At 42.5% G+C, this 276426-nt stretch overlaps 3 protein-coding genes across 6 annotated transcripts in view; all 3 read left to right on the top strand.

Moving 5' to 3' along the window:
- Window positions 1–69891: 69891 nt before the first annotated feature.
- On the top strand, window positions 69892–139576 carry Il1r1 (interleukin 1 receptor type 1). 3 transcript variants are annotated; one of them, XM_027386755.2, is made up of 12 exons: window positions 69892–70138; window positions 109555–109630; window positions 115151–115214; window positions 124180–124414; window positions 124525–124714; window positions 125739–125907; window positions 128701–128766; window positions 131545–131662; window positions 132366–132517; window positions 133671–133814; window positions 135782–135949; window positions 136428–139576. In XM_027386755.2, exons 3-12 carry the CDS (start codon window positions 115157–115159, stop codon window positions 136844–136846), a joined length of 1719 nt encoding a protein of 572 aa, XP_027242556.1. In that variant the 5' UTR covers window positions 69892–70138; window positions 109555–109630; window positions 115151–115156; the 3' UTR covers window positions 136847–139576. The 3 variants fall into 3 exon arrangements, with proteins under 3 accessions (XP_027242556.1, XP_027242555.1, XP_027242557.1); XM_027386754.2 differs by lacking the exon at window positions 69892–70138 and adding an exon at window positions 101034–101306; XM_027386756.2 differs by lacking the exons at window positions 69892–70138; window positions 109555–109630 and adding an exon at window positions 101034–101306.
- Window positions 139577–149104: 9528 nt separating this feature from the next.
- Il1rl2 (interleukin 1 receptor like 2) lies at window positions 149105–187234 on the top strand. The gene is made up of 10 exons (XM_027386753.2): window positions 149105–149168; window positions 149980–150214; window positions 151520–151721; window positions 162044–162206; window positions 166089–166160; window positions 169473–169602; window positions 170336–170472; window positions 176145–176288; window positions 181155–181316; window positions 183814–187234. Exons 1-10 carry the CDS (start codon window positions 149105–149107, stop codon window positions 184230–184232), a joined length of 1728 nt encoding a protein of 575 aa, XP_027242554.2. The 3' UTR covers window positions 184233–187234.
- Window positions 187235–259196: 71962 nt separating this feature from the next.
- Il1rl1 (interleukin 1 receptor like 1) overlaps window positions 259197–276426 on the top strand; it is a 17702-nt gene continuing 472 nt past the window's right edge. The window contains exons 1-11 of one of the 2 annotated variants that reach the window (XM_027386751.2): window positions 259197–259348; window positions 260082–260282; window positions 260805–261015; window positions 261965–262139; window positions 262251–262413; window positions 263788–263856; window positions 265296–265437; window positions 265685–265830; window positions 269227–269373; window positions 270917–271084; window positions 274680–275579. In XM_027386751.2, the coding sequence (XP_027242552.1) occupies window positions 260222–260282; window positions 260805–261015; window positions 261965–262139; window positions 262251–262413; window positions 263788–263856; window positions 265296–265437; window positions 265685–265830; window positions 269227–269373; window positions 270917–271084; window positions 274680–275071 (1674 nt within the window). In that variant the 5' untranslated portion in view covers window positions 259197–259348; window positions 260082–260221 and the 3' untranslated portion in view covers window positions 275072–275579. Of the gene's footprint in view, window positions 259349–260081; window positions 260283–260804; window positions 261016–261964; window positions 262140–262250; window positions 262414–263787; window positions 263857–265295; window positions 265438–265684; window positions 265831–269226; window positions 269374–270916; window positions 271085–274679 lie in introns of both variants that reach the window. The other variant, XM_027386752.2, reaches the window with a different exon arrangement.

Below are 276426 nucleotides of genomic sequence, written 5' to 3'. Positions count from 1 at the left end.
TTTGCTATCTGGCCCTTCACAGAGAGAGTTTAACAGTCCCTGATTGGGACCAAGGAGAACCAGGACCCATTTTGACCTTTATTTTGACATTTCCCTGTTGTTGTTGCCTCTTGCCCTGCCCTCTGTTTTTTAACCATTTGAGAGGGAGAAGAAATTGACAGAGGAAGCAGATGACCTTGAGCTTCTAGACTTTCCCCATGAACACATGACTTAAGATGGAAGGACCAGGCATGGCATCACAAGCCACTGGGGCAGCAAGGTCTTGGGTTCTATGCCTTTCATTAGTTCCTTCAGCTCCCTGGGTCCCCAAATGCTGATTTTGGTAGTTTCAGAAATGATCCCAGAAAAGAACCTGACTGTGACAAGAAGGAACTGCCAGCTAGTTTTCAGACTCACCTTGTCTGTGCCTTGGACATACTGCTGTCAAAGTACGCTTCTGACGCCTTAGAAGACTATGAAATGGGGGCTCTAAGCAACTTGTATTCATGTCAAAGAAGAAGCATGGTGAGATCAATACATTATAAGGAAAAAGGGCTGTTACTTTTTTAAAAGGCACAGTGCATTAAGGGCTGTATCTTATATGGAAGAATAAAAGAAATAAGATTGACCATGTGGGGCTAGAGAGATGGCTCAGAGGTTAAGAGTTAAGAGCACTGCCTGCTCTTCCAGAGGTCCTGAGTTCAATTCCCAGCAACCATATGGTGGCTCATAACCATCTGTAATGAGATCTGGTGCCCTCTTTTGGCCTGCAGGCATTTTTGCGGGCAGAACACTGCATACACCATAAATAAATAAATCCTTTTTCTTTCTTTTTTTTTTTTTTTAAGATTGACCATGTGTTAACAACTTATGTAACTGGTTATAGTTTTCCTGGGCTTTTCCATGCCATCCTGTCTATTCTTGTATAAGTCTAAAGATTTCCATATTGGAGAATAAAATACAAGGTACAATCAAAGGGGTATGCAGTAAGTTGCATGGTGGGCCTACATAATGGGAGAATAAAGAAGCCACTGTAATAAATAAATGGCATGCAACAGTATCATTGGGTCTTTGAAGTATGTTAATGAGTGAAGTTCAGGAAATGTTTACTCCCACCATGCTGCCCTTCTAGGGAAAGCAGGAAAAATGAAATTGGACATTTGTGTTCTCTCTCTCCTTTTTCTTTCTCTGTTTGTACACACACACACACACACACACACACACACACACACACACACACACACACACACGGACACGTGTCTGTGATTAGAGTACAGTTTTGTCTTGCTTATATTCCTAAATATAAATATGTATGTTTGTGAAGAGTGATTGTGTCAGACAACAAGTCGGGGGCAAAGGTTGGAAAGAATAGGAAGATGTCAGATCCATCAAATTTCATTTTTCACGTTGAGTAGTGGACTCTAATTGCTTAGTCTGTTATCAAATAAGCAAATTACAAACCAGGCTATTCAGGAACCAATGAGAAATATGTATGATGAGTGAAGGATCATAACTAACACAGATTCATGAACTTGAGTCTACATTAAATACAGCAAGTTGATTTCTTAATGTGGCTGATCCCATCTATCCCAGGTTGATTCTCCTAACTATTGGAAGGCATTTGTTGTTTTTCTATACCCCTCCTATGAAATATGGATGTGGGAAAGCACATCGTGTTGGGGATTTCACACTCCAATGTGTTACTGAAAGAAAAAGGACAAGCCCTATGCACATAAGATGCCACCTCTGAGAGAAATAACTGAGGTTAACAGTGGGTGTCAACAATGGTTACCCAAAGTGACTGATGCACTAAACGTATATTTGATGCCTCACATATTTCAAATACCCAAGGGAATATGGAAGGGTTTAAAACAAAAAGGTAGAGATTTATCGCAAGAGTCTCGAGGCAGGAAGGTTCTTATTCATGGGTACATCCCCAGCACTGAGCATGGTGCCTTGCCACACTGCGTGTGTGCAGCATGGACAAACTGTTCCCACTTCACACTTGAACTGGCTCTTGCCCTTTCTGCCAACAGCTGGGCATCAATGCTCCCTGTGTTTCTGTGTTTTTTTTTCTGAATATGTGTTCTCTACCCCCTGGGGTACCATCCTTGAAACCTCTGTAGGTGTACTTGCTACTGCTCTTGGGCTCTAAGAGATCACTGCCACCCACAGGGGGTGTGGCCTCTTGGTGTCCAGGGACAAGCTGTTCAGCTGCCACCCATGGTTGCAACCACAGCCAGCTATGGCCACCCTCTGTACCTTCAGGGAAGTTCTTTTTTTTTTTTGTGAAGCTCACATGGCCAACCAGACGCCATGGTGGTGGTGGCTACAAACCTCATTTCTTCCCACATCTTCAGAAAAATCAAAGCAAAACAAGTCTACTGTGGACAGACTTCAAGAGCCCACTGTTCACTGTTTCTTGAGAAACTGCCCAGGCCACAGCAGACCAGCTCCAATGACAGAGGGAGAGGGCACTTTGGGTGAAGAAAAGGAATAAAGAAGAAAGAGAAATATCACGAATTTACAATATGTAAGAATCCACTAAATAAATACGGTTACCCACATTTTAGAGATAAAGAAACTGGTACACATCTATTTATATATTTTTAGTGTGTGTGTGTGTGTGTGTGTGTGTGTGTGTGTGTGTGTATTTGTATATGTGTGTGTGTGTGCGCGCACCCATGTGTAGATGACAACAGGATATCTTCCTTAACTTCTTTTCCACTCTATATTTTTGCTCTCACTTAATCTGGAATTCAGAGCTTACCATTTCATCTAGATTGGCCCAGCAATCAGCCCTGGAGGTATGCCTATCTCTGCCCTTCAGCACTAAGGTTATAGTATCACGCTACTACACCTAGCTTTATGTAGGTGCTGGGGATCTGAATTCAGTTCCCTGTGCTTGCACAGCTTATACCTCACCCACTGAGCCATCTCCTGAGCCCTGTCACATTCAGTTTAAAAGTTACATCATTGAGTGTGGTTTAGAGTATCGGGGACAATGGACTTTCTAATACCAGGTCCTGGAACTTGAACACATATGCATAATAGTTGGCTCAGGTCAAGGATACTGCTAGAAAGGACAGACTCAATGTCTTCACTCCTGGTGGCAGGGGATGCGGGGTGTGGGTGGGGGGTGGGGTGTACTGGCTCCCAAAAAGAGGAAGAGGGAGAGTCACAGAGATGTAGTTCCCCTCAAACTCACCAGCAGATATGTGTGGAATCTATGAGGGACCAGAGTGCCTAACAAAGATCACTCCCTGGAGAAGGAAGTGTTTTATTGTAGTTCTGGTTCCCTAAGCTGGGTGGACCACCTGACAGGACCATGATCTGTTAGGACACCCTTGCATCTGCAGCTATGGAGATGAGCTGTCAGTTAAAACAGCCAAACACGGCTGCCACCTTTGAACTCGCTTTCCCAGGGAAACGCAAGAGTAACTTTGGGACCTTTCTGAAGCTATTGGGAGGGAAATCTGGATTTCACCTACGGGAACCTCTGAAATATTTAAAACACTATATGAACTGAGTATCAACTCCCCCCCCACACCACCCGAGAAGAGGCTGACGAGTCACCTTGTATTTCTTATCTCTGAGACTGTTTTAAAATATAGACACTATTATCCAGGTATGGTGAGGCCAATGGATTAGGAGACAGGTGCCATTGGAGAGGCAGCATCATGCTCTCATCCCAAGATACAGGACATGCATAGTGGGAGGGGACACGGGAGACCAAGAGGTTAGTCGGGTGGCTGGGAAAGCAGAGAGAAGATGTGGATTTCTGCCTTTGTGATGTTTTCCCTGGGGCTGCGGAGGGAGGAGCACAGCTGGAGGCAGGTTCAGGACAGGCCCCTCAGAATAGCTTCATTTGTCTCTGGAGTGGAGGGCTGGCTGACCTCTGGTTGTGCAGGGGAGAGAATCCACAGTGGGAGGTTGGAGACCAGGCTCTAGGCTTAGTTGGTGTACATTTCAATGACTCATTTTTTGGACGAGTTCTTCTATGTAGGAATTGACTGAACCTGGGAGAAGCAGACCTTCCAGGGTCAGCAAAGCTCCAGTTCCAAGTCATCAAAAACTCACCCTTAGTGCAAGTTTTCCCTGAGATGGTGCATGAAAAGCAAACAAGAAATCAAATGGCCAAACAGTGTTGGGTGGGTGTTACAGCTCTGTGGTTACAGCTCACATATGCAAGACTCTGGTCTTATCCCCAGTGCTGAAAAACCAAGCCAACTAAATAAATATGTAGCAAGTGCCAAATATCATTTCTCAAGCACAGTAGACCATAAAATCTTAAAGGCCTGGGCAGTAAAGGGCAGGTGCTGCATAGAACATGGCCTTGGGTTTATAGCTTGTCCAATAGTACCCGAGAGCCTGTTCCATAGTTTCTTCTTGCTGAGTCTCATCCAGGAGCAGGGCACTATGGCTGTCATCTTCTTCTGGGAAAGCGGTGGCTCCAGATCCTGGGCTCTAGAATGACCTCTCGAATGCCCCCTTTGCTGTGTTAACAGGTGTTAATACAAGATTAGCCTTGCATTGATTCCATCCATATGACATTTTAACGCATGCCATCCTGTAGCCCTGGGGCAGATTTCCAGAGGCCTGTAGTTGCTAGGTCCTGGCTGCGTGCCAACTGTTCACAGCAGAGACTTGGAGGTTTCTGAGGGAAGAGTGGGGGGTGGATGCCAGCCAAACTGCTGCTTCTCCATGTGTGGGCCCCAGGCCAGCATCAGCATCCCTAAAGAATTCTTAGACATGGCAGGACTGCTGTTGAGAAACTGGGGCAGCCTATAATTCAACATCCTCTTCCACCCCTACTAAGGCTTTTACACCAAGGTTGAGCATCAGGCCTCTGTGGTTGGTCTAGAACCCATGAACTGGGATAGAAGGTCTCTTTGGCCCTTTCTTCTCAACAGAGGTCAATGATAGCACCATGTTTATCACATCAGGCTAAGATTCCACTTCGCACCTCACGCCAGCATGAGGGCTTGGGCTTCTGTCAATAGCACACACCCAGGGCTAGACATCTATGTCCAGGCTTAGCCTTTTTGGGTGGCTTTCTTCTCCTCTGGCACCATGCTTTTTACCTGTGACCCCACCTTTTTGCCTTTCTCTGGTGACAGAGCTCCCCATTTTGCTGCCAGTAGGCAGTTACCATATGCCCTTCTGCCGTGGAACTTTCTAGACCTATACACCTTTCTCAAGGAGATGGCTCTTTCTTAGTCCCACTCCGGCTGCATTATCACCCTTATCAGGTCATCCTCACCACCTGTGTCCCCAGGTTATATTGAGAATGGCCCTGTCACCGTCTGTTCCTGTACATGTGGCTTGCCTTGGGCATTTGAGTGATCAGAACACTGCAGCGCTACAGTCCTCCCTGGAAATCAGGCTTTAGAAGTGTGAGTGGGAGCTTCCTAGCCCTGATAGAAAGTGAGGCCACCAAGAGATGAAAGCCGATAATCAGGACCACCCCAGGGACTGTGCTGCAGTGTCTGGACACTGCAAGTTGTCAAAACTTTGGGGGCAGTTTTAACAAACCGCCTAGGAGGAAGCCCTCACCTGGCTCAGCTTAACCTTTATGACATTCTAGGTCTTGTGGGCTGCTGTCCTGTCCTTTGCTCTGTTACATAGAGTCATCTGTCCATCCATCCATCCATCCATCCATCCATCCATCCATCCATCCATCGGTCTACCCACCCATCTTTCCTTCCTTTACCTACTCTAACAAACTTCTCTAGATTTTGGTCTCATACATGGGTTTTTGTTGTGACTGATAAGAATCCATAAGTTCAGGTTTGTCAGAAGCTCCCTGGAGAACTGGGGATCAGAATAGCCTCAGAGCATTGGTCTTCTTAATCATGACTTGTCTCTTAATGGATAGCATATGAGCAGGAGAGCAAAGCACACAAGCCTAGCTGATTTCTGAAACTCCAATAAGGTCCCACAGTCCTCTTTTGGAGGGGAGACCACGTAGAAGCAGGCATCACACAAGGGGAGGAATCGTGACTTCCTCAAAATGCAAAGCATTCCTCGGTTGTTTCTAGCAATTATACTGTGGCTTTTCGGTTCCTGTTCTGTTCTTCATTACTGTAGTGCCTCTTGCCTGGAATGCAGAAATGGGAGTGGTTAGGGTGTGGTTTTGAAGTTGGAGTACAGCTGAGCTATTTCTTTGGAATCCAGGCTTTAGGAAGTGAACAGGAGTCTTCATCTTATTTTTGAAAGATTTATTATGTGTACAGTGTTCTGCCTCCACGCCAGAAGAGGGCACCAGATCTCATTACAGATGGTTGTGAGCCACCATGTGGTTGCTGGGAATTGAACTCAGCACCTTTGGAAGAGCCCCTAGTCCTCGTAACCTCTGAGTCATCTCTCCAGCTTCCCCCACCTCCATGAGTCTTGAAAGGCTACTACTGTTCACACTCCTGTCCCTGTGTTACGTGGCCTCATCTTCATACCATGGGGCATTTGTGCTAGAGCCCAATCGTCTCTCTTGTGTGTTCAGAGAAGAGGCCTAGTAGATAGGAGGCAGACAACAAATGCTTATTGTATGCACACACACACGTGAACAACGAATGGTTTCCTCACTGAAGGGAAGAAACATGGGACAGAGTTTTTCACTGGCCACTGGCACTTCTGCAAAGGCTGGGGTTAGTTCCCGTTGAGCATATCATCTGCATCTTATTATAGCACCTGTACTTCCTGCTTCCGGCGATGTTGCTTGTGTTTTCCTTCTTCAGCTCCGGTTGGAGTCTAGGCAAGTTGAGAACAGGTTTGAGGTTTGATTATTATTGATTATTATCTTTGCCTCTCAGAACCCATCCTATAAGATTTCCCAGGGTAAAGGCAAGGGATGGTCTCATGTAAGAGTGTTGAGGAAGGAGAAGGGTAACTGCAAATAGCCCTGAGAGTCACATAACTGTACCGTGACACAGGAAAGAGGTCAGAAGACACAAGTTCCCTCTGGCTGGACACACTCCATCTGAGGAAGCTGGCAGGACCACAGGTCTCTGATGAGGGATGCAGCCCTTGGGGGTTGGGAACGACCAGCTGAACCAATCAGATACTCCCCTGGGAGTCTGAACACTAAAGAGAGTAAGGTTAGAGACATCCCGACAGCAGCACACAAACACAACTGTTGGGTGCACCACAGTTTCACCGTTTCATTCTGGGTTTGTTTGTGGTAGAACTGTGCACTTTCCTTGGTCTATCAGATGGCTGCAACCCTTCCCTACCCTCTTTATCCCTCTTGTTCAGCTTCTTTCACAGGGTAGCTGGAGTGCTCTTTCTAGTCCACATCTGATAACATCACGCCTCTGCTTCAGATCTCACTGCATGCCCATAGTCTAAATGCCCTAGCTAAGATGGCTTTTACTTCTTTAGCCCACTCTGTTTCTTTTAGGATGCGAGATTCCAGAAGGGGATGCTGCTCTGCTGTTCTTTCAGCTTCCAGAAGATAATTCTTGCCATACAGTTGGTGATCAGAAAATACTAAATGTGTAGATCAGTTCTCAGCTTTTTGGCTTCATTCTCCACTGTACCACTCTCTCCTCCAGCCTGTGGCTAGCCATAGACACTAGCACTTTCCCTAGGGTCTCCATTATTTCTTGTATTGGAGCCTTGGAAAATGTATTTATTGCAACTAGAAAGTCGGGTACCATTCTGTCCATTGGCTGACCTGCCCCCATTTCTGTTTAGGGTCTGCTGTGGAATATTTAACTATGTAAAGATGTGTTACATTTGTTTATGCTAAAGAACATTAATTAAGTGAAGGTGTGTTACATTTGCTTCTGCTTCCTTTGTTAACGATGTAAAGATGTGTTACATTTGTTTCACTTTGCTTGCCTGAGACACCTGACCTAATAAAAAGCTGAATAGCCAATAGGTAGGCAGGAGAAGGGTAGGCAGGGCTGGAAGACAAGGAGAATAAATAGTAGGAGGAACCTAAGTTGGAGGAGAGAAGAAAAAGAGGAGAGAACCAGGGAGAAAGAGAGGGAGATGCCCATGGCCAGCCATGCAGCCACAGAGCTGGACCTATAGGAAAAAAGGTAAAAAGTCTAAGGCACAAACATAGATGAAGAGAGACAGGATAATTTAAGTTAAAGGAAAAAAAAACTAGCCAGAAATGAGCATAAGCTAAGGTTGAACATTCACAACTAATGAGTCTCCATGTCATGATTTGGGAGCCAGTTAGTGACTCCAAAGAAAAAGTCTGCTATAAGGGTCTACCTAGAGGGCTTTCTGCATTCCTTGCCATCAGTTGGCCAAAAGGTTTTCTTACTGGATTTCAGAGCACCATCCAGCCTCCTCAGCTTGTACTGGTTAATTTTCTTGTCATGGAGACCCCATTCAAACAAACTGAAGAAGAAGATGTGTCAGAGGGAATCAGTCCACAGTCATTTTGCCACATGGACTTTGTCAGACATGGTAGCTGGAGGAAGGATGAGAGGGAAGAGAGCTGTCCACTTCAGGGTCCAGGAACATGCAAAGAAAAAGCAAGCAGCCAGGGATAGTGTATTCCCTAGGAACCCAGCAATTCTCATCCTCCAGCTCAATCTACTACTAAGTTTCTCCATCCTCTCAATATAATGCCACTAGCTGGAACCAAGTTTTCAAAATAAGGACCATAGACAATGTTCACTTCACAGCACAGTTAGCATAGTTACCCTTTGTTGAACTGACAGACAGTGGCAGAATCTGAACTCTATTATATAATGGTGGTGGCCATGTTTCTTCTTTCTTTGTCTCTCTCTCTCTTTCTTTCTTTCTTTCTTTCTTTCTTTCTTTCTTTCTTTCTTTCTTTCTTTCTTTTGAGTTAGGATCTTTCCTGTGTCATAGCCCAGGCTGGTCTCGAACTTGTGATCTTCCTGCGTGCTGGGGTGGCAGGCATATATCAGCAGCCTAGTCATAGTTATCTAAACACGTATCTGTGTCTATTTGTATATGTGTGTTCATGTATGTGATCAGATGCACATGCTTGTGTATGTGCATATATGTAAAGGCCAGAGGTCTACCTTGAGTGTTGTTTCTTAGGAGCCATCCACCGTGTCCTGTTCCATCACTCTTCACCCAATTCCCTTGAGACAGTCTCTCAATGAATCTGATCTAGGCTGGCAGCCAGCAAGCCCCATCTGCCCTTCACAACTCTATGGTTACAGGTGGGTACATGCCCATGCAAGCTTTTTATGTGGGTACTGGGGAGTCAAACTCAGGTCCTCACATTTACACAGCAAATACTCTTTCCCAATGGACTATATCCTTAGTCCCAATCTTTCCTGTTGGACAATATCCTTAGTCCCTGTCTTGTTTTTGTAGGTAGGGTCTCTCACTTAGACATGGGTCTTGCAGACTGTGCTAAGTTGACTAGCTAGCTATCTCTAGGAATCTCTTTGTCTTCAGCTTTCCAACACCGAGCCTAAGACGCCAGGCTTCCTGCATAAGTTAGGGAATGGTGGTCGGGATTTGATCTAAAGTCCTCATGCTTGCACGGCAAACACTTTGCTGACTGGGCTGTTGTCTTGGTCCCAGATACTGTATTCTTTGCACCTACATGTATTCTGAGTGCACTAACATTACTTTGTGTCCTTGTTTGTCTGTGCTAGACTGAGCTTCTTGAGGTGGGGGATTTATCTTACACACTTCTGAATTGTCCTTGCTGACTGGCTGACTATGTTTAATGTGTTCTAAGCACTCAACAGACACAAGTGAATGAACAAGCAGAGGGTAGTATAAGGTTCTGAGTGCAAGGTTAAAAGCCGTCTTCTTCATTCATGTCAATGTGGGATGCTCAGCACCAGTTGGCATGTCTTTATTGCAGGCCCCCTGTCAAATGGTCCATTATCCCCATACGGAAAGGAGAGTGTTACAGGTTTCATAATGTCAAAGATGTATACACACATGAATAAATGAATGAATGAGAGACATGGTAGCCATGGGGGTGTTATATCTAGAGAACCATCACAGAGTTCGTTCCCTGTCATAGAGAAGTGAGTCCTCTTTCAGGCAACCGCCGCTCCTCATGAATCAGTCTCCCTCACTTTCATAGCTAAGCTCCAGCCTCTGCTACCTGTAAGTCCTTCATTTCTCTGTAAAAGGAAACCCCACACCTTCCCTTTGATTTGAGGCTGAATGTCTCTCTCAGTGGAGTAGGGGACGCCGGGGAGTCTGCTCTGAGAAGGGCGGGTAGCCTTTCCCGTATCCTCTGGCATGGTTCTAAGTGTTTTTTGTTCCCTGGACTCAGGCTTTCCTGTTGAAAAGGTCTGAGAGAGTATCACAGTTGGGCACAGAGCACTTGCTGAGCTCTGACTAAATACAGCCTCTGATTAAGTCCTTCGGACGCTAATGAAATGTTTTCTTGGAGACTCCTTTGGGAGTCATGCCAAGTGCGAGTGCACTTTTCTGGGTAAACACTTGGACTTGTCCGTCTCTCTGAGTCAGCACCTACTCAGCATGCTCATCCTGAGGAAATTCGGGATACTGATCTTCAAAGCCTAAAGAGGGAGTCAATTTCAGACATCTCCTGGAGATAAGGGTCCCGACAAGACAGCTGCTGCTGCTTTCTGTTGGTGCCTATTGGCCTCTTGATTTAACACTTTAAATAAAGTTTCCATTGACATTCGGGAAATGTCAACCTGTCAAGAGAACATCTACAGAGGAATTTTCCATCACCCTTCTCTGTCCTAGTGTCCCCTAAATCCAGACCATGTGGCGGTGGGCTGGGGGTGACATGGGGAGCTTCTTGACCGCAGGTGACGACTCTGACATGGAGATGCTTAAATTACATTTTCATCCCCTCCAATAACCAAAGCTAATTCTCTGTCTCTCTCTGCCTTGAAGCAGAATGGACACCACTGTGAGTGGGAGGCCATGTTGGTCAAGGACTTAAAAGGAAGTTATTTGTGGACCTTGTGGTTTCCCTGCAACCAGCCAGCTGGACCAGGAGTAGGTAGGATCAGGAATGGGCAGACAGCTACACAGGAGGCAGGTTCTTTCCCCCAGGCTGTATCAATGACAGCTGAAGTCAAAGTCCATAGCAGTTAGGGATTGGTTTGGCAGTAGGTAACAGAGAATTGAATAGTCATTTAAAAGCCAGTCCTGCTTATTTCTCTTCTATCACTGAGCACTTAGCAGCTTAAACACGTTATGGCTGTGGCTTCTATAAGTTTTGGTCTTTTCCTCCGGGCCATGGGGGGAGTGTTGCGGTGTCATGGTACCTACACTGTAGACAGGTAATGGGGAAAAGGAACCACTACTTTTACTATTTCTAAAGGCCCCTCCCTCAGCTCCCAGCAGACTTCTGCTATCTCTAGGGATTCACTTCCCCCAAGGGAGGGTAGGAAGTCATATTTCAGTCTCATGTTCACTTTCTCTCCCTACCATCTTTTCTGAAGGCCATTGATTTTTCAGCTATTTACAGGCTCAGTATTTCATTTCCAAGCACAGATCAATAATCTATTCTAGGGTCATCGACAATGTATAGGCCTGCCATTATCCCCAGTGTAATGTACTGCAACAACTATTTACATAGCGTGTATACATATTGGGTGTTATGATGATCTAGAGATGATTGTAATGTGGAAAAGCTCCCTGGGGCTGTATATGAAGATAACAGGTATAACATATGGCTTCCGGTATGTCCCTTCACTCTCACTATTCAATTGAGCATCCCCAAGCCTGTCTCCCAGGATGACATTCTTTCTCTTGGAGCAAATTCTTTTCCCATGAGGCCATTATTTTGAAGGTTATGGAATGTCCAGTGCTTCCTGATTTGGGGAGTGGTGTATCTGGGGTAAGGCTAGATGTCAGAACTGTGAGCAGTTCAGCAACTTTAGGGGACTCAGGAAGGTGGTGGCAATGGGGCGACACAGACATCCTGAAATTCCTGTTATGCTAGGAAGGAAGGGGAGAAGCAGAAGAAGGGTAGGGAAGGAAGGGAAAGGGAAAGATAAAAGAGAAGAATGAAAGAAACAAGGCAATCAAAGAAGAAACACAGACACATGCACACAGAGACAGACAAAGAGACATTCATTGTCTCTGTCTCTGTCTCTGTCTCTGTCTCTGTCTCTGTCTCTCTCTCTCTCTCTCTCTCTCTCTCTCTCACACACACACACACATACACACATGGCAAACAAAGTCACCACAATGTGAAGTGAGGCAGAGCAGGGAGAAGTGACTCAGAGGTGGAGGGCGGTGAGTGAGAAGACGCAGTCAGTACATGTATCACAGAAGAAAGAACATCTTGTTCATTTGTCCACTCATTCAGTCATTCGCTCATTCATCAAATAGAAAGTTTCCTTCCTTGGCTCCCTCCCCATAGAGGGAATCTGTCCTGTGTACTGCCTATGTCTCCCTGAGGACAAAGATAACAGAATGACCCCAAAATGGAAAATGTGAGGCAGGAGGATGTAGTGGGCATTGAGTATAACAAAGGGATTCTGCCTCCTCTGGAGGTCAGAGCACGCTCAAAGACGAGTGAGACGCCTGCATAGGGTAGCAGGGGAAGATTCCGATTAGAAGGGGCAGGCTGAGCAATGCCCAGGGCTGCTGGGAATGGCTGACAGAGCATGGGAAAGGCAAACACCCTGGATATCTGAAAATGATATCCCTGGGAGGCGTGCTCGTTTTTTTTTTTTTTTTTATTTGTTTGTTTGTTTTTTTTTTTTTTTTTTTTTTTTTTGAGAAAAAGAGTAGTGGATCTGGGGGAGGGGGTGGCTGGGAGGGGTAGAGGGAGGGGAAACTTGGCAGGATGTAATGTATAAGAGAATAATGAGGGAGGGAGGGAGAGAGAGAGAGAGAGAGAGAGAGAGAGAGAGAGAGAGTAAACAGAGATTAGCATAACTGCCTGCAGCATGAGGCTCTGTGCCAGTTACTTTACTTTATGCCTAGAGCAATCCTGCAAGACTCCCTTAGCTCTAGCTCTGTTGAAAGCAGATCCTGAAACAAAGACTTGGTGCTGGTAGTCATGGAATTGGCAATTCCAGGAAGCAGGAGGAAGGAAGACAGGTGGATGGGCCTGAATGGAAGGTGATTAAGGGTGACAGATGGAGGTTGTTGACCATGGCAGCGAAGCTCTTGTCTGCTGGCATTTTCTGGTCAGTGCAGTTGGCCCTCAGCAACCCTCAGTCATCATAGATTCATAGTCACTTTGACTATCATCACACATACCACATCATAGACTCAACCAAGGACAGAAGGAAAAGCAGGTAGGGCCATCTACGATATAAACCAAGCATGTGCAGTGTTTTGCTGTTGTCTTTATTCCCCAGACTCTATAAAGTAGTAATTGTAACATGCACAGGGGCTAGGTGTTATAGCCATCTTGAGATGAATCATGTCTGCAGGTCGTCTGCACATAAGTCACTTTATATTGGGCACTGGGGCAGCTGGGGATTTTGATGTCTAGTCCATGGCAGGGTGGCTGCTGAACAAATCTCAGATAACCAGGGATGATTGTATATTGAGGGCCTCCCAAATTTTGTTATCAAAGAAATGGACAAAGAAACAGAGAAGGGCCCTTGAAAGCCTGATGTGGATGTCATACTCATTTTACAGCAGAGGGGCAGGAAACTTTAGCCTCTTGTCCAAATTTCCATGGCCAAGTTAATGACTGCATGAATTGTGACTACAGAATCCACATTCTTGCCATCATACCCCCAAGACCTCATCACTATATATTAAGACAAGTTTACAAAAATGTAACAAGATATACATGGTTGTCAATATTGATATTGCTGTGGTATTTTTCTAATAGTTATTAGTCCTTCCAGCCACAAAAATGTTGGCAAATTTCTTCTGCTGCTATAGTACTGAAAGAAGGGGTGCCACATCACTGGGATTAATGGACCAGGCTAGTATTCCTCCCAAGCATGAAATAGTGAGACACTGTGGTAGATTAGTGGTTGTAGTCAGGATGATTATAATCAGGATAGAGAGATGCCCACAAATCTCTTGCTACTTCTCCTTCCATGAAGAAGTGGGGTCTAGGGTCAGGAGATATGCTGGCACTTGCCTAGCATGCACAGGCCCTGGGCATTATCTCCTTAGCACCACACATAAAAACATAGACAGACACACAGGTACATATAGAGACATGCAAAAACACACAGAGACATCCACAGACACAATATACAGGCATGCACACAAGCGCCTGTGCACTCATGAGTGCATGAGCGATTGCACCTGCATGCATGCATTCACCCCCCCCAGGCAGACTGTAAATCTTCCCTTAACTCTGCTCTGGACTCAATGACTTTTTTGACGAACAGAAAGATAGATGTGACTCTGTAAGAGTTCCAAGGTATGTCCTCAGTAATCTACGAAATATAGGACCCAGGGTCTCTCTAATATAACACAGAACAGCAGAACAATCAGATCTGTCCCTATTGTGAGCAGCTTTCCATGAGCTCTCAGCAAGGAAAACAGATAGATGTTTTTTTTTTTTTTTTAAAGAAGTAAATCAGAAAATAGAACACAACTTGAGGGGCTGCCCACAGTGAAGGAGGCTGAGCTCATGATACTGGAGGAGGAAGTTGTCTGGAGGAGGCATTGATGTCCTATGTAAGCAGAGGTTCCAGGGACAGAGATAGAGTGAAGATGAGGCCATGGTCCCCTACTTTTCAGGTACCCTCATTTGAGTTCCCTGTGTCCTCATCCACGGCTTTGGGTAGTCATGTGTGTACTGTAGCAGATAGAACTTTGCTTTCATTGGTTATTATGATTTAGTGAAGGAGCTGAGCACTTTAGGGGCACAGGCCCGACATGGTCACTTTTAGTTCCCTCTTCTGATGAGTTCTTTATCTGGGTGGGGAACTCCCACAAGCCCCTTTGATCTATTTTTGTGACTTCTTCACTTTTCAGTAATGCTGGGTTATCAGAACTGTCTAGTTCTGATTTTAAGACTGTCCCATTTATTTTAATGTCTTCGTCAAATGGTTCATTCCTTCCTTTTGACTTTACTGCTGTGTGCTTGCGAATATGAGAAACAAGCCCCTTGCTCTGTGACACCTTGCTCTATGATACCACATTAAAGAGACTGAGACTAGCAAAAGTGAACAATTTTTTAAAGTTATTTTTTGTTAGTTAAAATACAATTACATCATTTCCTCTCTGCTTTCCTCCATGCAGCCCTTCCCGTGCCCCCACCCCCTGTCAAATCCATGGGCTCTCTTTCTTTAATTATAATCGTAACACACACACACACACACACACACACACACACACACACACACACACACCCCTGATAATTCCTGATAATGCACTTGTGTGTATATGATTTCATGGCACACTACTTGTTAGTAGATAAGCAATTAGGAGGCTCATCCCTGGGGAAGACTAAATCTCCCATTCTCAGCATTCCTTAGATGCCTGCAGATCTTTGTCTAGGATAGAGCCCTGTGAGATTTTCCCCTCTACATTAGCATGCCTGTTGGTTTTGTTTCTGCTCAGGTCTTGTTTAAGTAGCCATATTGTTTGGATATCATGGATGAAGCTTCCCTCTTCATTATAGGAGACAAGTTTCCAGGCCTTCTGGCTCTTAAAATTTTCTCCACACACAGCCTCCATTTTCTGAGCTTTAGATGCCAGATTTGTACATCCACTGGAGCTAGATGCCCCAATATCTGTTGAGTTTTGTATCTGACCAGTTGTGGTTGTCTGTAATGGTCTCCATCTGCTGCCAAGAGAAGCTTCCTTGGTAAAGGTTGAGAGATACTCTTACATGTGACTATCAGGATGAGTATTCAGAATTCAGTGAGGAATTGTGCTACTTTAGTAAATTGGCAGAAGTAGGTTCTCCTTTTAGATTCATGACCTCACCAGCCTATGGTAATTGACTAGCTTTTCATAACCTGGCATGACTTCCCTCCTGTTGAGCAGGTCTTAAGTCTAACTAAACAGCTAGTGGTTATCATCAGGATATGAGTACCACTGTGGCACTTCTAGGAATACCTTGCCTTTCTGGTCATTGATGTGGTTTATAGACATCACAACTGGGTAGAGCTATTGGTTGCTTCCCTCCCTTGGAAACTTGCTTAGCATATTCTGGTACCATGGAAGCTAGTCCTCAGGGAGGACTGACCCAGATCCAGCTCTGATTCTCTGGGACCTGTGTCCAAAGTGCATGGTAGCATCAGCAATACGACTTACATGCAATCTCTGGGAGGTAGCCCGGGACAAAAGCAATGGTCTATATTGTTTTAGCAGTCTCTTGGGCAACCCTGACAAACAACTTAAAAGGGAGTTTCTCATGACTGGTACTGAGATCTTCACTAGATCGTATAAGGCTCTTGTGGGGATCATTGTCAGTCAGGCCAAGTGGCATAACCTTATTTAAATTGTGTGTGTGTGTGTGTGTGTGTGTGTGTGTGTGTGTGTGTGTGTGTTTGTGTTTTAATATGCCATTCTGCAGAACAGGACACTAGCACAGTAAAAAGGCAAAATGGCTGATGTGTTGATTTGGTACAAGTAGTTTTTAAAGTCTCCAATTGTGAGAAACTCCTATAGGCTGGTGCTCCAGAGAGTTACAGTCTTTCTCTCTTCTGTCATGGCTGCCTTCCCAAACTCCCCATCTTTCCTGGCTCAAGTCACAAAGCCTTATCTAATGAGTATTCTGGTTGTTTGAGGCCACCCCTTTCTCTGATCATGTGCTCATTCACAGAGCAGAACATTTCCAGCTAGCCATGCTCTGAGATCCAGCAGGCACCAGCCACCGGCTGGAGAAGCCAGGGTCCTAGAGCTTCCTACTTGGGCGTGACTTTTGATGAGTTCTAGTTTATTTATTATGGTGCATATGGGGCATGTGTGTTTGGTTTTACCCTTTCTCTCCCATAGTGCACAGCCCTGGGTTGGCTGGGGCTGTAGGAGGGAAGTGAAAAGAAGCTGTGTGGATGACTGTCTCAAGCCAGGATGCTGCCCTCATGCTATTGACCACTGTAACTCCTCTGTCTTGCCTTGATCAGTTCTGGGGCCAACCCATACTTTCTGCCAAGTACAGGCTGTGTGAAGGTTGAGGAGCACTTGGGTTGGCTTTTCAGTGTCCTCCTTGGGAGATTGGTCACAGACACCACTGTTCCCTGTCTCTTATGATAATGTTAATGTCATCAATGTCTGAACTTGTTCTGGTAGAAGAGTCCTCACCTTCCTATGTTGTGCCACCCAGAAGAAGCAGTTCAGCTCATCCTCAATTCTTCTGAGCCTGTAGCTGCTGCAGTCCTCCTGGCTCAGGAGGGAACTGAAGGCTGCTCAGAGTCTCCCTCGGGGCCAGAGTTCTTGTAGAGTCTCTCCTTGTCCTCTGTCTTCTGGTGTTTATTCTCTGTGCCCGCACCACCACCATCTTTCCCTGTTCTTCTGAGAATTTCTGTCACCCTCATTATGTCTTTTTTTTTAAGATGTGGTCACTTAAAGTTCATGCAGTTTTCCAAACATAGCCAAAGCTGAGTCTGTGGAAACTCAGGACGGCGGTTTGGGTGTGTTTCTGACAGTAGCTTCTGCTGCCTCTTGACTCCGATGAGAAGACAAGAGTGTGGGCTTGGAGGGACGTTGCTATGAAACCACCACAGTGACCTCCAGGTCCATTTTCAGGGCAATAACGAGTAGGGTGGGGACTTTTATCTTATAAAAATAGTGCAGATGACTTTTCTGGAAGAAATTTGAAGAGAAAACTATAATCAGAAAATAATCTCAGAAAAGTGCAGCTACCATTTCCCAACAGTTTCTTCCATTTCCCGCTCTTCCCCCTCAAACTTACAGACTTGGCATCACATTATCTGAGATATGAGAGTCATCTCTAGGTCAGAGGTCCCCATGCACTCCCTCAGTAGGCCATGGAGGTTGAGTTGGCTCCCAAATTTCCTGTCTAGACTTACTGAATGCCTGCATTTCTATTGGCTCCACTTTGAAGGCTAGAACGGGAATGCCTCCGAAGTAGGATTCCAGTTGGGGAAGGGGTGGTGGTTTCCACACAAGGGTAGTTTATCAAGACCTGGGATTTTCTTCTCAGGCAAATTAGAAATGGGGATATACATATCATAAATATGTGTAATTATGAGGTATTTAAATCAGATTTGTATAATACAAACTCACAAACTCTATTTGACATTGATCAAGAAAATAGAGTGGCTCTTTTTTTTTTTTCAATATTAAGGAAGTGCGTGAGTCATTCAGAATGAACTGGTATGTTGTCAGGTACCAAAGTGTCACTTGGGGGGTTTGAGTTAATCACAGGCCATTCATAAATAAAGACTCACTTATTGGAATTAAGGACTTGGTTTCATTAGATAACATTAAATTACAGCAACACAGGATATAGTTATTCACCACATAGTGTAGACATCCAAACGAAGTAAAATCAGTATCTGTGTTCTCATGGTCCTCACAATAGCCAAGATATGGAACCAATTTAAACGTCCATCCATGGGTAAAGGAAGAAGGAAAATACAGTATCTATATATAATAAAATACTACTTGGCCTTTAAAAAGAAGGGGTTTATCAATGTGACAGAATGGATGATCTTATGGTATGAGAAACAAGCCAGAAAAAAAAGACTAATATTACCTGATCTCATTTATATGGAAAATTCATTCATTAATTTGAGCTGAACAAAGAAAAGAGAATGATAGTGACTAGAGTCCCCAGAAAAGTGTCATAGGGATCTGGAGATTTTTAATAAATAGTGCAGCAGGAGGAGTAAGCACAGAGCACTGTTTTGATTAAAACAGTAATTAAACTTATTCTTGGTAGCACTTGCATAACAAGCACTTAGTGGAGGTGGTTAATTGGTATTTTTATAAAACAGCATGCTAGAGACTCAATGCTGCAATGACCCATTTCCTCTATTTTAAATTCTTTTTATCTTTCTGGAAAAAAAAAGAAGTAGTAGCAATTCACCTCCAGGTATCCAGTGCTTTTCAGAATGGCATGCATCAGACTAGAAGTGATGTGGTAATGTGTGACTGATTAACACCAGGATGGCTAGATTCAAATACCAGCCCAGACCTTAGGATCTGACAGCGAATAGGTCCCTTAAAACCCCACAGGAGGATGCCTGTCTCACATGGAGACTCGGGAGATTGAGTGAGGTTTAGAATGAGTATCTGTCACAGGAGAAGGACTTCCTAAGTCAGTTAGGTGCATCTGTGGGTCTCATAAAAGAAAACCAGACACCAGTTAAATTTTAGAAAGGTTTACTGGAACAAGGAAAAAGTTCTAGTTTTGGGTCAAGTTTTATCACCAAAATACAGCAACAAAGTCAAGCTGAGTATCACTTTAATAGTCCCCATGAATCTTGATGTGTAACAACTCAGCCCACTGTACATGGCACCATTCCCTAGCCAGGGAATGTTGGACTATATAAGAGTGCAGAATTCAAGCTGAGCATAAGGAAGTGAGCAAGTGAACATGTATGCATTCATTTCTTTCCTTTTTGTTCTGCACTATGGATGTCATGTGGCCAGGTGCTTCAAGCTATGGGGGACTATAACCTGAGATTGTAATTCTTTTTTCTCTAAGTAGCTTCTTTGGGGGTAATTATCAGAGCAACACAAATGACTCTAGGATAGCAAGGTTTTATTTGATCAACTGCATGTATTTCTTTTCCAATGGGATGAATGGACTAGATTTCTCTTGTTCTGTTAGGGAGTCTATGTAACCTTAGTCACATATAACTTAACATGGCTGAATGTCATGTTTCTGACTTACAGAGCAGTGATCTCAGTTAGAGACCTTTTAAACAGCCATTGTAGCTTTTTCAAGATTAAAATACCCAGAGAAGTTGCTTGTTTGCATTTATGACTGTTTTCCCTTTGAGATGCTTAAGTTAGCTAAGACACCTGCCAAGTGCCTCTTAGAGTGGGAAAGCCTGTTTTCCCATAGCCGGTACAACCAGCCATACATCACTCCCTGTTGATACCAGGGAAAGTGGGAAGTCAGTGCATCACTTCCAGAAACAACAGATGTGACAGATCTCCCATAGGGACCAGTGAAACCATGTGGCCTTTTAAGTCAAGCCAAAAGCTGAGGTTCAAGAAAACAGCTGATAGAAGTTAGCAGTTTGATTGATTAGGACACATGGAGCTTTCTTACATCTTCTACCAACTAGAAGCTCTGCTCTTGCTGGAATTTGGCACCAGCCAGTACTCTGAGATGCAATGTGAATGACTGGCAGGTTTGCATTCTCTAGAAAAAACTTCAGGATAGAAATATTCATGTGGTCCCAAAGCCAAGATCAACTGGTTTGTCATTTCTCTTCCTAGGAGGAATCAAATGCATGAGGGGTTGTTGTCAACATCCCACTGGGGTAAACAGGTCAGCTTGGGTCAGTTCGGGGAGTGCTGTCCTTCCATGGCTGTGTGTGCTCAAAGTCCAGTCTTCCTAGGTGTCCTAGTTTGTTTTCCTATTGCTTCAATAAATACTATGATCAAAAAACCTCAGGGAACAAAGAGTATTTCATCTTACAACACATAGTCCATTATGAAGGGAAGTCAAGCAGGCACCTGGAGTCAGTAACTGATGATATTAGCTTGCTCTCTATGGCTTGCTTAACTTGCTTTCTTATATTTCTGCTTGTGAGCCTAGACTTTAATGACTGGGCTATCTATCCAGCCCATTAGTTTGCTTTTATTAGAACCACATTCCCAGGAGTGGCATCTCTATCATGGGCTGGGACCTCCCACATTAATCATTAATCAAGAAAATTTCCCTGTAGATTTTCCTATAGGTCAATATGTTGTAGACAATTTCTCAGTGCAAGTTTCCTTTCCCCAGATCACTGTGATGAGTGTCGAGTTGGAAAGTAAAACAAAAACCAGCACAGCAGGATTGTGGTCCAAAGAACCCAGGAAGAAGGAGTCTGAAAACACACAGAGGGCCTACTCCTTTCTTCACAAAGAACTGCCTGGGCCTCGGCAAGGAGCCTATTTATCTTCTTATGCTCATTCATCCAGCTTCCCAATACAGAGATGATTAAACCCTCTCTTAAAATGCAAGCAGATAGGGTGCCAGGTGTGTGAATAGTCCATTGAGTAAACGAAGAAAAGCTTATCAAGAATGAGTAAATGCTCAGAAAGGATGGCCCTCTGTCGACATTCAGTGGCCTGATTAAGAGAAACAGTAGAGCCACGCAGTCCTTATGGCTGTTCACCAGGCAGATGTGAAGCTGAGTGCAAAACATCCATTGATACTCACCTTGGCACATGGGTCCTAGAAAGAGAGGTTCCAAATTTGCAAAGCTCCACATAGAACTTGGGACATGTGGCGATGCAAAAGTGGCTGTTCTCTGGTTGGACGTGACATTGAATGAGGAGGGCAAGATTTACAGAGGTCAGGGTGATGGCCACACAATTCAGAACAGTGCAGCAAGATTCCAGTGAAGCTGCTAAAGCAAGGGGAGGAAATGAGACTGCAGGGCCATCTAACTTTAGTGTCTTTTTTTTTTAATCAGTGCTGTCTTCCCTTGCGCAGTTATTAATTTTTCAAGTGAAGCTGCTGTGATTGACAGGGCAATTGTGTAGTCCCTGTCTGAGAAGTGATGATTTAGTGAAGTGATAATTTGTGTGTCTGTCTGTGCATGTAGCGGTGACCCAGATGTGTGAAGTCCCATGCTTTTTCCCCACTTTGAACTGGGTGGAGGCCTTGGTGCTCACTTTACTCTTCTCACCCATCTACAGATGGAGGCAGTTTTTAAGGCTTCCTCCTGTGTCTACCATTGTGCTGTTACTTCTCTAGAACAACTATTATTCAGGAAAAATGAAAAAGAAATGTTCTAGGCATCTAAAAGGGAGAGTAAAGAAAAAACTATGGAAGTGACACTTGATTCTTAATACAGAGGTGACAGGAGAGAGGGATTAATGTTCCTATCAGTATGGGTTGCTACAAGCTTGCTACTGTTAACTACATCTCCAGTGCTTAAGGGTGTCTTGCTTGCATGCATGTCTGTGTACTACATGCAGAGGCCAGAAAAGGCTATCAGAGGCCCTGGGATTGGAGGTACAGATGGTTGTGAGTTGTTATGTGAGTTGGAATTGGAACCTAGGTCCCCTGAAAGAGTAGCTAGTGCTCTTAACTGCTGAGCCATCTCTCCAGCTCCATCTTTGAAGTCTTGAACAGCTGCAAGCTTTCCTCAGTGCCTTCTCTTACTTAAGCCTTTCTAATCTGCAACTCAGAGCACCTCAGGGATGGTTGCATACTCAAACATTCATCTGTAGAGTGTGACAGGGACAAGAAGACATGTCTTTTGGTGACCTACTCTGGTCAAACTCATATGCAAACACCATTCTGAGTGGCACCTTCACCCTTGCCTTTGCCCTCTTTAATGCAGAAACAGCTGATTTGATGGAGGGCCCAATGAGACTCTTTGGGAGGATTTTGAGGAATGGGGTGAGGCAGGATCCTTGGACCCTTGTGTAGGTAGATCTCATACATAGCTCAGACCTTCAGGATCGTTCTGTCTTCCCATCTGCTTCAGTAGACAGAAACAAGAGCCTACATCCCACGGAGGCTGGAGTTTCGGTTGTCTCTCCTCCTTTATGCTAAGAGAGGCAAGCCCCTTCTTGCACTTTTCCTCCCTTCCTATGGGTACTACGTTAGTTACTTTTCTCTTTCTGTGGCGGTACATGACAAAGCACCTTGAGGAAGGGAGGACTTCTTTTTGGCTCACAGACACAGTCCACCACGGTGAGAAGGTATGACAGCAGGAACGTGCATCAGGTCACATGGTCACATTGAACGTGCAATCAGGAGTAAAGGATAGACAGGAAGTGGGGCTGGTTTGATAAACCTACAGCTCACCTCAACAACTCACTTCCTCCAGTGAAGGTGGACCTCTCAAAGGTTCTACAACCTTTCAAAGCAGGACCACCACCTGGGGACCAAGTGTTTAAACACAGGAGCCTATGGGTGGCATGTAATACTCAGACCACAACTGGCACAAATTGCTGGTGGCCATTTGGGTTCTCCAATCCTGACTTCTTTAATTTTTCATGTGAAAACTTGATGCATTCTTGGTTTCTCTTCTTATTCAGCCCCCCCCCTCAAATTATAAGCTATAGTTACTTAAAAGTTTCTGCAAGCAGGCAGAAATCTTGCGAGGGAATTTTCAAGTTTGGCTGGTCTGTGCTCACTCTCTGAGAGACAGCATCAGTGCCATTCCTAGACATCCAGGGCAGTCCCAGCTTTTCATCATTACGATGAAATGCCAGGCTAATCTTCCAAAGGAAAGAGGTCTGTGCAGCTTATTGTGTGTGAAGCTGAAAGTCCAAACAACGTGGCCCAGGCCCTGGCACGAGCTTCCACCCCAGCCTTGTTACTCCACATTGGGAGGAAATGGTGGGAAAACATGGGGATGAAAGATTGCATCCCAGCTGAGAAGCCAGAGAGCTGGGTAGAGTCAGGCTTGGGTTTCTATGGCAGATTATAAGACCCACCAAGGAGAACCAGTTAGCCCTTGAAAGACTTCCCCCAGGCTCTGCCTTCCAAAGTTTCCACATCAACCAATACCACCATCCTGGGAACCAAGTTTCAAAGTTTTGAGGGATGCACTGTGTGTAAATCATCACAATCACACTGAGGGAAGACTGCCATGTCTCCAGGATGAGTCACTGAAAGGGATGTGAGCAGTATTTAACAGAGGGGTTTGAGCTGCCACAGAAAAGGACAGATTAAGCTATTATTTCCTACAATATGATCATTTTTTGCCTTTTCCCTTCAAGTCTGTGCATGCATATATAATTATATATATAATACATATTATTATTTATATGCAAACATAAATACAATGGCAATTTAAGCTCAGCTGTAACAGTGATCTATATATAGCCTTATTTACCCAAAACCTTAATAAACAAACTTGTGAAACAACAGGAATAGAGGGCTGGGGCTGTAGCTCAGTGATGGAACACTTGCCTAGCATCCACAAGGCTATCTGATCTCTGGTGCTAGCAGATGAATAAGACATCTGCATTTTACAATTATAGTGGGTGTCTTAAAACTTGGGGAAGTCAGGGTGAGACAAAGGCCTATCTTGCCCATTGCCATATAGCTGCCACCTGCAGGACTCCCCATTGGCAGGTATCCTGAAATAATTGGGCACTAGGCTTAGAGAAAGAGCTGGAAAGCATAGAAAGTTCAGAGGCAACTTGCTCTGCAGGGCAAGGTTAGGTTCCAGTCTGAGCTCTGTCACAAGATAGTACCTTTGTGACCTCGGACACATCACCTTCACTCTCCAGGCCTCCATTTTTTGTTTTGTGAAATGAGAGGTCTTCTAAGCAGTCCTTACAAAGCCAAAAGGTCATGACATGCACTGTATGACCTCAGTGCAGGGTGATTCTCAGGCTTGAGTCTAAGTGCAGAGACCAGAGAGCATAGGCCTGGCACACAAGCTGCATGGGCTCACCTACACCCTCTCCAGGTGACAGGAAATCAGACAGAACACCACACGGAGAGCTGTCACTCCATCTCCTTCTCCGAGTAGCTTTGACTGTGGGCATGTGGGAACTTAACTTCACCTTGGGTGTTTCTCTGCAATATGGGGCTATCATTGGGCCACATCTGGTTCACAGTGTTGTGCTGTAGCCAGCATCCCACAGCCATGGCTCCTCCTAGCTGCTTCAAATTAAGTTGAGAATGGCTTGGGAATCAAGGCCAGGGCTCAGGAGTCGCTTATCAGCATCACATACCAGAGACTATGTTGCAGCCATTAGAATTTCCAGAGAAAACTTGCCTTCAGCTTCCTGGAAGCACTTTTGTGGTTTCTCAATACCACAGTGCAACAGTTCTTCTCTCCTTGCATTTCTCTCCTTGCTGTGGGGCACTGAGCATTCTCTCACCCTTTGGGGATGTTTTCTTTGGATAATATTTAGCCCAGAAAGGAAAAAAAAAACCTCTTTGTAAAGCCTCTGGTTTGATTGTTTTACCAAGAATAAACTTAAAATTTAAATTCATTGAGCAGGCAACTTTTCTTTTTAACATATTTAGAAAAATAATATCTCAAAAATTTTATTTCATGTGGTTTTCATTTAGGTCATTGTTTTTGTACTTTTTTTTTCAGAGCCGGGCTATGCAGAGAAATAAAAATGTAAATTTTTACACACAACTCCAACCCTCATAACTAAATGTTTATATTAATGACATTTTTTATTTTAGTGACAACTTACTTCAGCTAGAGTGAGAAATCCATAAGTATGGGCATGTCTAGGTTTAGGGTCTTTAGGAGGTCACGTCTTAGTGTCTTTCTGGCAGGTTCTTTTCAAATTGTAGGCACATGATCGTGGTTGCTCAGTTACATTTTCACGGCAACCCATGCAAGAATAGAAAATTCTCCCTATACATCTGACTAAAAGAACCTAGCTCATGTCCTATGTTCCTCCTTGGACTAGTCCCTGAAGCCAAGGAGATGTTCACATCAGATTGACAAGGGATGGCATGTCCTCGTTCACTCTACAGTTTCAACAGGGTAAGTTTGTCTCAGTGTCATAGATTTCTCACTGTTAACAGCTACAAGAATGTGCTAGTTTAGTCCTGATGGCCATTATGCATGGAGTAGTCATTGAGATTACTTTTGTCTCCCCTATGCTTGACTTTCTGGTAGACAAGGCATTACGGAGAGGGATGTATAGGTGTCTGCCACTAGGGGTAAGGATTCAAAGTAGAAAACTAGGTTGGAATGAGAAGCTTCAAACTCATCCTTGAAAGATCCTGAGGCCCTTGCAGGTGTCTCCATGGGCGTCAGACTGAACAAACCTGCTGCTCTTAGCATCCCTAGACACGCTTGCCACCATGGCTTCTAATGAAGGTTTGTTCATGCAAACTGTGAGGTAGTGCTCACTTTTCCTCTTCAGAAAGCATGGGGCTGTCACTCTGCTACAGAAAGCCCATCAACACTCACACAAGTCACCCTCACTTTCTGAGGATTATACCTGAGAATTCTATGAATGGTGTTAGGCGGAATTCCCCTTTCTGTGCCATTTTGAAGAAAAAAAATGATTGGGAGAAAAATGAAGGATCTGATTCCTTGGTTATTGAGAGCCTTACAAAGATTCTATACACTAAAGTGATTCCTTACACACCATCTCCCTTTGGGTGGGGGCAGCCTCTTACTATGGTGGAGAGGCTGAGGAGCCCTCTGAGCCACTAAGCACCTCATGCTAGCTGGAGTCTAACTAAGATTGTGACTTCTTGAATTTTTGTGACCTTGGATACCTTTCCATCCAGATTCAATATGGGATTTCTCCTCAGGTTTTTAGGAATCCAGGACTGTTATCAATAGAACTCTCGCTCATACACCCTGAAGTTTAGACCTCCCTAAAATAAAGACCTGACACCTTTTCTCCCCTCAACACACGTCAGTATCTTTCTGTAGATCTTCCAAGTCACACACCCTAGTCCGCTTAGGAACAAACAGTCTCTCCTGTGTTTTCAAATGTCCTTTGACCCTTTTTCAAGCGACACTGACCTCCCTTCAAATGTACATTATTAGTTTTCCCCCTTCCAAAAAGGCCTTTGAAGTTCTGCTCCTTGTGACTACAAGGCAGCCTCATCCCCTCCCTACAGCATTTACTGGAAGTTTGGCTTTGTGTTGGTGCCAACCTATAAACAGGTAGGCTAAGTACAAGGTGTGGGGTTCTGGCTTCTAGCTGTGTTTGACTTCCCCATTGCTTCTCATATGAGGATCTCCTAGAAATACACAAGGCTACACATTTCAAAATTCCAAGTCAATTGTGTTTATACAAAATATCTGGACCTTATCCTCATCCCTGTGAGTGGGTTCCCCCTCCTTGGTGTTGAAGGACAGCTGAGTGTGACACTGGGGACATTCAGATCCCTTCCTATCTGAGAGGGAGATCTCATCAGAGCCTACACAGGCCCGGGGAGTATTCAGGACTATGCTCCCAAGCTTATGAGGTTTAATTTTTGTCTTTGGATCTCTTTCTGATCAGATTCAGTCTGTCACCACAAACTTGCCTCCAACTTCTGTCCGGAAGCCAGATGGTGGGTATTTTTCACCCACGGGGTTACTTAGAGCATTAACTTGGAGCATGAAGGGAGAGAATACCACAGATCAGAGAGTCCCTCCCTTATGCCAGCCTCTCCATCAGCACTAGAGGAAGATGGAGACTGCCACGGTAGCCATGGTACCCCAATCCCACACCTTCATGGACCCTCTCATCACCCTGTGTGTGACTAAACTTGCTGGTCCATTTTCACAACAAAGAACAAAAAGTACAGGAAAAGGTGCAACCCCAAAGGGACTTCTCATTCCTAACATCCTTTGTCCACCGAGGATGGGCAAATTATAAACACTCAAAACAGATCAGGGATCTATAGAAAACAACTGGAAGCATTTGTGAGACTTTCTAGGCTGTTTCTAACTTGCAGCCACTGAAGCACACACAGATCTTGGGGACAGCACAGGGGATTTATTCTGCTTCCTTACTGGGAGAGACCAGACTCCTTCCGACACATCACAGCTAATGGGGAGTGCTGGAAAAGCTTGGCGGTGCTCCTGGTGGTGGCATTATCATCAAAGGCAATGGTCTTTTAGCTGGGATTGAAAGTGTGGCTTCTCTGTCCTGACCACAGACAACACTGAGCAGAGAATGATCTGGGTGCAAGTCCAAGCCTTAATCATGAGATGGCATAAGAGTGTGGGAAAACCAGGGGAACACGAGTTACAGCACTTTAATAGCCGTGTGACTGTTATCACTCTTTAATCTCTGAGTATCACTGTACTCTTTTATAACATTGGATTACTATACTACAGTGTACCTTACTTATTGTGGAGATTTAAAATAAAACCTAGAGGAAGCTATCATATTCTATTAGGCTCCTGCTGTGGCTCAACAGATCAGACTAAAAACCAAAATGTAGTTACCAGTGCTCAAGGTCAGCATCACAGAACCAAGTCTTAGTGGTTGTCTGAACTTCCAACAAAGAGGAGAAATGAATGAAAACAAGAGAACTCCCGAAGGTCACTGGGCATGGTAATGAAATATCTCTGCCCTAATCATCATGTCCTTTGACCATCACTAAAAGTGACTGGGAGTGATCTGATGCTAACCAACTTTTGCCATTCCTCAGTTCCTACAAAAGGGAAGTAACTTTGAAATGACCAACCTACTTCTTCATCTCTGCTTCCTTTGGCATTTCTCTGTGTATAAAACCAAGCACTCCTGAATGAATTGCTGGAACACTCATTATATTTTATGTATCACAGTGTTGCCCAATTCTAGAATGAAAGGTAAGGTTAATTCATGATTTAATTATAGTTTTTGATCTTTGACAGAATAAAATGAAATAAAGTATATAAAGTGCCTGTGACAGAAGACACTGAAAAACAGTGAGTGAAGAGTGGTGCAGAAGACCTGGGCCCACCCAGCTGCATTGCAGTGACATAAGGGGTTAGCACAGGGAATAGATACCTGGGGGCATGGTTACCTCATTGTGCCCCTGTGTTTTCAGGGGAATTCTAGGTTTTTCCAGGTAGAAAATGATTTGGACAAAAATAACTTTTGTTATCTGTTGATCTAGAATTTGGATCTGTTTGGTCAGAAGAAATTTCTCTTTTGCCTCAAAATATAACAAAAGGAAACATGGCACTGCTTCAGGTGAAGTTAGGGACAGAGGCTCTTTGGACACCCTAAACATACTTGTACCCTACTCTTCCCTTCTCTGTTGGTCACCAGCCTCACTAACCTGACAATGGTCCTTTATTACTGCCCTGCTTTCTACAGTTACTCCACGATATGTAGGCACATCTGAACATTTGAAGCCAGTGGACTCTAGGTCTGCATGCCATTGCTCACTATAGTTCTAGTTTTATCCATTCACCTGTAGAGTTCATGATTTCATTTTTCTTTATCACTGAGTAGCATCTCATAGTGAATATGTACCACATTCTCATTAGCCGTTCATTGGTTGAAGGACATTCAGGGTGTTTCAATTTCCTAGTTATTGTGAATAGAGCAGCAATTATTCAGGGAATAGGATGTCAATTCCTTTGGCTTATGTCAAGGAGTAATGCAGCTGGGTCATATGATAGCTTTACTTTTAACATATCATATGATTGTAGAATTGAGGCCATTGATATTTCAAGTTATTAATAAAATGTGTGTCTTAGTTGTGGTCATCATGTTGTTAGAATTTTGGTGTTGTTTGTGATCTCAGTGGTATTTTGTGTTATAATAATTATGTTTTTAAATTTATTTCCATAGTCTGCCTGCTATGCCACACTGAGGGTTATCATGCAGCGATTGGTGACAGGAGGGAGATAACCATTGTGGGCATAAAGGTCCTTTTTAATCATGCAGGGGTGTTTCGTCAAAGGAGGAAATGCCCGTCTTCCATCCTGAATGCTGGGAATGGATGTTGTTAATGACCTTGTGACCTTTCACTATCTGTAGAGGCAGACCTCACATGCCCCAACCCCCAAATTATTATTCAGACTCTCCATCTTCAGACTTTATCTTTAGTTCCAGTTAATAGAAGCCACCCTTAGGGGAGAAGTCACATGCATTTTACGACCTTCTGACCTCTATGCTATCTCTGTCAGAGACCCCTTTAGATTCTAGATTTTTTAGCTATAGAACCCACCTTCAAGGTTACATGCACTGTGTAAAGGAATTCTATGGAGCCACACTTTAATCTTTATTGTGTACCTGGAATTGGAATGATTGCTGCCTGGGGAACCCCCCCCCCCAAATTCTATGTTGTTTAAATATGCTGGCAATAAACCACCTGGTATTAGACTCCTCGAATTTGATCCAGGTTGACTAAGTCAATCTGAACTGAGTTTTCATTCTCACCTCTTTGCAGTTCATCTCCCTGACTGCTGTGACACCTGCAGGGACCCCCCTCAGGCAAGCACCCTCTGATCTCTACAGTTACATGGCTCAAGAGCTTAAGCTCAGCAGCCAGCAATCCTTTTGTTCCCTACTGTTGTGTAGGACTAGACTCTGAGCCATCTTCAGTTGTTCTACTGGGCTTATGGTTGAAGATCATCACACCTTGTTGACTGTTGACATTCCCTCTGGGAAGAGAGGCTGTGAAGAGTCATACTTGAGTATCCAGACCAGTTGTGTGTAATTCTTCCCCAATTGCATGAGGCTGTGGGGTCTCTGGGAAGGACTAGAGGATACAGGTGGGGAAGAATGATGGAGGGGGAGGACTCCATCTTCCCAGCTATGGAGGAGTCCTCATTCATGCTGGGTATAGAACTTCCAGCATAGCTGTTTTATGGTCACACATGTTCCTGTCCATTAACCCTTCACTCATTGTCCTATAGAAAAAAGCCCAATATACTCATGAGTTCCCTAAAGTAAACTGGTGAAATTTTACCTTAGATTGTGGTGACCTTAGCAGGAGAGGGTAGATGGTGTTTATGTATCTCCACGCGGAGACATTTTAGCAATACCCACTCAGCAGCCAACACTTGATTCTCTTGCCAGAGGGATTGTCTTGCTCCTTCCCAAGGCTCCTGAGTGACACTCCCTGGTGCAGCTGCCAGCTTTAGAACATCAGTCTGGAAAGTAGTGACTCTGCAGCCTTGCTTCCAAAAGGATATGGGTGGGAGGAGGACTGGTGTCGCGTCCACCCTCGACCAGCAAGAACGCAACACCGAGGAATCTTCTTCTCACAGTTTATTCGGGAACCTTTATTTACAGGGAGTGGCCCCGGGTAGAGGAAGACGGGGCCTGATATAGTCTACAACTACCAATCACCTAACCCCACATGGCGCGCCAGGATAGGTTGTCTCCAAGCAGAATTAAGAGGATACATGGCCTTTACCAAATTAGGAGTTGTTTACCACAGAGAGCACTTGCCGTCGGAAGGCGGAAACCGGCGCCATCTTTTAGGCGCGGTACTCTGCAGCTCCCAACAGACTGGACTGTTTTTTCTCACATATATAGTCAGTTCTCCAAATCCGTGGTGTTTGTCCCAGGACCTCTCTCTCAATAACCAAATCTGCACATGTTCAAAGCCCATAGGCAAAAGGGTACACTAATTGCATAGAACCTGTGTCTATAATTTGTCATCTCATACTATTTTCAAACATTTCTAGAATCTTCATATTATGTATGATCACATAATGCTGCATAAATAATTGTGTTGTTTAGGAAATAAGAAAAATTCTCTGTACATATGTTGTACAGATGCAGTTTTTCATCAATCCTTTTCTTGATGTGGGAATTAAACCCAGGGCCTTGTAGATGCTAAGCAAATGCTTGACACTAAGTCACATTCCATGGTTCTTTTCTTAATATTTTAAAATATGATATTGATGAATCTTCAAATGCAGAATTTGGATGAAGAAGATCAACTGAACACCATATTTATAGCATACAACATATTAGAAGTGCATTGCAAACATAATGTACTTCTTTTTTGTTTGTTTTGTTTTGTTTGTTTGTTTGTTTTTGAGACAGGGTTTCTCTGTATTGCTTTGGAGTCTGTCCTGGAACTCTGCTCTGTAGACCAGACTGGCCTTGAATTCACAGAGATCCACTTGCCTCTGCCTCCCAATTGCTGGAATTAAAGGCGTGTGCCACCTACGCCTGGCCATAATGTACTTCTTGATTTACAATGTCTAACATATTTACCATTGGGCACTATAGACAGAGTCTGTCTACCCTGGTGTTATAGCATAATGGTTAGGCATAAACTATCCCATAAGGAGGCAATCACTTTTTAATAATGATGAAATTACTAGCTATTATTTATTGCAGTTTCAGAAAGCTTATGTGATTTACCTGAGGTTGCCCAGGTAGTAAGTAACAGAATGGGAATTTTCAACTTGGGAAAAGACAGTTAATGACAGACTTCAGTTTTGACCCTGGAAATAGATATGGCTTTTAGTCTTCAGCCTCTGCAGGGAGCTTTCTCATTCTAGAGCCACCAGCCAGTGCTGGGACCTCTCCCGCCTCGTGAGCTCACTGGGATTTCTGCCAAGATTTTTTAATTATTAAGGCTTTGCGTGAGAACACTTCGGCGGGGAGCTCGTGTCTGTCCAAGCCTTTCCTGTGGGGCCTCCTGGCTTCAGCCATTTCCTTGTAGCTGGCAGGCTGCCCTCTGGAAATGGAGATTTCCTCATAGACTTCACCTTGTGAGCTTACAGAGCACCGCACTGTTATCCATGCTGCAGCTTCCAGTGGCTGCCTCCTGCCTCCCTGTGACTCACCCGGGAGAGCAGTCTCAGCTCACTGAGATGCACCATGTAGGAATGTGCTGCTCCCTGCAGTTTCCAGGAATCGGAGGCCTAACATCAGGCTTTGGAAACTTGTGACAGCTTTGCAGATTGCTTAAAAAAACAAACAAACCAATATTCTCATAAATTCTTTGAGAATTTCACACAATGTGTTTTGATCATATCCACCCCTCCTCCCCAACTCCTCCCATATCCATCCACCCTCACTCAACTGCCCTCGCTACCCACTCAGCTTTGACTATTCTTCCCTCCCCATCAAGTTCCATACATTTCCCAAAACTAGGGAGTGGGGCCTGCCCTGAAGAGTGGTTGACCTGGCAGGGGTCACAGCATTAAAGAAAACAGCATTTCCCTTCCCAAGAAGCTAGCCAATGCCAGCGGCTCCTCATTCTGGGGAGGGCTTTCATTCCCACCTCCCCAGCTTCGTGCTGGGGTTTCTGTTTGGCTGGAGCTTTCACAGGCCTTGTACATATTGTCCCAATCGCCGTGAATTCGTCCTTGTAGCTACCCTGTTGTGTCTGGAAAATGTGTTTCTTTGAGGTTATCAACCACCTCTTTCATAAAGAGCCCTGAGTCCTGGAGGGTTGTGTGTGATTTGTAGATTCTGCAGGAGTTACTGGAATGTGCTATCATGCTTCAACTTTTCCCTTATAATTTTGATCTGTGGTGAGTTGAATCTGCAGATGCAGACACAGCTACTATTGGGAGAGGGAAATGCCACAACTCATTTAAAGGCCCTGGCAGGAGGACAGACATTCAGTCTAGCAGGTGGCTGGCACATAGTGTGGCTGCTGGCTGAAGATTGCTGGGATGAGTCACATACCGTTGGGCTTTGCAGCACTGAAGTTGTTTTGGTCCACACGCTCAAGTCCTCTGCAGGCTCATTCTGAGCACTCTCTGGAACCCCATCTACACTGGCTGAATCTTATCTCTTGGGCCTCGGCACCTCTGTCGTGCCTGGCATTTGTCCATGTCGAGTTGCAGGAGCAATGGTCTTTTGCTTCCAGTTGTGCCCAGGTGCACATCCCAATACTCCGTGGCTGTGTCCTAGAAATGGTGCTCAGCACTTTGTTTGCCTTGATGAATTGCTTTTGAGGCCCAGACACCTTTGGGTTATTCTCAGGGCAGTGTGCAAGTGCTCACAGTGTGCATGTCACCTTACAGTTTTGTCCCTTGTAATTTCTTGAAAGCTCCTGTTCTGGTTTTTCTCCACCAATAGGCCTGGATCTGCATCCATCTGATTGTCAGTTTAGCCTAATTGCTTACTGTGCTGGATAGTTTTTGTCAACTTGACACAAGCCTAAACTTATCTGGGAAGAGGACATCTTAATGGAGAAAATGTCCCCATCAGATTAGTCTGTGGGCAAGTCTGTGAAGTATCTTCTTGATTGATGACTGGTGTAGGAATGCCCAACCACTGAGAGTTGTAGTATCCCTGGGGCTCAGAGCTCTGTGTTTGTAAGAAAGCAGGCTGAGAAAGGCACAAGGAGCAAGCCATTAGACTTTCTCTGCTTCAGTTCCCACCTCCAGATTTCTGCCCTGACTCGATCAACGATACCCTGAGAGTTGTAAGCCAAAATAAATCCTTTCCTCCCTAAACTGATTTTGGTCACAGTGTTTTATCACAGCAATGGCACCTAACCAAGATACTTCCACTTATGCCTGCATGTATTATGTATATGCCAATGTACCAGTCAGCCAGTGCTCATCAGAGGAGGAAGCCCAGTACTTAAGACAGACCCCATTTATCACCCCCTTTACACATAGGAAACAGGTACAGAAAAGCTAGATGGCTTGGCCAAGATCCCAGTGAAGATCTTGCTCAGACCTGGGACCATCCAGACTCTACCTCTTCACTGCCCAGGGATGCTGTCGGTTTTGGAGAAGACAGCTGGTCCAGGAAAGTAGTTGATGCATTTAAAAAAAATTAATTGCATGATGAGTTGGCAGGCCCTACACAGCTGGGGAATCTTATTTCCCTTTCTCTTCCTGACAGTGAGAGGCAAGCAATTATTTTGCAATAGATAAACCTTCCCCTTTCTCTTCTTGATTCATGCCCCATTTCTGTTACCACAACAGAGTCTGTCCTGCTTCCCCCGTGAAGGGATGGCAACCTCTCCTGGCTCAAAGATGTCTGACGAGGGTGGGGACACTGTACTCCCGAGAGTATCTGGTCCCGGTTCCAGTAGGAAGCCTCCTAGGCAGGGAGCTAAAGCTTTCACAGTGGCCTGTGGGGTGTGTGGCTTGGTAGAAGGCTCTGATTGGGACAGCTTCCTCTGGATTCAGCATCCCTGGGTGGCTGCAAGGTGAGTGTTGCTCCACAGAGGATACGGTTGAGTCAAGGGGACTGAGAGCTACTGCCTTCTCAGAAGCCAGACCACATTGTGACTCATGGCCAGTTTGGGACCATTTGCTAGAGGTATTTGCAGGCTTGGCACTGAGAGCTACGATAGCTGCTAACTTCCTAGCTCCCCACACCCCGTCCCAAGTCATCTCCTTTTGTAATTTTCTTCCTAGTGTGTAGTCAGTGGAAGGCCCTCTACCACATATACAACCCTGACAAGGTGCCAGATTTACCAAGATGCCACTGACTGAAAGCTGTGGGCTTCTGTTGGTGTCTGTATTGTTGCAGATATGTTGACCAGGTTGAGTACAGTTCATACTCCCCTAGTGTTCTATCAGTTCTCTGTTCTAACAGGTAGGGCTCTTTCCCACGGTTGGGGAAATAGCAACGTGGCTGTTTGGCCCATTGATCAGAGTTCCAGTAAACTTGAACTGGGAGGGTGTGATTGTGTCATCCCAGTGTGACATGGTTTGTTCATACACACCCTCAAACAAGAGCCACGTGCTTCAGTGTCCTGCAGAATTGCTTGTTTTTCATTGTTGGGACCCACTGCCTGTCACTGAGGATGCACCTTAGAGGCCCTTTAAATCGGGTTGTTTGAAGGGACCTGGGCTAGATCTAACCAGCATAGACTTGACTGATTTGTTGGGCTCATCTGGTGGTTATTTGTCACAGTATTTATTATATCATAAATTACCTTGTCTTGGTGTTTTGAAAATCAGCTTCTTTACTAATAACGTAGGTTAGAAACAAGAAAATGTACGTATTTAAAGTATGCATCTTGATAAATTCTGGTGTCTGTATTTATTCCTGTAACAATTAGCAGGGCAAGATAGAAGCTATTTCCAACACCCCTCACCCATGCCATTCTCCTCCTAGCCCTGTGACCACTGTTCTGATTTCCTTCACTCAGTATGACATTTTAAGATTCTGTGTGTGTAATGTGCACGGGAGGTTATCCAATATTTTGACAACTCTACTGTGTGAGCATTCAATTGTTGGCTGACCTGAAGCTAGAACCTTTCTAGTTTTTGACTACTTTGTCTAAAGTTGCTACGCAGTAAATCTTTGATGCTCATACATTTTATTTCTTGAGTAAATTATTAGTGATGGAATTACTAATTGGAATTATTGAGTCAAAGAGTAGGTATATATTTAGATTTTCTGAAATTGCCAACATGCTCCCCTAGGTGGGTACAATATGAGTTCCAGTAGTTTCATGTTCTTGACAACATTTATTATTGTTTATGTAATTCAGTCATTCTAGTTGGCACACAGAGATTCTCTTGTGGCATTAGTTTTCAGTCTGTCTTATTCTGCTGTGTTTCGATATTTTTTTTTGTAAGATTTCATGCTCAGTCATTAGACTTTAGTGTAGTTGTTTTCCTGATTGAATGGACCCAATCTGAATGTCAAAAGTCCCTTGTCCCCACTCCCCTTAAAATAAAAATGGGACATGTGGAAAGATGCCACACAAGTAGCAGGTGGAGTGGTCAGCCATCCTGCTCTTGGAACTGAGGAACTCTCAGGCTGTACGACCTTTAGTGCAGGAACTGACGTGATACCACACTAATGGTCAGCCAGAAGATGTGAGGGCCTGTCGGAAGAAATAGGGTGGTGTTCAGTTCCCAAAATGGTACTTGATTTTTCTATAACTGAAACTATGGATTCCTCCTTCTGCTCACTGAAGGAAATAAAGCACCAAACTTTCCATTCCAGCTGTTCTAGTTTCATTCTGTTGTTATAATAAAGCACCATGACAAAAAGCAACTTTGGGGGCAAAGGGTTTATTTGCTGTCTAGTTTCAGATGAGTCCATTAATATGGGGAACTCTGGGCAGGAATGTAAAGCCCCACAGTCAAGAGCAGAGGAAGAATAAACGGGTGGGTGCTTGGTTGTTTGTTTTGCACTCAGCTAGCTCTCTCTACTCTCACACAGTCCAGGACCCCAAATGAGGATTTGGTGCTATTCACAATGAGTTGGCGTCTCCCTAGATCAACAATCAAGACAATCCCCCACAGGCATATCTAAGGACAGTTCCTCAGTTGAAGTCCTCTTCTCAGGTGAATCAAGGCCCTGTCAAATTGACAGTTAAAATTACCCAGCACACTGGTTCAAGAAAACTCAGGGCCTTTCAGTCTTATCTAGTTCAATATTTTCTCCCTCCATCTTTCCTTTCCTCCCTTCTCTCCATGTCTTTCTACCTCCCACTTGCCCTTCTTTTACTCCTGTCCCTCAGCATTGCCCAGACAATAGCTACCAGGTGATGGCTGTTAAGTTGGGCCCTGGGCATTGTGTTGTTAATTCCCAAGTGTCCCACATTGTCCTGGTCTCAGTGCAGAGTGACTTGTTCTATAGGAAGATCCCAGAAACTTTTCAGAGGTCTCTACAGCTTGCTTGGTTATTTGAATTCTGGGCTTCCTGTAGGTCCACGTCCTCAGGCGTTCCTCCTCACCTGTCCACAGTCTCCATTGTGAAAGAGGTTTACAGTCTCTTGGATTGCATCCTGGAATTGGAGGCACAGATTCTCCAGCCACCTGCAGTCTCAAACCCAGAGGTACTCCTATAGGGCATGCATTACATGCTAGCTCTGATGTGCGCTTCTTTGAAATAAGAACTTTACTTTGAGACATACTTCCTAGTATAACATGCTAGCTCTGTCTTAGTTTGGCTCTCTACTGCTGTGAAGAGACACCATGACCATGGCAAGTCTGATAAAGGACAACATTTAATTGGGGTGGCTCAGTCACACTTTCAGAGGTTCAGACCATTATCATCACAGTGGGGAGCAGGGCCCTGTACAGACAGACATGATGCTGGCTACATCTTGATCAGAAGGCAACAGGAAGTGGACTGTGACTCTGAGAGAAGCTTTAGCAAACGAGACCTCAAAACCCTACCCCCACAGTGACAATTTCCTTCAATAAGGCCACCCTTCCCAATAGTGCCACTCCCTATGAGCTTATGGGGGCCAATTATATTCAAACTACCACAAGTTCTGATGGGTGTTTCTTAGAAATAAAATATATAAGCTCTGTGTTCTTGACTTCCAGATGTTTGACTCATGATATATAGGGATGTATTCCAACAAATAAAAACAAAAAATAAACCATTATGTTTCAGATAGCCAGTTAAAAGTCAAGGCTTTTAAGATTTGGTAATCAATGGTGATTAATTGAATTTTGACACATTGCTGTATTGCTGTCTCTTCACTTCTAAGGGTAGTGTGTAAGGAATGTTGCCTGTAATCTTGGGGGAGGGAATGGGGAGTGGCAGGAGCAGGGGACACAGGAAGGAAGGGAGGAGAACTCTAGCTACCTCTTTAGAGAGGTAAAACAGGAGGTTGACCTTAAAGGAAGGGCAAGGCTTTTTAAAGAGCCTTCAGGAGGTAGAAAACCCTTTTAGACCAGGAGCCTGGATGAAATCAAAGCATGAATCTGCCCCAGCCTGATGCACAGGCCACTGATGGGGCAGTCAAACCACAAGGGAGGATGTGTGTTCCAGGGTAGATAAGATGGGAGGAAAGTTTCTTAGGAGCTTACGTTTATCTCAGAACCTGGAGGGGTTTCTGATAGCCCAGCTTCGTGCCAAGGCTACACAGCCCTCCACTCCCCTTCCCTTCTTTCTGCTGACAAAGCATTTCATCCAGTCTCAGCATCACCCATTGTATAGGCAGGGTTGTATTTAGTCACAGAGAAGAAAATGAGGCCAACAAAGACAAGTCATTTTGTAGAACCCCAAACAAAGGGTTGTTCTCATTTCTCATTCCATAAAACACCTGTCATCAAAGTCACTACTGACAGTCAATAGCTGTCTGGGGAAGGGAGAGACAGTTTTCTTGAAGGTTGTGGTAGATCAGCTCTTGGTATACCAGTCATGCTTGGGGGGGGGCGCATACACCCAAGAGTATATGAGCAACACATATACACTTGGTGTGTGTGTGTGTGTGTGTGTGTGTGTGTGTGTGTGTGTGTGTGTGTTTAAAGGTAGGTCATGCCATTGGGTGCTTAGGGAAAGGGGGCATGTATCTGGGGTGGATATGATTGAAATTGACTGTACAAAATTGAAAATGACTGTACAAAATTCTCAAAGAACTAATAAAATGAGGAAAATAACAGTCTTCAAACAGCAAGAGCAAGCATTTGTCCTTTAGCATCTAACTGCTGAGGATGCAGACTACAAACATTTGTTTCATTCATACTTAATAATGCTTTGAAACAACATGATCATTGCATCCTTAACTGAAAAGCCTGTGAAGAGTCTGACCCTTCCCTATGTCTCTGTGATGGATGAACTTGTATACCTAGGAATAGGACTCTGTTGTCGCTATGGATTCAACCAAACACAGTTAGGAAATATCTTTTAAATGTTGCACCCATGCTGGACAAGCACAGATTCTGGTCACCGTTTTCTAACAGTTTTCAATAGCTGTCTTTGCAGCATTTAGAGTGTGGGAGAGATTTTGAGTCACTCAAAGATGATCTTAAATGTAAGGGGTGAGTATGCCAGTTATATGAGAGTAGTGTACTACTCTGCATGAAGACTTGAACATCTGAAGATTTGGATGTTCTGAGGGGTCATGGGACGAATATTCTGTTGATGGGAAGAGATGACAATGCTTCCAAGGATATGACTCTTATGAAGATATGTAGTTTGTCAACATTTCACTTAGAGTTGATGACCTGATAAAGAACCATGACTGATGATTTATTGAAGATGCTTAAAAACATCCAAAGTGTGTATGTGTTTGTGTGCATGTGTGTGTATAACATTCATTATTGAAAAATGGCAGCAGAGTCATGGGAAGAGACAGAAGACAGCCCAGAAGTGGGGCACACAGCCAGAGTTACTGGCTTCCAAGATAATGTAGTCCTGGCTGGCTTGTTCCTCTCTACTCTTGTTCCTCAGGAGTAACATCAAGCAGAGACTCCTGAGAACTAGGCCCAAGGCATCATCAACTGGCCCCTCTTTACTTGTATCTTTTCTAAAAATATATTTTTAATTACAGTAGTGTTGCAGAATATTTGTGTACACTGTAAAGAAGTGCCCCTGCCCAAGGCACCTTCTGATTGACTTAATGAAGAGCTGTATGGCCAATAGCTAGTCAGGAAGGAATAGGCGGGCCTTCCAGGCAGAAAGGGAAACCGGAAGGAGGAATCTATATCACTAGCAGACTCAGAGCAACTTGGATGTGCTGTACTGAGGGCCATGTGCCAGAACATAGATTAATAAATATGGGTTAATTAAGGTATAAGAGCTAGTTGGAAACAGGCCTAAGCTAAAGGCTAAGATTTCATAATTAATAATAAGTTTCTGTGTCATAACTTTTGGGCTGGCAGTCCCAAAGAGGAAGTACTACTACACAATTGAATTACATCACTTTTCCTACACTGTTTCCTCCCTCCAACCCCTGCCCCTTTGAGATCCTCCTTTGAGATCCTCCTATGCCTCCCTTTCTCAAGTTGATAGCCTCTTCTTTTTATTATTCATATATATATATATATGTATATATATATACACACACACAGATATATATATCTGTGTGTGTGTGTACACATGCATATACATAAAACATTTTATTGGTGGTATGTATATGATTTTAGGGGTGACCACTCTACATTCAACCACCAAAAGGAGGCTCATCCCTGGGAGAGGCTAATTATACTCCTCCTAGTAGTAAATGGTTGTCTGTAGTTCTTTGTCTAGGGGTGGGAGCCCATGAAAAATTTCCCCTTCCACTTTATCATGCCATTGACTTTTCCACTGGTTATGCATCCCATTGCTAGGGGAGACTGTTTCACAGCAGACTCCTGGGGTTCTGGGTCTTACAGTCTTTCTCCCCTGTCTTCCTTGATGTTCCCTGAGCCATAGATGCAAAAGCTGTGAGGTAGATGTATCAAATCTGTTATCTCTGCACTGTGGTTTTCTGTAATGACCTTCATTTAGAACGAGGAGAGGATTCTTTGATGAGGGGTGGTAGCTAAACAGAAGGATATGGTTTAGAGTGCAGTAAGGAATTATGCTGGTCTACAAAGTGGCAGTAGCAGATTCTTCTCTGAGATCCATGACATCACTAGCCCAGGGAAGCTAGCTAAATTTCTAATACCACACATGGCTTCCCTTCTGTTGAGTGGACCTCAAGTCCAATTAGACAGGTGACTATTGGTTGCCACCAACCTGTGAATGCCATATATTGCACCTTTATGGATATCCTACCATGCCGGCACTTGCTGTGGTTATAGGTATTGCAGTTAGGTAGGACTGTTTCATTACTTTCTTCTCTTGTCAGCTTGCATAGCATTTTCTGTAACCATGGAAGCCAGACCATAGGAAAGAGGCATTCAGGTCAGACCCAGCTTGAATCATCCAAGTCCTGTGTCCTAAGGGTGTAGTATCTTTAATAGTAGAAGCTTACCCCCAACTGCAGAGGGGCTAATTATGATCTAAAGACAAGTGAAACCCATTAGCAGATAAATGGGTGGACCTAGAAAAGATCATATTGGGAGAAGTAATCCAGAGCCAGAAAGGCAAACATCAGGTGTTCTCATCTGTGGTCCCTAGCTCCAAATCTTCAGATGAGAGTATACCACATGGAGTAACAGTAGAAACCAGGAAACTATAAAGGGAAGGTGATGAAACAATATCACCAAAAGCAAGTTGGGGAGGAAAGAGTCTATTTAACTTGTACTTCTATATCACTGTTCATCACTGAAGGAAGTCAGGACAGGAACTCAAACTGGGCAGAAACCTGGAGGCAGGAGCTGATGCAGAGGCCACAGAAGAATGCTGCTTACTGGCTTGCTCCTCATGGATTGCTGAACCCACTTTCTTATAGAACTAGGACCACCAGCCCAGGGATGGTACCACCCACAATGTGCTGGACCCTCCCACATCAATCACTAATCTGAAGAATGCCCCATTGGCTTGCTTACAGCCTGATCTTACGGAGGCATTTTTATAATTGAGGTTGTCTCCTATCAGATGACTTTAGCTTGTGTCAAGTTGACATAACACTAGCCATCACAGGGACTGGGGAGCTTTAGAGGGGAATAGTAGGATACAGAGTATATGAAGTGAGAAATGGAAAAATGGGGATGGGACTTTAACTGGGGAGGAGGGAGGATGTTAATACAGGAAAAAGAGGGTCAAGGGATAAATCACACCAAGGTTGTTTGATAAAGCCTCAAGTAATCAAATTATTTTATATTTACTTAAAATCATATATGTTATGTATAAGATATATATCTTAAAGAAAATTAAGCCACTTGGGCTGACAGTGTTTCCAACAGAAACCTCAGACTAACAAAAGCCCGACTACCAAACATGAATTGCAGCAGTCCAAGTGGCCTCCAAAACTATGTACTTTCAATTATTGAAAAAATGACACTAATTTAGGAGAAATTCCAAATCACTTATCTTGTAGACTGTATGTTGCACTCCCGGGGTCTTTTCCAAGAAGGTACATGACTGGAGTCAAGCTTCCTGGTGGCTTCTTTGTACTGGTTAGTGTTTAACATCTCTCCATTTCCGGGATCTGATGGCCCATAGCTGGGAACCACATGCGGCTGCTTGCCGCATTTGAAGAAATGTAATTCCAGAGAAAGAGGCACAGAAACCCCAAACTTCAAGAAACATCAGAAGGCCCCTTTGTTCTAAGAAAGTGAAATCACAACAAGAACCATGGCTGAGCCTTTCTGTTCCAGGCTCTGGGCTGAGGCCTCTGACTGTCTTGTGTTTGCTTCTTCCTGCTACCACACAGATACATCCAGCCATTTATTTTCTATAGGTGGGCTCTCAGACATGGAATATGGCTTATAGAGAGTGTTAATCTGATATGTGGCTCTTACTTGTTTTTAATAACTTTATAAATGAAAACACAATACTCTAAGGACTGAAAACAATCATTTATGTCTATGTTATTAATAGCTACTGTTCTGATAATTTTTAATGGACATTGTCAAGAATGCTTCACCATCCCAGAGCTGAAATGCCTTATTATGTGTGTATATTGTATATAAAGTTTCACCCTCAAAGCCTCAGGGTTTGAGGACTTGGTCCCTAGCTGGTGGACACAAGCATTGAGAGATGATTGGGCCACAAGGACTCTGATCGTACTCAGTGGGTTATTCCAGGGACAGAGTCATTATTTGAAGGAATTATTAGAAGATGATCGAAACTCAGGTGGGTGTGGACTGGGAACTGTAGAAATTTACATAGAGTACTGTGCTTGAATCTTTGTTGTTGTTTTGTTTTTTCAAGACAGGCTTTCTCTGTGTAACAGTCCTGGCTGTCCTGGAACTTGCTCTGTAGACTAGGTCAGCCTGGAACTCACAGAGATTCGCCTGCCTCTGCCTCCCGAGTGCTGGGACTAAAGGTGTGTGCCACCACTGCCTGGTGTTAATCTTTCATACTTTATTTACCTGGATATCAGAACACTTTTGGTCCCTGACAACTTGTAGTATTTCCTATATTTTAACTTGATTTCATTGAGTATAGGTAATATTGAACATGCATTTCATATTCATAATCTCATTTTATCTTCTATGGATTGCAATTCCATATCTTTTGCTGCATTTTTTTTTGTGGAGATTGCTAACTTATAGTAAACATTGATTCTATGTTGGTAATTCCTGTTGTAAACATTTCCTCTAAGTTTCCCCAACTTCTCAAACTTTTTTTTAAGAAAACATATTTTATGTGTATGAATTTTGCCTGGGTGTATTCCTGCAGGCCAGAAGAGGCCATTGGATTCCATCATGGATGGCTGTGAGCCACCATGTGGTTGCTGGGAATTGAACTCAGGACCTCAGGAAGAGCAGCCAGTGCTCTTAACCTCTGAGTCATCTCTCTAGCCCATGAAACTTTTAGTATACCCAACTCATCTTTCCTATAGAAAGATTTCACTTTCAGGTCATTGAAATTGTGTTTTCCTTTACTGCCTTCTTCTAATGCTAAGATGTCCTGCTATCAAGGGTTATAAACAACATCTTCCTGTACTTTAACTTTATTTTTCCATCTCAGAGTCTGATTTAGCTAAGGTATGTTTGGTCTAAGGAGTAAGTCAGATTAGAAGTTGAGTTTGACTCATCTGTCTGATCCCTACCTCTACTTTCTTCACTGTTCTCTGTGCTACAGAGAAGCAGTTTTGAAGGCTCCCTTCTGTGGGACCACTCTTTCATTCCTACAGTAGAATCCCAGAGCCAAGCATGTGCAACACACACATGCATGCATGCATGGGCGAACACACACACACACACACACACACACACACACACACACACACACACACACACACAGAGAGAGAGAGAGAGAGAGAGAGAGAGAGAGAGAGAGAGAGAACCAGAAAGAGACAAAAAAGACAAACATACATACAAACATATCCACAGAGTGAGAGACAGACAGAGACACAGAGCCAGAGAGAGATAGAGACAGAAAAGACAGATACACATATACACAGAGTGTCACACACACACATACTGTGGGATGCGTCAGGTATCATTGTTTTACCTATTGGGATAAGATCCCAGTTTGTAATCTGCCCCAGTTTGTGTTGGTTACAGTTTTCAAGAGCAGCAGGAAAAACTATTCACTGTTCACTGACGAAAGGCCTTTCTTGGTCATCCTGGAGCTTGAGTAAATGAGAGAACCATGCTATAAATAGCTCCTTAGTATGTATGGAATTTTTCTTTCTTATTGTGTCTGAAATACCATGGCGATTTCTCTCAATGTTTGTGTTTCAGGTGCTAGATCAAGTGTTTCTCAGTTTTAAGTGGCCTAAGAAAAGCCACTTGCCACAGTCAATAAGAGGCACCCCCCCCCCAGCCACTTTCCAGATACAGTAGATCTGCTACAGAGTATGTGGGGTTCTGTTCTTACTCATTTCACAGATATTACATGAGTGTTCAGGGAACCACCATAGGGTCATGGTCACAGTATAATGAGACATGCACTTCATGTTCTGCTGAAGGACAGGGTTGATATGAAGCAGAAAACTAGGGCGGCTGGGTGAGGCAACTCATCTTGTAAAGGTGCTTGCATCCAAGTCTGATGATCCAAGTTCAATCCCAAGGACTCACATGGAGCAGGAGAGAACTGATGCCAGCAAGTTGTCCTCTGTGCATTGGAAAGACACATCCTGTATACAAATAAGTAAGTGTAATAAAAATGCTTAAAGATGCAAATAAATAAGCAACCTTTCTTGGGTGACAAAACATCCATGAGGCAAGGTGTGGTTCTGACAAAAGTTGGAATGCAAGAAAGAGTCATGGCACTGGCCAGATGGAACAGTAATGGGGGTGGAGGACTAGCCTTCCATCCTCTACCCCCACTGAGCTGTTTGAGATGAGGGGACACTGAGGACAATTAAAAGGGGAAATGACTTTCACAGAAGCTCAGGATGTACCTGCACTGCCATTGTCACACTTAAATCCCAATTTTTACTGTCCCTCAATGAAATTGCTTAAGACTCCAAGCACAGGCAAGCCCCCTGCAGGGCTCTGTTCTCAGATGCCAAACACATAAAACACTTTCTGTTAAATAAACTAACTTGCATGTTCTTGCCTTTCTAAAGGAGGGGAGTTACCACACTCTTAAAATGCCAAAGGTCTTGGACAATAACTCTAAGTTCAAAGAGATGAGATGAAAACCAACACTACTTGCCACTGAAAAGCAACATTAGTTTAGAGCCAACTCTCTTTCCTGGATGAAATAGTCTTTCTTAAGAGAAAATGAAGGAGTCATAGCGGAGGGTGGTATTCAAGGTCAAGTCTAACACAGACCAAAATCACAACATGCACACACTACACATTTGTTGAATGCATGTTTCCTTGAGCAAATTGGTTAACAGGGATTTAGCAAAGAGGTATTCATCTGAATTGAATGAGAACCAAGATATAGGGGATGGCTGCTGTAGCATCCTGAGAGGTCAACTGATGAGGGAGGTCCTTTGGTTATGTGTTTGTTTTATTTGTTGATAAATAAAGTACTGTTGGCCAATAAGAAAGTAGGATAGGTGGGACTAGGAGTTGAGGAGGATTCTGGGAAATGTAGTAAAGAAGTCTTGCAATCCAGGCAGGAAGTGACATAGCAGGCAGACTCAGAATATAAGCAAGGACAAAGAGGAAGTCGCTCTGTTTCTCTTCCTGCTCTCTGCTCAGGAGCCGCCATGTGATCCTGGGAAGTGGATGCCAGTGGAAAGCATCCTTGATAAGTCTTATACAGATTTATGATAATTAAGACTGAGCTTGCATATAAGAAATCGATGGCTAAAGTCAGTTAGCAGCATTGTAAGCTAATATAAGACTCTATGTGTTATTCTGGGTGCCCACGTGGCAGTGGGGCTCAGGTGGATGGAGTAAAGACTTATCTTTACAGTCAACCAACCAGCCACAAGAGCCTTTTCATGTACAAGCCCTGTGTAGGTCACCTGACTGTGTAAGAGTAAAACAGGACATTTTGAATGCAGCTACTATTTTTAGGAACTTGTTCCTTGGGGAGAGAGATGCACAAAATTGTAACTAATATAAAACACACAGCTATTGGCTTTAACACTATCAATAGATTGCCCATGTATGATAGAATTTACTAACTCACTCGTCCCAGTGAAGTGGTTTATACTATGATTTAAAAACATGTTGCAATAGAATTTCCAGTGAAAATGCCCTATGTTGTGTATGGTATAGCAATGTTTCATCACTAATAACTTTTATCTTTCTCATCTTGGTGCCATGGCTGCTGTGCATTTTCCTTCTACAAATATTCCCCATAGTACATTTTTGTTGTTTTGAGGGTAAGGGGGATTAGCAGAGTTCAAGTGGAAATGGGAATGGGAAGCTCTTTAGGGATGAGGGGAAGGAGGCAAATACAAAAAAAGGGAGGAAGGTAAAATAAAATAAGGTCTTAAAAGGTCATAAGGAATCATATTATTAACTATTTAAAAGCATAATACCTGTAAATCTGCACATAAGTATACACGTATAGTTTAAATTTGGGCTGACAATGCTCCCTCTAAGAGCCAAAGACCACTAACAACAACTCCAAAACCAGACACGAGAAGCCCTCCTTTGAGCTGCTAATCTGGGTTATCCAAGAGAACCCCCAAATAAACAGCCTATTATTGTTGCCCTTGGTTACCCCTCCCCAAGATGTGAATGATAACACACACTTCTGGGTGCAGAGGCCCCTGAGTTGGAACTTCCTAAGGACTTGCTTTGGTCCAAAAGACATAATGTGAGGTTCCAAGGAGGGAGCCAATCAACAGCTCTTACCCAGCTGTGACGGCTATGAACCACATCAATGACCATCATGGGGCTCCAAGGGTGAATTAGTGGCATGCATCATTCACTGGCTACTCTCTCATTGGAGTTAAGACCAGCTGGACAACCTGGGGAGGCACTCCACTTCTGCCTTGGATGAAAATGACTGCTTGAGTTCACCAAGGTTTTTGATGACAAAACGTCCAGCACCAGCTGCGTGGAATTGCTATGGCTAACATAGTGCCTTTTGGCGTCAGAGCTGTTCTTTGGAAGCGAGCAGCTGGAGTTGCAGGGCAACTTCTTCAAAGCGTTTGCAATGTTCTAGTTTCCAGTCTAGTTTCCAGGAAGGCAGCCTGCCTGACTTTTCAGCTCATACTTTCCTGCTCATGTTAGCCAAGGCACCAGGAAGGGTCTGTCAGCTCTCAATCAGGGAGTTCAATTGCTCTAGCTCCCCAAACCTTATTTTATTTAAATAAAAACAAACATTAGAAGGGATGCATACAATAGAGGCCTGCCTTTAATATTGACACTTAGTTAAATCTCCTCGGAGGAGAATTGGATAATTTTATACTTCATGGAAACGTGAGAAGAAAGGGCTTGTTATGCACACAGCTTTGGAGATTGAAAGTCTAAACAGTGTAGACTGTTTTTAGTTGAGGATTCGCCCTGGCTGCATTATGTGATAACAGATGGAATCATGGTGAAAGCCTGTATGAGAGGAAACAAGTGGTGAATCAGGAAGCTGGAGAATAAGAAGAGTCCAGGATAACCCTTATGTGACAGTACTCATGAGAACTGGCCAGTGCCCCCAAAGAATTTCTGTGATTTCTATCAAGGGCAGTGCTCCTGATGACTTAGTCAACGATCGACAGGCTCCACTTTTTAAGTGTTCCAACACCTGCAGTAGAGGATGAAGCTTCTAAATAATGAACTCTTCGACACAATGAATATCCAAACCACAGTGCAGAAACAATGACTTCACTTGCTCTTTCCATCTAATTTTCTCTACTAAAAAGGACGGTCCCATGAACTGGTGCCATGCCATTCCTTGTACTTTAATGCTTCAGGTGGACATGCCATCAGCAGGGCTGTCTGTGCAGAAGGAAATTGAGCATGGGCAGATGTTGTTGTCAGCTGCTTGATGAGCCATAGTGAGAGACCACAGCATAGGTGATAAGAATGGATGGCTGGAGACTGCATTTTAGTTTCCCAACATTTTCTAATAACCAACCAAAGTTATGAAACTTGAGTTCGGTGTTTGAAAGGTAACTTCCTCCCAGGATCTGCCTTCGGGACTGGGTTTGAGTCCCAGCCAGTTTTCTGAGTCAACTGAATTCTGCCAGAAGCATCAGAATTCCTGGACTTGGGAGTTAGGAGGAGATCTTATAGGAGGACAGGAACGTGACACAATCCCTAGGCACTCCTGCAATGGGGACACTCTGTACCTAGTACCACACACTGACAGGATTCCCGAAGACATCAAGGCCTGTTCTGGACTTAGAGACGCTCTGCTGCTGCCTCAGGAAAGTAAGTTTCATGCACTGACTCACTTCCACACTTTAGAAGATGCTTTCCTTGAGTAGTCAGAAAGAAAATGGAGGCTAGACGTCAAGCTCTAATGACTTACATGACCAGTGTCGAGAATAGGAGTCTCCCCCTGACTCCTCTGGGTTTGTCGTCTCCTCCTTCATGGTTTGTTGGCTTTCCAAGGAGCTGGCACATTTTAGGTCACTTCAACCCCATGTATAAAATCCTCTTAGTTCCTTTTAAAGAAAGTTCTGGAAGTTCTGAATGGTGAAGAATAAACTCTGAAGGGTCTTGACATAAGCCGGTATGGACTTCTCCACTCAGGTTATATTGGTTTTTGTTGTTGTTGTTGTTGTTGTTTTCCACTTTTGTTTTGCTTTTTGAGAGAGGGTTTCTGTGTGTAACAGCTCTGGCTGTCCTAGAACTTGCTTAGTAGACCAGGCTGGCCTTGAACTCACAGAGATCCACCTGCCTCTGCCTCTCCAGTGCAGAGATTACAGGCGTGCACCACCACTGCCGGGCATACTGTTTTGTTAAGTTGTGGAAGTTCAGAGTAGTTCAACTGGTCTGAACATGGCTGATAATACATTAAGGTCTTGTCCCCAAGCACCTAAGACTGCAGTTTGCAGGTATTTATAAAAAAGATTGTAACCACTATGGAGGCCTCATAAAAAGGGAGGTATTACTGAGCACTTGGATGGAACACTAGCTTTTGAATTTGTTCTGCTGCTTAGCTCTGAATCTCGGTTCCTTGACATCAAAATTGAGATACTGCATCTGTGACGGGAGGTGTGAGCAAGGAAGGCCCTGTGAAGACCAGAGCTCACTAAAACCCAGGCCAATTTGGTAGAGCCTGGCCCATTGATGCGGTTGTGCATCCCTCTTGGGAATTCTAGAGGAGGAGACACATAGACAAAGAAGCAAGGTAAATAATGACTGCATGATTCTTTAAGTACCACGGTGGGGCATTTTCACAGTAGGCTGGCTTGACGCAATTATAAAATGAGTGCAATACAGTGTACAGTACAATCTGACATTAAGGTTCAACAGCAGAGAACTGGCAATATAAATCCTTAAGGAAGTGCTCTCAAAGCAGGTGTGATTGTATTGCCCTACACATGTTAAACAACCTTTTGTACTACATGAATGAAACCATTCTTCTGAATGAAGGGCAGTATATAGAGAAATTTGGAGTCATCATGAAGAAGTCAATGAATTTCACCAGGTAAAATTCTGTGTGTATCTATGTATACACTGTTCTGCTGAGGGGTCCTGGAGTGGTTTCCGGTTTGAATTTATTAAATGTAGAACAGTTACCAGTTCTCTTGGGTGTGCTTTGTGATAAGCTCTGCTACACTCTTGCACTGATCATAAATCAGGAGTGAAATGAGTAAGTTGTAGGCTGTAATCATATTCTTCATTATTCATTCATCAGAATGGTTTTATGGATATGTATGCTCGTAAGAATGCTGGAGAGTTCTAGATGCCCACTGAGTCTTTATCAAAACCCAGGATCTTGCTTTCAATTTTAACTCTCTGGTAGACAGATGTGTCCTGATAGTTCATTCTAGCTTAGTTACATTTGCTTTATGGCGAATGAAGTCGAAGTCATTAAGTTTTTGTTCCGATATTTATTGGTGATCATTAAAAGTTCTCTTTTAAAGTGTCTGTTCTATATTTTGTTCATATCTCTATTGAGATATCTAGACCATTCTTACTGATTCTCATACATCTTACTATATTGTGGATATAAGTAGTTTACCAAGGATGCAACTGGTATTTTATTTTAAAGCTTCAAAGGACAGTATGACTCTCAAAAGAATTTAAAGCAGTTGGTGACTTTGAATTGAAGATTATGTTCATTTGTAATCACAAATGTCTTAGAATCTGCTAAAACTACTTTACCTCTTCTATATACATGCAACAACAAAGCACACACAATGATACATCTGTTAAGAGCTTTGTGTGGGTGGTGACGGTGATTAAATCCAGGGTTTTTGCACAAGCTAGATGAGTTTTCCATCATGCTGAGGAGACCACCTCCTCATGATGAGGTCGGTAGTTTCTTTTTAAAGCAACATTTCCAGGGCTGCAGTGATTATTCAGTATGTAAAGCACTGGCTATATAATTGAAAGGTCTGGGGTTTGGATCTGCAGAACTCTTGTAAAAGCTAGGCAGGCATGGTGAGTGGCAGTGACTTAGCCCTTAAGAGGTAGAAGTAGGGAATCTCTGACATCTCTGGCTAGCTAGATGATGCAGAATTAGTAAGCTTTAGACAAGCAAGAGCCCTTGCAGTGGAAATAAAGACACTGGATGTTCATTTTGGGCCTCCTCATGCACATACATGTATGTTGCACATGTGCTGTGGAATATCATTTTTGTTGTGGAATATCATTTTAACTATGTAAATATGTGTTACATTTATTATGCTGCAGAATATTTAACTGTATAAAGGTGTGTTATATATGTTTATGCTGTATTTGTTTAATTATGGAAAGATGTTTTACTTTGCCTGCCTAATGCACCTGATTGAGCTAATAAAAAGCAGAAAGTTCAATAACTAGTCAAGATAGGGCAGGCAAAGAGAATAAATAGGGGGAGGAATCTAGGCTTGAGAAGAAGAGAGAAGGAGAAGAGAGTGAGAAGAAAGCCTAGGGCCAGAGACCAGGCAGCTGCCAGCCAACCAGACATAGAGACAACAGGAAAGCAAGATGTACATAAGAAAGAAAGGTAAATATACAGAAAGGTAAAAAGCCCCAAGACAAAATGTAGATAAAGAGAAATCAATTAAAATAAGAGCTAAAATAAGACCGAATATTCATAACTAATACAAAGACTCTGTGTCATCATTTGGGAGCTGGTTGATGGTTGCCCAAAAGAAAACCTAGTACATGCATGCACCTACATACAAATATATAAACATTCACACACACACACACACACACACACACACACACACACACACACACAAGCAAAATACATACAAACTAACACTGAACACTACATGTTGACAATTAACCTAGCCATCCAAGAGCTCTGAGGGAGCTAAGCATTGAGACAATGTTTTTATGCTTGTCAACACAACATCCCTTCTGGGTCCACAAGGCAAGGAGGAATTTTGACTCTCAAGTCAATATAAGGTACTAGTTGCCATGGACTGTGATTCTTCTTATGGATCTGGGTAAAATAAATCATAAGCCTTAAAAAAACCTCATTATTCTAGATTTTCTTATAAGCCTTTGTGACTGGACGGTGGAGTACAACTGTAGCTAACCAGGAAACTGAGGTAGGAGGATGAAAACTCGAGGTCTTCCTGGGAAACTAAACAATTTCTTGTCTAAAAGTTAAAATAACAAAGATATGGAGGTACAGTTTGCTTGGTAGAATGATTGTGTATCCCTGGGTTCAACCTCCAGGATTGACATATCAAGCAAACAGGTATGGCAGCTGTGGGTTCCTGGTAGAGATCTGTTTGGTGGGGTGGTAGGAAATCACAGAAGAATGGGGATGGGCTAGAAGGAATGGCTGAAAGGGGCAGTGGGAAGAACTAAGGGGACCCAGGACTCTGGAACCATGCAAAGGGGTAGAATTTATTTTTGAAGGGTGGTGTGATGGCTCATCGAGGAATATGAACCATTCTATGTGAGGAGATTGTGAAGAGCTGCTTTGCATACACTCTTAGGATACTTAGGAGTGTGACACAATGTTTCTACCTGGTTATACACCACAACCATGCTATGTGGTGGTCACAAGATCACTTTCAATCCTTGGTTCTCTTCTTTCACTATGGGTCCCAGGAACTGAACCCAGGCCATCAGGCTTGCACAGAAAGCATTTTTACCCACTGAGCCATCTTACCACCCTTAATTGATTTTGAACTGACAATTTTTAAGGCTTAGCAGTGGTGGTATGTAGAATCTTCCGAAGGAGAAGAGAAGAGTTTTATTTAGCAAAGTAATAGTAATTTCCCTATATTCTGAAACACACACACACACACACACACACACACACACACACACACACAACACACAGAGAAGAGAGACGAGAGAGAGAGAGAGAGAGAGAGAGAGAGAGAAAGAGAAACAGATAAAACATATTCATTCACACAAAGCTACACACACACATAAACCCTCATACACATATATGTCATGCACGCTCATACCACATACTCACAGATACATACATAATGCACACACATACATACACAAAACCACCACACACACAGACATACACATTATGCATATACATATGGTCACACACACACTCACATACACACACATAAAAATACACACTCACACATAATCACAAACACACAGACACAGGCACACACACTCATACATGCAAACACACATAATCACACACACATACAATTTCTTTCACACACTCAAACTTCCGCCATTTCATATACTTATGAAATGAATATTATGAATATGAATATTATATAGATAGAGATACAACACAAATATATAAGCATATTCAGAGGATATATATGTATAATTTCTTTCATATAAAATTCTAGAAAATGCAAATTATCCAAGAGTAACAGGAAAGCAGATAGACGTTGGCCTGAGAAAAGGTAGGTAAGATGAGTTGCCAATGGAGCTGGAGAAAAGTTTAATGTGGTGGACATAGGCTCAGAGTGTGTGTGGGGGTGTCTCTATGCTGAGAAGGTGGAAGTCCTTCCTAATAGTTGAGGGGAAAGTTACTTGGTCTTATCTCATAGGGTATTTCCATAGAATCTGGATAAATAAGTGGGCAATTCACTATCTTGTTCACCTCCAGACAGGTTATGCCTGTAAGGCACCAGTTAGTCCCTAGGACTTAGGCTCCAGACAGCTAATTAAGAAATTGTCGGTTACTAGGGACCAAATGTTCTTGGTCTGGTTATCAAAGTGTGGAGATTTTTGTTTGTTTTAGTCTTCTGTCTTTCTATTTATACCTGACAGATCATTAAAATCATGTCATTGACAGGTGACAATGACCAGTCTCTGAGCTGCTTCAGAGCTGAGTATAGGTACTGAAGGGGTTCTAGTTGGCATTGATGGTCCACCATAAGGCCTAAAAGGCTCTGGAGGAATTTTTACCAGAGGAGAAGTGGTACTATCATGAGAGGTCAAAGCTAGATGGATATCATTTGGAAATTGAGAGGTCCTTGATGGCAAGAGATGCATACAAATTGTGATACTTGTTGATAACCCTGAGACACACAATTGTCTGTAAGCTGGAAGATATCAATTATACAGAAGGTTAAGAAAACAAGTGATGATGGGGAATGTTCTTTCTGTATATATGTTTCTCTTATTGGTTAATGAATAAAACACTGACTGGCTGATTGGCCAGACAGGAAGTGACATATCTGGGCAGAATCAGAATATAAGCAGGGACAAACAGGAAATCGCTCTCTTCTCTGCGGAGACGCCGAGCAGTCATCATGTAGCAGGCACAGGAGTTGCAGGTCTGACATTCCCCGGTAAGCCAAGACCAAATGGAAATACATGGATTAATAGAAATGGGTTCATAATTAAGACAGAGCTAGCCAATAAGAAACCTTAGTCACTGGCCAACATATTTATAATTAACATAGCATCTATGTGTTCATTTGCGGCTCCAGGTAGATGTAGAACCAAGCAGGAAATTCCCTAACACACATCATAGAGCAGAGTTCAAAAATCAAGAAAGGATCTATAGTATCCAATTGACATATGTAACAGTTGGTAATTTTTTACTAAAAGATCCTGTAGAAGTTAGGTCCAGTTTGACCCAATATAAGATGTGATATCTCAGCAACAGACATGGGAGAGATGGACCAATTGATGTCTTTTCACATAACCTTTGGGTGCTTAACCTATTGGATTTGGAAAGAAACAAGCTTGATTAGCCATTGAAGGGGAAAGGGACCAAGACTGTTTTGCATACATTTTACTACAGATATGAGAGATGACATATCTACTTAAACAATGGCCAGGAAGAACAGATTGGCAGGTTGGCATGAAATTCTACCCACTAGGGAAGGTGAGAGCCAGTAAAGTAGAGGATTTGGGTCTTATTTTTTTTTCTGGAAGTCCCTCTGAAGTAGGAGAGAGTCAAGAGAGAGATAATAGGTGTTTATCAGTTGCTCAGTGATGTATTTGGGGTCCTTTGGGTCCTGCAACTTGTCTTAAGAGTTAAAAGTTGTGTTTTAAGAGTAGGGTAAGGTACAATCAATGCAGGCTGAGCCTGGGGATAAATGGAAAATATCTAATGTGATGGAGTCTTTTTTTCTAGCAATGATGGAAGAGACATTACATAGAGAATTGGAGTTTTATTTTCTCAGAGCTCAAGTAATTAGTTTTGAGAAAACACTAGAACATCTGGAAAAGATTTGGGGACCATTAAGAACGGATTAGCTGGTGAGGCATGGGATAGGGATGCACATAAGTCTTATCAAGACATCTTCCATTTGGATCATTACAAAATCAGGGGTTATAGATCACAGGCCTAGATCTACTTATATGAAGTTAGCCCTTGGGTTCCCGTCAAAGAGAAAGTATAAGCCCTTGATTGGTTTAAGCTCCAAACAGCTCTCTTTTATCTCACCTGTGCTCTTTCTGGAAAATAAGGTTTTATACCATGCACCCTGTCTTAGTTAGGGTTTCTGTTGCTTTGAAGAGACACCAAGACCATGGCAACTCTTACAAAGGAAAAACATTTAATTAGGTACTCTCTTACAGTTTCAGGGGTTTAGTCTATTATCATCATGGCAGGGAGCATGGCTACATGCAGGCAGATATGGTGCTGGAGAAGTAGCTGAAAGTCCTACATCTTGCAGGCAACAGGAAGTCAACTGAGGCACTGGGTGGGAGCCTGAGCATGGAAAACCCCAAAGCCCGACACCACAGTGATACACTTCCTCCATCAAGGCCATGCCTATTCCAATGAAGTCACACCTTCTACTGGTGCCACTCCCTATGAGATTATGAAGGCCAACTACATTTAAACTACCACACAGGTCAACTAAGTTACCATTCTCTGGAGTCTGGCCATCAGAGAATTTAATAAGACCTATTAAGATCCTTTGTAAACTGGCTAAAGGGGTTGTTGTGAATGACATTCTCTGTTGGCCTTGTGGAGTGCCAGGTTCCTAGGAGAACAAAGCAGGATGGGAACCCTGCTCAGGAGGGGGTAGAATTTAGTTCTGTGATATTTCTAATATCTTTCTTGGTAGGTGTTTGAAAGAAGGGAAATAGAACCCCCCCCCTTCAGGCCACTTGAGCCTCATCCTCCTGCATTAGGAATGCAGGAGGAACTTCTTGGTGTTTTGAATTTTTCTCTCTACCAGCCTTACCATCTGTTGGGATAAGTCAGCTTCTTGATGACTATGTGGCTTCTATTCAAAGCACATGATCCATTTCCCCTTCTAATGGTTTTCTGTTTTGTAGGATGTATTAAAGCCCAACCTCTGGGGGCTTCAAGGCCTCTTTGTCAAGAGGAGAGGAGAGTCACCATTTCCTGTCCCTGGAGAGCAAGGGCCAAAATATTATCTGTCTTTTTAGCCATTTACCCTCTTTGTCTTAGGTTTCCCAGCTTTGGTTGTTGAACATACAGAAAATGTGCAATCTTCAGACAGGCCTTTGGTACAACAAAACAAATATATTTTGAAATGGATCCTGGTATTGCTATGACTCAGGTGCCTTAACAATCAAAAGCCTTAGCAGAAAACATTAGTAATTATTTTGATAGCACATAAACTGTTTTTTTTAAAGTTCTTAGAAATGTTACTAAGAACAGATCAGTATCTTAAGAGAACCTCATTGTTTTATTTTTTATTACAAGATTTTGTTCTTTGAGAATTCATACACGTTTATAGTGAAATATGCTCATGTCTACGGCTAGGGTTCCCCCTACAACTTTCTCAGTAAATTCAATTAATGCTATCCATATGTGTATGGATGTGGGGCCATCCCTATAGTGGGTGGGCAAGCCTACCAATGGCCAAAACCTCAGAGAAGAGTGACTGTCTCTCTACAAGGAGCTGTTAACTGCCAATAGCTCCTCAGTAAGGAGCTTATGCCAGCATTTATGTTGGCTCTCTCTTGTGTGGGTCTTGTACTGTCTCCATGGCTGTTGTGGGTTACTGAGTGCAGTAGCATCTCCCTGAGCTCTTCCTCATGTTACACTCATTCTGCCTCTCTTGCACAATGCTCCTGGAGCCTTGGTGTGGGGGTGGTTCCTGAAGATGTTCCATTAGGGGCTCAGCTTTGTAGTCTATTGTACTCAGCATTATGACCATTTAACCTCATTGATTTAAGCAGAGGACTGCACTTTAGTTTCCTAACAGTGATCTGAATTTTGAACTTTGGAACTCAAACAACATAGTCATTATATACCTTTTGCAAACTCCTGGTGACTTACTGGATCTTCTGTTAGGTGTTGAATTTTGTTTTGTCTTTGTTTCTCATCTTTTCATATTTTGGAGAAATCTAATAATTTTATCTTGCAAAAACCTTACTTTGCCACGAAAAGCATGTTTTATGCAAAAACAAACAAAAAGCAAAACAAAACAAAACAAAAAATTTTAAAAAGCTTTCTTTGTTTTCCTTCTTTACTTACTGGTCCTATCTAGCAAAATAAATGAATCTAATTTAAATTATGATATAATGTAGCAAGCCTAGATAGTTTGATTACATGTTAAACTCCAGGCTTTTATTTGTTGTCAGTCTTAGGAGGACTATATGGTTGCTTTGTTTGTTTGTTTTGTTTTCCTTTTTTAAAGGCTCTTTTCCAAATTGTCTTTCTTGGTCTTATATGAATCTAAGTTATAGAATGTTATATCTCATGAGAAATGGACCAGATAAAGAGACTTTTTTTTTTTTTTTTGGTCTTTGGAGACAGGGTTTCTCTATGTAGCTTTGGAGACTATCCTGGCACTCGCTCTGGAGACCAGGCTGGCCTTGAACTCACAGAGATCCGCCTGCCTCTGCTTCCCGAGTGCTGGGATTAAAGGCGTGCGCCACCAATGCTCAGCAGATAAAGAGACTTTTAATGGTCTTAGATATCAAAACAGAAAAATACAAAGAGTTCAAAGTTATAACCTTGTGATTGTACTTTGGGTAACAAGGACACATGTTTTCCAGAGGAACTGGAGGAGGCAGCAAATGGTTACTTTTCCTTTTATAATAACCTTTACTCAAAGTTTCAACAGAAAACAAACAACAAAAGCAAGCTGTTCCTGTTTGGGATTATGTATATGGTCAGTATTGTAAAAGAAAATATATTGATTCTTTTTGAAGGCTTAGGGATCAAATTTAGAGAAAGCCCTCCTCTCCACATCTCCACACTTTGTGTGTGTGTGTGTGTGTGTGTGTGTGTGTGTGTGTGTGTGTGTTTGTGTGTTATTCTCCAGAAACTGTTCATGTTTTCCAGTTTTTATTATTATTAGTCTTTTTGCAATGGGTCTCTCATTGGTCTGAAGCTTGTAAAGTTGGGTGGGCTGGCTGGGTAGTAAGTTTCAGGGGTCTGTCATTCTGTATCTCTCACTAGGATTGTTTAAGAGGATGTCACCATACCTACGTTTTTTTTTTTTTTTTTTCCTTCAAGATGTATTTACTTTTATTTTACGTGTTTGGATGTCTTGTCTACATGAGCTTGCAGGTCCTGTGGAGGCCAGAAATGATGTCAGATTCCCTGGAATTGGAGTGACTGATGGTTGGTGTACCACGTGGGTACTGAGAACCAAACCCAGGCCCTCTGCAAGAGCCACGGGTGCTCTTGATCACTGAGCTATCTCTGCGACCTCAAACACCTGCCTTTTTCATGTGGCTTTTGAGGATCAAACTCATATCTTTACGCTTGCAAGGCAAACACTTTACCAACTAGGCTTTCTCTCCAGAGCAAATTTAGAGCAATTTTTGAGACTACTTCCCAAAGGCAAGTTTGTGGTGATGGACAATGTGTGACCCATTGTGGGTCTACTAGTGTACTGTCTGAAGCCATCCCCAATGGGCAATGGACCTTTCATTTATCCACAATTGAACAGAGGCAATGCCCTATTCTGGGGAATCCCCTGCAAGGAGAGGGCCTCATGTCTGTAAAAGTGAAATCCGTTTTCAGTCTGGTGCCACCCGCAGCACCACTGGACCCAAATGTCTGGTAGGTTATGCCAGACTGACCCTGAGGTCACAAACTGAAACATGACCACAGATTGATCACAAGGGCAAGGAAAGACTTGCTGTCCAGGGAGAAGCAAACTCTCTGTCACTGTTAAGTTTCTCAAATCAGGAAATCTGGCTGCCAGGAGAGCAGGTGGCACACACACTCTAAGTACACTTGCTCTGCTCCCGTATGCCGAGGAACTGCAGCCACAGAAGTGTGAGAGAGGAATGAAAGGGGAGACAGAAGTATCGCTTCTCAGAAGCAAACAGCAGCAAGGCCAAGAGAGGTGAGGAGAGGGGTTTCCACTCACAGCTCACTGAAGACTCCCAGGTCAGAAGAAACAGATCAAGGGAAATACCAGTACTGTGAGCTGTAGCAGGCCTGCAGAGGCATGCTGATTGACATCACTACACCCGGTCTCATAGAGAGCTGACAGTGACTGGAGCTGTGTGGTATGACCCCATCTGCATGCGCTAACTGATGTGTTTGTGGGAATTTACCAATAGTTGCTTCCATTGCCTGCAGTAGCCCTGTTTTCAGGCTTTGTGGTGTCCTTTCCATTTTCAATTCTAAGGGGTATGTGGAGCAAAAAGAAAGTCCCTTGTCATCATCCCAGTCAGGCCTTGGTAGTCTCTGCTGGTGAGGCAGGAGCCCATGGAAGAACTGGGGGCATGGGGAAAGAACTGGCTACATAGGCACCACACGGAAGCCTTGGGAAGCAAAAGGTATCTCATGGAGGAGATACTGTCCCCTTCCCTTATACTATGGTGGCGTGGTTTGAGACCAAGCAAGGAACTGTATTTCTCTTTGTGTTGCTGAGCCAAAGTCCTTCTAAACCAACTTGTCAACAACAGTGAACCGCACTTTGAAAGTCTTTGCCAGCTTTTGCGTTGCCTTCTTTTGCACTATAAAAGCAGAAGACTAGAACCATGAGACCAGGTACCAATCCTACAAAATGGCAGCAGGAGCAGTCCCGTTCACATGGTCCAGTACAGTGACCATGTCTTCATTTTTCTCTGGGGCTTTGGTGTGAGCCCACCATGGCTGTAGCAGGATAGAAAAGAGGTTATGTAAACACTCTGTTCCTACCCTCCATCCTCCAATGCTCAATGGACTCCAGCCACATTGTTGGTTCCCTCCCATCCTCTCCCCTAAGTTTGGGCCAGGGTTTGTCATCAGCTCTGCAGAAATGGTGGTGAGTGGAAGAAAGTCAGGGGGAGTTCAGGCACCAAGGAAGTGGTTCCTGAGTTCCTTGTCTCATAGTCTTGAAGTGGCTGTCACAGCCATGGTAGTAGAAGGGGAAGAAGATTTTATGGGGTAGAGAAGCAGCTCCTTAGGGCAGGGAAGGGAACTCAAAAGTGTCTGCCAGCCTGGCCTTCTCGGCTGGGTACTTTCAAACCTAGTATATGAATCCAGGTGCCTCATGACTGTATGGACGTTAGAGACTGAATTGAAAAGCTTCCGCTTGGCTGAACTGAATGGTAATAGGGATTTCAGCTGGTAAGAGATACAGTGGGAGAGCACACCCTCAGGGAAACCAGCCAGTGGGAGAAAAACTCATCCAAGTTTCAAGAAGATGAAGAACCAGGAAGTGTGGTGAGCAAGTGCTGTGGCCAGCCATTATTAAAGACCAATTGGCAGCCATTACCTTGATAAGCTGGGTCTTCTAAAATTTACAGCTTTCAGGGTTGGCGAGGTAGCTCAGTACTTATGACTGTTTGTTGTTTTTGCAGAGGACCTAAGTTCAGTTCCCAGGGCCCAGGGTGGGTATCACAACCACCTACAAAATTAATTCTAGGGAATCTGACGCCTTCTTCTGGTCATCATGTGTTTGCACACTCACATGTACACACAGCTAAAAAAAAATAAGAACATTAAGATTAAAATGAAATAAGATTTACAGTTTCTGAGTTAGACTCACAGCTTTTGAGCTAAATTTTCAGGTTTTGAGTGCAGGTTCTGCACTCAGTGTTTGTACAGAGTTCAACAGGATCTGGGTCTTCTGGTTTACAGATGTTCCCTTCTGATAAGCAAGTGTGCTAGTTAGATGACTAAAGCCATCCAGGGAGATGGAACATTTATTGATGGATTGCTTCCATCAGTTGGTCTGTAGGCAAGTCCATTGAATATTTTCTTGATTAATGATTGATGTGGGAGGGCTCAGGTCACCTTAGGTACTGCCAATCCTGGGCAGGTGGTCCTAGGTTGCATGAGAAAGCAGGCTGTGCAAGCCATGGGAGCAAGCCAGTAAGCAGCATTGCTCCATGGTCTCTGCTTAAATTCCTGCCCTGACTTCCCTCCATGAGTTGTAAGCTGTTATATGAAATAAACCCTTCCTTCCCAAGTTGCTTTTTGTGATGGTGTTTATCATACTAGCAGAAAGCAAACTAGGACACTCAGAGCTTCTGCTTGTGTAGACCTCATTAAGGAACTGGCTAGGCCAGTAGCCTCTTTTTCCTATCTAGATGTCTGAAACAGAAACTGGCTTACTCAAATGTTTGTCATCATATATGCGATAACCTTTGAGAGTTGTTTCTGTTGAGACTGGCCATTTGTGGAGGTGCCACAGGTCCTTAGAATGTAAGACTCCACACATCCACATGTAACATAGTGGCCTCCATAGGCTCCGGTCCAAAATGGACTGGGCCTAATTATTTAAGGGTAGGAATTTGGCTTTTGTTTTTGACTGTTTTTGCTAACTGGTCATGGTATCAAAGTGCCTTCTAAATACTTATCTTTATATCCATAGGTTAGTCGCTCTCAGCCTTCTTTAGAAAAGCTTCCTTTTTTGGGCCAAGGACAGTGGTTAATACAAAAAATCACAACTGGCTCAAGAGTGGATAATAAGTGATTATGGGATATAGGGACATCAAGCTGGATTGACTTGGATGCTTTCTTCCTGCAGGCTAGCTTTTATAGTGCTGGAAGGTGCTATGCAGGTTTCTGGGGTATGGGGGTGGTCATAAAAACTTCTTGCCTAGCCATGAACCATGGAAGCCGCAGCAATGACCAGCCTGATAAGATGTGCACCCATTAGGCAATAGTGGTATGAATGGTATGGGGGTAACCAACTGCTTTCTGTTGAATTTAAAGCCCACTCCAAAGGAGACAACTGATTCTTTTCATTCTTTTTTCCTTTTTTTTTTTTTTTTAATAAACCTGTGGCTGTGATTATGGAGCCCAGAACCCTAAATAGAACATGTGTATCACCTTTACCTCTGCAAGGCTCAGTGTCCATCTTGGAAGAGAGGGTAGATAGAAGGTAAGAGCCAGAGGTCATGGAGAAGTGCGGAAAAAATAATGTCTTCTAGACATGACACCACCATGGCATGCATGAACTCACTGCAGAGGCTATGGTCACTTGCACAAGATTAGGCCTGTGAGCATCTCATCATAGGAGGGGGAGGGGCGTATAAGGCCCTAACCTTCCTTGAGGCACCACTGACAGCTTGTGCTGACTAACAAAAGTGTGTCTTTGTCCAGTGTTGTGCCCAGTGATAAGTCGTCCATGCTCTAGTAATAACATCTCACCTGGTCTCCTGCAGGCAACCCTAACTAAACTCAGTGGGTCAAATAGGAGGGGATCTTGTTGGGAAGAAGAAAGGTTTCACTGGGAGAAGAAAGTGGAACGAGACCAGGGTGATAGCAGGTGAGAAGGGTTCACATCCCTTATATACATGTGTGAAACTGTCTAGAGGAGTCATGAAGCTGCTCCCCAAGGGGTTATAGCAGCAGTAACAATTGGTGGGGGAGGAAATTCTTCTAGCCCTGACATCATTACTAGCAAGTTGAGCAGGGAACTTCAGGGATGAAACTTCTGTAAATTGTCACTCATTTTGGGCTGGGATCTTTAGCAGTTGTCTTTGAGTCATCCTTGCTCCTGTAAGGAAACCTTCACTCATACTCCTGTGGGTTACCCCAGTAAACTCACAGGACCATTAAACAAGATTTGATAGAATTGTTATTGGTCTGCAACCAGTGCCCTATTTGTAGTAAACAGATATTACCCATATCTCCCTAGTGAAAGTCACACAACAGAAATACTCAAGAGAATAGAAGAAAATTATCATAAATTCCAAAACACTAATTAAGATTGTTGGGCAAGATTTGAAGAGATAGCTCAGCCGTTAAAGGCTAGGCTCACAACCAAAAATAAAAGATGTCAAATGACTTTTAAATCTATTCATTATCTTATTTATTTCTCCATATCTTAAGTATCATGGTTGCGTCTTTTGTAATAAAGATAATCTTTAAATTCTGTAATTTTAAATGGCTTTAAAATCTCCAGACACCATTTAAGTCCTGCCAGAGAATGACTGGGAAGAATGCAGTTTCACATAACATTTAGAAACATAGCAATTCAGACATGTTTATTGGTCTGTGACTCATATTTAGTGGTTAAACATAATGAATACCATAACAGATTATCTTCCAGTATTAAAAGCGGTAAGTTCCTTATCCACTGTCAGAACTGAAGATGCCATCCAAAGTTCACAGCAATGTAGATGTAGGAACCAAGAAGAGAGAGAAAAGGAGGTGAAATCTACAGACCAGAATCCTTCTTTAAGATTTGCCCCCTGCCAACCTCAGTTTCTGACTTTAATTCATGTGGTGTGAGCATGCCCTCTCTAGTACCTTGATTTGTCATGCAAGCAAAAGAAAATAAAAGAACCCACCAAACAGATAGCTGAAATCAGAGGACCTGGAGGAGATAACAGAAGCAATTGTAGTGTAGAAGCCAACACAAAGGCCTTTGTTTGGATTCTTCAAGGACAGGAAGGTGCCATCTTTGGGTTTAGCCCATCACATTGCTGAGGTCTTCACAATTAAAGATGCCCGTTTCATTGGTTTCTCAAAAGCTCTAGCATGCTGTTTGGTTCCATTGCTGAGGTCCATCACTTGGACTCTTGAGTTTGCTGGGACCCTTCTTGCTTCAGTTGCACTTGACCTGATTATCTAACATGCCAGAAGCTCAGTGTGCATAAAAAATCAACCCAAGATAGTGGTCCTTGAGTTCCCACTCTCATGCTATTGAAGATGCAGTTAAGTAATGCTTTGTGAAGATGGTTTAACAAAAAGTAAGACATTAATGAAGAGAGAACTCCTGAGAGTAGGAAGGGTTCCCAAAAGGGGGAAGAAAACACATTGAGTTTCTTTGTGGCTTTTTACAGTGCTGGGTTAAAAACTGGACAAGGCTGGAGTAACTGCTTTAAGATTGCTTAGCATTCTGGGCTGTTGTGGGTCAATCAATGGAGGCCCACAGGGTATATACATGCCCCTATGACTGAACCCAGAAAATGTTCATGTGGTCTGTCCATAACACACCAAGCAGGAGCAGCTGCAGCCTTGTCAATCCATCCATCTCTGACTTCAGAGTTTTTGGCTATTGGCCTTTACTGGGAGCCGCTCGTCACTGGTTGGCATTGCTACCTCTGACCTTGAAGGTGTCTCACGTGCTGCTAATTATACACAAAACTCTTTCTTCTTCATAGTTACCAAGAAATAGCCCCAGGTCTTCTTCATTGACTCCTTGCCTACAGGATGGCCTGAAATGGTGTGAGGCTGTCTTAGCATCTATCTTCTCTTAGTCTGCTATAGTTAGCTGCATTACGCCAGAGCACATGGAAGAACAGTAGTGTCTATGTGTGCTCGTCAATCAAAGGCTTGGGGGAAGGAGCTAGCTGGCCTCTGCCACTGGCTCAGAGCCCTGTCCGTTCTCTTATCTATTCAGCTTGGTTACCTCATCCCCAGCCATATGCTCTCTTTTGTTATCGTCTTTAATGATTTAGGCGTTGCCATTTTAATCATTAATCTGCCTTTTAACCACAGAATGATTTCTACTACAACAATTTGCCGTTTTATCAAAGGCCCTTTTTTTCCTTACTACCTACAGAGAACTGGCTTCTGCCTCAGTTTGGTGCCTTTGGGTACACTCAAGACAGTCTGGTAGTCATCCTGTAGGTGGGATGGCCCTGCTAGTCCTCTCTGGCTATGAGCAACCCCTGACAACATTTTCTTTGCTGGGAGATGGGAGGGTGCTTAAAAAGCACTGCTCCAGGAGGCAGCCTTGAGGAAGACTACCACATCTCCCGGCAGTTAGTGTAAGTGTACTGAGACAGCTGAGCACACAGTCTCCTTTAGTACAGGATTCATAGTAGACACACCAGTCAACTGCAGCCCAGACATTTGGTTGGTTTTCTTTTCTACCCATGTTTTTTTTTGCTTTTGTAAATGTGTACTTTGTTTTGTCCAGGAAGTAGGATGGATTTCAGATTTGTCGGTGTTGATTTCATGGTGTTACATTTAGCCTCTGACCTCCATACTTTAGGAATTCTGATTTGATTACTCAGTGACTTCAGTGTGGTCATTTGATGACTTTGCCATTAAGCACCGGCTTCCACAGAATGCGCTCAGCTTGGCAGTGCTGCCTGTGTGCTGTGAGAGTCGGTGTTGTCCTTTTCAGCTCACTCTCTTGCTTTGGCTTTGGCTTTGGCCTTCTTCCTTCATGGCCTCAGGAACTCTACAAGGACCTGCCTGCATCCCATCTGGTTTCTTTAGACAATGTTGATTTATAATATTTTTGCTTTAAATGCAAGTCCAACCTTATAACTGTATAAATCTGTTTTCAGTTGCTGTAACAGAATGCCTGAGGTTGGGCACTTTGAGAGAAGTCAAACTTCCGGAGGCTTAAAGTTCAAACAGCATGATTCTCATTCTCTTGATGGGCCCTTGACTGCATCACATGATGGATGACGTCATGGTGGCTGCACACGTGTAAGAGAGATCACATGGTGAGAAAGGAAGCCGGGGATGGGATGAACCAAATTTGCTCTTTCCTAATAACTCTCATTTAGGAACTGAAAGTATCACTCCATTTTGAGGATGATGCTTCAACCACCTTACACTAAATTCCACCTCATAAATGTCCCATCACTTCTTAACATGGCTATCCTTCCGGGGGGGGCGGAGGGAGGGGAACCAGGCTTCTGATGCATGCACCTTCAAAGACAAATCACATATCAACCATAGCACTTTGAATTTGCTCTTTGGGAAAATGACTCTTCTTGCTGAATCTCTCTGTATCCCTTGGCTCTGGACAACTGAAGGGCACCCTGTTCATGTCTGTGCACTGCTTTGATGCTTCCTTCTTGGGAGGAGACTGTCTGCTGCACACACAGGAGTCAGGAAGGAACTGACTGTAGAACCTGGAGCCTGTTGCTAAGATCCACTCTTCCAGATGACCCACATCTGGACATCTTTTGTATCCAGCCCTACTAACCACATTGAACTTCTTACTCACAAGAAAGATCTTTGCAAATTATTTTCAAGAAGTCCCGTTTCACTAAATTCTGTCCACCAGAAAAACCTCATGAAACAAAAGGTTGAATGAGCTTCATCCTTCTTGAGTAGTTCTTAGTCGATTCATGATTTTACTCAGCAGCTTGGCTTCATTAAGTGCCAGAAGACAATGTCGGTAATAATTTACTTGGGAATGTCCCTGCTCCTTCATCTGGGCTTCAAAAATCCCAGAAACTTTAGTGGGTGTGAAAGTTATATTCTACAGGTATGGAGACCAAGGATCCATTCTCTTCAGGGGTCTGGTGGGTTGGAGGAGGCAAAAGATAGTCTGAATTGTTCATCCCTTACCTGGAACATGAGTAAAGTCTGCAGGCAAGCATTCAAGCCTAATTCCCCCAGGCTGACCACAAAGGTTGCAAAGGGCCATTGGGCATGGCACAGCTGCTATCTCTGTGTAAGAGGACAAAGCTTAAACTAACAGAATGTGCTACTGGAAGGCATTGTAGAGATCAGTTAATTAAAACACAGAATTCCCAGGCCCAGAGAAAGAGCCTACTATTCTTTCTTAATGATCCAAATGTTCATATGTCATCATGAACATCTTGCTATCCATGCTTCTTCATCCTCCCTTCTCATGTAGGAAACACAAGGGTTTTAGTCTCAAAAAACATATTTATAAATGCGCACTGATTCTGAGTTGCTATTTTCCAGGAAAATAGGAAGTTGTTTATGACCTTTAATGTACCAATACATGAATACAAGGACATGTTTGTCAGTGATACTGTGTTATTATCACATTGTCTGACACGTTTAACACTAAATTCTTTAGAATTGGCTCAGAGTCTTACGTACATTAACACTCAGAAAGAAACTAGGAGTCTGGGAAATTTTCCATTCGCTTTTGGCGTTGAATTTTTGTTGTCATCTATGACTATGTGTTTCCCCTAAACTCTATGGGTGACTAGGCAGCTGAGAAAGCCCGGACAGAAGTGTATGTGTGGGTTTCCTATCTGCTAACCAGCTGTATATATCTCAAATATGTCACTCATTGTTGAGTAGGGGAGAAGAAACTGCAGTAAAAGATGATCAGAAACATCCTTCAAATGGAACTTCTCTCCTAGGCTGTTCAATAAGAACAAGTTAAACTAGTTAGAGGGAGAAGTGTGGGTAGCAATCTCTTACTTGGGAGAATGCTTAGTGACTTGGGTGGGTTAGTATGCTGACTTCTTCTTCTTCTTCTTCTTCTTCTTCTTCTTCTTCTTCTTCTTCTTCTTCTTCTTCTTCTTCTTCTTCTGCTGCTGCTGCTGCTGCTTCTTCCTTCCCCTCCTTCTCCTCCTCTTCTTCCTCCTGCCCCTTCTCTTTCTTCTGCTTCTCTTCCTCCACTCCTCTTCTCCTCTTTCTCCCTTTTCTCCCTTCTGTGACCCCACACTCTGCATCTCTGCTTTGTCCATTCTAGGAAGCCAGAAGCATCTCTGGAATGAAGCTTTTCTCACCCTCTAAGTCAATGGCTCTCAGAAGGCACTGTGTTTCTGAGTGTTTTAGCTTGGCTGTAAGAACACCGGCAGCCATCTGGCTGAAAGCTGCAAGCACCCCCTGCCCCTCCAAGGCAGCTTTCCTTTGTCCAGTGGCTTCTGGCCCCACTCAGAGCCTCCCTACCCACTTTGTATCTTCATATGAGGAAAATCAAAAAGAAGGAGGAGAAATAGGATGAGAAACAGGAGAGGTAAGAGGAGGGAGGAAGTAGGGGAGGAAATGAGAGGAGGAGGAGGGAACAGAAGGGAAAGGACATGGGAGGAGAGGGAAGAAGGAAGAACTGGAAAGGAAAGGACCAGAGGAGAGGAAGGGGCCTGGAGGAAGGGAGGAGGGAGAAGCAGAGGCCAGGGAGGAGCCAGTGACTGTAATGCTCAAGCTGTTTGTACCATGGGGAGGAGATGCAGGGAGGGCTCCTTCTCCACAGTGTGCTCCCTCTTGCCCTTCCTCTGTCACTGCTCTCTGCTGCGGGTGTCGGGACAGTTGGGGTTCAGATCACTGAAACTCTGATTCCCCTGATCCACCTTAAAAATAACAGAAAGATGCACAGGCTTTGCCTTTTTTTGTTTGTTTGTTTGTTTTGTTTTGTTTTTTCAAGACAGGGTTTCTCTGTGGCTTTGGAGGCTGTCCTGGAATTCACTCTTGTAGGCCAGGCTGGTCCCGAACTCACAGAGATCCACCTGCCTCTGCCTCCTGAGTGCTGGGATTAAAGGTGTGCGCCACCACTGCCTGGCCAGGCTTCACCTCTTAAATGACAGAAAGACGCACAGGCTTCACTTCTTAAAAGTCCAGAGATAATCTGGGTTCGATTGGTGAAGAGCCATTCTTCTGTCCTTCCCTGGGAGAGCCTCCCTTGAGTGTGGACTCCATTCTCAAGATTAGCTCTGTCCTTGTCTTAGGAAGGCTTGACAAAAGAAGGAAAACTAGTAGGGGGGGTGGGCAGGAAGAGTTGGAGGTGAGGGAATGGGGACTGGATTTTACCAAAATGCATTATAAGCAAGCATGACATTCTCAAAATGAATAAATAAATAAATAAACCACCATCTCTTCAGGGCAAATTTTCCATTATTGCCCAGAATTAGCCTCTGTCTCCCTTGGCTAGACTAGCCCTAAAGGCATACATCAGGCTGAAGGATGAAGATCTTGCCCACAGTGAGTCTGGCGTTGGGCCTCCTTTCTTCAGACCTGTCTTTGAACCCCATATTCGGACAGGTTAGTCCTTCCCAAAACCCACTCCCCACTGGAGCAAGGATGGAAAGCTCCACCTTTCAGCTGCCTTCCAAGGCTAGGTCTCCGCCTCAGTGGATTCACCATGTGGCTTAGACCAGTCTCCCATTGTAGGGAGCCTTGGAATTGCCACAAGACCACCCCAAGGTCACCCAGCCCTCCCATGTCATAGCCGCCATTCAGTGTTGCTGTCATTCCTGTCTGGGACTAAATTGGATCATTTGATTTCATTAATTGCCAGTTCATCACAGCTGCCTGGTTGCTGCCTAGATCCAGGCCTTCCAGGAAAGGGCACCCAGAAGGGTGAGGCAGACTGTTAGGAAACCGCACAGTTCCTGACTGGACAAACCCTGTTCCCAAACCATTTGTCTGGATCACAGTTAAGACTCAAAGAGCTACAACAGATAAGGCTTCCTCCTCTGCCTGGATAGGGCGTCTTGGGAAATGAACTTAATATAGAACGCTTTTTTTCATCTTCAAAATGGATCTAAAACTTACATTTCCCAGAAAAAGCCTGACCCAGATCCCTGCCAGCCCTTGCAGAGAGAAGGTAAAGTCTAAACAGGGGACATAACCCCAGAGTGCCCAAGGGGATGTTTTCCAGGGAAAAGCAGAAAATACTGCAAGATGATGAGGTGGAAAAAGAGAAGAGATATTCTCTGTGGGGTCCCATGGAAGGAAATTAGCAGAAAAGGGGTTCAAGCACTCACATGAAGAACCAAAGTTCAGCCACTGTCTTTGACAGTCAGTGTGACAATCATTCTGAGTTGCATAAAGATATCTTGGAGAGAATAATGACAGTGACCAGGAATGCCCATCAAGGCCAGCTGACAGGGGTTCTCAGTCCTGGAGTCGGCAGTTAGCTGACTTGCTTCCTGTGCTGGCAGAGTCAAGACCAGCATGGTGATGGGTCAGACTCTTGTGTCACTGACAATGTTCTCTTGAGTGCAGGACCCAGGAAGGACAGAAAGTGAGAAAGCCCTGTTTGGGATGCACCAGGCTGGAACGTGTGGGACTCTGGGTCCCCTTTCTCTGTAGAACTAAATAAAGTATTGTGACATTGCCTGCAGACTTGTCTCAGGGGACATTGCTCTGAAGGCAGAGTGGGTGTGGGGGTGGGAGGGTGGGGTGGGATGGGATGAGATCCCAGGCAAGGTTGTGTCTGTGAAGAACTCAGAGCAGGACTGCAATCCCAGGCCAGGTGTAGGTATTGGTGTCCTTTAGATTTAATGTGAGGTTAGGCAAGGAGAGAAAGCCTGCCTTGTGAAACGTGGGAGACTCATGTGCAGCCAGGGCACTAACATTTCATAAGGTCTTGGCACGTTTGCTGAATGATTCTGGCTTACTGCCTAGCTCTGAGTTTCCTGTTCATAGTTTCCCCAGATGTGTCACTGCAGGATTAAAGCCCCAAGAGTCTCTGACACAGGCGTCACCGGGAACCCACTTTCTCTGGGTCATCTGAGAAGATGTGAGCTGTCACTCCTGTGCCCCCCAGACCCAGCCCAGTGCTCTTTTGGAAGGAAAGAAAAAAGTAAAACGCTATCCAGGGCTGACTGCAGAAGGAACTTTTGTTTTCAGTAGCCAACAGACTTCATCCTGGGAAGAAACGCTGCTGGATGGTTGTCGGAGTTCCCAGTGACCCACACCATGAACAACGCAGATGGTAAGATGGCTTGCTCTACTTTAGGATTTTCTGTCTCAGTATTTTTTTCATTCTTTTTGGGGTGTGTGGAGATGTTTACTTACACCCATTAAGATGAGATGAGTTATTTGGGAGAAACAAATGGAAACGGAGTAAAGACAGCATTATGCTGTTCACTGAAACAAGACAGAGTTCCCTGGTATTCTGCATCTCTGTGGATACGCTTACTGTAAAGATGTGTGTGTGCGAGCATATTAAGATCACCTATGATTAAGTGTCATTATATGGGAGATTCAACATGAAATGCATGGCAACTGTATTTTATCAGGGCTTATGTGTATAGCCCATTGAAGCATACTAGTAACTAGTTCATATCACTTACAGTTTGCTACTTATAAGCTACTTAAAAGCTGACGACTTTGCATCAGTGGTGAGGGTTATAACATGAAGGGCATTTTGTGAGGTCCGTTTAAAATGCTGTTGTGGACATTGGAACTGAGGAACTGCTTTGCTTCAGTGACCACAGTTTTAGAGGGGTGCACTCTCACTGGAGAGTTTGCTGAGGGCCCTGCATAGTTATCACAGGAAGCTGCTGGTTGCATTTGAAGTCGTCACACACACTAGAGGCAACACTTGCACACACTTCCTTCAATAAGGTTTAAAACACAGCCTTAAAAACATGTGCATGCCTTCTTTTTGGTTTTGTTTTGGTGTCAGGATCTCCATGTGTAGCTCTTTGTTCAGAGGCTTTCTGTATAGTCATAGAGAAGATTGTGTATACACTCTCAATCTTTAGAGTATAAACTTTACCCTGATTTCTTTTTGGACAACTTAACCTTTACAGTTCCCACCAGTTGTATTTCTGGTCACAACAACAACAACAACAAAATGAGACAGAACCAGAAATAATAAAGACAGGAAATTAAAAAAATAAAGGGAGGAGGGGAACAAAATGAAGTTTATTGTCTTCAATTTAATACAATTCACAGATCCCAAATTACTTTATGCACAACACTAGCTGTGTACTATATTGGTGAGCTTTTGGATTGGTAGAATCCAGGCAGGAATTTTCCCAAAGGTGCAGAGATGCAAGGACCAAAGTGTGTGGTGAATCCCAGCATTTGCCCGAGAGTCAGCTGGCCATCTGTAGGCTGTATGCTCAGTGCCAATCTTGAATGTTCACTGTAAACAAAATGCTCTGTTGGGCAGGGATGGAATGAAAATTGCCCAGCAGGCTGGGGAATACTTTCTGAGATTAAGACACTCCTTCTAATAGGGCAATTCATTTTTAAAAGACTCATAAAGTCATTCTCAACAACACATATATGTAACATTTTGGACCCACAAACCTTATTGGCATAACCCTGGCAGTCTAATTAGAAGAAAGAACATGACAGACATTATCAAGCAATGGGGAAGGTCTATTTCCAGAAGATGCCTTTCAAAAATTGACAGATGGTATTTGTTCATTGTTACACAGGTAAGTATACATAGATAATAAAAGATAAAAATAACAACAGATCTCTGTAAGGGGAACAGATGGGTGAGCCATTGTGCATTCTTTGTCTGAAAAACCTGGTCTGATTGTCTCAGTCTGGATTCAGAGATTTCAGAGCTGTGGATTATAAAGACTCAATGACTGAAGACTATGTAAATAGTTCCAAATCAAAAAAATTCTGAAATGTGAACCATTCTGGTCCCCAAGCATTTCAGATAGGGGAGATTTAACATTTGCATTTTGAAGAAATAAACTCATACTACATATGTTTTATAACTTGAATTTACCTTCCAGCAATATGGTGTGAGCAATTAGTCATAGCAATGAATTTCTTTTTATTTGAGCTTTAGGGATTGGCAAGATGGCTCAGTGGGTAGTGAGCTCACTGGGCAAAGACCAGGGATTGAGTTAAGTTACCCAGCACCCATGTGAAAGTTGGGTATGTTGTTGAGTGTTAATGACTCCAGTACCAGGGGAGCAGAGACAGGCAGATCCCAGGAGCTAACAGGCTAGCCTGTCTAGCTAACTGAAGAGCTCCAGGGTCAGTGAGAGAGCCTGTCTCAGAATTGGAGGTGGAAAAAAGATAGAGAAATGATTGAGGAAGATACCAGAGGACAACCTCTGGCCTCCATACATGTTGACATGTGTCACTGCACACGTGATGCACCCCATAAAGTTTTAAAACATGTTGCAAATCTTATTGGTAGTTGAGACATCATTTTCTTTTCTATTGTTAGCCCAATGAAAATGAACATCATTGCAGTTGAATCTCCCCATCTCCTCCTGAATGTTGCCTTCGGCTGAGTCCCTAGAGGTAGAATCTACTCCTTAATTAATCCTAGGAGTGCGCTCCGTAAGTCCCCATCCTCAGTGTATGAGTACAATTTGATGACATTCTCATTAGCTCTGGTTTTATTTACTTATTAATTTTTATTGAAGTGTACTAGCCTGAACAATTGGCAAAGGGAATTTTCACTGAATTGATTGACTTTGGGAAAACATTTTAGGAAGCTGGGGCTTCTTCTCTGTCCTTTGGATTCACCTTACCTTTGGGGGGGGCTATTTAACACCAAAGTAGTGCCCTTTTACCGTTAACTTCTGCCAACCCAGTTTCGGAGGTCTGTGACCTCCTTTGAAAGTATGCTGAGGGCGTGGTGTTAGCTTCTTTTGCTCTGACTTTTACCTGGGGGGTGGAAACCTCATCTTTACGATTTTATCTTGTCTTTAAAGATGATTAGATTCAGCAGCTGCCTTTGCTGTGTTCTAACAGCATGTGGAATACTGTAGGTAAAAAATGTCTCCAACTTGTCTTTTCTTCCTTCTTCTGCATTTAGGACACCATGCCATCCCTCTCACAGGCATTATTACCATCTGTGTTTTGTTTTGGTCTCCAATGACCCCAGAGCCAGTTTCTCTCTCCCAGGCTTGCCTGGATGGGAGTTTGAACCCCCTAGTGGGCTTTCAACAAATAAATCTAGAAGGCAATGTAAGGGAGACAGAAATGTTGTTACCCAACTCTTTAAGAACTGGAGTAGCCCCAAAAAAGAGATTCAGAGATTTAAAAAAGAATCATCCTAGATAGAGCTTTTCTGAGGTGAACTGATTAGCTGTTTGTTTGTTTTTTTCTATTGAGTGTGTTTATGAAGCTCTTAACAGGAGTTTCTAAGCAAGCAAATGCACAAATATGTGGAAACATAGACTTGACAAGAGCATGATTTGAGGGGGAGAACGTCAGAGGGGTTGACACTATCCCCAACCCAGTGCTGGGCAGTGCCATTCAGAACCAAATGGATGTTTATTCTGAGGCATGAGAACTATTGCTGGTTGAAGCATTGGTAGACCTGAGACACAGTCTTGGTCCCTTTTATATCCACATAGGGAGGAATCATTGCTAGCTTGTTTTGAAGATTTGGAAACTGAGGCGTAGAGAAGTGACTTGGGTGAAATCTCAACAGAAGTCAGTATGGATGTAGAATTCTTGGTGCAGACAGCCTGACTCTGGAGCCCAGGGGACTTAGGAAAAATGTCAAGACATGTGGTTCCGACTGCTGCAGTCCATGTGGTTAACTTGGGTGTGTGCTTACCTCTTGTTAGAGCTTCCCTAAGGAAGAGCAACTATTTTTTTTGTCGTTTATTTGTTTGTCTTTGGTTTTGTTCTTTGTACATGCTATCCCATGTATTTCTCATGAACTTAAGCATCACCAAAGATGCCAAAGCTGAAACTTTATCAAACCACATTCACACGATACCACAAATGGAAAATTCCACTCACAAAGCATTGCTTCATGCTCAAGATTACTCAAAACATTCTCTCAGACAGTGTGCGGGAGATGCAGGTGAAACAAGCGACTCGTGTTTATACTTAGATCTCGTACTCAAGGTATCTCTTCTGTTCATGCGCTTATTCCAAGATGTGAAGAGAAAAAAAAAATCTCCCAATCTAAGCCACTTTTGTCCCAGATCAGGTAAAGGATACTCATTATTTCTCCCCCTTTGGGTCAGATGAGCAAGCCAAGACTCAGCATGACAGTAAATAGCCCGTCAACCTCCATCCAGTGCACTTAGCTTCAAGCCCATGTACTACCGGGTCCTGGACAGCTGAGCGCTAAGGTTCATGCTTCTTCCATCAACAGTCCTTGGATCATAATTTGGCTGCCTTTGGAGGTGGTAATGCCGCAGTCTCAGGCAAGGTGGTCCTCCCTTGGGGATGAGGCAGAACTCATCCTTAATTTCTTTGAATCTACAGGGGCCAGTGCAAAATGTCATCGAGTTGAATTTTCTGACCATAGTCTCCCTGGCTGAGTATTCAGTTTATCTTGTCAATTTAACAATGATAGGTATTTAAAATCGGCAGAGCCTCTATACTATCACCGATGAAGTTCAGAGACTGTCCCTGAGAGGTGTAGGATGAGATGCAGGCTTAGGAATGGCAGCCAGTTGTAGTTTCACATAAGCAATTTCTCTATCTTCCCTCTGCTTGGCTTAGTCCTGGTTATAAAATGGTTATAATGGTTATAAAATGGGCATGAATACAACTGCAGTGGATTTCTGTTTGCTGTTTGGTTAAAAGTTTCCATGAACTGTTGGAATTTTGAATTTAAATAACTTACTGGCAGTGTTGTGGATTGGATGCAGGGCCTGCCCTCTGCATTCTAGTCAAGCAGATGTATCCCTCAGCTACATCCCCAGACCTAAATCTTGTAGTTTAAAAGTAGGATGCTTAAATACTAACAGCAGATGACTTGTTGGTCTTCATACATCTCCTTCATAAATGTAACTTCAGGGGTCATGTAGATTGAAAGAATATTTTGTTGGGCACTGATTTTTTTATTTATGTAGGTGACACACAGCTTACCTACGTCTACAGCCTGTTCAGCTAAGTGTCCCTCTCTTCTCCTCCAGTTCTGCAGCCTCTTCTTTCTCTGGTCTTTCATGACAGGTGCTCTTCTGAGGCTGTTTTATTGGTGTCCCCTTCTTCCTCACTTACACTGCACACCATTCTGCGCTGTCCCGTTTCTGTGTTTAATGAGCTGCATTTTAACTTCCTGGAGGTTGCTGAAGTTTTCTGTAGTCTTTTGTTGTCCTCATAGGTATTGCAATGATTAGCAGCTTGCCTCTGTCATTTCCAGAAGTTCAAGCACATGTACCCATAGGCCAAATGTGACTTGTACACATATTTCCCATTGACTCCTCGCCAATGAATACCAATGAGCAGCCCAATCAGAAATACCTGAGTGTTTCCCTATGTACACCATGCTTCCGTGTGTGTTTGTGTGTGTGTGTGTGTGTGTGTGTGTGTGTGTGTGTGTGTGTGTGTGTCTGCACACTCACTCTTACATGCCTGTGTGGAGGTCAGATGTGGATGTCAGGTGACTTTCTCCATTGCTTTTCATCTCATTTTTGGAGACAGGTAAAGCGGTGAATAACTGATACGAAATCTGTAAGGTTAAGATAACTTTTAACAGATAAATGCCAGCCAACAGCAAGCCAGAGTGTGCCAAAGCAGCAAGGTGAGAGAGCTCCCATGTGCCTTGTCTGTCCCTTTAAACCTCTCCCAAATCACCCTGACATCACCTTGACCACACCCTGACGGGTGTGGTCCGGCACACCTGTAAGCCAGTCCTTAGAAGGCATAGTTACGGTGTCTCCCTACAGACAGGGTCTTTCATTCTACTCCACTTGGAGTTTGCTGTTTGGGCTAGAATGGCTTACCAGTAAGCCCCCAGGATCCACCTGTCTCTGACCCCTCAGTACTGGGTTCACAAGTACATGCTGCCCAGCCTAGTTTTTATGTGACCCTGGGGCATTCAAACGCATGTTCTCATGATTACGAAGCAAGTGCTCTACTCAGTGAGCCATCTCCAAAGTCCATTAAGCTAGTTTTGTTTTTGTTTTTGATGGGGGGAGGTCATTCCAGTGTATTTTATTATTTCTTTAAAAATCTGGTGTGTTTTAAACTTTCTCACAATATGAGTAAAGTTGGACATCTATTTTCTTGGCTGCAAATAATTATTGATCATTATTTATATTACTTAGCAATTAGTTTTTGAGGGCTTGCTGCATGTGTAGCCATGGGATGCCAAGGTGAAGGGGATCTGGGCACTGCCGGGCTGTAGAACCATGTGGTAAGTACCATGAAAAACTTAAGGGCTGTTTAGACAGCTAATGGCTGAGATCTGCCTTAGTCTAATAATTGAGACTTCTTGAGGGAAAAGGATGGGGTGCCGGGCATGAGATGGAGCATAGAGAGGGGACACAGCATCATGAAAGTCCTGTTTGAAGAATCAGGCACTCAGAAAGCTGAGCCAGAAAGATCACATGTCTGAGACTCGACTTAACAAAATGCTTTCTCAGCTGTTGCTAAACAGACTGAGCATTTGACATATGGTCATTGTGCAGCTTTGCCTTCTGGTCCAGGGAAGGGGACAGGGGCTAATACTGAGAAGAGACTCCCTGGGTGAATTCCCAGTTCCATATTTCATTCAGTGCTGAACATGGTGCCAGGCTCTGCAGGTGGGAGAGGAAGAGGGGCAGCATAAAAGTAAAAGAAATTGGGAGCAGTTGACCCATCACCCTGAGACTGAAATATGCCATCAAAATGAATGCAGAGAAGGAGTAGTGTGGAGGGCTCAGCCACTTTGGGGGGTACAAGACAAAAATTTAGACCTGGTGAACATGGCTGTTAAATCTCATTGGGGTTCTGCTTGGTGCTGTAATGTACTCTGCATCTTGAGGTCTGGGGATAGTTATAGGTGGGGCGTTCTAGATCCTTTTTTTTTTTTAGCTGTTGGTAGGGATATGGTCATCCTTAGAGGTAAGAATCCAAGGCATGGACAGATGGTGAGACTAAGACTTCCCGATTTCCATGAGCAATGGCCACTAACAGCTGTCTTTTCTTCAGAGCTGAACCAGGTTTCTGGGAAGTCCAGCTGACCATACAGATAGTAAGCTGGTATTCTCTTACAAGTCATATTTCCCTCTGGACCACTGCCTTAGGCTGATTTTCTCGTGAATCTACAGTGCTTATGGGTGTGGGCTGGACCATGGCTTACATTCCTTGTGGCTCTAAGCCCAGAGATGCTTCATGTTATAAAAGAGAAAACACAGTTTTGATCAGACACCCAGCCGCATCTCCAAGGCTAAACTGTCCTAGGTGATCACGTGTGGCCAGAGAAGAGTAGAGCTAATGTGCCTGTGTGTGGGCGTTGGGTGTTTGGGATTCGGCTTTCAGTCAATGTGACTCTGGGGAAGCAGTGATAGAGCAGGCTTCTGTAGCCCCAGGCACACCTGGACAGGAAGTGGGGCCAGGTGGGCTAACATTCTAGCAGCTTTGCCTTCTGGTCCAGGGAGGAGGCAAAGGTTGTTTCTCAGAAGTGACTCCATAAGTGAATTCTAAATGCATGACCCAGACAGAACTGCTCTAGGCAGGCTCAGCAGAGGCTTCAAGGTGTCATCGACAGCACCAAGTGAAGAGGCAAGAGGAGTGCAATTGCCTCGGGTTGTCTTTAGGGGACTGGTTCCTGAGTCTTTACTTGGCATCAAAGTGCAAGGAAAATCAACCTATTATCCAAAATGGTATTGTATCTCCAGACGGTCCTCTGTATTCTTTACACCGTTTCTACATAACACAATATCTATATAATGCAAATGCTACATGTTTGTTATTATACTAGACTATTTACAGAATAGTGATAAGACCAAGTGTCTATGCATGGTCAGCACAGACATTATTATTATTATTATTATTATTAATATTAATATTTCCCACCTGTGCTTGTCTGAACACATGAAGGTGTAATATATGGCTATGAAAAACCAATTATTTACAAAGCAAGAGTCCAGGGAACTGTAAAGCTTGACATGCATCTGTAGAAACCGTAATCGAAACACATACTTTAGGATTCAGCAATTTTTGGTGCTTGGTTTCCCTAAACCTATGCATGATGCTTATTTAGCCTTTGGTCTCAGTGTGCTGCTATTAGAAGACAGGCTATCCTGGAGATGCTTATGTACTGAGGGTAGGGTCCTCATGCATTTGATTAGCACAGAGGCCAAGTGGAAAGCTGCCTAGCTTTCTGTTGGCCATGTGTGTACACAACAAGAAGCCAGGTGCTGGCAAGCCAGTAGGCAAGCTGTCACCAGACAGTGGATCTGCAGGTACCTGGACCTTGTACTTCCAGCCTCCAGAACTGTGGGAAATATTCATTTGTTGTTAAAACCACTCTGTCCATGGTCATTTGTTACAGCAGTCACAACAAACTAGGATACTATGCTTGATCACTTCACAATGATGGTGTACACAGGTTTAAAAAACATCTTAGCTGAAATTTCTGCCTTTGTTTGTCTGAACACTGCCAGAAGCAACAAGCAATGACATTGTTCTAGGGCTATGAGCAAACATTTGCATCCTTTGAGGGAGCCTGGCTCATTTACTATGGCAGGGTATTGGACTTGAACATGTCTTTTCTGTAGAAACAGTGGAACTCTTAGCATTAAGATTGGTTACTCTTGTTTGAGGTTAGCAGTGGGGCTGCTCAGGCATTGCTACCAAGAACATAGCCCAACACAGCCACAAAGTCAACACATTCCAGAGCTATAATTATGCCCCCAGAGGTTCATGTTGCTTCTATAATTCTAGAACTTGACTGGAAATCATGAGTCAACTAATTTTAGATGCTTTCTGGCCTACAGTTTTATTTGCTGGCCTCTTGACCTCTCTGGCTATTCTGGAGAAGGCTGAGTGGTCAGCCTCTTTGCTGAAGGACCACCTCATCAGGAAGTTCCATAACAAAAGGCTAGCTCTGGGAGCTCTTAAGGCATTGCTTTCTCCCATGGGTTTTGTAACTTTCAATTTCTTCCTAAGGAAACTGGGATTTAGAGGTAGGAGTCATGTTTCTTGGACTGTAGCAAATCAACAGAAGACTTTGGATTTGAACACTGGTCTTTGGATTCTCAGATTTCTTCCTATATCATTGCCTAAGTGGTAAAATGACCCAAGGAAGGAAAATAGTTGTTTATGAATGCATTTTTAAAAAATAATTGTATATATTTTTGTTTTATGCATGAGTGTCTGCATGAAATATGTGCTCCTGGAAGTGAGTAGAGGGTGTTGAATCATTTTATAATTACAGATAATTGTGAGTCACCAGCACATGGGTGCTGGGAACTGAAACCAGGACCTCTGTAAGAGGAGCAGGTACTCTTGACTGCCGAGTAAGGACTTTATTTGTTTAATGAGGTATTGAAGCTTTTTAGTTTATAATGGACAGGGCACACAATCCACCTTGCCAAACATTGTTGCTTGGAGCACAGCATACTATTGAGTGTCTGTTGATTGATGATCTGGCTGGCTGGCAATCTTGCTGCAGCTGTCCAACATTAGTTAAGTACCACACTGCGAATCAGCAGCCCAGGGAAAAAATTCCAAATTCACGACACAAAGTAGTGTCTATTGAAAGAGCCTCACTCCCATAGCATCGTGAGGTGTATATTGCAAGCTGGGCCACAGTGACTCTGAGTCAGTCTACAGATGAACAGTCAGCGTCTGGGCCTTACGTTTTCCAGATTGCTAACATGGAGCAGATTTAGGCTTCCTTCTACAAACCCCTGAGGGCTATCACCCACACTAGCACCTGTAAATATGCTAGCTCTTTAAAAAGGTAGCATATAAAAGTTTTGTTTTCTTTTAGTCCCAGAAAGGATCAGCAGAAAGCCTCTGAGAAGTTTAATAACAATTTATACCCACACCAATGAGTACTTTGACAATAAAGCATACATACAAGCATCGTGGGAACCTACTAGTAATTTCCATGGAATAATTGAACAGATTCTGCTAGAAGTGGGTGGGGGGAAATCGGGTCTCACCATCAGCACCGTCTCTCTTTTAACTAGTCTTTAAAAGCATATTCAGTTCTCATGATTTCTTCCACAGAGAGGAAAAAACTTCTACGGCTCTGCTCTGTGATTGCACTCAGCAGTGACAGTATATATATTGAAACTTCTCTGGCTTAAAAAAAAATCTCATGTGAACCTGCTATAACTACCTGTTTGAATCAATTTCCCTCAAGGGTTAGGCCTTTTCTGTATTAGTTCCTGAGCTGACTCATAGGGACAAAGGAAGGCTACAGTTTTTGCTATTGTAGGTGGGAGGGGAATCACACACAATGCCTCTCACTGCCTTTGCGGGGATCACCAGCCTCACACTGAGATTTTTCACCCTAAAATCGGAAGTCTATGATTACTTCCCCAAGGTGATGCTTTTTAACAATTTGCCAAGGTCATGTGCCCTAGATACAGAAACTAGGTTGTGCCCTATCATACAGAAACTAGGTTCACAGGAGTGTGCACCATGGTAGGAAGTGGGGCACAGGAGGCATTTCTTTTAGCGTGGGATTCATACTCAGTTGAACTCTCTTCCTTGCTTGGCCTCAGTCTGCAGCAATGAGAAAAGTTGGCATCAGATTCAGGCAACAACATCACTCACTCTCTGTCATTAGCAGCTGGTCCTGGCTGTGCATGGAAATCAGCAGAGGAGCTTTGAAAACACTGATGCCTGGATCTCACCCCCAGGGGTGTGCGCTGCTTAATGTGCCTGAGTGCAGCCTGGGCTTTCAGGAGTCTCCGTGGTTATACCATGCAGGGTAATCACTGCACAATAGAACTGGGAATCACTGACCTGGGGAGTCACAGCTATTAAGCCAGTCAATTACCCAAACAAACAAGGAGCAGGCTAAATCAAGCAGTGGCTAGAGGGATTGCCAAATACTGCCTACTGGGGGATATTTAAGTCCATTTCTCAGAAAACATTGGCCCTTGAAGTTCTGGAAAGCTCATGCCTGCTGAGTGTGCTTCTTTACTTCCTCAGGAACTTCGAGCATTGGGAGTGTAAACAGGGTTAGTTGCATTCATTTGACAAATGTTTAAATGTCTGCTTTGCTTAGTTAGATAGAAAATGTCTTTAGTGAGCAGCAGGGAAGAGGAGAGAACACAAAGTAGGGTTTCAGAGTATCACAGGCAGGGCAGGGATGGGGGACCTGAACCCTGAATTGTTTTGGAGGACAGAGTGTCCTGAGATCCACGTTGGGAATACGTGATAGAGTAGTGTTTGGTATAGTCTCGGGATGAGGAGATAGAGGAGAACTGGGAGGAAAGAGGAGGGGGGAGGAGGAGGAGGAGGAGAAGGAGGAGGAGGAGGAGGAGGAGGAGGAGGAGGAGGAGGAGGAGGAATTGCAAGGACAAGACAAAAGCTGGATACCGGGGAAGGTCACAAGGACACTTAATAACCATAGATGGTTCAAGGACAAGGAAAGAGACTTGTTCAAAACCGAAGGGAGGGGGCTGGACTGAGAGAAGGCTCAGTGGGTGATGTCATGCCAGTGTAAGGACTTGAGTTTCAATCCCCAGATGCAGTAGTGCAATCCTGTAATCCCAGTACCCTACAGGAAGATGGGAGACAGACAGAGACTCCTTGGGAGCTCATGGGCCAGCTAGCATGAATTGTGCAGCCAGGAACATCAAGAGACCCTTTGCACAAGCAAGGCGAAGAAAAGCCTGGCATCCAAGGTTATTGTTGGACCCCCACGTGCACGTGCAAGGAGGGGGGGAGAGGGAGATGAGAGAGGGGAAAAGCCTCAGCTTTGCATCCACTAGGTAAGTTAGGTGGTCTGGCTTCTCCTAGTGCTAGGCAGCCCCGTTCATCTTCTTGTCTCTTCTTTTCTCTAAGCTTCTAATACTTTATCTGCTCTTAACCCCACTCCTAAGAAGCAGAGGGCCTTTCTTTTGTCCCTGCAGCATCTTGGTGTTGCTAGAAATGTCAGTGAAGCCCTGAGGACAGAAAGCAAAGTGATATTGGAGGTTGAGTGATTAGTGTCATAAGGACTTTACAGTGCTGGGCCACACTGACTCTTTGGGAAATATGGCGATGACTATTTTATTTTTCCAAATATAAGAAAAAAGTGTAAGAGTCAGCCCAGATTTGGGCATGAACAGATTTTTTTTATTTTTATTTTTTTTTTTGCTTTTGAATGTTTGTCAATATATATTGTGAGGATTTAAATTATACAAAAGTATTTGTGTGGCAAAGGGGAGGAGAGAGAGAGAGAGAGAGAGAGAGAGAGAGAGAGAGAGAGAGAGAGAGAGAGGAAGAGAAAGATTTCCCTATAGCTGAGTAGCTGAGGTAGCTGAGGTCTCTCTCTCTCTAGCTAGGTCTGGTTATTCAATGCCTTACATTGTGTGAGAAGGGTTAAAGGATACAAAGAAAAAAAAAGAGAGGGACAGTTCTGGAATCCTCTCTCCTGCCTGGGTTTTCTGCTTTTCATCGGTGTAAGGGGTGGATTCATGTCAGTTGGCCTGACTTGGCCCTGGGAATTTTGACATTTTTTTATGTAAAATTTGCATGTTGATAGTTTCTCTATTCCACTTCCTCGTGCTCTGCAGTCAATTCATAATTCCCTTGTGGCATGCATTTGGCTGGATTTGAAAGACTCTTATATGAATGAGGAATAAAAAGAAAATGTGTTAAGAAGGTGGTGTTCACCACACAATGAATGGTAGAAACCCAACTGCGTAAGGAAACAATGTTTTGAAAAGTTTGGGGTATCGTCTTCTCCTCTGGGAAGGCAGTAGTTTTAATGAGTTGGTTTCAAATATTGGGCAATATTTGTCCCATAACTAATCCTTGAACTGGGCTAGTGGGCTGGTGAGCTTCTAGATGACCACTTTTCCCAGGTCTGGGCATTCCCATCACTGTGTTGAGGGCTTTTTCCCCATAGGTGCTAGGATTGGAATTTAGGTCCTTGTGCTTATATGGCAAGCACTTTACCAATTGAGCCTCCCCAGGACCCATTAGCTACCTTTTTCTCCATTATGCTCCATGTCCAGTTTTGGATGAACAATCATTTTTTTTCCTATTCAGAGTGCACCTAAAATCATAGCACCTTCCCTGCCAGTCTTTGGGGTAACCAAATAACCACAACAAAACATTTACTACATGGCAGCTACCCCAGTCATCTCTCCATCTATATTTCTGCCTTCACCTAGGATAGGTTTTGTTCTCCCTGTGATCAGATGAGGGAACTGGGTTAAGACTGAGGAGGCCCATAGGCTCCTCCTACAAAGCTTCCAGGCAGCTAAAACAATCCTCACCTAGGGGCATTTAGTGCTTGCCTGTTTTGAGGCCACCATAAACTATAATGGATTCAAACATCACTGTTTAGGTTTTTGGAATTCCTGGATCATGAGACTGTTTCCAACGTTGGTCTTCAGTTGCTTATAATTCAAAGAGGTGCTTTGGAACTGTCCTCCTAGCCACTTTCCTGCACCTTCCCTGCTTATTGGTGTATTTAGATGAATGTAGATGCATTCCAAGCCTGGGAAGTCCCCTCAGGGAAGGGTTATATGGATTTCTCTGAAATGGTCTTTGAGTGTGGAAATTGCTGGGCAGAAAACATTTGCTCAGTTCCATGTTCCAAGCAAGCACTTGTTTGAAGAGTCAGTCTCTTTTATTAAGACCTTGGAAAAGTACCAGAGTGCTTACCTCCTGGAGTTTTCCATCAAAATCAGACTTCTGGTGAGAAAGAATGTGCATGTTCTTTCCCAGAAAGAATTCCTCTATGTGTCTACATATGCATGTATAAATACGAAGAGGCCCAAGCTCTACCTGTTCATAGCATACAGTAGAAACTCCAATGCCTTAGCCTTTCCCAGTCAAAAGAAGCATCTTTATTTTAGGAGACATAAACAGACATCCTCATTCTATTTAAAGGTGGGGTTTGAGCACCAAGAAGGTCAAGCCAGGATGACAAGCTTGGAACATGGAGCCTACTTCCCATCTTCAGCAAGGGGAGACTGATTGCTTGATTATCCCCAAATGGTGAAGATTCTATGAATATTCACGAACTAGGAGTTGGGAGAGTTTGTGGGGGTTGAACATGTCATGGGACGCCTGGCTGGCACGGAGTCTTGAAGCCCCTCCCCATAACCTTGCCTTTGTATCTCAGCATCTGGCTGCACATCTGTGTCCTTGGTCATATCCATTATTGTATGAGAAATTGCTAAAAGGTTTCCTATGATCTGAAGCTATCCTATCAAGTTATAGACTGTGAGAAGATGTAGGGACCTTGACCCAGGGCAGAGGAGAGTGACAACCTAGCCCTGGCAGCCGTTATTTGCAGCTTCAGAGGCTGTCTTTCGTGTCCAAGTCCTTTGTTTGTGGAGTCTTCATTGACAATTGTCAGTATCAGAATTGAACTGAATTGTAGAACACCCAGCTGGTGTCAGAGAATTCCTTGCAGGGGGATAAACATCTCCATGCATCTGGGCACAGACTTGTACTGACAGAGTGAAAGTGATTAAAAAAAGAAAGAAAGAAAAAGACTTTATTTTACATATGCATTTAGCTTTATCAAAAAGCATAGTGCCAACTCTGCAAGTAGCAGCAGTTTAGGCATCCAAGGCATGATAAGGATAAAATCTTCATGCTAACATTATTATAGGAGAATTTAAACACAGTTAAAACATAAGATCCTACTACACTTCACAAACGCTCCTTTGTCTGTGGAGGGTTTTCCTTTTAAACCACTCTGTGCTGCCTGGTGAAGCCTGGCTATTCACCGTGGAAGCCAAATCACACTGCTTTTGTCTGCCAAAAGACATGTCGTCTGTAGGTTATTGTTTTAAACTTAAGTACTTGAGATTAACTTCTGGATGGAGACTCAGTGACAGTCTCAGAGAGAGTTCACATTCATTTAATATGTTGGGAAATATGTGGCCAGCTTGGTGCCAGGTGGCTTTCTCCACCCAACAGGGATTTTGTTTGAAAAGACTTCACGGAAATTACATGGCTAGTCCAGGCTGTTAGCATATGGTTGAATAGATTTTTTGTTTTTAATTTCCCAGCTACATTGAGATGTGACTGGCAAAGAAAAGCTGCATCTTTTAAAGGCGCATGTTGTGGTGACCTGATGAATTTTTTTATTGTGAAATGAGTTCAGAAAATCAAGTCACTTGGCCTATCACCTGATATGAGCTATCATTTTTTTAAATGTGGGCAGAACACTTATGACCAACAAATGTGCCAAGTAATGTCATTTGTGACCTAAATCTGGACCATCACCCAGAACTCATGTTTTAAGGCTCCAGTTTGGGGGGATATTTTTCCAATTATCATTTTTTTAAAATATTTAGTATGTGTATGCACGTGTGTGGTGCATATGTGTGCACATGTGTGGGAGTGAAGGTATTCACCCATGCATGCACATTTAAAAGTCAGAGGGTATCTGCCTCTACTGTTCTATGCTTTTGTTTTTGAGACACGATCTCTCACTGAACCTAGAGCTTCCCATTTTGACTAGAGCAGTTGGATGACACTTCGTTTTCACCTGTCTTCCTCCCCCAACACACACACTGGGTTATAGACTCCACACCTGGATTTCATCAGAGTGCTCGGGATTTGAATCCAGATACCAACTCCTACTTTCCCAGCAAGTACTTTCCTCATTGAGCCATCTCCTGGGCACTTACAGGGCTAGTTTGAAGGTAGAGCAGCCTTTGGAGGGCCAGGCAGGTTGAAGTGGGTCATTAAAGGCTTGCCTTTGAAGTTTATGACTGCACAGATTGTGTTCTTTCAGTTTTGGCAGATCGAAGCAACAGCAATTTGGTTGGACCATAGCAAACAGCCCAACTTCACAAGGCAACATACAGGTGTGGTCCCTGCTTCTGGGCCTGTTCTCTCTCCTCTTCCATCACGGCCATGCATTTCCCGTCACAATGAGCCAAACTCTCTCTCTCTGGAACCATCACCCACACTGTTCCTTAATTTGCTTCTATTAGATATTTTGTCATAGCTCGAAGAAAAGTCACTAATACAGTTGCCAAGTTTGTATATCAGATCATTGTAAGTGCAAGTTTGTTCCCTTTGACCCACATCTCCCATTGTCTCCCCCTGCCCAGCCCTAACTGCCATTCTACTTTCTATAAAACATCCTTGGGCTCATTACTCTATGGGAGTTCTGTCTTGGCCCCTGTGAACAGCTCAACCCTAAAGCTTGCCCTGGGTATCAGATCTTTCATTTACTGCCCCATGCACTTAACAAAATGATTGCAGCACTCATTGGCTACATCAGCCCACACTCCTCCATGGTGTTTAAAGTGAAAGTATTTTGTATTTTCATGTACAAGCTTTGAGGTATGTGCTATATGGCTGTGTGTGTGTGTGTGTGTGTGTGTGTGTGTGTGTGTGTGTGTGTGTGTGTGCTGTTTATGCTTCGTACATTTTATGCATTATATTAATGTATATGTGGTGTGTGTTTCTAATGTGTATTGTGTGTCTGTTGTATGTTGTTTTCAAAGCATGAGTTCTGTGTATATTGCATGTACTCCAATGAGAATGTTGTGTGTTCTGTATGTATGTCTGTTGTACTTCTTTTGAGTGTATGATGTAAGTGTTCTATGTGTTTTGTATATCAGTCTTTAAATGAGTATGTTGTATGCATTGGAATTGTGTGTGCAGTGTATATTCTATATCTTATGAGTGTATGCAATGTGTAAATTATGGGTTGTGTGTATACCATCTATTGCATTTATAGTGTAGGTTTGGTGAGTGTGTATAGTGTATGCTGCATGTATAGTGTGTGTTCTGTATGTTGTATGTAGTATATATTTTGTGTGTATAGTATGTGTTGTTTGTATTCTGTATGTTGTGTGTGTGATATATGTTTTGTGAGTGTGTATAGTGTGTGATGCATGTGTTATGTATATAGTGTATGTTGTATGAGTGCCTGGTAATGGACATATTTGACTATATGCTTGGTAGATACATGTTGCATGGAAGAAAGGACATCATTCTGCTTATATGAGGCCCATGGTATACATTCCAGATGGCCTGTCAGTTTCTTGAAGACCTACTTTGTGTTTATTTGTCTAGCCTTCAGCATCACATAGGGAGGCAGCAGTAGTGTGAAATAGAGGTCAGTAATATATCTTGTGTAACTAGGTCCATGCTCTCAAGGCTGGACTTCCCCAGCACACTCTTACTTTCTTCCACGCTTCTTCACTCACTGTGTGATTCCTCCTTCATTCTGTTGGCTGTCTAGTGTTTGCCCACACCTTGCAGGAAGTAGGGATTTTGTCTGATATGTTTCAGCCGCTTCAGTCCCTGTTCTTGGCCCAGAAGACTTGGCAGGAGGTTTCTTCTTGCTGAAGGCAGCCATCACAGTTGTGTGGTTGCTGCTGCAAGCCTGCTATGGCAGGTCTCACTGAGTCTGTCTTCTCTGAGGGCTGGATTCTCTCAGGTTCCTTTGGCAGAGGTGGAATCATCGCTGGAGGTGGGGATCTATTCTGAGATCGGAGCTCTTGCCTTCTTTTTCTGTCTGTCCATCTGTGAGTCCTTCCTGCCAGACTTGGGAGGGACCTTCCTGGATAGCTGTGTGGGAGGCAGGCCTCCTGACCCACTTTATACTTTATTAGTCTAGTCTTGTTCCAGGACTGTTGAGGTATAAAGTCTAATTTGGGATGCTTAAAAGTATACTTGGGTGGGGGGGCTGGGGGCTTGGATCAGTCAATAATGTGCTTGACTTACATGCATGAGGACCTGAGATCAAATCTCCAGAATCCACTTTAAAACTTTGTGCATGTCAGTCCATGACAGTAATCCCAGCCTTGGTGTGTGTGTGTGTGTGTGTGTGTGTGTGTGTGTGTGTGTGTGTGTGTGGGTGTAGACAAAAGGCTCCCTGAATCTGATTATCAGTCAGCCTAGTTAAATTGATGAGCTTAAGATTCATTGAGAGACCCCATCTCAACAGGTAAAGATGGAGAGTTATCAACCTCATCTACACTCACGCGCAACACGCGGCACAAGTGCAAGCCCCTCCCCACAAAGCATGCATTCTGTCTTTTAGCAAAGACTCACATATTTTAATGCCTCATTTTAACCTAGTTAACACTTTGTTTTCATTTATACAATTTTTAAAGTTAGGTGGCTTCTTAAAATAGATATGTTCTAGGTATGCGAGAGTGGTCCTTTTTTCCTACTGTACTTGCTAATGATAATTTTGTTTAGATTATTGTCCTATTGTAGATTTAAACTCTGTGATGGGTGTTGGAACTGAATGATACTTTCTGTTCAGTTTCAAGTGTATGTAAAGGTGTGTTTATATTTGTTGTAAAAGTCTTATGACATGCACTTGTCTTATAGATGCTTAGTTTTGTCACAATAAAATATTCCTGGAGTCCCATACTTAAAACATTTGGGTCAATCAGAATATCAATAAAATGTTAACATTAATAATAAACTTTATTAATAGATTGGTAGAGGAAAAGGGCCAAGGGAAATAATTCTGAACAACATCAACATAATTCTCCACAAATGAAAATATAACATGGCAGTATAAAGTGCTGTCTGTTACTGAAGTTTTAAGAACATATGGAATCTGTCCCATGTAGGTCTTTCTCAGTTGACAGAGAGCGAACAATGATTCATGGAGGACTTTGTAGCAGATGATTGGGAATGGGGGTGGGAGGAAGAGGAAGGAATTGGAAACTGTAAGAGGGAAGGAAAAATGGCTCTACTGGGCAAGATCATTCAAATAGCTGCTCACATGCCAGCATACTGTTCCCCAAGATGGGAAAAGTCTCCCTCATAGCTTTCAAAGTTTGTGGCTAGGAGACATCCATAGAAGCTCTTCTTAGCTACTATACATCATCGAGAACTCCTGATTGCTTTCCATGGTGTTTCTTCTCCTTGGCACAATGCGTTAATGGGAAAAATCACATCTTCCTTCATAATTTCTACACCAGGAATGATTCTTAGCTAGGATTTGTTTTGGCACAAAAGAAAATGTCCCCTTTCTTCTTGGGTACTGCCCATGATAACCTTGGTGATTCTATGATTGTTTCTTGAGTTTCCAGGGGAATGAGGAGAAAATTTTCTAGCATGGGTCATGGGGGGTATTGCAGATTTGTTCAGAGTGATGTCATACTCATCAGTGGGAGTATCCACTGTGGCGTGAACAGGAAAGGATAAGAAGGGGAAGAGAGACAGGGGCACAAAATATCAGGCCTTCCCAGCCCCACTGTGGCCCTTGCTGTTGAGATGTCAGCTGATGAGTTTGGGTTAATTCCTCCTGTGGCTTGGGAAGTAGGGCCCACAGAAATTTTCTTTTTTTTTAAAGAGTAAGACCTCATGGGGAAGTGCTAGTTATCAGTTCTTTAAAAGAAAAATGATCAAAACTTAAGATGGTCTGTAGTATGCCATCTCCCAGGTGGCTAGGATACCTATGCTAGGATACCTTTTTCTAGAGTTTGAAGGAGCCATTCTCAGTGTACAGTAATTAGTGCATCTCTTCCCAGGCACTTGCAACACAGTGGCTCTCTTGCTAGGCTGTATGTGGCCATGCATTGTAATTGTTCTTAAAAGCTGTAAACCTCAGGAAGTCTGTTCTAGTATCAGTCCTAGACATTGATTGACAACCCAGGCTCCAGCGTATTTCTTTCTCTTCTGCACACTGGCATGCTCAGGGACCCTGTTAGTGGAGCATAAGAATCACCTTGTTCCATTTCTCAAAACTGTCTCCAGAGCTCTTGGCTGAGTTTGCTTCTATCTATGTCAAAAGGATCCAGGTCAGGTGAGAAGCCTGACTTCAACACTTGCGTGTTCATCAATACACAGAGTCAGAGGAAATAAAAATGGTGGAAGAAGTCTAAGTGGTTGCAGAAAAGAATTGGGACAGAGGAAAAAGAGAACATTAAAAAAACACTGGGATTGAAAAACACTGACCAGGCACAGGCCCTTTTAATAGACAGAATTAAGCAATCCACCCATTCAATCAACCAGCCTGTAATATGCTTTCAGGTTTTATTTAATATAATATGAATGCAATAATAGATGAAAAGACCCAAATTCTTCCCTCATGGGACTTATATCCTAGTGGGGAAAGGAGTTAGTTAACTAGGTCAAATAAAGTGGTTTACCTGTGCCAGTAAACATTAATAGGGACTTCAGTAATGCAGGGCTGTGTCTGTGCACATACATGCACACACTCATACATATGTGTAACTTTTAATAACAACAGACAGCTAATATTTTGGGATATGTGTTTGGCAACAAGAGAGGGGGATTTCTTCAGCAGTAATGATTTGGACATTAACAATGTAGGAGGGACAAGAAAGACATATTGCTCTTGTTAAGACAGGAAGTGATTCAAGTTTGGCTAAAACTTTTTTAACAATGAAAACCCAGATCGCAAGAGAACCACTTTGGCCCAGCAATAACTAAATGTCTAAGTTTACGTAAAGAATGTTGTGCAATCTTTTGTTGCAGGCTGCCCTTTGCTTTTTAATCTCTTATTAACCTTGAAGAGCTTTTAGATTTCAGTGCCTATTACTGTTATTGACCAAGTTCATGGCCCTTATCTCACAGAGGTGGGGTTATTCCTACCTATCAGATTTGGTTACTGCCCTGCTTTTCAAATGTGATTTGGATTGATGTTTGGGGAATGAGGAATTCATCAGCTGTGGTGACTAGCTTCTAGCCTTCCAGCCAGCAATACTGGCCACTTTTTTTTCCCCACACCAGAAAACTCCCTGTTCCAAAAGACATGACACTCTGAGTTCATACCTAAGAAAGTCCCAGCAATAGTTACCTATTTGCATAGTACTGGTGGGTAAAATTCTTTTGGGCACACTAAGAATCTGCAGTAAGTCTCTGGTATAAGTGGGTAGATAAGACTGTGTTCATTTTCTAGAGTCAAAAAGCAGGAGTTGATACAACTTATGTAAGCTTTGCAAGGCACATCAAGATCATCTGTATCATCCAGTATACACCAGACAATGTAAATTCTTTCGTGAGTTAATTTTCTTCATCCTCACAGCAACCTGGTAATGCTTTGAGACTTATCCCCACACTGGTACAAGTCTTAGTAATAGAGATACATTGTGAGAAGTATGTCCTTAGAGAATTGTTATTGTCTGAACAACATAGAGTTTTGCAACTGAGAGGGCTATGATGTAGCTAGGTCCTATGATCTAAAGGGACCATCTTTGTATACATGGTCCACTAGAGACCGAAATGCCATTATGTACCACATGATTGCTACATGACTTTATCATCTACCCATGAGACATGAGAAACATTAATTGACTTGATCGCTGCCTACAGCTAGTCCTGGTAGAATTGGGATATGAGTGGGGTACTATCTCTTGCTGTTGGGCTCCATTGTCTATGTCGGTAACCACCATGCTATGCTTTCTCTGGATCTAGAAAGAAACCCCCCAGCTCCCTCTCCCTCGCATTTTAAAGCATTTTTACTGTGCACTGATCAACAGTGGCACAGTAAAATACAGCAGTGTGGATGGGAGACATCAGCTTCAGACAGTGAGTTGAAGTCTCATTCCATGAGTCTATTCACTGGGCAATCCTTGGGCAAGTTCCTGCTCCCATTCGGGCTATCAATTACTGTTGATAATGCATGGGTGGTCATACTGCTAGCCTACTACAGTGCCTCACTTGTGCTTAGACTCATGTGATTGATTCTTAAACATTTCTTTCCTACATATATGATTGATTGCTGGGCATGGGCCAGATGGATACTTATGAACTCTGTTATAGTTTAATCTTGAGAATTTCCCCATAGGCTCATGAGTCGGGACATTTGGTTCCCAGCTGATGGTGCTTGTATTGGAAGGCTGGGGGACTCTCTGGGACTACAGCCTACTTTCTGGAAGAGAGTCACTGAGGGTAGGCTTTGAGGGTTGTAATCTGCTTCTGGTTGGGGCATGACTGTTTGCTTTCTGGTTAGCACCCTATTAGAAGACTCCGTTGCAAGCTCTGTCACCATTAACCAAGCCATATCAGCAACCATGCCTTCCCCACCATGGCGGACTATTTCATTTGAAACTGAGATCCCAAATAAGCCTCCCCCACCACACACACAATTGCTTCTGTGATGTGTTTGGTCCCAGCAGTGAGGAAAGTAACAAATACAAAAGCCGGGGTTAGATAAACTGCGGATGATGCAGTGAGTCCAAATACCTTTTAGGAGGGCGTTGAGCATGGAGCTACCTATTGACAATGAAACCTCAGCGATGGTGACACCATGTCCCTATGGGTGAGGCTTGTAAAGGATGGTGTTCTTCAAGATAGCATTTCAAAGCCAGAGGAACAAGTGTGGCAGTTGATTCCCAGGGGGTTTCCCTCCTGATCTCTTTGCTCTTTGCCCTTTCCATCAGAAAGTCCTCCCAGAGGGCTGCTTTATTCAAAGAAATTATCGGATTTTTGTCAGAGGCACTTTACACTCTTAAGATTATTGGCAATGTTGAAAACCTTCTGTCTGCATGGATAATTCTACTTATGTTGATGGTATCAAACACTAAAACTATGCAATTTTAAATGTAAATTTTGTAGACCACTAAAAACACCAATAAATAGATTGCTTGTTAATATAATTAACGTGATGTCTCTTATGAAATAATTGTGCACTTAAAACAAATTGAAAATAATAATAGAAACATTGCTTTATAATATATGTGCCTTGTTCTGGAAAATTCTTGTATGTTTAGTTTAATACAAGAAAGTAAAATTTTAAAATATGCATCTATATTTGATCTTTGAGCTATATGCCATGTAGCTTGTGGGAAATTCTACTGAATGGCATGTATGTAAGAGGCTTCTTTGAATTGCTATGAAAGTGCTTGTGACCTTAAGTACCCTCTGGGTGGCTCTTGGAACCTTTTGAGACTCCCTAAAATAGAATATCCTTTTCTCTTTGCTAATGTAAAGTTAAGTTTTAGTTAACAAGTGATAATTGTACATACTTAGGGGTAGAAATGTAATCTATCTCTCACCTCAGGCCTTCCTCATTTCTTTTAGAAATATTCACAATCCTCTTGGCTAGCTCTTTTCAGTTTTATCATTAGTTACCATTAATCATAGTTACCTCCACATGCTGCAGATCATTAGAGCTCATTCTTCTTCTCTGTTTTCTTATACCATCAAACATCATTTGTGTGCCTCTCCTCCTCCCCACCCTTCTCTACCCATTTTGCTCTCTACAAATAGGAAATCAAGTATTCATATTTAAGGGAAAACTTGTGGCATTTGTCTTTCTGTGACTGTTGGCTTTCACTTAACAATGCCCTCTAGTTCAGTTCACGATGGTAGGACTTCCTTCTTTCTACAGCCGAACAGGATCTCATTGGGTATAAATATTCACACACAATTTGTTCATTTTCTTTATCTGTTCATCTGTCATGAAACACATGGATTGATTTCCTATCATGTTCCAACAATTAGCAATTTTTACCATCATCTCAGAATTCCCCTCTCAGTTTTTCTCTTTGTCACCTGCTCCCAAATGGCAATTGTAATGTTTCATCCTTCAAAATTCTTGAATTTGCCAGATCAAATTGGGTTTGAGGATCAATTGTAGATTAAATCTCTTCCCATCCCCTCTCTCCTTCCTCTCCTCTCTTCTGATTATGTTTCCTTGCAGCCTCTCTTTCTTTTCCATCTCCACTGCCAATCTTGGGAGATTTTCCTCCCTGGCTGGAGCCTCACATCTTGCCTCTCTGCCTCTTGGATCCAACCATAGCCAGGATGTTTGTCCGTGGCATTAATGTCCTTCCTCCAAAATCCTGGCCTTGGCCATCATTGATCAACTCTGCATTATGGTTTATGTTTTACGAAGAGTTCAAGTACTTTTTTCAACTTAAATGGAAAGAAAAAAAAATATTTGCCAGGAGTGAAGAATCCCAGTCAGTTTCACTGGTGAACTTCACAAGTTGTTGGCATGTTTCTGCTTCCAGTCAAGATTGAGTAAGAGAGCCTGGATCAAGTTTCTTACCAGAAACAATCAAATAACAACAGAGAGTACTCAAAGTCAGGGTTTTAAGATACTAATGAAGGCTTCCATCCTAGGAGTCAAGAAAGAAATGGGTGAGCCCTTGACTGTTTCTGTTTACCAACGTGAGTTTCCAGGTCATATAGTACAGGAGCTCAGTACTCAGAGCTCAGTAAACTTCTGAAAGGATGAGATGGGGCTTAGGAAGGCCATGGTAGCAAAGGCAAAGGAACAGATGTAGAGAATAGCATTTTAGAGACCATCAGAGTCCTGTGTAGGAGCTCATCAGAGCACAGACCCACGCCCACACGAGAAAGATACCTCATAAAATGTCTGGATCCAAAGGCATTTTATAGAGGACTCAGAAGTGACAGGAAATGGGGAAACTGTCTTAGACCAAATGCTGCTTGCTACATTCCTGCCTAATGACTTAAAAGCTAGACCCCCCAAAAATGAACAATATTCAACAATTCAACCGTATTCTGAAGGCAAAATGATTCAGAGGCCAGAAAATAAGCATCCATGATGTTTAGTGTCCACCTAAGAATATGCAAATCAGAGCGAAAATCAACAAGAGACAGTCAAGGATTAATACAAATGTTAGAATTAGAGTATAAGAGCATTAAAACTTATTATAACTGTATTGTATGAGCTCTAAGAGATAAGCAGAGAAATCTAAGGTATAAAATGTATTAATAATGACCTATTCCACACAGAAAACTATAGCACCAAACAGTTCTACCAGGCCCTTAAGGATGATATAATATCAATTCTGCTTGAACTCTTCTTGAAAACTGAAGAAGGGTCAATCATTTTCAATTTGTGAAGTCTTCCAAACTCTCCAAGGTCATTTCCCGTACACCAAAACTAGAGAATATAATATGGAAAAACCATCGAATATAATTCAGAAACACTATATACCAGTATTCCTCATGAACGAAGACATACAAATTTTAAACAGTATACTAGTAAATAAAATCCAGCACTCTCTACGAAGGTAAATACGTAATGACTATCTTCTTCAGCAAGACTGGCTCAGCACAGGAAAACTGATGCATGTAATTCACCTTATTAACAAACCTAAAAAATAGATGACAGAGAAGGGGTTAACAAAATCTGATGTGTATCCCTGATTTTTTTTAAAAAAAAATGTCCTGCATATTAGAAAAGAGGCTCCTTCAGCTTATTAAAAATGTGTTTAAAGAAGGGTGGTGATGGTGCACTCCTTTAATCCCGGCACTTGGCAGGCAGAGGCAGGCAAATCTCTGTGAGTTCCGGGGTAGCCTGGTCAACAAAGGCACACAAAGAAACCCTGTCTCGAAAAATCAAAAAGAAATGTACCTAAAAAAGACCCAACCCTGCCATCAGACTCAATGGAAATATTTCCCTAAGACCAGTGAGACAAGGATGTCTGCTTTCTGGTTTCTGTTCAGAATTGTACTAAAGGATTTAGCTGGAGCCAAAGAAAAAGTAAAGGAAGCGAAATAGGGTGCGTATCTTGGAAAGAAAACTATCTACAGACAACATAGGTTTCTAGATAGAGAATTTTATGGCATCCACAAAAAGTTATGCAACTAATCAGTTAGTTTTGTAGGTTACAGATCAATGTACAAAAATCAGCTATGTGCCTATGCATTAGTAGTGGAACATTTAGGAAGTAATATGTAAAATAATATCTTCTACAAGAATTTGAGCAATATGAAAAGTTAAATATAAATCTGACAAAATGCGTAAGTTCTGTATGTAAGATGGTAGCAACGGAAGATAGGGCTGTCTCCCTAAGCCCACAGGTGTCCTTGTTGGCATCTTCTGTCCCATCACACCTGGTTTAGGTCCTCTCTAGGAGTCTGATTCAAGGTCATCCACAAATCACTGTCTTTTACTGGGTCTTCCAGATACCAATTTTAAGACTTCCATAAATAGGGAAGAAAGAAAAAACACGATATACTCCTTTCCCCTCTTTCTTTCTTTCTTCCTTTCTTTCTTCCTTTCTTTCTTTCTTTTATCCTTTCCCCATCCTTCCTCTTCATTCCTTCTTTCCCTTTCCCCTCTTCTTCTTTCCTGTATTTCCTCCTTCATTTCCTTCCCCTCTCTTTTCCTTCCCTTCCCTTTCTCCTCCTCTTTCTGTCTCCTTTCCCTCCAACACTCTTTCTTCCTTTCTCCACTCCTTCCCTTCCTTCCATTTGGCTTTGCTGTGCAGCTCAAGAAAGCTGATGTCCAACCTACTATGTAGCCTCAGACTCCTGATCTTCCTCCCCCAGACTTCACAGGGGTACAAAAGTTACACTGTGGTACAGAGGTTTGCCACCACCCTGGGTCATACCTTCTCTTAAACACTAATTAAATAAGAAGTTTGTTTGGTTGGCCTCAGAGGTCACTTCCACTTTCTTCCTTCTATTCGTTGAGTAAATCATTAAAGCCAGCCCAGATTAAAGGTAAGGTAAGTCAACATTGTGTATACATCCAGTGGGGAGCAATTCAATATGGCTCCTCAAGGTTAACGGGTATTGTCTTTAATTGACTACAGTGATCATAGTAAAGGAAGACCACTTAGAGAAATTGTATTTCTGTTATATTCAGAAGAGATCAACAGACTGAAAGTCTCCATCATGGAAGTGTGGGCTTGACAGATGCTTATAGAAAAAAGGAAGATAGATAGACATAACTTAGAGACTGATTATAGAAACAAAGATGGCAGGGCTATATAGACTCTCAATTTTATAGTAAGTTTAGAGGCTGGGAGATGCTCAGTCAGTGCAGTGTCTGTCTTGCAAGCACAAGGACTAAGTTCAGTCCTCAGGATCCAAGTGAGAAATGCCATGCACGGGTGGGGGCACACTTGTAATATCTACACTGGGGAGGCAAAGACAGGCAGAGTCTGAGAAATGACACTTGAGGTTGTCCTCTGACCTTAACATGCATTCACACATGTACAGAAACCAACCCTACACACACACACACACACACACACACACACACACAAAACACACACACACACACACACACACACACACACACACACACACACAAACCCACAGTGCAATATAAAAACATAAAAAGTAAATAAAGGGGGATTCAAGGGGGGTCATGCTCTTGTCTGGAATATGACTGAGTCCAGGAGTTTCAATAGGCATTTCTTGGGCAATAGGGAGAATCATGAGACACAGCCTACAAAATTTCGGTTAGTGGTGCTCGGGTTTGAGCAATCATGAAACAGACAAATGTTGAGAGAAGGGGGGTAGGGAAGAAAGAGGAGAGGGAAAAGAAGGAAAGAGAAGGGAGAGGAGGATGAAAGGAAGCTGGGAGGAGAGTGCCCTCCGCCAGCCAATCTGGTTCTGCTAGGTGCATCAGTACATGGACGTGCGACTCTGTTAATATGTGACGCAAGCCAGGCACACAAGCTCTTTCAGTTATTTGCCTTCATTGAGCAAGATTAAACTGCAATGAAGCAAATAATTGGCTTGTCACATCTGTCCTTATCCCCTCTACTTATGAAGGAAGTTAAAAAGAAAAGGGCTCGTTGCCCTGATGACTGCTATGAATTCACATTGGCCCTCACCTTCAGTTTGCCTGTGGCTTTCGGCTTGGTTAAAAAAAAAAAAATCATAGTGTGTTGACTAGAAAGACAATCTCAGAAGCCCATGAAAAACTGCTGAGAGAAGGGGGGACAGTGAACTGCTTCAAACTGAGATGTTTCGGTGATACGGGTTCAAAGCGCCTGTTTGGAGGTCATTAGATGGAAAATGTGTGACGGGAGCAAAAAAACTGGGCTGTACAAGGAAGTCCATCTGGGACAGTGGTTTCAAGTCTGTGTTGTGGTTCTGTGAGAGGTTCCTGGAAGTTCCACAAATAGCAAAAATAGGTGTTGCAAGTTGAGATTCACAGAGGTCCTGCCTGTAAAAACATCATTGTCTATAAACGCATGTGCATTTCTCTATATGTTATGAATTCTCATTCTTTCTGGTGATAGGAAAAAAATTACTGCTTGAGAGCTGTTTTGTGTTTACTGATTTTAGGACCCAGGATCTTTGCCGGTAACAACAAACTCTTCATAATTCTTCCCCCTCATGTTGCTCTAACTGGAAGACATGGGGGGAGGGGTAGTGAAGGTGAAAGAAATTAAGGGTTGCTTCATCCCCAGGGAGGATTTCTGATCTACAACTCATCCTGTGGTTTTACAAACAGTAGCTGAGCCCATGATTATCCTTCCAGCCTCATTTTCTATAGCTTTTTACAGGTTTTGGCTCACAGGCCTGGCCTCTTAGGAGGGTCTGGAGACTCCTGGATGCTTTACTGGGATGTAGTAGGATGCACTCTTTGGCTCAGGCTATGTTGGATACTAGACTTCCTATGACTCCAATGAAACTTAGGGCTATCAACAGTGTGCAACAGCGGAGTTAGTGGTGTGTCTTAGGCTGACACATGTGAGCATGCTCAGAACATTCGTGTAGTGCTAAGAACTGGACAGAGAGACATGAAAGTGGCTGTCTGTGCTTACACAACAGATCCCAGTTGAGGAGTTGAGTAAAGTTATCCACACATCAGTTATCTGGAGAAAGGGAGCCAAAGGAAAATGAGTCAGAGGGAGGACTCCCAACATGTCTGAGGAAGGAGATGACACCAAGATCCTGGGGAAAGCCTTTGAGATTATAAGGTGAGAAGGGGAGTTCTGTAAATCCTATAATTTGGAATGTGTGTTTGAGAGCCCTGCCTGCACGGAGAGGCCCTTGTGTTTCCAGGACATGAAAAGTACAGGTGGGGGTAATGGGTCAGTATACAAAAGAAGAAATCCATCCCTATGGTACATGCTCTGCTACTTGGAAGGCTGAGGTAGATACATCATGTGACTTCAAGTCCACCCAGGACTTCAAGGTCACCCTAGACAACACAGTGGGACTGTCTCAAGTGCAGATAAGGCATAAATTTTATCTCCCCCTTATTGCAAAAATCAATTTTGCTAATTGTAAATTGCTTTAAGATCTTTCAGTATCTAAATGCCCAGGCAAGTTTATGTTTACCAACATAAAGCTTCCACGTCGCTGCTTCATATATTTATTTATTTCGTTTGTAACAGGAAAACACACCCAGGGCCTGGCGTGTGCTCTGCCACCAAGTGATATCTCCAGGCTACAGTTTCAAGTTAGACTCACCTGATTTAGCATACATTAAACTACCACTTATAATAGGACCACCAGGTGATCTGAAACTGCTCCTGGATACATCCCTTAAAGAGTCTAAGTCAGCATGCAGACACTAGCATACCCATCTTTGATGCTGCACTGTTTATCACAATCAAATCATGAAGCCTTTCAATGGATAAATGGATAAAGAAAGTGAAAATACATAAAATCAACTCTTATTCTGATAACAAAGAATCAAATGTAGCCAGGATGAAATCAGATTATTTTTAGGAAAATTAATGGAATTGTTGGCAATCATGTTAAGCACTATAAAGTCGACTAAAAGGAGACAAATCTCATGTTTCCTCTCATGAATGAGATATTAAAGGGAAGTAAAGAACATGGCCATAGAAGGGTGATTATAAGCTATTGGAGGGTAGATAGGATTAAACTGTTATGCATATGTGAATTGTCACATTTAACCTGTAATTACAGTGCATGGTTAATATGTAGTAAATAAAAAGAGAAATGGGGGTGGAAACTACCACAGTACACATCTGTTGAAACAGCCTTCAGGTGGAAGATTCGGTCTGTCTGCATAATGATGGGAGCTGCGTAACGGAGTCACCTGGAAGTTGAAAAAAAAAAAAAAAAAGAAAAGAAAAGACTGACACCAGTAGCCCTGGGTTAATTACAACATGACATTTCTGGCCACAAAAAAAGGCCAGATCTTGTTATGATTGCGAATGTAGGCAAGGCTGTGAGAACCACCCCTGTGGAATACTGACTCATGGGGCAGTTAATAAATTTGCATAGTACTATGTCACTGGTGGACTTAAGCCTGCTTCTCTGAGAAAAAGGAACAGTTCAAATATCTGGAAACAGATAAGAGAGAAACATCTGTCCTATTGGGCCACAGGCAGCATCTCCGATAAACTGCTGACGCTCATCCGTTTATGTTCTCTTCCACTTCTGAATTGCCCCCAGGTGACTTCAGCCCCGAGTTTCTGAAGGTGCTTATGGGAATGTGGCGGGGAATCCAGGGCCTGTCCACCCTGGAAGACATGCAGGAAATGGCCATGTGCTCTGGAAGGAGCAATCAATCAATCATTGTTTATTTGCAGTTGCATTGCAGGGTGACCCATCATAGCCGGGAAAGAAGCACCCAGCCATATACTTGGCTGTTCTCGATTTTTTGTTTTCTGGGCATGAATTTTCCTTTGCATAGTTAAGTCCTAGAATTAACTGGGTTATGTTAAGACTAGGGAAAAGGTTGTTCAGCCTGGCGTATAGCAGTAATGCAACCAAAGTATACAAGCTTATGCAGTATTACCTCGATGCCAGTGCTCATTTAATCTCTACCCCTCCACAAGACGCTGCTGCGGGCATTTATAACCAAAGAGGAAATCGAGGTACCACAAACTTAGTGACTCGGTCAAGTTCACAAAGCCGGTTGGAGGCACCTAGCGCCAGGCCCCAGAAGTTGTGATAGGCACAGGACTGTTAAGCATTTGCTTCAGGAGCTGAGTATCTGACTCGCTGCGGGTCACCAGCTCAGGTAGCCCAAGCCGGTTGGTATATAAAGGTGAGTTGTTCCAGCTAATTTTGTTGAGTTCACCTAGGCTGCACAGAGGAGCCAAGCGGTTTGGGAACTCCAGCCATTCTTCCCTGGACTCGGGACACCTGGTAGGGATGCAAGGACCCTAGGATGCCCAGCAGGGATACAAAGACCCTGGAATGGAATGCTCCGCAGAGATGTGGAGACCCCGGGGTGGAATGCCTAGGGGAGGGGGTTGGGGGTGTAGAGACTCTGGGACGCCTGGCTGGGGTGTCGAGACTTTGGGATGCCTGGCAGGGACACAATCGCCCAACCTCTCCTGCTCCCAGGGCGGGGCATGGGCACCCGGCCAGCTCGCTCGCGCCTGCGACTTAATAGGGCCGGCAGTCTCCGCCCGCTGCACGCCCCCGCGGGCCGGGCTGGGAGTGGGAACGGCGTGCTACTCCGGCGGACACAAGTCGTCCCCCTCACCAGGAGCCTCCTGGGAGCCTGTGGCTCTGATCAAGAGGGGCGGGAGCCCAGCTGGTGCCCGCCTGCCCCGAGAGCGGCAGGAATGTGACCCACGAGTGCCGTGCCGGCGACGGAGCACCCCTCGCGTGGCTCCCAGGGCTCCAGTTGCTCCCGGTCTCGGAGCAACTGCTAGATTCCTGCGCACCCCACTGGGGCACCCGGGCAAGCCCAGGTAGGAGAAAACTGGAGAGTTGGGAAGATGGGGTGGCCAGACCACGTTGCTGTCTTGACCCTGGCAAATGTCCTTCTTAAGTTACCCGGTAGCCAGCGTGTCAGCATTCTCTGTGGATGAAAGATAAAGTCAGCCTCTTTTCTTTCTGGTGTGTGTGTGCGCACACACACACACACACACACACACACACACACACACACACACACACACACACACACACACACACACAAGCGCGCGCGCGCACACACACACACACACACACTCAGGAGTAAAGGCCATTTAAATAATTCGGGAACTTGCCCAACTTTCTTCAGGTTTGTTCTAGGTACACGAGTCTCCCTGTGTAAATTGCTCCCAGGCCTTGAGTTCTGGCAAGAGTAACTAACTTGTAACTAAGTAACAAACCCTCTAAGAGGTCTGGGCTCTGAAGAGGGGGTCTTTAACAAGGCAAGGGGTAAGTGAATTCCTTCATTCCTGTGGTGGGGTGAATCCTCTCTCCAGACAGATTGACACTAGGGAATGTAGACACATTGTTTACAAACATGCCCAGCGCGGGACAGTTTACAGGGCCCCGTACTTTTACTGCCCTTTAGCCTCCCAGCAGTCCTGTGGGTGAGCCGCCAGGATCACCTTGTTTTATAGCAGAAGCTTAGGTGCAGGCTATTTTGTTTGAGAACTGGCACCCTCTGGGCTTCAAACCCTTGTGGCTAAAGTCTTGGGGTGGGAGGGAAGTGAGAGAGGCTGCCAGGGAAAACAGGGAGACTCCCCCTTTTTTGCACTGTTTGGGATGTTCACCAGATGGGCACATCCCATAATTTTGGCCCCGAGGAACATCCTGGGAACCGAGAAAACAGAATCTAATCAGTTGTGCTACTCAAGCCACGATAAAGAGGAGCTGAAGTCCATCTGTCATTGGAACTGGTGGTGCCTGAGTCACCCTGGCTTATTGCCAGTCTTCCAAGAGGTGGACACACCGTATGGAACCGAATGACTGTGAGATCCAGGAGTCAGCCTGGTGCTGGGGACAAGTGCTGCCTCTCTTCCTACTTACCAAGCAGCGGCTCCTATTTCTCTCTCCTTTGAGCCCATCTAAATTTGTAATATCCTACATGTTATATTTTATTTAATATTATACATCCACATCCTAAACTAACTCCTGAGCTAGGCAGACACGTGATGCCCATTGAGATGGGATCCAACTGGGGAAGGTACCTGGAGTCTGACTTTTCTTTAGTCAGGGCTGACTGCTGTTCTGAAGCAAACAGTAAGTACTTTCGAGTAGGCTCACCATTGGGTTGCCAGTGTGCAGTTCAATAAAGACATTTGCTCTAAATTCTCACCCAGACTTGGCAAGGAAGGCCTAGACTTCTGATTCCTCATAGGCTCTGCTGAACCCCTGTGTTGTAAAGAGAAAGTATTATGTATGCTTCTGAGGCACAAAACATCTTCTGGTACATCCTCTCTAGGTGAGACACTGCTTAATATTAACGTTACTCATTTATCAAACAAATAATTATTGAATGGTACTAATGTACCAGGCACTGGGGGAAGTACTAGGGAAGGTGAAGTAAATAAAACAAATGAAAATCCTGTCTTCTCACATACATGGGTCCTCTTGGCAAGTTAGAGAAAAATTTTTTTTCTTTTCTTCCTAAGTCAGTACTTTGAAATTTGCCCCTTTGCAGAGAGTGTGGGTCTGGGTAGCCTGTAGGACACAGTGAGCATGGCCAATAGAGAGGGCGTGGAGACTGTGATCATACATACAGCTCAGTGGTTCTCCAAGGAACAGCGGGGGTGCTAAGATATGGACCAGCAAGAGAACCTGGGTCGATTAGAAGCCTGCAGAAGGGAGTGTGAACAGGGAGTGTCTATTCATCCTCACAGAGATTCTACAGTGGAACATCTTACTAAGGAGCAGGGCAAAGCTGGAGCATCTCAGTGAGACAGCCACGGCATAGGGTATGGTACAGGGAAGAGCGTACACAGGTCCTCAGAGTCTTGGGCTGTATGATGGATCTATAATGAACCTGCCACTTCAAAGGAGAGACATTGTCAGGAGCCTTGACTCCTGACAAGGCCATGACCTGCCCCACAATGCTACCCATTTGTCATCAAAAGCTGGCTCTTGGTTTGCGTTTTCCTCTCTGTGTGGTTGTGAAGTGGTTAGTGATATAGGGGAAGGTTTTGCAGTGTTAGCAACTACACTTTCCTCTGCTTGCCTGTGGCCTCCGGAAGTGCCAAATTCCTAGCCACACCCTAGTACATGAGAGTGGGCAGAGGGGCCCTGCCAAAAAGAGCTGTCACCAAGTATTGAAAGTCCCTGAAGATTTTCCAAGTCTCTGGTTACCTTTGAATTCTCTGCTGTCTCCTTGTGTGTGTCCGTTAGTATACAAGTGACAGAGTAAATGAGACATTTTTCTATCTCATTTGTTTGGGAAAGGATTTGTACAATGTCATCAATTAAAATAGAACAAGAGGGAAGCAAACATGGAGCCCACAATGACTAGAAATGTTTAAAATGACCTGGGAAGCTGCAGCTATCAGTGTCTTCAAGATAAATGTGAAATATTTGGGGGAAATAAAAGGTTCTTGGTGTGAAGTTGGGTTGAGATTTTCATCTGGTTTTCGTTAAAGAGATAGGAAGAGCAAGATGGAAGCCTCTTGAAGTTACCTGTCCCACAAGTGCAGGTTGGTAACCACTGTGCAGCTTGGTGCTGAGCTGACAGAATGGGTCTAGAGAGCCCAGCTCTGCACATCAGTCACACCTCAACTCAGATTACCTGAAAGGACAGCAATGACTCCCAGCGGGAGTGGGGTGAGAAGTGAGAGGCTGTCACTTTCAATCAGGGCTTCTTACCTCATCAATTACCTGACACGTCTGTTTGTAAGTATTTTTAAACAATCTGTTTGCAACTCCAAGATGATATAGTAAAATTTAGCAGACTACAGTTTTAAGAAGAGCAATATAATGTCTAAATGGAAAGAAGAAATAAAAACAGTTTGTATTAAACATGTATTTCAGTATGCCAGTGCTTGGGGCATAGTTGGTACTTTTTACTCTTTTGGCTTTTTGGGGGCCTGCCACCTGGCTCCCAAATAAATACACAAGAGACTTGTTATCACTTATTAATGCCCGGCCTTAGCATGGCTTGTTTCTAGCTAGCTTTTCTTAACTTAAATGATCCTGTCTACCTTTTGCTTCTGGACATTTTATCTTTATCCTGTCTACCTTTCTTACTCAGTGGCTTGCTGTGTAGCTGGGTGGCTGGCCCCCAGAGTCCTCCTCCTCTCCTCTCACTTCTTGATCTCCTCTCCCAGAACTCTCCTTCTATTTATTCTCTCTGACTGTCAGCCCCACATATCCTTTTTTCCTGCATCGCTATTGGCTGTTCAGCTCTTCATTAGACCATCAGGTGTTTTAGACAGGCCAAGAGCTTCACAGAGTTAAACAAATGCAACACATCTTTGCATCATTAAAACAAATGTTCCACACATCTTAAAATAATATTTCACAACACTAGGGTAAGGCTCTGCAGCACTTTATATAAGTTGACCACAGACTATTGTGGGGGCAAACTCAAGTCTTCAGGGGAACAGGTGAGCTGCTGGCTGCATGAATACCTTTAACAGGTTCTCCACTGTTAGTCAGGGTGATTAGAAAGATACTCCCGTCCCCTCTTTGTGTAGGTAAATAAGTCAGATCCATTTACTCTCATTGAAAATTGCAGGTCTTGATGTCCATTGGGGTTTCAAGAAGTGAGTCTCTTTGGTCCTTTCTTGTGTGTGAGGAGGCTTTGTTTGTTTGTAACTTTGTGGTTCTCAAGGTTGAAGCGTCTGTCTGTGACTCTATGCTACTAATCTCTGTAGAACAGAAACCATTTAGAGCATACCACAGAGGTCCCCAGGTGCCTCTGTGATCATTCCCACCCTCTCCTTTCTCAGCATGAGTCTGGGTACTCCTTGATAGATGGACATTTTAGAAGAAGTTGGTGTAAGGTAATCTATGTTGTCCTGAGGGTTTGAGCTTTGTGGGCCTTGATGTTTCCATTTCTCCTGATTGGGAATTATGAGATAATAAGAACATTTACTTAAGACAGCACCACTTAGACTTTCAACACAAAGACTGAACTGAAGAAATCAAAAGTGAATGCCCAACCCGGCACTACGAAGTCGCTTCCCTTATGGGTTATTTCTCTGATACCTCCTGATTTTTCCTTGAGAGGTCTTAGAGGCTTCTTTCCTTCCCACTCAACGCACACCCACCTTTGTTTCAGTATAAAAATAACAGCTCCCCCACCTAGATCTCCTTGGGTAGAACTGATGATCCCAATGGGATAGACTCCCTTTCATGTCTGTAGATTTTCTTGGAAATGTATCCATTCTGGTTTCAGAATCAAGGACTCCTGGAAGGAAAGAATTGCAAAGTAGTTCCAGTAGTTGCATGGTTTTATGGCTTTGTGTATTCATTGTTGCCTTCTTTATCACACTGTCCATTTTGGTCTTAAGTTCAGCAACTATTGAGAATCTGGTTGAATGCTTATAACCAAGTGGCATTGGAGGAAAAATCATTATTGTGGTTTTAGTTCAATACCGAAACCCACTTTTCACTCATTTTTAGCAGACACATAGGCAATGACACTTCCTAAGCTGGGGAAACATGCTTAAACTCTTGCTTTTTCTTAATTATGAGCAAGTTAGTGGGAACTGAATTCTCTATTTTGCCATGTACACATACATTCGTATGTCTGGTGTGAGAGGTTACAAATGTGTTACAAATGCTGTAGCTCTGTGAGGTATTGCTTGGAATGTAGACATGTAGAGATGAAGCCAGAGATGTGGAATGTGTGTGCTGTGGTTTGAGTGTGGCCATCAAAGTTCACAGATGGGAAATACAAACTCCAGGGCAACAGTGTGAGGCAAGACTCATAGGAAACAATCAGGTCTTGAAGGCCCTGTTCTCATGAATGGATTAACGCCAGTGCTGGGGAAGTGAGTTCATTATTGCAGGAGCGGGGTTGTTATAAAAGTGAGTTCAACCCTCCCTTGCTTGCTCAATCTTGCCCTTTCTTGGCCTTCCACATTCTACTTTCCATATTCTGCCATGGGCGACATAGCACAAATGCTGGCACCATGCTCCCAGACTCCAGAACTATGAGCCAAATAATTTTCTGTTCATTTTAAGTTGCTTGGGGTCAGGCATTTTGTCACATCAGTGAAACAAATGAAACAAAAAGCAAACAAACAACATAGAGAGACTAATATGGTTAAGATCTCCTTTCTAAATTTCGGATTTGGAGGTTGACTCTAACAGGTCCTAGAAGGAGCAAGAGCTTATTCTTGCTTTATACTCACACTCGTGGGTTTCTATTGAGGTGTGGCTTCCTTATAATTTCCTCTAGGATCCCCCAAAGTCCAGTGATTTGCCCAGATCTGCTCTGCAACTCATAAGCCATGTCCCTTGTCGTAATAAAGAGTCTATAAGGGCAATATGATAGACCCATTAGAGACTTGAACTTCAGCACTTGCCTCTTGATCATACTTTAGGTTCTCAGATACCTCAGAATTCTTTCCCTAACTGTCCGAACTCCAATTTCATGGTTGCCCAAGGCTCTCCTGAGAGGCCTTGGAGTACTCCATTCTGGATATGCCTGCCTTGTGAGCCCAGGCAGGGCTGTATAGAAGGAAATATACCCACGTATGTAGACCAGGGTGTCAAGTGCATAGACTCAGAGCCCCTCAGAATGTGGAAAGATGTTGATGGAGAGGGGTTGAGAGTAGCTAGATACAGTATGTGCCACTCTGAGAAGATCCCACGATGGGGCCAGCACAGTCTGTTCTTGCACACTTAGTACTCAGACCCAGGACAAGCCTCCTCCAGCAGCAGTTAGCAGTTTCCTCTGTGTGCACCCACACAATGTGTGTCCTCAGTACATCTTTCAGAGCCTGTGCCTACCTTCTGTCCTGGAAGGCAGGATTCACAGTGTGGGGAATTCCTCAGGAAGAGGAGGAGAATTCAAGTTCGTGGGAAATTTCTCATTCATAAGAAAGTATCTAATAGATTCGGTGTGGCCACATACAAGAAAAATCCCCTCTTCAGACCTGTACTGTCTTGAGGAAAATGCTGTGTCCCACAGCTGTCATTTTGCTTGCGCCTGCATTGGACAAAGTAGATCTTGCAAAGTGAGAGAAAGGCACAGTCCCTTTCCCTTCTAAACCCTGGGATGAGTCAGCACAGTCCCACTGACTGCTAGCTCATCCGTCCTTCACAGCTCTGGTCTTGGCCATGCCCCTTCTTGGGGAGGGGCTTTGGTTGGGAATCAGTAATGATCATATTGATTCTTGTGCTTGTTTTCTGTTTTTCATAATTTAGTTCACATTTCTGCTTCTCAGTCTTGAGTCTAGTGCTATGTTAGGCTGCATCTGTTGCTGTAACAGAATATTGGAACTAGGATAATCTGTAAACAATAGTTTATTTAGGTTAGACGGCCAGGTGGCTGCATCTGTTGGGGGGCCTCGTGATGCTTCCTAACATAGCAGATCCAGGGAAAAACAAGTGGGTGCTTGTGGAAGAGTAAGAAGTGGACTGGCTCTGTATCAGCCTGCTCATGCAGACTTCAGGTCCTTCCCTCCCTCTGTCCTCTCTTCTACTATTTTTTATCATACACCTGGTATATGTGAGCTATGAAGGTTGGGACCCTGCTCACAGGAATATGGGGGATGGTCTGCCCTGTCCTGTCTTCTCCCATCTCAAGTAGAGAATTCAAATCTCCAGGGTGCTAGATGAACTGCTTGAGCTGTCCGACACACCTGTGTGTTGTACCGTGAAGATGCCAAGTCACTTGTCCCTGGCTGTGGAGCAGGGATTTCTTTGAGGGCCCAAGGCCAGTTTCTGCTCAGAATCAGCCCAGAGCTGTTATAAGTCTCTTGGCTGCTACCGAAGAGAATTGAAGAGATGCATCCTGGGGCAGAGTGTCACAGGTACTTGGGACCAGTAGCCAAGATATCAGCTATGAAGGATGAGTGGATTGGCATTCTCCCTGGAGTCAAGACAGGTAGGGGTGAGCCAGGTGATGTGAGCCAGAGACAGAAGGCTTCTTTGCCTGAAGAAGTAAGGAGGGCTGTTGGCTTGCACAATGCTTCCCAGGAGCAGTGATGTCTTGATTGAAGTGCTGGCTAAGAAGTGGGAAGTATGTGTGTGTGTGTGTGTGTGTGTGTGTGTGTGTGTGTGTGTGTGTGTGTGTGTGAAGGCACTTGGAGTTTCAGGTGTGAAAAGGAAGGTGAGAAGAGGAGTAGATTGGAGCAAATGGAGAGTCTTATTTGCCGTAGGTCCCTAGATTTACCCAATTGTCAGTTTTCCTCCTCCTTCTCCTTTTATGACCCCCCCCACTGTGCCCCAGTGATACTTTCCCTGTGGTTCCCATCAGCTATAGTCACTTTTGAGGTTCCTGGGGATTGGGGTGGGCCATGGTCCTGTGGCTAGGAACAGGAAGATCTTGAGTGTTCTCTTTGATTTTGTGCTGTAATAGGACCCTTGATAGATAATTTGCCACTGTGCCTCTGACAGCTGAATGTGGTGCTGTGTTCTATCTCCGGAGGCATGACTAATAGTTTGGGATTTAGTGTTATTTAGTCTATGCAAATGTTTAGCATTGATTTGGTCAGTCTGTGTCAGTGGTGGACATTGAAAGGTCCCAGTAGAAGGATAAGGAAATGACTCAGCATGAAAAAAATAGACTCCAAAATACTAGAGGAAACTGCAGAAATAAATAGTGAGCAATCACAAACAGCTTTTGGGGAATTATTTTAAATTCTGCAAAATGGGGTCAGGCATATGGATGTGTTTGGTTTAAGGAAAAAAAAAACACACTTATTTTATTTTTTTTAAAGCTAATGTGCCTGCTCTTAAAAGGGACCTTTCCATGTTTTTTCTTCAGGCATGCGGCAAGTCCTTAGCCCTGTTTTCCATCAGCACTGAGACAGTCACCCAAGAGGGATTTTTATCAATTTCTGAGTCCCTCTGACAGGCAGAAAGCACAGTGAATGCATTTAACCCTTTGCGTGTCAAGTTCCATGTTCCTGACTCCTTTGACTTGTTTCCCTAAACATACTCTGTCCTAAAGTACCACAGGGCATAGATGTTTTGACTTTTCCATGAGTATATGATACTTTTAGACTCGTCTTGGGGTGCTGGTGGCTCTGAGGCCCTTTCCGCCCATCTGTTCAATGTACCTATGCTTTTCTTCTCCAGGTAGACACGCCCCTTTAAGATGATCCCTCCTTCCTGAGAAGCAGGACCACTCATAAAGGAAGCAGCCTTCCTCAAGGTAACAGGCTGGGCCATGGCAGGGTTCCTTAGTCTTTCTTCATAAGCCATGGAAGTCTTCTAACCTCAGCTGCAGGCAGCCTTGGGACAGCTCCCCCTATATGCAAAAATGTTTGCTGGCACATTTTTTCCTTGGGGGCCAGATTACTACTACTACTACTTCTTCTTCTTCTTCTTCTTCTTCTTCTTCTTCTTCTTCTTCTTCTTCTTCTTCTTCTTCTTCTTCTTCTTCTTCTTCTTCTTCTTCTTGCTGTTATTTTGCTTTTTTATGGATGCACAGAATTTGTACACAGTAAAGTAATATGGATGGGATTGGAGGAAACAGTGTTTGGCAGAATAAGACAAGGACCGCGTGATCTCATACGTATGTGGAAAGAAGCTCAGTTGATGATAGAGAAGAAAAGAGCAGGGCAGTGGATGCTAGATGCTGGGGAAGGATGGGGAGGGTGGAGGCTTGGCGGGGGGGACTCCAGGGAGGTGCTGTCAGATTTTTGAGGGAGTCTGTGGCCCTACTGCTGACCTTCTTCCACAGGCCATCTGATTGGAATGAGTTCCCAGTGCAGGGGGCAGAGCCCTCTCAGAACATTCTGGGCCTTTGCATCCCACCCTCAACTTCCTAATCTCTGTTGAAAAGCACACTCCTGGCCTCCTCCTCAGGGGCCCCAGGCTGGTGTTGCTGCAGGAAGTTTACTCTGATCATGCCAGAGCAGTCTGTGTCTCAACCCAGCCCACCTACCTGTGGTGTGATCCTCCTTGCCCCACCCCTCACCGCTAGGGAACCTGGCCATCAGCTATCCTCAGTCTCTTTTTCCCTGCCCATCCCCCTGCTGCTCATCTGGGCATCCCTATCATTCCTCTTGTCTCCAGTGGTTAAAATTTGTACAGAGAATCAAAATCTAGCCACCACCCCCCTCCACTGTGTAAAATCTTTAAGTACCTTTCTGCCTTCTGCAAATTAAAGGCCAGCCCCTCAATGCACCTCTGTTGCAGCCACTGTCAGCCCCGCCTTTCCAGATGCACTTCTTGGCACCTGTCCTCAGCATAAGTTGCTGAATGGAGACATTACGTAATGCTTCCCTCACCCTTGTGTGTGGGGCGGGTCTCATCCTGCAGGCACATGATCTGGTAGAGTGAATATGGATACAATCACTTTTCCTGCAGCCACGAACCTCCATGAGCCAGTCCCTGGGTCATTATTCCTGTTTTTTTTTTTTTTTGCCTAGGACTAAGTGTGGATCTGGGCTTCAATATACGATTGTTCAGCAGGGTAGTGGGTAGAAAAAGACATGAATGGAAACTGAAAATCTTCTATCAAAACTTGTCAGAGATGGCTCAGTGGTTAAGAGTACTGACTACTCTTCCAAAGGACCTGGGTTCAATTCCCAGCACCCACACGGCAGCTCACAACTGTCCGTAACGCCCGTTTCAGGGGATCCAATACCCTCATAAAGACATTCATGCAGGCAAAACACCAATGTACATAAGATAAATAATTTTAAAAAATTAAAACAAAATTCTCATCACGGTGTAGGTGTTTGTGATAATGGTTTCCATGTGGCAACTCATTTCGCCCTCATCGTGGCACTCAGTGGCAGATACCATTGTCAGGTCCAGTTGTCACATGAGGGAACTGAGGCACAGAAGCTGAGCTTATCCAGTGTGCCACCTCTGTGGGAGAAATTGACTTGGACAGTCTTTTAACTGGTGACCCTGAAATGTCTAGTCTAGGTCTCTACCTTGGGGTTATATTGTTGTTGGTGGACGTAACGGGCTAATGCTGATTTTGAGCTGTGTCTGTTTGCTTGTTTGGTATTTTGTTTTTTGCCCATTTGTTTTAGAGGTTCAGTTGCTCTGTGTCATTCAGGCTGACCTCAAACTCATGACTCTCCCGCCTAGCTTGCCCAGTGGTGGGATTACAGGTATGTGTTGCCACACCCAGCATTTGTTGGTTTTTCTTGGGAGCCCATTTGGTGTCATCTCAAGTGCCTGTTTTACAACCCCACCTCCTTCTGATAGCTTCACTCATTTAATACCCATTCCAGCTTGGTGTGGAACCTCAACCCCCAGGTCCTGTTGACAGATAAGGACTCAGCTGCTGCTCGGGCAAAGGGTTTTCCCACACCCCACTTTGGTTTTTATTTTTCCCTAGAGAAGGGTAAGGGTAGATGGAAAAACCTGTACTCCTGTCCCTCTACCACTTAGTAAACCACTAGGGAAAAAACTGCTCTTAGGTCATTGGCCATGGACTTGAAAGAGTTAAGGATGATTCATCTGCAATTAACCTAGAATTCCAGCTTGAGAGCCACACACTATAAAAAGACAGCTTGGCATATTTTTTTTCTTCCGCCTAATACCAAACAAGCCTGATCTTATAACTGAGTGAACTGGCAACCAGCAGTGTCCACGTGGTTTATTTATAAACACTCTTGTTGATACTAAGAATACGGAGTGAATAGCCAGGACTTGGTACTGGGGAACATTTAGCCCTTTCTTTTCTAAGACTGGATACACACACTTCCATGTGCTCACAGAAGGAGGTAAGAAGCCAGACTACAAGCTTCAAGGCCTCCCATCTTATTTCATAAGCTGGATGTAGTTTAGAGTAAGTACAGCATGAGGCACTATTAACCTACATTGTGGTAGATGACCGGAGAAGGATCGAGTTACAGGATACATAAGGAATGTAGTCTTACTACTTCAGGGTAGATCTCAAGGCTTAAGCCAGGCTTAAGAATCAACATCATCCTGATGCTGGGGTTACATTGAATGGATGTGTCTTACAGCTTCAGATAAAACCCGCCCCACCCCCAATCAATCTTCCTTTAAAAAGTGTGTTGTAACATTTATATACTTTCTAATGTAATTTCTCAAGTAGAACATTTTCTAGCTAATTTTCAAATCCTTTAGATAATTAGTTTCCAGGAGTGGCATCTTAGTTAAAGGACTTTATGTTTCATACTGACAGAAACAAGTAAGAATGAATATAGACACATTTAGTGTCTGATAAAATTAAAGGCAATTTTTTTTTTTTCCCAGCAAGGAGTTTCATAGTATGCTTTGGACATTGCCCAATGTTGCGTTGAGGAATCAGCTGTTATTTTGCTCGTTCTGTTCTCATTCATCCCTTGAGGCTTTATTAAGGACTTCTGGGACTTCATTAAGGCTTTATTAAGGACTTCAAGTACAGTGTCACATGCTTTGGGGATGGAGTTGAGCCGTGTTCCTGCCTTCAGGAACTTCCCATCCCAGGTTAAATGGAAGATTATGCTTAGGGCATGGTAGGCAGACAGGTTGCTGGGAAGGCCCAGAGAATGCAGCCAGGCAGGAGCTCTGGAGAAGCCTCTGGCCCTAGGGTGCTGAGATCTGATGGAGTAGGAGTGAATGACTTAGAAAGCAGAGGAAGTAGTTAAGCACAAGGCTAAGAGTCTGGGGCATGGTGAAAGCTGCTGCAGAGTGAACTTTCGGGATGGAGGGACATTCAGTAGAGTTAAGAGGGGCAGGAACGGAGTAGCCCTATGCTTGGCAAGGGAGCTGGACTCTTGTACCTGCATGGGGAGGCTAGTTGATTTGATTAGAAAATATCCACAAGCAGAGAGACAAATAAGGAGCCTGGCGGTGTAGTGAATCAAGCAGGGCCTTGAGTGAGAGCAGCATAGCAGGAGTTATGACTAAACTGGTGGTGTTGGTGGTGAATAACATCAACTGTTGTGTCCTGGGGGTAGCTGTCTCTTTTAAGTGCATGCTCAGTAGGTCTGGAGCCCTGGGTCAACTAGGTGGCGAGTTCCAGGGGAGGGCAATTTGGTGGTGTAAGAATACTTGCTGTATTTTTGGGATTGGAGTTCTCAGGGGCCTCTGAGTGGATTTGTGTAAAAGCCCGCTGGAGACAAGAGGCTGGAGTTTAGCTGAATGTCATCATGAGCCATCTGTTAAGGAGAATGAAGTAAGCAGAGAAAGAAGACTGTAATGCAAGTTTACTTCATTTGGGACTTGAAAGAGGTAGTAGGCAAAACTGTCACGATAAGTGTTCTTCTTTGCGTTAATTTGATATTGTTTTAGGGACTTTGTTTTGTAGATGGGGTGCTGGGCACGTCCTAAAGAAGGTTAGGCAAGAGGTTAATCTGGTTACTCTCCCTGCCAATAGGACCTACAAAGGCCCATGTAATTAAAATAGCCACGGTATGAAATCAGCCTAGGTGTCTGTCCACATGGGTAACACACAGGTGGTACATATACATAATAGAACATTATTCAGGCATGAAAAAGAACTAAGTTATATCATTGGCAGAAAATGGTTGGAACAGGAGGAGAACATATTATCAAAAAGAAAGGCGAATGCTTTATTTCATAGGTGGAACTTAGCAAAAGCCCATACATGACATGGCAGGAGGAGGAGGGCTTGGAGGGAAGATGGAGTGTAAGGGAGACAGGTGAGGGTAATGAAGGCTGCACAGGTCAACATACATTATACCCTGATGAAAATGTCATGAAACTCAACACTTCATAAAGCGAATACATAACAATAAGAATTTGAAAAGGAGAGTAAGTTATCAGGACCTCGGTTTACAGGGAGCCCCAGTGCTAACACTGTCTAAGGTCATGCTGGTGAGGCCTTCAGAGCCACTTAGAGAATCAGTGGTGCTTCTTTCTTTGTGAAAAGATTCATTCATGTTCATCACAGACCTTCTGGAAAGTAATAAAATCCCCAGAGAAGGGGAAATCCTCCCAAACCACAAGAATAAATGCAGCATCAATATGTTGATACGATTTATTTTAGTCATTTTGGGGGTACATCTCCATGTATTATATTGTACAGGCAATTGAATATGGGATTTTTCAGTGAAGGCCTGACTCAAATGTGGGGAATATCTTCTATCTGGAGACAAATGTACAAAGGGAGAGGCAGCTACTTGGGGTTCAGTGAGTCCACTCACCCCTATCCCCATGGGAGATTGGTTCCACAACCACTGTGGGCATTGCAGTGCAAAGGTGCTCAAACTCCTCGACATCTGCCCATGTACTTCTGTCTTCTCTGGGTTAGTTAATGATATCTAATAAAATGTCAGACATACCCACAGTTGTTCTCCTGTGTTTAGGGACTGACAACATCCTAAAAGCCATGCGTCTTCAGCACAGAAGCACAGACTTGCAAATCATTTAGCATGGCAGTTGGTTGGATCTGTAGATGTAGCTCCCATGGGTGTAGAGGTCTGGCCATAGTCTACATTGATTGTAAACTATATTCTGAGGGGATTCAAGTGTAATTTAAGACTAGGAATGTATTTGAGGAAGGACGTTGAAAATGCTTTAAATCTTAATTTGCCCCCAATTCTAACACACACACACACACACACACACACACACACACACACACTTTCTAACTAGAAGAGTAACATAACTTGGAATGGTGAGGAAGGCTTTCCCATGTGACCTGGAGGTTATGGGTGAGGACAGGTGGGGGTCAGGAAACCTAGAGAGTTGCTAGTTAATAATGTTCTACCTTCCTTCCCTTCTACTTTTCCAGGAGAATATGAAAGTGCTACTTGGGCTCCTTTGTTTCATCACCCCTCTGCTTTCACTGGAGACCGGTGAGTATGATGTTTCCTCTAGTGTAGTCATTTACAGGCGGAGGTGAGGGAGAACACAGGACAGTGTTTGTCTACCAAAGTCATTTTCTTTGCCATTCTCGGTTACACTTAGGACATGGACGCTCCTGGCCCCAGAACTGCCATCTGAAGGTCCTTTTCCATAGCTTCCTCTCTCATTCTATGCCTGGGATTTTGGGGGAATTGAGGCTGGTGAGATTAAGAACCCAGGGTCATGTCTCTAGATTTGGAATAAGAGCTCCCTCCTGTCGAGGGCTCTGAGTCTAGTCCAGGCCTCCTGTCATCTCAGTGCTCATGGGACTAGTAAGGCCTGCTTATCCTGGAATAGGTGTCTAGAGCCACCCATGGACCCATAGCTACTTATTCGTATCCTCTTCCAGTTTCTTCATATTCTCTTTCTCTTCTTCATTTCTTTCCACAAATTTATTGTGCCTTTACAATGTGTCATCTGGTAGGTGCTGAAATTGTATGGAAGCAGCCACTTGCAGGTGGCATGCCTATTAAGAGAGACAGAATACATTGCATAAGTCATGTAGTGGTACAGATAAAGTAGGCAGAATACTAGGAAAACAAGAAATATTTGGCAGACAAAAATAAAAAAAAAAAGGTTCAGTTTTCCATACGGTATCTTCCCACAAAAATATCTCAACTGAAAGGTTGATTTTGAGTAGACCCTGCAGGAGGGAAAAAGGAAGTGATGTAGATTCCAGGCTAAGGGAGGTATGTGTCCTTGGCAGCATGTGCCAAAGGCCCAGAGGTTAAAAGCAGCTAGTGTGTGAGCTGGGAGACCAAATGAGGTCACCGAGTGTGGTAAGGAAAGATCGTATCAAGAGCTGAGGCCTGGTTTCCGCTAGGGTGACTGATGGTCAAGGTTTCAGTGGTCAGATAACTAGTAAAAGCCTGACCTGAAATTTGGAGCCAAGTAGAGAAAGTGTCTCAGGGTGAGTGGATATAATAGGAACATGTCCAGTACAGATGCGCCAAGTGAGATGACATCTTTGAGTTATGAAATCTAGCAGCTTAAAGGTTTGTGCATGTTGTTTCAGGGATGACCACTCTGCATCGGAGAACCAATAATGGGGCTCGGCCTTGAGTGAGGCTGAATCCACCCACTCCCAGCAGTCATTGGTTGCCTATAGTTCTTTGTCTGGGGTTAGGACCCCATGAAAATTTCCCCTCCCAAGTGAATATGCCTTTGCTCCAGTCTTGCTTATGAAGCCATTTCTAGGAGAGACTGTTTCTCAGCAGACTTTCTGGTGTTCTGGTTCTTACAAATCTTTCTATGCCCTCTTCCTTGATGTTCCCTGAGTCACAGACACAGGAACTGTGATATGAATGTGCTTTTGGTGGCTGGGCCCCTCACTACATTGTGTCCAGTTGTGGTTTTCTGTGACAGTCTCCATTTGCGGTAAAGAGGCTTCTCCCATGAGGGGTGTGGTAGCTACACTTACCTGTCAGTGTAAGCTTATGCATTAGAATGTGAGCAAAGTGGACTTATACCCATTATTTTGTGCAATTTTGAAACAAATGATAAAAAGAGAGAGAAGTTACAAGCCCCAAACTACTTACATGCTTTAAAAAAATCTATTTAAATTACCTGTTTGTACAATTATGAAACCAGAGTTTTGTTTCCTGATTTGTTTACTGGCATTTCTTATTTCTTTGTGTGCTTATGAGTTGCTGTCTTGGTTGGACTTTCTCAGCCTGAATGGCTCTCTCTGGGGTGTTGTTATTTTGTTTTATAGGAGAGTAGTGTTTCTGATAAATTGTCCTAATCTTGGTTTATATGTAAATGTCTTCATTTGTCCTTTATTTTAAAATGTTATGTCACTTCCTCCTGGCCTTGGTAGATTCTGAGAAACAATTACACTCAATGAAGAACTCCTGTGCACAAGATAGGTCTGTTTCTTACTGCACTGAAGGCTCCCTTTCTTTCTATGATTGGACTCTGAAGTACTAGATAGATGTGCCGTTTTAGTTTATTCTTGTAGTTATTAAGCTCTTTAGATGTGTAGATTAATGTGTTTTTTTTGGGGGGGGGCATTATTTCTTTATGTATTTTTACCAACCCTTCTTTTTCTCCTGGGATTCCCATTATATACATGTTGGTTTACTCTCAGAGCCACAAAGGACACTCAGTTGATTTATTGTCATTTTACAAGTTCTTTTGCTGTCAACACACACGTGCTGTTCAGCCCTTTACAGTGAAACCATCTTTGTCTTAGTTATGGGATTTTTCCACCCTAGAATTCCAGTTAGTTCTTTTGATGGTTTCCTCCTTCTCTTTCTCTTCTTTTTAGTTGATATTTCCTTGGTAAGACATTGTTGCCATATAGTTCTTTTTATATTTTAGAACTAGTTTTTCAGCAGTGTTGTATATATTTTAAAAGCTATTGTGAGTCTTTGTAAAGTAAATGTAACACTTCTGCTCCCCTGAAACCTTTTCCACTGGAAGCTTTGTTCACCCCGTAAATGGCCCCTCCTTTCCCATTTCTTCTGTAGTATTTTGCTGATCATTTAGAATTTTTGATAGCATAATGTATAATTCTGGAAATCAGATGTCTCCCTTATAAGTACCCATAGTTTGTTGTTATTACTGAGTTTTTTTTAAGATTAATTCTTGAGAGGGTGGGGGGAGGGAGGAAGGAGGGAGGGAGGAGGGAGAGAGGGAGGAGAGAGAGAGAGAGAGAGAGAGAGAGAGAGAGAGAGAGAGAGAGAGAGAGAGAGAGAGAGAGAGAGAGAGCACGGATGCCCTTGGAGTCCAGAAGGGAATACTGAATCCCCTGAAAGTGGAGTCACAGGCATTTGTGATGTCTGAGGTTGGTGCGGGATCTGATAGGGCAGTAAGCTCTCTTCACCGCTGAGCTATCATTCCAGTCCATTGTTAACAATTTTCACATTTTTAAACATTGTTGCTGTTTCTGTTCATATGCTTGATGGATTTCCTGAACCAGCCTTGTAAAGCCTGTTTACAAAACCTGAAATCACTGGGAAGTTCAGTGATTGGTTAATGACTGGATGATCTGTAGCCTATATATTCTCTACCCTTTGCTGAGGGACAGCATATAGGCTGTTTACGGGTCTCCTTAGCCTTCACTTCCGCCCGTATATGACCTCACAGTTATTCAGATGTGAGTCTGAAACCTTTTCTGGACCTGCTGAGCAGCTGTGCGTATGTATGTATGTATGCTTCTCATTCTTCAGGAATACGCTGGAACATTGAGGTCTCCCTTTAGGCCATGGCTCTTGTGTTCTAGTCCGTGTTGTAGCTTTTATTAAATAGTTGCTGCCTTATTAAATAGCTGACACTGAGTTTGTTCATCAAACACCCTGGGGATAGGACTCTTGCTGAGGATCTCTGGGTCAGGTCAGTAGCCTGGGACATTTGAGAAACTCCAGACCTGCTTTGCTCTTGCAAGCCTGCCGGTTTTCAGGGTTACTATGTATGCACAGGTCCCGGTTTTCATGATATTACGGATCTGAGGGAAGGGGGATGGTAGCTAATTCCCAAAGCAATAACACATGCTGTTCCAGTTTTATCAGCGACTTTCTGATTCTTCCTTTTCCTCCTTCTGTCCCTTCCCCTCTCCTTCCTCCTCTTCTTCCTAATGAAAGCTTGTCTGAATGTTGGAAGTCTTTGATATAGAAACAGAAAATCCAGTCCTTTTCTTGCTTTTAAGGACCAATGATTTACAGAAACTTTCAGGCTACTATTTTGGAAACCTTCCTTAAGTTCCCTTTTCTTTGGAGTATGTATGCAATTTGATGAGATGGCTGTTTCTTGTCATTAAGTCCAAAATCACTTGAATATATTTGTGTGTATTATGTCTACATCTCTATTCTGTTCCAGTGACGAGTTTATCTTTATTCCAGTGTTACCCTGACTTAGTTGAGGTAACTCTATAAAGCTCTATAGGTTTGTAAGATTTTGGTCATCTGCTTGTGGTACCCAGGGATACAGAACCAAGTGCTATCTCTGAGCTGCATCTGAAGCCCCTATAGTAAGTCTTTAACTTGAGCAGTGTAACTCTGCTTTTTATCTTGCTCTTAAGGTCAAATTTATTTTGACCACTTCTATGTGAATTTTAAAATTGGTTTTTAAAATTTTTAAATTTGTATGAAATGTTCCGATCATATTTTGATTGAGACTAAACTGAATATAAATATGTTTGGAGGAGGAGGAGCCCCACAAAATGGATTCTACTGTTCTGTGGTCACAGCCTTTATCCACTTGCTTAGAACTTATTTAATTTACTGAAGTGAAATTTTGAAATTTTCATTCCATAATTTTATTTTATAGATTTATCCTTAGTTTTAACTACCTCTTGGTGCTACTGGAATGTGGGTTCTTTTCTTTTCCTCTCTCTCTCTAGTTTTTTGAGACAGGGTTTCACTTTCCTGGAACATGCTTTGTAGACCACTGGCTTTGAACTCACACAGACCCAGGTGGGTCTTTAACTCTGCATCCCAAGTGCTAGAGTTAAAGGCATGCGCCACCACCGCCTGGCTTTTTTATTTTCCTTTTCTTTTTTTTGGGGGGGGGCGGCTGTATGTGGGTTCTGAAGCTCAGTTTTGAAATATTTTTGTCGGTGTATGAAAATTAAGCATACTTAACTTTGCCTACTCCTATTATAACCCACAACTGATAATGCTCAATTCTTTTGTGTATTTCATAACAATTTTGGCATAGAAGACTATGTTGCCTGCAAATAAAAGCATTTTCCCTTTCATTTTCAATCTGAATGTCATTTATTTCTTTATTTCTTTATTTATTCATTTATTTTCCTTATCTCTATGCCTTAGCTGGGGCCACTAACACTGTGAATACAAGCAGTTAAATCAAAGCTTTCACCATCTGCATGGGATTCCAGAGCCACTTTGAATCACATGCAGGGTATTCACTCCCACTCCTAGATTACTGAGAGTTCCTGTGAGGAGTGGATACTCACTTTAGTTAAATGCCTTTTCTGAATCTGTTGAGATTTTTGTGTAATTTAAAAACAATCTCTTAGTATATAATCCAATTTTTTTAGTATGAATATGCCTCTGTGTTTCTGGAATATCATTTCATAATGCATATTCTGTGTGATTCAATTAGGTGAAATATTTTAAAGATACACATGTGTATTCATAGTATAATTTGGTTTGTGGGTTTGTTATAATGTAATTTGTTTGGGTAGCAGATTAATGTTGATATTACATTCGAGTCTGGAGGTACTGATGTCTCTAATATTTGGGAGTATTTGCTCAAAAAATTGACGTCTTTTCTTTCACACTGGGAAAGACATAAATGTGAAGCCATTCAGTCTAGAAATGTTCTCTGTTGGGATGGTTTCACTGCAAATCCAGTTCCCTTACAAGGTACAGGACAATTTAGGCTACCTAATTCTCCTTGAAGGCATTTCGATAGCTTGTGTCTTTCAAAAATTTTAGCCATTTTATTTATGATGTTGAATATATTATAATAAAGTTGTTCATAATACTCCTATTGCCCTTTAAAAACCTTTTTTAACGAGACTTCTTTTCCCTCTTGAATAGAGATTTACTTTTTAGTGGGTTTGTTTTTCCCCAACTAGAGCTTTGTTAATTTTATTGCTTTTATGAAAGAAGTCACTTCCGGAGTCTTTAATTTTCCTCTATTCTTCTTTTTAGTTCATCCCTTTCTTCCCAGATATTATTTGCTATTTGCTGCTGGGATAATCAAATTTTGTCTTCTCTAAACAGTATGGCAGCTTAACATTTTGAGGAGCCATTTCCACCAGGGAAGGCTGCGCCTGCAAGGCCTACTCATTCCTAGGCAATCTGCCTCCCAGAGTATGCTTTTCACATGACGTCTGACCCAGAGCAGTGCTTCCCCACCCTCCTCTTAGACCTTTCACATACAAAGCCAACTTGATTCCTGTGGTGAGTTAATGCACAGCCAGGTGGCAACAAGCCATGTATGTACATGCTTTTGCCACCTGGACACTCTGCCTCACCTCAAATCCTGAAACAGTTGAACTGGCCACATCAGGTTTCAAGCCATAAGTTTAAACAAGTGTTTCCTTGGCTTAAATGGTTTTTTAAGTGTCTTAGTCACAACAATGTATAAAAAATCCGATACAGAAAATTAGTACTAGAGAAGTGACATTGTTGCTGTGACAAAATGTTACTCTCTTTGGAACATTTTCTTTTCTTTCTTTCTTTCTTTCTTTCTTTCTTTTTTTTTTTTGTAGAGGGATTTGGGGGGAAAATTAGAGAGGTCAGTTGGGAAGCTCTGGGATTTTGTAATCAGAACTTCATGCCTGGTTTTGGTGGAAGCTCTGATCAGAATGTCAGTAAGACTGTGGACAGTTAAGAATATACTCAGTTGAGGCCATTTACACCACCATCTAACAAAGAACTTGTCTAATGTTGTCAGTGTCTAGAAACTACATATGAGCTAAATTTAAAAGTGATTCGTGGATGCAATAAAGAAGTCCACAAATGCCTGGATAAAAGAATATCAAATATTTATTTGGGGGCTCTCGTACCATGAAGGTAAAGAGCCGCTGAGGTCTTCTGCCCTGGAGGTGCCGGATAATGCAACTACTACCCAAGAGAGAGTAAGAACTTGCTCCCAGTTTACACGTAACACCTGTAACCCTGCCCAGAAGGGGCCAGTTCCTCAGAGATTGTTGGATGAATGAGTTCCCACAACAGTGATTGATTCATTTTATGGAGGAAATTCCAAGACAGTCTAGCATTCATCCTATAGCATGGTTATTGCTGACCAGATTCAGAATCTTAGAGCAGAGCAGGCATTGAAACCTTGCCATTTGGTTTGAAAAGCCAGAATAAAGTTGAAGCTAAGAAGATGCGGTTTCTGAAGATATTGGTGCCTTTGAAAATAAGTATTTTACATAGTAGTCTCAAGGTAAGGAACGCATAAACTCATTTAAGCAACCTTCCATGGAGAAGAGAGTGCCTCTGGGGAACCCATCTCTTCAGGAAGGGCTGCCTAGGGAAAAGGAACTATTTCCATTACTTGAATCACTCAAGAGGCCACTACAGCAGTAGTAGTTCAAAGTGGGGGAGCTAACATTAAGCCTAGATGCTGGGCTTGGTGTCATTCATATAGTGCGATCTTTTATGATGTATAAATGTAAGAGTTATGGGAACACTCAGATTTCAAAAGAAATCCTGACAGTCCAGGGCACTGTACCAAGTGTGGAAGCCTTGTAGCCACTTATGAGAGGTCAGTGAGGGAAACTGCAAAGGTGAAGCTTACTTAGCCTGTGGTACATTTTCCTAATTAGTACCTGATGTGTGAGGGCCCAGCCTGTGGTGAGGGATGCAACTCTCTGTGATTGTACAGGTGCTCATAGTAAGAGATTGTCTTGAGTCCTGAACATTGTTAGAACTTTAAAGACCTTCTTGTGGGTTCTTACAGATCGGCTAAAAGCAGTCTGCATTGTAACTAGTCATGATCATTTGAAGGCTGGGGCTTGAATGTTAGGGTTTGAAGATTAAATTTCCTCCACAGGGTCATGGGTTAAGCACCCGAAATTATACAGCTTCACATATGGATAAAATGTTTACTGCAGCATTTTTATATGATACTATTTTCTTCTTTGTGAAGGACTTCTTTGACAGTTTCTTGAGAGTACAGACCTTCTGATGATGGTTTCTTGGAGCTTTTCAAATCTTTTTTTGTAATTTTGAAAGACGTTTTTACTGGAATTGCAGGCAGATAATGCTTTTCTTCTCCAGAAGGAAGGTTGTTACCTTTTTGTTTTTTGATTGTAATAGCTGCTTCTTTTTTTAAAGACTCTCTGACTATGTAAGATTTTCTTTTTGTTACTGGTGTTAATCTGATCACTAGGCAGTTACTGTGATTTTCTTCATCTTTTCTGTTTGTTGTTTGTTTGTTTGATGCTGGGTTTCTCTGTGTAGTCCTGGCTATCCTGGAACTCACTCTGTAGACCAGGCTAGCCTTGAACTCACAGAGATCCACCTGCCTCTGCCTCCTGAGTGCTGGGATTGAAGGAGTGCACCACTACCACCTGGCTCATAGCTTTATTTAATTATATATTTTATGTATGAGTGCTCTAGCTGCAAGTACATCTGCATGCCAGAAGAGGGCATCAGATCCTATTATAGATGGTTGTGAGCCACCATATGGTTACTAGGAATTGAACTCAGGTCCTCTGGAAGAGCAGCAAACAGCCAGTTGCTTTTAACTTCTGAGTCATCCTTCCAGCCATCTTGCCTTTTTTTAGAGTTCATTGTGTCTTTGGGGCCCAAGCTCATGTTATCGCATCTTGATAAATTTCAGCCGGTATTTCAGATATGTTTTCTGTGTTCCCCACTCTTGCCTGAAGCTATCCGAATGCCCTGCTTGCTTGCTTTCCCCTCCCCCATCCCTTGGCTTAATCTTGGATGTTTTCTAATGTTGTGTCTTCAGGTTTTCTTTTTTTTTTTTTTCAGTATAATTTTAACTCGACAATGCATTTCTTATTACTAGAAGCTTTTTTCTTAATTGTCTCTATTCACTATGTCTCATGTCTCCTTCAGCATCTTGAGTAATAGGAGATATAGTATTATGTCATGCCTTGAACAGTGTTATTTCCTATGCTTGTCCATATGTTAGCTGTTCACATGGGAGGGTATATTCAGTCTTTACTATGCTCCACGGTGCAGAAGTGAATGTCTCTCCTCCAATATTCCTACCTTTAGATGAATAAGTAGAAAGTAAGAGGGGATAACCTGCCCAAGGTACATCCCATAGGGACCATGTGGCAGAGCTGGAATCAAATATAAATTGTCCAAACCCTCAAGACTGTGCTTGTAACCACCAAGCTGTGAACTATAGATATAGCAGGAGCTGGTATCTTCACTAACCAAATGAGTTCAAATGTTGATATTGCATTAAGAAACACTGGGATTTTTTCTTATGGAAATTGCCTCCCTTTTCTCTCTCTTAAAGATGAATGTAAAGAATATCCAAATGATATGATTTTATTTTCATCTGTAAATGAAATTGATATTCGTGATTGTCCTCTTACTCTGAATGAAAAGCACAGCACCATAATCTGGTATAAAAATGACAGCAAGACACCCATATCAGTGGAACAGGGCTCCAGGATTCATCAGCAAAAAGAACGGCTTTGGTTTGTTCCTGCAAAGATGGAGGACTCTGGACTTTACTATTGTATAGTAAGGTAAGGAAGGAATTGATATATTACAGACATATGTCCTAAACTTCTATAGTAGTTAAGGGTAGAAAAATCACTTTAATAATGATTAATTTCCATATTTTACTTTATTTTAGAAACTCAACTCACTGTCAAAAAACTAAAATAACTGTGAAGGTTTTAGAAAACGACCCTGGCCTGTGTTACAACACACAAGCTACCTTCAGACAGCGTCTCCACATAGCAGTGGATGGAAGTCTTGTGTGCCCTTATTTGGATTTTTTTAAAGATGAAAAGAACCAGTTACCCAAAGTTCAGTGGTATAAGGTAATTTCATTTTAAGTATGATATTTTCCTTTTACACAGTTTTGTGTTCTGAACAGTAAAATGTATCCACAAAAATCTTTTTCAGTTCATGCACTGTTTGCTCTGGAGTGATGCAATTTCACAGAGAACCAAACAAAAACTTAAGCTTGTGTTGAGTCTTACAACTTAACTAAAATCTTATTGTTGTCTCTATCTAACTTAGGAAGATATAGTTTCAAGAAAAGTAATAGACTCAGACACCTTTGAGAAGATGGATTAGATATTTAAGCCATTTGAGAGATAGCTTTTTATAGCAGATATTATTTTGTGTTTAATTAAAAACATTTATAGCTGGGCCTACAGAGATGGCTCAATGATTAAGAGTGAGAACGGCTTTTTTGCAGGACTGGAATTTGTTTCCCTGCATCCACAGCAGAAGGCTCACAATAACCTATAACTACAGCTCTGGGAACCTGACACCCCCTTCTGGCCAACATGGGCACCTGCATTCATGTGTACAAACCCATGATTTTTCACACACACACATACACACACACACACACACACACACACACACACACACACACAATTAAAGATAAAACAAAAATAAATCCTAAAAGACTAATTAAAAGTTAAATCCACCTATAACACGGCAGTGTCTGTAGCCACTTAAACATTAGGTTGGGACACAGTATATTTTGGTAGTTTTAATAAGTAGTCCAGTGGAACTTTTTCAGGAAAATCATCTTTTAGAAATTAAAGAATACAAAATAAATAATATCAGTTCAGGAATGGACCATGGTGTTGACAAATGTCAACATTATTGCTTCAGTTGTGAAATAAATTTGTCTTCACGTGTCTTTATGGCATAAGCCTCTGGGCTTGAGATTTCGAAGTGTAATTATCCTTCTTTTAATTCCTCCCAAACGAACAAGTCCCTTTTTCAGTTAGGTATTTGCTGAGGTGAAAAACTGGGGCTGCTGTTCTGGTTACCTAGGGGAGTTACTGACTTTTCCAACACTTCTATTTCTGCCCTCTTGTCTAGGATTGTAAACCATTGCCTCTTGACAACGGAAACTTCTATGGAGCGAAAAATAAGCTGATGGTGAGAAATGTGGCTGAAGAGCATGGAGGGAACTATACTTGCCACATGTTCTACACATACCTGGGGAAGCAATATCCAGTCACCCGAGTAATAGAATTTGTCACAATAGGTGAGTCTTGGCTCTGACCCCAGGAGTTTGCCTGTGGAACAGCCTGAAGGCCATGATTTTGATGTTACTTCATTGTTCACAAAGGAACTAAATATAAGAATTGGTCAGTGACTCACAAAGTTGATTAGTCATACAAACCAAAATAGGGAAGGGTTTGTTTTGGCATGTGGTACCAGAGAGAAGGTAGCTGGTCATGGTGAGGAAGGCATGGCAGATGGAGGGTGAGGCTGGCCCAGCAGTCAAGAAGCAGCATGAGCATATTTCATGGGCACTGGAAGGAGAGAGAGAGAGAGAGAGAGAGAGAGAGAGAGAGAGGTTCAGGCTATAAAACCTTAAGACCCACCCCCAGTGACATCCTTTCTCCAGCTTTGCCTCACCTTCTAGAACCTTCCTGAATATTGGTACCAGTTGGGGATCAGGTGTTCAAATGCATGAGCCTGTGGGGGACAATTCAAACCACAATACAACATCCTATGGTTCTAATCTCATTTTTGTTAGTAAATACTACATGGACATCTTTCATTCCTGCTTCAGATGCAGTGCTAACTAGACCAGCATGTTATGAGTTACACTTTCTCAGGGGTCTTGTAAAATTCTTAGATATCACAGAAGGTAGGTCTCCGGAGAGCTCTAGGACTCCCTTTTAGTAGTGACCATTTGAGAGCCTGCCCAGGGTAATCCCACTCAATAGGAGTCGCTGACACTGGGGGAATAGCTTAGTGGTAGGGCTTTGTGTTCAACTCCCCGTACCGCAAGAGACAAACCCAAAAGTACAATAGGGCAGTCACTGGTGTGACCGGGGTAGATCTCCATAAGTTTGGAGATGTTATGTATCCAGAATGTTTTTTTTTACCTCAATCACTTAATCTCTAAGTATGTTTCCTCTTCTATAAGAAGACATGTGGCCTGTAAGGCTTTGAGAAGATTAGAGATGAGATAGGCTCAGCTTGTGGTCATGTGCCTGATGCAAAGAGGGCCTCGCTACAAAAGAAGGGGGGCAGTTAGCAGGTGTACAATGGCTGCTCTTAATGTTTCCATGGCTCCCAATCTTGTCATACCCATATAGCGTATGAAAAACTATTTCACAGTCGGATGAACCAAACTGCACTTTCACAAGTTACCTGGGAATGGGTAGAATAGTCAACCTTTGTGTAATATTCCAGTAGTAAGAAGCTAACCTAACTAGGACCCTTTCTGCAGGGAATGGAGGAGGATCATCTCTGAGTAATTATGCTGGGACACAGTTGTGACTATCCAGGCAAGCCCAGAATTGGATCAACATGCATATAGCAGCATTTTGCCGGTGTTGCAGCCATTTCTTTTTCAAAGACTAATTTCACTGAATAAAAATGTATCTCTTACTTGGCCCTATAGGTGTCAGCTGGATCTAACTTTCAGTGGTCATTTACTGAGCACATGCTGTCCTATCTAAAGGAAAGATGAGATCCAACCTCCTGTGCCCCCTGTGCTTTATTTGTTTACATGCCTATGGGGGACTACTGGCATTTGAGTCTGTTTCTAATTCTTCCTTCTCAGCCACAGATCAGCCCATGGAACCAATCTTGTAAAAAAGCAGGAGGTTAATTTTTAGAGGTTTTTTTTAAGTTTCTGTCTATTTAAATGAATTATGGCCAGTAGCTGCTGGGTTGCTACCACACTAACCCAACACATCAGGTCCAGCACTAGCCACCTCTGCTCAAGGAGGCTCTTTTGCCCCAACTACTACCTTTCCTGGTCTGCAGGGAGAGGGGAGCCCTCCAGCTCCCAGGGTCCTGCCCACATAGGTGCTGTGTATAGAATAAATTCTTCTTCCTATTTGTACTCTCAGTAGAGATGCTTGTAATTGCATTCATTTCTCCGTTTTTTTCTTTTCTCGTGCACATACATGCACATACACGTGGTGTGTGTGTGTGTGTGTGTGTGTGTGTGTGTGTGTGTGTGTGTCTTTATATGTATGTAAGAGTACAGGTGTATCCCCTGTATGCAGCTGTGTAGAGGCTAAAGGACACCTGTGTAGTCCACCTGTAAGCTGTGTAGAGACTAGAGGAAACCTGTGTAGTCCACCTGTAAGTTGTGTAGAGGCTAAAGGACACCTGTGTAGTCCACCTGTAAGCTGTGTAGAGGCTAAAGCACACCTGTGTAGTCCACCTGTAAGCTGTGTAGAGGCTAAAGGACACCTGTATAGTCCACCTGTAAGCTGTGTAGAGGCTAAAGGAAACCTGTGTAGTCCACCTGTAAGCTGTGTAGAGGCTAAAGCACACCTGTGTAGTCCACCTGTAAGCTGTGTAGAGGCTAAAGGACACCTGTATAGTCCACCTGTAAGCTGTGTAGAGGCTAAAGGACACCTGTGTAGTCCACCTGTAAGCTGTGTAGAGGCTAAAGGACACCTGTGTAGTCCACCTGTAAGCTGTGTAGAGGCTAAAGCACACCTGTGTAGTCCACCTGTAAGCTGTGTAGAGGCTAAAGGACACCTGTGTAGTCCACCTGTAAGTTGTGTAGAGGCTAAAGGACACCTGTGTAGTCCACCTGTAAGCTGTGTAGAGGCTAAAGCACACCTGTGTAGTCCACCTGTATGTTGTGCATGGTCCTGACTCTCTTCGGGTGTTGAGTTTGCTGGTGTCTGGGGGCTCTCTTCTTCTCTCACCTCCTATCTCCTGCTGCACTTGATCTGTCTGGCTGAGTGCTGCCTCCGCCCCCCGCTCCCGCCCCCCCCCCTTGGGATTCTGTCTGGCGAAAGACTGAAGAGCTCTGTGTGCTTTCTTCTGAAGAACTCTGTGTGCTTTCTCCTTGTAGGTGAAATCAAGATGGATAGGCCTGTGATCGTGAGCCCACGAAATGAGACCCTGGAGGCAGAACCAGGTAAGCAGACTTCAGCAGGGTGTGGAGGAACCATTATTCTGAATTCAAGATGAAGTTAGCGTGACCTTCACAACACATACAGCATAAGTTGGTTACCGAATACACCCGTGAAGGGACAGTGGCACGAATTATGTATTTAAATGATTTTTAAATGTTTGGAATTCATTTCTTAAATTTTTTTTTAAGTTTTTGCCTCTTATGGCAAAAATCTAGCCATATCCAATTTTCCTATCTTTCCTGTCCAATAGAGTCTTATTATCTATGCAAACAGTAGCCACATGTTAAGGTTATAATGTCTAGGAATACAGTATGGAATTTATCTGATTGGCACAGACTTTTTTATCGTTGGAGTCAATCTTTTAGGCAGAGAGGTGAGACTATATATGTCAAAAAGATGATAGTTATTCTAAAAGAATACTTTTCCAAGTTAGTCAGTTTTTTAAAATATCAAGAAGAAAGATCCATCTTGATCACTATAGCAATGAATACCCCTTCCTGTCATGCATGGAGCCAACCTTTTACTCCTCCTGGGGAGAGAACCATGTTACACTAGCTGAGGTATAAGCACTGACGGGTTGTGAGCTTGAGGTTAGCCTCGACTACAAATGGGTTCTGTCTTAAAAACAACACCAACAAAAAGAGATGGGGACAACTCAGTCAGTAAAGTGCTTGTGAGGACCTGAGTTTGGTGTGCAGCATCTATGTCAAGAGCTGGGTGTGGTGATGAATGTTTGTAATATGAGTGAGTGCTGGGGAGGCAGAGATGTGTGCAGACGTGTTCTGGATGGACAACCAGTCTGAATAATTGGTGAGCTCTATCTACCCAGTGAGAAACCCATCTCAAATGACGTGGACACTGTTCTTGAGGATGTCCAAGGTTGTTGCCCAGCCTCCATGCGCGTGTGTACACAGATAGATCTGAACTCTTACACACACACACACACACACACACACACACACACACACACACACAGATACCTGCTATACCTGCACCCTTACACACACACACACACATACACTGCCCCCTTACATGTACAGACACACACACACACACACACACACACACACACACACACACACACACAGAGTGTGTGAGAGATACACCTGCACTCTTACATACACCTGCACTCTTACATGTACACAGACATACATATACAGATTACTTCTATACACACACACACACACACACACACACACACACAGTCTGAAACCAAGAAGGAGGATGGGTATAAATATACATATTTATTTTTATTAAAGTAAAAAAATGAGAATTTTATCATATAATAAAGATAACATAAATTAAAGAAGAAACTTCATATCAATCAGTGGTCTGGAATTAAATTCAATTGCTTGGTCTAAAACTTTATGTTCAAGATAGCCCAGAGGATCAAGCACTTCATCTTAGATAGCTTCCAGAACAAAAGGCAATGGAAATACAAACACCCTAAATATGTACCTCGGTTCTTTCCTGACTTGGTAGTCAAGATAGTTTCTAGAAAAAAAGTGAGTGAAGATAGATACAAGAAGAATTAGTTTTTATAAATTTTCATCATGAAAAGATAAAAAATCTGTGTCAAAAATTTTCATAAACAAAAATAAAGGCAGCTAGCCTGGAAGGCTTTCTGGGAAATTTTTATATTTATGAAGAGTGAGTGTCTTTGATTAATGATGAGCAGCTAGACACCTCTGAACTTATTCTGAGAAAGAGCCTAATAATGGATCCTACATGTGAGGAGCAGAGAGGGTCCAGTGAACACTAAGCTGGGAAAAATGTGTTAATTCACCAGTAGTTCAGGAAGTGTAGGTTGGGGGGCTGGAGAGATGGCTCAGTAGTTAAGAGCGCTGGCTGCTCTTGCAGAGGACCTGGGTTCAATTCCCAGCACCCACATGGTGGCTCACAATGATCTCTGGTTCCAGAGGATCCAACATCCTCTTGTGGCCTCTATGAGCACCAGGCACACATGTGGTGCACAGACATGTATAACAGGCAAAACATGCATGCACTCAAAATAAATAAATCTAAAGAAAACAATGCAGGTGGCCTGGGCTGTGATGAAGAACACATCTAGTGTGCTCTAGACCATCAGTTCTTGCTCTGGAGCCAACCACCGAAGAAAGAAAAATTTCGTGAAAATTGAATTTGATTTTTCTTCTCTCACGGAGCAATGCTTAATGAATACCCCTGGTGTTCTGGGGGTTTGTGTGAAATAATGGCTGCATAAGTGAATGGACTGGTACAACCTTACTTGATTGGAGTTTGCTTTTGAAACTATATCTTCTTGGGAGGACTGGAGATGCAACAAGGCCATGGGTTTCAGTCTCAACACTCTAAGGACATTATGCCTCCAGGTTTTCACTCTTAAGTAATACTTGCAGATACATGAAAACAGAGATATAAGTAGGACGTTCCTTAAATATTAATCATAATAATGAAACTCCAGAAATTCTGCCTAGTGATAACAATATTGTTAGTGTGTATGTATATTATGCAATGCTAAGTAGTCTCATACCAACATGGAGGCTGAAGTTCCCAGGTCACAGCAATTACAAAATAATAGACAATAGTATCCTATTCACCTTATTGCTGATGTGTGAACAGAAAGACCAAGATGGAGATAAATAAAGTAGCAAACAGTGATATTCTCTAGGTGGGTGATGAGAACTAGGGACATTTTCCTCATTCATGTTGCTCTTCTGCACTTTAAAATGTTTATTTAATATCCATTTGTAAATATAGGTAGATAATAATAAAGGCCAATAAAATGCACTGTTTTTCAGGATCCAGGATACAACTGATCTGCAACGTCACCGGCCAGTATACCGATCTTGTTTACTGGAAGTGGAATGGATCAGAAATTGAAGAGGATGATCCATTCCTACTTGAAGACTACCAACAGTGAGTTTGCCAGCCAATTTCAGTATTAAATTCTGTGCCACACCTGTTCTAGTTTTGAATCTAACTCTGAGAGCTAGCTGGTAGCTGACAATTCCTAGCCCCGTGCTTTACTAAGTAATCCAGACATTTGTGAGAACTTGTATTTTTTGTGGTTAAAAATATGTGTCACTGTACAAATGTCACACCAGTTAAAAGCCCTTTTCTTATATCCCGTGTTATGCTGCTACAGCATTGCAACAAGGTACACTTCATGTGCATTGAGTACTTTGGAAGACACATGGAAGGAATCCAGAATCAGTCACTCGGCCTCAGTCTCTATGGGCTGGATAAAGATTTCCTGGGTATCTATTAACTCCTTCCTGACCCTTCGTGCAGTGCCCTTTGTCATCTGCCGCAATCCTATACAACCATGGAGGCCAGAACACTGAAGGCTGTGTGTGTGTGTGTGTGTGTGTGTGTGTGTGTGTGTGTGTGTGTGTGTATTTTTCTCCATGCAAGCTGACAATTTTAACATGATTTCTTTGCTACTGAGTGTTCCTGACCTTGAGGTTATACAATGTCTGATTTGTTTTGCCAACAGACTATTTGTACATGATCAAGAGATCAAGAGAAGTGATTAACTGGACCTGTAGGTCTTATTCTTTGTTGCTGCATCTTAACTCCTCTGTTTTAATTACTCCCCTTCTCTCTCTCTCTTGAACAGTGTGGAATATCTTTCAGCCAAAAGAAAGTATACACTCATTACAATACTTAATATTTCAGTAGTCCAAAGTCATTTCTATCAGCATCCATTTATCTGTTTCGTCAAGAACTCAAATATTATAGAATCAGCACATGTCAAATTAATATATCCAGGTAAGTAACAAATGTTTGCACAACCTAACAGATTATGTAGACTTGTGGATTCCTGTGGTATTTCCTTCTGGAGCACTCCTCATCCCTTCTTCATCTGTGACTTCTCATCATTTTTTACCTCATTTCTTGGCCTCAATTCTGTCTGTTAGGAAACTTTCCCACCCCTTGCCTCATCTGACTCTACCTCTCTGCCTTTGTTTGGGTACCACTTTGGAGGCATCAGGTATTCTGGGCACAGGAACTCTTTTAGTTTATTATTGTTTTTTGACTAAAAGTTCCATAATGATGCCAATCATTTCTTTTACAAATCATTCTTTTTCCAGGGCTATATTTGCTTCATATTCATTATCTCCTGAATATTTTGAAGCACATGACCAAACAAGATGGTTGGTTATACAGGGAAAGCCTAATTATCTTATTTATAACAAAGATGTGTGAAGTCATTGGTTTTCAAGAATTTGTATAGTCAAAAACTAGTGCTGAAAATAATTGTGAATATTGTTTAAATACTCTGTAGTATTTAAAACAGGGCTTAAAAACTAGGGAATGTGTACAAATATAATTTAAATAAATAAAACAGAAAAGTAAAGTCATTGCGTATTTAGATATTTTCTGGATGCTGCCCATGCCCTGACAATAAAAAGGCACTTTCTTTGTCTCCTGGATTCTTCTCCACTTTGCTTCCTTTCAACCTGCCATTTCTCTCATCTCTCTCTCCCACACTCATCTTCTTTTGGTGAATTATGAGAGGATACCAAAAGAATATGGAATGTGAAATGTCATTTTCTTTCTGTCTTCCATCTTTAATTTCTTCCTAACATTTCTTCTCTCAGGAATCATTCAGGCTTTGTACTATGTTGACTTCTGCTGTTATGCTATAGTGAACTCTGTCTCTAGGGTCTCCAACAGGTTTTCTTTAGCTGTGTGTTATGCTTTAGGTTTCAAAGAATGAACTTTCATTTTCTATGGACTTATGCTGCATTGCTGGCTCATTAGTGTCCATTCATACAATGACAATGAATGAACAGACATGGATCTGGCTGCAAAGTGGTTCCCAAATACACGTTCTTTGTAGTAAAAACATTCAAATTGCTGTGACCAAAGTTCTCATTCTTTTTGGCTCTAATAATTTTCTCCTCTTTTTTTGTCATAGTACCTGATTTCAAGAATTACATCATTGGGACCTTTGTCATCTTGACAGCTACAATTGTATGCTGCGTTTTCATCTATAAAATCTTCAAAGTTGACATTGTGCTTTGGTACAGGGATGCTTGCTCTGATTTTCTTCCCCCAAAAGGTATAATTTTATATTCCATGAAATGTTTCCTCTGGACAGTTAGAAGGTGACTCATAGCATTTTTACTGAAGGCTTTTAATTATGTTGGCTTACACAAGAAGACCGTATATTCTTATTTAGTTTCATAACTAATAAGCCTCCATGCATTCATTTCCAAGTTGCCACCCTAGCTTCCATATTGGCAGGATACAGAGGTGTTTAGAAGTCTGTAAGTTAGTTACCCAGAATCCATTGTTCGGGCCTGTTCTGTGTTGTGTGTGCCCTATGGATCCATGATCCACAGTCAAATGAAAGAAAGAGATTCCCACCCCTGAGGAAGGGTCCTCCCTCTTTCTCTTTAATACCACAGGATCATATCAAAGTAGTACAGAAAGAAGAATAAGTAGAATGTAAGCTTGAGATGTTTAGAGAATTGGGTAAGAAAAAGTATGTAGGGTAACATTAAATGCTATGTGAAAACCATTTTGTAGGAAAACACAAAAGAGAGAGAACATGTAAGACATGAGAATTTTAAAAGATGTTGTGGGGGAGGGGAGGAAAGAAAAGGTCATGAGGCTGAGTGCGGTCTGGGTTCCTTGTACACATCTATGGAAATGTCACAATGAAACATAATTATTTTTAGAGTTAGTGTATATCAATAAAAACAGATGCTGACACTAAAAAACTCAACATGTAATTTTCTATTGTTGAAGAAAAGTAAAAAGCTTTCAATTGTAACAATATTCTATGGGTAAAGTCAAATGTACAAGGTCAAGGAGGAATAGGAGCAATTTGCAAGTTGCTAATGTTAGAAAGGGAGCTGTGGCTATCTGCATAAGATCCAGCCAGTCAACATCCCAGCATGGAGGGTGAGCAGCTCATGAAGCCCCAGCCCTAGCTGAGGAGCGATTTGTAGCTGCTGGTTGCTGGGAACAGTCAGTTTTCTTTGATGCTATGGCCCCTGGTAGACTGTTCATGTTCCAGAAGATGGATCTAGACTGATGCTGGTTCAAAGAGCACTAATTGGACTTAGTAGGATATAAATAAGGGAAGTGAAATTGGGAGGGGGAAAAGTTTAGAGAAGGGGTCTAGGAGATATTGTAGAGGATCAGTGAGAGGTAGATATCAAAATACACTCTGCACATGTGTGAAACTCATAAGGACTGTATGAAATACATTTTTGAAACAGAAAAAGGTTGCTCATATGTTTTTAAAGTTATAGCGTTAGCAAATATAAAATATTCCATCATTTAGATTATATTTTATACATTCAAAAGGGTGATATGATAGATTTTTGTTAGTAGTCAAAGGTTACAATTTGATTACAGGCTTTGTGGCTATTGGTCTTAGTTAAGGTTTCTGTTATGGTGGGAAAATATCATGACCAAAAGCAACCTGGCAAGGAAAGAGTGTACCTTATAGCTTGTAGTCAGGAAGTCAGGGCAGGAACTCAGGCAGGAACCTGGAGGCAGGAACTGAAGCAGAGACGAGGAGGAGTACTGCTTACTGACTTGCTCTCTATGGTTTACTCAGCCTGCTTTGTTATACCATTCGGGACCACCTGACTAGGGGTGGCACTACCTACAATGGGCTGGGCCCTCCCCCATCAGTCATCAATCAAGAAAATGCCCTATCGGCTTGCCCACAATCTAGCCTAATAAGTGTTCTCAGCTGAGGCTGCATCTTTTCAAATGACTAGCTTGTGTTGACAGGAATAACTAGCCTGGACACTATTTAAATATCTGAGGAAAAAAATCAAATGCACACATAAAAATGTATGAGAAGGCCTGTCTTTTTTTAAAATGTTAAGGAGTGTGGAAACAAAAATTGCAAACTACTACTATATTGTATTTAAAGTGTCATCAGACGTTAGATATTGCTCTTTCAGTCAGGTGATTGTACCAAGCTGAAAGGAATGTTTGCGGTAGTGACTTTATGGAGTGTCTTGTTTTCCCCCATGGTTCTAAATGTATTTTGTTTCCCTTTAGTTTCAGATGGAAAGGCCTATGATGCCTATATTCTTTATCCCAAGACCTTCGGAGAGGGACCATCCTCAAACTTAGATACTTTTGTGTTTAAACTGTTGCCTGAGGTCTTGGAGGGGCAGTTTGGATACAAGCTGTTCATTTGCGGAAGGGACGACTATGCTGGGGAAGGTATGCAAATGCTTTTTGTGATGTTAGCTGCTGAGTTCTGATTCTAGAGGGTTGGCTCCATTGGACATATTTGAAGACTTTAAAGAATTTCTCCAGTGATATATAATATTAAATTTTCTCTTAGTTCATTGGCTCAACGTTTAATTGATCATTATTCTTTTGGAAAATTTACTGACTAGTTAGATCTAATCGCCACTCTGCAACTGCTCTACTAAACCAGGGGTATTACAGAGCAAATGATTTAGCAAGACATTTTAAAATTTCTGACTGAGGGTTTTCTGAGTTCCGAGAGCAAAGTCCATCTTTTGTGAGCTGCTTCTAAAGCTGGTCTGTAAATGTCTTTGGCTCTCAGGTGAGACAAGGGAAAAGTAACAGGAGCCTCAGAAGGGAGATTTCGAAGAGCTTTCTGAGGGTTGAGTTCAGAAAGAATGTCTAGATGGCGGCTGCACTGACCACGCTGTGCTCTTGTGTCTTGCAGATACTATCGAGGTCACTAACGAAAACGTAAAGAAAAGCAGGAGGCTGATTATCATTTTAATGAGAGATATGGGCGGCTTCAGCTGGCTGAGTCACTCATCTGAAGAGCAAATAGCGATATATAATGCTCTCATCCGGGAAGGAATTAAAGTTGTCCTGCTCGAGTTGGAGAAAATCCAAGACTATGAGAAAATGCCAGAATCTATTCAATTCATTAAGCGGAAACACGGAGCCATTTGCTGGTCAGGGGACTTTGAAGAGAGACCACAGTGTGCAAAGACCAGGTTCTGGAAAACTGTGAGATACCACATGCCTGCCCCACGGCAATCACTATTGCCCAGACACCATTTGCTAACCCAGGACCCTGTGCTAGACACTAAGGAGAAACTGCAGGCAGAGACTCACTTACCTCTTGGCTAGCATGGCAGAAGTGGACCAAGAATTTTGGGATGCCTCCTGTCACACAATGCTGAAACTAGACTGTGCCTCCCAGTAACATGTACTGTCATAAAACACCAGTGTAGTCCCTGATTCCCAGGTCACCTGGAATTATATTGTTCAGGGAATAGGACTTGTTGACAGTAGTGGGCTAGGACAGATCAGAGCGAGTGTTTGGGAAGCTCCAGGGCAATGGCTGCTCAGGGAAGCTGCTCTGGATGCTTGCTGACTGTTGAGGCAGTGAACTGGGAGCATTAAGCTTCAGGAGAGGCCCACATCTGTGGGTGGTTTAATTGAAGTCTGCACAGCCTTACAGTGGGACTGTTCCCCTAAGCCTCAATGCAGGTGAGGTTTACTGACACCCCACTCTGGAAGGCATAACTTCCTTGCGTTTTCCAGACACCTTGACCACCAAACTTAGTTTTCAAAGACTAAACTTTATTTTATAGACCTTGGAAACTGTCATTTCAACAAAGGAATTCTCTGGGGTTTCCTCCACTGCTGTCAACTTGGCTTTCTGCAGAAGAGAGTGGATTTTAAGTTAAGTGTAGAAGGAAGCCCCCCACAAGTTTCTTCTGTTCACTCGTCCACTCTGGAATGACTGTTGCGTCATCTGTACTCATCTGCACTTTACTTACTGCAGCTTTGCAGTGCTCCTTCCCCTACCACTCTGCCCCAAGCACAGCCCCAGCCTCATGCACTCTGCTTACCTCACCCCCTGATGCCACAGCACGACTATAGGCTCTTCATGTGCAGAAGCTGAAGTCTGCACAGCCTTCCTCCCCATCGGGTCCCAGTCTTCTCCTGTCAGCCTGCTTGGCACCATCCTGCCTTGTGACTGCAGCACAGCCTCAGGAGCCTGTGCATCTGCTCGGCACACCTCCATCTTTGCTCTGCTTCCCACTTCCTGTGACTAGAATTCGCTCTTTCGTTCTCTTCACCTGACAAGGAATTTGCTAAAGTTCAAAGTTTATTTCAAAGCTAAAATCCTCAAGCGCCCAATCTTTCCTTCCTCTTTAAGTCTTGGCCATTCAAGCTGCCAGTCCTCTGTCATGCCAACCGTGCTGCTTGCTGGTGGTCACTTTAGAAGGTGGTTTCATTGCTAGCAGGAATCAGTCCACCCTGAGGGAGAGGTAGTGGGTGTGTCTCTGTCCCTCACTGCTTTCTGCAAGGTGAACGCATGGTATAGATTGGCCAAGACCTTTATTTTAAAATGTTCTTGGTTAATCATATTTAAAATTTGCAGTTATCCTAATTTTTATATATAGGCCAGAGAAACTGACCTATTTAACAAAATTATTCTTTTAACTGTACTGGACCTAGGCCTTGAACTTGAACTTTCTCGCTTCTATCCTTGTGCTCCAACTTGTTGATTTCAGGTCCATCACTGTCTGCTAACCCTTACTCAGTCCTCATGGGAGAAGGCGTGAGTGTTTTATAGGAAGCAACTGAGTCCAGGGATGTTTTTATAGAAGGGACAAACACAGTCCTTTTCAGTGTAGGTATTTCAAAAACTAACTTTAGAATTTCAGCATGATGTTTTTATTTTTCAATTCCCTAAAGGTCAACATTTCTTCTCTAAGTAAACCTGAAAGCAAATTGGTTTCTGTAGTATGGAGGTTTTCTGTTTATTTGTTTTTAACTTGATGACTGTCTTCAGAATGATCCCAATAGTTCTAGAAGATTGAAAAGCCAGGTTCAAGAAGAAACCCAGAGTTTTACTGGTTTTATGAACATGGGTAACCTTCTGTCTTTCACATTTTGAACATCTGCTCTGGGTGAGCACAAATCTTATTTAAAAGGCATCTTTTCACCTATATAGAGGTAGACAAATCCTATAGTTTGGGATTTTGACTCCACTTTCTATCTCCTTTGTCCTGGATCCAACCTGAGAGCACTAAGTGGATGGATCATCAGATTGCTGGGTCAGAGAAAGAAAGGCTGCCCCAGATGGCTGCCAGAAGTCTGATCCTTACCCAGGATGCTTTAAAAGTTTAATTTTGCTGATAATTTTTCTGTCTGTCATTCAGAAAATATATTAGCATACATATATATTATGAGTGAATTAGAGCTAGTGGGAAACTTGGCCAGGAAGTATAAGGAGAGAGCAATAGCAGAGAACCACAAATAGCGTGACACAGAGAACTGGGCTGGGATTGGGAGCAGAGGCAAGGGACCAGCCTGTGCCAAGAAAGACCCTGAACGGAAAGGTAGTGCCATTCCTGGTTCCCAGGGGAGAATGAAGAGCATGAAATTTCATATCTAGGCAGTGGGGGCTCCCTTTGCCTTACCCCTTCCACCCCAGAAGTATCTGGCTTAAGCTATATTTCATGATTTTCCCATTACTCTGTGCTTTCTGATAGTGTTGTTAAAAGGCCAACCTAGTGTTGCAGAAGTTTGCACATGCAACGATATATTAATTACCAGTGTTTAAAACTGGTTTAGCAGAATGTATATTTTTCTCTCTCTGCCTTTTGAATTTTACTTATAATGACAGAAAAAGTATTGAGCCATTTTAATGACTTTTTTATAAATTATATTTATACTAATCTATAATGAAGGGTGTTTTTATTAAAAAAGTCGATTTTATAATTCTCCAGCTGATGCCAAATGTTAGTATCACAAACCACCAAATGTATGTGCAGTGTGTATTATGGATCAATAGACTCAACTTGCTTTCCAATAAATTGTCAAACCCTCCATTGAATATCACTGAAAATCTGTTTGTTTGTCCTTTCTTTAGCTTACACACATTTCAAGGCCTGATATAAAGGATGATGCCTTCTGCAGGGTGTTCTTCTGGGGTAGGGAAATAGAGATCTGTGCTTATTAGTTTTATGTCAACTTAACACAAGCTAGAGTCATGGGCAAGGAGGAAGCCTCAGTTGCAAAAATGCATCCATAACATCGGGCTGTAGGCAACCCTGTAAAACATTTTCTTAATTAGTGATTGATGGGGGAAGGCCCAGCCCATAGTGGGTGCTTCCACCCCTGGGCTGGTGGTCCTGGGTTCTATAAGAAAGCAGACTGAGCAAACCATGAGGAGCAAGCAAGTAAGCAACAGCCTTCCATGGCCTCTGCATTGACTCTTGCCTCCAGGTTCCTGCCCTGTTTGAGTTCAGTGTGCTTCCTCACTTCTTTAATGATGAACAGTGATGTGCAAGGGTGACCCAAATAAACCCTTTCCTTCCAAGGTGACTTTGGTCATGATGTTCATCACAGCAATAGTAATTCTAAGACAGGGTCAGAGGTCACTAGTCAAACAGTCCTATAAGCCCTGATTTCCTGTATGTAGCCCCATCTGTTCTTTTGTTTGTGGACTGGATTAAGGGCTAGGCTGTTGTTTGGTGGTAGACCAGTTACTTAGCCTGTGGGAGCTTGATCCCCAACACAGCACTAAATTGATCAGTAAACAAATGTAAATAATGTATTCTGTTACTGTTATCATTATTGTTATTGCCCCTTCAACCTTTATGCTTAATGCAAACATGTATTTTCTCTCAGACGAGAGCAAGGTGTCTAAAATGAATGCAGTAAAGCTGCTTGACTTCAATGATCAGAGAGTATTCATAGTTTCATTGAGTAAAGCACTAAATGCAAAAATTAAAATGTAGGAACAAAGAAGTTTGCAGTCTGCTATCCAGAGAACTTATCTTTCCCAAATTTCCCATCAAAAGAAAGCAATGCTCCAGTGTGCTTCTGTCCTTTGACCAGTTAATATTTTAGCAATGTGTTAGGTCAGATCTAACACCGTTAATAAGCCATAAGTAACCCCTCTTCATCAAATGGCATTCCCTGCCTGTTTTGAACTAGCTTCTCTTGGGGGTAGAGGTCTCTGGAATTATTTCTCCTAAGAGTGCCGACTGCTTAAAAAGACCTGAGTTATGCATTCCTGACCAGTCATAATTCTGAGTGAGAGCAAAGCACCCAGCTGCTTTGAAACCCAGCTTTGTTCTCTGTGGAAAGACTTCATGTGTGTCTGGGTCACAGGAGGAACACATCTGTCCAGACTCCGTATGAATCTAGTTCACATAAGGAGCTCCTCCATTGAGACTCCATATGAATCTAGGTCACACGAAGAGCCCCTCCATTGAGACTCCATATGAATCTAGATCACATGTAGAGCATGTCCCAGTATCTGGGACAGAATTTCTAAATATCTCTTCTTAATTTTAGCAGCTAGTGATTGGTGCATTTGAAGGGTTCAGAAAGTTTTGCATTTTCACTAAAATAAATTGCAGAAATGAATCACTACAACAACAAGAACACATGGGAGAGGAAATCATATACAAAAGAAACAGCATACAAGATTGGGGGGGGGGAGAACTGGGGGTGTAATATTTATTTTATAAACAGAATTAAGGCCTCCCTGTGTGTAGGGGGAGGTGGGCGTTTGCACGTGTGCCCGGCCCGAATAAGTTTTAGAGAAGGAAAACATTACAGGAAATGGATGATGCTATTTAAAGTGAGCACTAGTCTTTCCAACAAAAGCATGCTCCTCTTTCCCCAGGCTGCTCAGCGGGTCTGCCGAGGAAGGCTTGGCAGATTCAAGTGTCTAATTCCTGTACATCCATGCATCTTAAGGCTGAAGGTGAAACACCACTACTGCTGCTCTGAGATGTGGAGCTGCTAGACCAGTTGGGCCTGTATTACTAGACTGGAAGGATCCTGTTGACTCCTGCTCTGAGCTCAGCCAGCTGGGAGCCATGTTTGCTCAACCTTTTTAGGGACCTTTTACCAAGAAGTGTTTGTGAGTGTCCTTTGGGCTTTGTTTCCCAGTCTAGGAAGTGTCTGGGGCTCAATGGTTTTCTGTCACTCAGTGTGTCTTGAGACTTCCCTGAGGACAGGGATTGCCTGTTCCCAGCTCACCTGGTTTTGTCCGTGCTTATTTGTGCCTGGCTCCTGCTTTTTTTTTTTTTTAAGCTCCTCAGCCATCTTACTTACATGTTCTCTGAGCCTGATTCAGATACAGCAAGCACCCTGTTTACCTTGAGGGCTGGGGACAGTGGCTGTCTCTCTTGAACACTTTTAATAGTTAAACAGAGTTTCCCATTCTGCTTGATTGCTTCTGAAGCCCTGAGTTTCCCTTAGGATTACATTCATGGGCTAATTTCCAGACTCTAACATGAATTGCAAAAGCTAAATGCCAAGGAAACAAAGTGGCCAGTCAACAAATGGCTAATAATTGAATAGGTAGATTTCCAAAAAAGAAAACACAAATGGGCAATGAATATTTTTCCAAGTGCTCAACATCAGGGAAATGCAAATTAGAACTATTTTGAGATGGGATATCACCTCAGTCAGAACTTCTGTCCTCAACAAACCTGATAAGAAATGTTGGAAAGAACTTGAAGAGGAACCTTATTCACCAGTGCTGGGAATGCAAGTTAATTGAGTCGTTACAGAAATCAGTTTGGAGGTTCCTAAAATTTAAAAAATAGAACTGTTATATGACCCAGATATTTCATTCCAGGGTATTGGTCCAGAGAACTTCATACCTTTCCGCAGAGATATTTGCACCCCAGTATTTATTGTTGCTCCATTCACTATAGGAAGGAAATGGAATCAACCTAGCTGTCTGTCAACAAATAGACAGATAATATGAAGTCCATATTTTTTTTTTTAAAAAAAGAATCCCAATCAGCTCTAGATAAAAAATGAAGTCACAGGAAAGTGGATTGATTTAGGGGTGTGTGTGTGTGTGTGCGTGTGTGTGTGTGTGTGTGTGTATGTGTGTGTGTGTGCCCAAACAAGTTTTAGGGAAGAGGAAAATTAAAAGGAAATGTCATCTCTCTCCTGCTCTTCAGCAGTTAGGCAGCCAGGCAGTTTTCTACTTAGACAAGTGGAAAAAGTGCAGTTTGGCCTATCACTAGCTACTCTTCCTGTTAGACAGCCTGTTGCCTTGCCACTTTAGCAACCAGCCTGCTGACTGCTCAGCAGTGTCAGGGTCAGCTTTCTCTTGTGGCATGGGTCTCAAGCTGGACCAGTCATTGGTTGGCCACTCCCACAAATTCTGTGCCACCTTTACCCCAACATATCTTGCAGGCGGGATAAATTGTAGGTTGAAGGCTTTGTGGTTGGGTTGGTGTCCCAATCCCTCAAGTGGAAGCCTTGCCTGGTTACAGAAGATGGCTGGTTCAGGCTCTGTGTCTCCTATTACTAGAAATTTTCTCTAGGGTCATCCTTATAGATTCCAGGGAGTTTTCATTGCTCTAGGTTTTTACCTTGTCCTCCAAGTGTCCCCCCAATTCCAGTCATCTCTCCCAGTACTCTCTTCCTCCATCCCTACCCCCAACCTGACCCCTCCGGTTCCCATCACCACCGGTCCCCAGTCCACCAGAGATGATAACATACTAATAATAACCAAATAAATAAATAAATAAAATTAAGTTAAAAATGGAAGGCTGAAAGTCAAGGACTGACTCCCAAAAGTTATCCTCTGACTTCTACATGTGCACACACACACACACACACACACACACACACACACACACACACACACACACACCTATACATACATACATACATATCCAAGTCCATGTACATACAAAAACTTGGCCCAAATCTTTGTTCATGCTATTATATTTGAAGAATCATCCGTATTGCTATTAAGGCTGCCAAATGGATGGCTTTTCTGTTTCTGTTGGCTATCTAGCTCTCTGCCTCCCCAGTTTTTAAATATACACAGCCTAAACAGCAAACTGCTCTTCCTAATAAAGCTTGTTCCCCTCCCTGGCAACTTGCTTGGTGTGGTTGCAGAAGGATACGGGCTAACTACATTCTGCAGAGACTTTACACTCTCTCACATGCAGGGCATTAGTGAGAATGAGCGTTCATCTGGAGATCATTGCAAATTTGTGGTCAAAAACAGAATCCTTCGAAATGAGCATTTCTTGGCTGATTAAATATTAATGTGTCTAAAATCTTTATGTGGAAGTACCTGGCCTTTGGGACAGCCTTTGCTTCCAGTTCACTCCAATCCTTATTAGTGAGCAAGTATGCTGAGACAGGAGATAACTCTCAGATAACTAGCTGCTCTTCTTAATCACCCACTTTCTCCAGATGACATTGAGGGTGAATAAATGTGAGCCTTTTTATTTTGATAAGGAAATATGCCACAGCTGGTTTAAAAACATGGCCAGGAGCCGTAAGAGTCAAAAAGCGTTTGGGGCATTCATGGCAGAGCTGGGTGGAACCAAAATGTACCATCGGCATTTGGGCCCTGTGACTATGAGTGTCACCTGCAAAGTGCCAGGACACATGGCTCCCTGCTATTCAGGTTTGAAGGACCAGGAGACATGAGCTAAAGGTGAGGGTCCTGAAGACTTGTCTGCATCTCTGACTGGTATCTTGTTCTGGAGAGAAGGGTCATCGAGGAATCGCAGCAACATTAGACACACAGTCATCGACAAACTGGGTTCCTCTTTCTACAGACCCAGCATATGGACCAAGAATCCCTAACTGAAGCCACACAGCAAGGCTTCCTTTTTCTACAGGGGGAAGTGATTTGCTAATAGGACTTTAGTTTGGAATGGGATCTCTTGGGGCAGTGGATGCTTTCAAGCACAAGCTGGAGAACTTCTGAAAGTGTACGTGCATGGGTGTGAGTGTAAATTTAACAGAGTCCTTTAAGCTCTATAGTGTTGGTTATTATACCAAGCAGTGTCCCATCTAGAATCAGGTATTTGCCACTCTACCCAACAGATGTCCAGACTTTAGGATCTGCTCCAGTGTGGTTTTATGGCCCTCTAAATGTCATTTAAGTTAGACTGAAATTGACCAAGAGCTGAGACATCAGATCAGATCCAAAATGTGTCTCCAGATGTTAATCTCCACTGTCACCAGCAAACCCCAGCCATATCACCTATTTCTTAGAGTGTTTATCAGCCTCCTGACTGGGGCCCTGTAACCCTACCTCCTACTGAGAGTTTTTCACAAGGGATTTTCTTGATTTATCGGGTGCATGTTTGGAAAATGCATGCTATAAGTGAGCAAACCAATGTCACAAGCATATAGGTCCAAAAAAGACCTCAACATGGGAACATCTTCCTTGGGTATCTGTTGATAGACTGACTCACTGATCGGCTTTTCCCAAGGCCTTGACATGGAGAAGGAATGTAGCTCCTTATCTAAACGAGGAATATACTTGGCTGAGCTAGTAGGGGCCTGGGGCCAGCACCCTGGGAGCTGTGGCTTCAGACCCTGAGACCAAACTCCTCCCACGGTATGGAGCTATTGGTTATCAGTCCCAAGGCCACTGTGTGCTCCATCTGTAATGATTTTGAGATACCCTGTGTCCCCCTTGTACAACATTGTTTAATTAGCTTCCTGCTGACTTTGCCCTATTGTATGAGAGCTCCTTCTGACAACCCCTTCTCTCTCCTGGAAAAGTATATAACATGCTGTACTTTTTAATAAGCTTGAGTGGCATAAGACGCAGCTCGTAAAAAACCTCTGTACCCCATGCTTTCTTATCTTCTCTCTTTTCTTCTATCTGCTTTATCTTCTGATCTCCTAGTCCTTTCTCTCAGGACCTTGCTACTGAAGAATGACCTGCTGGTCTAGGTCCCAACCCCCACCACCTGTGTCCCAACTATTCTAACGTTAGATACTGACTTTGTTTGGTTTTGAATATTATATCTACCCCCTTTCTCCCTCCTATTTTCCCCTATCCACCCACCCTATCCCTTCCCAACTTCCCAACTTCCCAACTTCATGTGCTCTGTTTTTAAAACCCACAGAGTCCACTTAGTGCTCAGCCCTTTGGGTGGTCTTTAGTGGTAAAGGTAACATTGAAACAACAAATGTGATTTAAGTATTCTAATATCTTTTAATTTTACATATAATAAAGTCAGCCACTGTACTGTTGTTCTCTGGCCCTGTGTGATCTAGCCCCCATCTCCTTCCATACCTTTGTTTATGTTCATTTCCCCTTCTTTGCTATGGTGATCACAATGCCTTCCTTTCAGCTTTATTGGAACTCCCCAAACTCTGTCCTTCAGAGATTTTGTACTAGTTTGTCAGTCTTCAGGGGAACTCTCCTAAGGCTGGAGAGACAGCTCAGCAATTAAGAGTGTATAGCTCTTGCAGACAACCAGTGTTTGGTTCCCAGAACCCATATGAGATAGCTCACTAACACTTGTAATTCCAACCCTAAGAGATCTGGCGCCCCCTTCTGGACCCATGGTCATCTACACTCACATGCACAATTAAAAATGAACCTTAGAAAGTAAAAGGAGAGCTCTTCTCCCAGCCATCCACTGGCTGTGCTCCAGGCCACTGCTCAGGAGCAAGGCTATGACTATGACACCCTTTCAATCTTTTCATTGGATTTGATATCATATGTGCTTCTTAATAGTTGAATATCGCTGGGTGTTGGTGGCGCACACCTTTAATCCCAGCCCTCGGGAGGCAGAGGCAGGCGGATCTCTGTGAGTTCGAGGCCAGCCTGGTCTACAGAGAGAGTGCCAGGACAGCCTCGGTAGTTGCCCAGAGAAACCCTGACTTGCAAAAAACAAAAACAAACAAACAAAAAAAACAAAAAAATAGTTGAATATCCTTTAAAAATTTATTTATCAGAGGATAATAACTGCAAGCTGTAAAAGGGCCCATCTCTCCAAACTGTGTTTCCAGAACTCAGTGTGTCATTGGGCACATTTGGAATGTGTTTAATGCTTGGCAAGAACACAGGACAATGAAATCCTCTTCGAGAGAATACTATCATGGAAACAAGTAGAGGTTTGCCAATGCAGACGAACTCATTTAATGATCTGGGAACTACTCTCAAATATGCAAGAGGACATTGCCAGAACTGACACAGCAACACTATTTGCAATAAATAAATAATAAATATAAAATCGGAGCAGCCAAAATGGCCAAAGGAAAGGGATGGGTAGGTTGTGCATGCTCTTACAATGGGATGTTATACAGCAGCAAGCCTGTATTAAGAAGGACAGTACCTTGAATATTTAAGTCCCACAAATGTAATGCTTCTATGAGAAAGTAAGTTATATAGGTATACAATGTAGTAAATTTTATACGCTAAGAAAACCTACATAAGAATACCTCATATTGCTTAAAGAACTCTGTCTCTGTGTGTGTGTGTCTGTGTCTCTCTCTCTGTCTCTCTCTCTGTGTCTCTCTGTCTCTGTCTCTGTCTCTGTCTCTCTCTCTCTCTCTCTTACACACACACACACACACACACACACAGTGGGGAGGAGGAGAGAATAAGCACCTAACTTAAGATGAGAGTTTTGGCATGGGCGATAGTCACAGGAAGCCTGGAGGAGATTCCTTCTGTTTGCTGCTGACATGACATGGCTTGTTTGGCATCATGTCACCCTTAACAACTGTATGGCTTAAATGGAAGGGCATGAAAGTGAAAAGCAAAGAGGACAGGGGAAATGACTGAATTCAGAAGGTTTCTACTAAAGCCAGGTTTCTTCTTGCCATCACAAACAAAGCTAAATTGTCCTTTGGACCTCACAAGTACGTGTTCAGTTCCTCCCCACCTGTTTCTCTGGGAGATTCTGGAGACAAAACTTATGGTTTCTCATTTTCATTTTTAAAACTTTAATCAGTTTTGTGTTGTTTACATTACTAGGGTTCAGTTTACACGGATTAAATCCAGTAAATCCTCTTATCAGCTTCTTCTACCCACTTGGTAGTCACTCTTTGTCATTTGAGTTTCCTTTTGTTTGACTTCCATGTTGGTAGAACCTGGAGCATCTGTTTTTCTGTTTCTTATTTTGCTTAACATCATGTTGTTTATTGAAAAGCTCACAATCCTCAAGTCTGTTTTGTACTCAGAGCCCAGTGATTGATTCTTGATGAATCAACAAACTTATTTGACACAGAAATCATCTTGGAAGTGTAAGGCAATGGGGGGAACCTGACCACCTTAACTTTGTCTCCTTAACTTTGTGAGCATGGGACAGTTTACAGAGAAGCCTGACCCTGTGGTTGTTTGAAAAGTCCCACTGTCCTTAATTCCACAAAGACCACTAGAAATGTACGGCTAAGAAGCTGGTGGGCTGATTACATATGCTGTCTTTTTCCTCTTCTCAATACCCTTTGTGTGTGTGTGTGTGTGTGTGTGTGTGTGTGTGTGTGTGTGTGTGTGTGTGTGTGTGTGTGTGTGTGTGTGTGTGTGGTCTCCTGTGCCTGAGGGGACCACAGGTTCGGGTGAGCATCACTTTAAGGAGAATTTAGACCAGAGCAGTGCTCAGTCTGTGGAATGCCTGTTGTACCGAAGATCTAGCACGAGGACAGAGGGTTAATGCCTTTCCGCAGAAGCCATGTGGAATGACTTCCACTTCTGGGATAGTTCATATTAGGGCAGTGTCGGGCATGTAAGAACCATTCAAATAGGGTTTGGAAAGGAAGGGATTTTTTTTTTTTTCGAGGATCTGGAGTAGATTTATTTAACCCGACATTCCTGATAGATGAACTTGTTAGCTTGGAATCAGGCAAAAAAGACTGAACGTCTCTCTAGGGCTGGGTTCTTTCTGTCGTGCTCCACTTGGGGAAGGTGAGTCTGCTCCGCCCGCGGCGAGAGGCGATGCCCGGGCTGAGGAATGCGGTGACCGACCTTGTTCTGGTTCCTGACGGGGTTCCTGCTCTACTCCACGAGACCCCGTGCTCTGCGACCCCATAGGCAGGTGGACCCCCCTTCCCCACCGCGTCCCGGGCAGCATCGACGCTAGGGGATGGCAAAGGGCAGAGGGCAGAGGGAAGTCTGGGATCCCACTGGGGGCGTCTTGGCGACTGTCCCCGCCCGGGCGCGGAGCCTGAACGTGGGCTGGGGTCTTCAGGCTTGGCTCACTCTCTCCTCTTCCTGCTCGCCCTTCCCAGGTGGACCTTCGACTACTGCTCAACCAGCGGGAGTCTGGAGTTTCCGGGGAGCTCCGCTGACCCAGGTGGATCTCAGGCGCACGCTGGGCGGGTCCATAGCCTGCTCTGGCTGCGTTGGGATCGCTCTAAGTGGCAGAAAGATCTGCCACCAAATCTGCCCCCTGTCTCCCAGCCCCCTCAGGCCAGTCTTTGTTTCTGGACTTCTGAAGGTCTGGTACAGAAAAATGTTATGGAAAGAGGGTGGGGGACAGGCCAGCCTTGGAGTGGTGAGGCGGACACAGAGGGCTCAGTTCTCACAAGCCAACCTTGATGCTTGTGGGAAGGTGTGCCCAGCCCAGCTGCACTACTTACTTCTCCCATTGTCTTCTTTTTCCCCTGTAGCCCAAAATGTGGGTGCGGTCCTTGCTGCTCTGTGGGGTGTCTTTCGCGCTTCCACTTTTTGTGACAGCAGGTACGTTCTGTGAGTCTTGGGTCCCAGAGGCCTGTCTCCTATGGGCAACATTCTTTGTCACTCATCACCAAGTATCTGACCTACCTTCAGGGCATCAACTAGCCTCAGCTAATCACTGCTCCAGATGATCTGGTAGGCAGAGTCAAAATAAAAAAATAAATAAATAAATAAAAAATGGGGGAAATAGAAAAAAGTCCATTCCCAAGTTCTTGGAAGCTCAACCCCAAATGTCACCTTGGAACTTTGGACTAACAGGCAATATGGAGAAGTCGTGCACTCAATTTCAGTGCTTGAGTGGGTGGATTACTAGCGGTGTCTATTTAGTATAATAGGTTATTTTATGGTCCAAAGTTACCAGAGACAGATCAAATTTCTAAGAAAAACTAACTTGACAGAAATGGGCTTTAAAAGGAAGGTGTCTTTAAAACCATCCACTGGCTAATTCAAGTCAGTGAGGGACTGCAAGGGCAGGAAGCAAAGATAACCAGGATGGGTCAGTGCTGTGGGGAGGAGGACAGATGACTAAGAAGAGTAGAAGAATAAAGGCAAAGGGGAGTGGTGGTTTTGTGGAGGGATCTCTGGAAGGCCTGTCCTCAGGATACATTTGAAGGCCTTAGCATTATGCTTCTAAAGGACTGGGCTAGTTCTAGGAAACTCCCAAATAAAAAATTCACATTGCCCAGAACAAGATGTTTTCTGAAGTGAACAATGAAGCCAGTATTCTGTCGTGGTGTTTCTTGTGCTTCCCTCCCCTCCCCTCCCCATCCCTTCCCTCCACTCCCCTCCCCTGCTCTCCCCTCCCCTTCCCTAGGTACCTGTAAGGATGCTGAAATGCACCATGAGATCATTTCAGAGGGCCGGCCTTTTGCTTTCAATTGCACATACCCTCCAGTAACAAACAGGGCAGTTGATGTGACATGGCACAGAGCATCCAACCGAAGCTCAGTGTCCAACAACAGACAGCTTAGAAATCACCAGGACCAGACCTGGATTTTGTTTCTTCCTTTGGAAGAGGGGGACTCAGGCATCTACCAGTGTGTTATAAGGTGAGTCCCTCATTTAAAGAAGAACCAATTCACACATTTCCCTCTCCATTTCTATATACACCTTTTAAGAAAATGAGTGTTATGAACCTTTATTTTTGAGACATGTTATATAGCCTAGACCCATTTCTAAGTTACCTAAACCTCGAAAGTGCTAAATGACAGATGTGAGCCACGAAAACCAGCAAGACGGTGCATAGAGGCAAAGTGCATGGAGGCAAAACTACAGGATGGCCTTCAGCTGTTATGAGGTGACTTCCAGCTAGCATATTTGAAAGCAGAACAGATTTATCTACTTGGGGGGGGGGCACAAGTTGCATCCTTTTCATTGAAATGATGTTTCAGGCCAGACCAGCTTTCAAAGAGTGCTCATATGAGTATTACTGCTGCCATTTCTTCCTCGGAAGGCCAAAAGGTTTTCGTCACTGGCTGATCCAGAGCAAAATGAGCCTCCTTTGAGAAGTTTTTGTAAGGAACCTGTTTAAAGCTGGCATTTAAAAAGTAGCCAGCCTGGGAGACGTTCTAGAGTCTACATGAGTACTTGTGCCAGGTGTAATGCCATTGAGAGACAGTGGCCCTTTGAGCCACTTCCATGAAAGACAATTGAGTTTGGAGGGAACTGTAGTCAATTGGAAGCGCAGGCCCCAGCAAAGTTTCACCTATCACTCATTTATTCTCCCTGCCTGTCTTCCCTTCCCTCCCTCTCCCTTTCAAAGCTTTTAAAGACTTTGATGAAACCCACCTGTAAACCACATTTGACCAGAGAGGTCTAGTTCTGTGACTTCCCACACTAGCTTGACTGACAGACACATACTATGCCATCTCTCCAAACCTTGGTTTTCCTACCTGTAGACTGGGTGTGTCCTATATGCCTTTAATCTCTGTTAATCTGGAGCAACTCTGAGTCTTTGGTTTTCATACCATCGTCATTTTTTAAGGACTACAGACAGTTGTTTATATGACACCACCCCCCCCCCGATTTATCAGACACTTCTTTTAGAGTAAGTGATTTTTGTGGGTGCAAGGATGCAGCGCAAACACTATCTAGTCTCTTCAGAGAAACAGTTCCAGAAGCCCAGGGTGTTCATTAGCCCCTCCTGAGCCTTGCTGAATGAGACGCCAGTGTCTCCACTGCACAAATACCAGTTATCTCTGGGTGATGCCTGGTGTGCTGGCTACTTGCGATTTCAGATGAGGCAGAGGGTTTGTACAATGTCCAGAAAATAATTAGGAAAGATGTGAAAATGACTTATTGAATTCTGAGATTGCTTAAGAATTCATTGGATTCAACCTGCTGTTTTCTCATAGGGATACCCACAACTGTTACCGAATTGCTGTAAATCTAACGGTTGTTAGAAACCATTGGTGCGATTCTTCCACGGAAGGCCCCATAAAGTTGTCTTTGTCGGATGAGTATCAACAAAGTTTACCCTTGGGAAAATCGGCCAGTCTCACATGTCATCTAGACTTCCCAGACAGTTGTGTTCTGGATTCGATAAAATGGTATAAGGTAAAAACAAACAAACACACACAAACAAAAAAGCAACAACAACAAAAACCCTCTATTGGTACGATTTTCTCCTCATATAAAACCCACTTTCTTTTTGAGGTAAAATTGAATCCTTCCTAGCCTATTTGGTATTTTGTATGGCTAAGACAACAAGTGGTAGTAACCCTGATAATTACATTAAAGGTATGGCTGTTGTTGTTTTCTTACATTGTTTTATCTTCTCCATACTCCCAATTGCCCATTTCTCAGACTTTCCTTGTAATATTTTTTGCACTCATTTAGATTTGTTTGAATGACTCTGATGTCTTGATGCTTTGAAAATTACGAATTAGACAAAGCCAGGCCCAAGAAAGATTCCTGCCACCCCTGCTTAGTGTTACTCACCACACATTGCTCCCAGCAGGTGGCTGCCTCTGTCAATTCTTATTATGGCCTCATAGAACACTGTATTTAGAAATTAACATTTGTATCTTAGCCGTTCCCCTTTGAAACGTGAACAGAGTTTCTCATGTTCAGCTACTTGGGCTATGAGTTTCCTTTATGGGTTTTCATCTGTTGATCCCCCTGCCCTCATTTGTTCTGTGGTGACTAGGTTCTTCAAATGTCTTACTTTTTTTTTCTTTGCTGACTTTTGGTAGCATTTTGTTTCCTAGGGAATGGCAAGTTTCATTGAAGGTTTCATCTATACTGGCAAACAATTTATTATGTTTTCTGTATCATCTGCTTCAGCAGTGGCGCTAGAGCTTAGTCTTCATTCCAGGGTAAAGTCTCACTCTAGCCCTCTCTCCCTTACCTTCAAAGGCTTGTTCTTCAAAACAAAGCCTTCTGTCCTTTCAGAAAGCCTACTTGTATCATGCATCATCATCACGTGGGTTCTTGGTCTCCTCGTGTGGAAATGAATGTTCTTTTTTATTTTATTTTTTATTAGTTCAAAGAAATGAATGTTCTTACACCTATCTTATGCATCGTTCACAGTGTGAGGTTCTCAAAGGCGCTTGATCTCCAACCCAAGAGCTGCTAGATGGTGCAGGTGCAAATAAGTAACTCATTTCTGCTTCACAGATGTCACAAATTGCTTCCAAAGTTTTATATGAATTTGACTTCCTAGGCCTATAGGTGTTTTCTTGTAAGGGTAGGATAATTTTATATGTGAACCTTAATTTTCAAAAATCAGAGGCAGGCAGATCTTGGTGAGTTCAAGGTCAGCCTGGTCTTCACAGAGAGTTCCAGATTAGCCAGGGCTACATAGAGACCTATCTTTAAAAGAAAAAAAAAATCAGTTCTGTAAACATGAAATGCTACCTGTAGTTATTTTAGTTTCTTTTCCTCTTAATTACCAATGGGATCAAACATTTGTTGAGTTTGCTGTCCATTTCTGAATCCTCTTCATATCTGCCGATGTCTTTTGCTGTATTTCTCTCTTAAATTTTTTTATTATTTTATTGTCACTTATAGCAAGCAGATTTTACACATTTGTTTTGGGAAACAAATGGCATGCATTAAAACATTGACACTGAAGCTTAAAATACATGTAGAAAATAGTTGGAAACATGCAGGTAGACAATGGATGATGGATTGTCACAAAATAAGTGCAACTTTAATTGCCCTTACCACCAAGGGCAAGATTAACTATTACTGAAAGCTTTAAAGACTGCTCCCATTACTTGGAAAAACCAAACCAAGCCTTCCTCATTCCCAGGAGCACTGCTTTACTAATTTAGACCCCCACATTAGTTTTACTTGTTTCTGAACCTCGTATTTGAAGCATCTATGCATAGCATTTTGTGTTTAACCTCTTTGGACCAACAGTAAACCCATGAGAACCATCCACATTGCAGCCTGTACGTCCAGGAAATCGTCCATTTTAGTTGTTGTATAGTATTTCATCATTGTCAAAACCTTGAGCTGTTTCCAGTTACACATAAAGCTAGTGTAAACCTTCATGTGCATACCATTTGGCTCACATATGCTTGCGGTTTTATGCAATGTTCTGCTGAAGAATGGAGCGGTTGGGTCATAGAGAATGTGAGCATTGTTAGTATTCTAATGTCCCTGCATCTGATAGCACAGGGTATGATCAATCTGCTCTCCCTTCCTCTCCCTGTGCCATCAGTCCTTCATTGAGTTTTTTCCTTTTGAGTACAGAGTGTTAGCTAGGGTATCACATTTAATTTCATTTTTCTCTATGTGGGTTCATAGTTCACCTGTCTTTTCTTCCTTGCTTTGCATGCCAACTCTGATTTTAGTCCAAATGATATGATATTGGTATGTGTATCTGCAGAGCACTTTCTTGTATGGTGTGTTCTGTTTGCCTTCTTAGTTATTGTATCATCAGGAAAGGCTTGAAAGTTTGCCACAAATCCTCTTGCGTTAACTTTCCCATTTGCAGGAAATTCATATTCGTCTGCATGCATACACAATTTCATAATCAACTTGCTCATTTTTACAGCAAGCTTTCTGAAATTTAGTTCTGCTTTTCTGAACTTACGGTATTGAGGGTATGACAAGATTTCTTTTCACAGTCTCCTTCAAGCCTCTCTTGTCTTCTGCGGCCCTTTGTATTTTTATGTGAATTTTAAAACTAGCGCATCTACTTTCACACAAGTAATATTTTAGATTTTTTTAATTTTAAAAACTTCTTATGATTAATATAACTATAGCATTTCTTCCTTCCTTTTCCTCCTCCCAAGCCTTCCCAAATATCCCTCCATTCTCTCCTTCAAATTCATGGCCTCTTCTTTCATTAACTGCTATTGCATACATAAATGTATATGTGTATACATATATGCCTAAATATAACCTACTCAAACTATATAGTAGTTTAGATTTCAGTTAATGGTGGTATTCCTAAACTTATCAAAGGTAGATAGCTTTTTCAATTTTGATTCTTGTAAGTTATGAAAATGGCATTTTCCCCCATTTAATGTTATTTCTGAGGGAATCTGTTGCTGATGTTGGGTTTATTCCAGGGCAACTTACATTTACTGGCTCTATTACATTGGTGTGGTTGTGTTTTCCTCTTCTGTATATTGCTGCTATAGGGAAACACACTCCCCTTTTGTATATCGGCTGTGGATGTAGCAACCTTGGTGAGTTGGTGTGCTTAGCCAATGTATGTGCTGATTACTTGGAGTTATGTACTCACCCAATCAGATTTCCAGTCCAAAACCAGCTTCACTCCATCTCTTTTTATCTGTGTTCATCTTGTGTCTTTCCTTGTCCTCATTTATAGATAGAACACCTCAGGGATTACCACCCTCCATTGAGTCCTGTTACTCCAACTGACACCCTAGAAGTGGTAATAACAGTGCTTGTGTGTCTTTATGCTGAAGGAAAAGCTTTCAGACTTCCCCCATTTCCTGGGATATTTAAGATGTTAACAAATGTCTTTTTTAGACTAGGGAATTATTCATAATTAGTTTAGATTCTTTTGTTATGAATTCATATTAAGTTTTATAAAAATACTCGATTTTATATGATTTTTTTAATTCCTTTAATGTACTGAATGATGTCTTGGTTGCTTTTCTACTGTCATGAAAAGACACTATGACCAAGGCAACTTATAAAATAAAGCATTTAATTGGGGTTTACAGTTCCAAAGGGTGAGTCCATGATGTCAGGAAGCACAGGCAGGCAGGCATGGTGCTGGAGAAGTAGCTGGGAGCTTACATCTGATCCGAAAGCATGAGGTACAGAAAGGGAGAGGTGGGGTAGGGAGAGAGAAAACCCACCCCCAGTGACACACCTCATCCAACAAGGCCATACCTCCTAATCTTTCCCAAATAATTCCATCCACTGGGGACCATGCATTCAAGCCGATGAGTTTATAGGGGCTATTTCCATTTAAACTACCATAAATGACAAGATAGCATTGGGGATCTTACAGTAATCTTGCAATCCTGAACTCCCTTAGCATGGTGTGTAATCACCATCACATTTAACTTGTTAGAATTTTTTTTCTAGAGTTTTGCTTTCGTATCATGAATGTTGCTGTTCTGAGCTCTTGTAGCCTGTGCTATATCTATGTCAGATTTTCATACACCTGCAGTTTAGCTTTGTAAAGTGAAGAGAGTGAAACTTCAGTTTTCTTTACTCTAGAAATGTCTCGTATTTCTAGAAGAAACTAGAAAGTAATAAACCCATTAGCTGTCCTATTACACACACATGGTCTTCAGTAGTGATATCACCCAGGACTTAGACTTTCTCTGAGGACAAGTTTTCAGTGTCATATACAGCTGTCTTTTTTACCTAAAGAGTTATTCATCCTACCCAGTTCTATTTGTGACAGAGTTAATATATTATGCTCATTTAGAAATTTTGATTTAGAAGTGTTAAGATGATACTATTGAAATATATTTCCATTTTCTTCTTAATGTTCATAAGATTTAATTTCCAGTGTCTTATAGCTCCACTTCTTTTGTTTCTTAGTTCATTACTCTTGCCAGGGCTTGTCAATTTTATAGATGTTTTCAGAGTACTAAGTTCAGACCTTATAGGTCTTCTCTTACTAGTTGTTCTTTGTTTGCCTCATCGATTTCTGTTCTTGTCTAGTTCTCCCCATGACTTTGTTTGATTTTTGGCTTAAAGTTGCTACTATTCTATGAATATTGTGAGACAGACTCTTTTATCAATAAGCCAGAGTTTCTAATAAATAGATTTAAGATGTGGCTTCCTTTAAAACTGTGTCTTGGTTGACTTCTGCAGGGTTTTACCTATCATTCTCTAATGGCCCCACTCAAATCATTCTGATTTTCCTTGTGATTTTTTTTCTTTGACTCTAAATGTTTTTGAAGGGTTGCTTAATTCATAAGTGTTGCAGTGTTTGGGTATTTTTTTAAGGTAACATTTCTGACTGTGACGTAGTATGACAGACAGCACATTCTATATACCTTCAGAACTTACTTTGAAATTTGAGACTGGCTTTTTGAACATATGTTCAAACTCTGTCAATGTGCTTGTGTATTGAAGAGAGCATAAACACTGGAATTTGAGCTTGTGGATTGTGTTATCCTTCCCCATTCTCTTTTAGTTTAACTTAAACTTTTTAATACAACTTAGTGTGATTATTGATTTTTCTGTACAACTGACTTTATTAATGTTTGCGTTATACTTTCAAGATATTATTTACAGAAATATTTTTAAGCTGCTTTGGCTTCCTGCTGCATTGAGCTTCTGAGGTGTGCTTTTTCGTTTTCCTTTCTTTCTTGACATTTGCCTCCCTTTGATGCTAATACAACAGCACTAGTTTTATTGTGGCAGTTGGAGGGATGCTGGCTCTCCTTTTCTGTATTTTCGCTTTTAGCCTTCTGTACTTGTATACTCTCAAAACATGTTTTTCTTATGATTCATTTATTTTTTTTACATTCCAATCCCAGTTCCCCCCATCCTTTCCTCCCACTCCATCCACTCTCTCCTCCTCCCATCTACTCCATGGAGAGGGTAAGGCCTCCCATAGAAAGTCTACTAAGTCTGTCCCATCATCTAGCTGAGGCAGGATCAGGACATGTTTTTTAAGTTTCAGGTTTCTGGGCCTTTAAAAGCTCTAGGCTGGGTTTTTACTCCTCATGATTTCTATGACTCCTGATGTGTTACCTTCAAACCCCCTTTGTTGTGGTTTTAAATTACTATTCTGGTTCTAAACTTATTACCTTTCTTTTTCCTTGATGTTTTTTTTTAAATCAAGCATTTATTAGTCATCTTTATTTTTATGAATTTCGTAGTGGATATCTCCAACAATCATTGGCTTGTTTACTTCATCCACAGTCAGCCTTGAATTATTGCCATTTGATATGAAATAGTATTTTATTACCTTCTGAGGAAATGAAGGACTATCGCATTTTAATCCCTCTCTAGAAGATTTTTGACTCATACTCTACTGTAGCTACTGATTTTAATATCCTGATAATTGAAACACCAAAAGACATTCTTGCTATAGCTAATCAGTATTCTTTTAGAATTTCCCTACACATTGAACTTTCTCTTCATTTATAATCTAATCAATATCTCTGAACTTGTGTCTGGAATCATTTTTTTTTTAAATTTTCTTTGTTTTCAGTTTATGTGTCAAATGTTTTGACTGACTCCATGTGTACCACATGTAGTGCCCACAGAAACCAGAAGAGGGCATCAGATCCCCTGGAACTGGAGTTGTAAATGATTGTGTGTTCATCTGTAGGAGCTGGGAACTGAACCAGGTCCCCTGAAAGAGCAACAAGTGTTCCTAACCCTTACACAGAGCCTTATCTCCAGTCCCTGGAATAATTATATATAATATATATGTGTCCAACTAGCATCTCATGAATTTTTTTTAGTGTAAATTATCTCAGTTTTTGAAAATGTTTATTATTATTATTATTATTGGTACATTATTCTTCATGGATTGGCACTTATTTTCACTCTGCAGTTTGAACATATTATTCAATGGCTTATGATATCCAGTATTTTTCATACATCATGGACAGGGTCACCTTTCTTATTGTATTTCTGCCCCTTTTGAAGGTGATAGGCCCCAATCTCTGAATTTCTTGAAAATATTATCCTTGACTTTGGAGTTTAGTCAGTCATGTGACTCCAGTGAGCTGAAACAGAGACTTCTCATCTATTCTTCACATACCTTTTGCAATTATAGCTTATCATGTATTTCCTCCATTATTTCTTAATTACGAGTTCCTTCAGTGTTTTCTTATTTTCTTTTTGTCTCCTTTGGAACTCTAATTAAATATGTATTTAATCCATTGTTTTTAATGTGCTTTTACATCTCACAGGCCTTTTCCTGTTCTCATAAGTACATATGTCTCAGTGGGTAATTCTTCCTAGCATACTCTTTTTATTCTCAGGTATGTAAAACCTTCCATTAAACTCACCAGCTCACTTAAGTTTAGCTATTGTAATTTTCAATTCTCTGTATAATTTTTTTCCTTTTTCCATTTTGCATGTATGTTTTTGCATGTGTGTGACTGACACACATAGGCATTTGTACAGCTCTGTGCGGGAAGTTGGTGTCAAGATTCATCCTCCATTTCTCTTCTATTTTCTTCAATGAAGGAGGGTCTTTTACTCAAAGCCAGCACTTAACCTATGTGGCTAACCTTGCTAGTGAGCTAACTGTGAAAGATTCCCTGTCTCTGCCTTCTGGAGCTGGAATTACATGTGGTGGCCACAGCCACCTGGCATTTAGCTGGTTTCCTGTAGATCCAAATTCCAAGGCTCCAGTTTGCAAGGCAAGCACTTGAACTACCGAGCCATATACTCAGTCCCAACACTGTGATTTGTACTTGTTCTTTCTCATCTCTTATCTATTATAAATGTTTGAAGTTTTCAGTGCTGCTGTTAAACCAGTCAAACTAAACAGCACTCCTTTGAAGCCTCTGTCTGATAATTTTATTACTTGGTTTTCCTTCGTGCCTTCCATTTCTCTTAATTTAGATCAAGTTGAGGCGGTTAAACGTGTTTGTTTCGAATTTAAACGGCATCATTGATTTTGGCTTTCTTCTTGCTCTGCTTCTGCCTGGTTTTGGCAATGGTCCATTTTAGCCCTCAGAAACCAATGTGACAATATTGTTCTCTTGCCAGTAACGTTTCAGCTCTTCTTTCTTTCGCCATCACTTTTGATGATCAGACTTCACCCACTGGTTTTAACTTCATCAGACTTTTACACCTAGTGCATATTAGAATATTTTGGGATGTTTTTGCATCTGCAAAATATTATACTTGATGAGCCAGGAGTAGAAAATGCAGTTGAATGCATGTTGGTGCATACTAGTATTTTCATAGTTAGCATTATCCTATGAACTATGACTAGATAAGACTTCTAGATTTACACAATCCCCTAGAGCCTAGATTATTTACAACCTGCATTAGTTATATGCCTTAAAGATATATTCAGAGGTGCTAAAATGTGTTGTGTCACATAAAGGAAGAAATATTCAGCACTTACCCTTGGATTAATTTGATCAAGAGCAAATTCAAGTTTGAATTCTCTTTTCTCCCTGTGTCTTCTGTCTGTTTCACTTTGTGGTTTGGGGGTTGCCATTAGTCTGTTTGTTGCTGAGTCTGATTATATCTTTGGGTCTGTGTCTATCTATGCCTGTTTGATGTCTTACTGTCTCTTGCTGTGTGTCTCCAGCAAAGAGCTCTGTTCTCTCTTTGTTGAACACTATAGCATCACATGGGGAAGGAGTGAGGGATACTTTACAGAAATCCTTAACAGTTTTACAAGGGACTAAGTCACTGACTCCAGCTGACCCCAAAGCACTCAGTACTGAATGCATACCATTATCAACTTATATCTGCATGCTATTTCCAATATTTATGCTAGATAGTTGTTGCAAAGGTCTCTTTACACATGTTTGATGTTTCCAGCATTTACTACCATACTATGCATACATGCATGAGTTACTTTCTAGGTCAGGGGTGTGGAAGAGTACGTAATTTGAAATTACAACTGTATTAGATTATGTTGTAAAAGCTGATACATGGGAAATCCAAGGCAAGTAAGGTTGGTTGTTACACTGTTCTCTTAAAGGCAAGTTAAACAGACAGGCTGACTACACAGCAAGACATCAGGTTAAATCTTAAGAGATCTTAAGGTGCATTAGTAACTTGGCTGTATGCCTCAAAAAAAAAAAAAAGTTCCAGTCTCTTAGAATATAAGACATATTTTCATCGTAATAATGGGTCTTCATAACAATGAGGAGTGATACTGTCACTCATCCAATCCCTAATAGTAGTTCCCATCTATTAGAGAACAATTGCCAAAGAATAACTGGAGTTTTCTTACGGAGTCTCTATTAGAACAATGTAAGAATTCTAGGAAGACACATTGTACATTATAAATAAGAATGTACTTATTATGACATTATTTGTTGAATTTTGCATGCAAAGTAGATTTATTCTCCTTGTTCTGGGGTTGAGAATAAGGACTGACTCTGTGGCTGGTTATTTCTGGAGAGAATGCAACACCAAGTTGGTTACATTTGTTGAATTAAGGATTTTATCTATTAGGTTGTGAGTTTCATGAGGACAGTAACTATGTCTAATTCCCTCACGGCTGAAGTCTCTCACAGTGCTGTGAAAGACAGGAACTTAAATATTTGAATAGAAAAAAATGGACTCAATGAGTCAAGCAGCCTCTCTGTGGAGTGGGGCTTCTCAGAGGAAGAGGAACAGGCCTGGGCAAGAGTCCGGAAGTGTGTCCATGAGGTGAAGGTGATTAGCTTGATAAAGGGATCTTTGGAATCAGGTAGGGTGGCTTCCTTGGTAAATGCTTGTCTTAAAAACTCCAGGTCCTTGGTTTGATCCCCATAAATACAAATAAAAAAGCTGGGTGTGGTGGTGCACCAGAGACTGGCAGATCCCTGGGGTTTGTTGGCCAGCCAGCCAAGTCTGTGACTGTCTCAAAAAAACAAGATGGACAGCAGCCAAGGAAGATCACACACATGCTCTCTCTCTCTCTCTCTCTCTCTCTCTCTCTCTCTCTCTCTCTCTCTCTCTCTCTCACACACACACACACACACACACACACACACACACACACACACGAGAGAGAGAGAGAGATAGAGAAAGAGAGAGAGAGAGAGAGAGATGACTGTCCACCCCTCTCTCCTCTCTGTTGATTGTCAACTTAATTTGATTGAGAAATGCTTAAGAATTTAAAGAACACCTCTGGGTGTGTATGTCAGCACATTTCCAGTGAAGATTAATTAAGAGGAACATACCCCGCCCTGAATGTGGGTGGTACCATCCCATAGGCTGTTCCAGATGAAATAAACAGGAAAAAGAGAAAGCCTGCTACTGCAGACTTTCTGTCTACTTCCGGGCCTCCAGTGCTCCTCCATACACTTCTCAACATGAAGGAATAAAATCTCTGAAGCCACAAATTCATTAAAAGTCTTCTTTAATTTGTTTATGACAAATGTTTCTGTCAAAATGATTAAAAAACCGAGTAACATAGTTACCTTAATCTGTTTGCCCATTAATTCCTCTATCTAATCTATCTATCTATCTATCTATCTATCTATCTATCTATCTATCTATCTATCTATCTATCCATCCATCAATCTATCTATTGATCCATCAATCCATCTATCATCTCATCTGTCTATCCATCATCCATCCTTCCTCCATCCATCCATCTAGCAACTATCTAGCATATATTATGCAATGTCTTCTAGTTAGATTGTTAATATCTAAGGTTTACATTGTAGGTGACCATGTGGATATGGAAGTTGTGTCTCCCCATGGCACCTAGGATAATGCTAACTAACAAAGTTACTAGCATTTCCCAGTACTCACTCTATTCCTGTGTGTGTGTGCATCTTTAGGGTTGTGAAGAGCTCAAAGCAGAGAAGCAGTATGTTGTTTCAGGACCAAGGCTTCTTGTGAACAATGTCGCTGAAGAGGATGGTGGGAGCTATGCTTGCACAGCCAGACTCACATACTTGGGGAGACAGTTCACGGTTAGAAACTACATTGCTGTGAGCATCAGTAAGTTTACTTAAATACTGTTGTCTGCTTCTCAGCTTCATGGGAGCTGAATGGCTTCAGGCTTTGGAGACCGCCTCTTGATTTTGTTGAAGGATATCAGACCCTCAAACATGTCACTATTAGATCAGAGAGCCAGAAACTGAGAAGAAAAAAAGAGGGTTGGGGGGAGACAAGCACCTTAAATTCCCAAACTTTAAAAGCAGAATATTCAAAACTCTTGGAGGGCATTGAAAGAGACTGTGTAATAGGGGAATTTCCTGGGTGCTTAGCAGAGTGTAGGAACCCATGGTAAACAACATAACTATGACCTTCCTTTCCCCATCGTCTTCACTGTTGTGTGTATCAAGGAGGGCCTTTCTAGACTTGATGCTGCCTCCTAGTTTCAACTTCTGCAGAGTTCAGGGTATCTGGGTGTGTTTTCCAGATTACCTACTGTTTGTTCTGTGTTGGATCTCAAGCCAGAGCAGTCAGTCCTTCTGGAGGCAGCCATGCTAACTGCTATTTCACTGGCACCCAGTGTCCTGAAACATGATAATCTTCAGACTGTAAGGCAGCATCTTAGATTAGACAAAATAAAAGCCTAAAATATTCAGCTCAAGCATATTCTTGTATATGTTCACAGGGTTGGTTAGAACCACATTCAGAACTGTGGCCTTTTGTGTCCAGGTAAATATTTTTCCTTCTGTACACACTGAATGAAGAATTTGTCTACCTTCTTCAAGTGTTTCTTCCTTTAGGAAATTCATATTTGTTACGGTGTCTAAGGAGATGTAGCTTCCTTTTTCTTTCAGATTTAGCTTTATTTGATATGTAAGAATGTTTGCCTGCATACATGTCTGTGCACCATTTATTTGCCTTGTGACCGAGGATGCCAGGAGAGGTGTCAGATCCCTTGTAACTGGAGTTACTGATGGTTGTGAGCCATCATGTCGGTGCTGGGAGCTAAACTTGGGGTCTGTCAGTCTTAACTCCTTAGCATATTACAATCTCTCTAGCCACAATCTAGCTTATTACTTTTCTTTTTCTTTAATGGAGTTGTGTCCTTGGGCTATCTGTTCCTATGATGGCTTCCTGCTGCCCACGGGGGACTGCTCCAGGGCAATTCAAGGTGGACTCTCTCTATTATAGAGATCCAGTTATTCTATGTATCTTAGCCTGGTTCTTCCCAACATGGCTCTTCCTATCTTATCTTTCACTGTTCTTTGTTGAAATTACTTATGGGATTTAAATATTTTTGGACAGTCTTCAATTTTAATTTTCTACCTCTTCAGTAAGAAAGCAAATTGCAGTCCATTTTGTGACTGTCCTGTTTTTGGGCTTTCCTGCTAACATGGTGTCTTCTGGGAGTAGCCTCTCATCTTGTTCGTATTTGGACCCCCACTCTCCATCAGGAATAGATCCATTCATTGGCTGAATAACTGACTGCCACATGCTTTAGTCTTAAGTGAGTAGCTGAGGAAATTTCTTAAAAGGCTAAACATCTAAGAAGTTGATGGGTCTAAGAGTTCTCATGCCACATCAGGAGAATCCATGTTTATCCACAGTCTGTTATCTGCTTAGAACTATTTTTGAACCTCATAATTAAAAGATTGAATATGTAATTCTTCTTTTGGGAAGCCTCAGATCTGTAGGCAGTGAGCTTAGAGCAACAAATGGATTATTTGGGCATCCTGTGTTAAAGTTATAGTTGTAGCTCCTGTTCTAAAGAACAAAAACAATCCGAAGGAACTAGAAAAGTAGCAAACAAACAAGCTGGACAGACTTCCAAAGGAAATGAGTTCTCTGTGGGATTTTGATAGATGAATGGATCTTTAAATCATAAAGGAAAATGAGAAAGGCCACAGATAAGGCAAGGGCCACCATATCAGATATCATGCTTCTTGTTGGATCCGTAGTAAATTTCCTGACACGGAAGAGTGTCGGGAAGAGGAGGGTTGGGAGCTGAGTTCGAGGTGGGAATAAGTTCAAGTGGTCACCCATCTGTGGTCTTTATCACACCCACACTGAAGGGCCCTGGAGGGTGTGAGTGCAGAGTTAAGAGGCAGCTATGTAATGGGAGAAACCGGCCACAGGATGGGTAGAAGCAGGAGAGATTGAAGCAAGCCTCGAGTCCTGAGACCACCTAGAATACCACGGTGACCTCCAGAAGAGTGTTGACAGTCTCAGCTTGGATACAATGATTATTCAGTAACTCTTCACTGAGGACATAGGTGATGCCAGGCTCTATGCTAAGCAGTGAGAAAATGATGATGAGGGAAAGAAACAGCTGTGTATGTACTGCTATGATAAAGCTTGAAGTCTGAGAGGCAGTGGAGGCAGAGACAGATGATAAACCACTATGAGTGGGCAGGAGGAGACCCAAGAAATGAGCTGGGGTAGCTATCCTAGTATCTAACAAATTAGACTTCAAACTAAACCACTGTGAGATGTGTCATTACAGGGGACGTGAACACATGCTGATAGGCAGGAAAGAGTTCATAGATTGGTAGAATGACCAAGGTCTTTACAGACAGAAGACTAAGAAGCTGTGGAGGCCCCAGAACCAGAGGAGCCATGTTGTGTATGAGGGATGGAAAGCAGACAAGTTGTGTTAGGTTGATGAGATTATGACAGGTGACATGGTTAGAGAATCAGTCAGGAGTGAGGGGCGGGTAGAACTCGAATTCCAAACAGGGTAGTGTGGATTCTCAGAACATTGGCAAGCAGCCTGTGGTGTTGATTCCATGAGAACAGCTTGGGGTGCTTTTCATTCCTGAGGAAGCTGGCTGGCCACTGTGCCTATGCGGCCTCTGGGAACAGGACAGTGGTTGGGAGGCAGGTGCCGAAGTACAGGTGAGAGAGACATCCTGCAGGCACAGGCACCATGGTAACATGGATGATGGGAGGTGTAGACACATGCACACACAGCATCTCCAAAGGGAGAAAATACAACTCTTAGAGCTAATTGCATAGGGAAGAAGGAAGGAGTCATAGATTCTGGGCCTTCGGGCATAGGCTGCTGGGTGATAGGTGACATTAATCAATGAAACAAGACACCTCAAGGAGAAAATATGTGTAGGAGAGATTTGGTCTTTGGCAAGTTGAGCATGAGGTATGAAAGAGGAGAAATAGAATAGGTCATAACCTCTGTGGGTCTGGAACTCACAGGGAACTCTGGAGTTAAGACTTTCTGGGCACTGGACTTTAGATGGCAATTCAAGATGTGAGTGTTTAAGCTGTCTAAAAAGAGTAGAGAATAGAAAACAGATGGTTGTGTAATGAGGGAATTACCAATACGGAGTCAGGTATAAGGGTATTTATTAGGGAGATGCCTTACTTACAGAGCGACTTAGTCAGCTGGCAGGGCAGGAGTAAATACAGCAAGCCGATGATGGAAAGGAAGAAGGGAGTTCCACATGCGCGCCCCTCACTCTTAAACCTTCCCTACGTCACCTGACCACGCCCTCACAGGCATGGTCAGGAATACCTGTAGCCAGCCCCTAGCAGGCATGGTTATGGTGTCCCCTACAGTTGTGAAGTGAAGACAATGTCCTAGACTTTGAGAAGTTAGGAGGTAACGTGTTGGGCTCTGTGGTGAAGAATTTGAAGAGGGTGTTGAGAAAGCTGTTGACTAGGATGACTTCCAGATTTGACATATGTGTGACGAAGTAGATTGGATCATTGACTAGCTGATGGTGACTTCTGCTCATGAATAATTAAGCGAAGAGCTTACAGAATGCGACAATACCATGGTCGTCCTAAATGTCATACTCTTGAGTTTTGACTTCTCTTGACCAATATTTATGAAGGTTTTTTTCTCACTGTACTCATGCCATTACATTGGGTTTCTGGGGGAGTGTGTCATTTCCTTTTGCAGTTCTAATGGGTGTGATTTCTTATCAGAGGAAGTTGTGTCTGGAGGAAGAATTCCTAATATCACATATCCAAAAAACAACTCCATCGAAGTTCAACTTGGTAAGTAAAAGGGTTGGAACCCTCCTGGTTACCATGGGTAGAGTTCATTGCACCCACTTGTTTCAATGGATGCATTGAATGTCCAAGGTGGAGACAACCCAGCACATGTCTAATTTCCAACTCTGGATGTGCCTGGGCTTAACCAGAGATGTAGCAAAGTTGCCTCAGCTTGGGCAACTCTGGTGTTGACATACTGGACTGAGTACTGTGAGTCTCAGTGACTTCTGTGAATTTGTTTGTGCAAAGGCATTGAAAGCATAAACACAATTACAGAAATGTACAACTACTGCTATTGAATAATCTGGATCAGAAATTCTGGATTATTTTATCTCATTCTGGAATATATCACATTCAAGAAGTAAGGGAAATGATTATAGTATATCCACCATTCACACAGTAAAAGACCAAAAATCAATGTCCCAGAATAGGGGCTCGCTTTTTTATGTAGCGATGTCACCAATCAAATAAACAGAGCGAGCACTGTGTGGGGGGAGAAAGCAATTAAACAAAGTCTTCATTAAAAGGGAGCTCCTCAGATTCAGTCAATATCATAATCCAGTTAGGATTTTATCAGTCCAATAGTACACTTTTAAAAAAAGACATGTAAAAGTGCATGATCCAAAAGATTAAAAGTAACTGCCCTGGCAAGGTATCATTTGCAAAAATTATTGTAAAAATCAGGTTGGGTGTTTCAATCTAATAATCTTTCAAGACCCAAAATATTAAATAACCAATTGAGTCATTTTATTCTAATTAAAACTGTAAAGCTTTTCAAAATAATTGTTGTTGTTGTTTTTGATATTGGTGATTGAGTCTAGGACTTCACACACACTGGGCAAGCAATCTACCACTAGGTTATATTCCCAAGTCTTTTTATTTCTTTATTTTGAGATAGGGTTTAATTAAATTTAACTCACTCTCTGTTTCCAGGCAGTTCTTGAATTTCTAATTTCCTGCTTTAGCTTTAGTTACAGCTCCAGCAGGACTATAAAAATACCATTTTTTCAAACTTTTTTATTTGAATTAGAAACAGGATTGTTTTACATGACAATCCCAGTTCCCTTCTCCCACTCGTCCTCCCCTACCACCCCCCTCCAACTAAAACCTTATATGTTATATATCTTTTCTGCTCCCCCTGGATGGTGAGGCCTTCCATAGGGTGTCATCAGAGTCTTTTGTATCCTTTGGGATAGGGCCTAGGCCCACCCCCATGTGTCTTGGCTCAGGGAGTATTCCTCTATATGGACTGGGATCCCAAAGTCCACACCTATTCTAGGGATAAATATTGGGCTTCTACAGGAGGTCCCATAGATTTCTGAGGTTTCCTCACTGAAACCCATGTTCCTGGGGTCTAGATCAGTCCCATGCTGGTATTCCAGCTATCCGACTGGGGAGCAAGAGTTCCCGGATGTTCAGGTCAGCTGTTTCTGTGGGTTTCACCAGCCTGGTCTGGACCTCTGTGCTCTTCACTGGTCCTTCTCTGCATCTGGGTTCCAGTTCAGTTTGGTGATTAGTTGTGGGTGTCTGCTTCTACTTCCACCAGCTGCTGGATGAAAGCTATAGGATGGCATATAAGTCAGTCATCAATCCGTTGCCGAGATAGTTACGAATCAAATACATAAGGCTAAAAGTCTTTTTTTTTTATTTTTTTAAGACAGAATTTCTTTGTGCAGCAGTCCTGGCTGTCCTGGAACTCACTCTGTAGAAAAGGCTGGTCTCGAACTCACACAGAGATCCGCTTGCCTCTGGCCCCCAAGTACTAGGATTAAAGGCATGCATCACCACTGCCCAACAAGGCTAAAAGTCTTAGAAATATAAGACTAATACAATAAGGCCGAACAATTGTGTCCATATAATGGGAAAATTTAATGTACTAAATCTTTGACAGGTTTATTAGACAAGGGAGAACCCAAAGCGATGTATTTAACAACTCTATCTGTAAAGGAGGGGAAATGAACAATGTTCAATCAATACCAGACACGAGACCAATAAAATGCAAGGTGGCTGTTTGCTCATGTGCAGTGTAGAGAAATACAAATTAAATTCAGAGCATGGGAATTTATAATAAAAAGATCTGACCATTAGTACCATTGAGTATATGAAGTACCAAGAAGCTTACCCAGTGCTGGTAGGGATGCAGCTTGAATCAACCCTCTAGGAAACAGCCCATCACAACCTTGTGGAGTTGAGTATTATATGCAGCCAATACTAATGCTGGAGAAGTTATGTGTTTCTGTTATACATAAGGGTCATATGCATTTATATGAAATGGGTTCATGTGTGCCCCGGGAAACATACACAGGAGACTTCCTAGAAGACTCACCAGGAAATATCAGAAACACGCAAATCAGAAATGAGTATGTAGTGATTTTAGGAGAAATAAATAGGCAGAGTATATTCCACTTTATAACACAGGCAACAGCACAGATGAGCCCCAGAAGTACAAGTTAAGCAACAGAAGCCAGATCTGGTGATAAACATGCTATCCGGTGCAATATAAATGAAGGAATGTGGGAACTACACTGTTTTCTTCATGGAGGGAAGGTTATATGGAAGCTTACTTTATTTTAATGCACTGATGTTTAGCTTTACTCCATGGTGTTTTTTAATGTTTGTATTGTATATCGAAATAAAATGTAAAATACCACATAGAATGAAGAACACCCTTTGAAAAGTAAAGTAGGCCCTATTGGACGAAAGAATATGATAAATTGAAATATAGATTTATTAAATATGATTTGGGATGTGTGTTGATATAGGATAAGGGAAAGAGCCACATCTGTTAAAGTAGGGACATCACATCACTGGATTAGAGACTAGGAAACTAGAGCTCATGTTCCATGTCTCCCTTAAATATAGGTGTTACATAGAGCAAGTCACTCAATCTGTCTGAACTTAAGTTTTACATCGGTCACTAGAGGAATACCTTCCACTTTTCCTTACTGAATTATTTCAAAGATGCACAGTCTTGAGGGTGGGGATGACCAGGAAACACTCTGTAGACTGTAAAGGACTTTGCTAACATCAGTAGGGGTAGGTACATAGTCTAAGTAGTACATAGTCTCATATTGTGGGAGACTCTCCTCAAGGGTGTGTGCAAATCTCTTCACAGCACAGCCCGGAAGGCTTCTTGCCATCCTGCCTTATATGTAGAAAGAGGATCAGGCACATTGACATCTACCTGGGGGATGTTTGTGGTAATTACGCTATTCCAGGCTCAAAACAAGGTGTATTTCTTAACTAGATTAGCAACCAGGGTGACAGCTTGAGAATCTGTCGCACTTTCAATGTGTATAAATTTGGTTGCTTCAGGCTCCACCCTTATTGTGGACTGCAATATAACAGACACCAAGGAGAATACAAACCTGCGGTGCTGGAGAATCAACGAAACCCTGGTGGACGACTACTACAATGATTCCAAGCGCATCCGGGAAGGAATTGAGTAGGTGCTGATATCGTGACTGAAAGCCAGCAAGGGTCATCCACATCAATATGCTGTTATCACTGCCTTTGATGGACAGTTCCACCAGACTTTTCATTTATGCTCTTGACTTTGTCTTTAATAATAGCTCTGACAAATGCAAGATGCTTATGCTTTCAGCTGAATCAGTGTCAGCGAAACGCGAGCTGTACCTTAGAGAAACGGCATCCATGTGTGTCAGCTGCCACTCAGATCCAGCCTTATCCCATTCAGTTACATTATGAGCTGCTGGCCTTCGATGTAGAGTTAGCGCAGTGAAGACCAGAGCAGGATTTCTTGTGGGAGACTGTGCACAGGCAATGGTGTTCAAACTCAGCTTCTGGTGCTGTGATTTGTGATTTGTGATATAAATGAAATCAGGATTAATGATGGTGCTGAGCCTTGCTGTGTGCACACCTTAGTATATCATCTGGGGAGGGGGGAAGGATGCCCATTAGGGCTGTGTCTGGGACTGTAGTCACAAACCCACACTTTTTTTTTTTTTTAATGACTGTCCAGATGAAAGTGAAAACTTACAACTATAGAATCTGTATATATTGAGTCACCCTAGTAAGTATCTTAGAGTAAAATATGGCCCAGGGAGTTCTCTAGGCAAAACAAAACAAAAAGCCCACACACTATTTCTAGAAGATATGCTACACTTCATGTTGCGTAAACTTGGCTCACATGTTAATGGCTGACTCTTTCTTTCCAGAACCAATGTTTCCTTTAAAGATCATATTTTTTACACTGTGAACATCACATTCTTAGAAGTGAAAATGGAAGACTATGGCCTTCCTTTCATGTGCCACGCTGGAGTGTCCACAGCCTACATCATGTTGAAGCTCCCAGGTAATGTCCAGCGGATCAAATGCTACCCAGAGCATTGGAAGTGGTGGCCAGGGAAGAGAGGTGATGCCATACATTCAGTAGGCGGCACAGGAGGCACTAGATGGAGAACCCGGGAGTATCACTTAGTGAAAGATGGTGCTGTGTCCTGATGGCTGTCTTGGGATAAAGCTGCAATCCTATCAGAGTATTTTTGGCTGGGCCATTGTCATAGACATCGAGATTTTATGCATCAAAATTTCAGAAAATGGAGTTTTCCTTTTTTTAACCAAATTGCTCGATGCTCATAATCCTTTATTTGTGACTTTCAACTTTCAGTTTATCATGCATAATTTACTATACACATAGAATGTTTATACTTATAAGTTTTTACCCTGTAACTTTGTGACATTGTCTATAATTCTGATGTCTGAACAGAAGGGCTTTCAAATGCACAGGGCTTATATTTTCTTGATCATTTTCAATGACTAAAGATCTCTTTTAAATTTTTTCCTTTTACTTTCATCATTACACATGACTAGAATGTGCTGTGAGCATGTGCAGTCCCTCATTACCCTCTCTTATCTGTCTCTTGTTCCTAATGACTCTCTGATTCCTAACTGGTTCACCTGCCTTCTGCTTTAATGTCATTTTAATGGAAAGCCAGAGAGCAGAGGGCAGGGTAAAAGCAGACCTTGAGAGTACATTGAAACTCAGAACATGCTTAGGAGAGTTACAAGAGACCTTGTGAAATGTTCTCTCTCTCTCTCTCTCTCTCTCTCTCTCTCTGTGTGTGTGTGTGTGTGTGTGTGTGTAGCTATAGGCATAAGAGAGCACTTGAATTCATGAGAATACAAACCAGGCAGTGGTGGCGCATGCCTTTAATCCCAGCACTTGGGAGGCCGATGCAGGTGGATCTCTGAGTTTAAGGTCAGCCGAGTGAGTTCCAGAACATTCAGGGATACTCAGAGAAACCTTGTCTCTATAAACAAACAAAGAAACAAACCATCAGTTAATTAAATGCATCAAGGTAAAGCCCAATGGACAAGTTTCTCTAGAACTAGGCCAATGTGGCTTTGTTAGTATTGAATTCTGATCTTAAGGGATGTCCATCACTTCCCTTAGAGTAGCTACAAGTAGAACATGTCTAAGGCAAGTATACAGTTCTGAATGTACATGCTCTCTCCCTCACTTTCATGACCTGGGCTTAGGCTTACTCTGTCCCTAGTTATGCTAACTGTGAGTGGACATGCAGCACCTTGTCTTGGATTCTTAGGGACCCTCATGGCTGGGTTGGATGGAAGGAACACTGGGCTCTTCTGTGTCTACTAGCTCCTTGTCCTTCACTGGCTTTTCAAGGGGAGTCAGTTTTGATCACCTTCCTGCCACTTGATCTTCTGTATCTGTCATTCTCTCTGGAGGTTCTTGAGGCCCTATCAGCTCTCCTTTTAGTTCTGCATCCTCTTCTCAGGCAACCTTATGTTCTCTGTGGCTTCAACTATTACCCTAAGGCAGATGCAAACACATTCCACATATCCAACTGTGTTCTCTCTTCCTTCATGGCAGCTTTAACCTTTCTCCTGTATACTAGTCTACAGATACAATGGCAAAAAATTAAAAATATATTTAATCTGTTAAACCTTAATTTCTTACCTTTGCTAAATACATCCCCATAATTTGCATATACTTTATACCTGAAGTCTGATGTCATCTTACCTCATGACAATGGCTGACTAACTTGCCTCGTTTTTGTAGTCTTCCGCAGGCCTGCCTGCTACTTCTGCCAGGCTTGTCCATTCTACTAGCTGGCTAGAGGGTGGGGTGCTGCACACCTAGGACTTAATCATTAAAGTTTCTGTGTTTAATTCCTGGCCTTAGCATTGCGCAGCCACATGAGCACCTGGTATCTGAGTTCTCTTGCCTGTGAGTTCAGACTCATGATATCACCTTCCATACTATTGTGGAGAAAAGGTCTTGAGAACAAATTGGAATTTTCTTTCTTTTCTATTGGCAAATATAATACACACAGAAAATGTACATACCACATAACAGTTTCATTGCAAATTAAATACAAGTGAAGCTACCGTATCTTCGTTAGGGACAACAGATAAACATTGTTAGATGGAAAGGCCCCCATGCCCTTTCTGGCTAAAACATATCTTTCCTACTTTGACCTGGACACCTCTTACTTTTAGGAAAGTCATTTCTTTGCTTTGTGTTATTCAGTGATCTTTATAAAAATAGTTTATTTTGCCATTAAGGTCTTTATATTAAGAGTATGAGATGACATTATTTCTTCTGTGACATGATTCTTTTCTTAGGTACCTGGCATATGTTGGTTCATTGACAATGTAGCAAGCAGCTGTTTTTTCATTTTTTCATCTGAATTCTAGAAACCCTATTCTACTCCACGGTCAAGTCACCTTTCATCAATTACATGATAAATATGTGGTTATTTGGACTGTTTCCAGATTAGGACAGTTAACAAGTAAAGACACTCTGGAAGTTCCTGTGTGTGTGTGCCCTGGTTCCCGTGAGGAAGTGTTCCTTATAATATATTTTTGAGAGTAGAATTGCTAAATGAACTTCTGTCATCCGCTTTACTATAAGATATTACATCATTCACATGGTGACTGTGCCAGTTCATACTCACTCCCCACAGAATAGTGTATGAGAGAATCAGAGGAGATAATTTTGCAAAGCAAACATGGAGACTGACATTCAGTGAGGTCTAAGCCATTGGGTTAGTGTCATTTGGTGTTATTATGGCTTGGGCCATTATTATGTGCTATTCGCATGATTGTATCAGTTTTACAAATGATGTCTTTGCCTGAAGAACTTTCTCTGGTCTAGTGTAAGTTATTTCTCCAAGGATGGCTGAAACCCCACTATCCCCTGATTGGATGTTAGTGACACTTGTTTCCCCCTGAACTATAATAGATATCTTGGCTTGGCTTTCTTAGCCTTGGTGATCCACCTCTTCCCAGTAACTTCTCATCTGTATCCGTTGTTTGGCCTGCAGAGTGCAGTTCGAACAGAGCAAAGAAACCCCTTCCCAAGGCCCCCTATTTTGACGGAGTCAATTTTAATAAGCCAGTGACAATATATTTTCTCAGTGGAGGAACAGAAAAGAATCTGAAGACACCCCAGTAGTTTCCAGCAGTAAAAGAGGCTTGCATAGTTAGGTCATAGAATGTGACCCCTGAGAAAAAGGAAAAGCTTGCTCTAGGACATGACATACCTTAGGGAATCCATGACACCTAACATGGTTTCATTTCAATCTAATTTAACATCTATGTTTGACCATTTGGTTACCTAGTCCCAAGATGGTCAATACAGACTCTATTCATATTGACTATCTGGAAGTATTATGCTTGGAAGAATTTTGAGGCCAAGCCCAGGCTCAGAGGGCTAATGTTACCAGCTAAGGAAATAATACCTGTCAGCCATGTGGGAGTAGAAGGAATTATTTATTCAGTTAGTTTGGACCCATATGTAGGAAACTCTTGCTAAACTTCTCTTGGTTTTTCCAAGTGCTCCCTCCACAGCCCACACACAGTGGCTTTTTGGTGGGTTGTGTCTACCTTGTTCTGTTTGCCTCGAGTTCTTAGGAACCTCGCCCTCTTAAATCTAAACTCCTTGGTTTATTTGGTGGCAGCTTCTTCATTTTACTTCTTCTTCTTCTTTTTTTTTTTCTGAAGATACTTCCAGATTTGATTCTTACTTGATTCATCTGAAACAAGCTCATTGGAAAGCTGTCTTATCTGTGAAATCTTTCTTCTCCCTCCCTCCCTCCCTCCCTCCCTCCCTCCCTCCCCTCCCTCCCTCCTCCCTCCTTCCCTCCCTCCCTCCCTCTTTCCCTTCCTTTCTGTGTCTTTTAATCATCTGTCCTCCACTCTCATCTCATCAGAAGGCTGCCGATGGCAGTTATGTGAACTCAAATAACAAATCATTCTCATTTTTTCAGATTTTGTTTTATTTGTATGTATGTTTTGCTTGCATGTATGTATGTGTATCACACATATACTCCCAGTGCCCTTGGCAGTCAGAAAAGGGCATCAGATCTCCTGGAAATGGAATTACAGGAGTTGTGAGTGGCCATGTGGGTACTGAGATTTGAACCCAGGTCCTTCGAAAGAGCAGCCAGTGCTCTTAACCACCGAGCCATCTCTCCAGCCCAGACAAATCACATTCTTAATAAGGGTATCTGCTATATCAGCAGTGAGATTTACATTTATTCCTACTTCATCCAATTTTTACTCATTTGAACTTCTTCATTAATAAGACAATTCCAGCGTCATCATCTTTGAACACATTTACAGAGCAGAGCACGTCAACACAACTCAGTGCAAGGAATGGTGAACTGGAGAGTTTCAGGCCACACTCTGGTTGCCAAGGGTTCTTTAAATCTCATTAAGTCCTGTGGGCTTAGTCATGGGATAGTCACATCATGGTTTGCAATTCTAAGATCTCTGTCATAGACTTTGACTCTTCCAGACTAGATCCTCCCAAAGGGAGAGATGGTTACTCATACAACTGTGATAAGAACTGGCAAAGATAAGCAGAGAGTGGGCAGGAGGGGAGACAAGGTTCTAAAGAAGGGGCAGGAGCAGACGGGGCAACAGTGTGTGGAACAGTCTCCACTGGGGCTTACTCAGTAGACTGATTTAGGATGTGGGTGGTACCTAGTGTGTTTTCTGTCATTGCGCTTGAGTGTGCTGTTATATCTAAAGACATTTGAAAATATACAGGAAGTCTTAGGCCTTGAAATGTTTACTGTGTGTGTGGCCTGGGGAGGATTTGATAAGATCCATCATGAAGATTTGATAAACTGAAAGTGCGTGTTCTGGAAGGTCCAAACAAAGGCGCCTCCTCCGCATCCCTCCGCCCCCCCCCCCCAGCCCTGCCCCAGACCCACCAACACCCTTCTAGGTGTGTTGACAATCTGACTGGGCTAATGAAGGAAGTGGTTGGTGAGGTGGGTTCCCTTATTCTCTTCCCTCATTCCAAGGCACCCCTCCTCTGGCAGCACCCGTTTGGGTTGTGGCAAGGTAGGGTGCTGCATGGTTCCTCTTCTTGGTATTCTGGAGCTGTTCTGGAAGCCTCTGGGACTTCCCTTTTGGAGTAACTGCTTCTTCCCCCAGCTGTCTGCCCACTTGCCTGTTGTTAGAAATTCTCTGCAGTACATAGAGCAGGCAATAGGTACCATGTCAGGAACTCTCAGACATCAGCCCTGACTTCAGGAGCCATGGGAAGGGCTGCATGAGGCCTGTCACACCCCTGATCTTGTGGAGCCAGTATAGCTGGTTTCTGGGCAGAGGACTAATGGCTCCATTTTTACCAGGAGTCCCTCTGCTCAACTCTGACGGTCTGGAGAAGCAGTATGGTAGGATTGTAATCCAGAATCCCCAGGTGTGGTCGGACTGTACCCCAGGAAGGCACCTGAACCCACAGGCTCTGAAACAGTCCCCCTGCAACTGGAGTCCTGTTGCTCCTGCGTCCATATCTAGGGCCTCCTGGTTTTCAAAGAGCTCATTTGTTCCCTAACTCCACAGTCCACATTGAAATTATCCAGGAAACCTTGAGAGGCGTTCAAGCAGGGTCCTCACAGTTCCTACCTGGCTTTGACGGAGAGATCTGTAAGAGTAGAGGATAAAACTAACCTTCAGCCTCTGACTTTTCCCTGTCATTTGTAGCTCCAGACTTCCGGGCTTACCTCATAGGAGGGCTTATGGCTTTCCTGCTTTTGGTTGTATCTATCCTGTGCATCTACAACAGTTTTAAGATTGACATTAAACTTTGGTATAGAAGTGCCTTCTACTCAGCCCAGGCTCCAGATGGTGAGTATGTGTGGCCTTTGGAAAAAATGAACCGTCTCCACATTACTGCCCACTCATCCGTGTCACTCTTTAAATGCCCTCCCCTAAACGAGTCTTTCCCCAGGCTGGAAAATTCAGTGTGCAGAGTCTCTGGAGGACTTCCTGTACTTCAGAGAAATGGTTTGTAGGTGGATTATCAGCCTCCTTTGCCAAATAAGCTAGAAGGCGGGTAGTGGCCAGGAAATAACCACTAGGTGGCAGTGGGTCCTCCTGGTCCTTGATGTGCTGTTGTGTGGGAAAGGGTTCCATTTTCTGGGCCTGCAAAGTAAAGAAATGTCTGCAAGATCCAAGTCTGTCTGTCAAGACATGCATTGCACCCTCAAAGCTCAGCAGGATATACAATAAGAAAGGGGCCATCTCCTCTCTCTGAACCCTGTACTTCATACCTGAAGGAATTTACATCTCTGGGTGAGATTAGAAAGGTATTTTCTTCTTTCTTTCAGCCACAGAAGAGAGGAAGGGAGGGAGGGAGGGAGGGAGGGAGGAGGGAGGGAGGAGAGGAGGGAGGGAGGAATATAGGGAAAGGAAAGAACCTGTCTCTGGCCTTGCTGAAGGAGTCACCAGATGGAGAAGAAAGCACTCAGCAGGAGCCTGAGGCACAGGCCCTCCCTTCATTGCTCCTCTGGAGACTAAAACCTATCTTTCCTTGTTCTGCTCTGTGCCCTTAGTGGTGTCTGTGTCTTGCCACTTTTTTTTTTTTTTTTTTTTTTTGACACAGAAAGGTGTGTTCCAAAGCTGGCAATTCTTTCCATGCTGGTTGTGAGACAATGCAATTTATTATTATTATTATTATTATTATTATTATTATTATTATTATTATCTCAGAATGAATGTGATCTAGTAAGGGCCCAAAAAATACCCCAATTTGCTTTGAGTTCCCCTATTTGCCTATAAATTTAATAAAAAGGTAAAAGCAATTTACACAAGTGACATGCATGGAGATATCCCTAGGCTAGACCTTTTTCTTGAACAGGAGCAGGAGAGTGGTCTAAACACATTCATGAGTGGCAAATCCACAAAAAATGTCATTTATTCTAAGCAGCTGCTCGTGCATAAAAGTCACCACACAATTTTTGGTCTACATGGCTGATAAAACACAGATGCTGTAATTCAAACTGTATTTAACTAAATGTCAGAATTCAAAACCGGTAACCCAGAGCCTGGGGTGTAACTCAGTGGTGATGATGAGATGTGGCGTGGCCATTGCCTGGCCAGCCCAATACAACTTGAGGTGCTCAAAGCCCTATAGATCTTCAGGCTAGGCAAGGTTGGGACAGAAGCCCTCTTGACACTGCCCCCTGTGACTGTCCCCCTTGCCGTCTCTGTGAGGAGAGGGCTAAGCCCCACACCACTTGGTTCTTCTGACACAGATAGGAGTGGCTTGCTACCTCCTGGGTTGATTCAGAGAGCGTGACTTTATTTCATGTGGTCTTTCTGGAAGCTCTAGTCCCTTTGGCCTCTTAGTGTTTGTGCCTCTGACTCACTGTCTCTCCCAGGAGTATGACTACAGCCGTGACTTACGGCTTACATGGTGAAGCTGCCTGCTAGAAAGGTTGAGTTTGACAGAAAGAGATGGAAGGATGACTCACATCAGCAGAACAGGGGAACCCAACAGATGCCACATCAGGACCCCACCTTCCCTGAGAGCAGTACGGCCCAGACTCTGCACAGCCAGGGGGTGGTGGCTTTGGATATTGAAGCTGACAGACAGCCAGGGGGCCTCATGTTTCTCTCTGTTGTTATTTTTTAATTCTGAAGTGTGTGCTTCAATATTGTCATATCTCCTTCTATTTAAACCACCTTGAATTAGAACTTTGAATCGTGGCTCTAAAATGAGCAAGAGATGAGTCTCTGAGGTTGATTCTGAATCCTACTCAGAGCTTGGGATTCTCTTGAGAGTATTTTCTGAAACACATACGGTGTAGAATATATGGATGTGGAAGAGAGAGAAATTTTCCTTGGCAAAGTTTACTGTAACCTAGTTCGATAGGCTTTGTCGAGAGAAAGGTAATTGACCTATGAGTTACAATATGACAGCCGTTCACAAACTGCCTGTTAGGTGTGCCAGTATCTGCAAGACTAGAAAGGTCAGTCAGTGCCAGGTCACTTGAGAACTATGTGTATGTCTGTTCTATTTTGTTCCACCTGGACCAATGGGCAGTGTGCACATGGAATAGATTGCTTAGAACCAACCCAGCAGGTGCACAGGGAAACAAAGGATGGAAAGACAAACTAAGTGACCTGCAGAGTTGAGGAGAGGTCTTGGTCTCTAGAGCTAAATTTGCTTTTGTTCCTAAGGCCCCATCAATTAATTCTGGCTTTTTCCCACAAATGTTCCTGTGGTTCTCAAAAGAGCTCAGATCATTCTGGGGCCCGTTTCCAACGACGGCTTCCTGCAGAGAGTCTCCATTTACAGTAGCTGGCACCATGTAAGAAATCTGGCCTTGAGTATTCCTGAAGTAAATATGATCACGTGTTTTAGTGCTTCTATGGATGCTTGGGGTGGATGCATTGGTCCTCAGGCTACTCAGTAAAGGACCTTACATAGAGTATCTTTTAAAATTCAAGTTTCATCTATCAACTTGGCTTGATTTTGCCACTGCTCTGAGCTTGCCAGACATAAAACTAGGCAACGTCAAACTGAGAGAAAGAAGAAAACTGAAGAAATGTTAGACACTTTTTCACAACAATCAACCTATAAAGATGATCTTGTTTGGGCTTTAGAAACAGCCACAGAGGCGTGTGCAGATGCTTTTATTTGAAGGAATGGCAAAATAGCCTCAGAAAACAGAAGAGTTGGCCAGGATAGGAGTCATTGCCACCTCGACTTCCAAGAGAGGCAGGTATTGGGAACAGCAACCAGTACAGCAGAGTCTCCTTAGAATAGCCACTGGAAATTCTAGAAATTCTGGAAAGTAACCAACATATCACCTGCTGCTCTCTATCAGTGTTTTCCCTGAGCTGCTATTTGTGTAATTATGGCTGGGAAACAAGTCATGTTGGAACCTCACTGTGCACAACAGCCATCCATTATGCTTGTGTGCATTGTGGGCTTGGCAGATGATCACAGTGGGGTGTCTGAGGTCTCAGCTGGGTGGCTGGCAATCACCTTTTCCTTGGTGCCTTTCCACAAGAGCATCTCTTGTCAGTGCCTCTTGGTGGCTAAGGTAGGCTTCCTGGAAGTAGAATGCTGGCTTTCTGGAGATAGGCCAAACGCTTGTTTTCTTGTGTTTCCTGGATCCGAGGTTTTTTTGTTTGTGTGTGTATGCGTGTGTCAGGTCCATTGCACACAGCTTTGGAAAACTACCCAGTTCTAAAGGAATTACATGCTACTTCTTTGTGGGAGACAGCATATTTCTGAAAACAAAACAAAACAGAACAAAACAAAACAAAACAAAACATGATCAGCCAGAAGTGTTTCTCTCCTTGTAGAATACACTCTGATGGAGCTGGATAGGTCGAGGCATGGAAAAATCTGTCCTGGGTTTTCTGATTCAGAGTTCTGTTTGGCTACATCAGAGGAAATGGGTAACTTGGGCTTAGAAAATTATGTACACCTTTGAGAAGTCACGAAGCCCTGTTGGTCTCAGCTTCCTTCTCAGGATGGTAGGATTCAAGTGTATCTCTCATAGTCAGGAAGTACCTGGTGTTACTGTCTGATCTTGTTCTTCAAACATCAGAGGACTCAGGGCTGGAGAGATGGCTCAGTGACTAAGAGCAGTGGCCTCTCTTCCAGAAGACTCTGGTTTGATTCCCTGAACCCACACTTCAGGGTACAACTGTTGATAATCTTCAATTCCAGGGGTCTGCTGCCCTCTTCTGGTATCCTCAGGCACTGCATGTACTGGTACACAAACAAGCCAAATGCCTGAAAGAAAATAATGCTGAATTTTAAAAGTCGGGACAGCTGGAACAAAAAGGCAGATGTGGATTGTAAATGTTTCTTTGGAAGTGGTGAAAGCCCAGGGCATGTGGAAGACAAGTCTGTAAATAATACTTTTGACCCAGATCTTGGTCTGAGGCTTGGTGATGCAGCTAGCTCAGTGGTCAAGCACACTCTCCACCCTGGGTTTGGTCTCCAGCATGGAAAGAAAACAAGCTTAGAAAAAAAGACGTAAAAATTGGGGGCTTGCTTTGTTTTGAGTTTTCAAAACACTTGAGACTTTGTGCCATTGATCCCTCTCCATCTGTTCCGAGGATAGCGAGTTGGCAACCGAGGAGGACTTGTGTTCTCAGATGCCTTGTTTCAAAAGAGAACTGGGATTCTGTCAAAACAGAAAACATCTGGCAAATGTAGTTCCTTTTGTTTGCTATTTAAGTCAAGCCAATGGCAGGAGAATGAGAAACCACGAGAGGAAAGTTGCCAGAGGCTGTGCCTGGGCTTGGTAGTTCTAAATTTGGGTACCAATCTGGGAACTGCATTTTCTACAGAGGATGCTCCCAGCTGTGCATGGAGCACCCAGCAATGACAAATTTTCCAGTGTGTTAGATCAGGAGGGACTCAACCCGTTTTTGTTTGGCATGGTTTGTACAGGTCTCCATCGCCCAAATCTGCAATTAATGAGTCCCAGAACCACCACAGGCAGTGGGAGACTCGGGAAGCAATTAGGAACTGCAGAAATGGTAGCACCTGTTTGGTTTAGATTTTATTCCCCGGTAGTGAGAGTCATGCAATATGGTAACATGGAATGCCAAGCCAGCCAGTGGGGCACATGGAGGTCACTGAAGCCAGAGTGAAGTGCATTACAGTAGTGACCCAAGATTCACTTTGTTTACTTGAGGGGTCTGATAGAGTCATTTTGTGAGCTCGTCTCTTTTCCCTCTCAGATGAGAAGATGTACGATGCCTATGTCTTATACCCAAAGTGCCCAAGAGAAAGCCAAGGCCATGATATGGACACGATGGTGTTGAAGATCCTGCCTGAGGTGCTGGAGAAGCAGTGTGGATACAAATTGTTTATATTTGGCAGGGATGAATTCCCTGGACAAGGTATGTTTTAATGGAGGCATTAGACAACAAATGAAAAAAAAAAAAAAGAGGGCCACACCTGTAATCCCAGCACTGGGGAGGCTGAGGCAGGATGAATAGGAATACAGGGCCAATTGAGGTTATATGTAGAGACCCTATCTCAAACAACAACAAAAAAGGAAACCTCTCCTCTCCTTCCCTCTCTCACCCTCTCCTCTCCCTAAGTCTCTTTTATGTTACAAATGTCCTGCAACACATGGGGCTTTCAAAAGTCTATGCACAGAGCCTCCTAGTCCCACTGCCCCCTATATTCATGTTAGGCCTTTGCTCCATTAGGCTTACTTCTACAACACAATGGTAGGGAATCGTGGTTCATTAATATGAGTCTCTTCAGCCTAGGGATACAGTTAACTCAGTCATGGGAACAAGCAGCAGTCTCGGTCAAAACTGAAAAAAATTGGAAATAGTCAAGTGATCATTCACTTTACTGTCACTGAGAACAACTATGGTCTAGTTTCTCATTAGTTTGAATCTGCAAATACCATGATGTTCAAAGTTGATTTTTGTATCAGGCTTTTTCTTTTGGGCCACCAACCAGCTCCCAAATCATGATACAGAGACTTCTTAATAGTTATGAATGCTCGGTTTTATCTTATGCTTGACATTAGCTCTTACAACTTAACCTGTTTCTCTTCATCTACATTTTGCCTTGGGGCTTTTTACCTTTCTTTCTTACCTTCTGTAGGTCTTACTTTCCTGCTGTCTCCATGTCTGGCTGGCAGCTGCCTGGCTTCTGGCCCCAGATGTGACCTCTTTCTCCATCAATTTCTTCTACTTTTCTTCACTCTCTTGTTTATTTTTCTTGCCCTCTAGCCCCTCCTATCTTTCTTTTGCCTAGCTATTGGTCGTTCAGCTTTGTATCAGACCAATCAGGTGCCTTAGGCAGGCAAGGTGAAACAAATGATATACATCTTTACATAATTAAGCAAATACAACAGAAACAGATGTAGCACCTCTTTACATCATTAACAAAGGCAGCAGAAACAAATGTTACACACCTTAACACAGTTAAAGTAACATTCTACAGCATAAACAATGGAACACATCTTTACATGGTTAAAATAACACTCGACAGCAGATTTTTATAAAGGATAATTTATACCATCTCTTCTCCTGTGTAAGAGACTTTTCTATTGCTTTGCTAAAATACCCCACCAAAGGCGAGTTAGAGGGTAAAAGGGTTTACAGTTGCTCATGGTGAGGAGGGCATGACAGCGGGAGTGAGAGGCCAGCCTGGCAGTCGGGGAGCCGACTGATCATATTTCATACTTGCATAGGAAACAGAGACAGAAAGAAAAAGAGGTGGGGCCAGGCTAAAGCCTCAAAGCCCACCCCCAATAACTAATTTCCTCCATGAAAGGTCCACATCCTGAAGTTTCCATTATTATCCCAAACAATGCAGCTTTCAAATGGAAGAGTTCATCAGAGACATTTCATACTAAAACGACAGCATCCTCTGTCTAAATAAGATGGATAGGGTTTTTTGTTTGTTTGTTTGTTTGTTTACTTCTGTTTCCTAGGTGTGTCCTAGGCATGTGGTTTAGGGCAGTTCATGAACACCAGGGTTTTTATGGGAAAAAAAAAAAAACGGATGAGAAGGCCTCCCTGGCTTATCTGAGAGACTGGCCTGGGTAAATGCCACCACAGGGCCCATCCTACACAAAAATCCCCTCCTTATCCTCTTTGCTCTCTGTCTTGGAAGGCCACACAGCAAAGAAATGAATACTGAAATAAGCACCCCTTTCTTCTCACTTGGAAAAACATTTTTTAATGTTATTTAAAGAATATGTATTGGCTATTTCTAGATACTGGGCAATTTATACAGTAGAAATACAAAAATGAGCAAACTGAAAAAGAACCTGTCCTTAGAGAGGACACTGTCTTAATACACCTCACAGGAGTCAACCACAGGGCAAACAGACTGTGTAGAGTTAATATTCGGTGGATCCCCCCCACTTCCCAAGAAACCATCATGGTGTGCTATTTGCCTTCAAAATTAATTATATTAACTCTGATCATTTAACCAACTATAAAGAACACAAGGGTTCCCTGCTCTTTAAAAATCAGTTTTAAGGGCTTAAGAGATGGCTCAGCCATTAAAGGCTAGGCTCACAACCAAAAGTATAAAATCAGTTTTAAAGCATGCTTATTATATAGTATACATGCTACTGTAGGAATACAGCACAAGATAGTCTTGGGGAAAGTGACATAACAATAGATAACAGAGCATAATGTAACCACCAAACGAAGGAAACGAGAGGAGACTGATGACTACAGAGGATTGGAGCATAAACCCTGCACAGAACAGTTGGTAATGAACGTTAACCCACCTGTGCCTCAGTCTTGTCTGCTTAAAAGTCCCTTTCCTTTCCCTGTGCCCATTTCCCCTATTTCTGGTAGCGTTAACAGCCTTGCTGTCCTCATGCTTGGTCTTCTGAATCTTCCTTCTCTCTTCCAGCGGTGGCCAACGTCATTGATGAAAACATTAAACTGTGTAGAAGACTGATTGTCCTTGTGGCACCAGAATCACCCAGCTTTGGCTTTCTCAAGCACATGTCAGAAGATCAGATCGCTGTCTACAATGCCCTCATCCAGGATGGCATGAAGGTCATTCTGATTGAACTGGAGAAAGTCAAGGACTATAGTGGCATGCCCGAGTCCATTCAGTACATCCGCCAGAAGCATGGGGCCATCCAGTGGGATGGGGACTTTACAGAGAAGTCGCAGTGTGCCAAGACCAAGTTCTGGAAGAAAGTAAGATACCATATGCCACCTAGAAGGTATCCGCCATCTTCCCCGGTCCAGCTGCTGAGGCACACACCCTGCAACTGCACATCAGGCAAATGGGATGCTGCCATAGGGCTCATAACTCCCTGACACAGAATGGTTGGTGTGTGGTGGCTCACAGCTGCATCGTCTTTGGTTTGTCTACCCCTGCAGCTTGTTGCTCTTTTATGCTGGGTGACCTTGTTTTTGTCCTTGTTGTTTTTGGTTTTGTTTTGGATGCTTTTAATGAGACTAGGTTCTTTAGTACCTCTGTTTGCTTCACGACTCCTGAATACCTATATGCTCTCCTGAGCATGGGGTACCTATGACACCGGGCCTCCATGCCAGTGGAATACAGTATATGGTCAAGATGACAGACCAGGGGCAAGGATGCTTGGTCTATGTCTGGGATGGGAGTCTTGGCAGTCTGAGGATGCCAAGTGGAGAGCCTTGGGGAAGGCCAGCAAGGCCAGTAGCATGATTTTTGTGCTTGTACAGTGTCTACCAGGCTTTGTTCCCCAGGCAGTTTAGATAGTATCTGAATTTCCTTCACATTTCCATTGCAGTTAGATAACTAACTATAGCTAGCTCAATGCCCCTGGAAGCCACTTAGCTGTCACCCGGACCAACGGACTCCAGTTTTGAAAGATAATCTGTCAAACAGATTAAGAAATTTTCTACTTTTTAAAGATGCCTTGTCTGCCAGACTTCTGAGGAACATTTGAGAGATACAAATTACAGCTCTGAGGTGATGCCATTCTAACCCCAGTAAATCTATGAGAGATTTGGTTAGCGAGTGCATCCTTCTTACAGGGCAATTTATGACTGTCTAGTTCACCCAGTGTTTTAATGCTAACCAGAGCTGTCAACCACTATTACTATTTCCTAAGGCCCAACCTGGAAAACAAAATCAGCTCCAATCCAACCCTGTCAAGTTATGGTGAACAGGCCAGGTGTTGGTGGCGCAAGCTTTTAATCCCAACACTGGGGAGGCAGAGGCAGGTGGATATCTGTGAGTTTGAGACCAGCCTGGTCTACAAAAGCTAGTTTCAGGACAGCCTCCAAAGCCACAGAGAAACTCTGTCTTGAAAAACCAAAAAAAAAATAAAAAAAAATAAAAAAAAATAAAAAAGTTATGGTTAACACATGTGTGACTGCTTAGAGAAGCATGAACACAAGTCTACTTACCCCAGATAGGGGCACTGGACACAAACCAAGAAAACAATTCCATATAGGTCAAGATTAATGAACCAGTGATTCTTGGAGTTTCTTGAAGAAATATGGGTGAGGAGTTAGTTACAAGAGCATGGGTGTCTCTAAGACAAATCCACCATGGAAAAGCCCACCAAGCATGGTGACAGCTTAAAGACAGCTGGATCCCTAGAGCCCGTGAAGCATCCCAGCACAGCCACTGTCTCCTCTCCTAGCAGCTGTTTCTGCTTCTACAGCCACAGAGCAGGGTCTCGTGACTCTTTTTCTGGGATTCCTGAGGACTGAGGAACCTACCCAGAAAGGAAGTTTCAGAAGCTTGGAGGAGATAACTGCATAACTCCTTATGGGGAGGTAGTGGGAGAGGCAGCTAGGCCATAGGCAAGAAGGGGGCGCCTGGGAGGAGAGGTAACAAGAAGGAGAGCTAGGAGAGTGGAAAGCCTCCTGGGGAGTCCATCTCTCTCCTGGCAGGCTGGCATCGCATCGTGGCATTCATATCATGACTTGACACTGGACCTCACTTGAATATGTTTTGTTAAAAATTAATTTTGGTAAGATATGTGAACAACACATTTACCACTAGTCATTTTCTTTTTATTTTTAAAACAATCTTATTTTACATACTAACCCCAGTTCCCTCTCCATCTCTCTCTCCCCATCACTAGTCATTTTTAAGTTGAGTTGTTACTCAAAGCCATTAAGTGTATTCATGTTGATAAGACCACTGTCACCATCCTCCTCCGAAACCTTTTCATCACAGCAAACTGAAACTCTGTTCTCAGTGAATAACTTCTCCCTACTTCTCCTAGCCCCTGGAAATCACCATTTCATCTCCCATCCCTGTGAATCTGACTATTCTAGGAACTTCAAATAACAGACATCATTTGGTATTTCTCATTTTATGACTGGCTTCTTCTGTATATTACAGTGTCCTCAAGGTTCATCGGTGAGATCCACTTTTTGTTTCATTATTATTGTTAGTCTGTCTTTCTCGTATTTTTCCTCTTTACATTCCCAACCCCTTCTTCAAAGGTGCACTGCGAGGAGCATAGATGTTTCCAAATGCCCTCAGAGTGATGAGCTCACCGAGGCTTGTAGTATTCTGCTTTTTCACATGCTTGTAATATTCTGCTTTTTCAGCTTCTCTTTGCACCATGGGGATCATAACTCCCTAAAGAGGAATGCTAGCTCAAGGTATTTGTTGCTTCCAAAAGATGTCGCTGACTGGACCTTCATTCAGTCTCTGTCACTTTCCATGGGTCTTTGCTTCGACTGCATCTCTGGTAATTTCCAGCAATACTGGAGGACCTAGGGACCGGGCTGACTAATGGGACTCAGGCTTTCTTGGGTGGAGCCCAGGATGCAGTGCCTGTCCACTGGATCCCAGACACACAGCAGGTGGTCCCTCTATGCACAGGTGGTAACAGATCTGCCTGTATGATTTCCAGGCAGTACAAGCTTGACATTTTCAGGTGAATCATCACCAACTGGTCTGTTAGTGAGGACTTGGGGGACATCTCTCCCCATTTAGATTTGGACTCTCACTTCCCGAGTTACTTCCCTCTGAAAGAATCAGGGAGACAGTGGCTGAGGCTGTGTCAGGAGTGGAGAGACATTGCCCTGTGCCTTCTTTATGAGGTTCCTTGACACTGCCTTGCCCACAAATTTTAGGAAAGGTATTTGTTCATTACATTATTCTGATTATGTTTGTGGGGACATTAGGTGAGGCTTTATATCAGTAAAGAAAGTACAGTCAACTCATCCGAAGAAAGTATTTTCGGAAAATTCCTGATTTTTTAACTTGACTTTTCTTTTTCAATCAGAAGAAAGCTTTCACCTCAACAATGTGCCTTAATTTTCCCTTTGCTTGAAATTAAAAATAAATTGTATTATGAGTGCTGAAATGTGAGTGTGTTATATCAGCACAATGATATTATTACTAAGGAATTATTTTAATAAACCACAAAAACCCCTTTGCTCAAAGGAATTACCACCTCACATGTTTGAACAACTGGCATGTGCTCTGGAGTCGAATGCATTCTTGCAGGCCATTGCTTTGATGCAGGATTTGTGAAAACACAGACCCATATTTTAAAGATGGACAAGGTTCTTTCTATAGCAGGGAGCCCCACTTTCTGTGACAGTGACTCTCCTTTGGTGATTTGATAAAAACCATGGTGACTTTTGAGAACAACCTACATGTGCACACCATCTTGACTGTACTGATAGAAGGGTGATGATCCTCATACAGCCTTTCAGTGATATTTGTAAAAGGCCCATAGGGTCCACACCACAAGCTGTCTTTTATTATTGCATTTATAAAACAGGTAATGGCACAATTTTTATAGGATTCTGGATGATAGGCCAGTGATCAGGAAATGAGTCATCAGAGTCTTCCTAAGAATTATTTGGAAAAGAGCAGCCTTGAAGTTTAGTCATGTTTGATAAATCATCTAGCCTAGAGCTCCCCAACTAGTGTGTCACAAATGAATTTCAAGTCTACTGGGGTACAGCATCCCCCATTATCTGCAGAGGAGTTGGCTCAAGAATTCCAGTAGGTGACTCAAACTGGATAGTGTTGAACTCAGTATATGCCACATTTTCATATATATATATATATATATATATATATATATAATATATATGCTTAATATATATGCTTCAATATATGCTTAATATATAAATATATATATTTAATATATACTTTAGAAACAGATAACCAACAGTGAGAACAAAACCAAACATTTCTAGCAATGTATACTCCTACATGTGAGTGTGGACTCTATCTTTTTCTCCAAACAGTTTATCATTCTGAAGGTACTTGTCAATCTGTGCTGCTCTGATGATTCCATACCTCAGTTCACTGAGTAGCTAAAACCTCAGAACTCTTCTGCTTGCTTGATCTTGGTTCTGGAGAGGAGGAACTTACAGAGTTTTGAAGGGCAGTTCTGACAATTTCCCCTTAGGACTAAGCTACCGCCAGAGTTTCTGTAGCAGGGCTTCAGAGGCATTCTTGTGGGGGTAGTGGCAGCAAAGAAAAGCTCAAAGTAGCATTTGTAGAGTGATCTACTCTCATTGATGATTCTCTCTTCTTGGTTTCAGTTACTGCATTTTTAAACAATCAAATGGAAAAATCCAGAAGTAAAGGGTTACTAAGTTGTTAAACTTCATGCCATTCTTAGTATGGTAATGGAAACTTGCCATGCTCTACCAAGGGCAGGAACCATCTCTCTGTTTAAAGTATCCTCACTGTATATGTCACCCACCAGTTAGTTAGACACTCAATAGGTTGAGTTCTTGTGATGGCTTCACTTAGTGATGGCTCCAAAAGGCAGGCATAGTCATGCAGCTAATTCAAGATCTTCCATTAAACATCATCTCATCAGCCGAAGATGGAACAGAGAAGTCAGGTGAAAACTCAGGAGAGACCATGTTCACATGACTTTGGTTGTAGTATATTTTGCAATATATAAATTGTTCTATAAATTGACAGTATAAATTGACTGTCAGGTATTGTTATTAATCTCTTACTGTATCAAAATTTTAATTTAAGCTGAATCATAGGTATGTTTATATAGGAAAGTGTGTATGTCTATATTTATATGTTTACACATACATGTATGGATGCATTTAGTTTGGTGTTGTTCTCAGTTCCATACACCCACTGGAGACTAGGATGAATCTCTTGTGGATAAGGATACTTATAGTCCTACACCTAGAATAGAGAGACCGTCAGTTACACATCAAAAGCTATGCTGAATCCTAGAGCTAGTGCTGGTTGGAGAGGCCTGGGAATTCTTCCCATTCAAGCTACTCCATCACTCGTTTGTGCCTATAAGGCAGTTATTAGAACACACCATTCTGCTGTTCAGTGCATATTCTTTTTGTTTGTTTGTTTTGTTTTGTTTTGTTTTGTTATTTCGGGTTTTCAGGACAGAGTTTCTCTGTGTAGCTTTGGAGCCTCTCCTGGCACTCGCTCTGTAGGCCAGGCTGACCTTGAACTCACAGAGATCCGCCTGCCTCTCTGCCTCTCAAGTGCTGGGATTAGAGGCGTGTGCCACCACCACCTTGCTTGGTGCATATTCTTTTAATCTTGTATCACAGATAGTTGTGAGAGTGCAGAGAAGGGGCCCTTATACACATCCCGTGGGGATGTAGACTCGTGTAACAACTGTGGAAATCAGCAAGCAAAAAACAACAACAAAAACCAAACAAGCCCATCCCATGGCCCAGCTGTCCCACTCTTGGGTATATACACAAAGAAATCTCTGCTAGCACACTCCAGAGACACTGGTACCTCTTTGGGGTTGCACTGCTTACAACCCAGAAGCAACCTCAATGGCCATGAAGAGAGAGGAAAAAATAAGTGGCCTCATTCCTAGCGGAGCTTTATTTTTGTCATCTGTAGGAAAATGGGTAAAACTGTAAATTCTCATGCTTTGCAAAATGATTCAGACCCAGAAGGACACATGGCAATGCTTTCTCTCACATGCAGAATTCACATTTTAAGAATATAAGCAATGAAAGTGGAAAGGGGACTCTCGAGAGGGTGTGGGGGAGTAAGAGAGGGTAAAGATGGGGGAGTCTATAATTCTCTTATCTGTACAATGTGTATGACATAGAATCACAATAGGGACTATTTTCGGGATGACAAGCAGGCAGAGGAGGGGAGACAGGACATGGTTCCAGATGGTCAATAGGAGCAAAGTTTAAAGATATGCATGTATGAAAATGTCTTAGTAAAACTTATTTTGTCTGCTAGCCTAAATTACTTGAAAAACCCATTTTGGCAATTAAACACATAGCAAGATGCTAAAGATGAAAAAGTGGGGCTGGTGAGACAAATCAGAGGGATAAAGTCACTTGTGTGCAAGCCTAGTGACCTGAGTGCACCCTAGGACCTCTGTAAGATGGAGGGAGAGACTGACAAAGTTGTCCACAAAGTTGTCCTGTGACTGCTACACACACACACACACACACACACACACACACACACACACACACACACACACACATCCCACATAAATGTCTTAAAGAGCAGGAAGTGGAGCAGGTATATAAAACTCACACCAAATGGCTGCCATTTTCTCTGTTCAGAAATTCCTATGCTGTTTTCCATTTCATGGCAGAATATTCATGTTTTTTATTTCTGCTTTTAATAGCACAGTAGGAGAACAATGCGGCAGAAAGAAAACACTTGAATTTGTTTGGCTTTGCAACTGAAGTACAGTTTGACAGGTCATGACTCAGCATATCTGTTTACCAGGAGCTGGTTTCAATGTCCATAAGAAAGAGGGGCCATGTGTTTAGTAGTTATTACACAAGAGCAGGGTGTGCGAAGGGGAGAGACAATGTTGATTCCTACATACCAGGCCAGGCCAGTGGGACCTGATGCAGATCTACAGGGTGTCTGTGCTGCTGAGTGTCCAGAGCTGACCTGAAGGAGGGGTAAGCATGTCAAAGAGAAGGTAACAGACAGGTGCTGAGCCCTCTGGTACTCTGCAGTGACTAAGTGAGCCACAAACCCCGCTTTCTAGTGGTCTGTTCACCATGGTTTATCAGTTAAAATGGCCTGAGAAGAGACCAAGGCACATCTCATAGGGGATCTGGGCAGGTATGATCTTTCCCCAGAAGACTAGTTGGATTAAAACATATGTATGCTATATGCAAGCTGAGTGGGATGGTGCAGCCGGAGAGGCTGAGGCAGGAGGATTATGAGCTCAATGTGGTTACAGAGTGAGACCCTGTCATGAGAAAGCAAACAATAGACAAGCAAAGATACTTACGTGAAAGCTCTTTGTTGACCCCAAGCTACCTCTGGGAGACACGTGGGGAACTAGAGGTGGGGGCCGAATCTGAGTTTCTCCTCCCCATTTATGGGACCCTGCAGTGACTCAGGTGGCTTTCTGCAGTGTCACGACTGACCTTTCCTCAGCTCTTGGCCCTGCTTTCCATTTACAAACTTTCCCCCAACACATGCTTGTCTGGTGAGTGAATACAGGATGTGTTTAAAGATGAAGAAAGTGGAAAATTCCTTTCTGTTCTTTGGATGACAAATACACAAAGTCGGCTTCATATCCTGGCACTGAATGCTGCCAAGTTTTGGAGCTCAACTGCCAAGGGCTCTCTCAGCCCAAACATAGTTTTCCTGGGCCATTGAAGGTTGGGACATTGAGTGCACACTCTGAGCCTCACATACCCAGAATGCATCTGGAGAGCCTGCTATTTGCCCTAATGCTAGGACTTCACGACCCCCTGGTTATCCAAGGCAGATTCCTAATATGGGAAGGACCCCAAAGCCCTGGGTTTCTTCCCTTCATTGGCTCTCAGCTGCTGGTGTTTAGCTTAACGCAGTTGCCTAACCACTCCTGAAAGGACAGCTCTTAAGAAAGGGAGCCCAGGAGGTGCCTGACGGAGGGTTTAGGTTAGGTAGCAGAATTCTCCCTTTCATCTTGAGCTGTGTGTGCAACTCTGCCTCCAAGAACCCCAGGAAAGGACTCTTCATATCTTTCCATAGGTCAGACTGCAGCTGGGCCCATACCAGAGATGGGTACAAGTGACTGTGTGCACTTGTTTGCACACACCTTATGTTGCTGTCTCCCTTTTCTCTTGTGAGCCATTTCCTGCCGTAGGGAGGCTGGGTTTTGGAGTATGAACATGTAGTTCATCTTGCTTCCTGCCATTAACCCCATAGCCCAAATCCTCTGACTGGACAGGCTGGGAGGTGAAGGCTGCCTGTGGGCTGTAGCCCTGGATTCTGCTGGGGACCTGGGACTGTGTTGTTATTTTTCCCTATCTTTCCTCGGTGAAAAATTAAACTGTAACAGTGAGAAATGACAGATGTCCCTGAAATACATTTGGAAACAAAAATTATGGTGTGATTTGATTGGCACTCATGTGAAAAAAAATCACATCTTTTTGTCAGCCTAGCAAGTGAGAACCATTTTCTATGCCAAGCAAGTAGCCAGTTTGTGGACATTCAGATCCCTTTTCACCTGGACTTCACTATCCTGGGGGTGGTGTCACCTCAAAAGCTTGGGAGACTCAAAATGTGACTGTAGTTATGGGAAGATATGAGGGCAATGCCTGATACAGACTTGTAGGAATCCAGGTCAGAGCAGTAGGAGGTGGCCAGGAGGGCACCAGGCATTGGTCACTGGAACTGTTACACTATGCATGTAACAGTTTCAAGGGGCCACAGAGAAGAACTGAATTATGCTGTTTGCAGGGAATGGATGGGACTGGAGATCTCGGAGTTCGGGAGGCAGCTAGACAGAGAAAGACAAGTGTCATGGAATTTCTCTCATGTGGCACCTTGAGTTTGCAGAAGGATATGAAGCAGAGAGGTGACTACATGGGAAGATGAAGGTGAGGAAGCAATGAGCCTCACTTCATAATAGGAATCCAGAGGTCCAGAGTAATGACACTGAAGCCGTGCATCTCACAGCCTTGCCAAGTCGGGCATCACCCTAGAGAAAAGGCAAAAATGGCGGCCTGCGGACTTGCAGAACAGTGGTATTTATATCTGAGTTGTTCAGGGATAGATCGTCTTCACGAAGTCTAGCATTGCCCCCTTCCCATCCTATCTGTTCAGAGCAGCAATCTAATTACTGTCCTGGCCTTTGACTTTCTCTCCCTTTTGGGTGTGAGGGCTAATTCGCGTAGCAGACTGCCTGTGACTTCTCAACCCTAGGATGAACCCCACCCAACCAGGTTCCCGCTGTTGAGAAAGCAAGACAGGATCCTAGCAGTCTCTGCTTGTCTGAGATTCTCTGAGGATCTCTGAGGGAACCTCACTCTGAAAATGCACCCTGACGATTCATTTCTTTCAAAGGGAATTAGGGCGGGGTCACAGGGGAGTAAGGGGAAGCTGATGTGGTTAATGTCCATCACATATCCAATGAAGATGTCATAGGGAATTCCATTGTTTTGCACGATTATTACAGACTAATCCGGAAGTGAGAACCAGTGAGGTTGATCTGCAGTGCAAGCCTTTCTACCTGTGACCGACTTGGTTTTCACATTGACATCCACGACTGGATTTACTCATATTGCTGTGTACCTGGGGGACACTCCCGGCTCAAACTCTTACCTTCTGGTGGATCGGAGCCCCTTATTTCTCTCCTTTCTCTTTATTATTATCATTCAGATTTAACTCTCTCCCTCAGCAAGATAATTAGTGTCACTCTAAAAAAAATGAAGTCATTTAAGATGAGGAAGAGTTGGGTAATTGTTCAAAAATCATATGCAGGGAGGCCACAGACAGCATCTTCATTTTTTTCTGAACTAATCCCACAAGCAAGACGGTATGGAGGTACAGAGAAGCCAGACTCCAAATTTTGGGCTAGCAGACTGGCATCAATCTTCCATGAGGGCCTTTACAGTTTTTAAACTGTGAAGGAACGCTTGGGAGAAATACACATTTTATTTCAAACTCTGTTTATCCAGGCAAACACGGGACATTAAAAAAAGAAAAAGAAATCGGTTCTGTGCTCCCTGTTCTATTTCGTTTTAGTGAACAAGTCTTGCTTTTCCGGTGTTACTTGTAACCTTTTATTTATCTGACTGGGTGCCGGTCAGCTTTGTTTCCAATGAACACAATTTCCTGCCGCGGAAAAGGATGACATCAAGAGGAAAAGCAAGCAGCCCCGTGGGCGAGGAGCCTTGAGAAAGAGAAGCCAAGAGGCCAGGGAGAAAATCATGCCTGAATTTGCCAAAACAGAGTGAGGACTCCTCTTGGCATCACCCCACAGCTCCGCGGCGCCCTCTCGTGGCGGTTATGGAAATGCTTCCGCTCCCGGGCCGCCTGAGTCCTTCACCCATCAGAATGGGCTCCCCTGGGCTGATAGGTGGACAGGCAGAACACACAGCTTCTACACGATTCGTGGGCTGCCGATGAGTCACTGTTTCTAAGCTACCTTGGATTTCTTCTCCGGCAAGCCACACTGCCTCGGTTAAAGCACACCACATTTAAAACACCTTGTATGAAAATGTTCTAGTGAGGCCTCAATAAACACCCGCAAGTTTCTACCACAGATAAGGTAGCCTTTGTGCAAGATACTTGGAACCATACCTATTTAAGCTTTCTGATCTTTGAGCATGGGCCTTGAAATATTTAAATATGTATAATGAGATACCTTGGGGCTGGGGGCCCAAGTCTCATGAGAATTTTTATTTATGTATGATATGTATGTTCAGTTCGCTTGGATTTCTTACCACATGGTCTTCAGCTTTAACGCCAATATCTGTCTCTGGGTTTTTATTATTAGTACTACAGGTTCACAACATGACAAACATACCTACAAGAGCTGAAGGGGTGATGTGGTCACCACTGTCCAAAGGACAAGTCAGTTTTCAAACTTAGTTTTCATTTTTTGGCAATGCAGGAGCCTCAGCCCTAGGTAAACCACCAAACACCTATTCCACAGGTAACCAGGAAGCCCCAAACATGCTCCCTGTGCTCATCCTAGACCCATTTCACCAGGAGACAATTGTCCCAACACCAACAGGAAAATGGTTTTAAATAACAGAATCCAACAGCTCACCTGCCAGAAAACAAAGTATGGCCTGCGGCTGCAGGTCTTTCCCACGCTCTTGCTTCGTGGGTGGGCGAGCCAGACCACCACTGGGCCCCTCTACCAAAACCACAGAGGTGCTGCTGTCCCTGACACAGGGAGGCCACACTTGAGTCAGTCACGTTTGTGGGTACTGTTGTGTTTTTTAAAAGATGAGAGGCAGAGACATCAAATTGTTTCTCTCCCCTGCTTGTCTCCAGCCCCCACCCTCTTCTCTGCCCACTTGAGTCTGTCTTCCATTCCCTTTCTTGTAGCTTCTCAAGGTTGCTTTGACTGGTGTATACCGTCAGTGCGGCTTCCACAGGCACTTTTCCCATCCAGATAGGAGGGACATCTGTCAGTGGGTATTAGTAGATGACAGTGACACTCAGAAGAGCCATCCTGGGGCATTTGCTGAAGCATACTGACTGAACCACTCCAGGACGCCTCCTCACCTCCAGAAGTGTACACACTTTGGCTTCTTAAACTGTGGGCCGAGTGACAGAATGTGGAGGTCAGAAAAATGTGTCAGCAGTACAATTTCAGCCTCTGCTCTGACCATACAGTTTGAATAGGAATGCCCCCCCCCATAAACTCATGTGTTTGAATGCTTGGCCTATAGGGAGTAGCAATATTAGGAGGTGTGACCTTGTTGGAGGAAGTGCATCACTGTGGGGGTGGGTTTTGAGGTCTTACATGCTAAAGCCATGCCCAGTGTGGTGGACAGTCTCTCTCTGGTGCCTGCCAACCAGGGTGTAGAACTCTCATTTCCTTCTCCAGCACCATGTCTGCCTTCCTGCACACTGCCATGTTTCCTACCATGATGACAATGAACTAAACTTCTGAACTGTAAGCCAGCCCCAATTAAATGTTTTCCTTTATAGGAGTTGCTAGTCATGCTGTCACAGCTACAGAAACCCTAATACAATCGGTTAGTTTAGTTTCAGCAAATGCTCCAGAATGGCTCCTCTGAGTGTCACTGTCATCTACTAACACCCACTGACCCAGATGTCTCTTATCTGGATGGAAGAGTTGCTGTGGAAGCTGCATTGATGGTGTGCATCCCTCAAAGCAACCTTGAGAATGTCACAAGGAAGGGGACAGAAGACTAACTCAAGTGGGAAGAGAGGAGGGGGGTGTAACCAGACATTTCTCTCCCACCTGTCAGTTCTCATATAACCACACAGAGGCTTCATATTAGTTACAAACTGCTTGGCCTATTAGCTAAGGCTTATTACTTATCAGCTTTTACATTAAAGTTAACCCATTTCTATTAATCTGTCTATCACCATGAAGTCTGTGGCTTATTAACTCACATCTTACTTCTCCAGCAGCTGCTGTCATCTCCCTGACATCACCTTCTTTCTCTCTGTATCTCTGTTTGGTTTTCTCACCTAGCTATATGATGCCTGGCTATTGGTCAAATCAACTTCTTTATTAGCAAAATGGTAATAAAACATATTCATAGCACACATAGAGAGGGGTATCCTACATCAGAGGGGACTGGAGATAACTATGGCAAAAACAATTTGATGTCCCTACCTCTCATCTTTTAAAAAACACAACAGTAGCCACAGTTGTATCTGACTCATGTGGCCTCTCCGTGTCAGGGACAGCAGCACCTCTGTGACTTTGATAGAAGGGCCCTGTGGTGATCTATCTGGCTTCCCAACCCATGAAGCAAGAGTGAGGGGGAAGACCTGCAGCCACAGACCATATTTTGTTTTCTGGCAGTTTAGCTGTTGGCTTCTGTTATACCCAACACTAACTCCACCAAAACATTTATTCCCAAGGATGCTGAATAAGCCATTTAAAACCATTTTCCCGTTGGTGTTGGGACCATTGTCACCTGGTGAAATGGGTCTAGGGTGAGCACAGGGAGCATGTTGGGGGCTTCCTGGTCACATGTGGAGCAGGTGTTTGGTGGTTTACCAAGGGCTGAGGCTCCTGCATTGTCAAGAATGAAAACTAAGTGGTGAATACCGACTTGTCCTTTGGACAGTTGTGACCACTTCACCCCTTCAGTTCTTGTGGGTATGCTTGCCATGTTGTTAACTCTTCTGTATTAGTTTGGGGTTGTGTACAAGTTTTAATTTTAATGTCAAGTATGAGACTTTAAAACCCCAGGAAAAGTGCAGTTGATAGACTCCAAATCCATGTTTCCCAGGTGCACAGGATTCTTCCTTTTGTCCTGCAGACGGCGCCCTGGTGCTTTGTCTTCTCTCTCTGAATAGAAACTGGTTAAAACTAGGCTAGCACACAAAGTGCTGAAAAGTGCTATGCACACCACTGGGGGAGAAAACTAATCATTAGTCTCACTCAGCTGTGAACTCCATGACCTACAGTACTGACTGGATCAGCAAGGTAGCAATAATGGCATGGGTATTACAGGAGTAATCAACCACTTTGTGGATGTGTTCAAGTCAGTCCACTTAACTGGGCCTATAGCGCACGGCTGGGTAGTGAACAGCACATGGCCCCTAGAAGTGAACATACTGCTATTACTCTTTTGGTATTAAACTGCCCTCTAAGCACTTTATACCCGTAGACTGGTGCATTGGTCAACCCTCATTAGAGAAGCTACTTTTTGCAATAGATGATGATAAATTCAGAGACTCACAACTGATTGATATACAGAGAATAAGAGATTGTGGAGTCTTAAGCCTTAAATGAGACATCTACATCACACTTCCTTCCCCAAGGCTCGAGGGATTGTAATGGAAGAAGAGCCAAAAGGACTTCAGAGCTAGAGGAAGTGGTCACTTGAAGTGAAACAGTATTTTTTTTCCAGACAAAGCAGGACTGTTGACAAACAGTGGCTGGGAGTGAATGAGTAAAACCCATACACGATCCAGTCAAACAAAATCCCAGCCTAGATAGGGAGAAGTTTGTGAAGCTCCTCCCCTAGCTGAAGAGCTGTTAACAATTGATGGCTGCTGGGAGAGGGAGAGTCTGCTTTCCTCGGGGATGTGTCCTTTGTGGGCTGCTGTTTTAGCCACTCTGTAGTGGACAGGGCTACTTGTTTGCACATGCATGAAGCACCAGGGTGACATGGTGGGTTTTCAAAAGAAAGATCACACGGATTTGGGAGGAAAAACTAGTTGTAGGGCCTAGGGGACAATTTGGGGGTGACAGAATGGGGGTCGGATTTGATCAAAACACAAAATACACATGTGTGAAATTCTTAAACAATTAAAAAGAAGAAGACTATATAAGCTTGACTTGTCAGAAAGCAGGGAACACACAACTGAAGCTGGCGGACCCTCTGACTTTACTTGTCTCTTTGGCTTGCACAACTCCTCTTGACACAGCATATTGAAGGGACCAGCTTCCCTTTTGGCAGCCATAATGGCCGAACACGTGCTTCTGTGACCTTGTCCCAGACACTAGAAAGTCAGATGCCTGCCTCGTGACAAGGAAACAATCAGAAATTAGCTGGTGGCGCTATGCTTTACGACCCTGGGTGTGCTTTACGGACAAGCGCACAGCAATGACGTAGAGAGCATAGCAACCACCCTGGGAGGGCCTATGGGCCATAACAACCAGTTGACCAATCAACACAGGGCAAGCCCTCCAAGCCTGGAGGCACACCAATCGTGAGCCTGTGCGTACCCCTAGACACTTCCCCTTACGCTGCCCTATAAAGATCTGTGCCCAGCGGCTTCAAACTGTCTTTTCTAGCCATCGGCCATGGCTGGTGGGTAAAAGACCGGAGCTAACATGGGGTTAGCTTGTTAAATTACAATAAAGCCTCGTGCAGTTTGCAGCAAGCTCTCGAATCCGCCTGGTGATTGGGGTGACCGCGAACGTGGCCTGGGACCCCGGATACTTGAGTTTTCGGGAGTCTAGCAATATAACTTTAAACTCCAGGGATTGGATGGTTAAGGCAATCAAGGTAAAAACAAAAGTCTACAATAAAACAACATCGTAGCTAAGGGATTGGCCTGGAGGTAGCTAATTACAAGCAAGCTTCTAATCCTGGTACCAAACCCCCTTTCCAATGTGCAGAAGTTCCCTTGGTGAGATTTCACCTATGTTTTGTAGATTCGAAGCCACCTTTTGGGAATAGGAAGAGTCATTTGGGTTCAGAGGTTGCAACTCTGCAACATTTAGACTTCAGTTGTTTGATCCAGGTTGCCCCTTTCTCGCTACTGTCAGGGACACTGTACTTGAAATGAAGGTGGATGGGGTGTTTTACATATCTGGAGCCTTTTCTTCCTTCTCTTCTTCTCCATGTAGAGCCATGGGAGAGCGAAAAGAAGTCTGCGTTCTCAATTACACATGGTATCAGCCTCGGATACTCTTAGATGCTGCCCCAGTTCACTGCCAAGGATGCCAGGTGGATTTTCGGGACACCTTCATGTCCTTAGATAGATTGGCATCGACACAGAAATCTGGCGGAGGCAGTTCGGGAAGAGATATGTCTGTGCTTTAGGCTCACATGCTGTGGGTGGCCCCACGGTTCCAGAGGAGGAGACACCTCTAATCCTAACTGCGGTAGCCATCTTGGTTCTTGTGCTTCCCAAAGAGAAGAATCCATTTAGGGAGCAGGTAGAGTGAGCAAGTAGCCAAGGATTATTTTGAGCAGGCAAGAAGGCAGACATGGAAAGTGTACCTTCTAGAAAGGTGAGTGTGGGTGGAGCTGTGGTGATGGCAACCAGCTACTTCTAGGATGTGGACTCATATTCTTAGTCAGCCATCTCGCTTTCCTTCTCCCACCTCTAAGGGGGTCTGAGATGTTATCTTTCCTGGAATAGGTAGCGGCTTTCTTAAAAGCCGTCTTTGCCTACCGTTCAATCTATTACTGTTAGGTTCATTAGATAAAATTCGGTGCATAAAGGTGTAACTGCCAGTAGAGCTCAGAAGCTAGTCAGTGTGCAAAGGGCTTTCAGTGGGCAGCCTGAGCCTGCTGAGCCTGGCTTTGCTGTTTTCTCAGAGCCAGGCCTTCCTCTTAGCTGGTTAGCTTGGCTAGATCATGTCCAGCTGTGAGTCGTCTTTACTTTCCCAGGGTTTCTGGCCTTGCTGTTTTAACTCTAACATTTGCTTTAATGGTAGCAGTGCTGTATACCACTGACACTCCCCACTCCGCCAGAAGTTCCTGATCCAGCTTTATGCATTGGTCTCGTCTCAGATATACCAGTACACTCAGAATCCATTTTTGTCCTTTTCAGAAACCAGAAAAGTTTATGACCAGGTGTGAGCAGTTGCCTATGTCCATGTCTCATTCCCTGGGCAGGGCTCCAGTATCCCTTTTTTGAAGTTTACTGTTCTCTATTTTGGAGGCACAGGGCCTGTGAGGAAACCCACCAGCTGAGCTGACACAAAGCTGGAGTTACCCAGTTCCTCTTTCTTCCTGGCTCTCAGTTCTAGGAAAATTTCTCTTAGGGATCCCTGTTCCTTGTTTGGCCTGGATAGTGGCCTGCATTCTGTCATGAATTAAACTCTGTGAAGGGTCTGAGGAAAATCCTTGAGCTCCCCAGAGGAGTCGTGATGGCCATAGGGCTGGGCTGGTGGTCAATGTGGGTTAGGATCAGTTCTTACAGGATGTCAATGAGCCTGAGCTGGAGCTTTGACTTCAGCTCTGCTGAAAATCTGGGACAAGAGGAAACACATGGATGGCATCATCTTTTGTCATCCATCTTCCATAAGGAAGGTTTGAAGTGGCATACTCAGCACTCGTGGTGTAAAAGTTAGATCCCTGTGTCCACTGTTCCTTCCAGCATCACCTCAGGAGGCACAGAGCTGGAAATGGCCCCCTTTCCTGTAGGAAGAGATTTTGATGCAGTGTGCATTTTTCTGTAAAATCACTGTATGATGTTTTTTACTTGAAAAAAACAGATTACATAGAAGAGTCACTAAGATTGGGTTGCTATGGCAAGTGCAATTGATTTAAATTATGAAATAGCTAAAAAAGAAACAAATAAAATATTCATTTATATATGTGTGTCTGCTTGCCTGTATATAAATCACCTGTAGGCAGGTGCCTGCATTGGCCAAGAGAGGGAGTCAGATCCCCTGAAACTGGAGCCACAAGAGTTGCAGATGGTTGTGAGCATTCCAATATGGCTGCCGGGACCCAAACCTGGGTCCTCTGTGAGAGCAACAAGTAGTTTTAACCTCTTCAGCCCCAGAAGCAACTTTTAATGCTTCTACTTGATGTAGCTAGCAAATGCTGTCTGTTGTCAGGAATGCTAAAGTGGAAGATTGTGATGAGCTGCCTTCTCTACCGACATTCTCTGCATCGCCAGAAACACAAGCCTTAGCTATAGATGGAGAAGCAATATTCTCTTCACTGACAGTCTTGATACCATTCAGGTGTGCTTCCCATTCAAAAAACTGATGTAATCATTTCCCGGTGTGCTGTAGTTTGGGTAAGTTTGAATGACTGTCCCCACATGGCTTACCTGTTGAGATCTGGGTCCTTCTTTGCTATGAGAGATGGTGGAGCCTCCAGGAGGTGGAAACTGGACAAAGTCCTCAGGTCACTGAAGGGTCTGCTTAGGAAAAGATTAATGCTGTTCTGAAGAGATCCCTGGAGTTTTATGAGTGTAAGTAATTATAAGAGTAATGCTCACCATTGATTCTCTCTCATGTTCCTGTTTGGTGATTTGGTCTTTCCATCAATTGTGGCACCATCTACCATCAGGTTGTCATCAGAGAAGAGCTGATGCTGGCAACATGCCATGGAATCTGCTGAATTGTGAGTAATAATCCCTTTTATTTATAAAGATGCCTAGTCTCAAGTATTTCCCTACAGTAATGAAAAACAGATTATTTTGCAAGCCTAGTGAATTTAAGTTATTATATAATCTTTGTTGTAATGATAAAGTTGTGATTTGGTGCTTTTTTTGGTTTGTTGGGGTGCTCTGGTTGTTGGAGAAGTTGTAGAAGTGTTTTTCTGGGACACATGAAAAAATTATTTTAACTGGAACTACATGCTTCCTTTTTCTGTCTTCCCTCCACTCCTTCTCCCCTTTTCCATTCTCTCTCTCCTCTCCCTCCCTCTCTTTCTCTTGCTCTCTCTGAACTCATTTCCCTTTCTCTCTCTCTTACTTTTAGCATTCTCTCCTCTTTTTCCTTCTTTCTCCACCACTCCTTCCTGATCACACTCTTATTTATCTATTTAGTTATGTGTTTCTTTAAAGTTTTTTGTTTGAGAACGTATTACTGCATGTAATGTGCTTTTATCAACGCTGTCCCCTTTCCTTCACTTACAATTTCTTCCCTGTACCCCTATCACTCATCCTTCCAACTTCATGTGCTTTTCAAAAACAATCAAATGCAAACAACCCAGTGAGTCCACTTAGTGTTGCTTCCTTTAATGGGGGTTCAGACATCTACTAAAGCTCCTTCATCCTTGAAGAAAATTGATTCTCCCTCCCCCAAGAGCCATCCACTTTAACTATGGATGGGACTCCATGCACCATGCTGGGAGTCCTTCTGGCCTGATATTGTGCAGGTTTCAGGCATCAGTCCCAGCATCAGTGAGTTCTTCATGTGTACAGTTGTGCTGTCAGGTTCAGCCAATACAGCTTCACCACAGACCTTGACTTCCTCTGGTTCTTTCAATCTTTTTGCCATTTTCTGTGATGATCCCCAGCCTGGGGGCAGGAAGTGTGATAAAGATACTTCATAAATAGCAGAGCATCCCATAGTCTCACCGTGTAGCCCAGCCTAGACTCAAACTCTTGTCTTTTGTCTCAGCCTCACAACTCACTGGGCTTTGGGATTACATAAGATGAGGAAACAACCGAGGGGGAAATTCCAAAGGTTCACATATGAGGGATGCATCCCTGAGAAGGCTGGCTGCCTTAGTCTACCTGGGTTTCATTCAATCAAGGGGCATGATCAGAAAAGCCCCAAATATACAAAGTCAGGGGAGGCAGGCACTATGTTAATGGCCATAAAAGGTCATTGGGCCCCCTCTATTTGCTCCCTTTGCTCCCCCTTTGTCACCTTGGAGCCAGGGTGAGATGTGGCACGCCTCTGTATTCCTCTACACCTTTCCTTTAGTGAACTATTTCCTTTCCCATTCCTATCCACATGTCTCTCAGCAATTCATTACAAGGAGACTTAAGAACCTGCAAACTCAGGGCCAACCTGAGTTGATGAAGATCTGAAACTAATACAGTCTATGTTGTCATGTCTGATACCCAGTTCTGCCTCCTTGGTCTTCTATTTTCTAGCCAGGAGGCCCTGACCTTACCACCACGAGCATGTGTGAATTCCCACACCACAAAGGTGAGTTTATTTTCTCATGGTTTCTAAACAAAAGGCTGATACTTTTTTTTTCTCACTTCCTTGGTTTTGTGGCTCACAATAAGGTGTTTTCCTTTGCCAAACTAGTAAATAAAATAAAACCAACAAGAAAGTATTGTGGAAGAGGGAAAAAACATACCACAAGATGCCATTGAAAGAGTTCAGAGGAAACGCTTGAAGACCTGAGAGGTGGGAGGGATTGGAATGGCAGGTCCCTACAGGAGATCTTCTAGAAGAGACTGTCAACATTGAAACATGCTTAGAAAGGCCACTGTTGGCACCAGATCTCTGCTGGGCATGTCAACAGAGGCCCTTCTTAGGAACACTTCACAAAATGATTGTTTTAAAAGTGTTACCACGTTGATCCATGAGTCATGTGGCTAAGGTTAGGATGTTTCCTCAAGTAAAGGGTGTGGGGGCAGAGACTAGAAGAAAGGTGAAGCCAGCTCTTACTGACATGAAAACACAATGGTACACCTTGCCGGGGAAAGGCTGAGACATCAGAGAATCCGTCACCCTGAGCCTTGAGCTCTCTGGAGCTCTTTTGGAAGATGAGCGCAAGTCAGGATGACATGAACTTTTGGGTGCACTCTCCCCCCTGGGGGCCTTGTGCATGAATATGCAGTACTGGCATGTGCTGTGTGGAGTGTGGTTGTAGACCTGTAGGTACTTGGGCCTAGGCCTGCCTTCACTAATATAGGGCTGGTGATGCTCTAAGAGAGCTTATACAGTGATTGTCTATACTCAGTGGTGCTACAAGGTAGTCAGAGTGCGTATCCTCCCTGGATGGAAATAGCCACCTGCATGCTGCTTCTGTTGGCTCTTTCATCTTGAGGTCTATGATGAGTGGCCTGGGAATTGGTTTTCCTTAATGGGAGGCCAGCCTTTGAAAGTCAGGCCCTCCTTCCCCGACTCCCCAACTCTCTCTATACCCCACTCCATGTTGCTTAATGTCAAGTTTTGTTCGCAGGTGCGGAACAAGACTGCAAACATAGCTAGTAGAATTGTCCAATTTATTTCAAATATCATGACTTGAAACCCATAAACTGCTTCAATGTTTTGTTCCTAATGTGTTTGTTTGTGTATAGTATGTGCGTGTGAATACAGGTGACATCAGAGGCCCGGAATCGTGAGGTCCCCTAAGGCCTGAGTTACAAGCAGTTGTGAGCAGCTTAATTTGGGTTCAGGGCAGGAACTGAGGTCCTCTGCAAAGCAGTAAGTGCTCTTAACCTCCGGGCCATCCCTCTTGCCCTCTCTCCTGCTTTTACATCGAGGGTTTCAAATACGATGAAGGCATGAACATTGGAAAATAACCTGATAGAGAAATAAGCAGAACACAAACAACAGCCACAACAAAACAAACCAAAACAAAAAGTATGCACCCTTCCCCAGTGAAATACCATCTCCAGCCTAATTTATTCTCTTTTAACTCATTTCTCTTTTGGTATAGTTTCTGTATAATGGAGGAATCGTGAGGAAAGAAGGGCATGGGATACAGAGAGAGTTTTCTGAAGAATATTGACTTTGGTACAAGTTAGAATGAGGTGGGGCTGGTGAATGCGGTGTGGGTGGAGGCAGAGAACAGAGAAGCTCCAAAGCACTGGTAAGTTTTGTGTCCTTCCCATAGGGTGGCGTTGTGATAGTGCCTTGGGCTCTTGTACTGAGAGCAGCGCCAGTAGCTTTGTGACTTTAGATTTGTAACAGAATGTCCTTCCATGTAAACACATATGGAATAGCCTGACATTCATCTCACTGCGTGCCCTGTATGGGATATGCTGTGCAGTGCATGACAGCAGTTCCAATGCCCTGAGACACAGAAACCCAGAGTGAGGGTACTATTACCAGAATCCTAGCCAGACAACTTGGACCAAGCTGTGCTTGATGGCTTCTTGTATCTGGAGTAAGACAAAAGGTTGAAAAAAAAAAAACAAAAACAAAAACGAGGTGCTGGAGAGCTGGTTCAGTGAGTAAGGTGCTCATCTCACAAGCATCAAGACTCACATTTGAGTCTCTGGCACACATGTAAAAGGCTGGGTGTGCCCAGGTCCTTGACTGAAATCCCAGCACTGTGAGTGCAAAGACAGGGTTGCTGGGGCTTGCTGCCATCAGCCTAGATCCAGGTTCAGTGAGAGACCCCAGCTCACATGACTGAGGTGGAGAGTGATAGAGCAGGTCACATGACATCCTCTTCTGGCCTCTGAGCTGTTCCACCCCCAGGACCATAAGGGCCAACTTATCCCTCTCCACATACACCACACACCTCTGTGTGTACAGTCTACTCGTGCCTTGTGCCTTTCCATGTATTTCCTGTATGCATTTTATTGGTAACTTGAACTTCATTTGCAAGTGGAATTGACCTTTCTAAATGTCTTGTAGATATGTTGCTGCTTTATTAGGAGTCACAAAGTTTCCTGTCTTAAAGATTTATTTTATTTTTAATCATATGTTTATGTGTCTGTGTGAGTAGATGCTCTCTCTCTCTCTCTCTCTCTCTCTCTCTCTCTCTCTCTCTCTGTGTGTGTGTGTGTGTGTGTGTGTGTGTGTGTGTGCCTACTGAGGCCAGGGTTGTCAGATCTGGAGTCATAGGCAGTAAGCCACTTACAGATAGTTGTGAGCTGCAATATATGTGGTAGAATTCAAATTCGGGTCCTCTGGAAGAACAGCATAGCCTCTTAAGTTCTGAGCCATCTCTCGATCCCTGAAGCTTTCTGTGCTATCGGACTATGATGAAAGGTATCTACACAGGCTGCTCACTCACTGCTCTTCCCTATAGGTATAAACACTAAAAACCAAGTTAGGACCCAGGGGCTGAGATTCACAAGTTAGCTTCATCATTTCTATCATGTCCAGTGATTGACTTGGGCTTTTGCTTCTTTAGTCATTTACACTATCTGGAAATATATTCTGACTCTCTTGTTCATTACCACATTGAGATATAGAGCAATCCTGAAAGCATTTCATGGCCTAAAAGTGTACACTCTTGTTCTTAATTGCTGTCTGACTTTATTGACTTTTGCTTTCATTTCTCCCATGTGATTTAACCAGGTTAATGGCCCTATTTCATTACTTAGATTTCTCACCACACACAGTTGCTCACAGACAGTTAATTTCCTTTTTAGTCTTCAAGTCGTTCCTGTTTTTGTTTGTTGTTGTTTATTTGTGATTGTTGAGCTTTTCCTGGGTTCTCAGGTAAGGACTTAACTACCTTATTAAGATACTTTACTTGTCTGAATTCAAATTGCTCTACAGCACAACTTTGGATGAATCCTAGAGGTTCTGTTACTGGGGAGATAAACATCCCCCCCTTGGGATTCTTAGTCTTACTTTTACTATAAAATGATTTAAGATTGGACTCAAGAGGAAGCTTTAAGCCAATTTTCCTAGAGTTTAAAGACTCACAGGGCAGATCAGCTGTGAATCCTTGTGACTGGGGGTGAGAGAGAAAGCCACACATCTTGAGTTAGGGATGGCGGTTCCTAAGCAAGCAGCCACATGGCAGAAGAGAGGGGGCTTCATCTTTTATCACATTTCGGATATAGAAACATTTTAAATTAATCTGTGGCTTATATGTATGCATTTGATGTTGTCTTTCAAATAATGAAAGCTGGAAATTTTAATGACAAATAAAAGCTGGGCAAATTATCAGAAAATGCACATTTGGACTCTGGCCAGCATGTGAGAGACACAGAAAACAATGCAAAAGGAATAGTTGTCTTTTGAATTCAGTACTTAGAAAGCCAAACAGACCTAGCAAAGCCTGACAGTGACTCTGTAGTGACTTTATCGGGCTAGGCTTTGTGAGAATGAGAGATTAAAACCTTATCTCATTAAAGGGATGGTTATTTCTCCCAGCTCTTCAGCATGGCATAATGTGAATTCCCTTCCTGAAGGCTGATTCCTTAGTTAGGCAGTTGACTAGTCCAACTGTATTAACTCTTGTGTTTTGTGTAGCTTAGAATGTCAGGGATCCACCAAGCCAGACAGACCCCACACCTTTGACCAGAAGGAACTACCTTTCCCTTAAGTGTCTCTCTAATGTGACCATAGCAATCTGACAGATGATATTCTTGTTTTAATCAGAGTTATATTGGGGCATGGGCAATTTAATCTTATTTCTGATTTTACTTTCAGCCAATGTTGGCATCGCTTGCTTATCCTATTGGCTCAGTTTCTTTGAATATAACCTCAAAAGTTGTTTCTATGTAGTTTTATTGTGTCATGAATTGAAAATAAATCCTCCACCAAGCACAATATAATATAAAGTTAAGCAATATCTTGGCACAGTTGTCATCACTCAATTAACATTATAGGCAAGATATAAGGTCTCTCATTTAACTTCATGTATGATTTATATATTCTTAAATCACCAATTAAGTATACAGGACCAGACTGAGCTAAGCCTACTTGGGACACAAGCCTAAGTATGATCACATGGCTGTTGCCAGGGGGCAGAGATGAACAGGACTTTACTTCTAATTTATCTGTTCCTCTCACTACTCAAGAGGAACAAGTGTGTGATCACTCCAGGGCCACAGGATGGTGGGGATTTGGGGAACCAACATTAGAGGCTGTAGTGTAAGTAGTGATGGTTCATATTCCTTGGGGAAAAGAGCCAAGGAGAGAATGGAGGTGGGGTTCAAATGTTAGGCAGGTGATATGGCACCCATACAAGTAAAGATGTGGAGGAGGGCAAGCCCAGAATGTTACTGGAGAGGTTGGTGATGCACTCCTGGCATCCATAATGAACGCCAAATGAGGCCAACTCCGGGCTTGTGCTCCTGTCTGCCTTTATTTCCTGGTCATTATCCCTAAGCTCTATGAGGATTCACTCTCAGGTAACTCCTGACTGGATAGTATCTGATCTTATCTCCTTCCTCTCAACTCTTTTAAGGAAGACACTGTCCATGACTCAAAGGAATATGAACAAAGATGGAGCCTCAGAGGCCGTCCAATGATGCTCATATGGTGGGGTCTTTAAGTTCATTTTATGGTTGGATGTCTGTCTGGTAGACTTGTCCACGACACACTAACAAATAAACATTCCAGACCTGTTCTGTTAAGTCCACTAATAGTCACACATCTTCGAGCTTCTAGCCTAGACATTAGCTGCTTTTCTACTCGGTATTCTTTAATATCATGTCCACAGCACTATCCTTGAATACTCTTTCTCTAATCTTCATATTCTTGCTCAAAACCAGTATCCATGCCTATGGGAAGACTGTCGCTTGTGTTTAGGAAGTCCACTCATTTTGGCTCATTCTGCGACTTCCACGTCTTACTGTGCCCAAAGTGTCCTTACTTATTATTAGTTCTACACCTGTCACATCAAGAGGAATAAAAATAACCCGAGTTCAGAACCCAGCCTGGTGACACAGTAGTCAAATGACTAAAGATATCTCTTTAAAGGACAATTAAGAGACTACCTAATTGCCTGGAGTAGGAAAGACTTCATGGAGAGAGTCATCTATGGCTTCTTCCCTCTGAGCTCAGAGCATTTGGTGACAGAGAACCTGTATTATCAAGCTCACCTACAGAATCCCCCATCCATCCACTAAGACTAAAGAAATGACTACACGTTTTCACACCAGGCAGTGTTAAGGTAGATTTAGTGACAGTCAGTTAGACTTTCAAAACCACATCGGGTGCATCTCTTGAGAGCTTCAAAGAACAAGGTGAAAAGGTTTTGTTTCCTTTCTGAGAAAAAAAAGCATGAAAATCACTTTTTCTTGTAAAGTGGTAAAAAATAAAAAAAAAAAAGTCATTGGTCACAATTGCTAGTTCAGCTGCTCTCTAGAAGACATGCAACTGTAGACGCCGATCCCTCAGCTCCCCAGTGTCTCCATGTTCCTCCCCGTTACACACACACACACACACACACACACACACACACACACACACACACACACACACAGCAGGGGAACATGCATGTGTATTGTGTATGTGCTTAATCGTGAATCATTGTTTTCTTTCTTTTATGTAAAATGAGTGCCATTTCTGATAAATATAAAACTCTTCATTCACTAGACTGTCTTGGAGCTAAGCCAGAAGTTTGTGTACAATATTGTTATAAGAGAGTATCTTTATTAGTTCTTTAAGAATTTTTGTACCGTGCATTTTGATCATATTCACATCTCCCTTCTCTTCCCAGATCCATCCTGTATTTCTACCCATTCAATTTTGTGTCCTCTTCTTTATTCACCAATCAAATCCATTTTTTTTTTTTGCTTTGATGCATAGCCTTCTGCTGGAGTGTGGCAGGCGGCAACACTCTTAAAGAAAAGAACCTCTGTCTCCCAGTATCTGTCACTACTAGTTAAAGGACTTTGTGCCCACATCACCACAAAAGAATATTTTAGTTTGTAATGGGGGTATCTTTTTCTTTTTCTCATCAAGGAGCAGGTGTTGGACCTGTACCATCAGGATTGGCTTTCTTTTCAAATGCCCGAATGGTTGGTTCATGTATGGACCTGTGTGATTTCCTTACCCAATAAAATACTTCCTTACCTAATAAAAATATTTTAAAAGAAAATACAATTTTAAAAGCTGAACAAATGGGTATGAATTGATTTTCTGAGAGTTATTGCTTCACAGAATGAAATAGTTTGCTTCTTTTTTCCTTTCCTTTCTTTGGGCCTGAGTTTGTGTAGTAAGAATAGGATGTTAACCATTAATATCCAGTTTTCTCATTGATAATTAACTGTAAACAAATACAGCTTGATTTTTATCTAAATTCCTAATTTCCTTTTATCTTTTTGTGCATATTCCAGATTTTGTTCTTCCGTTGGTCACCATCTCTAATCTGTAGTTTCCTCCAATTCCCAACTGGACAGTTTGAACTGTATTGTTGGTCTTTGAGACTGTTTGCACAGAATAATGTGAAGAGTTTAAGAAAACACATGACACTGGATTGGGTCCAGTAGCAGCAAGTATGAGACTCTGGGCACAGACAATTTTGTCTTCTGGAAGCACCTCAATGGGTAATGGTAGCATTGTTGCCAAGTCATTGATCACAAATGGAATGTTGAGGTTGGTTTGATGATTCTGGGAACCAGTGTATTTATACATATCATTAGCATAACCTTTGACCCAGAAGTCATATCTGTAGAATTTATTCATTTATGATATTCTTTTGCGATAGCAGTTTGTTGTATAGCTCAGGCTGGCCTCAAGTTTGGCATCATCCTATCTCAGCCTCGCAAGTCCCAAACTTACACAACTTCATCACCACACTCTGCACCCTAGCTATTTAGTTTTTCAAAAATATTTATTTTATGTATACAAGTGTTTGCATGCATGCATGTATATGCACCACATGCATGCATTGCCCACAGAGGTCAGAGAGGGCTAGGGATCCCCCAGGAGCTGGAGTTACAGGCAGTTGTGCACCACCATTCCATGGTGGGAGCTGAACTTGGGTCTTCTGCAAGAGCAATAAGTGCTCCTAACTGCTGAACTATCTCCTGGGTACCCTAGCTATTATTAATTACAGTTGTTTTTCTATATTTGTATGCATCTATGGATTCTCCTATTATGGATAAACATGTTTATGGAAAAGGCATTTGCACTGATCATTTACAGACTATTTCTTGTCATTAATCTCCAGCTACCACATAAACAACTGCTTGCAGATTATTTGAGTTCCTTAAATATTGTAAGAATCTGGAGATGATTTGAAGTGTGTGGGAACATGTGCATAGGTTATGGGTGTGTATTAAGTTATTTTATATAAGACTTGAGCATGGATGGTATTTGATACCTGCCGGGAATCCTGAAACAAATATTTCATGGATTCAGAGGGATAAATGTAACATTGTATCAAATATTTTTTATGAGAATGACCCCAGAAATACATGCATATATAGAAAAATGAGAATCAGGAGGTGTCTGAACAATGAGGGTACAAGCATTGCAATGCCATACTATATCATCATTAAATTAATAGTGCCAAAGAAACACATGCCATGAGTGTCAAGGGAACGCATGAAAAATGCTCCTGATGCCCTATAGGGAAAACACAAAATAAGATAATTATTGTTTGGGGTAAAATCCACCTTTGTAGGGTGATAGAGCAAAATAATGACCATGTAATATTATTGAAATAGGAAAGTGGGAAGTCATTTTGATTTCCCCCTAGCTCAATTATCTTGTTTTTCAGTGGCTGCTGTGTAACATTGCTTTAGTTATAACTATTTAAACTAATTCTCTAGTCTGGGTCCTTCTAGATTCACCTTCAGCCTGATTTGACTACAGTCTCAAATAAATACAAAACTTCCATTAAAGCATGCTAGAACCTGAAGGTTAAAACATTCTGTAGCTACTGGAAAGTATTTTAATTCATAGCTGGGCTTTTTTTTTAAAGAAAATAATTATTTGTGGTGCATTGTCCTTATTCTTAGACTTACCTGCGAATCATTCGTTTTCCACACTCTAAGTGATAGAACTTGACTACAAATTGGTGTTTTGCAATTCTGAGCTTGAACACTGGGCTGCACACTGCATTTTCCTTTCAGGTCACCCAAAGCAAATGGAAGAAATGATCACAAATATAAGGTACAGGCCCCACCAAAGGAACACATGCTCAATAAATGTGTAACCAAGATGTGGAATAACATAGGAGAGAAATTCCAGACCTGGAATAAACCTTCATGGTGGAGCACATACTTAATATGCTTGAGACCCTGGGTCCTATCTCCAGCACTGTAAGAATAAACATGGGGGAAATATTCCAAGCAAGAAAGAGGTACAGAGCCTGACCAATGCTCACTGGAGAATGAAAAAGGTTTTCCAAAGTGAGAATAAGAGATTTCTTTAGGTAGAGTCAGGAGAAACCTATACACTGGGTTGTTAATGCACACAGCATATTTGGTAAGAATAAATTGGGTTTGAGTGTCAAATAAAAGGAGCAGTGTGTTGAGGAAGAAATTCAGAGAAGTGTCAGCCCTTACTCTGCCTTTGTGTGAAGCAGGGAAAGGTGCCTTCTCCTCTGACCAAACTCACACTCGGCCCAGAGAGCAGAGTTGACAGTGATTGGAGGATGGGTGGGATATTAACTCTACTGTAGCAGCTGGGCACACCATACTCCATCCATATGCAACCTGAACAACTGAAGACACAAAGTCACAGAGAAACAAACCATTTCCCGAAACTCAACTTCTTTGGTAAAGGCCAAGCGTTTAGAGTAAAGAACCCTAAACAGTGAATCTGGGCATTTCTCTAAAGGCTATGTGAACCACTGGTTGCTGATTTTTGAGAAAGAAGCTAGACTGACTTCGCTGAGATGAGGATGTATATGGAGGATCATTAGAATGTTGTTAGAATCCCAGTGAGAGGTGATGAGACAGGTAAATAAGATGAAGAAAGAGGGAAAGCGTGGTGTGACGCAGTCTGTTGTGGCGTGAATGAATTTGTTCGTGGAATAACTTGAAAAGTAGTAAGACAAAGGTCCACTTGAAATGGATCTGGAAACCATCAACATTTATTGGTAGTTGAAGTTGTGAGAATCGGTGAGAACCCCCAGGAATGAAACGGGACCAGATCTAGGAAGAAGGCTGACATTTGCAGGAGGAACCAATGAGGAAGCCCCAGGGAGCAACCAGACCGATGAGAAGAAAATCAAACAGAGGGGACAGGGGAGGGGGTGATGGAAACAAGAATGGAGTGGGGCTCCAAGAACGGAGCATTAGGGAGGAAGTGGTCACAGTGACAAAGGGTACCAGTGGAGAACCGAGAACAGAATGTTTTGTTAGCAACTCTGTAGGAAATTTTTTTTTGTGCCTTTTGGTGAATATTTCAGTTCTTCCACAGTAGTTTGACCTAAGGCTCCAAAGGGCAGCTGCGTGCATAGTTCCTCTGTGGAAAGCCGAGTAAGGAAGTACCGAGGAGGTCAAAGTGTCACCTGATAGTGAAGGACGGATGGAGTTTTAGTTACGGTGGGGAGGGGACTGGCTCTAGACCACCCTAGAGACTACGCATGGGAAGCCGATAGTCACTAACACTAGGTCTCCTTTAACAGATAAGACAGCATTGCAGTCTGGCAAGTTGAGGGATCACGTCTATTCTACAAGTGGAGGAACTAAATGTGAAAAGGGAGACGCATCTGTCTCTCTCAGTGAGGACGGAGCAATTCTGGCTAAGAGAGGATGATGAAAAGCCCAATGATGTTCTTTTTTCTCAGCTAGGAATGGAGGCCAGTGACTCTTAGCAAGTGCCTTGAGTTTTCACATCTGGGCTGAACGCAACATCTGGAAAGGGGAACGTTCTCAATAACGGGAAAGGAGACAATGGTAAGTAGAAGGGTTTGTCTGTGGTCTGTCAACACACTGTCCTCAGTACCGCTGGCTACCCTGAGTCTCCAGGTTCTGTTTGGAGAGAAAGCAGAGTTATTTTGTGTGCCGTTCCATTAACACCACATCTCCATGACAGGACAAAGCACTTGCTCAGAGCTCTGCTCTGCTACTTAATAAATCCATTCCATAATTGTGCTGGCTAGCAAAATTAAGTCTAGCCAGTATTCGTTTAGCTGATGGTAGAGGAAACAAGAGCAGAGAAAGGCAAGACATAAGGCAAAAAGGGAACCCTACCCAGATCCACTGATAAACATAAGGCCCTTTGGACAGTGATGTTCATTACCTCTCCCTGCTAGCCTCAAAAGATAAAGACAGAAAATACTGCAATCTCCACTCTATTTTTTTTTTGTCTATTTCCATTTTTAAGCTGTGTGCAGATTGTGCAGAGCTCCATTTGTGTAGACTATTGCTATTACTGGGGATGGGGTTTGCATGACCAGGTACTTGGACTTGGATAGATTGTGGCCAGGGGACCTCTCATCAGTGCAGTGCAGCCTTCATTAGGGACTGTAGCTTTCTTCTTGATTCTCCTTTTTGTTAAGAAGACTTTTGCCTTTTAGTCTTTATATTTACCTTCAATTTGTATCCTATAATTTTCTATCTATTTTCCTTCGTCTTGTCTACATTCTCACCCTACCTCCATTATCTTCTGGTCTTTGAAGAAGGAAGACCTCCTCCCTGCCCAGGAGCTGTGCTTTGATGGGAACATCTGTCTCAGGGATCTGGCTCATCGATGTAGTGTGTATTTTCCTGAGCTCAGCATCTCATCCCCTCAGAAGGGGGAAATTCTCACCCTTGCTCTGGTTTTCTGAATTTGGCTATATATATGTTTCCAAGATCCCTTTTGGGGGTGTAATTTACCTAGTGAGGTTCCTGTGAGAAATTGTAGGATCCTGCCATTTCCTGTCTGGATGAGGGGAGCCCACCTTTCTCAGCTGCTTTCCTTCTGAGCCCACAAGTCCACCTAACAGCCTGTCTAACTTTCTGAACTCCACCCAAGGCTGCCTGCTTTCCTACTCATCCCAGAGGCACAATTCTTCCACCTGTTTTTCTGAAAAACAAGAGTCATCCATGAGCATGGTACCTGCAAGTGATGGTGTCAAATATGAAGAAGTATACAGTTACTCCCTATCTGTGGTTGGAGAGGCTTACTTGTGAGTTTCATGAGGTTTGTGACCTTCCTTCCAGGGGATAGAAGTGCTTTTCTCATGCTGTGCTACTTTCTCTGTGAGGCTTGTGCTCTCTGTCCCCTACCCCGAGGCAGCAGGAGGGCGAGAAATGATTCACAATGACTTGACTAAGGTAGCATGTTTTTGTGGCTTTGCTTCTTATAAGAACTTGGGTGACATGGTGACAAGAAGGAGTGGGGCCATGGAAGCCATGGAAGCTACGGAAGCCATGTTGCTAATGGCTGCCGTGCTACCTCAGTAGAAGCAAGACTTCGAAAAGTCATCCATTGGCTGTCCCAAGGTCATCTTTGAAACCTACACCCCTCCCTACAAATGCACACGAATGCAGGAAACACTGTCCTCTCTGCCACAACTTGGGAGAGGTGGCAACTGGGGATAGGCCAGAATATTACCTGAGTTCCCATCTGTTGTCACAGAGACCGTATTTGCTTGTCTTCTTGGGTTGCTAAAAAAAGACTCATCACAGACTGGGTAACTTATATAACAGAATCATTTGGTCATGGCCTTGGGGGGTGGAAGTTCAAGATCAAAAAGCTGACAGGGTTGGTGCCTTCTGAGGATTTTAAGGGACAGGCTTATCTGGCCCCTAATCTTTGTTTGGAAGTGGCTGCCTTCTCCCTGTGTCATCATGTTGCCTTCCATTGTGCTTACCCATCTCTAGGGTCCCATTCTTTCCCAAGAGTCCCAGGGGATCCTGAATCTGGGTAATAGTAAGTTCCCTGTGATATACTATGTTGTTTTCATATACATATTCTTTCTGTAAAAGATTTTTCTTGACTAAGTGCATGTGTGTCTGTATGAGTTTATGTGTCACACATGCATGCAGGATCCCTTGGAGACCAGAAGAGGACATCAGATATCCTGGAACTGGAATTTTGGAGTTTCTAAAATGCCATGTGTGTGCTAGGAACCCAATCCACTTCTTCTACAAGAACAGCCAGTGCTCTTAACCACTGAGCCATGCCATTAGCCCCTCATATGCATATATTCTTATGACTAGTTTAATTACCAAATTAGGCACAATAAAAGATTAATAACAATTTACCGTAGCTCATAGCCAACTCAGCGTTTGCTTCTTTTCCTTGAACATTTTCACATTTTCTCTTCAGAGAAGTACTTTCCAGTCTCTCGTAGGTGTATGCAAATTGCCAGGCCACTACTCTTACTGTTTGGCATCATCAGTAAGTAACACAGTGGTTGGTTGACATGTCATCTCTGTTTCTATAGCACATACCTGAGGTAACTAACTTACAAAACTAATTCTGTCACAGTTTTAATGGTTTCACCCATGATACGCTAGTCCCTGTATCCTTGGGCATGTGGCAGTAGATCATTGCAGGAGGTGTCACCCCACAGAACTGTTCACTTCAAGGCCAGGAGGTGGGAAGGGGGTGATCTAGGTGTCTCATTTGTGGCTGAGCACTCTACAGACACCCATTCTCTGCACACTGACCAGTGTGTGTTTCTGCATTAACCACTGACCACTGTCCAAAGAGACTTTACTCATGAGGTCTGAGGGGGGTACTAATGTATGGGCAGAGAGGTGAGGGGATAGGGAGAGAGAAAGGAATTGAGAGGGCGATTTGATGCTATGTCCATTTGGTTAAATGACAGTATGTTCACACCTGGGGCCTGGGTACTCCCTGACCATGGGTCTCAGACAGGATCATATACTTGCTATTTTCAATTATTCTCCCTCTTTCCTTAAAATTAGTTTAGACAGGTTTCACCCCAACCATCTCACAAAATCTGGTTCCCCAAGTTTGCCAAAATAGCTCTGTTGATAAACTCAAAGTTTATTCCAAGTCTGTTTGAATTGCTGGCCTGGCCTGCTATGGTTGGCCATCCCTTCCTCCTTATGTTATTTTCATACTTGGTTTCTAGACTCTATACATTGCCGAGTTTCTTCCCATTTCAATGGTCTGTCTTTGTTTTCATTGTTATTTCTTTTCCTTCTGAGAGCCCAGGACCATTTCTGTCACCACTTTCTCTGTCCCGGTATAGTTTTATGACTTACAGAATCAATATCATAATAACTCCTAAAGTTAGAGTTCTGGGACACCCCACTGACCTCTTGATTGTTGAATCAACATGATCTTTTTAGTACATAAGATTTATGTCCTACTTCCAAAATCTCTAAAGGTGCCCATCCAACAGAAACAAAAATTATTAAAATTCTTACTAAGTAAGGACTTCCCTACTGTACCCATCCCAGGCTCAGATGCTGTTCTTTTCTCTCCCCATCTCCTTGTGCTAAGGTCTGAACTCAATCTCACATGTTCTATCTGGAAACTGAGGCAGTGACTGTGTAGGTTTCCCACCTGTAGGTTCAAGCCACCGCACGTGTTAAATTACTTAAAACAAAAATAGCTCCATCCTCAGAGGGCTCCTTTCTGCATGTTGAGCATCCCAGTGACTGGAATGCCAACTCTCTGCATTTGCCATTTGTGTCTAAGTGCTTGACCTCATGGGTAGTCCAACATGCTCCCTTACATTCTTTGGTTCTGCCCAAATATCTCCGTCTCCTTAGAGGCTTCTCTGGCTACTTTATTTAAAATACGTCATCCTCATGTCACACACATGCACATACAAACACACACACACTCACACACTCTCACACACATGCACACACACACAAGCAAAGGAGCAGATGGAGTTAGATAAATAGTTGAGCGGGTGAGTGGAGGGCCAGATGAGCGAATGGCTAGGTAAATGGATGTGTGGGTGGATGGACAGATAAGCAGAAACACAGAGATAGGGAAGGACAGAAAGTGAGTGGGTAGAATGAGCAGATGAATGGACAGAAGAATGGATGAAGAGCAGACGAGTGGCCAGAAGAGCTGATGAGTAGATGGGCGAATTCGCCTATTCTAAAGTATGAACTTAATCATCTATGTTTTATTTGGAAACCTAGGCAGTGACTGCAGGTTTCAAGGCATCACAAAAACACACCTAGGGCTTAGGGAGATGGCTCTGCCAGTAAAGTGCTTGCCACAAAATCCCAAGGAGTGAGTTTAATCTTCTAGACCCATATAAGGAAAGCTGCATGTTGTGGTTGGTTGCCTGTAATCTCAGGACTGGGGAAGCAGAGTCAGGACAATTCTTGATCAGCCAGTTTAGATGAACCCAGGTTTCATGAAAGACACCAAATATTGACTTCTGGCCTCTCACACACATAGGTACACACACACACACACACACACACACACACACACACAAACACACACACAAACACAAGCTTCTGTACAAAATATTTTTCTTGTCATTGTTCTCTAAATAAAACATTGTTCTCCATTGTTTTAGAAATACTCTAGAGATGCTTTAAAGTACATGGGGAGATATATATGCTATTTTATAGAAGGAACTTGAGAATCCACAGGTTTGGGCATCTGTGTAAGCCCTGGAACCATCACTCCACAGCCCTGATAATACCTAAGAACGATCATTGTGATGGCTTATTTTCACTGTCCACTTGGATACACTTTGAATTAAATTAGGTGCTACATCCCTGGGCAAATCTGTGATGGTATTTCTCAGGAGAGGAGTAACTCAAGGGATAAGATTCTATCATCCATGTGTGGTATTTTCCAGGGAGAGGTCCAGATCTAAAGGGACCCAGGAAAGAGCAGTGTTGTGGCAGCCTGCTTTCTCTACTTTCTGAGTGCATGCTTGTGTCATTGTTGTCTCCATCTTCTAATGTTATTGGACTCCACATATTCTACTTTTGACTTGGGCTGAATAATAGCAGCAATCCAGGAGACTCTGGGAATTCAGTATTTTGTGGACCAAGAAGTTCTGGAATTCCCAGATTCCTTAGTACATAAATGGCCACATTTGGACTGCCCAACTCTTATTGTGGAGGTCAATCTAATAAACCCCCTTTTAACACACACCCACCCCCCCCACACACACACTTTACTAGTTCATTTCTTCTAGAGATCCCTACCGAATACTGATTTTGATATCAGCAGTATTTCTAGAGAAACGGAATTCTAAGGATGAATTTTTCTAGTGGGCTTGTGGAGCTGGCTCTCTTTTATGCCTAAAGTTGCTGTAGATTTTCCTGGTAACATGGAAATTACTGGTAAGCCATGGTGTGAACTGTTCAAAGCATTTCACAAGATGAATGCATTCACTACTCTATACAACACTGTTTAAACATTTCTAGAAAACTGTGGGCTATAACGCTGCTGAATGTTTTGCTTCTAGCATCTTTGAGTGAAGTGATAAAGGAGAGAATGATCTCAGAGATGCAATTTCCCAGGTGCAGATACACAGGAACCCCTTAAAATCTCCACGTGTGCTTTGAGAGAGGGTCTTTTCTCTTGCCAGCCTCTTTATATGCTTGGCTGACTTAATGAATGATGTAATTTAAGACTCAGGCTTAGGGGGTGTATTCAATTAAAGGGAGGACACTGATTGGGAGAGCAGGATCCTGTATCCTGGGATGGAAAAGTATGGGTGCACCCTGATGATGATGGTGATGATAAATTGTGTCTTGGTATAGTGGTACCCACCTTTAATATCACGTGGGAAACAGAGGCAATTGGATGTTTGTATGTTCAAGGCTGTTCTGATCTACATAGTGAGTTCCAGGCCAGCCAGAGCTGCATAATGAGACCCTATCTCAAGTGAATGAATGAATGAATAAACAAATAAATCTCAGGAAAATTGGAGTGGTTTGGTTGTGTAAAACCCAGTCTTGCATCATGGGATGGTCCAGAAAATATGCCCTTGTCCATTACTAGAAGAATGAGCTATGAGGATGGCACCAGCATGTTAATGATCCATGTTAATGCTTTTCTGTGTGAGCCAATTACACAGGGGACCACAACTTCTCATTTGGGAACCTTAACTGATGATTCCCAAGTGACAGGGACAAAGGGCAGCCATTACTCACCAAAGGAAGGGTGTGTGTGTTAATTTTGTCAAGTTGACACAAACTGGAGACACCTGGGAAGACGGAATCTTGGTTGAGGAATGCTCTCCATCTTATTTGTCTGTGGTCATGTCTATGAGGGTATTTTTGTATTAATGATTGATACAGGAGGACCCTGCCCACTGTGGGAAGTACCACCCTGTGCAAGTGATTTGGGCTATAAAAAAGTTAATTGAGCCATGTAGAGTAAGCAACATTCCTCCATAGGCTTTGCTTGAGTTTTTGCCTCCAGGCACCTGCCTTGAGTTTCTGCTCTGGCTTCCCTCCATGAAGGACTAGAAGCTGGAAGGCAAATAAACCCATTTCTCCCAAAAGTCAGTCACTGGTTTTGGTCAGCATTTTCACTACAGCAATGGAAAGCAACCACAGTCAAAGGATGAAGATGCTTACTGTAATAGACAACGGAGATCAAACCACTGACTGTGAGAATCTACAGATAACAGAGTTGGCTCATCAATCATGGTTTTCCCAGAAGTGGAGCAGAGAGGACTAAATCCCTGGTCCAACAGTCCCAGGACAATGAAGAGAAGGCTCCAACAGAAGAGAAGGCCACTGTGAGCCACTGCTGCAGAGAACCACAACCCCTCTACTGGAACTGATATATAGACAGTACAGAAAAGGCCAGAAGCACTTTAGATGGACCCCACTGTACTTCTTTACTAGTAATCATTCACTCATCTCATCCAAAGGATAGGCAAAAGGGAAATAAGGGGCTGCAGGCAATTTAGAAATACAGGGAGTTATCTGGGAGGAATTGAATAGAATTGAAGACTAGATTAGACCTGTCTGACCACTCAGCATTTCTTTACTGGTGTTTAATTGAAGATATGATTTTAAATTTCTTCTCCTTTTCTTTTGATTTATCCCTCCCCTCTCCCCTCCTTCTCTCCATTTGTCTTCCTTCATTTCTCTTCTCTTCCTCTTTTACTCTCTTTCTGTCTGCACCCTCCTTCTCTTCCAGAATTTTGTATGCCTGCTCATGATCAATGCTAAAGTGCATTTGCTGAAATCTGTCATTCTGTCCCCTCAGTTCCTAGAAAGACTCTTGCTACTCAGTAGTAATTTAAAGTGGGCATAGGAAGAAGCCCTTACTCTTGTCTTTTGTCCCTATAAATTCTCAAGCTACCTTCAATAGACAGATTTCAAGTATCAGCCATTAATAAATCTCTGAAACTGACTCTACTTGTTGAGGATGAACTAATGTTGAAAAATGTAAAATGGGGTCAGTTCAGCTTTCGATGCCCCATTTGCTTTCTGCTCTGGAGACAGAGTTCCTCAGTCCTGTTACTGGTGTTCTCAGTCTGACACATAGGCTTGCCAGTCTCAAAGTGCTATGTACAAATGAGAGGCCATTGCCCACCATGGTTGGTTGGTTGGTTCAGTAATCTGACACTGGTGTTTGACTGCTGCAGAGAGTGCTTGGGATGTAGCTGAAAGCATGGTGAGTCAATGTAAAAGGGAGCTCTTCTCAGTGGAACCGGATGTCCCAAAATCCGTATAGTGTGGCACCACAAATGAGAACTATTTCCCATGGGCCCATGTATTTGGATATTTGGTCCCAGCTGGTGGTGCTGTTTGGGGAACTCAAACTGTAGCTTTGAGAATATATGGCTTCCCCTGCTTCCTAGGACTGTTTATTCCCTAGGAGAGGTTAGACTGTGCTATAGTTTGAGCTAATCTCCACCAAAACTCCTGTTCGTACAATTTCTTTCTGTGGTGGTACTGAGGTGGTAGGGCCTTAAAGAGGGGTGATTAGATTTTTTGAAAGGATCGATGTTTTCTCAAGGGAGTTCTCACTCTTGTGGGACAAGATTCTTGCTGTCAGCACAGGCTGTTATAGAGAGATTGGCACCTGCCTGGAGTCCCTTTCCTGCAGACACTTAGCAGTGTTATGCATACTCTCTGACCTCTAAAAGTTGAGCTAAATAAACATCTACACTTCATAAATTACTTGGCTTCAGATATTTGGATGAAGACTTATTGAAAACATCTCAGGGTTAACAATTTTCCTGTTGCATTAAAAAAAAGTAGTTCCTGTTGGTGGTACTTTTCATTATGGACCAAACATTTTTGCACCAACTTCCTCACGTATCACTATGGTAATCTTGCATGGTCATAATGGTGATGTCCATTTTACAGAGAAGGAAGCAGAGATTTAGAGAGCTGAATAACTTGTCAGAGATTGCACCTCTTGCAAGCCCTGATGAGTTTCTAGCACAGGTAGGTCATTTGGCTGGCTGGCCTGCTAGTCCCTTCTGAGTGTGGCCAAGAGCTCAAGTTTCTATAGACATTTCCTGTGCTTAGACATTTCCTTTTCTAATTTGCAGGAGATTCCCTTCTTGCAGGTTAACTCAGAGTTAGGTCAGAGAACTGAAGATGATGTAATAGAATTTGCATAGCTGTGGGCAGCCTAAAGAATATCAGATCTGAAAAGAAAAAAAAAAGCCTTGTTCTACATCAGTAAAATAACTACCTTGGGCTTGATAAAACAACCACAGAAACAAAACTGACAGTCTAGGCAGAGCTAACTGGTGCTTGATCCAGATTGTTAGTATCACCAGGTACATTCAAGCTCAGAGCATCTCTAACTTTTCAAGAAGACATTTTGATCCCTAGAAGGCTTTGCTCCGTTCTTATGGGCAGTGACAGAATTTAAGTCATTGGTACATGAGCACAACTTCTCTTATTTTTCCAACTAGCATTTGTAAAAGCTGCCTAAAATGTACTAAAATAAATTCATACCAATATGTGTACACTTAGCTGCTTCGAGAATAGTGGAGCTAACATCTTTAGTGTGCCTGTTCCCTGACATTCCTATACTTAGAGGAACCAACAGGGTGGCCTGAGGAATTCTAGTTATGATTCCTTTTTTATCCATTCTTTGTTGTTGTTATGTTGTGTATTCTAGGAAAATATCTATTGTATTGAAACACACCCACCCTCCTTGGAATTTTGCTAAATATACATTGCCAAAGGCAACAATCTCATCTTTGTGGTTCAGGGCTGGATGTTTTCCTTGACACTTGGGGATTTGTTTCTCTCTCCTAGGGGCTTTGGAAATCTTCATCCACAACTTGTGGGCATGTTCAGAGTACATGATCAAGTCTGCGGCCTCAGAGACCATGAAACCTAATGGAGGAACTTAAAAAGATATATTGTAGTTCCTTACTGGAAAGATCGCTGCAGGTACTATAGCTACCCGCTACAGCTTTAAGCAGAAATTTCCCAGACATAGTATGCTTTGGTTGAGGAGAGAGTCTCCTTCCATTCTTGGCACTGTGGTCTTTACATGGTAGCCATGTATCTTTCTTGAGTCTTCCTTTCTCTTTCTTCACTGTCTTGGTACCAAAGCTCTGATCAGTTAGGGCTGATGCATCTTCCTTTATCTTGTATAAAGATTGACCCCTCTGATGTAAAAGTTTCACTCTTAGAAAGCCTGTCTGATTTTTAAACAGCATATCTATGAGACTTGCATTACTTAAAAAGAAAACTATTTTGTCATGCAATTTATACCTCTGCTGACCACAGGGCCATAAACCATTTTCCAAAGCTACCCACAATTTAGTTATGTTTCTTTATTTGTACGTGTATATGAATATGCATGTTTGTGTTGGTGGGTATGGAGTTGGGTACATGTATTAACATGCATGTAGAAGGCAGAGAGAGGACAGCCTCAGGTTTATTTCATCAAGGGATGTCCAATTTATTTTATTTTATTTTATTTATTTTGAGACAGGATTTCTCATTAGCCTGTAGCCAGTCAACTGGTTAGGCTTGCTGGTTCTGAGTACCAGGATGCTACTAGTCTCTGCCTTTTGAGTTCTGGAATTAGAAATCTGAGCCAGCAAATGATTTTTTAAAAATTTTTTTACATGAGTTCTGGGGCTCTAGCTCAGGTTCCTGTACTGGAAAGACAAGCACTCTACCAATTGAGTATTGTCACTGCCTTATTTATTGATTTTGACTTTGCTTAACAAGTGCCATTGTTTCTTAGTCTCCAGGCTAGTGACATTCTAAGAAGCAGTGCAAGTCTTTTATGATTGCCCTTAGAGTTCAAGCTTTTTTTTTTTCCCTTTTTGTATGCTTCCTTTGTTTGACCCCAAAAGACAGATGATTTATTATGTGATAATGTCATCAAACTCTTTATCTGTTCTGAGATAAAAGAACAACCGCCTCCAGGGGCGGAGCCCACAGGTTGGGTTCCTGAAACCAATCTTTACCAGAAATTATGCATTTGGTGGTCTAGCACAACACAAAGCTGCAAGACAGAGAGCAGTCCTTTCAGCAGGGCCTTGTGTGCAGGCACTGAAACCCCAAAGTCATCTCCCAACAGGAAGCCCTTCTTTTCTATTACACAGAGGCACAGAGTATGGGCAGGACACCCAATACTGGCTGCTCTTATCTCCTGCCCCATCTACTGCTGTGATGGAGCAGAAAGACTGGTGCCCTCAGACACTCATAACTACCCATAGATGAGGCTCAGAATTAAGAGAAAAATAAACAGGTTCCTGCCCTAAGTCTCTCAGACTAGTGACCCTAGGCTTTATCCTGGGATTCCTAGGTGGGGGAGCAGACTACAGCATTTTGAGGTCCTTGCAGGTCACACATCCTACTGATTTTAGAATGTGTGGTCTCAGAGAAAGAAGTTTAAAGATGACACCCATGAGGTCCACATATGTGGACACCTGGGGTCCACATATCCAGGCCATGCTGTTGCCATGATGTTGTTTGTCTCTCCAGTGTCTTTATTGTCACTGGTCTAGCAGTTGTTTTTGATTGACATAGTTGATTATCTCTAGGACTGTTAGAGCTTTGAAAAAGCTCTCGGAGTTCAAAGGCAAGGTAGATACAAATTTAGATGTTTCTCCCTCCAGATTGTGATAAGTGCCATGCCATTATCACCCTCTATAGAAAAAAAAAATCCTCCTAAAGGGAAGCTCAGAGGCTGATGAGAGAGACTAAGGGTCACCAACACTGGTGTCTTGACAAGAGATGACCACATTTTCTTAGCATTTTCTTTCCATGCTCTTTCCCTCAAGAGAACCATTTCCCGAGGCTTTTGGAAGGTGTGTGTCTGGAATGCGTGGGCTCCTGGCTTACAGTTGATCCTCTTTATTTATGGCTTCCATATTTACAAGTGTGTAAATTTTGTTACAACCCCCAAGTCAGGGCTTTCTATGCCCCCAAGTCATGCATGGGCAAAGAGCATGACAAGCAATCTGAGCTGATCAATATGCACGTATTCTCAGCCTAGGTCGAAAAAGTTCCTGAGCCTAGTCTCAGCTTAATGGAGTAAACAACCCCTTCTCATGCCCACTGTTTTACTTTATCTGCATTTTTGTTGCTGGTGGTGATGTAACTGTTCATTCAAGTAGCACTGATTGCTGTCTAGTGTTCCTAAGCAACAACCTGCCTCATGGAGAGAATGAGTAGTTCAACGGGTTTCAAATCCAATGCTAAGAAACCAACAGTACATATGAACTATAAACAAGTGTATACATTGACCACTTAGTGAACATCTGGTGAAGAGATTCAGAATCCCCCTAATACAGCATCTCTCTGGTGGTGTGGTGTAGCATCCAGTCATTTCATGGCAACTTATGTACACATCTGCTGTGACTAACATCTGGGCTTGCCTGGGGGAAGAGTTTTATAACTTCTCTGGAAATAAGTGGGTTTAATGGTGTAATGCTTGGAACTTTCGGGGGAAATGGAACACGCAAAGAATGGGATTGCAGGAAACAACCTTAGTAGGCCTATGATGGACTGAAGAAGTTCAGGGTCCATCTGGCCGAGTTTCACAGTGAAACCCAAGGAGGAGATAATTTTTGTCTTTAATTCACATGTGACTTTAAATTCTCCTATGTTAATGGTGTGAGAAATTTAAATTGGACTGTCTGAGGGGAATAGGATGGTATTGTATGGTCATTGGTTTGTTGCTCAGTTTCTTTTGGCTTATTTGCAGATTGAAGTTGGGCAGCATTGGAGATTAGAAAGAGGTTGGGCCAGCTCAGTTGCAGCAATATATTTGGTTTGTTCCGTGCCAATCCCTGGTTGAGCCATTTGTGGAACAAATCTGTATTCTTCTCTTTTGGAACAGGGGTGTAGCAGGAGCTTCTCTGGACTCAAAGCAGGCAGTATGACTTTCCAATTAGCTGCTGCCTTTCTTTCCCAGGGAGGACAATCATAGCCAAGTCAGTGAGAGTCTGGGCTACTAAGCCCTATGAGTTAAGAGAGCTAGCCTTTGAGGACTGTCAAGTCCTCATCTCTGCATCTTCCTGGAACCCCGGAGGGAGGCTGTTATTCTTGAGGCTGGATGAGCATCTCCTTATTGAAGCATCTCCTCATACTCTTCTCCCTAACTCCTTCCTTGTGCACCTAATCAAGCCTGTATATTAGGGAGGAGTTTAGAACTCCAAGCTGGTGTTTAAAGACAGAGGCAGGAATTTCTGCTTTTTGTTCTCTAGTCCAGGCTTCTTATGAAAATTGATTATGTCTTTTGACTGGCAGTAGATGCCTCTTGACTTGCTAGCTAGAAACCAAAGAATACTGGTACCTTGAGCCTATTGAGATGAAGTGCGAGGCTATATAGGAGCAGTACTGTTATGGAATGTTTAAGAAGCTGCTCCAAATAATCTAATAATGGTTGGAGGTCAAATTTAAGGTCAAGGTGTGTGTAATTAAATTCAAAAAGAATCTGGACTGTTGAGACCATGTGGAAACTTCAATATTTTTGAAGTCCTGGTTTTGTTCTCCGAGAGATCATCTGTTTTAATACTTCATGGATGTGTGGAAATCAAAACCCAGAGCTGGAGAAGTGGATGACAGTGTGAGGTGCAGCCTAGACCTATGGTATGATATATGGGGAAAGAGTGGGCCTTTTCCTTCAGGAAGGAGCTGGGCAGGGCAGGGCATAAGGATGAACGTCCAACACCCGATGTGATCTAATGGGATCTAGCCTGATGCTAATAATGATACCCAAGGAAGGATGTGGTCTAATGGCATCTAGCCTGATGCTAATAATGATACCCGAAGTCTGCTTCCAAGTATATAAGCTCACTGTGCGTGGGGGAAGAAGTCATTTCTAGATCCTGCCTGTTAGAGAGTAGGATGTGTCTCAGGCCAGGATCTCACCACATTAGGTCTTCTTCAAGGTTGAGTGACAGACTTTTAACCCTTAGCAGAGGCTGAATTGCTAAGGCAGTGGAAGGAATCAACATGATTCTTCTTGAAGATTCTTGAAGGAATCAACTTAACCAACATGATTAAGTTCTTTCAAACAATCACTACCACGTGTCAGAGCAATATGTTTTTATATCCTCTTTGATATGGAGTTATTGTAAGTGTCCCATGTTATGCTATGTTTTGTGATATGATTTATACCCACTTTTTATTTCCATATATTATATGTATCATTTTATATTCAGGAAATTTTAATTTAAAAACAAATAAGAAAACAACTGGAATAGTGTATAAAGTAGCATTGGCATGACACTTTGATACATTTCATGGGTAATAGAAACTTTATTAAAATAAACTAATAAAATTTTGTGTCTAAAGTCTTTAGAGGGAGATGAGGATTTGGTTACTACATGAGCTGCTTAATGGAAAATTAAAATCAAGCAGTGCAGATCTCAAGCTTGAATGTCATACAGATCAATGGTTGTCACTTGACTTTGAGTTGACTTTCAATCTCCACATCTACATATATGTGTATACATTCATGTATATATGTAAACATTCAAGCAAAACATGGGAGCATCCAGAAAGTGGTACTGGTAGTATTGTTGAATGACAATTGGTTCATAAAGATTAAGATGTTTAGGTTCAGATTCCTTTAAAGAGCTCTTTGTAACAGAAATAATTCTGAAAAGGAACACCAGATTAAAAATGTGCAAAAAGGGAACATTAACCATATTACTTTTTAATATATGCTTAGGAAAATTGTGCTTCGTGTAACTCTCAAAAATGGCATGGATGACATGACGTTTTCTTTGGAGTTAAACCACAGACCTATTGATAATCCAATTCTGTTACCCAGGAATGAACTTGACCTACTGATTGTATTTCCAGTCATTCTTCTTAACATACTGCAAATAGCGCTGGCCAATCATGGTGCTCTAAAGCCAAGGACTCCTGAAGTTTCTCAGCACAGTGCTCCAGGGACAACCTACACAGCATCACCATGTGATCGGAGTTGGCAGCAAGTGGGATTACATTAGTTATTCTTTATTTTCTTTAGTCTTCCTCTTTCTATTTTAAGCAGCCTACCACACTGTATGTAGTAGAGTAACATGTGAACCCGATTTAGTGAAAGTACTATGGAGGAGCCTTGTTTGTGGATGTTAGCATTGCATTATATATGACACTGGATGTGGCAACTCAGACTATAGAATGATAGGATCCTGCAGGAAGCTTCCCTGTGTGGGTACCCAGGAAAGGAAGCATGGTGGGTGAGTCAGGAAGCAGGGAGGCAACAGGAAGCAGAAGATGACATCAGCTTCTGAGCTATAGGGAACTAGAAATAGAGAACCATGGTAAGAGTGTAGGAATGATCTAAGTTAGCACGGGATGTGCTAGCTTGCTAGCTCCAGCAAGCAACTGTGTGTGTGATCTTTAAAATAGACGGAAATGGAGGCTTGGGAAGAGGGAGAAGTACCTGAGATGAAGAAGAAGAGCTCAGGAAGCGTCTACCAGACAGGTGTGAAATCCCAAGGTAAGAGTGGCCACGCCTGGGGACCGGGAGCGAGCATGTGCAGGAGGGAACTGGGCTGCAGAATGGATGGAGGCATGAGGTTTACTCACAGGTTAATGGAAGGTAGAGGAAAACAGGAAATGAGATGGATGGAAATTGCCTGCAAAATATTTGATTGCAGAGACATATAAAGTGTAAAACAGAGTTACAGTCTTTAGTGAAGGGGGAATAAAATAAAATGACAGTAGATACATCACTCAATGGATTTAGCCAAGTTGGGGCTGCTGGTTTTTAAGTTTCAAACCCAGAACAAATGGCTGAGGTGCCTATTTAACATATCAAAGAGGACCTGACCTCCAGCTTCTTCCAGCATCCCTCAATCCCTCCCTGTTACAGGGTATGGCTGGCATACTCTGCCCTCTCTACCTTGAGCTCTCCAGCCTAGAGGCTGGGCTGCCCTTCCCCCAGAGGCTTTTCCCTATATAATCTAGTCACTTTTGTTACCAGCCCCTTTTGGACCTTTGGCCTCCTGGAAGCTGCACCTGGTTCCCCTCTTCCACCTCTCTCTTCCTCTCCCCATCTCCCCACATGGTCCAGATCATTCTGGTCATGTCCACTCTAGACCCTCCCAGATGTCCCTGCCTCTGGCTACTCTTTCCTTCCCTTTTATGTACAAATAAACTTTCCTTTTTACTTCTTTTTCTCATTCACTGGCCATCATAGGATGAAAGCATTGAGTATCTCTCTACTTCCTGCTCTCACAGACTTCCTCCATTTCTCACTTCCTATTCTACACACATTAAAGGAGCTGCAGTCATCTCACAGTGCGTTGTCCTCTGACATCTCTGGCTGAGGATCAACAAGGCACCTATCTCCTTCTTTAAATGTCTTTACCTTAGCTTGAGGTAAAGCTAAAGCTACCCTTGCGTATCTATGAATTCCTTCATTGATCTTCATGCCACCTCTATTCTACATCTCCTCTTTGCTTACTTCCCCATGCCTAAAAAAGTTGAGCCAAATCTTACACGTCTTTTTTTCCCTCTCTTCATATTTTTCCCCTGACACAGTTTTAAACAGGAACGACATCTACATTGACACCTATAATGGTAAATTTTGAAGTCGTATGTTCAGCTGACTACTAGACTTTTTGCTTGGATGTCTTAAATGTTTCAAACCAACAGCTCTCAAGCCTAATTCAGATTAGCCCTCCCATCAATTGCAGTTGGCAAATCTTCCCCATTCTTTAGAACCAAGCATGTCCATACTTTCTGTCTTTAAAGCTTAGAACACAGGCATCACTTCTTGCCACCCATCTTTTCTCTGCCATCAACTTATCCAGAAAGTTCTGCTACTTGTATTTCCTAGTGCCCTTTCCCAAACTCTGCTACCATCATCTTAGCTCAAGACTCTTCCACTTAATACCATCTCCATGACAGTGGATTTTTATCAGCCATTTCATTATTTCAAACAGTACCTTATGCTCTTTGATGCATTTTCCATTGAATAGTGAGATCTGCAGCCCATTTCTCTTGAATCTCAGAGACTGCAAGTCTGCTAGCCAAAGAAGCACTATTGAAGTAGCCCATGTGTCTTTGGAGCAAGGTCATTAAGGCAAGGCAGCCTTGCTTTGTTTGCTGGGGCTACTCCCTGGGATCCATGACAACCCAGCCATATAGAGAAACACAAGTGGACAACCCAGGTGGTAGTTCTAGCCATTTAGTCACCAAGGCACAAACAGTGAGTGAGTCAGTGATCCTATCTTTTAATAAACCAATTACTCCTAGTTTTAATTCTTCCCAGCTGAAGCTCCCAACCTTAGGCAGTGGCCTACGTCATTTGCTTTCTTTTTCTACATTCCAGCCCCAAATGCCTGTCTACATCCCAGAAAGGTTTAGTGCTTTGTCACAATACAAAAGGTTACTCTAATGTGGTGAGTTTGGGGGCAATTTGGTATGCAGCAATAGTAACTGACACATGGATATATTTCATTTACCTTCACCTATTTTTAACCTATTCGAGTAACCTCTCTATTAAAACTGCTGAGTCCATCTCACTCCTCTTGACTAAGGATCAGAATTCTTTTGGTTTGTTTGTTTGTTGTTTTATTTTGAGACAAGGTGTCTTTGTGTAGCCTTGTGTATTCTGGAACTTGCTCTGGAGACCAGGCTGGCCTTGAATCATAGAGATCTGCCTGCCTCTGCTTCTTGAGTGCTGGGATTAAAGTGGGGTGTGCTCCACCCCACCAGGCAGGGTCAGAATTCTTAATGTTAACCCAAGGACTCTCCAATGTGAGTCCACCCTTGTCTAACAGCACACACCCCTTACTCAGTTCTCCAGCTACTCTGGCTTTCTTTCAGTTCTAGGGATTGGCTCTGCTCCTTTCTCCCATAAGGATTCCTTTGTGTGCCACTCTCCTCAGGACACCACGCTCGCCTCTCATGACAATCCATCCAACAGACCGTCACAGATCAGCCAGGTTTCCTCACAGAGACCTGTTAGATTGCACGCTCAAGGTCAGATTTCCTTTAGTCTTCCTTCATAGTCCCCTGTGCATTTCCAGCATGAATCTTGTCACTGTGGCAGGAATTTTATACTTCTCTCTGAAGGCTACAACAAGACATAGAGTGACTTTTATTTAACATCTGCAGTATTAATCTAGTGAAATGCTATCAAATGGATTGAATCAAGAATCATGAATACATTTTTACATGTTGAGGGTTCTTGTTATTCACTGTTCTGTTTCTGTAACAAATACCCAAATTACCAATTTCTAAGGAGGAAAGGCTTATTATTGCCCAATGATTTGAGCTATATTGCTTAGTTCTGTTGCCTTCGGGCTGTGGCGAGGAACACATTGTGTGTGGGGGAGCATGTTGTAGAAGAAGATACTTAGGTCATGGTGGTTGGTGTTTTTTAGAGAGATAGAGCCAATAGAAAGACATATATTACAAAGGAGATAGATTAGATTGGCTTATGTGATACAGGCTTAGTGGTCTAATAATGACTCTCTACAGTCTGGAGAGCTGAGGTACCCAGGAGCCTACAAGGATAGATGACTCAGTGCCAAACTGGGGTTGAAGACCTAGAACAGTGGTTCTCAATTCTCCCAATGCTGTGACCCTTTAATACAATGCCAACCATAAAATTATTTAAGTGCTACTTCGTAACTGTAATTTTGCTACGGTCATGAATCATAATGTAAATATCTGATATGCAGACTATCTTATATGTGACCCCAGGGATCGAGATCCACAGGTTGAGAAACACTGACCTAGGGGCTATCTGGAGAACCAATGGTTTTCAGTCTCCAAGAGAGACTGAAGAATCTGGGATCCCATGCCAGGAAAAGCTGGCAACAGGAGCACTGCCGATGGATGGAGTAGGAAGAAGCAAAGGTGAGCTCTTCTCTCAGGCCTCTAGATCTACTGAAAGGTGCTGTTTGTTTGAGGTAGGGTCTCCACTTTTCAGTTAATCCTTCCAGGGAATACCATCCCAGATACCATACCCAACCAAACTAACAACTAAAATTAACCATTGCAACTCCACCCTGTGTCAGCTTGATACCCAACAACATCTCCCTATGTTTTGCTTAATTTTCACATGAAAAAAGAATGAGGTCATAATTCTGCCTACTATAACAATACCACCTGTAACAACAACAACAAAAATGCACGATTCTTCTTCAAGAACAGATGGCAAAGTCTCTTTTAAAAATATTTATTTTTATGTGCATATGTGTGTGCCTGAGTGTATTGTATGCGCGCTACATATGTCCAGGAGCCCATGGAGGGCAGAAAAGGCATCAGATCCCCTAGAACTGGGGACACAGATAGCACTGAATAGTAGATCCTGGGAACTGAACTTGGGCCCTCTGCAAGAGCAGTAAACACTCTTGACTATGGAGCTATCTCTCCGGTCCAGATGGCTCATGAGGAAATAGATTTATAACAGTTAACTACTGATACCTCAACTGATGCCACGTAGCATGCTGAAGAAGTAGAGGAGAGAAAGCACACATTTGCTCAATGCATGTGTGTAAAAGCACAGACACAACAAAATGGTGATTGTGATCCACCTTCCTGTAATCGGTGATGTGGCTTTGGCTGGCATTTATTTATTTATTTATTTATTTATTTATTTATTTATTTATTTATTTTGATGTTTTCTTTAGCCGGTATTTATAAAACCCATCCTTTACCACCTACTGTGTATTTCTTCTATCCTCAGCAAGCACCTCGGCAGGTCTTGATTCTCTGACTGGAAGAGTGACTCACACATCCATTCCTGCCAGGATTGGCTTGTTGTAGTTTCTCATTGATCTTAATCACTGGACATGGCAAAACCCTGAAGAATCTGTTACACTCCAGACATTCTGCTGTGGGGAAGCAGTCCAATTTCCCATTGGTAATTTGGATCAGTAACTCCTAGTAGCAATGTAACTCATTTTTTAGCTGGTTGACTTTTGGGCATTAGGAGCCTGAAGTGGCCAAGGGAAGTCTGAAGTCTTAACTTTTAGTTCAATGGCATATTTGCTGTACTCCTGATAGAAGTTTCCCATTTGGAATAAAAACATATAGGCCTGCAAAGCATATACCAATGGGAATGAGAAGCAAACCTGCTCTTCATGGGTCACTGTGGATGGTGATGGGCTGTATCATTCTCATTTCCACTCCTGGTTGTTGGAGAAACTGGTTTGTATGTAGTATACTGACCTAGGATATACAGAGCCTTTTTGAGAATCTGCCCCAAGCCTCCAGACTTTTGCCACTACTCAGTTCTGTAACTATATCTTTAAAAGTCCATCTCACCATTCTTTCAGAGAAGCTGCTCCAAGATGGCCAGTGGATTTTAGGGGCATAGAACCACTGTTGTACATCTTTATCTGTGAAACAAGTTCCCTTTTTTTTTAGGAGTAATGCTGGGTGCAATAGTAAGATGGAGGATAAGGCATTCTGTTAAGCCCATGGATGGTTGTTTTGGCTGAAGCATTGCATACAGGAGAGGCAAAGTCAGATCAAGAGTAAGTGTGCCAGTGAAGGCAAAAATATTGCACTTTTCCTTGACAAAGTGGGTCAAGTTAGTTAACCTGACACCAGGTTTCTGACTAGGCACTGTGTGAAATGATGCCATATTGGCAGCTCAGTGTTGGTCTCTGCTGTTGGTAGATCTGGCCCTTAGCAATAACTGTAGCCTGGTCAGCCTTGGAAAGTGGAAGTCCATGTTGTTGGTTCTATGCATAATCTCCAATATTACCACCATGGCTACTTTGTTCATAGGTCCACCGGGGAATGACAGGGATGGTCAGGGAAAGAGGTTGATGGCTTTTTATATGAAATGCAAGTAACTATATAGCCCTTGACCCTGTGGAGAGATCTGTCCTTGTACCTTTCCTCTAAATGTCTTTCTCATCAATTTCCCAATCATTCTTCTAAGCCACTGACCACTGGTTACAGCTCACTGGCAGTATATAATCACATATCTGGCCATTTCCCTGGGAAACAAAGTAAGAAATGGATAGTATATCAGGATCCCACAGTTCCGTAGGGAGCATGTCCTACATGATATGACTCCCTCCTTCCAGCCAACACCTTTTAAAGGGTTCCATCATGCTGCCAGGCAACTAGTGACCAAACCTTTAACACGTGGATATCTGGGGGGATCTTTACTAACAATAGTAGGTGTTTGTTTGTTTGATTGATTGATATCTGTTTCCTATAACAGTCAGTTAGTGTCTCTAGGGAAGAGGCCATGGCTATTTTTGTGTTGTTTCCAGTAATGTTTTTGTTGTAGTGAACATTATACATAACTGGGAATTTATCCGTAGATGGCTTGTTTACTTAAATAACTTAAAGGCCCTTACAAGGATTTCTTAACTAACGGACTATATTTAGTAGCTTAAAGAATGGGAAAGACAGAAAGATGAAGCAGCTATAAATACCCTCTTAAGGAAAGAGCTGTCTTGCTGGAGAAATAGGACAGATTCTTAGATACCTCTCCAGGCTAGCTAAGTTTCTATTCTGGTAGTCACTAAGATGTGCACTTACACTCTTTGGTTCTTCGCACCCCAATGAGACAAGTACTGTTATAATTCCTATTCTTTCAAATGGAAGAACTGTGGTTTATGGAACTCAAATAACTAGTACAGGGTTCTATAGTTCCTAAGTGACTGGGCATGATTTGAACCACGGACTTTTTATGGGACAAAAACATGGTGATGTTTTCTGTGCACAATATTTTGGGAAGAGGAGAAGTAGGAAACAAAGCAAGCTGGAGCACTGTTTGAGGATTTGCAGTTGTCCCTACTGTGTACAGCACTGTTCTCCTAAATAATCTTGAGAATACTGTAATTAAAATTAAATCCTCAGCACCTAGAGACATTTGTAAAACCCAATAGGGGCATCGACATGGGGAGGAAATGAAGAGCAAGACAGAGTACTTCAGACCCCAGTGCAGCCATGTCCAGAAACACTCAGAGGACCATGATGAGTGAACTCCTTTACTAGACTAAGATTCACAATTCAAAGAGAACAACAACATTCAGAAATACAGTAACTCCACTTTCAAAAATACCCAGCATATTCATGCCAGTGAGGTAGTAGCCACACCTTTGACCACATAGTTCTAATGGTATTAAGAGTTCTTTGTACAGGATGTCACTCCGTCTTTCTCCACACTCTTGTAGGCACAGCCCTCATGCTTATATTGCAGATTCAGGTTCGGAAAGATGACTTTGCTCTGCTAAGTTGCAGAACCAGGGCCTCGGCCTCTAGTCATCTCTCCTAAACATTAAGTCTTTTAGTAACTTCTGTTTCCTAGGGCTTGGTTACTTACTGTGACACTTCTTCAGACCCATCCTTCACCATCCTACTTTAAGGACCACCATCTCTAGCCCACCAGGCATTTTCTCCTCCATGGAGATCATAATCTCAAGTGTTATTCTGTGTCTCCTGTACCCAGCTAGATTTGTAGCATAGGTCTAAGTTCATGCTGACACAGATGACTTTGTTTTCATTGGGGAGAGGTATGACTGAGAGCAATGACAGCTGTTTTTCACAACTTTGCAAACGAGCCAGGCATTGCAGCTGGAGGGGTGTGAGTGGAGGTGTGTGTGTTGGGGGAGGGGATGATAACATCCATCTAGGAGGGGAGAGAGGAGAAGATGCAGTGAGAGAGGAGGTGAGAGCAGGCATGGGAACCGAGGGGATCTGTGGAAGGAAGCCACCCAGCAGAGTGGAGTGAGATATGGCAACCCTCAGGTTTCAATGCACGCTTTTTGAGCTGAAGGATTCTGAGCCAACCAGTGACTTCTGAGAGGAAGTAGTCCTGTGGTGTGAGTTGCATGGAAAATGCAAGGTGATGTCGTCAGGGAGAGGCACTTCCTGTCAGTAGACACGTCAATCTTTTCTCTTGGAGGGTTCAGTATTAAAGCAGACCCCTGCTGTTGGATATGAAGAACCTCTGCTCTGAAATAGGGTGCCTGCCCTCTCCCCAGGCCAACAGGAAAGGCTCCACAGGAGCTGAGCCATTGCTGGAAGGAGCAAAAGGGTAGGGAGAATGTGATGAGTTGTTGGAGGCTGCTGAGTAGGGGCACGAGGATTGAAAAAGGCAGGTACAAGAAACAAAGACAGAAACACAGGATAGATTTGGGAGGACTGCCCAGTTCATGCTTCTCAGCATACCGGGCAGCCAGCCCCAAGTTTAATTTAGACCCTCCTTATATACAGACCAGAGGCAAAGCAGAACAAATAGCAGCACAGTCAATTAGCCAGCTCCCTGCACTGTCCTTGAATCAAGGAGCAGCCAGGTTCACTATGTATCATGTGAGTCCTGCTAGCAGCAAGCAGCTTCATTCCCTATCTCTATGTGCCTTTTGGCTGGAATCAGAAGCTTGTTAGTTAGATAATATGTTCTCTTCCATGGGCTTAATCAGAACTTTCTCATAGCTCTCAAGGAGACTGAAACAAGCAAGCTTGAACTCTAATGTCTTATAAGGTAGAATAAACTCCAGATAGAAACTGAGTCACTTGTGGGCTCCCACAATGAGTTAGGTTTGACTCTGTCTTCACAGTGTTGGGAAGTGAGGAGCAGACAAACAAACTCTATGCTTATCTGTGGTAGTTCAGTCAGATTAGCTTTCAGTTCCTTTGAGGGTTGGAGAGATGATTCAGAGGTTAAGTGCACTGGGTGTTCTTCCAGAGGATCCTGGTTCAATCCCTGGATATATAGGCCCACAACTGTCTGTAACTCCAATTCCAAGGGATTAGACACCCTCCTCTGATCTCTGATGGTTACTGCACACAATACACATAAACACATTAATACATCAATATTGTAAATTCCTTTGAGGACAGACCTAGAGGTAGGTGGCTTTATCTTAGTGTCAACATTAATATTCAATTTTTCAAAGTTAATTCTTTCAGCAAAAAGTCAGGTTAAAATAATATGACAGCAGCCGGGTGGTGGCGGCGCACACCTTTGATCCCATCACTCGGGAGGCAGAGGCAGGTGGATCTCTGTGACTTCCAGGCCAGCCTGGTCTACAAAGCTACACAGAGAAATCCTGTCTCAAAAAACCAAAAAAAAAAAAAAAAAATGACTGCTGGGCAATGGGGGCACACACCTTTGATCCCAGCACTTGGAGGCAGAGGCAGGTAGATCTTTATGAGTTTAAGGCCAGCCTGATCTACAGAGGTAGTTCCAGGACAGCCAGGAGTGTTAGAGAAACCCTGTCATGAAAACCAAAACCAAAACCAACTACAATGATAATATGGTAATTTTAAGTCTAGTACATTTTAAAAACTTACAATACATGGTTATCGAGTTTACAAGTTTATCAGGCCAAACATCTCTGTCTAACTTATACACTACTTATTAATGTAATGTATCTGATTTTCCTTCTTAAGTACTTTGACCAAGACTCTCCCAGGTAATGAATTAATTCTTACAAAGTTACTTTTTCTTAGGAATTTCAGTGTTACAGATAGGCTTTAAAATTATATATAAACTTAGTAAGGATTTGACTTAAAATTACAAATCTAATTACACCTTTAAAAAAGGAAGATTTGAAGGGGCCAAGGATAGTTTTTTTCTTGATTATTTTTGGTCATAAAACAAGGTAATTCTGGGATTGTGAGATGGCTCACATGTTGCCTTTCTAGCAGTGGACCCAAGTTCGAGTCTCCACACACATACGGTGGTTCACAGCCACCTGTAACTCCATTTACAAGAGGAATCCAGTACCCTCTTTGGCCTCTGAAGACCCCTTCTAGTGGTGCATATAAACTTATGCAGGTTCAAACACACACAAATCAAAATGGAAATTCTATCGAAAAACTTTACAAAACATACATAGTAATTCCCCATGCTGTTTATTTTAGCGCCTTTCCAGACTTTTAAAAAAATGAATCCTTTTGAATTCTACATGTCTTGAGTTAGAAAAGCCCCAACTACTGCACTAGGATATTGATTACTATCTTATATATGGTCACAGATCTCCTGAACCCCACATGACTTTAGGGTTAAGATGTTAGCACAGAACAAGCAAAATGAGGATGCAGACCACCTTCATGCACAGTTTGGTATGTTAGAAGCTGAAGCAGCATGGCAAAGTTTCCACAAAAACTGAGTACTCACAAAGGTAGCTTGTGTCTGTCCTGGAGGCTTTTGACTGCAACCTCAGCACTCAGGGAGGTGGATCTTGAGTTTGAGGACTGAGGTACATAGCAAAACCCATCTCTAACAATGCAAAGTAAAGCAAAACAAAACAATAACAAACCTTCTAACTAGTTGGGAAGGAGAATGAGGCACTGTGGAATACATCATTCTTTTTATCTCCTAAGACTCAATGATTTCCTTTACCTTAGCACACAGAAGTAGAGAGAAGAGTCTAGACAGTCACTGGGGAACCTGTACTTCATATTGTCAGTCTTGACTAGCAACCTTAAATCATTGTGTGTACCTGATACCTTGTGCGTTAGTGTGGGCTGAGAAAGACAGACCAAAGCCTTCAACAAGACTTCTTCAGTCTAGCTTTCTTCTCTCAGGCAATACTGCCTGAGTGGGTGAGTGCTTGTGGAATGGTAGATAGAGATGGATCATGAGTTCACTTGGACTTCCAGTTCCGGCTAGCTCATTGAGTCTCATTTCTTTGGAGTGTGGCCCTTATTGTTGTCAATGAAACTGGTCTGGAAAGGTCAGTATGTTACAGTATTCTGGAGAATGCAATCAGTTCAAGACATGATTCTTGTATAGTTCTATGACTAGGAAAAACATTTTGCTTGCTGAATGAGAAGTTAGCCTATGTGTGCCCAGAGGTACAATCCATGTGCTATTATTGCATGGGATATCAAGAAAGGAGCTATCTCTTAAAATAACCACCTGCATTTTTACCACTGACTGCCTGTTCAACTTTCCTGTATCCATTACTTCTGCATCTCCTTGAGTAACATAAAGGAGCAAAGCCTTATTTTGGCTCATGGTTCTAAGGGTGTAGTCCATGGATGCTTGGGCCCATGTGCTTAAACAGAAAATCATGGTGACAAGAGTATGTGGCAGAGATGTTGCTTCACCTCATTGTAGGACACAGACAGAGAAGGATACAGTAAAGGGCTCAGGCAAGGAGTAGCCCCAAAGACCTATCCCAAGGACCTACTTTTTCCAAAGACACTATATAGGAGTTTTTACAGTCTTCCCAATAAGGCCATCACACTGTGAATGGACCCAAGAATTAATCATCAATGAGGCCAGAAACCTTGTCATTTTAGGATTGCTGGCCATTATAGACAGACCCAGAGCTGTGCTTCATGAACCTGGGCATTTCTTAGTAATCTCATCAAGTTGACAATTAAGATTAAAACTTCATATTTCCCTTGGTTTTCTTTTTGCCTTCTGTGGAGGGACTCTAGATAGTCACTAGCTGGACTCTATAATCTATATTTTAGAATGGTTAGCATACAGTCATTTGTTGCTAATTTCTTATTAAAGGATTTATCATTGCCTAACATTTATTATTGTCAGTGCTTGTCACAGTGTGATCATATTCACACTACTCAAAAACTTCATATATCTTTCTGCAGATAAGGTACCCACCGAATATTTAGAATTGATGTGATTTTCCCAAAGACTGGACAAAAGTCTTCTGGGTGGAATAGTGGTTCTAGGAGGAAAAGAGGCTGAGAGATAAATGAACAACTTTATATAAAGGTCCCTTCTTATCTCTGGTCCTGTCTGAGTTTCTTGTGAATGAGCTGTGTGGCTTTGGACGTGTCCCATCCCACTTTCTCAGGGGTCAGTGTCTGCACTGATGAAATGAAGGACCTAGATAGGAATGGATGTTTTCTAAGTGGGTGCTTCCTTTCATGTTTGCCCTTTAGCTCTCTCAACTTTGACTTCTACTGCAAACTTTTGCACTAACTGATCTATCCCTCCTTACCAGTTACCAAGAAGCTTATCTTATCTGGCAACATATCAGCCGATTTTCAAAAAGTACAGCATTGTAGTTTTGTCAGGCTGCTGTTTGATGCTGGCCTTTGGCCTCATGTGACAGGAGACATGCTGGATTGCAGGCACACTTGGGGCAGGGGGGCTTCTAGGCTGGTGGGGCTTCAGTGAAGGAGACTCAGAATCCCTCTCTGATTTTGCCTTCTAACCAAATATAGAATCTGGGAAATTAATTCATTTGCTCAGAAGCTGAACATGAAGCCCTGTTTTTTTGTTTTGTTTTGTTTTGTTTTGTTTTAGTTTGGCCTATTTACTGTGAGAGGGCACAGGATATATAGAATATTTGTGTGTTTTTGACGATTTGTACTTTTATTTTGTATATTGTGTTTTTATCAGTATATTTTCTTATTTACTGACCAAAAAAATCTCTTAATTTGTTTGGGGTATTAAAAGTTGACCCAAGTCTGGAACTTCTCTCCTGTTTTCATATATGCTTTAATTCATGTAAGAATTTATGTAAGTCATTATAGAAGGGAGATTCCTGTAAGATTTTTATTAGCATGCAGAATTTAAAAATATTTTGTGGAAAAGCTATATATTTTCTTTGATGATTTCTTGTATGTTTTATCACATTTCTTTGTCTAGGTGTCTGATGCCATGAAGACAGGAATTATTTGCTATTTCCATATCACTATCTTAATTTCAGGTACATGACTTGGAATACAAAATGTGCCTTGTAAATATTTCTCAAGCAAAAACAGTAAAACACCATCATGGGAGATACTCAGTGGTGAAACAAGCATGAGGGCCTGAGTGAGCTGCCTAGAAATCTGCAAGTGGTAGCACATAAGTGTCATTCAGTACTGAGGAGGAAATGCAGATCGCTTCCTGAGCTCACTGGCCAGCCTGTCTTAGCCAGCTTGACCGGTTCTAGGCCACAGAGAGACCTTGTCTCAAGGTGGACAATGTCCTGAGGAACATCTGAAGTTTTCCTCTGGCTTCATCTGGCCTCCATACACATACACACATGTACACACACACACACACACACACACACACACACACACACACACACACCAGTATAAAGAGCATGCAGAGAGCAAATGTGCTATTTAGATTTTGCATACCCTGATTAAATAATTAAAATCAATGTTCATATCTGGACCACCTGGGATGCTGGCAAGAGATAATCAGGGTTGAAGTTACACAGAGGAACTGGAGACCACATCAATGGAATTCTCATAAATGGTCATAAGACTTTGCCAGGGAAAGCATTTCTGTCCCAGGAAGAATAGGTGGTTAAGTGTAGACTTAGGCACATATTATGCCATAATCCTTCTCCGTCATTCTTCTCATTGAATTACATTAAAAGTTACCATGGAAAAAGAGTGGCCAGAAATATGGTACATGCCCATGTCCCCATCACTCAATAGGCAGAGCTAGATTAACCAGTCCCTGGAATTCCTTGTGTTGATCTGGAACATGGCTTTCTATCTCCTTTGAAATCCTGGAGCCAAATTTAGAGCCCTATCAATAATAAGTCTCATTGAGCCTGTCATAAAAACTTTCTTCTCTCTCTCTCTCTCTCTCTCTCTCTCTCTCTCTCTCTCTCTCTCTCTCTCTCTCTGTCTCTCTATCTTTGTCTGTCTCTCTGCTTCTCTGTCTCTGTCCATCTGTCTCATTCCTTCTCTCTCTGTCCTATCTCTGACTTTAGGACACTTGGTCTTGAGTCACCTTTTAAATGTGTGTTGTTTTTGCAGGGAAGCATCCTTTGTTTTGGATGCTAGGGATCCAGATGGGAGTCTCACCCAATCAGCACTCACCTGCTGCTGAGCATCTCCCAGACACTGTACTTGAGAAGTGTTATCTGTGGCCTTCTTCTATGTTCTAGATTCTGCCTGGACACAGTAATAGTGACCATCACTTCTGTTCTACAAAATTAACATAGGAATGTGGGAGCTATACCAAATGCTGACAAATCGATTGTATAAACACATTTGCTGGAATATATGTTTATATACCGAACATCCCATTTTCAGAAATAGTAAATACGCAGTAGTGAAATGAAGGGAAAATCCCACCCACCATCTTACCCTTGCAGATGGGCATTGCTGTAAATTTGGGATTCTTGGGTTTTAGACATTTTCTACCATGTCTCTGTACATGTATATGCATGTAAGCATGCATGTGCTGGACATATACATTTCTTGACCTGTGTATGTATTGTACACATTAAGATCATAGCATAAGCTATCTTTAAAAATATTTGCAAGTTATACAGCTTTATTGAGATGTAACTGACATGATAAATTGCACATTCTTAAGTTGTACAATCTGGCATAGTTTTGACATAGATATACATGCTTGTGAAACTATCTCCATGATAGAGATAGTCAACACATGTGTTGCTCTGATGTTTCCCCATACTTTTGTGAAATCCTCCCCTCTTGTCTCCCACTGAGGGCACCTTTGTCATTATAAGTAAGGGTTTCCCAGAGCCTTGTATTAGGGGACCACACCGGCACATTCTCTGCCTCATTTGGTTCTGTCATTCCCTGTAGCTATTTTTAAACTTACCTATCGTGGGGGTCACTCTGTTCTCTTTACTGCTTTCATTCATTTTTCTTGGTTTCTTAGGTGGTAACCAATATCCTTCGTATCTCTCATTCTCTTCTAATTCCAGAAGCCAGTGCTGTGAGTTTCCCTCTTCATTGAATTTTGTCATTTTTGATATGTCTGTAGATTTTGTTTCAATTTGACTCAAAATGTATCTTCAATCTCTTCCTGACTTCTCTGAGTTGCATATTGGCTAAATCTATATTATTGAGTTTCTAAATATTTCCATTTGTATATACATTTGTTATTGATTTTATGACTTAATTTGACTATTGTCATGTGGCATCTTTTTACTTTCGGCTAAAGGTGTGATATTCAATTTATGAATATTTCTTTTTGTGTGTATATACCTTTATGTTGTTGACTCTATGACTTGATTTGACTATTGTCACATGACATTCTCTGCAATTATCGCATGGAGAATTTTTTTGTCTATTTTGTTCTACCAGTGTTAGTTATGTGACCTTGGCTGACAGCGTTTTTAAATCTTCTATATCCATAACTGATTTTCTATCTAATCTATCAATTGTTGAAAGAAGAATGTTAAAATGTCTGACTGTGATTCAAGATTCTTGTATTTTCCTTTGAATTTTCAAATTTTCTACTGCTTCAAAGCTCTGAGATTGGGACCGAAATATGTATGTTTATTTTAGTCTTAGGTTGATTGACCCTTTGAGAAAAATGAAGATAGTATCCAAGCATGAAAGCTCAGGCTTGCTATCCTAGCACATGGAAGGGTATGGCAGGTGATAGGGGATGCATGATAAAATATTTCCTTCCATGATGAAATGCATTTGTTCCTATCAAATATATAGAACAAACATATAACAAAAACATACTTTATCTCATCAGAATGGGCCAGATATTCTTTGATTAGTGGTGGAACAACCACTAAGAGCGGAAGCTTTCTCTGATACTAGAAACCCCATTGCTGCCAGCTTCCTGATGCCACAGATGTCACAAGACCCATTGAGTATGAGTAAAAGTTGAGCTTTTGACCTCTCTGTAAGGGTAACATAGCTGGGGAAAAGTAAGAAGGAAATAGGAGTCAAGTCATTCCATCCTAGCAGGTACCCTTGGCTCTATATCCTTGGAGATCCACAAGGAAACCAGCTATGGATTAGCATGGTAACAAGGATTAATTACCTGGCTAGTGTATAGAAGAAAACTATTTTAAAATTTAGCAGCTTATACAGCAAACATTCATATCTCACATGGTTCCCAAGAGCCTAGAATTAGAGTGAATTAGGTGGGGTTTCTGCCTCAGGGTCATCTCTGAAGACTTGAGTCCACCTGGAGAATTCACATCCATGCTCATAGAGTAGCTTATAACTCAGAAGCTGTTGCACCTGCCTGTCCAAGCACTCCACTGAGATCCCAAGATGGAGCATCTCTGAGAGTGAGTGATTCCAGAGGAGGGAGACTAGATGGTGTTGTGTGATTGTCACAGCTCAGCTTTGTGGTATTGGTCACACTGACCTGCCCTGGCTCAGTGTGTGTGTGTGTGGGAGGGGGACTAGAAGAAGTAAACAGCAGAAATCATCTGGAATCATCTTAGAGGCTTGCTAACTCACGTTAAAGGACTTTTTCTGGAGAACTCATGCTTAGCTTCCCAAGGGTTCATTCTTTAGCTTTATCTTTCTAAGAATAGGCAGAGACAATAATCTTCTTAAAATATGTGAAAATTTTTACAAGTTTCACAGAAACCATTAAACCTGAAGAGGTCTTTATGTTTTCCCTCCCCCTCCCCTCCCACCTTCTCTGTCCATCTCCCTCTTTCTCTCCTTTACCCTCTTACTCTCCCCGCCTCTCTCTCTTTGATATAGAGAATGTAAAAAAATCAGAATTTTCAGGTTGAGATTATTTTACCCAAGTGAGCATGTCCTTTGAGCAAGACTCCTAACCCTTAGAACTCACAAGAAGTCCCTATGTTAACTCATATCCAACAGGCCTTCTGAACTTCGGAGCAGGAGTAAGAATGAAAGGTGGAGCTCTAGACTTTTTGCCTGATTGTAAGTTTTAACTCTTTAAAGATGAGGCGAGGAGTTACTGCAGCACTGTTTTTTTCCTCTAAAGATCAAGTTAGCAAACTGGAGTTCACTAAAGCAAGGAAGAACATCTACAAAAGGCAAGGAACGGCAGGGCAAGTCCTGAACACAGGAAGATTTCCCCCCCATTGTAAAAGTTGTAAAAGTTCCAAATGAATTTACTCTGCTGTAAGCAGGAAAGAGAGCTGAGGTTTTCTTCCCTGTGGAACATTCTTGGAGAGGGAGTCATGAATTGATGATTTGTTACAGATTGTGCTTTGCTTTGCTTTCTTGTACAGACATGTCTTAAATTTTTGTTACATTCTTTTTACTTCCCCAACCTCTGCAACTCCTGTCTCATCTTTGACTTTAGGACATGTGGTCTTGAGGCATTTATTAAATCTGAGATTTTCTTGCTGGGTTGTGTCTTCGACTGTTTGTTCCCAATGCTAAGATGGTGTGTTTGTACACATACAACAGAGAACCGGTGGAGGTCAGAGGATAGCTCATGCAGGAGTTAGTTCTTCTGTCATGTTGGTTCTGGGGATGTAACTCAGGTTGTCAGGCTTGGGGACAAGTGCCTACTGAGCCATCTGACCAGCCTCAGAAATGTCCTTGGTTGTTTCTGCTTTTATTAAGGAATCTAGCTTTAACAGGTTCAGTTCTTTTTACTGGGTGGGATAAGGAGGGTTTTCTGGTAGAGCCTCCCTGTGAAGTGGCTATGATACAGCCATCTCTGAGAGCCACACTTTTCAAAGTCTTTACAAATAGACACATATCAAAGCCACACAGGGCTACTTAGGTTTTCATGTATTTTTGCAGTATGACCTTTTAGTGCTTGCCCTGGAGGACATCAACTTTGGTCTCTCTGGATTTTGATAAGAGCACTGAAATACCACTATTCACTTAGTCAGTAGCAAATGCGTAAGTATGAAGGAGTGATAAAGACCGTTCTGAAGATAAATAACCACAGCAGAGATGGACCAGGTTCTTACACACTGTTACTGTCACACTCATATGACAGCAAATGATATCAAGGGATCTAGAATTAGGGTAGAACTATAGGTCAACCACACCAGCAGATGGGGTAAAGTTCCCCTCACAAGGCAAGGCTACTATATTAGCTTGTTCTTTGGTGCTGTGCTAAACACCATGGTAAAGAGAATCTTGGGGAGGAAAAGGTTTATTTCATCTTACATTTCTCTGTCACAGTCCATCATTGAGGAAAGTCAGGACAGGAACTCAATCAGGAGCCTGGAGGCAAGAATTGAAGCAAGGGCCATGGAAAAATACTGTTTATTGGCTCTCTCTCCATGTTTGTTCAGACTGCCTTCTTATAAAATCCAGGACCACCTGTCCAGGGGTGATGTCACCCACAGTGCTGGATATTCCCACATCAATCATTAAATGAGAAGATGCCCAATGGCTTGCCCACAGGCCACAATGATAGAGGCATTTCTCCTTTGAGGTTTCTTCTTTCCAGATGACTCTAGCATGTGTCAAGTTAACAAAAAACAAAACAAGACAAAACAAAAAGCCCTATCCAACACAACTGTAATTTTACAATATCCATTCTGAATTTTCAAAAGATTTTGCTTGTTGCAAATATCTTAGTTTGAACCCTAAATTTTCAGACTTATGAAATATCTCCTTCCCACATACAACTGTACTTTGTTTCATCATATGAGGCCAAAAAGTGTCTCATCCTTGTGCATCTTTGAGTGTCTGGCATAATGTTGGGTATATCAGTTGGTGGGTGCTGTGTGATCAGTTGCTTGTGTGTGTTTCTTCATTCTCTAGCTGTGGAGAATAAATAGTAGGTGACTTCATGTACAGTCACACTCCACTTGGAAGTGTGAAGTGTGCAGTTGGGTTCTGCGGTCATTTGCTTGCTGTCTTTTCAGCTTTTATCCATGATTCCTATAACTACAGAGTTGATTTGTCTGAAATGGGGGTAACTGGTTTCTCCACAAAAGGACAAAAGAAGTGAGATCAAAACCAAATCTCTATGTCAGACTTGTTACTGACCTGACCAGATGTGACATTCACTTAGTTTTCAAGAACTCAGCCTGGTCAAATAAGTCCTGAAATATTTCACTTTGCTTATTTGTTTTGTTTTTTAATATAGTTGTGCCAAGTGGACTGTGCATGTAGGAGGCAGAACACCTTTAGTATTTATTAATGTAGATCACATTTTCATAAGTTATTTAGTAGCAGCAATATTCTTTGCATAAGAGATTTTTTGAGAGATCAAAAATTTGCCTCAAATTACATAATAAGAAAAAAAAAAAAACACATTGTACCTAAAACTCACATTCTTTCCCCATTTGGAGGACTTTGGTTAATTACACATCCAAATGGTTCAAAAGCTACTATTGTTTCAGAAGAACTATTGTATAGATACTTAAAGTCTGCTTATCCAGTATTCTAGAACCCTTAAAGTTAATCCATAAAAATCTTAATTACAAGGATTTGAGAGGCTACTTGGAAACAGGTGGAAAGAGCCCAGTTATGGGGGCTTTGGATTCTGTCTCTGCTTGTGTGAGCCAGCAACCTGGGTAAGATAGTTATCCTATGAGCATTCTGTCAGTCTGTGGAGACTACAAGGGATGCCCGGAGTCTAGTCAGCACCCAAACAGCTGGTTGCATACACTGACATACCTGACGTGTGTGCCTGAGTCTTCCAAACCTTGACACAGAAGTGTCAACTGTAAAACTAGATGCAGAACACACACTGTTGCTCTTAGAGCCCAGCTGTAAGAAATTCTTGTCTATCTTCCTACTCTCTAAGGACAGCAAGAGACCTACCTAGCAGGAATTGGGCTGATTTTCCTGAGTCCCCACCAAGGAATGCAAAACACAGTTTAGATGACATGTGAAGGTCTGTGGAGATAAGGTAAAAACTGGAAGTACATTGCATCAAATCTCTTTAAAACAGGGGAAGCAGTGAGGATGGTAACAGCTGTTTCTTAGTTACCAGAGCCAGTTTCTGCCTTTCAGTGACTGGGTTCCTGTATCTTAACTGATAAGAAAACTGGGAGGTTTTAAAACTTAGGGTGTCTACCGTATTTGCATAAAGCTATTAGAGAAGTTACCTTTTAGGGTTGAGAAGTTTTGGTGATGGGAAGCTGAGGAAGAAAGATTCCCAGGCTCTCTGGCTAATGGTGAGTGCCTTTGAGGTGTCTTTTTAAAATAAAAAAAAAATAGGTTTATCTCAAAGGGAAAAGCCTTTTCCAATACCAATTTAGGTTAAAGATAATAATTGCTACAACCTTTGCTTGTGAGAAAAAGTGTTATTAATGGGAGGAAAACCAAGTTACAGAGTGTTAAAATAGTGATCCTGAACTCTAGTATTTGAGAAGGGATTTTGTTCTAAAGTATCGAGGAGAGGGGTGGCTGGGATGAAGTTGTGAAAGGTTAGGAAACTTTAGAACATACCTCTAGAGTGTGCATGGGTTAGGAACCCATATGATTCTAGAAATGGAGTAATGAATTGTTCCTCGCTGGAAGTGTTATGTGAGAGGCTGTGGGGTGGGGAGGAGGGGTGTGAAGGGGCAGTGAGGGATGGTGTGGGCGTGGGATGGTGAGGAGTGGTCCATCTGGGTGTCAGGTGAATCACTAAGGAATCCCACCCTTGTTCTGGTGCCTGCTTTGAAGACCTGGTTGACCCCTATCTTGTTTTGCTGCGTGTGTCTGGAAGAGTGTGTACAGAAAAATATATCTGTACTGTCCCCACAAAGGACATCTGTTTTCCATTGTGAGTTTTTCAGACATTGAAAACAAAGAAAAAACCAGATAGGAAGTACACCTCTCTGTGTCTGCAAGTCTCTTAAGACATCTTCAAGTCAGACTATGGGCACACCACTGCCTTCAGTTCCCTTATAAACATCTGGACCCACCTTGACCATTATCTATGGGTAGTATCTGGGACAGACAGTCCACACTTATGCCAACCTGTTCTTTTTCTTATCCATTATAGGGTTGGTTGAACCTAGGACCTCATGCATGTTGGTCAAGTGCTCTATCACTGAGCCAGCCACTCCATACCCCAGGTTTAACCCTTGTTCTTGCTCTAGGACTCTAGGCAACTTGATTCTCTTTGTTAATTCCATGGTTCCTTCTCTAGAAAGCCAGCATATAGGTGATACTGGCTCATTGTTGGTTGATTGCTTCTTGCTTTCCTTCCCCCCCCTTCCTTCCTTTCTTTCCCTTATTTTTCCCTCTGTTCCTTTACTTCTTCCCTTTCTCCTTCTGTCCCCCATCCCTTCTTCCCTCTCTTTTCCTAATCATATGTCTCTGTATCTTTTCCTTTCCGTTTGAGACAGAGCCTTACTATGTAGCCCAGGCTGGCCTTAAATAGGTTATCTCCTGCTTCAGCCTCTTAGGCACTAATACTATGTGCTGGCTCTTTTCTCTTTGGGGAATACATATTCTAGGTAGTGGGGATATAGCTTAGTGGTCAAGCACATGCTTGGTACATCTGATGACCACTTCAACATCCAGCATCCTCAAATTAAACAAATCCAAATGAAAACAACAATCTTTTCTCTTTCTGTTCATCTGTTTTGTTTTGTTTTTGCAACTAACTGTAAGAGGACAGATTTTCAAAGCATACATACTTTCCTAAATGACAGTGAGTTGGGTATTATCCTGCATTGTTTCCTTTTGTGCCATAAAGCAAATATACTTCCTGCCTCTCCACTTACTTCTATCTTTTATCTTGGCGTCCTTAAAAATATTTCCATTATTCAGAATCTTCTAGAGCCTACATCAAAACACAGAGCTGTGCAGAAAATCTGTTTTGGTTTCCATCCACTAAATTCGTGTCAACCGGCTCAGGACTCAAGAGGTTTGGCCTTGACAACTCTATGACTTGTTTCATGTCTCCAGCATTCCTTGCTTCACCAGGGCCACAGGGCCTCTCTGATTCTCAGATCTGGTACATCTTTCTTCAGCAGGACCCCACGTTGGTCTGGTCCTCCTGTCTGGGCTGTGCTTGTGTTGTTTTCTGAAGCACACTTCCCTAAGCAACCTTCTCAGATCATCTGTCTTAAAATTATACTCCTATAACAGTTCCCTTTCTCCTCCTTAAATGTACCATGATCAAATCTTTTGTAAGTACCTTTTACTTACTTATTTGTTTATTATCTCTTTCTTCCAGGTCATAAACTTTATAACAGCAAGTAGTTTTGTATTCCTCTGTTCTGTCTGGTACATTCTTGTAGCTCCAGGGACTGAAGCAATGACCCTTGTCTAGCCACCCCATAGCAGCCTGAGGTTCAGCATGTTGAGGTTGAAAGTCTCAGTTGGTGTGTTTCACTGTACAAAATGCTAAGGCATGGAAAACCTTACTTACCAAGGAGTTACTAGTCCTGCTCAGTCCTCTGAACACTCCGCAATGACCCTGCCTTGGGACCCCCTCAAAATCTGGACGCTATAGGCTTGACCTGGCTCTCTTACAAGGGCAGATCTCCTGCAATCCTCAATTATCTTATGTTTATTTCCACATATTTTACTTATAAATGTGTGGAGTCATTAAAAGTGAATGATTGTTTCCATTAGGATGGATCTTCATGCCTCAATTAACCCAATTTAGGAAGTGTTCAGATTGTCCATCAAGGTTCTTAGCTGGCTCTGGTTCTTCTAATGTTGGCAGTTAATTATTAGCCATCACAATGCTGAGGGTCACAAACATGACTTAGGAAGGTAGCATGGTGGAAATAGATGAGCCATTTCCTCTTTTTTTTTTTCGAGACAGGGTTTCTTGGTGTAGCTTTGGAGCCTATCCTGGCACTCGCTCTGAAGACCAGGCTGGCCTCACCTCGAACTCACAGAGATCAGCCTGCCTCTGCCTCCTGAGTGCTGGGATTAAAGGCATGTACCACCAACGCCCATCAAGCCACTTCCTCTTAAACCAGTCATGCATTATTTGGAATCATCAATCCCTCAAGCATTACTGTGGTGGCCGGCATGTCTCAGCCCCAAGCCATGGTAGACATGAGGTTCAGTCTGAGAGGGGGAGCATGGAGTTGGAAACACAAGCATCTTGTCATCTTTAGAGAACTCTCAGTTCCATGCTGCAAAACTAGAGTCTCTTCTTTATTCAGCATCTTCCTGTTTCCTAACCATTCTTCCCTGACCCTGAAGCCATTTCTCTCTCTTCTAGTGACCCCTCTGCCTGGTTGCTTCTAACTCTCTCTGTCTCCTCACTTGTCCTGCACACCTAGCCCTCCACCCTGGTACAGGCCTGTTCAAATGCTTAGTTCTGTAGAGATGCAAACTAGGGGACGTTCCCCACTGAGGCCATGCTATTCAATAGCAGATTAGCTGGCATCTGCAATACAGTTGTAGGCTGGAGCTCCTGGGAGCTCCTGTTTACTGAAACTGGAGGTTCAGACCTTGAGGCAATTTCCTTAATGGAATTTTCCTGGTCCCTGACACATTACATCTCCCAAACAAAGTAAATTATAGAAATAAAAGCGAACCAGGGTCATAGAAACATCAACATGCATAGAAAATCAGCACGTATACATTTTAATGGTAAGTATGGAAGTGAAGAGCTGGAAGAAGAAAATTATGTTATTGTCAGGTGCTCAAGGAAAAGAAATTAGAAATTTAATGTAATTACCAGTTACATTAAAAATAATCTGAGATCAAGCAACTCCAGTCGGATTAGTTTGGTTATTGATACAGGCTGCATCAGTAGTCTCTGAGCAGAACAACTAATAGATATGCAGCTTTCTTCCTAGCATGTCCCACTTTGTGTCCTCTTTTTCTTTCCAAGTAGACAAATACAAACATGGGATCTCACAAGTACAGAATCCATAAGTCAGTGTGACGGGCTGAAACATGAAAAATTGATGTGATCATCTTGAAGTCGATCCTAAAGGGTAGCAGGTTGGAAACAGAGGCAGGCTTTCTATCACAGTAAAGACACAGCATCTCATCTGTGCCCTTCTGAGTGTAAGCTGATCAAGATATCTGTCCTTTTCTGTGAAGCATTGTCATTCTGGCTGTCAGTACTTGTGTGGTGGACTGGCGAGTAGTTTTTAGGCCATCCTTACTTTCATCCAAGGACCTAGAAACTGCTCTTAATTTTAAGTAGAAAACCAAAAAAAAGATTGTAAGGGAAAACTTATCCAAAAGTTTGAAGAGGAAATATACAGACCAAGATGGGCTGGTGACATGACTCAAAAGGTGAGGGAGCTTGCTGTCCCAACCTGACAGCCCGAGTTCAATTCCCAGTCCCCATGTAAAGGTGGAAGTAATAAAATGACTCCATAAAAGTTATTCTTGGCCACCTCGTGTGTTCCATCACACGATATACAGTACTGCTACTAATAATAAATTAGAAGCATGAATCCAGAGCTTTCATCCTAGAACAACTTGTTCATGGCATTTCTATTAAAGGAGTCGCCCATTTCCTCCTGAGGCTGTGGAGAGAGGTGGCAAAATGCTGCTGTGGAGCTTTCTCACACTGTAACAGATCCCAGAAATGACTCCAGTACTGTGACCTCACGTCACACATGGAGAAGAAAGTCTCCAATCAAGCAATAGTGAAATAGCCAATTGAGTGAAATTTGACTCTGCCTCTGCCTACTGAGCCACATCTAGCACAGCACAAGCTGCATTTCTTCTTCCCAGGAAACTGACCCTCGTCCATCAGCCCCACCTCTACTTTCCAGTGAAATGTTCATGCAGCCTCCAGTGTCCACATTGATAATCTGTAATCCCCATTGCTCAGCATCACATAAAGACAGTACGTACTGTTCTGTATTTGGTATGTTTTTCTTGGGATATCTTGGAAAAGAACTTTTTTTTTTAAACTTTGAAACAATTCCATATTTTTAGAACATGCTGTCTTTGAGACTCATCAATTCATCATGTTCTTACACCAGTAATTCCTTCCTTTTATCGCTGACTATTTATACTTCTTCGTCACCAATTCTGTTGATAGGCTTCTGAGTCATTTTCAGATTTGGTATTATGAATATGGCTCATTTGTGGCCATGTGATTTAGTTTTCTAGAAATTAAAGTACTGAGAAATGTGGCAGATGGTTTTTAGCCATATTATCTTGTTCATCTTAGTTCAGCTAATAAACAAACCCTTTACTCTTGAAGTCTGATAAGTTTCCATAGATGTGTAGACTATGGGCCTCATATCAATTAAGATGTCACTTCATGTATTTCTCACATCCCTCTTTACAGATAAGCATCCATGTTCATCCCCAACACCACCCAATCCTGTGTAGTTTTTCGAAACACTGTATCCATGGGTTACAAGGTATAAGGTGTGGTTTCTTTCATTCAGTGTAATGTTTCTTGGATTAGTTCATACAACATAAATTGGTGATTTGTTCTTTCTTACTGCTAAGCAGTGTTCCATGAACACGGATGGCTATTTGTGGACATGTTGGTGGGCATTGCTGCATGTCCAGTGTTTGTTATGTAAATCAAGCCAAGGTGGACACTCATGAAGCAGTCTTTTGTGTGCATATACTTTTATTTCTTTTAGGTTAATACATGGCAGGGGGAATTCCTGGGCTCTACAGAAAATGCTTATTTGGAAATGACTGAACTGTATTGCAGTCATTATGTGACTTTACACTCTCATCAGCAATATATGTGCCATGTCTGGGAGCTGTGATTGCATATAGCCTTGCCAATGCTTAATATTGCCAGTCTTTTTATTTTTTTAAGTATTGGAACTGAAATAGAATTGTAGAGTGTTTTATTTATGTTTGTAACAACTGACAACTCCAAATATTTGTTTTCATGAGCTTATTGTCAAATGATGAGGTTTTTCCTTTATTAAATTCACTTTAGATGGACTGCTCCATTTTCTTCATACTGGCTTAAAAGAGAATTTTATGAATTATAGGGTATATAAGTGATTCTTCAGATGTGTGGATTTTATTTATCAGAAAGTCTGAGTTAGCATATTTAAATTTCAGTATCTTTTGAAGAACAGACAGTCTAACTTTGGCAAAGTTCAAGTTAATCATTTTTCTTTCATGATTAGTGAAATCATTTGTGTGTGTCTGGTTTAGATTTTTTTCCTGTACTAAGTTATGGAGATTTTATAAAATACTATTGATTTTATTTTGTGTATGAATTTTTTCCACATAGTCAATTTTTCCATTGTCACATGCTGGAAAATTATCTTTTCCCTATACTTATTTGTATACTTTCATCAAACGCCAGTTCACTCTCCACTCGAATCTATTTCTAGGGATCCTTTCCTGTCCCTTATATGTCTAACTCTATGCCAGCACCACACTGCTATGGTTATTTCAGCGCTATACTAAGTCTTAATGCCATGTTATTTATGTTTTCCAACTGTGTTCCTTTTCTTTTGAAATAGTGGTTTAGACATTCTGAATACTTAGACTTTTTACACAAATAAATTCCCCTAAATACTATAAAAAAAAATCAGTTCGGATTCTGGGAAAAATCAAAGTCACATGACCTTTACACAAAGGAATAGGCACCTGAACTCAATTAAGGTATGACAAATTCATATCCCAGTGGCCAGTGGTGATGGATATGTGAGGCATTAACTGCCCTGAGGTCTCCAATGCTCTTATTTGTCTTAGTCACTGCACACATGCAAACACTTAAGACTGTTGGTAGTTTTTCACATGACTTCCATCCCCACTCCATTCAGTCCACAGAGTTCTTTCTTGCTGACGACTCTTCCCTTGGCCAAGATTTCCTGAAGGATCTTGCCAGTGAGACTTGGGCTTGACCTAACATGAGAGAGAATAGAGGAGTCAGTGTTACGGGAGAGCTGAGATTACGGGGTGGAGGTACCACTCTCCTGTGGTGATCGATATACCAAGGCTTGAGTCTTCAGACCCCAAACTCTCGTTCCTTGGCTATTTTGGTTCATTCAACCAATATATATATATATATATATATATATATATATATATATATATTTGTGTGTGTGTGTGTGTGTGTGTGTGTGTGTGACAAGTAATGTAAATGCCAAAATTACCTTACTTTCAAGTGACAAATGCCCCAGAGGAAGTGTAAAGTGGGTCAGGAGATAGGGACTATGAAGGGAATACTACAATTTGAAGTTGATGGACCAGGTATTCAAAAAGGACACTATGACAATAATTTCAGAGTTTTTTTTTTTTTTTGAAGTAGAAGCAGCCCAAATGTTATACATGGATATATAGGCGATCAAATCATGTTACATATGCCCCATTGAATGTTGTCTATCCATTAAAAGGAATGACTACTAAACCTTACTCATCATGGAGGAATCTTAAAACCATCACATTAAGTAAAAGAAACCAGACATATGAGGGGATGTATTGTATCACTTTGTTGATATGAAATAGTCAGACTAAGCAAATACATGCAGACATGCAAAGGGTTAGTGCTTATCTTGGAGGATGAGGAAGGAGGGACAGAGAATGACTGGCACAGGTACAAGGTTTACTTTGGAGGAGATGAAAAGGCATTGCAGTTAGTGTTGATGGTCTTACCATGCTGTGAAGACACTGTCAGGGGTAGTGCGTGTTAAGCTGATTCATTTCGTGTTATGAGAATCTATCTTAAAATCAGGAGCAACAGAAGAAAAAGAAAATTGAAGAGTTAAAAATATCAGAAGGGTTGGTGAGGTGGCTCAGTAGGGAAAGGCTCTTGCTGCCATGGCTGACAATCTGAGTTTGATCCCTAGAATCCACACATTAGAATGAAAAACCTGACTTCTGGGAGAGGTTCTGTGACTGCCACATGTGTTTCATGGCATTCATGCTTTCTTGTACATACATACATGAATAACTAAATATACAGGAAAACAAGAAGAAAAAAACCAAAGGAAGGAAAAAAAGAGAAAGGAGAAGAAAAGGAAGAAAATGTAGTCTCCAGACATACTGGTTAGTTTTTATTAGCTAGATACAAACTACAGTCACCTGGGAAGAGAGAAAGTTAATTATGAAATCAGACTGGTCTGTGGGATATTTTCGTTGTTATTTGGTGCAAGAGGGTCCCTTGCTATCCCAGTGGGCAGGTGGGCCTGGACTGTATAAGAAAGGTAGCTGAGTAAGCCGGGGAAAGCAAGCCAGTAAGCAGCATTCCTCCATAGCCTCTGCTTCCACTCCTACTTCCAGGTTCCTGCCTTGAGCTCTTCTGTGGCTCTCAATGATGGATTGTAATCTATGAGCCAAATAATCCCTTTCCTTCCCACAAGTTACTTTGGGTCAGAGTATTCATCACCGCAAGAGAAAGCACATGAGGATATCAGGCTGAACCTTGTTGACAAGGTTTAACTTAGGCCCAGGTTGGAGGAGAAGAGTTAGTCCATGGGTAGCTCCAATGAGGTGTCCAGGGAGAAGGAGCAATGGGGATAGTGGAGTCTGACTTATACCTTTAATAAACAGTAGGAAGGGTCGAAAGACACAGGGCTAGAAAGGTGACAGGAAGCATCCTATCAATGAGTCCACATGGCTACTCAAGGATAGTGGCTTTTCCTCTTGCCAAAGTAGAAGGTACCAAAGAGTCTGCATACTTTGACTGAGGTTCTCAGGGGTTCTTTGGAGTCTGTGTATTCGGAGTAGACTGATGAGGTGCCAGAAATCTCTTACAACACTCTCCCGGGGAGCAGAATGGTATTGGATAGGTAGGGTATTAGTGGGGGTAGGGGAGGAGGGGATGGAGAGGGAACAGGGATTGACATGTAAAATAATCTTGTTTCTAATTTAAATAAATTAAAAAAAGAATTTAAACTTTCTATTCAACCCCCATCCACTACTCAGAGAGGGTAAGATCTCCCATGGGAGATCATCAAAGTCTGTCACATTACTTAGGGTAGGACTGAGGCCTCCCTTGTGTATCTAGGCTGAGAGAGTATCCTTCCATAGGGAATGGGCTCCAAAAGCCTGTTCATGCACTTGGGATAATACTGGTTTTACTGCCAGCAGCCCTATAGACAGCCCAAGCCCCCCAACTGACACCCAATGGGAAGATGGGAGGGAGAGCAGATAGCAATTGGTATGTAAAATAAGATTGTTTTTCATTTAAATAAAAATTAATTAAAAAAGAAAAAAAAACATATACAAGATGATGTCGAGGACGAGAAAGGTAAGAATAGAGGTGGGAAAAAATTGCAGGTAGGATGGACTTGAGGGGAATTTTGCCTGAGCCAATGATGGTGTGCTCATTGCTGATGAGAAGCCAAAGAGAAACCAACTTTCTTGGGGCAGGAGACAAGGCTGGAGGACACAGGATGTTAGGTTCTACAGATTGGAAACCTTTGCTCTTCTAGTTTGTTTTTCTCACTATAGCAGAAAGAAGAATGGTAGAAAGCATCAGAGATTGAGTGGCCCTGGAGCAGGTGAACCAAGGGATCCAGGAGGGAATGTGCACTTCCTGTGACAGTTGGCCAAGCCAGTCCAGGCTATATAGGATCTGTGGCTGACTGCTGACAGCCTCATACACAGTTTCATTAAGAAAAGAAAAAATGAAAATGCTTGAATATGTGTGTTTTGAATGTGACAAAAAAAGTTCCCAGTTCCTACAGTGGATTTACAGTAAGATCGGGGTACAGATAGCCAGCCTGGGAGGATTATAACATCTGTAGTTTAAACTAACATGCACGGTTGGCCAAGTCAAATGAATAAGCTTTGCATAATATCCCATTACAAATCATGCTCGTGCCACAGTCCAAATGGAAGGAACTGACTGCTGCCTCAGTACTATCAGAGGGATTTGTTCTAATTTGCTTCATATCAGAAATATCAGGGAACCAGATGACAAATAGTTTCAAAACATATGGCTTCAAAACTGTAACCCCAAATTGAGGGACTTAGTGCAAAATTACATTAGATTTTTATTCAGTTGATTTTGAAAGCAAGATAATTTGAAGAATTCATAAGGGGACATTTTCCAGAAAGATTGGCAGATACTGGACTGCTTCTGCTGGACTTGGCTACTTTACTCTCCTGTTTGGCTTATTGATTGGAGATCCTCTGTGTTCACATGTGCCTTATGCTGCCGGTTATGTAGTCACAAACAGCTATCTTCCATGTCTGTGAACCCAAACCGATGCTGAAATAAATGGCTTATTATTTCTTAAAGAACCTGATTATTGTTTTAATAACTCAAGTCCTGGTGACAAGAAGAGAGGTTTTGACCATGATAGTCTGTGTCTGTGTCTGTGTCTGTGTCTCTCTGTCTCTGTCTCTGTCTCTGTCTCTCTCTCTCTCTCTCTCTGTCAGTTGACCTGAGAAAAATGAAAAGAAGTTGACTTTTCTTGCTTCAACAACTTGGGTTAAATTATTGAATCAGTCTAGTCTGTGCTCTTATTTTCATCTATAACATTTGAATGATGCTGATGATAGTACCAAATTATGTAGTCTTGGATTTTACCCAGAATCTTGATGCGATCTGGATAATAAAAATCAAGAGTAGCCAGGAGCCCATGAGGCTTAAGGTCAATCCCCCAGCCAACAAAAAGCTTGGGATCTCCACCTTGCATAGTGTGTCAGATTAAGAGCTGACTAAACCTCTGGAAGAGATGCCAGGGGCATTCCCAGTCACCATAAGGAGCTATAGGGGACTGGCTCAAGGTGCCTTCGTAGCTAGCAACACCTCCACCCTTAGCCCCGCCTCTGGCTCAGTTCTATTTGGGGGCTAGTTTTTACAGTCAACCTGCTTGGGTTCTAATTCTCTTTGCACTGTGTTGTTTGGACTCCTCACTTAATCACAATGCCTCAATATTGTCATTTGTACTGGGATGAGAAGGACAGTGTGGCATTAGTTGAGTTGGGGAATGGAGAGCTGATATAGGCCAGTCACAGAGACCTGCATAAAGGAGATTCTTATAAAGACTTCAATTCTTTTTCTATTGGTGTGCTGGTCTGGGGATGGTTCTCAATCTTTCCTTTGTGTGAAGATGTCAAAGGAAGCCTCATAATAGAGCCATGACAATGATGATGTATAGTAAAGGTCAAAATCAGCCACTATCATTTGCTTCATGTAAAGCCCCAAGGGGTGATGATCGCCTTGCAGTTCGGTTATTTTCATCCCAGCTGAGAGTCATAACCTGATGACTGAGATGCTAGACTATGCTTTGGGCTGAGCCCAAGGCACTCTGTCCATTAAAAAATAACTTTTTCTTCCTCCCTCCCTCCCTCCCTCCACCCTCCTCCTCCTCCTCCTCCTCCTCCTCCTCCTTCTTCTTCCTCCTTTTTTTTGAGACAGGGTTTCTCTGTGCAACAGCCTGGCTGTCCTGGAACTCACAGAAATCCGCTTGCCTCTGCCTCTCAAGTGATGGGATTAAGGCGTGTACCATCTCTGGCTCTTGCAGAACATTTCTAAGCACCCATGTAGCATGAAGTCCTTGTGCATCTCAGGGTTCACATTCCCCGCTGCCCCCCTTGCCCTTGCCCTCCCCTACCTACTGTCTGTGGTGGTTTGTGTAATTGACTCCACCACAAAAGCTGATTGTGCTTCCTGCCTGGTGTCAGCCAAAGGTTGTGTTAGGGAGTTGCTGAAGGACAGTCTAGTGTGTGTGTGTGTGTGTGTGTGTGTGTGTGTGTGTGTGTGTGTGTGATTTGGAACTGAATGTTGAGACATTGAGAAAATAAATAGCATTATTTATCTCCACTGGAGTAATCCTGATAAAACAGGGGGAAGTGATTTAAGCAATTCTCCTGAAATGGCTTTTAACGTTGTCCTTATGGTTAAATATTTATGTGGTAAGTTTAAGAATTCTTAGTGAGTGAGACAGCAACATTTCTGAACAAGTCACGGATTTTGGCTAAAACTCAAATTTCATGGTGGGTGGGGTAGAAAAATTACAGGATGTCTGTGTGTTTAAAATGAAAGTGGGAGCATGTCTACATGGGTAGTCTACAGAAAGGAGACAACGGAATACCAAAGGCTGGGAAGTAGTCTCAGTGTCCTGAACTCATTCTCCCCAGCCCTTCATTTGGGGTAAGAATTGATGACTGTCTGGCTTGTAAAAGAAAAAGTATCTGCAATTCAAAGAAATACAATCTCTTGACATTACTAAGTATTTTCTTATTTGTTCCTACCTGTATCCCTTCCCTAGTGGCTGAAGGGAAAAAGCTACAGTAATTGATTCTTTTGTCAAAAAGGAAAAGGAAGGGGTTTAATTGTTTTCAGACCTCCAGCAATCCTCTGTGGCTCTTGAGAACAAGCTGAAGCAGTGACAATTATTTGAAAGTTTGGAGAACAGTCTTGAATGGCTTTTGGCTGGTTTTGGTTCAAAGTTTTCCTTCCTTAGTGCTTTTGTGACAGTTATCTGTGGGTACCGGAGTGTAAACCAATAGACGTGTGCATGTTGCTTCTGGCCTGCTACAGGGCTGTGGTTTTGCATAAAATTGCTTCCTAACATCTACTCAATTTTATGCTTCTGATTTTTTCAAATGTAGGAATTTGTTTTCTTTCCTCTTAACCTTAGCTTCTTCATAGTATTGCTCAAGAGACTGGTAAGGTATGATTGTGAAATTATCTAGTCATTGGGAGAGCTGCTCTCTTGTTTCAAGTTCAATAGGAATGAATGCAGCACAGTATACTTGAAACCTACTATAAGTAAACATAATAAATATGTGTTAATTGACTGACTCTCCTTTATGGTCTCTAGTAAGTAAAAAGCAGGGCAAGATAAATATTTTCCTTGTGGTTTTTTTTATTTCTTTTTCAGTGGCTACAGTGACTTCTCTTCTGGACCCTAAGTCAGACAGCACTCATCAAACACCTAGTGAACACATCATTACTATTCTGTGTCATTGATCCACCAGGGGACCTCAGCAATCAATCACCAGCACACAATTGATAAACAGAATGGGGCTTTGGGCTTTGGCAATCCTGACAGTTCTCATGTATTTCACAGTAACGAAGAGCAGTAAGTATTGATTCTCAGATAAATTGTATGCTTTTTGGCTTAAGTAATTCGGAGAAAACATTTGCTGCATTTCAGTTGCTTGCTTCTAGTTGTTTGGGGACTGAATTGTGTGCTACAAAATTATTTCCTCTTCACTCATTCTTTATGGTAAATCTCTCAGAAAGAATCCCTTATAGTGAGGAGATCACAATTTTGAGTTACATAAATCAAGATTTAACACAGTAGCTGCATGTGGGAGGCATTGCACTGTGAGTATTTATTGACTGACAATGTGTTCAGGTAAATATAGGTGCTTTCCCCGAGGAGCAAATGGAGACATAAGCTCAAACTGATTCCTTAGTCTATTGCACCGTGTAGAGCATTTAGTAAAGACTTCTGATTGTTGACTTATTATTTCTCAAAGCATCACAATATATGATCTCTTTAGAAATCTAATCGTGGATGGAGACATTGAGTTATATAAAGAGAACTGTGATCTTTTCACATGGCCATTTCAGGATCGTGTCCACATTTTCTTTGTAGGTCAACCATTCTGGGGTCTGGAAAATGAGGCTTTAATTGTGAGATGCCCCCAAAGTGCAGGCTCACTTTATCCAGTGGAATGGTACCACTCAAATACAAATGAAAGTATTCCTACTCAAAAAAGAAGTCGGATCTTTGTCTTAAGAGATCGTCTGAAGTTTCTACCAGCCAGAGTGGATGACTCTGGGATGTATGCTTGTGTTATCAGAAGGTATTGTACAGGAAACAGTGATGAGCCTTGGCTCTGCTCCCTTTTCACTAATGATGGATGGCCCAGCTGTCATTGCTTTCTCTCGGCTCTGCCCCCCACCAGTGGAATGGTTAAATTTATAAAGTGATTCGAACAAGGAAGTGTGCCTGAGAAGACAGCAGCCTGGTGGATGATAGGCTATGGAATGTACCACAGCAAGGATATATATATCTCCTAATTAGAAAAGTGCCCATCTTTTCTAGTGACCCAAGAACAACGAGTCATCCATAACTGTTGTCTGGGAGTAGGAACAAACTAGCATAACAAATGGAAGTCCAGAGAGTTGGCATTACAAAGATCTGTGTTGGGTGAAAAAGCTTAGATGCAGAGCCTAGACAAAGACATAGACTGCAGAGACCCAGGGTATATATCTTCAAATGCCCCAGTCTGAACTGCAATTGCTTCGTGTTTAGATTTCTCACTGCCTCTGGTACTCACAAAGTGTCAGATTATCCTAGGTATAGCTTGATGCCTAGGTTTCGAGACTACAGTTTCCAACCCATGCCCTTCTACTAGTTAGGTGTGTGGTGCACCATGTAACTTCTCTGTCTCTCAGTTCCTCATGTGTAAAATTCTTACTATAGTATCATGATCCAAAAGTAAAAAGAAAAAAAATCACTGTGAGACTAATATGATGTAATCCACAAAGAATGCTTATCTCTCCACCTGGCTCAACAAACAGGAACACAGATTTTACTTAGGATCCTAGCATTACAGTAGGTGAAGCCATTTTCAGAGGTTTGCTTCGTCTCAAGGGTAAGAAAGAAATCTTTAAAAGCTCAGGATTTTGATTATTTTGCAATAAGAGAACGGTATGCATCATTTTTGCAAGAGCAACATTGTGCAAGGGATAGAGTTGAATTAAGCTATCTCATGTATTACTTTTTAAATGCTTGCCTTCTTTCAATAGTCCAGACTTGAATACGACTGGATACATGAATGTCACCATACATAAAAGGCCTCCAGGCTGTAGCATTCCCAGTTATTTGATGTACTCAACAGTAGCTGGATCAGAAAAAAATTCCAAGATAACTTGCCCAACAATTGGCCTTTATAATTGGACAGCACCTGTTCAGTGGTTTAAGGTAAAAGGTTGAAATTTGGGGAGACAGGGGTAAAATTAGCACAATTGATGTAGTTGAAAGTGAAAAGCTCAGCGGGAGAGAAATGGAATGTTTTCCTTGTTGTTGCTTCAGAACTGCAAACCTCTTCAAGGACCAAAGTACAGGGCCCATAGATCATACTTGTTCATTAACGATGTGAGGCAAGAAGATGAAGGTGACTACACATGTAAATTCACACACACTGAGAATGGAACCAATTACACAGTGACTGCAACCAGATCATTCACGGTTGAAGGTAAGCTCCTGCCTTCAACAAGGTTCAAGATTCAAACAAAAACAAGAAGGTAGAACTGAATACTTCCTGTTGCATTTCCTATCCTCTATCCATAGTCTCTTCTCTTCTGTGTCCCATCCACACACTCCACTATGACAAGAAGCTGCTGTTGCACAGTAAGGTTTAGGAATTCCAGGGAAAGATTTTACATTATTGAACCAAAGCTATATATAGCTATTTTTTCCCCTTTGGAGACAGATTTTCAAGGATAACAAAGTATGAATTTACTTCTTTTTGGACTGATTTCCAGACTGTTCATATACCTAAATACTGGATGTTCCAGTTTCATATATTTTCTCAGCATAAACAGGTATTCTGCCTGATAGGAAATAATGGCAAGGGCAAAGTCAAAGAAGCTACTAAAGTCTGTGCATAGCTGGCTGAGTTTATGGATATAGGAACCACAAATATGGGGACCTGAGTGTAACAGGAAACAATGACCTTTACACACACTTCTGAGTGTTTTCCCGTCCTGGCTTATGATGCTTTTGATATCATCAGCGTCTTCAAAGCAAGTCATTTGCTTAAAAAAGTACTCTTTTCCAAATACATTTCCAATATTACAGAAGCCACTTGAGGAGGATATTTCCTAATCATATCTGATGGAGTTTACAGAATTGAGGTCTTCTGGGCATGGTTTCCTGTATAGAGGAGATCTCAACATCCAAGTGGCAATGAACAAGAAATGAACTAGCAATATTGAAGAAAATGTTTTGTTTAGAGCCTTTTCAGTACTCCATTGCATCATCAGACCACAGTTGTGTTTGTGTCTCTCATTGTTTAATGTCAACTCCTGCAATGTTTCCTAATCTCAACACCCTGAAATAAATGAGCACTTCAGAATGAGGGATTCATCCATGTTCCAAGAGACTTCCTGCTTCCCTCTGTCTCAGCCTCAGTGGCCATATGAAGGAGACCCCACCTCCCTCCCAAGGAGGAATGCAGTGGTGGAGGGTGTTGAGCAGCACACCAGTTGGCTCATGAATGCATCACTTTCATGAGTCTATTGACTGCCTGTTCTCTGTACTTTTCTGCCTATCCTACAGAATCATGGTTTTCAAATGATTGCTAAGTCACACAACTAATGTGTTAAACCAGCATTTGTAATAATGACATAGAAGAGAATAGACGATACCACAAAAAAGTGTCAGAGTAATTAGAAAAAGTATTGCTTAAAATATTTGTTTCATTGGTGTATGTGCATTGCCAAAGCTTATTTTCAAAACAGTTGACACAATGCTGTGAAATAAAATAGAACTATGAAAAGACCAGCTTATATTGATGACTAATCAATGTATTAATACTTACATTCTATTTCTGCTTTTTAATTTTCAGAAAAAGGCTTTTCTGTGTTTCCAGTAATTAAAGCCCCTCCACATAACAGAACCATAGCAGTGGAAATAGGTAAGAAATTCATTTGTTTGTTTGTTTTTTCAAGACAGGTTTCTCTGTGTAACAGCCCTGGCTGTCCTGAAATTTACTCTGTAGACCAGACTGGCCTCACACTCACAGAGATCTGCCTTCCTCTGTCTCTCAAGTGCTGGGACTAAAGGTGTGTGCCACCACCTCCCAGCTGATGGGTAAGAAATTTTTTAAACAACTCCCTGTTAACCTGGAAAATATTTCCTTATGATTTTGGGTCTGGTTTCCTATGGAAAGGTCATGTAATCAGTAGAAGGAAACTTGGGGATCATGTGAGGTTGCAGCATGGAAACACCTGTCCCCATCAGACCAAAATGCAACATTGTATTTGTACTGAGATTTGGAGTTCTTAGCTCTCACTTAAGCATCTCTTCTTGTTGTGGTCACTTCTACTTTTGAGTAACAGGTTCGGAGATGCTCAAAGGCACACCCAAGGTCATTGATGAGTGACAGTGAAAGAATAAAAATACAAATTCATGAATCTCTATGTCTCTTCTCTTTTTGGTTTCCATTTAAAGCTGGATAGAATGAAAAAAGACTTGGTGTCTGAAACACCACCATGAGTTGTGCCCCTTTCTTTCATCACCCATCTGTAACCTATAACTCTACCCACACTCCTGGCCTCAGTGTATCACTCTAATGAGCAATATGCTGTACATTCTTCCCTATTATGCCTACATTGTTATTCATCATTTCAGGGGAGTATGATTATATATAACTTCTTGTTTGTAATCCATCTTGCCACCCTTTTCTTTGCCAAAAAAAAAAACATTTGGTTCTGTATCATCAGTTCCAGTCTTGGGCACTACCGTTTCCATCTACAGTGTGGCAGCTTCTAATCCTTTCTCCATAGCTTTGCTGTTCCAGAGAATCTCTCATCCTCATGCTAATGATATGCCTCATTTTAGGCAGGCTTCTGGTGGGAACCTGTAGTCCAGGAAGGGAGGGCTGAATCACTGTTTGACTGTGGCCAAAATCAGCTCTGATGTTTTGAAAGAACATCTCAAGTTAAAGGGGGTGGGATGGAGCACTGGGAAGTAAGTACTTTTTGTGACTGATTACATTCAGGAAAATGGTTGGGCTGGGTAAAGGCAACTCATGGAGCAACAAGGAGAATTCCATGGGAAGAGACAGACATGGAAGGGACCAGTGAAAAAGAAACTCACATTTCAACTCTCTGCAACTCTTTCATGATTATGTGAGGCTGTGAAGTTAGGGCCAGCTTAGTTTTCCCAGAGACAAGAGGGTGGTGGGGCTCTGAGGAAAATGGAGACACTGACAGGGGTGGGGGTGGAAAGCAAAGAGGGAGATGAGGAGGGGAAGGAAGGAGATGAGGGCAGAACTGTAGAAACTTTACTACAGTGAGTGATGCCACTTGCAGAATTTAATTTTCCTCGTGAACCTCTTCACTTCCCATCTAGGAAAACCAGTGACTATCACTTGCTTAGCTTGCTTTGGTAAAGGCTCTCAGTTCTTGATGAATGTTCGGTGGCAGATTAATAAAAGGAATGTTGAAACTTTTGGCGAAGCAAGAATACAAGAGGAGAAAGAACAAAATCAAAGGTATTTAATCTATCGATTATCTATCTAGCTACATATGTATTTATTGAGACAACGTCTTACTATGTAGTGCTGGCTGGTGTGGAGCTTACTGTGTAGACCATGCTAGCCTCCTACTTCTTGAATGATGGGGTTAGAGGCATGTGTCACCATGCCTAGCTATTTCTATATTGAATTGAAACATCCCCATCCCCTTCTCACAGCTGGCATTTGCCAGGAAAACATTATCGGTAACATGTTGCTTTCTCAGTTCCAGCAATGGCATGGATTGTTTAACCTCAGTGTTAAGAATAACTGATGTGAGAGACAAGGATTTGTCCCTGAAATATGACTGTCTGGCCCTGAGCCATCATGGCATGATAAGGCACACTGTGCATCTGAGAAGAAAACAGCCAAGTAAGGACTGTCCCTCACCCTTAGCTTGACTAAAATGGCAGAATCAACTGTAAACTGCAGCCATTTTCTCAGAGGACTGTGCATTGCAGTTTGGTCCTAGAGAATTTATCAAGATCGTAGGACTTGTTGGTTTTCCTCATGAAGTGTGTTTCTCCTCTTGAGGATGCTCTTTAAATCTGGTCTTTCTAGAATGTTTCCGTCTTCCAGGAGGACTCTGTGCCACTGTATTCCTCCTCTCTCTATTCCCCCTCCTCCCTTTTCTCCCCACAGTCCTCTTCATACTCTTCACCTTCCTTTGCATGTCCTCTCTTCCTTTTCCCTTCCCTCTCTTCACCTGTAAGTGGCTTCCTCAGTCATCCTTTGCACAGTCCACAAGAGACATTGGTGCTTATATTGGGCTCAAAGTGGGAATAAACATGTTGTGTCTCTTTGTGTAATCTTGTCATGGAAAACAATTTACAAACTTTCATCCAGAGTACTTATCGATGTCCTTGCTTGGTCTTTGAGTTTACAGCTACTATCATCCTGATAGATAGATGACCACTTTGATTCCATTTGAAAAGAGTGGAGAGAAAATATTTTTACCCTTATCACTCTCTTTTATGATACTTATCACTCCCCTAATGGCAATACAACTAATGTAAAGATTTTTTTTTTTTTTAGTTTCTTTCAAATATCAAGAGGGTTGGGGAGGGAGAGAGATACCAATTCTAAGCTGATAGCAATATGTGGAGCATTGGCTTGGATGAAAACATTGATTAAAAAGATAGGGTGGGGTACAAACTTGATATAGTCATGCCATGTCTCTGCCTGATGTGGTACTTGGGATTTTTATTATTTTTGTTTGTTTTCACTATGGGGACCAACCAGGTCTTGAACTCAATAGAGTTCCACCTGCTTTAATCCCAGGGACTGGGATTAAAGGTATGTGTCACCGTATTGCTTTGGTTTTGATTTTAGCCTCTGACTTGTAAATATTTATATAAAAAAAAAGAGTTGTGATTCTCAATGACCAGAATTGTGATGATCAGACTCATAGATGACTCTTAGTGCTGTTGTATTCCTCAAAACATTAGGCATCTGCCCTGATAATGGTGTTAGGATGACTGTGGGCCACAGCACTGTGTTATAGGACTATAGTGGGAATAGTTAATTTTACAGGGAAAGGGAAGCCACATACCTACTCTCACCCAGCATGACCTTGTGTCCCTCCTCTGCTAACAGTATCTTTTGTCTAGATTTCTGAATATTTTCTAGTTATCTTTGTTTTGGAATTACATTTGTGTTATCTGGAATTTTATATTTGTTTTTTTTTTTTGTGTGTGTGTGTGTGTGTGTATGTGTGTGTGATTTTGTACTCTCTGGTTTATTTTTAATTCACCTGTTATTATTCAAATCAACATGTTTATATTGCTTCAACAACTCAGTATATTAAATAAAAATTGTCTCCATTGCCGTTGGATTATTACAATGAATTCTTTTGTTTCCGAAATTCTGGTATTTCTTACGTTTGAAAAACAAAAACTTAAAAAAGCCTTCCTCTACATATTTCTAAACACTGTTATGTGCAAATTTACTGTCTGCTATACCCATAGTACACACACATATTCAAAGTTTTCTATGCACAGGCCAGATCTAATGACTTTCCCTTAGAATTTCTCATTTATCACCACCACACCTATACTATCCGTTAATTTCACTAAGTGAGGAAGAAAGGGCAAAATAAGCCCAAGGGATTGCCAAGTACTGTAATCCTAGACTTAGCACTCAACAAAGATGACATGTTCCTGTTTATAAACACTGACAAGAAGCATTTGAGTCTAGCCATTGATGAGAAAATTTACTTGTACTTTACAAAGTCATAAGCACTTAGATAAACATTGAACATCAACTTTCAGACATGTCTTGAATCAAGGTCTTGCCTCTTGTTGAATGTGTTCAGCTATCCACATAGGTAATTTGCCAGAAAGAGTCCCTATAAGAAGTAGATTTCCCACATTTCCCTAGCATGTATCCATTTGGACTTTTAGACAGTTTTTCCAAATGAGTTCCTTGGGAAGTTCTTATTTAAACCTAAAGAAATAGAGACCACAACCTCTGGCCTGTTTTAAGCTCTCTCCTCATGTTTGGATCACCAGAATCTGATGTCTTGAGTTTATTGTCCTGCATACACACAATGGTAAACTATCAGGGGTGGTAGAGGAATTTGTAAGTACTAGTAGAGATTTTCATGTCAGATCTTGGGGCCTCTGCATGGGGACTTACAAATAAGATGAAAAAAGAACTACTTCCTAGGTTGGACTTATGAGACTCCTCCTGTTCATGTGTAAGCAGCACCACTCCTAAAAGTCTACAAGGATCATAAAGTTAAAATTGCCAAGAATACCATGAATGACAACAATTCCTATGTTAGATTTGTATGTGTGTCTTACAAATTCCTGAAGTTGGGAGCCATGTCACTTGTTTGTTTTGAGAAACAAGAAAATGTGGGACCAAGCTCAGAGATAGCCAAAGGAAGATCTCAATAGTGGATGGCACCAGCATTATAGAACTGAGTAATTTGATTTCTCCATTACACATACTCAGTGACCTGCAGTCTTCTTTTCTACATCCCCTACCCTCTAAATTCAGTAAGTCCTCTGACCTACTGACTCATGCTCCTCAGTGTTGCCAAAAAACATTTACCTTGCCAATTCCTTTCTTATTATTTCATGAGGTTATATCCTCATCTTCCCCTCAATCACTTACCCTATTATATTCATTGAATGTGTCATCGCCTCCTATAAAAACAAGCTTTACACTATCATCAGATTAATTTTGGTAACAAGAACTTTTGTTTACAACACTCCGTTTTTTCATATTTTGGCAAATTCCATAGCAAGAGTTTCTGGTCAAACATAGCCCTAACCACATCTTCCACTGATTCTCCAGGCTGAAATTTTGTAGTTCTCAGAACACATACTCCCACCTCTGCATATGGCTTCAGCATCCTCTATGGACCAGAAGGGGTTGCTTTTTCTGCATCTTTCTAAATCCTCCCCATCCTTTAGTGATCTCATTCTACAGGAAAACCTCATTATTTATTCTAGCATAGAGCAAGCTCCCTTCAAAATATCTGTCAGTTGAAACCTCTTATCTCCTTACTTACTTGGGTGTTTACATGTGTCTGTGTCTCCTTCACCTTTAAGAACACTATGCTAGCAAGCCTCAAGGCTTGCACAGAATATGGGATAATACAATTGATTTGTTGATTTTGAAAGTATTCATGAAAATCAATGTTCGTTATTGGGTGAGAATGTTGTGAGGTTTCAAGGGATGTCAATGTTGTACCCATCCATTCTATCTTATTTTACTAATGCTAATCATAGTTTTTCTCTTCTCTCCATCCCTTGACAGTTAATCATCAAAGCACCTACTACATAGTTGCAGGATGTAGTTTACTGCTAATGCTCATCAATGTCTTGATGATAGTCTTAAAAGTGTTCTGGATTGAGGTTGCTCTGTTCTGGAGGGACATAGTGACACCTTACAGAACTCAAAATGGTGAGTGTCAAGTTCAAGATTCTCTTGTCAAGAAAAAGTCCCACGGTGACTACTGGTATGCTGCTAAACCCAGTTTTCATTGCCTTTGTAACCTCATCAATGAGATCTTTGAGTCTACATAGATTATATTCCGTGCTTCTCCTGTCACTCCTTGTGCTCTTGGCATTCATCTCAAATATTCTCCTTGGTGGAATTACTATTCTGAGCAAGCCCCTGATAACAGAATCTGTCTGAGGCCCACAGAGGTTTCAGTGTTTCGGGAAATACCTGTTGATAAAACTTTATGAAATGATAACAATAAAATCACCCCTGCTTTTCAGGTTTGAGCAAGTGAAGAAGAAGCACCAAGCACATGCTAATTTTCCCTGAATCCTTGTTCTATGAGTACACACTTTATACATGCAAAAAGAGTGCTGGTGAAATGGGAACATTTACCTTTATTTGAAAGTGAACAGGTTAGGTATTTGTGGATGAAGGCATCAACTAGCAGGTGGTTGTTTGATTTGTGGGAAATCCAGACCCTTTATGAAATTTTACTACCTTCACTATTAGTCTTTAGCATATGAACTTCTTCTGAGGAAGTGTTATGGTTCCCGTAGATCCTTGATTTTGCCTTTCTAGGTCAACTGAAGCTCTAAAAGATTAAATGAAGAATTTCTGAAAGAAACAAGTATGAGTTTTAAGTGGAACATGATTCTGAGATGAGTGATAAAATCAGTGTCCTGCTCTGTCTTGCCTGGGAAATGATCCATCTGTTAATTCAATGTATCCATGCTGTATGCTACCAGCCCACTAGTCAGTGACTATATTAGTTCCCAGGTTTTCTGTTAAAATACCACAGTGCTTGTGTTTGAGTAACCATTGTTTTACTTTGAGATAACGGCCATAAAGTGCTAGACTAGTGATGCTGTCAATTTTGTTATAGTGCATTGTTCCATCTTGATCATGGATCATTAGTTAGAGTTGTTAAAGTTTTACTGTGCCAAGTTTATAAATTAGTCATAGGTATGTGTGTCTAGGAGAAAATGTAGAACAGTGGGATCAGTACTGTCTGTGGCTTCAGATATCCACTGGAATCTGTGTGATGTGCCTACGTGGGAAATGTGTGGGGAAAATGTAACAGGCAACAGGCACAGAAGGAGACCCCTATTGATAATGATAAATATTAACAGCTCATTAGCAAACTTGAAGAATACTGAACAGACTCTGTTCTCTACCATTCAAACTAAGATGTCAGAAACAAACCAACCAAACAAACACCAACCAACCAACCAACCACAACCAACCAACCACATCAACCAAACAAACCAACAAACCAACCAACAAACCAACTAACCAACCAACCAACTTTTGTTTTAGAGCGGTTATTTCCTGGTCACATTATATAACTGCGGGTTGTTGGTATCTTTTGATTTTATGAGTATTTGGGAAGATGAAGCATATTCGCTAACAGCTATACAACTTGGTAGGGACTGTCTCTCAGCAGACAGATGAGAGATTTTAGAACCAATAATGAAGTGGTACTTCTTGGTTTCATTCTCAGATGGCAAGCTCTATGATGCTTATGTCATTTACCCACGAGTCTTCAGGGGCAACTCAGCAGGAACCAGTTCTCTGGAGTACTTTGTTCATCACACTCTGCCCGATGTTCTTGAAAATAAATGTGGCTACAAGTTATGCATTTATGGGAGAGACCTGCTGCCCGGACAAGGTAAAACTGCCACCACAGGTCAGGCATTGAAATTCATTGAAAAAAATCTGAAAAGGTGACCAAGAGACGGCAATGTTAGGTGATGGGGGTGGGGTGGAGGGGGGAAGGGCATATGGAAAGGGAAAGCAATAAAGAACCCAGGGCAGCTATAAGGGGTGTGAGGACAGCAAGGGGTGGGAGAGATGAGGAAAGGAGAGCCATAGAAATCCACTTTGTAAAAAAAAAAAATCATTATGGTATCTAACATATTACACATAAATTTTTTAAAATGTAAATGTAAAAAAGTTACATAGAGTATTAGTGAGAGTTATATATTTGCATTGACACTTTAATGTATCAGGTGAAAGATATGCACGCTTTCCTACACTGCATTTTTAAACTTAACGTTCATAGTAATGAGTAGAGGCAATTCTCATTTTCATAACATTCGAGCTATAATGGGGAATTTAGCTTAGAATATTTACTTTGTAATAAACACATATTCATGAAAAAAAATTCATGAAAAGAGATTTGGCCTCCTTACTGATTGGTGAAGGACTTTCATTGATCGTTTATCTCAGACGCAAGACCAGAGACTAACTATTGGTTGATTATTTTGAGATAGAATCTTTCCTGCTTTCCCAGGCTTGAAACTCACCATGGGTTCAAACTCAGGCTGGGTTCAAACACATGACAATTATTTTGCTGGTCCAAGACCAGAGCTTTTAGACTGTTTCTCTCCGGAGATGCTCATTATTTACTCTTCTTATTCCACCCTTGTCCTGACAATGAGATGTTCACAGTAGTGAGGATGGAATATGGTGGTATCAGTCAAAGGCTTCACCTGTGCACTAGTTGCTATTGCCCCAGTTTTGTTTCCTTTGCATTCCTCTAGAATAACTCTGAAACTTTTAAAAATTAAACATTACATATTTTCCCCCTTTCTTCCCTCCGTTTAGTCCTTCCTCCTTTTCCCTTGAAATGAAAGCCTTTTTCTCCCTTTTGTTATTGCTGTGCGAGCACTCGCGTGTGCACACACACACACACACACACACACACACACACACACACACACACACACACACAGAGTACCTCATCCCATTTTGTGTTACATGTATGTATGTGATTTCAGTGTTGCCACTTGGTATTACATAATCAATTAGGGAACTCATGCCAAGGAACTCTTTTACTTTGACTATTCCTTAGGTGTCTGTAAGTGTTTTTATTTGTTTGTTTTTGTCCATGGCTTGGACATCATGAGATTTCCCCTTCTATGCTAGCATATCTGTTGGTGTTGTACATTTTCAGGTCTTGTTTAGACAGCCATATTGTTTAGGTATCATGAGTGAAACTGCCATGTCATTTCTAGAAGATACAACCTCACAGCAGTTGACCTGGTCTTCTGCCTCTTAACAATCTTTCCTCTCCCTCTTCCCAGATATTCCCTGAGCCTTAGGTGAAGGAGCTTCATTGTAGATTCCCAGCTGTGGCTTGGCACTGCACAATTGCTTGCTCTCTGCTTTTTGACCAGTTGCTGTTAGCTGTAATTGTCTCCATCTGTGTTTCTGTGTCCCAGGGGCTAGCTGGAGGATCTATGGCAGGAGGGGTCTAGAATCTCAAGAGTTATGAAGTGGGGAGGTCACAGTCTTTTACAGTTGGGCAGAACCATCTCTGAAAACATCTTATTCTCTCTAGGAGACCTAACATAGATTTGGAAAAAAAAGATTTTGACTCTGACATTCAGAGCCTATAGTGAAGATATTTGAAAGAGCTAACAAAGTCCTGCTGATTTTCCTCAAACTGTTAAATAGTTTGCAAATTGTATTTTCAGGGCAGCAGAACAGTGCCTTCTGTTTCTTACTATTCTTAGCTAATCTCATGTACTTTTGACTATTTCATCACAACTCCAGCCATTTCAACACACTTTTTTTTCTGCCCTCTATATGTTTAGACCAAGAGTTTTCTAACTTTCCCTGTCAACTTTTCTTCCATTCCTCAGAGGTCAACAGTGGTTTAGAATGAGAATGGGGAGAGAACATCATAGGCATACACCTAGTGAAGCTCTTGTTTACTTTAACTTTTTAAATTAACATGTCTACTAAAGGAGAGGGATTTAAGTACTGATGCATTAATAGGCATGTGCACAGAGCAATCTGGTTTCTTCTCAAATATCTGATCAATGCTTATGGAAGACGTGAAGATGTACAAGTTAGAAGGATGCAATCTTAGTCTTCTTAGGGACACTCCCTGCTTTGTCATCTCTCCCACAGATGCCTGTATGGGTAGAAAATAGTGGTCAATGGTCACTAGTGTTCTTTCTATGTCCCAAGTCTGTTCAAGGATCTGTAGGAACTCTACTTGTCTATGAGGATATACCCAGCTGCCAGATCTTCATCTCTTTTTCCCCACTTCATCCAACTAATTTTTTTTTTTTTTGTCTTTTGAGACAGGGATTCTCTGTGTAGCTTTGTAGACCAGACTGGCCTCGAACTTACAGAGATCCACCTGCCTCTGCCTTCTGAGTGCTAGAATTAAAGGTGTGAACCACCATTGCCTGGTGAACCAGCTAATTTCTATTAACTCCTCCATATCAGCCAAGCTCAGATGCTTGGATGCTTGTATTGTCTTTGTTAGATGGCAGCACTGTCTTGTGGATGGTTTCCACTTCTCCTCTCTCAATGCATGAACCCTGATCTTTCCTCCACTGTAAGCACAGCAAAGCTAAGAGAACACTGCTCTTCACTTAGAAAAAGCTGGTAGCTGGCCAGTGCACTGTGCTTATTTTCTTGCTAGCTGTCTTCCAGTCTCCCCTGATGTCCACTCCATATCCCCTTCCATCCAGGATGGAAGATCCCAACCAGCACAAAGTTCCATCTGTCACCATTTCATTCCTTTCCTCATTCCATCTGTTTAGAAGTAACCACTGCTCTCTATGAAGATCTCAAGTTGCTCATGACTTCACTTGTTTCATGTACTTTTACCCTCTGCAGTGAGTTCTAGTTGGGTCATATTTTTTTTTTTTCTAAGTCCACTCAGAGCATCACCTTGGCCTTGACTCAGGTACAAAGGAGGACTTTGAAAGGAGATATGACTTTTCTTAGGATTATTTTTTTAAAGCATGGGTTGAATCAGTTCTCCAAACAGAAATCATTGTGGGGTAAAGTGACCCAGGACTTCTCTTGTGACATTGGTCAGTTGGGAGGATCAATGCTTGGTGAGTTTGCATCCTTTGGTGTATGAATTAAAATGCTGACCATCTGCTAAACATGTCAATAGCCAGCCTAAGAAGATAATAGATTAAGAATGAAATTTCAATGAACCTGAAGTCTAAGTCCCCCATGAAATGATAGACTAAGAGACCTTCACTTTTCTGGGCAACTGGGAGGACTCCTCATTAGCATTGATTTGCCTGGCTAAACAGAAGGCTCCTTGGACAGATATTTTTGTAGCAAAAATCAGTAGCATCATTTCTAATTTCTGAATATGACTGCATCAGCTCAGAATCTCCCAACAGACTACAACAATAAGAACTTTTAAATGTCCAGAACATTCTTGATTCAAATATTAAATGTACAAAAGGAATGACTGGAGGTCTCTCTCCATCTCCCGACTCTAGACGCAGCCACCGTGGTGGAAAGCAGTATCCAGAACAGCAGAAGACACATGTTTGTCCTGGCCCCCCTCATGATGCACAGCAAGGAGTTTGCTTACGAACAGGAGGTTGCCCTGCACAGTGCCCTCATCCAGAACAACTCCAAGGTGATTCTTATTGAAATGGAGCCTCTGGGTGGGGCCAGCCCACTGCAGGTTGGAGATCTTCAAGATTCTCTCCAGCATCTTGTGAAAATGCAGGGGACCATCAAGTGGAGGGAAGACCATGTGGCCAACAAGCAGTCTCTAAGCTCCAAATTCTGGAAGCATGTGAGGTACCAAATGCCAGTGCCAAACAGACTACCCAAGACGGCGTCTTTGAGTGACAAGACATGCTTGGACCTGAAACAGTTTTGAGTTGTGGCCACTCAACTCTGACCACCCAGAGTTGGATGTGTCCCAGCAGCTGGGCAGTGGAGTGGACCTGTGAAGACTTGGGATGTCAAGGGTAGCAGCCACAGTCCCAGTTAACAAACTACTCTAGTTTGTTTTCCTGCTTGTGGGTGGGGCCCCACCTCTCTTCTCTATGCTCTCCTTTGCCCATTTCATTCGTTTGGGGCACAAGAACCTCTCTGTGCCGTTTCTTCTCCTCCACTTCTCTCTTTCTTCTTTCCTTTCAATCCTCATCAATAATTTACTCTCTGGCTATCAAGCTGGTGCTTCTAGAGTAAAATCTGATTCATTTCTAAGAGCATCCTCATGCCCAGAGGCAGCACACCATAGTAAATCACATTCCCAACACACCAGAATTTCATTCTTATATTTTTAACTTGTCAGTTACCCAGTTTTGTCATGTCAATATCATCAAATTTTTCAAGTACCGTATCCAAGTTGCCCTTAAGTAAATCTTTTTTTCAGTTCTAAATGTCTTTCATGTAGTTTTATTCTCTTTAGAAATATTTTCTCACAAGAAAAGCAATAAAGGTATATTTGAAAACAGAAAGTAAGAAAGAAAATATAATAAAAAAGCAACCATAACCCTGCCATCTTAAGATTAATTTTGGCAAGTAAGCCTGTATTTTAAATATAATTAAGATGTATATATGTGTAATTTGTATAGCTGGGACTTACAATACTGACTTTGCATTTTTCCTATTTATCGCCATAATGAAACTCGGTGGCATGTCACTGAGCTTCTTTAACATTTACAGACGCTCAGGGTGCCCCAACTCAGCTTGTGCTGCAGACTCCAGCTAAAGTGGTCACTATGAGAAACAAGCCTGCTGTGCCACACCATCACAATCACAGCTACTGACTCAAATATGCTTGTCACCGCAAGACAACTGACTTTTTGTGATACTTCTATGGAATGTGTAGGGAATTTGGACAGAACAGACAATCTGTCATCCAAAGGTCCTCTGGACTGTCTTCTTTAGGAGAACACACATGCTCTGGGGGGCATGGATCTTCAGGAGTGATCCAGAGCCAAGAGTTGTATCTTACTGGCACCTGGAGTTTCGCTGGTGAGCCCTGCTTGGGTTACTCACTAAGTGACGGCATGCCACACTGAAATGACAATGGAAACAGAATAGATACTAACTCTTGAAATAGAGAGCAGTCTTGAACTCACAGTCAACGTACATTTCAGAGTCCTGACTGCAGAGAAGTCACATACCCAGAAGTCTGTGAAAAGCATGCAGAATCGCTCCTCTTTCTAGGGACTCTGTGTTCTTAGTCTGTACCCTTCAGTTGGCTTGCCAAGTAAACATGCC

The sequence above is a fragment of the Cricetulus griseus genome, assembly GCF_003668045.3.
Source record: "Cricetulus griseus strain 17A/GY chromosome 1 unlocalized genomic scaffold, alternate assembly CriGri-PICRH-1.0 chr1_1, whole genome shotgun sequence".
Taxonomy (NCBI): Eukaryota; Metazoa; Chordata; class Mammalia; order Rodentia; family Cricetidae; genus Cricetulus; species Cricetulus griseus.
This window is presented reverse-complemented; position numbering and strand designations above follow the sequence as displayed.

Excerpts from the sequence above, each read along its gene's own strand:
- Il1r1 (XM_027386755.2), top strand. The coding sequence starts at position 115,157 with ATGAAAGTGCTACTTGGGCTCCTTTGTTTCATCACCCCTCTGCTTTCA. Across the intron at positions 124,415-124,524 it reads CTTTACTATTGTATAGTAAG|AAACTCAACTCACTGTCAAA; the intron begins GTAAGGAAGGAA and ends ACTTTATTTTAG. Across the intron at positions 128,767-131,544 it reads GACCCTGGAGGCAGAACCAG|GATCCAGGATACAACTGATC; the intron begins GTAAGCAGACTT and ends ACTGTTTTTCAG.
- Il1rl2 (XM_027386753.2), top strand. The coding sequence starts at position 149,105 with ATGTGGGTGCGGTCCTTGCTGCTCTGTGGGGTGTCTTTCGCGCTTCCA. Across the intron at positions 149,169-149,979 it reads TCCACTTTTTGTGACAGCAG|GTACCTGTAAGGATGCTGAA; the intron begins GTACGTTCTGTG and ends CCCCTTCCCTAG. Across the intron at positions 170,473-176,144 it reads CATCATGTTGAAGCTCCCAG|CTCCAGACTTCCGGGCTTAC; the intron begins GTAATGTCCAGC and ends TGTCATTTGTAG.